General features: G+C 38.8%; 8 protein-coding genes and 1 long non-coding RNA gene across 13 annotated transcripts; 6 read left to right on the forward strand and 3 right to left on the reverse strand.

Annotated features, from left to right (window-relative positions):
* The first annotated feature begins 45,638 nt into the window (after positions 1-45,638).
* pitpnm3 (PITPNM family member 3) lies at positions 45,639-150,153 on the forward strand. 4 transcript variants are annotated; one of them, XM_075473171.1, is made up of 21 exons: positions 45,639-46,011; positions 66,110-66,205; positions 85,194-85,304; positions 100,566-100,636; positions 100,763-100,983; positions 116,182-116,371; positions 117,944-118,066; positions 118,846-119,027; positions 121,551-121,708; positions 122,541-122,711; positions 130,677-130,874; positions 131,025-131,173; positions 134,743-134,859; positions 141,638-141,754; positions 141,837-141,985; positions 142,165-142,314; positions 144,254-144,437; positions 144,643-144,771; positions 144,933-145,319; positions 146,222-146,348; positions 147,016-150,153. In XM_075473171.1, exons 1-19 carry the CDS (start codon positions 45,987-45,989, stop codon positions 145,248-145,250), a joined length of 2,859 nt encoding a protein of 952 aa, XP_075329286.1. In that variant the 5' UTR covers positions 45,639-45,986; the 3' UTR covers positions 145,251-145,319; positions 146,222-146,348; positions 147,016-150,153. The 4 variants fall into 4 exon arrangements, with proteins under 4 accessions (XP_075329286.1, XP_075329289.1, XP_075329288.1 ...); XM_075473174.1 differs by having other exon boundaries at positions 130,680-130,874; XM_075473173.1 differs by having other exon boundaries at positions 85,197-85,304.
* A 2,281-nt stretch (positions 150,154-152,434) lies between these two features.
* On the reverse strand, positions 152,435-155,343 carry LOC142388795 (uncharacterized). The gene is made up of 3 exons (XR_012770329.1): positions 155,218-155,343; positions 154,440-154,485; positions 152,435-154,305 (listed from the first exon to the last, which is right to left on the reverse strand). It is a non-coding gene; the product is annotated as an uncharacterized LOC142388795 (long non-coding RNA).
* A 563-nt stretch (positions 155,344-155,906) lies between these two features.
* On the forward strand, positions 155,907-161,844 carry LOC142389042 (multidrug and toxin extrusion protein 1-like). Its single transcript, XM_075474594.1, has 18 exons — positions 155,907-155,940; positions 157,158-157,267; positions 157,534-157,635; positions 157,891-157,959; positions 158,084-158,232; positions 158,481-158,523; positions 158,637-158,681; positions 158,801-158,898; positions 158,987-159,084; positions 159,195-159,308; positions 159,433-159,500; positions 159,671-159,779; positions 160,478-160,553; positions 160,640-160,709; positions 160,867-160,999; positions 161,136-161,230; positions 161,282-161,425; positions 161,544-161,844. The coding sequence occupies exons 1-18, from the start codon at positions 155,907-155,909 to the stop codon at positions 161,826-161,828; spliced, it is 1,842 nt and encodes a 613-aa protein (XP_075330709.1). The 3' UTR covers positions 161,829-161,844.
* Positions 161,845-162,760: 916 nt separating this feature from the next.
* LOC142388189 (multidrug and toxin extrusion protein 1-like) lies at positions 162,761-169,230 on the forward strand. The gene is made up of 17 exons (XM_075473175.1): positions 162,761-163,011; positions 163,357-163,458; positions 163,688-163,756; positions 163,859-164,007; positions 165,225-165,267; positions 165,376-165,420; positions 165,575-165,672; positions 165,764-165,861; positions 165,968-166,081; positions 166,175-166,242; positions 166,360-166,468; positions 166,549-166,624; positions 166,711-166,780; positions 166,931-167,063; positions 167,160-167,254; positions 168,005-168,106; positions 168,220-169,230. The coding sequence occupies exons 1-17, from the start codon at positions 162,904-162,906 to the stop codon at positions 168,523-168,525; spliced, it is 1,785 nt and encodes a 594-aa protein (XP_075329290.1). The 5' UTR covers positions 162,761-162,903; the 3' UTR covers positions 168,526-169,230.
* On the reverse strand, positions 168,575-178,601 carry slc47a3 (solute carrier family 47 member 3). The gene is given in 18 exon segments (XM_075473177.1): positions 168,575-169,042; positions 170,249-170,291; positions 170,385-170,479; positions 170,623-170,755; positions 170,874-170,943; positions 171,809-171,884; positions 172,532-172,640; positions 172,752-172,819; positions 172,895-173,008; positions 174,306-174,403; positions 174,497-174,594; positions 175,050-175,094; positions 177,496-177,538; positions 177,629-177,777; positions 177,873-177,941; positions 178,030-178,092; positions 178,095-178,136; positions 178,399-178,601. Coding segments are annotated over 18 exon segments (1,659 nt in total). The 5' UTR covers positions 178,531-178,601; the 3' UTR covers positions 168,575-168,830.
* Positions 178,602-184,481: 5,880 nt separating this feature from the next.
* On the reverse strand, positions 184,482-193,647 carry slc13a5b (solute carrier family 13 member 5b). 2 transcript variants are annotated; one of them, XM_075474354.1, is made up of 12 exons: positions 193,493-193,647; positions 192,549-192,677; positions 192,328-192,464; positions 191,903-192,123; positions 191,581-191,761; positions 191,370-191,492; positions 191,018-191,230; positions 190,819-190,925; positions 190,606-190,727; positions 190,222-190,383; positions 189,012-189,149; positions 184,482-185,710 (listed from the first exon to the last, which is right to left on the reverse strand). In XM_075474354.1, the coding sequence occupies exons 1-12, from the start codon at positions 193,589-193,591 to the stop codon at positions 185,585-185,587; spliced, it is 1,758 nt and encodes a 585-aa protein (XP_075330469.1). In that variant the 5' UTR covers positions 193,592-193,647; the 3' UTR covers positions 184,482-185,584. The 2 variants fall into 2 exon arrangements, with proteins under 2 accessions (XP_075330469.1, XP_075330468.1); XM_075474353.1 differs by having other exon boundaries at positions 191,581-192,123.
* An 8,183-nt stretch (positions 193,648-201,830) lies between these two features.
* Positions 201,831-214,335, forward strand: wdr81 (WD repeat domain 81). The gene is made up of 12 exons (XM_075473178.1): positions 201,831-202,080; positions 202,768-203,252; positions 203,712-207,259; positions 207,342-207,449; positions 207,567-207,766; positions 207,931-208,112; positions 208,394-208,559; positions 208,934-209,099; positions 209,235-210,044; positions 210,159-210,304; positions 210,466-210,648; positions 212,736-214,335. Exons 2-12 carry the CDS (start codon positions 202,891-202,893, stop codon positions 213,060-213,062), a joined length of 6,198 nt encoding a protein of 2,065 aa, XP_075329293.1. The 5' UTR covers positions 201,831-202,080; positions 202,768-202,890; the 3' UTR covers positions 213,063-214,335.
* Positions 214,336-214,889: 554 nt separating this feature from the next.
* On the forward strand, positions 214,890-218,860 carry serpinf2b (serpin peptidase inhibitor, clade F (alpha-2 antiplasmin, pigment epithelium derived factor), member 2b). The gene is made up of 8 exons (XM_075473179.1): positions 214,890-215,693; positions 215,806-215,871; positions 215,949-216,204; positions 216,374-216,517; positions 216,606-216,794; positions 216,980-217,122; positions 217,757-217,961; positions 218,104-218,860. Exons 1-8 carry the CDS (start codon positions 215,640-215,642, stop codon positions 218,454-218,456), a joined length of 1,410 nt encoding a protein of 469 aa, XP_075329294.1. The 5' UTR covers positions 214,890-215,639; the 3' UTR covers positions 218,457-218,860.
* A 1,929-nt stretch (positions 218,861-220,789) lies between these two features.
* On the forward strand, positions 220,790-243,429 carry rpa1 (replication protein A1). Its single transcript, XM_075474355.1, has 17 exons — positions 220,790-220,918; positions 221,297-221,344; positions 221,690-221,768; positions 223,286-223,394; positions 223,531-223,619; positions 223,724-223,798; positions 224,950-225,064; positions 225,780-225,882; positions 226,021-226,089; positions 226,407-226,599; positions 228,024-228,160; positions 229,047-229,195; positions 234,876-235,005; positions 239,390-239,566; positions 240,192-240,299; positions 240,583-240,669; positions 242,700-243,429. The coding sequence occupies exons 1-17, from the start codon at positions 220,889-220,891 to the stop codon at positions 242,802-242,804; spliced, it is 1,803 nt and encodes a 600-aa protein (XP_075330470.1). The 5' UTR covers positions 220,790-220,888; the 3' UTR covers positions 242,805-243,429.
* Positions 243,430-270,609: the final 27,180 nt, after the last annotated feature.

A 270,609-nucleotide genomic window follows, 5' to 3' on the forward strand; every position in this document is an offset into this window, starting at 1 on the left:
CGGTGTTCAAATTATTTTCCTCGCTCTTATACTTTTCTCAAACAAAGTCATAGTATAGAGTATTGCGCTTCAGCCTTTTGCTGCAGTTCGCTGTTTGTGTGTGTCAGCTCGTTAACGCAGCTCTGTACACTCAGGACATATCTTCATATACATAGTATTCACTTGTGCTTTCACAAGACTGAGTAGACTAGTGGAAACACTGCTTCCTTTCATGCGGGAGACCCGGGTTCGTATACCCTGTATGACTGATGCATAAACTTGTTTTTCAACTACTTCAGCAGACTTTCAGCCATTTCAACAATTTTGGTATAAAAAATTGGGTACATTTGAGCTTTTAGCATGGTTCATCAAATAGCTTAAAATCATTCGACTCTTTACGACTTTACGACTCTTTACGACTTTAAATGTCATTTCAACTTCAAACTCCTTCAACCAAGCCTTCAGCAACTGTTTGTTCTCGGCTTTTTTTTAAAGCTTTTTTTTTACCTTCTTCAGGTTTTTTACCCTTTTTTTTTTAGCTTTTTCAGCTTTTTTTTAGCTGCTGCCATTTAAATATGTATCACTCCACTTATGTAAAAACTACATTGCCGCGTTCCTCTAAGCCTTCTGCTTCTGAAGGTGTTCAAATTATTTTCCTCGCTCTTATACTTTTCTCAAACAAAGTCATAGTATAGAGTATTGCGCTTCAGCCTTTTGCTGCAGTTCGCTGTTTGTGTGTGTCAGCTTGTTAACGCAGCTGTGTACACTCAGGACATATCTTTATATACATAGTATTCACTTGTGCTTTCACAAGACTGAGTAGTCTAGTGGTAACACTGCTGCCTTTCATGCGGGTGACCTGGGTTCGTATACCCTGCATGACTGATGCATAAATGTCTTTTTTCAACTACTTCAGCAGACTTTCAGCCATTTCAACAATTTTGGTATAAAAATTGGGTACATTTGAGCTTTTAGCATGGTTCATCAAATAGCTTAAAATCACGACTCTTTTCGACTTTACGACTCTTTACGACTTTAAATGTCATTTCAACTTCAAACTCCTTCAACCAAGCCTTCAGCAACTATTTGTTCTCGGCTTTTTTTTAAAGCTTTTTTTTACCTTCTTCAGCTTTTTTACCCTTTTTTTTAGCTTTTTCAGTTTTTTTCAGCTTTTTTTTAGCTGCTGCCATTTAAATATGTTTCACTCCACTTATATAAAAAACTACATTGCCTCGTTCTTCTAAGCCTTCTGCTTCTGACGGTGTTCAAATTATTTTCCTCGCTCTTATACTTTTCTCAAACAAAGTCATAGTATAGAGTATTGCGCTTCAGCTTTTTGCTGCAGTTTGCAGCTGCAGTTCGCTGTTTGTGTGTGTCAGCTCGTTAACACAGCTGTGTACACTCAGGACATATCTTTATATACATAGTATTCACTTGTGCTTTCACAAGACTGAATAGTCAAGTGGTAACAGGGCCGCCTTTCATGCTGGTGACCCAGGTTCTAATCCCCTGCAGAGCATTTCGCTACAGAGATGAACAGTTGTCATTAAAAAGATGAAAGGTTAATTGGATGACCACAGAACTGATTTAAAATGGGAAACAGAGAAGAAATTGAAAGCAGTTTGAGTATGACAGTTGAAAAAATATGAACATTTTGCTCCTTCTGGGACTTTTATGAATGAGACATTCAGCAGTGCGTGCTGATAAGTTTCAACTTCATTATATAAAATCTATATTGCCGTGTTCCTCTAAGCCTTCTGCTTCTGACGGTGTTCAAATTATTTTCCTCGCTCTTATACTTTTCTCAAACAAAGTCATAGTATAGAGTATTGCGCTTCAGCCTTTTGCTGCAGTTCGCTGTTTGTGTGTGTCAGCTCGTTAACGCAGCTGTGTACACTCAGGACATATCTTTATATACATAGTATTCACTTGTGCTTTCACAAGACTGAGTAGACTAGTGGAAACACTGCTTCCTTTCATGCGGGTGACCCGGGTTCGTATACCCTGTATGACTGATGCATAAACTTGTTTTTCAACTACTTCAGCAGACTTTCAGCCATTTCAACAATTTTGGTATAAAAAATTGGGTACATTTGAGCTTTTAGCATGGTTCATCAAATAGCTTAAAATCATTCGACTCTTTACGACTTTACGACTCTTTACGATTTTAAATGTCATTTCAACTTCAAACTCCTTCAACCAAGCCTTCAGCAACTGTTTGTTCTCGGCTTTTTTTTAAAGCTTTTTTTTTACCTTCTTCAGCTTTTTTACCCTTTTTTTTTTAGCTTTTTCAGCTTTTTTTTAGCTGCTGCCATTTAAATATGTTTCACTCCACTTATGTAAAAACTACATTGCCGCGTTCCTCTAAGCCTTCTGCTTCTGACGGTGTTCAAATTATTTTCCTCGCTCTTATACTTTTCTCAAACAAAGTCATAGTATAGAGTATTGCGCTTCAGCTTTTTGCTGCAGTTCGCAGCTGCAGTTCGCTGTTTGTGTGTGTCAGCTCGTTAACACAGCTGTGTACACTCAGGACATATCTTTATATACATAGTATTCACTTGTGCTTTCACAAGACTGAATAGGCAAGTGGTAACAGGGCCGCCTTTCATGCTGGTGACCCAGGTTCTAATCCCCTGCAGAGCATTTCACTACAGAGATGAACAGTTGTCATTAAAAAGATCAAAGGTTAAATGGATGACCACAGAACTGATTTAAAATGGGAAACAGAGAAGAAAGAAAGAAATTGAAAGCAGTTTGAGTATGACAGTTTAAAAAATATGAACATTTTGCTCCTTCTGGGACTTTTATGAATGAGACATTCAGCAGTGCGTGCTGATAAGTTTCAACTTCATTATATAAAATCTATATTGCCGCGTTCCTCTAAGCCTTCTGCTTCTGAGGTGTTCAAATTATTTTCCTCGCTCTTATACTTTTCTCAAACAAAGTCATAGTATAGAGTATTGCGCTTCAGCTTTTTGCTGCAGTTCGCAGCTGCAGTTCGCTGTTTGTGTGTGTCAGCTCGTTAACACAGCTGTGTACACTCAGGACATATCTTTATATACATAGTATTCACTTGTGCTTTCACAAGACTGAATAGTCAAGTGGTAACAGGGCCGCCTTTCATGCTGGTGACCCAGGTTCTAATCCCCTGCAGAGCATTTCGCTACAGAGATGAACAGTTGTCATTAAAAAGATGAAAGGTTAATTGGATGACCACAGAACTGATTTAAAATGGGAAACAGAGAAGAAATTGAAAGCAGTTTGAGTATGACAGTTGAAAAAATATGAACATTTTGCTCCTTCTGGGACTTTTATGAATGAGACATTCAGCAGTGCGTGCTGATAAGTTTCAACTTCATTATATAAAATCTATATTGCCGTGTTCCTCTAAGCCTTCTGCTTCTGACGGTGTTCAAATTATTTTCCTCGCTCTTATACTTTTCTCAAACAAAGTCATAGTATAGAGTATTGCGCTTCAGCCTTTTGCTGCAGTTCGCTGTTTGTGTGTGTCAGCTCGTTAACGCAGCTGTGTACACTCAGGACATATCTTTATATACATAGTATTCACTTGTGCTTTCACAAGACTGAGTAGACTAGTGGAAACACTGCTTCCTTTCATGCGGGTGACCCGGGTTCGTATACCCTGCATGACTGATGCATAAACTTGTTTTTCAACTACTTCAGCAGACTTTCAGCCATTTCAACAATTTTGGTATAAAAAATTGGGTACATTTGAGCTTTTAGCATGGTTCATCAAATAGCTTAAAATCATTCGACTCTTTACGACTTTACGACTCTTTACGACTTTAAATGTCATTTCAACTTCAAACTCCTTCAACCAAGCCTTCAGCAACTGTTTGTTCTCGGCTTTTTTTTAAAGCTTTTTTTTTACCTTCTTCAGCTTTTTTACCCTTTTTTTTTAGCTTTTTCAGCTTTTTTTTAGCTGCTGCCATTTAAATATGTTTCACTCCACTTATGTAAAACACTACATTGCCTCGTTCCTCTAAGCCTTCTGCTTCTGACGGTGTTCAAATTATTTTCCTCGCTCTTATACTTTTCTCAAACAAAGTCATAGTATAGAGTATTGCGCTTCAGCCTTTTGCTGCAGTTCGCTGTTTGTGTGTGTCAGCTTGTTAACGCAGCTGTGTACACTCAGGACATATCTTTATATACATAGTATTCACTTGTGCTTTCACAAGACCGAGTAGTCTAGTGGTAACACTGCTGCCTTTCATGCGGGTGACCTGGGTTCGTATACCCTGCATGACTGATGCATAAACTTGTTTTTTAACTACTTCAGCAGACTTTTAGCCATTTCAACAATTTTGGTATAAAAAATTGGGTACATTTGAGCTTTTAGCATGGTTCATCAAATAGCTTAAAATCATTCGACTCTTTACGACTTTACGACTCTTTACGAATTTGAAATGTCATTTCAACTTCAAGCTCCTTCAACCAAGCCTTCAGCAACTGTTTGTTCTCGGCTTTTTTTTTAAAGCTTTTTTTTTACCTTCTTCAGGTTTTTTACCCTTTTTTTTTAGCTTTTTCAGTTTTTTTCAGCTTTTTTTTAGCTGCTGCCATTTAAATATGTTTCACTCCACTTATATAAAAAACTACATTAGCTCGTTACTCTAAGCCTTCTGCTTCTGACGGTGTTCAAATTATTTTCCTCGCTCTTATACTTTTCTCAAACAAAGTCATAGTATAGAGTATTGCGCTTCAGCTTTTTGCTGCAGTTCGCAGCTGCAGTTCGCTGTTTGTGTGTGTCAGCTCGTTAACACAGCTGTGTACACTCAGGACATATCTTTATATACATAGTATTCACTTGTGCTTTCACAAGACTGAATAGGCAAGTGGTAACAGGGCCGCCTTTCATGCTGGTGACCCAGGTTCTAATCCCCTGCAGAGCATTTCACTACAGAGATGAACAGTTGTCATTAAAAAGATCAAAGGTTAAATGGATGACCACAGAACTGATTTAAAATGGGAAACAGAGAAGAAAGAAAGAAATTGAAAGCAGTTTGAGTATGACAGTTTAAAAAATATGAACATTTTGCTCCTTCTGGGACTTTTATGAATGAGACATTCAGCAGTGCGTGCTGATAAGTTTCAACTTCATTATATAAAATCTATATTGCCGCGTTCCTCTAAGCCTTCTGCTTCTGAGGTGTTCAAATTATTTTCCTCGCTCTTATACTTTTCTCAAACAAAGTCATAGTATAGAGTATTGCGCTTCAGCTTTTTGCTGCAGTTCGCAGCTGCAGTTCGCTGTTTGTGTGTGTCAGCTCGTTAACACAGCTGTGTACACTCAGGACATATCTTTATATACATAGTATTCACTTGTGCTTTCACAAGACTGAATAGTCAAGTGGTAACAGGGCCGCCTTTCATGCTGGTGACCCAGGTTCTAATCCCCTGCAGAGCATTTCGCTACAGAGATGAACAGTTGTCATTAAAAAGATGAAAGGTTAATTGGATGACCACAGAACTGATTTAAAATGGGAAACAGAGAAGAAATTGAAAGCAGTTTGAGTATGACAGTTGAAAAAATATGAACATTTTGCTCCTTCTGGAACTTTTATGAATGAGACATTCAGCAGTGCGTGCTGATAAGTTTCAACTTCATTATATAAAATCTATATTGCCGTGTTCCTCTAAGCCTTCTGCTTCTGACGGTGTTCAAATTATTTTCCTCGCTCTTATACTTTTCTCAAACAAAGTCATAGTATAGAGTATTGCGCTTCAGCCTTTTGCTGCAGTTCGCTGTTTGTGTGTGTCAGCTCGTTAACGCAGCTCTGTACACTCAGGACATATCTTTATATACATAGTATTCACTTGTGCTTTCACAAGACTGAGTAGACTAGTGGAAACACTGCTTCCTTTCATGCGGGAGACCCGGGTTCGTATACCCTGTATGACTGATGCATAAACTTGTTTTTCAACTACTTCAGCAGACTTTTAGCCATTTCAACAATTTTGGTATAAAAAATTGGGTACATTTGAGCTTTTAGCATGGTTCATCAAATAGCTTAAAATCATTCGACTCTTTACGACTTTACGACTCTTTACGACTTTAAATGTCATTTCAACTTCAAACTCCTTCAACCAAGCCTTCAGCAACTGTTTGTTCTCGGCTTTTTTTTTAAAGCTTTTTTTTTACCTTCTTCAGCTTTTTTACCCTTTTTTTTTAGCTTTTTCAGCTTTTTTTTAGCTGCTGCCATTTAAATATGTTTCACTCCACTTATGTAAAACACTACATTGCCTCGTTCCTCTAAGCCTTCTGCTTCTGACGGTGTTCAAATTATTTTCCTCGCTCTTATACTTTTCTCAAACAAAGTCATAGTATAGAGTATTGCGCTTCAGCCTTTTGCTGCAGTTCGCTGTTTGTGTGTGTCAGCTTGTTAACGCAGCTGTGTACACTCAGGACATATCTTTATATACATAGTATTCACTTGTGCTTTCACAAGACCGAGTAGTCTAGTGGTAACACTGCTGCCTTTCATGCGGGTGACCTGGGTTCGTATACCCTGCATGACTGATGCATAAACTTGTTTTTTAACTACTTCAGCAGACTTTTAGCCATTTCAACAATTTTGGTATAAAAAATTGGGTACATTTGAGCTTTTAGCATGGTTCATCAAATAGCTTAAAATCATTCGACTCTTTACGACTTTACGACTCTTTACGAATTTGAAATGTCATTTCAACTTCAAGCTCCTTCAACCAAGCCTTCAGCAACTGTTTGTTCTCGGCTTTTTTTTTAAAGCTTTTTTTTTACCTTCTTCAGGTTTTTTACCCTTTTTTTTTAGCTTTTTCAGTTTTTTTCAGCTTTTTTTTAGCTGCTGCCATTTAAATATGTTTCACTCCACTTATATAAAAAACTACATTAGCTCGTTACTCTAAGCCTTCTGCTTCTGACGGTGTTCAAATTATTTTCCTCGCTCTTATACTTTTCTCAAACAAAGTCATAGTATAGAGTATTGCGCTTCAGCTTTTTGCTGCAGTTCGCAGCTGCAGTTCGCTGTTTGTGTGTGTCAGCTCGTTAACACAGCTGTGTACACTCAGGACATATCTTTATATACATAGTATTCACTTGTGCTTTCACAAGACTGAATAGGCAAGTGGTAACAGGGCCGCCTTTCATGCTGGTGACCCAGGTTCTAATCCCCTGCAGAGCATTTCACTACAGAGATGAACAGTTGTCATTAAAAAGATCAAAGGTTAAATGGATGACCACAGAACTGATTTAAAATGGGAAACAGAGAAGAAAGAAAGAAATTGAAAGCAGTTTGAGTATGACAGTTTAAAAAATATGAACATTTTGCTCCTTCTGGGACTTTTATGAATGAGACATTCAGCAGTGCGTGCTGATAAGTTTCAACTTCATTATATAAAATCTATATTGCCGCGTTCCTCTAAGCCTTCTGCTTCTGAGGTGTTCAAATTATTTTCCTCGCTCTTATACTTTTCTCAAACAAAGTCATAGTATAGAGTATTGCGCTTCAGCTTTTTGCTGCAGTTCGCAGCTGCAGTTCGCTGTTTGTGTGTGTCAGCTCGTTAACACAGCTGTGTACACTCAGGACATATCTTTATATACATAGTATTCACTTGTGCTTTCACAAGACTGAATAGTCAAGTGGTAACAGGGCCGCCTTTCATGCTGGTGACCCAGGTTCTAATCCCCTGCAGAGCATTTCGCTACAGAGATGAACAGTTGTCATTAAAAAGATGAAAGGTTAATTGGATGACCACAGAACTGATTTAAAACGGGAAACAGAGAAGAAATTGAAAGCAGTTTGAGTATGACAGTTGAAAAAATATGAACATTTTGCTCCTTCTGGAACTTTTATGAATGAGACATTCAGCAGTGCGTGCTGATAAGTTTCAACTTCATTATATAAAATCTATATTGCCGTGTTCCTCTAAGCCTTCTGCTTCTGACGGTGTTCAAATTATTTTCCTCGCTCTTATACTTTTCTCAAACAAAGTCATAGTATAGAGTATTGCGCTTCAGCCTTTTGCTGCAGTTCGCTGTTTGTGTGTGTCAGCTCGTTAACGCAGCTCTGTACACTCAGGACATATCTTTATATACATAGTATTCACTTGTGCTTTCACAAGACTGAGTAGACTAGTGGAAACACTGCTTCCTTTCATGCGGGAGACCCGGGTTCGTATACCCTGTATGACTGATGCATAAACTTGTTTTTCAACTACTTCAGCAGACTTTTAGCCATTTCAACAATTTTGGTATAAAAAATTGGGTACATTTGAGCTTTTAGCATGGTTCATCAAATAGCTTAAAATCATTCGACTCTTTACGACTTTACGACTCTTTACGACTTTAAATGTCATTTCAACTTCAAACTCCTTCAACCAAGCCTTCAGCAACTGTTTGTTCTCGGCTTTTTTTTTAAAGCTTTTTTTTTACCTTCTTCAGGTTTTTTACCCTTTTTTTTTAGCTTTTTCAGTTTTTTTCAGCTTTTTTTTAGCTGCTGCCATTTAAATATGTTTCACTCCACTTATATAAAAAACTACATTAGCTCGTTCCTCTAAGCCTTCTGCTTCTGACGGTGTTCAAATTATTTTCCTCGCTCTTATACTTTTCTCAAACAAAGTCATAGTATAGAGTATTGCGCTTCAGCTTTTTGCTGCAGTTCGCAGCTGCAGTTCGCTGTTTGTGTGTGTCAGCTCGTTAACACAGCTGTGTACACTCAGGACATATCTTTATATACATAGTATTCACTTGTGCTTTCACAAGACTGAATAGGCAAGTGGTAACAGGGCCGCCTTTCATGCTGGTGACCCAGGTTCTAATCCCCTGCAGAGCATTTCACTACAGAGATGAACAGTTGTCATTAAAAAGATCAAAGGTTAAATGGATGACCACAGAACTGATTTAAAATGGGAAACAGAGAAGAAAGAAAGAAATTGAAAGCAGTTTGAGTATGACAGTTTAAAAAATATGAACATTTTGCTCCTTCTGGGACTTTTATGAATGAGACATTCAGCAGTGCGTGCTGATAAGTTTCAACTTCATTATATAAAATCTATATTGCCGCGTTCCTCTAAGCCTTCTGCTTCTGAGGTGTTCAAATTATTTTCCTCGCTCTTATACTTTTCTCAAACAAAGTCATAGTATAGAGTATTGCGCTTCAGCTTTTTGCTGCAGTTCGCAGCTGCAGTTCGCTGTTTGTGTGTGTCAGCTCGTTAACACAGCTGTGTACACTCAGGACATATCTTTATATACATAGTATTCACTTGTGCTTTCACAAGACTGAATAGTCAAGTGGTAACAGGGCCGCCTTTCATGCTGGTGACCCAGGTTCTAATCCCCTGCAGAGCATTTCGCTACAGAGATGAACAGTTGTCATTAAAAAGATGAAAGGTTAATTGGATGACCACAGAACTGATTTAAAACGGGAAACAGAGAAGAAATTGAAAGCAGTTTGAGTATGACAGTTGAAAAAATATGAACATTTTGCTCCTTCTGGAACTTTTATGAATGAGACATTCAGCAGTGCGTGCTGATAAGTTTCAACTTCATTATATAAAATCTATATTGCCGTGTTCCTCTAAGCCTTCTGCTTCTGACGGTGTTCAAATTATTTTCCTCGCTCTTATACTTTTCTCAAACAAAGTCATAGTATAGAGTATTGCGCTTCAGCCTTTTGCTGCAGTTCGCTGTTTGTGTGTGTCAGCTCGTTAACGCAGCTCTGTACACTCAGGACATATCTTTATATACATAGTATTCACTTGTGCTTTCACAAGACTGAGTAGACTAGTGGAAACACTGCTTCCTTTCATGCGGGAGACCCGGGTTCGTATACCCTGTATGACTGATGCATAAACTTGTTTTTCAACTACTTCAGCAGACTTTTAGCCATTTCAACAATTTTGGTATAAAAAATTGGGTACATTTGAGCTTTTAGCATGGTTCATCAAATAGCTTAAAATCATTCGACTCTTTACGACTTTACGACTCTTTACGACTTTAAATGTCATTTCAACTTCAAACTCCTTCAACCAAGCCTTCAGCAACTGTTTGTTCTCGGCTTTTTTTTTAAAGCTTTTTTTTTACCTTCTTCAGGTTTTTTACCCTTTTTTTTTAGCTTTTTCAGTTTTTTTCAGCTTTTTTTTAGCTGCTGCCATTTAAATATGTTTCACTCCACTTATATAAAAAACTACATTAGCTCGTTCCTCTAAGCCTTCTGCTTCTGACGGTGTTCAAATTATTTTCCTCGCTCTTATACTTTTCTCAAACAAAGTCATAGTATAGAGTATTGCGCTTCAGCTTTTTGCTGCAGTTTGCAGCTGCAGTTCGCTGTTTGTGTGTGTCAGCTCGTTAACACAGCTGTGTACACTCAGGACATATCTTTATATACATAGTATTCACTTGTGCTTTCACAAGACTGAATAGGCAAGTGGTAACAGGGCCGCCTTTCATGCTGGTGACCCAGGTTCTAATCCCCTGCAGAGCATTTCACTACAGAGATGAACAGTTGTCATTAAAAAGATCAAAGGTTAAATGGATGACCACAGAACTGATTTAAAATGGGAAACAGAGAAGAAAAAAAGAAATTGAAAGCAGTTTGAGTATGACAGTTTAAAAAATATGAACATTTTGCTCCTTCTGGGACTTTTATGAATGAGACATTCAGCAGTGCGTGCTGATAAGTTTCAACTTCATTATATAAAATCTATATTGCCGCGTTCCTCTAAGCCTTCTGCTTCTGAGGTGTTCAAATTATTTTCCTCGCTCTTATACTTTTCTCAAACAAAGTCATAGTATAGAGTATTGCGCTTCAGCCTTTTGCTGCAGTTCGCAGCTGCAGTTCGCTGTTTGTGTGTGTCAGCTCGTTAACACAGCTGTGTACACTCAGGACATATCTTTATATACATAGTATTCACTTGTGCTTTCACAAGACTGAATAGTCAAGTGGTAACAGGGCCGCCTTTCATGCTGGTGACCCAGGTTCTAATCCCCTGCAGAGCATTTCGCTACAGAGATGAACAGTTGTCATTAAAAAGATGAAAGGTTAATTGGATGACCACAGAACTGATTTAAAATGGGAAACAGAGAAGAAATTGAAAGCAGTTTGAGTATGACAGTTGAAAAAATATGAACATTTTGCTCCTTCTGGGACTTTTATGAATGAGACATTCAGCAGTGCGTGCTGATAAGTTTCAACTTCATTATATAAAATCTATAGTGCCGTGTTCCTCTAAGCCTTCTGCTTCTGACGGTGTTCAAATTATTTTCCTCGCTCTTATACTTTTCTCAAACAAAGTCATAGTATAGAGTATTGCGCTTCAGCCTTTTGCTGCAGTTCGCTGTTTGTGTGTGTCAGCTCGTTAACGCAGCTCTGTACACTCAGGACATATCTTTATATACATAGTATTCACTTGTGCTTTCACAAGACTGAGTAGACTAGTGGAAACACTGCTTCCTTTCATGCGGGAGACCCGGGTTCGTATACCCTGTATGACTGATGCATAAACTTGTTTTTCAACTACTTCAGCAGACTTTCAGCCATTTCAACAATTTTGGTATAAAAAATTGGGTACATTTGAGCTTTTAGCATGGTTCATCAAATAGCTTAAAATCATTCAACTCTTTACGACTTTACGACTCTTTACGACTTTAAATGTCATTTCAACTTCAAACTCCTTCAACCAAGCCTTCAGCAACTGTTTGTTCTCGGCTTTTTTTTAAAGCTTTTTTTTTACCTTCTTCAGGTTTTTTACCCTTTTTTTTTAGCTTTTTCAGCTTTTTTTTTAGCTGCTGCCATTTAAATATGTTTCACTCCACTTATGTAAAAACTACATTGCCGCGTTCCTCTAAGCCTTCTGCTTCTGAAGGTGTTCAAATTATTTTCCTCGCTCTTATACTTTTCTCAAACAAAGTCATAGTATAGAGTATTGCGCTTCAGCCTTTTGCTGCAGTTCGCTGTTTGTGTGTGTCAGCTCGTTAACGCAGCTGTGTACACTCAGGACATATCTTTATATACATAGTATTCACTTGCGCTTTCACAAGACTGAGTAGACTAGTGGAAACACTGCTTCCTTTCATGCGGGTGACCCGGGTTCGTATACCCTGTATGACTGATGGATAAACTTGTTTTTCAACTACTTCAGCAGACTTTCAGCCATTTCAACAATTTTGGTATAAAAAATTGGGTACATTTGAGCTTTTAGCATGGTTCATCAAATAGCTTAAAATCATTCGACTCTTTACGACTTTACGACTCTTTACGACTTTAAATGTCATTTCAACTTCAAACTCCTTCAACCAAGCCTTCAGCAACTGTTTGTTCTCGGCTTTTTTTTAAAGCTTTTTTTTTACCTTCTTCAGCTTTTTTACCCTTTTTTTTTAGCTTTTTCAGCTTTTTTTTAGCTGCTGCCATTTAAATATGTTTCACTCCACTTATATAAAAAACTACATTAGCTCGTTCCTCTAAGCCTTCTGCTTCTGAGGTGTTCAAATTATTTTCCTCGCTCTTATACTTTTCTCAAACAAAGTCATAGTATAGAGTATTGCGCTTCAGCTTTTTGCTGCAGTTCGCAGCTGCAGTTCGCTGTTTGTGTGTGTCAGCTCGTTAACACAGCTGTGTACACTCAGGACATATCTTTATATACATAGTATTCACTTGTGCTTTCACAAGACTGAATAGTCAAGTGGTAACAGGGCCGCCTTTCATGCTGGTGACCCAGGTTCTAATCCCCTGCAGAGCATTTCGCTACAGAGATGAACAGTTGTCATTAAAAAGATGAAAGGTTAATTGGATGACCACAGAACTGATTTAAAATGGGAAACAGAGAAGAAATTGAAAGCAGTTTGAGTATGACAGTTGAAAAAATATGAACATTTTGCTCCTTCTGGGACTTTTATGAATGAGACATTCAGCAGTGCGTGCTGATAAGTTTCAACTTCATTATATAAAATCTATATTGCCGTGTTCCTCTAAGCCTTCTGCTTCTGACGGTGTTCAAATTATTTTCCTCGCTCTTATACTTTTCTCAAACAAAGTCATAGTATAGAGTATTGCGCTTCAGCCTTTTGCTGCAGTTCGCTGTTTGTGTGTGTCAGCTCGTTAACGCAGCTGTGTACACTCAGGACATATCTTTATATACATAGTATTCACTTGTGCTTTCACAAGACTGAGTAGACTAGTGGAAACACTGCTTCCTTTCATGCGGGATACCCGGGTTCGTATACCCTGTATGACTGATGCATAAACTTGTTTTTCAACTACTTCAGCAGACTTTCAGCCATTTCAACAATTTTGGTATAAAAAATTGGGTACATTTGAGCTTTTAGCATGGTTCATCAAATAGCTTAAAATCATTCGACTCTTTACGACTTTACGACTCTTTACGACTTTAAATGTCATTTCAACTTCAAACTCCTTCAACCAAGCCTTCAGCAACTGTTTGTTCTCGGCTTTTTTTTAAAGCTTTTTTTTTACCTTCTTCAGCTTTTTTACCCTTTTTTTTTTAGCTTTTTCAGCTTTTTTTTAGCTGCTGCCATTTAAATATGTTTCACTCCACTTATGTAAAACACTACATTGCCTCGTTCCTCTAAGCCTTCTGCTTCTGACGGTGTTCAAATTATTTTCCTCGCTCTTATACTTTTCTCAAACAAAGTCATAGTATAGAGTATTGCGCTTCAGCCTTTTGCTGCAGTTCGCTGTTTGTGTGTGTCAGCTTGTTAACGCAGCTGTGTACACTCAGGACATATCTTTATATACATAGTATTCACTTGTGCTTTCACAAGACCGAGTAGTCTAGTGGTAACACTGCTGCCTTGCATGCGGGTGACCTGGGTTCGTATACCCTGCATGACTGATGCATAAACTTGTTTTTTAACTACTTCAGCAGACTTTTAGCCATTTCAACAATTTTGGTATAAAAAATTGGGTACATTTGAGCTTTTAGCATGGTTCATCAAATAGCTTAAAATCATTCGACTCTTTACGACTTTACGACTCTTTACGAATTTGAAATGTCATTTCAACTTCAAGCTCCTTCAACCAAGCCTTCAGCAACTGTTTGTTCTCGGCTTTTTTTTTAAAGCTTTTTTTTTACCTTCTTCAGGTTTTTTACCCTTTTTTTTTAGCTTTTTCAGTTTTTTTCAGCTTTTTTTTAGCTGCTGCCATTTAAATATGTTTCACTCCACTTATATAAAAAACTACATTAGCTCGTTACTCTAAGCCTTCTGCTTCTGACGGTGTTCAAATTATTTTCCTCGCTCTTATACTTTTCTCAAACAAAGTCATAGTATAGAGTATTGCGCTTCAGCTTTTTGCTGCAGTTCGCAGCTGCAGTTCGCTGTTTGTGTGTGTCAGCTCGTTAACACAGCTGTGTACACTCAGGACATATCTTTATATACATAGTATTCACTTGTGCTTTCACAAGACTGAATAGGCAAGTGGTAACAGGGCCGCCTTTCATGCTGGTGACCCAGGTTCTAATCCCCTGCAGAGCATTTCACTACAGAGATGAACAGTTGTCATTAAAAAGATCAAAGGTTAAATGGATGACCACAGAACTGATTTAAAATGGGAAACAGAGAAGAAAGAAAGAAATTGAAAGCAGTTTGAGTATGACAGTTTAAAAAATATGAACATTTTGCTCCTTCTGGGACTTTTATGAATGAGACATTCAGCAGTGCGTGCTGATAAGTTTCAACTTCATTATATAAAATCTATATTGCCGCGTTCCTCTAAGCCTTCTGCTTCTGAGGTGTTCAAATTATTTTCCTCGCTCTTATACTTTTCTCAAACAAAGTCATAGTATAGAGTATTGCGCTTCAGCTTTTTGCTGCAGTTCGCAGCTGCAGTTCGCTGTTTGTGTGTGTCAGCTCGTTAACACAGCTGTGTACACTCAGGACATATCTTTATATACATAGTATTCACTTGTGCTTTCACAAGACTGAATAGTCAAGTGGTAACAGGGCCGCCTTTCATGCTGGTGACCCAGGTTCTAATCCCCTGCAGAGCATTTCGCTACAGAGATGAACAGTTGTCATTAAAAAGATGAAAGGTTAATTGGATGACCACAGAACTGATTTAAAATGGGAAACAGAGAAGAAATTGAAAGCAGTTTGAGTATGACAGTTGAAAAAATATGAACATTTTGCTCCTTCTGGAACTTTTATGAATGAGACATTCAGCAGTGCGTGCTGATAAGTTTCAACTTCATTATATAAAATCTATATTGCCGTGTTCCTCTAAGCCTTCTGCTTCTGACGGTGTTCAAATTATTTTCCTCGCTCTTATACTTTTCTCAAACAAAGTCATAGTATAGAGTATTGCGCTTCAGCCTTTTGCTGCAGTTCGCTGTTTGTGTGTGTCAGCTCGTTAACGCAGCTCTGTACACTCAGGACATATCTTTATATACATAGTATTCACTTGTGCTTTCACAAGACTGAGTAGACTAGTGGAAACACTGCTTCCTTTCATGCGGGAGACCAGGGTTCGTATACCCTGTATGACTGATGCATAAACTTGTTTTTCAACTACTTCAGCAGACTTTTAGCCATTTCAACAATTTTGGTATAAAAAATTGGGTACATTTGAGCTTTTAGCATGGTTCATCAAATAGCTTAAAATCATTCGACTCTTTACGACTTTACGACTCTTTACGACTTTAAATGTCATTTCAACTTCAAACTCCTTCAACCAAGCCTTCAGCAACTGTTTGTTCTCGGCTTTTTTTTTAAAGCTTTTTTTTTACCTTCTTCAGCTTTTTTACCCTTTTTTTTTAGCTTTTTCAGCTTTTTTTTAGCTGCTGCCATTTAAATATGTTTCACTCCACTTATGTAAAACACTACATTGCCTCGTTCCTCTAAGCCTTCTGCTTCTGACGGTGTTCAAATTATTTTCCTCGCTCTTATACTTTTCTCAAACAAAGTCATAGTATAGAGTATTGCGCTTCAGCCTTTTGCTGCAGTTCGCTGTTTGTGTGTGTCAGCTTGTTAACGCAGCTGTGTACACTCAGGACATATCTTTATATACATAGTATTCACTTGTGCTTTCACAAGACCGAGTAGTCTAGTGGTAACACTGCTGCCTTTCATGCGGGTGACCTGGGTTCGTATACCCTGCATGACTGATGCATAAACTTGTTTTTTAACTACTTCAGCAGACTTTTAGCCATTTCAACAATTTTGGTATAAAAAATTGGGTACATTTGAGCTTTTAGCATGGTTCATCAAATAGCTTAAAATCATTCGACTCTTTACGACTTTACGACTCTTTACGAATTTGAAATGTCATTTCAACTTCAAGCTCCTTCAACCAAGCCTTCAGCAACTGTTTGTTCTCGGCTTTTTTTTTAAAGCTTTTTTTTTACCTTCTTCAGGTTTTTTACCCTTTTTTTTTAGCTTTTTCAGTTTTTTTCAGCTTTTTTTTAGCTGCTGCCATTTAAATATGTTTCACTCCACTTATATAAAAAACTACATTAGCTCGTTACTCTAAGCCTTCTGCTTCTGACGGTGTTCAAATTATTTTCCTCGCTCTTATACTTTTCTCAAACAAAGTCATAGTATAGAGTATTGCGCTTCAGCTTTTTGCTGCAGTTCGCAGCTGCAGTTCGCTGTTTGTGTGTGTCAGCTCGTTAACACAGCTGTGTACACTCAGGACATATCTTTATATACATAGTATTCACTTGTGCTTTCACAAGACTGAATAGGCAAGTGGTAACAGGGCCGCCTTTCATGCTGGTGACCCAGGTTCTAATCCCCTGCAGAGCATTTCACTACAGAGATGAACAGTTGTCATTAAAAAGATCAAAGGTTAAATGGATGACCACAGAACTGATTTAAAATGGGAAACAGAGAAGAAAGAAAGAAATTGAAAGCAGTTTGAGTATGACAGTTTAAAAAATATGAACATTTTGCTCCTTCTGGGACTTTTATGAATGAGACATTCAGCAGTGCGTGCTGATAAGTTTCAACTTCATTATATAAAATCTATATTGCCGCGTTCCTCTAAGCCTTCTGCTTCTGAGGTGTTCAAATTATTTTCCTCGCTCTTATACTTTTCTCAAACAAAGTCATAGTATAGAGTATTGCGCTTCAGCTTTTTGCTGCAGTTCGCAGCTGCAGTTCGCTGTTTGTGTGTGTCAGCTCGTTAACACAGCTGTGTACACTCAGGACATATCTTTATATACATAGTATTCACTTGTGCTTTCACAAGACTGAATAGTCAAGTGGTAACAGGGCCGCCTTTCATGCTGGTGACCCAGGTTCTAATCCCCTGCAGAGCATTTCGCTACAGAGATGAACAGTTGTCATTAAAAAGATGAAAGGTTAATTGGATGACCACAGAACTGATTTAAAACGGGAAACAGAGAAGAAATTGAAAGCAGTTTGAGTATGACAGTTGAAAAAATATGAACATTTTGCTCCTTCTGGAACTTTTATGAATGAGACATTCAGCAGTGCGTGCTGATAAGTTTCAACTTCATTATATAAAATCTATATTGCCGTGTTCCTCTAAGCCTTCTGCTTCTGACGGTGTTCAAATTATTTTCCTCGCTCTTATACTTTTCTCAAACAAAGTCATAGTATAGAGTATTGCGCTTCAGCCTTTTGCTGCAGTTCGCTGTTTGTGTGTGTCAGCTCGTTAACGCAGCTCTGTACACTCAGGACATATCTTTATATACATAGTATTCACTTGTGCTTTCACAAGACTGAGTAGACTAGTGGAAACACTGCTTCCTTTCATGCGGGAGACCAGGGTTCGTATACCCTGTATGACTGATGCATAAACTTGTTTTTCAACTACTTCAGCAGACTTTTAGCCATTTCAACAATTTTGGTATAAAAAATTGGGTACATTTGAGCTTTTAGCATGGTTCATCAAATAGCTTAAAATCATTCGACTCTTTACGACTTTACGACTCTTTACGACTTTAAATGTCATTTCAACTTCAAACTCCTTCAACCAAGCCTTCAGCAACTGTTTGTTCTCGGCTTTTTTTTTAAAGCTTTTTTTTTACCTTCTTCAGCTTTTTTACCCTTTTTTTTTAGCTTTTTCAGTTTTTTTCAGCTTTTTTTTAGCTGCTGCCATTTAAATATGTTTCACTCCACTTATATAAAAAACTACATTAGCTCGTTCCTCTAAGCCTTCTGCTTCTGACGGTGTTCAAATTATTTTCCTCGCTCTTATACTTTTCTCAAACAAAGTCATAGTATAGAGTATTGCGCTTCAGCTTTTTGCTGCAGTTCGCAGCTGCAGTTCGCTGTTTGTGTGTGTCAGCTCGTTAACACAGCTGTGTACACTCAGGACATATCTTTATATACATAGTATTCACTTGTGCTTTCACAAGACTGAATAGGCAAGTGGTAACAGGGCCGCCTTTCATGCTGGTGACCCAGGTTCTAATCCCCTGCAGAGCATTTCACTACAGAGATGAACAGTTGTCATTAAAAAGATCAAAGGTTAAATGGATGACCACAGAACTGATTTAAAATGGGAAACAGAGAAGAAAGAAAGAAATTGAAAGCAGTTTGAGTATGACAGTTTAAAAAATATGAACATTTTGCTCCTTCTGGGACTTTTATGAATGAGACATTCAGCAGTGCGTGCTGATAAGTTTCAACTTCATTATATAAAATCTATATTGCCGCGTTCCTCTAAGCCTTCTGCTTCTGAGGTGTTCAAATTATTTTCCTCGCTCTTATACTTTTCTCAAACAAAGTCATAGTATAGAGTATTGCGCTTCAGCCTTTTGCTGCAGTTCGCAGCTGCAGTTCGCTGTTTGTGTGTGTCAGCTCGTTAACACAGCTGTGTACACTCAGGACATATCTTTATATACATAGTATTCACTTGTGCTTTCACAAGACTGAATAGTCAAGTGGTAACAGGGCCGCCTTTCATGCTGGTGACCCAGGTTCTAATCCCCTGCAGAGCATTTCGCTACAGAGATGAACAGTTGTCATTAAAAAGATGAAAGGTTAATTGGATGACCACAGAACTGATTTAAAATGGGAAACAGAGAAGAAATTGAAAGCAGTTTGAGTATGACAGTTGAAAAAATATGAACATTTTGCTCCTTCTGGGACTTTTATGAATGAGACATTCAGCAGTGCGTGCTGATAAGTTTCAACTTCATTATATAAAATCTATATTGCCGTGTTCCTCTAAGCCTTCTGCTTCTGACGGTGTTCAAATTATTTTCCTCGCTCTTATACTTTTCTCAAACAAAGTCATAGTATAGAGTATTGCGCTTCAGCCTTTTGCTGCAGTTCGCTGTTTGTGTGTGTCAGCTCGTTAACGCAGCTCTGTACACTCAGGACATATCTTTATATACATAGTATTCACTTGTGCTTTCACAAGACTGAGTAGACTAGTGGAAACACTGCTTCCTTTCATGCGGGAGACCCGGGTTCGTATACCCTGTATGACTGATGCATAAACTTGTTTTTCAACTACTTCAGCAGACTTTCAGCCATTTCAACAATTTTGGTATAAAAAATTGGGTACATTTGAGCTTTTAGCATGGTTCATCAAATAGCTTAAAATCATTCAACTCTTTACGACTTTACGACTCTTTACGACTTTAAATGTCATTTCAACTTCAAACTCCTTCAACCAAGCCTTCAGCAACTGTTTGTTCTCGGCTTTTTTTTAAAGCTTTTTTTTTACCTTCTTCAGGTTTTTTACCCTTTTTTTTTAGCTTTTTCAGCTTTTTTTTTAGCTGCTGCCATTTAAATATGTTTCACTCCACTTATGTAAAAACTACATTGCCGCGTTCCTCTAAGCCTTCTGCTTCTGAAGGTGTTCAAATTATTTTCCTCGCTCTTATACTTTTCTCAAACAAAGTCATAGTATAGAGTATTGCGCTTCAGCCTTTTGCTGCAGTTCGCTGTTTGTGTGTGTCAGCTCGTTAACGCAGCTGTGTACACTCAGGACATATCTTTATATACATAGTATTCACTTGCGCTTTCACAAGACTGAGTAGACTAGTGGAAACACTGCTTCCTTTCATGCGGGTGACCCGGGTTCGTATACCCTGTATGACTGATGGATAAACTTGTTTTTCAACTACTTCAGCAGACTTTCAGCCATTTCAACAATTTTGGTATAAAAAATTGGGTACATTTGAGCTTTTAGCATGGTTCATCAAATAGCTTAAAATCATTCGACTCTTTACGACTTTACGACTCTTTACGACTTTAAATGTCATTTCAACTTCAAACTCCTTCAACCAAGCCTTCAGCAACTGTTTGTTCTCGGCTTTTTTTTAAAGCTTTTTTTTTACCTTCTTCAGCTTTTTTACCCTTTTTTTTTAGCTTTTTCAGCTTTTTTTTAGCTGCTGCCATTTAAATATGTTTCACTCCACTTATATAAAAAACTACATTAGCTCGTTCCTCTAAGCCTTCTGCTTCTGAGGTGTTCAAATTATTTTCCTCGCTCTTATACTTTTCTCAAACAAAGTCATAGTATAGAGTATTGCGCTTCAGCTTTTTGCTGCAGTTCGCAGCTGCAGTTCGCTGTTTGTGTGTGTCAGCTCGTTAACACAGCTGTGTACACTCAGGACATATCTTTATATACATAGTATTCACTTGTGCTTTCACAAGACTGAATAGTCAAGTGGTAACAGGGCCGCCTTTCATGCTGGTGACCCAGGTTCTAATCCCCTGCAGAGCATTTTGCTACAGAGATGAACAGTTGTCATTAAAAAGATGAAAGGTTAATTGGATGACCACAGAACTGATTTAAAATGGGAAACAGAGAAGAAATTGAAAGCAGTTTGAGTATGACAGTTGAAAAAATATGAACATTTTGCTCCTTCTGGGACTTTTATGAATGAGACATTCAGCAGTGCGTGCTGATAAGTTTCAACTTCATTATATAAAATCTATATTGCCGTGTTCCTCTAAGCCTTCTGCTTCTGACGGTGTTCAAATTATTTTCCTCGCTCTTATACTTTTCTCAAACAAAGTCATAGTATAGAGTATTGCGCTTCAGCCTTTTGCTGCAGTTCGCTGTTTGTGTGTGTCAGCTCGTTAACGCAGCTGTGTACACTCAGGACATATCTTTATATACATAGTATTCACTTGTGCTTTCACAAGACTGAGTAGACTAGTGGAAACACTGCTTCCTTTCATGCGGGATACCTGGGTTCGTATACCCTGTATGACTGATGCATAAACTTGTTTTTCAACTACTTCAGCAGACTTTCAGCCATTTCAACAATTTTGGTATAAAAAATTGGGTACATTTGAGCTTTTAGCATGGTTCATCAAATAGCTTAAAATCATTCGACTCTTTACGACTTTACGACTCTTTACGACTTTAAATGTCATTTCAACTTCAAACTCCTTCAACCAAGCCTTCAGCAACTGTTTGTTCTCGGCTTTTTTTTAAAGCTTTTTTTTTACCTTCTTCAGCTTTTTTACCCTTTTTTTTTTAGCTTTTTCAGCTTTTTTTTAGCTGCTGCCATTTAAATATGTTTCACTCCACTTATGTAAAAACTACATTGCCTCGTTCCTCTAAGCCTTCTGCTTCTGACGGTGTTCAAATTATTTTCCTCGCTCTTATACTTTTCTCAAACAAAGTCATAGTATAGAGTATTGCGCTTCAGCCATTTGCTGCAGTTCGCTGTTTGTGTGTGTCAGCTTGTTAACGCAGCTGTGTACACTCAGGACATATCTTTATATACATAGTATTCACTTGTGCTTTCACAAGACTGAGTAGTCTAGTGGTAACACTGCTGCCTTTCATGCGGGTGACCTGGGTTCGTATACCCTGCATGACTGATGCATAAACTTGTTTTTTAACTACTTCAGCAGACTTTTAGCCATTTCAACAATTTTGGTATAAAAAATTGGGTACATTTGAGCTTTTAGCATGGTTCATCAAATAGCTTAAAATCATTCGACTCTTTACGACTTTACGACTCTTTACGAATTTTAAATGTCATTTCAACTTCAAGCTCCTTCAACCAAGCCTTCAGCAACTGTTTGTTCTCGGCTTTTTTTTAAAGCTTTTTTTTTACCTTCTTCAGGTTTTTTACCCTTTTTCTTTTAGCTTTTTCAGTTTTTTTCAGCTTTTTTTTAGCTGCTGCCATTTAAATATGTTTCACTCCACTTATATAAAAAACTACATTAGCTCGTTCCTCTAAGCCTTCTGCTTCTGACGGTGTTCAAATTATTTTCCTCGCTCTTATACTTTTCTCAAACAAAGTCATAGTATAGAGTATTGCGCTTCAGCTTTTTGCTGCAGTTCGCAGCTGCAGTTCGCTGTTTGTGTGTGTCAGCTCGTTAACACAGCTGTGTACACTCAGGACATATCTTTATATACATAGTATTCACTTGTGCTTTCACAAGACTGAATAGGCAAGTGGTAACAGGGCCGCCTTTCATGCTGGTGACCCAGGTTCTAATCCCCTGCAGAGCATTTCACTACAGAGATGAACAGTTGTCATTAAAAAGATCAAAGGTTAAATGGATGACCACAGAACTGATTTAAAATGGGAAACAGAGAAGAAAGAAAGAAATTGAAAGCAGTTTGAGTATGACAGTTTAAAAAATATGAACATTTTCCTCCTTCTGGGACTTTTATGAATGAGACATTCAGCAGTGCGTGCTGATAAGTTTCAACTTCATTATATAAAATCTATATTGCCGCGTTCCTCTAAGCCTTCTGCTTCTGAGGTGTTCAAATTATTTTCCTCGCTCTTATACTTTTCTCAAACAAAGTCATAGTATAGAGTATTGCGCTTCAGCTTTTTGCTGCAGTTCGCAGCTGCAGTTCGCTGTTTGTGTGTGTCAGCTCGTTAACACAGCTGTGTACACTCAGGACATATCTTTATATACATAGTATTCACTTGTGCTTTCACAAGACTGAATAGTCAAGTGGTAACAGGGCCGCCTTTCATGCTGGTGACCCAGGTTCTAATCCCCTGCAGAGCATTTCGCTACAGAGATGAACAGTTGTCATTAAAAAGATGAAAGGTTAATTGGATGACCACAGAACTGATTAAAATGGGAAACAGAGAAGAAATTGAAAGCAGTTTGAGTATGACAGTTGAAAAAATATGAACATTTTGCTCCTTCTGGGACTTTTATGAATGAGACATTCAGCAGTGCGTGCTGATAAGTTTCAACTTCATTATATAAAATCTATATTGCCGTGTTCCTCTAAGCCTTCTGCTTCTGACGGTGTTCAAATTATTTTCCTCGCTCTTATACTTTTCTCAAACAAAGTCATAGTATAGAGTATTGCGCTTCAGCCTTTTGCTGCAGTTCGCTGTTTGTGTGTGTCAGCTCGTTAACGCAGCTCTGTACACTCAGGACATATCTTTATATACATAGTATTCACTTGTGCTTTCACAAGACTGAGTAGACTAGTGGAAACACTGCTTCCTTTCATGCGGGAGACCCGGGTTCGTATACCCTGTATGACTGATGCATAAACTTGTTTTTCAACTACTTCAGCAGACTTTCAGCCATTTCAACAATTTTGGTATAAAAAATTGGGTACATTTGAGCTTTTAGCATGGTTCATCAAATAGCTTAAAATCATTCAACTCTTTACGACTTTACGACTCTTTACGACTTTAAATGTCATTTCAACTTCAAACTCCTTCAACCAAGCCTTCAGCAACTGTTTGTTCTCGGCTTTTTTTTAAAGCTTTTTTTTTACCTTCTTCAGGTTTTTTACCCTTTTTTTTTAGCTTTTTCAGCTTTTTTTTTAGCTGCTGCCATTTAAATATGTTTCACTCCACTTATGTAAAAACTACATTGCCGCGTTCCTCTAAGCCTTCTGCTTCTGAAGGTGTTCAAATTATTTTCCTCGCTCTTATACTTTTCTCAAACAAAGTCATAGTATAGAGTATTGCGCTTCAGCCTTTTGCTGCAGTTCGCTGTTTGTGTGTGTCAGCTCGTTAACGCAGCTGTGTACACTCAGGACATATCTTTATATACATAGTATTCACTTGCGCTTTCACAAGACTGAGTAGACTAGTGGAAACACTGCTTCCTTTCATGCGGGTGACCCGGGTTCGTATACCCTGTATGACTGATGGATAAACTTGTTTTTCAACTACTTCAGCAGACTTTCAGCCATTTCAACAATTTTGGTATAAAAAATTGGGTACATTTGAGCTTTTAGCATGGTTCATCAAATAGCTTAAAATCATTCGACTCTTTACGACTTTACGACTCTTTACGACTTTAAATGTCATTTCAACTTCAAACTCCTTCAACCAAGCCTTCAGCAACTGTTTGTTCTCGGCTTTTTTTTAAAGCTTTTTTTTTACCTTCTTCAGCTTTTTTACCCTTTTTTTTTAGCTTTTTCAGCTTTTTTTTAGCTGCTGCCATTTAAATATGTTTCACTCCACTTATATAAAAAACTACATTAGCTCGTTCCTCTAAGCCTTCTGCTTCTGAGGTGTTCAAATTATTTTCCTCGCTCTTATACTTTTCTCAAACAAAGTCATAGTATAGAGTATTGCGCTTCAGCTTTTTGCTGCAGTTCGCAGCTGCAGTTCGCTGTTTGTGTGTGTCAGCTCGTTAACACAGCTGTGTACACTCAGGACATATCTTTATATACATAGTATTCACTTGTGCTTTCACAAGACTGAATAGTCAAGTGGTAACAGGGCCGCCTTTCATGCTGGTGACCCAGGTTCTAATCCCCTGCAGAGCATTTCGCTACAGAGATGAACAGTTGTCATTAAAAAGATGAAAGGTTAATTGGATGACCACAGAACTGATTTAAAATGGGAAACAGAGAAGAAATTGAAAGCAGTTTGAGTATGACAGTTGAAAAAATATGAACATTTTGCTCCTTCTGGGACTTTTATGAATGAGACATTCAGCAGTGCGTGCTGATAAGTTTCAACTTCATTATATAAAATCTATATTGCCGTGTTCCTCTAAGCCTTCTGCTTCTGACGGTGTTCAAATTATTTTCCTCGCTCTTATACTTTTCTCAAACAAAGTCATAGTATAGAGTATTGCGCTTCAGCCTTTTGCTGCAGTTCGCTGTTTGTGTGTGTCAGCTCGTTAACGCAGCTGTGTACACTCAGGACATATCTTTATATACATAGTATTCACTTGTGCTTTCACAAGACTGAGTAGACTAGTGGAAACACTGCTTCCTTTCATGCGGGATACCCGGGTTCGTATACCCTGTATGACTGATGCATAAACTTGTTTTTCAACTACTTCAGCAGACTTTCAGCCATTTCAACAATTTTGGTATAAAAAATTGGGTACATTTGAGCTTTTAGCATGGTTCATCAAATAGCTTAAAATCATTCGACTCTTTACGACTTTACGACTCTTTACGACTTTAAATGTCATTTCAACTTCAAACTCCTTCAACCAAGCCTTCAGCAACTGTTTGTTCTCGGCTTTTTTTTAAAGCTTTTTTTTTACCTTCTTCAGCTTTTTTACCCTTTTTTTTTTTAGCTTTTTCAGCTTTTTTTTAGCTGCTGCCATTTAAATATGTTTCACTCCACTTATGTAAAAACTACATTGCCTCGTTCCTCTAAGCCTTCTGCTTCTGACGGTGTTCAAATTATTTTCCTCGCTCTTATACTTTTCTCAAACAAAGTCATAGTATAGAGTATTGCGCTTCAGCCTTTTGCTGCAGTTCGCTGTTTGTGTGTGTCAGCTTGTTAACGCAGCTGTGTACACTCAGGACATATCTTTATATACATAGTATTCACTTGTGCTTTCACAAGACTGAGTAGTCTAGTGGTAACACTGCTGCCTTTCATGCGGGTGACCTGGGTTCGTATACCCTTTATGACTGATGCATAAACTTGTTTTTTAACTACTTCAGCAGACTTTTAGCCATTTCAACAATTTTGGTATAAAAAATTGGGTACATTTGAGCTTTTAGCATGGTTCATCAAATAGCTTAAAATCATTCGACTCTTTACGACTTTACGACTCTTTACGAATTTTAAATGTCATTTCAACTTCAAGCTCCTTCAACCAAGCCTTCAGCAACTATTTGTTCTCGGCTTTTTTTTTAAAGCTTTTTTGTTACCTTCTTCAGGTTTTTTACCCTTTTTTTTTTAGCTTTTTCAGTTTTTTTCAGCTTTTTTTTAGCTGCTGCCATTTAAATATGTTTCACTCCACTTATATAAAAAACTACATTAGCTCGTTCCTCTAAGCCTTCTGCTTCTGACGGTGTTCAAATTATTTTCCTCGCTCTTATACTTTTCTCAAACAAAGTCATAGTATAGAGTATTGCGCTTCAGCTTTTTGCTGCAGTTCGCAGCTGCAGTTCGCTGTTTGTGTGTGTCAGCTCGTTAACACAGCTGTGTACACTCAGGACATATCTTTATATACATAGTATTCACTTGTGCTTTCATAAGACTGAATAGGCAAGTGGTAACAGGGCCGCCTTTCATGCTGGTGACCCAGGTTCTAATCCCCTGCAGAGCATTTCACTACAGAGATGAACAGTTGTCATTAAAAAGATCAACGGTTAAATGGATGACCACAGAACTGATTTAAAATGGGAAACAGAGAAGAAAGAAAGAAATTGAAAGCAGTTTGAGTATGACAGTTTAAAAAATATGAACATTTTGCTCCTTCTGGGACTTTTATGAATGAGACATTCAGTAGTGCGTGCTGATAAGTTTCAAATTCATTATATAAAATCTATATTGCCGCGTTCCTCTAAGCCTTCTGCTTCTGAGGTGTTCAAATTATTTTCCTCGCTCTTATACTTTTCTCAAACAAAGTCATAGTATAGAGTATTGCGCTTCAGCTTTTTGCTGCAGTTCGCAGCTGCAGTTCGCTGTTTGTGTGTGTCAGCTCGTTAACACAGCTGTGTACACTCAGGACATATCTTTATATACATAGTATTCACTTGTGCTTTCACAAGACTGAATAGTCAAGTGGTAACAGGGCCGCCTTTCATGCTGGTGACCCAGGTTCTAATCCCCTGCAGAGCATTTTGCTACAGAGATGAACAGTTGTCATTAAAAAGATGAAAGGTTAATTGGATGACCACAGAACTGATTTAAAATGGGAAACAGAGAAGAAATTGAAAGCAGTTTGAGTATGACAGTTGAAAAAATATGAACATTTTGCTCCTTCTGGGACTTTTATGAATGAGACATTCAGCAGTGCGTGCTGATAAGTTTCAACTTCATTATATAAAATCTATATTGCCGTGTTCCTCTAAGCCTTCTGCTTCTGACGGTGTTCAAATTATTTTCCTCGCTCTTATACTTTTCTCAAACAAAGTCATAGTATAGAGTATTGCGCTTCAGCCTTTTGCTGCAGTTCGCTGTTTGTGTGTGTCAGCTCGTTAACGCAGCTGTGTACACTCAGGACATATCTTTATATACATAGTATTCACTTGTGCTTTCACAAGACTGAGTAGACTAGTGGAAACACTGCTTCCTTTCATGCGGGATACCTGGGTTCGTATACCCTGTATGACTGATGCATAAACTTGTTTTTCAACTACTTCAGCAGACTTTCAGCCATTTCAACAATTTTGGTATAAAAAATTGGGTACATTTGAGCTTTTAGCATGGTTCATCAAATAGCTTAAAATCATTCGACTCTTTACGACTTTACGACTCTTTACGACTTTAAATGTCATTTCAACTTCAAACTCCTTCAACCAAGCCTTCAGCAACTGTTTGTTCTCGGCTTTTTTTTAAAGCTTTTTTTTTACCTTCTTCAGCTTTTTTACCCTTTTTTTTTTAGCTTTTTCAGCTTTTTTTTAGCTGCTGCCATTTAAATATGTTTCACTCCACTTATGTAAAAACTACATTGCCTCGTTCCTCTAAGCCTTCTGCTTCTGACGGTGTTCAAATTATTTTCCTCGCTCTTATACTTTTCTCAAACAAAGTCATAGTATAGAGTATTGCGCTTCAGCCATTTGCTGCAGTTCGCTGTTTGTGTGTGTCAGCTTGTTAACGCAGCTGTGTACACTCAGGACATATCTTTATATACATAGTATTCACTTGTGCTTTCACAAGACTGAGTAGTCTAGTGGTAACACTGCTGCCTTTCATGCGGGTGACCTGGGTTCGTATACCCTGCATGACTGATGCATAAACTTGTTTTTTAACTACTTCAGCAGACTTTTAGCCATTTCAACAATTTTGGTATAAAAAATTGGGTACATTTGAGCTTTTAGCATGGTTCATCAAATAGCTTAAAATCATTCGACTCTTTACGACTTTACGACTCTTTACGAATTTTAAATGTCATTTCAACTTCAAGCTCCTTCAACCAAGCCTTCAGCAACTGTTTGTTCTCGGCTTTTTTTTAAAGCTTTTTTTTTACCTTCTTCAGGTTTTTTACCCTTTTTCTTTTAGCTTTTTCAGTTTTTTTCAGCTTTTTTTTAGCTGCTGCCATTTAAATATGTTTCACTCCACTTATATAAAAAACTACATTAGCTCGTTCCTCTAAGCCTTCTGCTTCTGACGGTGTTCAAATTATTTTCCTCGCTCTTATACTTTTCTCAAACAAAGTCATAGTATAGAGTATTGCGCTTCAGCTTTTTGCTGCAGTTCGCAGCTGCAGTTCGCTGTTTGTGTGTGTCAGCTCGTTAACACAGCTGTGTACACTCAGGACATATCTTTATATACATAGTATTCACTTGTGCTTTCACAAGACTGAATAGGCAAGTGGTAACAGGGCCGCCTTTCATGCTGGTGACCCAGGTTCTAATCCCCTGCAGAGCATTTCACTACAGAGATGAACAGTTGTCATTAAAAAGATCAAAGGTTAAATGGATGACCACAGAACTGATTTAAAATGGGAAACAGAGAAGAAAGAAAGAAATTGAAAGCAGTTTGAGTATGACAGTTTAAAAAATATGAACATTTTCCTCCTTCTGGGACTTTTATGAATGAGACATTCAGCAGTGCGTGCTGATAAGTTTCAACTTCATTATATAAAATCTATATTGCCGCGTTCCTCTAAGCCTTCTGCTTCTGAGGTGTTCAAATTATTTTCCTCGCTCTTATACTTTTCTCAAACAAAGTCATAGTATAGAGTATTGCGCTTCAGCTTTTTGCTGCAGTTCGCAGCTGCAGTTCGCTGTTTGTGTGTGTCAGCTCGTTAACACAGCTGTGTACACTCAGGACATATCTTTATATACATAGTATTCACTTGTGCTTTCACAAGACTGAATAGTCAAGTGGTAACAGGGCCGCCTTTCATGCTGGTGACCCAGGTTCTAATCCCCTGCAGAGCATTTCGCTACAGAGATGAACAGTTGTCATTAAAAAGATGAAAGGTTAATTGGATGACCACAGAACTGATTAAAATGGGAAACAGAGAAGAAATTGAAAGCAGTTTGAGTATGACAGTTGAAAAAATATGAACATTTTGCTCCTTCTGGGACTTTTATGAATGAGACATTCAGCAGTGCGTGCTGATAAGTTTCAACTTCATTATATAAAATCTATATTGCCGTGTTCCTCTAAGCCTTCTGCTTCTGACGGTGTTCAAATTATTTTCCTCGCTCTTATACTTTTCTCAAACAAAGTCATAGTATAGAGTATTGCGCTTCAGCCTTTTGCTGCAGTTCGCTGTTTGTGTGTGTCAGCTCGTTAACGCAGCTCTGTACACTCAGGACATATCTTTATATACATAGTATTCACTTGTGCTTTCACAAGACTGAGTAGACTAGTGGAAACACTGCTTCCTTTCATGCGGGAGACCCGGGTTCGTATACCCTGTATGACTGATGCATAAACTTGTTTTTCAACTACTTCAGCAGACTTTCAGCCATTTCAACAATTTTGGTATAAAAAATTGGGTACATTTGAGCTTTTAGCATGGTTCATCAAATAGCTTAAAATCATTCAACTCTTTACGACTTTACGACTCTTTACGACTTTAAATGTCATTTCAACTTCAAACTCCTTCAACCAAGCCTTCAGCAACTGTTTGTTCTCGGCTTTTTTTTAAAGCTTTTTTTTTACCTTCTTCAGGTTTTTTACCCTTTTTTTTTAGCTTTTTCAGCTTTTTTTTTAGCTGCTGCCATTTAAATATGTTTCACTCCACTTATGTAAAAACTACATTGCCGCGTTCCTCTAAGCCTTCTGCTTCTGAAGGTGTTCAAATTATTTTCCTCGCTCTTATACTTTTCTCAAACAAAGTCATAGTATAGAGTATTGCGCTTCAGCCTTTTGCTGCAGTTCGCTGTTTGTGTGTGTCAGCTCGTTAACGCAGCTGTGTACACTCAGGACATATCTTTATATACATAGTATTCACTTGCGCTTTCACAAGACTGAGTAGACTAGTGGAAACACTGCTTCCTTTCATGCGGGTGACCCGGGTTCGTATACCCTGTATGACTGATGGATAAACTTGTTTTTCAACTACTTCAGCAGACTTTCAGCCATTTCAACAATTTTGGTATAAAAAATTGGGTACATTTGAGCTTTTAGCATGGTTCATCAAATAGCTTAAAATCATTCGACTCTTTACGACTTTACGACTCTTTACGACTTTAAATGTCATTTCAACTTCAAACTCCTTCAACCAAGCCTTCAGCAACTGTTTGTTCTCGGCTTTTTTTTAAAGCTTTTTTTTTACCTTCTTCAGCTTTTTTACCCTTTTTTTTTAGCTTTTTCAGCTTTTTTTTAGCTGCTGCCATTTAAATATGTTTCACTCCACTTATATAAAAAACTACATTAGCTCGTTCCTCTAAGCCTTCTGCTTCTGAGGTGTTCAAATTATTTTCCTCGCTCTTATACTTTTCTCAAACAAAGTCATAGTATAGAGTATTGCGCTTCAGCTTTTTGCTGCAGTTCGCAGCTGCAGTTCGCTGTTTGTGTGTGTCAGCTCGTTAACACAGCTGTGTACACTCAGGACATATCTTTATATACATAGTATTCACTTGTGCTTTCACAAGACTGAATAGTCAAGTGGTAACAGGGCCGCCTTTCATGCTGGTGACCCAGGTTCTAATCCCCTGCAGAGCATTTTGCTACAGAGATGAACAGTTGTCATTAAAAAGATGAAAGGTTAATTGGATGACCACAGAACTGATTTAAAATGGGAAACAGAGAAGAAATTGAAAGCAGTTTGAGTATGACAGTTGAAAAAATATGAACATTTTGCTCCTTCTGGGACTTTTATGAATGAGACATTCAGCAGTGCGTGCTGATAAGTTTCAACTTCATTATATAAAATCTATATTGCCGCGTTCCTCTAAGCCTTCTGCTTCTGAGGTGTTCAAATTATTTTCCTCGCTCTTATACTTTTCTCAAACAAAGTCATAGTATAGAGTATTGCGCTTCAGCTTTTTGCTGCAGTTCGCAGCTGCAGTTCGCTGTTTGTGTGTGTCAGCTCGTTAACACAGCTGTGTACACTCAGGACATATCTTTATATACATAGTATTCACTTGTGCTTTCACAAGACTGAATAGTCAAGTGGTAACAGGGCCGCCTTTCATGCTGGTGACCCAGGTTCTAATCCCCTGCAGAGCATTTCGCTACAGAGATGAACAGTTGTCATTAAAAAGATGAAAGGTTAATTGGATGACCACAGAACTGATTAAAATGGGAAACAGAGAAGAAATTGAAAGCAGTTTGAGTATGACAGTTGAAAAAATATGAACATTTTGCTCCTTCTGGGACTTTTATGAATGAGACATTCAGCAGTGCGTGCTGATAAGTTTCAACTTCATTATATAAAATCTATATTGCCGTGTTCCTCTAAGCCTTCTGCTTCTGACGGTGTTCAAATTATTTTCCTCGCTCTTATACTTTTCTCAAACAAAGTCATAGTATAGAGTATTGCGCTTCAGCCTTTTGCTGCAGTTCGCTGTTTGTGTGTGTCAGCTCGTTAACGCAGCTCTGTACACTCAGGACATATCTTTATATACATAGTATTCACTTGTGCTTTCACAAGACTGAGTAGACTAGTGGAAACACTGCTTCCTTTCATGCGGGAGACCCGGGTTCGTATACCCTGTATGACTGATGCATAAACTTGTTTTTCAACTACTTCAGCAGACTTTCAGCCATTTCAACAATTTTGGTATAAAAAATTGGGTACATTTGAGCTTTTAGCATGGTTCATCAAATAGCTTAAAATCATTCAACTCTTTACGACTTTACGACTCTTTACGACTTTAAATGTCATTTCAACTTCAAACTCCTTCAACCAAGCCTTCAGCAACTGTTTGTTCTCGGCTTTTTTTTAAAGCTTTTTTTTTACCTTCTTCAGGTTTTTTACCCTTTTTTTTTAGCTTTTTCAGCTTTTTTTTTAGCTGCTGCCATTTAAATATGTTTCACTCCACTTATGTAAAAACTACATTGCCGCGTTCCTCTAAGCCTTCTGCTTCTGAAGGTGTTCAAATTATTTTCCTCGCTCTTATACTTTTCTCAAACAAAGTCATAGTATAGAGTATTGCGCTTCAGCCTTTTGCTGCAGTTCGCTGTTTGTGTGTGTCAGCTCGTTAACGCAGCTGTGTACACTCAGGACATATCTTTATATACATAGTATTCACTTGCGCTTTCACAAGACTGAGTAGACTAGTGGAAACACTGCTTCCTTTCATGCGGGTGACCCGGGTTCGTATACCCTGTATGACTGATGGATAAACTTGTTTTTCAACTACTTCAGCAGACTTTCAGCCATTTCAACAATTTTGGTATAAAAAATTGGGTACATTTGAGCTTTTAGCATGGTTCATCAAATAGCTTAAAATCATTCGACTCTTTACGACTTTACGACTCTTTACGACTTTAAATGTCATTTCAACTTCAAACTCCTTCAACCAAGCCTTCAGCAACTGTTTGTTCTCGGCTTTTTTTTAAAGCTTTTTTTTACCTTCTTCAGCTTTTTTACCCTTTTTTTTTAGCTTTTTCAGCTTTTTTTTAGCTGCTGCCATTTAAATATGTTTCACTCCACTTATATAAAAAACTACATTAGCTCGTTCCTCTAAGCCTTCTGCTTCTGAGGTGTTCAAATTATTTTCCTCGCTCTTATACTTTTCTCAAACAAAGTCATAGTATAGAGTATTGCGCTTCAGCTTTTTGCTGCAGTTCGCAGCTGCAGTTCGCTGTTTGTGTGTGTCAGCTCGTTAACACAGCTGTGTACACTCAGGACATATCTTTATATACATAGTATTCACTTGTGCTTTCACAAGACTGAATAGTCAAGTGGTAACAGGGCCGCCTTTCATGCTGGTGACCCAGGTTCTAATCCCCTGCAGAGCATTTTGCTACAGAGATGAACAGTTGTCATTAAAAAGATGAAAGGTTAATTGGATGACCACAGAACTGATTTAAAATGGGAAACAGAGAAGAAATTGAAAGCAGTTTGAGTATGACAGTTGAAAAAATATGAACATTTTGCTCCTTCTGGGACTTTTATGAATGAGACATTCAGCAGTGCGTGCTGATAAGTTTCAACTTCATTATATAAAATCTATATTGCCGTGTTCCTCTAAGCCTTCTGCTTCTGACGGTGTTCAAATTATTTTCCTCGCTCTTATACTTTTCTCAAACAAAGTCATAGTATAGAGTATTGCGCTTCAGCCTTTTGCTGCAGTTCGCTGTTTGTGTGTGTCAGCTCGTTAACGCAGCTGTGTACACTCAGGACATATCTTTATATACATAGTATTCACTTGTGCTTTCACAAGACTGAGTAGACTAGTGGAAACACTGCTTCCTTTCATGCGGGATACCCGGGTTCGTATACCCTGTATGACTGATGCATAAACTTGTTTTTCAACTACTTCAGCAGACTTTCAGCCATTTCAACAATTTTGGTATAAAAAATTGGGTACATTTGAGCTTTTAGCATGGTTCATCAAATAGCTTAAAATCATTCGACTCTTTACGACTTTACGACTCTTTACGACTTTAAATGTCATTTCAACTTCAAACTCCTTCAACCAAGCCTTCAGCAACTGTTTGTTCTCGGCTTTTTTTTAAAGCTTTTTTTTTACCTTCTTCAGCTTTTTTACCCTTTTTTTTTTAGCTTTTTCAGCTTTTTTTTAGCTGCTGCCATTTAAATATGTTTCACTCTACTTATGTAAAAACTACATTGCCTCGTTCCTCTAAGCCTTCTGCTTCTGACGGTGTTCAAATTATTTTCCTCGCTCTTATACTTTTCTCAAACAAAGTCATAGTATAGAGTATTGCGCTTCAGCCTTTTGCTGCAGTTCGCTGTTTGTGTGTGTCAGCTTGTTAACGCAGCTGTGTACACTCAGGACATATCTTTATATACATAGTATTCACTTGTGCTTTCACAAGACTGAGTAGTCTAGTGGTAACACTGCTGCCTTTCATGCGGGTGACCTGGGTTCGTATACCCTTTATGACTGATGCATAAACTTGTTTTTTAACTACTTCAGCAGACTTTTAGCCATTTCAACAATTTTGGTATAAAAAATTGGGTACATTTGAGCTTTTAGCATGGTTCATCAAATAGCTTAAAATCATTCGACTCTTTACGACTTTACGACTCTTTACGAATTTTAAATGTCATTTCAACTTCAAGCTCCTTCAACCAAGCCTTCAGCAACTATTTGTTCTCGGCTTTTTTTTTTAAAGCTTTTTTTTTACCTTCTTCAGGTTATTTACCCTTTTTTTTTTAGCTTTTTCAGTTTTTTTCAGCTTTTTTTTAGCTGCTGCCATTTAAATATGTTTCACTCCACTTATATAAAAAACTACATTAGCTCGTTCCTCTAAGCCTTCTGCTTCTGACGGTGTTCAAATTATTTTCCTCGCTCTTATACTTTTCTCAAACAAAGTCATAGTATAGAGTATTGCGCTTCAGCTTTTTGCTGCAGTTCGCAGCTGCAGTTCGCTGTTTGTGTGTGTCAGCTCGTTAACACAGCTGTGTACACTCAGGACATATCTTTATATACATAGTATTCACTTGTGCTTTCATAAGACTGAATAGGCAAGTGGTAACAGGGCCGCCTTTCATGCTGGTGACCCAGGTTCTAATCCCCTGCAGAGCATTTCACTACAGAGATGAACAGTTGTCATTAAAAAGATCAACGGTTAAATGGATGACCACAGAACTGATTTAAAATGGGAAACAGAGAAGAAAGAAAGAAATTGAAAGCAGTTTGAGTATGACAGTTGAAAAAATATGAACATTTTGCTCCTTCTGGGACTTTTATGAATGAGACATTCAGCAGTGCGTGCTGATAAGTTTCAACTTCATTATATAAAATCTATATTGCCGTGTTCCTCTAAGCCTTCTGCTTCTGACGGTGTTCAAATTATTTTCCTCGCTCTTATACTTTTCTCAAACAAAGTCATAGTATAGAGTATTGCGCTTCAGCCTTTTGCTGCAGTTCGCTGTTTGTGTGTGTCAGCTCGTTAACGCAGCTGTGTACACTCAGGACATATCTTTATATACATAGTATTCACTTGTGCTTTCACAAGACTGAGTAGACTAGTGGAAACACTGCTTCCTTTCATGCGGGATACCCGGGTTCGTATACCCTGTATGACTGATGCATAAACTTGTTTTTCAACTACTTCAGCAGACTTTCAGCCATTTCAACAATTTTGGTATAAAAAATTGGGTACATTTGAGCTTTTAGCATGGTTCATCAAATAGCTTAAAATCATTCGACTCTTTACGACTTTACGACTCTTTACGACTTTAAATGTCATTTCAACTTCAAACTCCTTCAACCAAGCCTTCAGCAACTGTTTGTTCTCGGCTTTTTTTTAAAGCTTTTTTTTTACCTTCTTCAGCTTTTTTACCCTTTTTTTTTTAGCTTTTTCAGCTTTTTTTTAGCTGCTGCCATTTAAATATGTTTCACTCCACTTATGTAAAAACTACATTGCCTCGTTCCTCTAAGCCTTCTGCTTCTGACGGTGTTCAAATTATTTTCCTCGCTCTTATACTTTTCTCAAACAAAGTCATAGTATAGAGTATTGCGCTTCAGCCTTTTGCTGCAGTTCGCTGTTTGTGTGTGTCAGCTTGTTAACGCAGCTGTGTACACTCAGGACATATCTTTATATACATAGTATTCACTTGTGCTTTCACAAGACTGAGTAGTCTAGTGGTAACACTGCTGCCTTTCATGCGGGTGACCAGGGTTCGTATACCCTGCATGACTGATGCATAAACTTGTTTTTTAACTACTTCAGCAGACTTTTAGCCATTTCAACAATTTTGGTATAAAAAATTGGGTACATTTGAGCTTTTAGCATGGTTCATCAAATAGCTTAAAATCATTCGACTCTTTACGACTTTACGACTCTTTACGAATTTTAAATGTCATTTCAACTTCAAGCTCCTTCAACCAAGCCTTCAGCAACTGTTTGTTCTCGGCTTTTTTTTAAAGCTTTTTTTTTACCTTCTTCAGGTTTTTTACCCTTTTTCTTTTAGCTTTTTCAGTTTTTTTCAGCTTTTTTTTAGCTGCTGCCATTTAAATATGTTTCACTCCACTTATATAAAAAACTACATTAGCTCGTTCCTCTAAGCCTTCTGCTTCTGACGGTGTTCAAATTATTTTCCTCGCTCTTATACTTTTCTCAAACAAAGTCATAGTATAGAGTATTGCGCTTCAGCTTTTTGCTGCAGTTCGCAGCTGCAGTTCGCTGTTTGTGTGTGTCAGCTCGTTAACACAGCTGTGTACACTCAGGACATATCTTTATATACATAGTATTCACTTGTGCTTTCACAAGACTGAATAGTCAAGTGGTAACAGGGCCGCCTTTCATGCTGGTGACCCAGGTTCTAATCCCCTGCAGAGCATTTCGCTACAGAGATGAACAGTTGTCATTAAAAAGATGAAAGGTTAATTGGATGACCACAGAACTGATTTAAAATGGGAAACAGAGAAGAAATTGAAAGCAGTTTGAGTATGACAGTTGAAAAAATATGAACATTTTGCTCCTTCTGGGACTTTTATGAATGAGACATTCAGCAGTGCGTGCTGATAAGTTTCAACTTCATTATATAAAATCTATATTGCCGCGTTCCTCTAAGCCTTCTGCTTCTGACGGTGTTCAAATTATTTTCCTCGCTCTTATACTTTTCTCAAACAAAGTCATAGTATAGAGTATTGCGCTTCAGCCTTTTGCTGCAGTTCGCTGTTTGTGTGTGTCAGCTCGTTAACGCAGCTGTGTACACTCAGGACATATCTTTATATACATAGTATTCACTTGTGCTTTCACAAGACTGAGTAGACTAGTGGAAACACTGCTTCCTTTCATGCGGGTGACCTGGGTTCGTATACCCTGCATGACTGATGCATAAACTTGTTTTTCAACTACTTCAGCAGACTTTCACCCATTTCAACAATTTTGGTATAAAAATTGGGTACATTTGAGCTTTTAGCATGGTTCATCAAATAGCTTAAAATCATTCGACTCTTTACGACTTTACGACTCTTTACGACTTTAAATGTCATTTCAACTTCAAACTCCTTCAACCAAGCCTTCAGCAACTGTTTGTTCTCGGCTTTTTTTCAAAGCTTTTTTTTTACCTTCTTCAGCTTTTTTACCCTTTTTTTTTAGCTTTTTCAGCTTTTTTTTAGCTGCTGCCATTTAAATATGTTTCACTCCACTTATGTAAAAACTACAATGCCTCGTTCCTCTAAGCCTTCTGCTTCTGACGGTGTTCAAATTATTTTCCTCGCTCTTATACTTTTCTCAAACAAAGTCATAGTATAGAGTATTGCGCTTCAGCCTTTTGCTGCAGTTCGCTGTTTGTGTGTGTCAGCTTGTTAACGCAGCTGTGTACACTCAGGACATATCTTTATATACATAGTATTCACTTGTGCTTTCACAAGACTGAGTAGTCTAGTGGTAACACTGCTGCCTTTCATGCGGGTGACCTGGGTTCGTATACCCTGCATGACTGATGCATAAACTTGTTTTTTAACTACTTCAGCAGACTTTTAGCCATTTCAACAATTTTGGTATAAAAAATTGGGCACATTTGAGCTTTTAGCATGGTTCATCAAATAGCTTAAAATCATTCGACTCTTTACGACTTTACGACTCTTTACGAATTTTAAATGTCATTTCAACTTCAAGCTCCTTCAACCAAGCCTTCAGCAACTGTTTGTTCTCGGCTTTTTTTTTTAAAGCTTTTTTTTTACCTTCTTCAGGTTTTTTACCCTTTTTTCTTTAGCTTTTTCAGCTTTTTTCAGCTTTTTTTTAGCTGCTGCCATTTAAATATGTTTCACTCCACTTATATAAAAAACTACATTAGCTCGTTCCTCTAAGCCTTCTGCTTCTGACGGTGTTCAAATTATTTTCCTCGCTCTTATACTTTTCTCAAACAAAGTCATAGTATAGAGTATTGCGCTTCAGCTTTTTGCTGCAGTTCGCAGCTGCAGTTCGCTGTTTGTGTGTGTCAGCTCGTTAACACAGCTGTGTACACTCAGGACATATCTTTATATACATAGTATTCACTTGTGCTTTCACAAGACTGAATAGGCAAGTGGTAACAGGGCCGCCTTTCATGCTGGTGACCCAGGTTCTAATCCCCTGCAGAGCATTTCACTACAGAGATGAACAGTTGTCATTAAAAAAATCAAAGGTTAAATGGATGACCACAGAACTGATTTAAAATGGGAAACAGAGAAGAAAGAAAGAAATTGAAAGCAGTTTGAGTATGACAGTTTAAAAAATATGAACATTTTGCTCCTTCTGGGACTTTTATGAATGAGACATTCAGCAGTGCCTGCTGATAAGTTTCAACTTCATTATATAAAATCTATATTGCCGCGTTCCTCTAAGCCTTCTGCTTCTGAGGTGTTCAAATTATTTTCCTCGCTCTTATACTTTTCTCAAACAAAGTCATAGTATAGAGTATTGCGCTTCAGCTTTTTGCTGCAGTTCGCAGCTGCAGTTCGCTGTTTGTGTGTGTCAGCTCGTTAACACAGCTGTGTACACTCAGGACATATCTTTATATACATAGTATTCACTTGTGCTTTCACAAGACTGAATAGGCAAGTGGTAACAGGGCAGCCTTTCATGCTGGTGACCCAGGTTCTAATCCCCTGCAGAGCATTTCACTACAGAGATGAACACTTGTCATTAAAAAGATCAAAGGTTAAATGGATGACCACGGAACTGATTTAAAATGGGAAACAGAGAAGAAAGAAAGAAATTGAAAGCAGTTTGAGTATGACAGTTGAAAAAATATGAACATTTTGCTCCTTCTGGGACTTTTATGAATGAGACATTCAGCAGTGCGTGCTGATAAGTTTCAACTTCATTATATAAAATCTATATTGCCGCGTTCCTCTAAGCCTTCTGCTTCTGACGGTGTTCAAATTATTTTCCTCGCTCTTATACTTTTCTCAAACAAAGTCATAGTATAGAGTATTGCGCTTCAGCCTTTTGCTGCAGTTCGCTGTTTGTGTGTGTCAGCTTGTTAACGCAGCTGTGTACACTCAGGACATATCTTTATATATATAGTATTCACTTTGTGCTTTCACAAGACTGAGTAGACTAGTGGAAACACTGCTTCCTTTCATGCGGGTGACCAGGGTTCGTATACCCTGCATGACTGATGCATAAACTTGTTTTTTCAACTACTTCAGCAGACTTTCAGCTATTTCAACAATTTTGGTATAAAAAATTGGGTACATTTGAGCTTTTAGCATGGTTCATCAAATAGCTTAAAATCATTCGACTCTTTACGACTTTACGACTCTTTACGACTTTAAATGTCATTTCAACTTCAAACTCCTTCAACCAAGCCTTCAGCAACTCTTTGTTCTCGGCTTTTTTTTAAAGCTTTTTTTTTACCTTCTTCAGCTTTTTTACCCTTTTTTCTTTAGCTTTTTCAGCTTTTTTTTAGCTGCTGCCATTTAAATATGTTTCACTCCACTTATATAAAAACTACATTGCCTCGTTCCTCTAAGCCTTCTGCTTCTGACGGTGTTCAAATTATTTTCCTCGCTCCTATACTTTTCTCAAACAAAGTCATAGTATAGAGTATTGCGCTTCAGCTTTTTGCTGCAGTTTGCAGCTGCAGTTCGCTGTTTGTGTGTGTCAGCTCGTTAACACAGCTGTGTACACTCAGGACATATCTTTATATACATAGTATTCACTTGTGCTTTCACAAGACTGAATAGTCAAGTGATAACACGGCCGCCTTTCATGCTGGTGACCCGGCTTCTAATCCCCTGCAGAGCATTTCACTCCAGAGATGAACAGTTGTCGTTAAAAAGATAAAGGTTAAATGGATGACCACGGAACTGATTTAAAATGGGAAACCGAGAAGAAAGAAAGAAATTGAGAGCAGTTTGAGTATGACAGTTGAAAAAATATGAACATTTTGCTCCTTCTGGGACTTTTATGAATGAGACATTCAGCAGTGCGTGCTGATAAGTTTCAACTTCATTATATAAAATCTATATTGTCGCGTTCCTCTAAGCCTTCTGCTTCTGACGGTGTTCAAATTATTTTCCTCGCTCTTATACTTTTCTCAAACAAAGTCATAGTATAGAGTATTGCGCTTCAGCCTTTTGCTGCAGTTCGCTGTTTGTGTGTGTCAGCTTGTTAACGCAGCTGTGCACACTCAGGACATATCTTTATATATATAGTATTCACTTTGTGCTTTCACAAGACTGAGTAGTCTAGTGGTAACACTGCTGCCTTTCATGCGGGTGACCTGGGTTAGTATACCCTGCATGACTGATGCATAAATGTCTTTTTTCAACTACTTCAGCAGACTTTCAGCCATTTCAACAATTTTGGTATAAAAATTGGGTACATTTGAGCTTTTAGCATGGTTCATCAAATAGCTTAAAATCATTCGACTCTTTTCGACTTTACGACTCTTTACGACTTTAAATGTCATTTCAACTTCAAACTCCTTCAACCAAGCCTTCAGCAACTATTTGTTCTCGGCTTTTTTTTTAAGCTTTTTTTTACCTTCTTCAGCTTTTTTACCCTTTTTTTTTTAGCTTTTTCAGTTTTTTTCAGCTTTTTTTTAGCTGCTGCCATTTAAATATGTTTCACTCCACTTATATAAAAAACTACATTGCCTCGTTCCTCTAAGCCTTCTGCTTCTGACGGTGTTCAAATTATTTTCCTCGCTCCTATACTTTTCTCAAACAAAGTCAAAGTATAGAGTATTGCGCTTCAGCTTTTTGCTGCAGTTTGCAGCTGCAGTTCGCTGTTTGTGTGTGTCAGCTCGTTAACACAGCTGTGTACACTCAGGACATATCTTTATATACATAGTATTCACTTGTGCTTTCACAAGACTGAATAGTCAAGTGGTAACACGGCCGCCTTTCATGCTGGTGACCCAGGTTCTAATCCCCTGCAGAGCATTTCACTACAGAGATGAACAGTTGTCATTAAAAAGATCAAAGGTTAAATGGATGACCACAAACTGATTTAAAATGGGAAACAGCAAAGAAAGAAAGAAATTGAAATTAGTTTGAGTATGACAGTTGAAAAAATATGAACATTTTGCTCCTTCTGGGACTTTTATGAATGAGACATTCAGCAGTGCGTGCTGATAAGTTTCAACTTAATTATATAAAATCTATATTGCCGCATTCCTCCAAGCCTTTTGCTTCTGACGGTGTTCAAATCATTTTCCTCGCTCTTATCCTTTTCTCAAACAAAGTGAAAGTATAGAGTATTGCGCTTCAGCCTTTTGCTGCAGTTCGCTGTTTGTGTGTGTCAGCTCAATAACGCAGCTGTGTACACTCAGGACATATCTTTATATACGTAGTATTCACTGAATGGTCTAGTGGTAACACTGGCACCTTTCATGCGGGTGACTGGGTGTCAAATCCCCTGCATGACAGATGCATAACTTTTTTTTCAACTACTTCAGCAGACTTTCAGCCATTTCAACAATGTTGGTATCAAAAATTTGGTATATTTGAGCTTTTGTTTAGCTTCTTCAGCTTTTTTTTTTAGCTTCTTCAGCATTTTTAGCATGGTTCTTCAAATAGCTTGAAATCATTCCACTCTTGTCTTTTAACATTCAAATTCCTTCAACCCTTCATACATATATATTTATATAACATATACAAATATACATCTTATTTTTAACTCTTCAGCTTCTTCAACTAAGACTTCTGCAGTTTTATCCAGAACTGCAGTAGATGGAGCAGGAGCAGCTACAGTTCGCTGTGTGTGTCAGCTCGTTAACCGTAGCTGTGTACTAACTGCTCTCACTCAGGACATCTCTTTTATATATGTATTATTTACTTGAACTTTCACATGACTGGACAGTCTAGTGGTAAGGTTGTCACCTTTCATGTAGGTGACCTATATGTAGGTCTTCATGTAGCTGCTGAGCATTTCACCACAGAGTTGAACAGTTGTCATGAAAAAGATCAAAGGTTAAATGGATGACCACAACACTGATCTAAAATGGGAAACAGAGAAACACAGAGAAGAAACAAAGTAAGGTTTAATTGTAAGCAGCTAATGTGAGACTGTATGCCCCAGTGTTTGATAGCTTAAGTGGTAGGAAAAAGTTTAAAGCAGTGTCCATCAGTGTGAAAAGGTAAAATCAAATTTATGTACGTTAAGTAAAATGGAGATGTGACATAAAAATGCAGAATATTGTGTTACATCTCCATTTTACTTGTACATAAATGTGATTCTACCTTTTCATACCGATGGACACTGCTTTAAACTGTTTCCGTCCACTTGAGCTATCAAACACTGAGGGATACAGTGTCACATTCATGACAACTGTTCATCTGTGGTGAAATGCTCTTCAGCTGTCACTTCTGCACTTTTAAAATTCAATTTAAGCTTCCAATTAAGCTGCTATATCCATTCCATTTCACCCTTTTAGAATGATTTAGAAAAATATCAAGACTTTTCACTTAATTTCCATCTCCTTCTGTAGTTTTTAAGCCTTCACCTTCACCTGCTGAGACTTCTGCATTTCTTTTAACTTTTATTCAATTCCTAAGCTCTTCAAATAGCTTGAAATCATTCCACTCTTTCCTTTTAAATGTCATTTCAACTTCAAACTCCTTCAACCAAGACTTCAGCAAATCTTTGTTTAGCTAAATTTTCACTATTTTCAGCTTTTTGAGCATGGTGAGTTATCCCCATTCAGCTCTTTTTAATCAATTCCCAAGTTCTTCGAATAGCTTGAAATCACTCCACTCTTGTCTTTTAACATTCAAATTCCTTCAACCCTTCATAGATATAATAACATACAAATATTAATCTTATTTTGAACTCTTCAGCTTCTTCAACTAAGACTTCTGCAGTTTTTTTTCCAGTAGGTTCAAATCATTCCACGATTGTCATCTCAATTTCTAAACTCCTTCAACCAAGACTTCAGCAACTGTTTGTTCTGCTAAATATTCACTATTTTCAGCTTTTTTAGCATGGTCAGCTATCCCCATTCAGCTCATATGCATTCTCACAGCTGTTTAGCAGGAACAGCAAATTTCTAGTTCCATCAGCTTTTTCTCCTCGTTTTTTTTTTTTCATTTGAATCCTGTCAGTACAGCCATTTGCTGTAATCAGTCCTATCAGTCTTTCTGACTTCCTGGCCATAAGGCCATTTTCAATTAGTTTTCCTCAGTGGGATCTCTCTCACTGTTCTGCACAAGTGTGTTATTACTGGCTTCCATGACAAAAACAAACTGGCTGTGTGTATTCCTATTGGAGTTTGGTAATGTAGTGTGCCTCGGATTCCAGGGCGATGGCTTGGCCTGAGGCGTTTTCCTCAATCAATTTTCAATTGTGTGGTCATGCGTCCTCATGGGGCCGTGTGAGCACATGTGAGGAAGTGAGGTATTAAAACAGCAGGTGTTACCATGACCACTTCACACGTTCTGGTGTCCTGCGTGAAAAAGCCAGTTTTACAGCAATTCATGTCAAGTTTTGCAATGATGCAGGCCCAGATATGCCTGAGAACGAAATGGAGGGCGTCATTAGTTAAAACATCTGCCGGATAAAACCCACATGTCAGAAGTGGTTTTAAAGGTTTTAAGTTGAGGGAACATGATTCATACGCTTAATCTCATCACTGGAAACCAAAGGCTTCATTCTGATGGGGTTTGGTTGTATTTTTGAGGCACTTGTTTTTTAAAGATTCAAAGAAATCTCTTTTCTGTCTGGGTGACTGCCCCTGCATGAACGAGACGGCACCTGCTGCTTCGGTGATGGATAGTTGACAGGGGTGACGGCTCCCACACCTCCATTCTGATTTAGATTACCTTTGCTCTTCCTCTTCATACCTGACATTCTCAATATCCATCATTTCAAAGAAGACATATTACTACACCTTATGTAGCCAACAATATAGAATAGAGGATGTTGTGTGACACATGAGAAGTATTTTTACTTTATATTGATATCTTTCATAATTCCTTAAATATTCAATACATGCAGTTCTGTAAAACTCCCCTCATTTCTTCATATATTTCCAGGAAAACAGGGAATATGTGCAGCAATGTATTAAAACCTGTGCAAACATAAATGGTAATATAGTATTTAAGTCAAAAACAGAGTCAATTGTGCAATTCTAATGAGCTTGAAAGTCAATATTTGGTATGACCACCTTTATTCTTCAACACTGTCTGAGCCCTCATAGACAAGGTTTCTTGTTATTTCTTTAAGTAGTCTTCAGAAATAGTTCTCCAGGCTTCTTGAAGGACATCCAAAAGCTCTTATTTGGGTAGTGGCTGCCTTTTGTTACGATATCTGTCAAGATGATCCCACATTGCTTCAATAATGTTGAAGTTCAGGCCCTGGCGAGGATTCATCACCCCATTACCTGTTGCTACTGATTTTGAGTGCAGTCGTGTAATTTGGCATACTTCAGCCTTTTCTGTACTCCTTCCTTAAGAATGGCTTCTTGACAGCCACCTTTCCATGGCACACTATTTCTGAGGAGGCCTGAGTGAAAGGTAGATGGATCAACTGAAGGTCCAGATCCATCTCTCAGGTCCTGTGTCAGATTTTTGGTGGATTATTTTCCTATTTCTTAAGTACATCACTTTTAGAAACTGATCATCTTATCTAGGTAGTATTTCTTCAGGTCTGCTACTTCTTCTTTGCTCCTCCACTTGTCCAGTCCTCTGAAAGCCTGTTATAAGAAATGGGAACACAATGTGTTTTTTTGACAGGCTGCTAGTAAAAAAAAAAGTGCATAAAGATACAATTTACACACAACAGCAACAAAAATACAATCATCTTTAAACAGCCAGTTACAATGAATGGGTTGAAAATTTGTGAAACAGCAGCCATTGTCTAAAGAAAAACTTTGAAAGTCATTTAGAGAGCTATTACTGGAAGATTGCAAAAAAGGTCTGGCTGCTTCGAAGGAAAATAGCTTATAAATAAAGCATTTTGCACTGGACTGTATATGATTCTCCTCTTCATTCTTGTAGGCTACTGGATTATCTTCTTATAGTGGATATGGGTTAACCTCACCCACACAACTATCTTTTCATTTAAATTATCACGTAAAAACTTCAAATTGTGCTTCACAGTTACGATTCAGTGCGTCAAAGGCAATAGTTGACTTTATGATGGCCTTTTCTTCTATTTTTAGTTTATGACCAAGAAAATGGAGCATGTCCTTCCTTTCTCTTAATTTAAGATACTTCATGGGTGTTTCGTAAAGTAAGAAAACGTTAGCAGGATAAGCACGGACGCCCTTTGGCAGCTGCAGCCGTGTGCGCACCGCTGGAGGCAGTCGAGCTGCAGACCGGAGCTGGTTTCGAAGCAACTCTGGCTCATGTGAGCGGCGGAGAGGGGAGAAGCACTGGGGAGCTGGGCGGGCATGACATGTGAGCAAAGTCTGCACAGATACAACACATACTCAAAGTATGTCTGCGGCACGGGCGGCTCGAAGCTCCGCTCGACTTTGCACAGATGAGTAAGAGCCTAGCTGCTGATTCAATTGCTTTTGTTTTAACGCTCCGTGCTGAGAGAAGAGCCACACGGCAGCAGCGGTCCCCCCGTGCCCGCTTCACCCTGATTCAGTCTGGCAGGTGCGGCAGTCAGGAGAGGGGCGGAAGAAGAGCCGCTGTTTAATTAACTATCCGACGAAACGTTGCCGCGCAGAACACCGTGAGAGACAAAAACGCACGGGAGAGGACACTATGTCAAAGGAGACAAGAGGAAGAGGTAAGCAACACTGTATGGTCTCGTGCTAACAGGTAGACTCGTGTGTAATGCTGGATGCTGGCGCGCACAGCTGCTGCATGGATGGATGCGGTCCGTATAGGAATGCGCATCAGTCTAAACGGACCTCTGCAGGTCACACAGTCCGGTCCGGTGGACTGTCCTTCATCTGTCAGAGAGCCTATCTGTCCTGGTTGTATCTGTGCGTCCGTGCAGGTGGAACAAGTCTGTCAGATGTGAGAAAAGACAGAAAAACCAAAGAGAGGTAGTGAAGTGTTAGTGACCTCCAGACAGACTCAAAGGCTCGTGGTCAGCTGGCTTTATTGTCACAGCTACTGCTTCTCGACTGTATGTGAGATCCTGTCTGAAAACGAGCCTAAATGGGGAGGAGGGGGCACCCTTTTTAGACATTCACTGTGTGACCATATACTTTCTAAAAAAAATTAAACGTTAACCAATCTGTACTTTCCAAACCTAGATCCAGATCAGAAATCAGAATATGAACTACCAGGACATAGTAAGACCAGGAGATATGGGAAGGAACAACACAGAGGGGTTCAGTGGATGTGTGCTATTTATAGCCAGCAGTTTCTCATGCAGCCAATTTGATTGTTGAATTGGATATGCGGAAATGAGACTTGACAGGACACATCAGCAGAGGCCTTTGGAGTCATGACATTTCTGTAGCATAAAAGGTCTTTTGTTGTCAATTGAAAAGATTATTTTTGCTACTTAGATGGGCCACCTGTTTGCATTGTGGTCTTAGTCCGAGTTTCAATAAATCAGTAATGCACTGTACATTAAAAAGGATTCTTTGGTACGTCTTTGCATCAGTAGCATTTCATTTGCATTCTTTTGTGTTTTCTTCATGATTGTGCCTCAAACTTGAATGTTTTTCCTGTTTAACTAACACGAAAAGTTCTTGTGTCTCAGAATATCACTCGGTGTACAGCTTGGATTCTTGCTAGCAACTGCAGAGTTTGGGTGTTGTGAGCACTGATACTTTTTTTTTTATCTTTCATGCATCTCCACTATGGAAGATCCCTTGAGCAAATCGCTGAATCTCCTACAGTTCCAAGCTTAGTTTTCTGCCTGTGCCCTCTGTGCTCTGACCTTTTCCTCAGGCCAGGGGTGGATGGAAAATTTTCCTGCAGGGTTTTAATGACATATTAGATTATTGTTTCATAAAGTGGTGACAAAAAATGTCACAATAGAGAGGGGATCTCCTTCAGTGTGGTTTGGGCTTAGAATATTGCTGCTTTTGATTTAAGGTAATATCCTATATATACTTATGAGAGTGCAGAGACATACATAGGTGATCATATTTAAAATAACACGAATAAAGAACTTACAAATGCTGAACAAGGAAATAAGCTTTTTTTATTTCCACATAATTTCATACATATTTCCAAAGTCCTACAAGCAGTATATCTTTGGATAGGTTTAGGGGAAGATAAACTTTAAGATTCAAAGGGAAAACTTTAGATTCTTGAAATCTATTTATCAATTTTAACTTGGAAAAAAGAATCGCTACCAACCAATGGTAAACATTGAAAATGTTACTAGAATTTGAAATAAGAATCTAAAGGGTTTGAACAAAGACTGACAGCACAGCAGATTCATTATCAAGAGCACAAGTATAAGAAGGAACTAATGAAAGGATCAGTTTTATTATGAGGGAATGATATTTAGGTCACAGTTTATATAGTTTATTTTAGCATCTAATAACTGTACCAGTTTGCTTAAATCAAAATGATGAAATGGTAAAGTGCAGCATTTATGGTTACAAAGCCCTATTCCGGTGCAGGGTGCCGCTGTTTAAGTGGTCTCACATATTTCTACTGAGGATAAGACAACCTCTTAAAAGCTGGCACTTGGACAGCTTCTGAAAACTGAAAAAGTCCAAAAGTTGGAATCACTGATTTCAGTGGCCACCCATCACAAATGCTGAGACAGTGACATTGTACTCCTGTTAAAAATGGAACCTGTAACTTGGTTAAAGCGGATGGTAATGTGATTTACTTGTCCAGTTGTGGTCCAGTCAAAACCTATTACAATCCAGAGATATAGTACTGTGCAAAAGTCTTGAGCCACCCTATATTTCTTCATATAATGAGAGGAAAACATGGTTCTATGCTAAGTTGCCTATTATTTTTATAATCAAAACTGGTTTATCCCTTGAGTTTGGGGCCTTTTTATGCTTGAATGAATAAAAAAAAAATGGTCAGGTACAAAGACTGGACAGAAAATTAGTTAAAAAAAACCCCAGCTAACGTCCAGAATGAAATTTTCAAAGATTTTCAGAAAGCCTGGATAATATCCCTCAAGACCACATTAGAAAATTACAAGAAGGACTTTTTATGTTTTTATTTTACTCTGTGTTACGTGGGGATGTCTTTTGATTGCATAAGGCTTTGGTGGGTGGGCAGTTAGTTAGTTATAAAGCAGGGTTGGCAATGTAGAATATCCAAGTTCAAAATCGGCTTGGTTGGCATATCTGAAGATACGATATCCTCTCATCGCTTTGCTCCCTCCCTATTTGTAAAAACTGAGTATAAGTAGCCATAGAGAGGCCTCACAGTGAAAACCCAACTGTAAAACCCAAAATGCCTCATTCACAAACTTGTAGAAATGCAGACTTGTTCTGAAAACACAGAGCACTGGCTCTGGCACCTGTATTGCCCTGGTTGCCTGAATGGAAAACATGGAATTGAGGAGTTTGTGTAGACCACAAATCAAGCATGTTGTCCTATTTTTAGTAGACAATCTCAGGAGACAAATTAACTTCTCCGGATCCATGGAAAACTATTTTTTTTTTTATCTGAGCAGCTGCAGCTGGATGCTTTCTCCAGTTAATCTTAATTGCATTTCTTTGAGTCTCACCGTAAAATTCACTTGCTAATGGAAACTTAACTGCAAGGACGTGAATTATTTCAGCCAAGCTTTTTAAAATCAATTGAACCCTGCATTTCCTCAGCAGGCTGCTGGCAGGTTGATGGAAATGTTCTGTGTCTATGAGGTTATTTTTTGTGTAGTTATATATCAAGTGCCCTATCTGTTTTTATTAAATTCTTCACTCTGCCTCTGTTCACACTCTAGAAGTAGGGCAGCTCTTCCAGCCACATTACTCCTCACTTTCCCACCAACTTTGCCAGTACAAACTTTTTTAATTTCACAAGTTTCACTTGCGTACACAGATCTTATCTTTGTCATTTTCAATCATAACAGTGCCGCAGGCAATCCTACACATCATAATAGTGATTTAAAATTCCTATCTTGACTCACTTGACTGCAAAATATGCATAATTATCTGAGACAATTTCTGAAATGCATGCTATGCATGAGTATGCTCCATATTTCATCATTTAAGGATACAAGCCAGCTTTTATAATCTTAAGCTTTTCAGGTTGCATGCTTTTTCACCTTCTGAGGCCCATTGCTCAGACTCCTGCTCAGCCTACCTATCAAAGCAAAAGAAAGTCCCAGTTTTATTCATCCAAATCCTGAACATTGTTTTGAGTCTAGGATTACTTTGAGCACAACATTCAGAGAAGTCTTAAAAAATAAAGCAGGTGTTTCTTAGAATTTAAAGTATATTAATGGATTTCTTAAAACCATTTCAAAGTATTTTATTTTGCTCTGCCTATTCATATTCAGACATATTTACATGTTCAGACCAGCAAACATCAGTCACTTCACCATCTACTGAGGGGCTTCATAACTGCTGAAGGTTTATTATCTTTTAATGAGTCTCATTCATTTAATTTGCTGGTCTCAAGGTCACTTCCAGTCCACTTTTTTGAGCTTCAGATTAGGTAGAGGGACACTGTGGTGCCAAATGTCACTTAAGACATTTTGCTTTTCAAATCACTGCCCGTCATTTTTGTCACCCCTCCCAGAGTCTAAATCATTCCCCACTGTTCGTCCTGTCCTAGGCTCAGTGTTTGTCCTACTCCAAGGCTCAGTGTGAGGTACAATGCCACTAAACACTTTGTATTCCTCATAGCTGATGAAATGGAATCTGTTTCAAGGGCTTTTTTCAATTGCTGTCCAAATCGAATAAATGGGTAGCCTACCTGCTATTTTGCTGAGATTCTCATGCTAAAAATAGATCAGCGGGTTGCTGATGAGCAGTCTCTCCCCTTTTTATCCGCCTCTTTTTCTTTTCTTGTAGAAATGAATACCAATAAATTTACTGTTGACGGCACATAGGCAAATTTGCAAATAGAATTTAGTTTGATGATGTGATTTCTCAAAGCAGATTTATTGTAGACATGCTAGATAGATAGATACATGATAGCTTAATGCAACAGATTTCTGTGTGTTTTGTGTTTATACTCTCTCCAGACAGCCTGTTTAGCAAACAGCACCACGGTGTTCTCTGAACTCTACAGAGGCGTGTGCTAATACATGCATCAAGTGACCTCTGATATTTTAGTTGATCGTACAAAACAGTGTTAATTTCAATTTAATAGCTATTTGTCATGGGAAAGCACAGTGGCCTTGTGTCAGGGAGCAGCTTTTCACAAAGCACACAGCAGCTGGGCCTCGGCTGTTTGAGGTTAGAGACCGGAAGGTGGCAGGGGACCGGCTCCCCTGGAACCAGACTATACTTGTGTTCTTCTAGTCTGTCAGCCAAAAGCCTTGATGTCACACCGATGTGAAAGGCAGGCAGCATTTTCTTTTTTTGGCTTCTGTGAAGCACTACAGATTTCTTAAGCTTCTCTCCTCTTAAACTGACTTTCTAAAGGCACAACTGTTAAGCTTTCTAATCAACAAGCAAATGCATTATGCTTTCAATCTGCAGTTTGCCCTGACAGTAAGTTGTGCTGCTTTTACAGCTAAAGCTAATATTAAATGGTCTGCACTTTAGATTCTGCAAAGTGCTTTTCATTATGTTTTCAATTCACATGTTCACATACTAGTGGCGACAGAGGTCCCAAGGAGGATGCCCACTGGCCCTCAGCTCAGGCACCATTGTTCAGGGACACTTGAAGGAGCTGGGGATCAAACTGTACAACTTCTATTAAGTGGAGGACACACTCTTCCACCTGAGCCCCGAGTGAATGTCACAGCCATTAAATTGTTAGAACAACCCATAGTTGTGATGAAAAAGCTTTGCTAATTAATCAATACATTGAGGAACAGATAATTATTCATCAGCAATCTTAACAGTCAGTGGATTGTGTAAATCCATTCAAAGCCTCAAAGCCACAAAGCCAAGAGATTTCAAACGGTTCAAACTTTTCAAAACTGAAAATGAAATTATAAAATTACAGACATTTATGTCTGGCTTTACACTAAATATTTTGGGGATTTTCATAGCTTGTCCTATAAAACAAGTTTAGGAGACTTTTTATATTTTATAGACTTAAAATTTTAGATGCTAATTGATAGGAAAGTTGTCAAATTAGTCAATAATGAAAACTAGCATCCTTTGACCTTTAAAGAGGGTGATCTGGATACATGACAAAATAGAATGAGGTCTTCCTGTGCCCATTCCCCACCTCCCCACCAAATTTCATTACAATCAATCATTTTTTACAGAATCTTGTTGAAAGACAAACAAATACATTGACTAACCCATTTCACAGGCATTCATTGGTGTTACACCTGCAATTCACCAGCTGCAGCAATATTTGGTACCAGGAACAAAATCTTACCTTGCAAGTCAGCTTGATCCCTGTGAGAACACAGCCACAAGAGGATCCATTGAGCCAGGCCTCCATTAGCCCAGGTGTGATGAATGTAAATCATTAAGGTTCCTTCTCTCTGAACTGGCCCCGCTTGGGGCTTTTTGTTGATCTGATTGATTGAAATTCACTTGTGATGATGACATGTGGATGCCTGCCCTTTTTCAAATGATTTTTATGCAGGACTAAGATGGCCCTTTGTGATAAATCATCTTGCATATCAGGAGCAAACACTGCCTGATGAAAAGATGACAAGATCCAAATTCTGTCTTCCACGTGAGATGGTTATTTTTCATTTAGGTTTCTCAGCTCTGCTCTCTCTCACTGTTTGATCAGATTCAAACAACAAAAGTACTTGGGTATGGATAGTAAAAATCAAGCTTGGTTTAAAATGCACACTTCTACCACTTTAACCCTGTACGTTGAAAAAGAGTGCTATAAGGTACAGAGTAAGTTACAGGAGATGCCCAGAGGTCCTGACACATCAAGGGTGTTTGATGCACTGAGAATGACAATGGCTTCATAAGACAGACAAACATAGTAAACACACACCTCCACCTAAATACTACTGATACTTACTCCACACAGCAGTGCAGGACAAAAGATTAATCATAGAAAGTAGTCGAGGATCTTCAACAGGCAAGCGGATTTCTAAAGCCATTTTTGATTTAGAAGGCTTGAAAAAGAAATGGTGAATGTAAATGTGTCACATTTACATTTAATTTTTTGTGGCTTTTCAAAAGAATTGAAATTTAGCAAATGAGCAGCTTTGGCTATCAGAAGACTGTATAGACCAAAGACATGTAAAATTTGTAAATATTAGTGGAATAATAGGTTTATCTTTCTCCGTACTGTATATGTCACCAAGCAGGTCTTCGCTCGCCAGCTGTATCAACTTTGAAATAGATAATGTGTTTGTATCGGTGTCAGTGTGGTATCTTCAGCTTGTTTACAGGCCATTTTAGGTTTATTTAAATCCAGTCCAGTTCACTTTTAAGGCTTTCCTTCTTGTAAACTGTATGTTATTAGCTGGGTTTTCATTGTTGATTTTGGTTTGTCATTAAAATGATGGGATTCACCAGCTGTTTCCGTTCTGAGCAGGCAAACAGTAAACCTATGTGACCAACCAGCATCTTCCCAGACATAATATCCCACATATAGCTGGGGATTAAAGTCATTTCTAAAGAAGAGCTCTTTTCATTTTCTTTCTAGTGGATTACCACAGCAGTATTTGTTGTATTTTCGTCCAGGAGATTTTTTTTTCTTCCAGTTAGAGCAACTTCTTCTTTTACTGTGGTGGTGGCTCATAGCCTATACTTCTACCACCTGGTGACTTTAGTATGATTATTATTAGTAGTGGTAGTAGTGCATGCTTCAAACTAGTCATAAAAACATGTCTGATTTACTTGTCTTTTCTCCAGCTTTTTAAAAGATTGCTTCAGAATGGCTTAGATTGCTATTGGAAACCTGGCTATAGTTGTGCATGGAGAGAACAGTCAGTTAACTAAAAAATGACTGATTAGCACACACAACATTTACAACATTTGGTCATTGAAGCACTGACAAACAAGGACACAAACCTCACTTCACAATGATGATTATCACCTAGTTGTAGCCATTAACAGGCAGTGTCAGACTTGACCTGCTTCGCTGAAGTGTTTATAAACTGCATTGGGAAAGGTGACCGATTAAAATTTTTTTTTTAGGAGAGATCCATCTCTTATGTGTTATTCACTGTAGGGATGGATTTAAACTGTGCTGATACGAAGTTCAGATATGAATATATGAAGAACAGGCTATTTATAGCTATTTCCAGATAATAGAGGACCAGGCAGACTATATTTTATTTGTTGTGGGACGTCTAAACAGACTCAAGAGACACAGAATCCTCAGTTCTGTTCTTTTCTATTTCGGGGCAGATTTCTGCACGGTATCAGATTTTGTCAGCTCTATGTGATTTCCATTTTCACTCGAGCATGTTGCACGTTGAAATGAGTGGCAGTGGCACGATTCATTTCCTCTCCTTTCTCCATGCACAGAAGAAAAACGTTATTGGATTTCCTCTTGACACTGTAGGTAGGGATCACACTGCGATGCTTTGGCTTGTCCAACATTCACTCAGCTGTATCAGGGAGCTCTACCGCCCTTCCTCTCTGCATTGCCATTTCACCCAGTTGCTCTTTTGGGTGCTGTTAGTTGCTTAGACTTGCTTAGATTATTTTGATTATAAGATGTAGACACTGGTAGCACTGCGGCTTACAGACCATTTGGATTCGAGAGGAGGGCAAGCGATGAGAGATAAAGTGAAAAGAAATTCCTTTCGGATGTTAGCATCTGCTCATAAGTAGATTATGTTACTGATGGGGAATATTTTTTGTATAGGACCATCTTTAACGCTGAGCTGGTGATCATGGGCCTCATGTTGCAGCAGTCAAATTTTTATAATTTAATTTCACAGATATAATATTTGTCCAGTGTATTAATTTCATGGCAGGAGACTTAGTTGGAAAACAGAAGTCTGTTTTGCTTACAGATTTTACATGTTCATTTATGAATCCATTGGTGTGTAATTAGGCAGCTTATACGTTGGTTTTAAACCAAAACAGCTGTGCTTAACTTGTGTGTTTGTAGTGTTTTTTGTCTGTAGAGTAGTAAGAAAATGCTTTAGCTTACTGTTTTAATGTGGTGAAAAAGGAATATATATAGAAAATGTATTCCATGACAGAGTAGCATCTGTTTTTTTGTGATTTATTTGTGACATCTGATTTCAAATAGAATTTTGGCTTTCAGCAACGATGACGGCATATATGAGATAAACACTTTGTGCGGCATTTCATTTCGCGATGAATCGCTTATTTTGTTTTGTGTTATAATTGAAGCACACTTTCCTTTACAGCTGTGTGCCTTCGCCCATCTCTTAAAGTCCAGACTCACTCCATGTCAGGCTGTGGGGTGTTTCGTTCCGCTCAAACCAAGAAGACTGACAGAGAGCCTTTCGGACAGCAACAAATCAGATTAAACTGATTCAGGATAAGAACAACAAATACAAATATATTTTTTTATAGTTAATTACACGCTAGATGCTGAATATTAATCCTAAAGCAGACCTGAACATGACATTACATAATGAAAAAGTCTTACAAATGACATAAATTACACCTTGTGAATGTGTCCTCCAGTGGACCTCCTATTACAAAGGTTTATACTCTTGGTTATTTTATAGATTATACATGTGTAGTCTCTTCTCCCATAATCCCCCTAAAGGTCTTGTTTGGGTTAATGTATACAACAACAAGGTCCTTTTGGCATGTAATGAAGCAACAAATGGTGTCTTTTTCTCTTTCTATCTGATGAGGACTGTCTCCTCTAATGGGTTTTCACCAAATGATAAAATTGTCGAGACCTGCACAGGATAGCAAGCTAATGCACATTGGGCTATTTTTGTCAAAAATTTGGCAAATTTTCGTCCAAGCATGGCAATCATTCATTCCGGCATTTAGCTCCACATGAGGCTGTCTGTTGCTATTAATCAAGAAGAGGTCAAGGTGGAGTTTCGACTAATACACATACTGTATCTAATGTCTTCTATGTGAGAAGTGTAAGCTCTTTATTACCACCATACAGACCACCATACTGTAGATGATGGATAATGCTCTCAGCGCAGTTAAGTGCCCGCTCAGTCACTAGAATGAGAACTTTGTTTTGATTTTAGCATGTGGGTCAGGGCAGGATACAAGATGAAGAGTACTTGCTACTCCAAGCAACATCTTTGTTTTAAGAAACCTGAACTATTACTCAATAGCTGAAGGGCAGCTTTTAGGTGTGAGAATAGCCCATTTAAAATCAGAAAAAATAAGGTGACAATGTCTGAAGAAGAGATTGGGATTTTAAAAAGGTCTTTCGAGGTGTTTAACGATATAGTAAAGATTTATTTATTTATTTATTTGTCGCACCGCTGTTCATTAGAAGAAATTTTAGTTTTTTTTTAGTTTTATGTTCCCACTCCAGGGGACTTAAAATCCACTGTATTTCAGGAAATGTTGCACTTCTTTTCTCCTTTTATGCTAGGTTGAAATACAGGTTGGGTTTTTAGGAAAAATTGTGTGCCTACATCCTGTGAGATTAATGAAAATGAGGCTTCTCTGCCAAAGCCACCTGTTCAGCAATTAAACTGCAATTAAAGCCTGGTGCACGTGGAACCCCCAGATGATATTATTGAACCAGTATTCTCTTAAGAGACTTTAGGAGTTAATGAGGCACAGATTAAATACATTGCATCTTAACTTTAGATCTATACTGTAAGTTTGCAAAAATAAATGTCTTGACAATGTTACTAAATATCAGAAATAATTCAGAAACTCATTCAGAAATAAATAGTTTTGTATTTGTGTACAGGGACCTTGCCCTTCACTTAGATATTCCTAGTTTCTTTTGGTCTTTTATGCAATTCTATAAAGTGCAACTTCAGGTTAGTAACTTTCTAGCCTGCAAAACAAAATACATTGAGGTAGGAAAGGCCCTTTTGGCTCAGAAAACTGTGAGCAGCCTGCACTCACACAATAGCCTCTTTCACACATGGGTTGGGCCTTATTGGCACAAAAAAGATGTGTCTGTTAACTCACCGCTGTTGCTCCTCGTAATTCACACATGGAAAACAGAGGCATATCAGTTCTGTATCGCTGTTTCCTTAGACACATCAAGCCGGCGTAGCAGAATCAGTTGAGTGACGACAGCTCTGTTGATTTGAGTAGTGTGCTTCATGAGGCTAGCTTGATGTATATGCACACCTGAGGTGGGCTGATTTTGCTTCCGTTACCACCTCTCTTGGCAGGTGTATCGTCTTCCTTCCTGTTCCACCTCTGTACATTCACACGTGAAGCGATGCTGAACAAAGGCACATTAGTCCCGGCTTGAAAAGGCACATTTGAGAGCGGTCTATAACCTATGATGATGGAAATCTCACAAAAAAAAAAAAGACTCAGAATGTCTACTTCTTCTGCTGGATTTGTACAGTTATGTCCCATGTAATACATAAAATGCACAAATTAATTTACAACTTTCACACACACATTTACAAAAGAAAAATGTTATGCGTATATTTTGTGTATAAGAAGTTGCACCATAATGACTTCTCGGGGCTGGTTCCAAAATCAAGTCAGTCCTCACATAAATCTAAGTTAAAAAAAACCCAACTTAATGGAAGAAACAAACATGACTGGTAAAAAATCTCTCTTTTGCAGGTCCCCTTATGTTTCCAAAATTGCCAAGATGGATACAGCCAATCAATAAGGCTTTAGACTTCAAAACAATAATCCACAAATCATTGGATGACCTCATCATGGGTGCATTAGCCTTTCATGTAAGTCTTTGAGGTCAGCTGGAGTAGTTGGACACTTGCGTTACATATCTCACTCATCCAGTATGCAGCTGTGCAGTCGGAGGTGACATGTCATCCTTCCAGAAGGATTTCTGACACAGTTGTTAATGCATATGTGATAGGAAGAGAGAGAGAAAGATGAATGAATTCAATTATGCATTTTTCAGGAGCTGCACCTGAACCATTTTTGACTTCTCTACTAGAGTTACTAATCTATAATTTCACAACGTCTCCAACAGCTGCTCTCCAACAGAAAAAGATAAGCTCTGTACAGCAGTCCTTCAAGGTAGTGTGTCTCTTCTGAATTTAGCTTAATGCACCCTATGTGAATAGAAAAATACCCTGTTGATGGATAAATTATAGGCTTTGTTTAAGGTGAATAGTCTGAGTCTGCGATTTTCTGTAATTATTGCATAACATATGAGTCATGCTGAGTCATGTTTTTTTTTTATTTCTCTTATAGCGCCACAGTAGTACTTTGAACAGTATTTAGGTTTCTTAACAAAATACAGACTGGACACATTACTTATACAGAAGCAGAGCTGAATATGGATTAGATTTGATCTGTTTTTGTTTGTTTCAGCCTTGCTTAACTTCTTAGTCATTCTTGGCATAGTTTTCCTAAATACTCGTAGTCTGAGTTTATGATATATTATTTAGAATTTTTTTCCAGCAGTTTACTGGTTAATTTACCAAGTCAATAACTTCTGCTTCTCTCTTACACAACTAACCTAAAGTAGCTGAACATCATTTGCAGTGCCAGATAAAACCGCTTAAAGCAAAGCAGATAGCCTCTGTTGGCAGAGAGTCAACGGGAACATGAAAGATGCTGCTCAGTAGGTTTAATTTTGCAACAGGCTTAGGTGAACTTCTTTATTGAGCTGCTTAGAGCGTAAACACTAGGCCGAGAAGCTACTTAAATTTCTGCCAAGCACACTCATGTTGCCGGGGGACGAGGGAGTTTGCTTTTCTTCAACTAGTTTCATATTTAGTCTAATATTTAAGGCTTATGATTTTTTTTTTATCTTTTGCTAAAAGGGAACTACAAAACAAACAATAATCAGAACAACGTGTTGTTAGCTTGCAGTATATTAGATTACACAAATCACTCACTCACTGGATAAGTCCTCACACAATAACACAAATAACAGCAAAAGTCATTAGCTATATTAATAATCAGAATCAGAATCGTTTTTTATTGCCAGGTATGTGGACACACACGAGGAATTTGACTCCGGTTACACCTCGCTCTCTTTAGTGCAACAAGTACAAAAGTACAAGTACTTTTATGATCTAACTTGTTGCTTTTAAGCAACTGAAACCTCCACACCGCCATATCTCATTTTAGGTGTTTACAACATACAAAAACAGGAGCACCACACTGCAGTATTTGGAGGTATTTGCTTGTGAAGTATTCAACTTTCAAAGTCAAAGCAAGGTTACCCTAGTTATTTTTCTCATAACCTGATGAATGGAAACGTGGAATTAATTCATCTTTCAGCCCTATAACGGCCCTGTGGCTCATTAGTTGCTAAATGCTGCTCAGCTAATCGCTAAATGTGTCTGTCTGCTGTTTCGTACTTACTAAATTACATACCGTAGGGTTTATTAGGGTTTCATGACATTAGGTATCTCATGCAGCCGAAAAATATTGATTAGAGCAGCCTTAAAGGTCTTTGAAGTGGATTGCAAAAAACACCCAAAAATATCTTGATATAAGCTGTTCGACTAAGCCTGTGATTCTCCTGTTTACATGTTCAGCCAGTTGCCATGCATTTAACAAAGCTAGAGTCATACCTGTGTGTATGGAACATATGTAGGCTTGTGTGACTGCAATGGAGCTATCTCAGAAATAAATGCTGAGCGCCTCGTTTCAACTGGGCCTCTATGTAAACGCTGCTGCTTGTGGATAATGGAAAGAAAGAGATGAAAGAGGGATGAGATGAATCACAAGCAGCCTTGTGCTGCTGTGTTCCTGCTCTGAAGTAAAGCTTTTTAGATACTTGGACACAGGTTTCCTTTCAGCACAGTTCACAGAAGAGCCGGGCTTCTCCCCCTCTCATGTTAGTTACCATAAGTTCCTCACTCAGTTTCAAAAGACAAGCTGTTTTGGTTTTGCATCCTTTGATTTTGGTGACAAAAGCAATTCTTATCCGAGAAATAGACGAACTGCGGTTTTTGGTCTGCGATTTTGTTTGAACACAGAAACAGAATTGTAGATGTCTAATTAAGGCCTGGACGACCGTGATATGTAGTTTGTGAGCAGAAGATCGGTGTCCCACCTCATTATATTTTGTTAATCCTCTGTTAACATTTCCATGACACCTTTTTGTACCTAAGCATTGAACATTGTTTTAAAGCAATACATTCATTAGCAGTGGAGTTGGCAGGTAGTGATTGAGGCAGATGAACAAAGTCCTACTCTATTCTTACATCAATAATCCAGGTTTGCAGCCAGAATTACATTTGTTGTTTTAAGTTTTAGGAAACAAAAGTCTTTTTCATTACAGGGAAGGATAGATGATTGTTTCAATAAGATGAATCAATAAGATGAATCAATATGATGCGTTTCCCGATACAACCAAGTGCGGTCAATACAGAAAAAAGGGATCTCGTCCCACATGTTTGGGAATTTTGGTTGGAAAAAAATTTTTATGTTACACAAATGTTACATAAAGTAAAAGGACAACTTAGTCACTTTGATGTTACTTAATTATTTGTTTCAAGCTTGAAGTTTTGCATTTTGCTGTCACCATCTCAGGTTTTTTGGACCAAGAAGTGCCCATATTTGGGCAAGAGGGAGGAGAGGGAAGTTATCAGCTAACAATATTGTTACCTTGCAAGATGCCTTCGTAATTTACTGGGATATTGATAGGGATAAATTATTGTCTCCCTTTCTCATCAAAACACTTGGGGTGCATTATGTATGTTCTACACAAAAATAAAATAAAGCCCATGAAACTTGAAAACAATTGATACGCTTACTTATCAATTATCAGAATCTTTTGAGGGTGCTGTAATGAACTAATTAACAAGCTACAAATGAAACTACAAATCAAATCAAAAATGGATTAATCTAACACTGCATGCCTAACACTGTGTGAAACTGTGCTACCTGCTGCATCAACAAATAACAATAGAAAAACAGGCTTTTAAGAAATGATGAATCCAGCTAATGACACCATAATTACTTGTGGGGAAATTTGTTGACCCACTATCTGATGTGAGAGGCTTATACTGATGTTTTGGAGGCTCTCCCTGATGGCTGTCATTGCCCTCTCAGACTATTTAGTGTATGCTTTAAAAACAGCTGAAAGTCCTACAACTGTAACAGTCATATAGGTTTTTTTGTTCATACTCCTCAATACAACTCATAACAGCATCCTGTGTATCAACCCCTACAAGCAGCACACGGGGAAATACAACTCACATGAGCGTTTCCACATAAGAGCAGAAGTTATTCTTAAGTCTTTTGTTCAAGAAGCCTCAAAGTCCTCATAAGGAGGAACGAGGTGGGTGGATGGAGGAGCAGTTAAGGGCTGTGCTTTCATCGATGGCCCTTTCGTGTTGTGAGACCAACATACGTGCTGTCAACAACATTTTACTAATTCACTTTTGTTATGTGCTGATTGGATTAAGGCAAAAATAATTACTTAGAAAATGATCATGGTCTGGGCTAAAATACATACTTTTTAACAACACTTCATGGATGCCATTTTGCTGGTTGTATATGGTTAAATGTAAATGCAACAAGTTGGAATGAAATGTTTTCACTTTCTGGTTGGCTTTAGAAATGAAAATCACTTGGATAGCATCAGAAACACAATGCACCCATACTGTCAGGGATGGCATTTTCATCCTTTTTAGGCTGTTGTTGTCACGATCACTAGAGGTTGCATTATTCTTTGAATGTTATTCAAGTGAACAAGGCCCACAGAGGCACAATTTAGGGAGGAGATTTGTGGTATTTTGACCAAAAAATGTCATAAACATTTCTTTTAGACCTCAGAAAAGTGTGCCAACTTGTGGAAAAAAGGGAAATATATGTGTATGTATACTGTATATATATATGATATGTATTTAAAATACATTTGCTGTTGCAATATAGATGTGTTGGAATATAATATTTAGATGACATTGTTAGTCTTGACATATAATTATGTATAATTACATGTAAGTTAAAACAAATATGTACTGGTATGCCTCAAGTCTGCAAGTCTAAATAGATTAGATTTAGATTTTTAAACACTGTGGGTAAAATACAGATTTCCAGTCATCTACTTATTCTCATAAATAGTTAATTGCTGCTTATACTTAAAAGATAACTCTCTTTCATGCTGTTCTCAGCAACATGAATCAAAATGCAAACATCCGGTTACAGGCTAGTGTTGTGAAGATGGGGGATATCTTGTCATAAAGATAACTGACCACTACCTGACAATCTTCTTGGCTCCCAGGCACTAGCATGACGGTCAGATTTTTACTGCTGCGCTTTGCATCATAATCTGTAGATCTTTCAAACACTCAACTCAGTATCTGTTGGGACACAGTGTGCAGTAAATGCCCTGCAGGGAGCTACAGAAATAATGTCCATAACCCAGTGGGGAACACATCACTTGGTGATAGGCACACCAGCGTGAAGATTTACCCACCCAAACAATTGGTTAGATTAGCTAAACCTTACAAGGCCTTCAGAGTGCACGCAAAGCTACTGAGTGCAGTAACACCTCATGCACAGACAATGCATTGGATCGGTATCTGTGCCAGCAGTAAGAACAGTACTTTAAGAACTCTTGGGGGTGACTGACAATGTATCAACTGCATTCAACAAATCAAATCCCACAAATGGAGCACCGCGTTAGTTCTGGCAGGCCACGTAGTCAACGCGCCCTTTGTCTATTGGCGGACGCCGACCCAACCCTTATGGCTGTCCACGAACCAACTGCGCTTATGGGTAATCAGCTGCTGCTCGCAATTGGATGCTGGCATTTGGGGCGCTTCATTTAAACTTGGTTGCTGTCACTGCTCTTTTTGCTTTCTGCTTGCAAGACGTAGCTCCGATCAGCATACGCGCCGATGCTAGTATTATTATTGCTGCTGCTGCTTACCCTGTCGTCCGGCATGGATCCCCGCTGCCGGCGGAGTCGGAGAGTCTGCCGGAGGACTCGGAAGATTCGGCTGAGATGGACGCCGTGGAGGACACCGAACCTTCCCAAGTCCAGCGAGCCAAGACGCGACACCGGGCGGGCTGTCCACAGCGCGCCGCGGGCAGAGTCGAGGTAGGCCGCAGCGGGCTCCTGTATGTGGCAGGGCTGCCGCGGTTAGACACACGGCTATTTTACACCGATTTTACATGATTTTGCGTGACCGTAGCTGTGTGGCGCGGGTCTTATGCCGGCGCATTTGGATTACAAGCCATCCTCCTAATTGGTCTGTTTGGGTCCTCGCGGTGATGCTTCTAAGGTGGAGCGCGCGCCTCACCTCCCCAACAGTTGCAACACGCTGCTGATTGGTATGTCTGCATTACAGCCTGATGGGTGCGGCGCCACCTGTCGTGCCGGGGTGTGGAGTGCTTGTGCCCGTGGTTCGGTTCATTCGCCGCCGTGTGTCCGGGGAAGGTTATTGCCCTTGCTCAAATAGGGAGCATAACCCAACTATAGCTATAATCGAATTAATCTCATCATGTAGATCCACTGCGATTATTATTGCTCAGGTATGTTCTGCTTGTATTAATTCGGCTCATCGTTTTGATAGGCCCTGAATGAAGAGCTGATCTGCGTAGATAAACACTGCTGCTTTGCTTGGATCTCGTTCTGCTGTTCTAGGGTCTGTTCTGTTGGATCCTGCTCTGCTTAGATCTTGTGCTGCTTTACTTGGATCCTGTTCCGCTTTGCTTGGATCTTGCTCTGCTTTGCTTGGATCCTGTTCTGCTTTGCTTGGATGTTGCTCTGCTTTGCTTGGATGTTGCTCTGCTTTGCTTGGAAGTTGCTCTGCTTTGCTTGGATGTTGCTCTGCTTTGCTTGGATGTTGCTCTGCTTGAATGTTTCTCTGCTCTGCTTGGATGTTGCTCGGCTTGGATGTTGCTTTGCTTGGATGTTTGCTCTGCTTCGCTTGGATGTTGCTCTGCTTTGCTTGGATCTTGCTCTGCTTGCTTGGATCCTGTTCTGCTTTGCTTGGATCTTGCTCTGCTTTGCTTGGATCGTTTTGCTGTTCTTGGATTGGATCTTGCTCTGCTTTGCTTGAATCTTGCTCTGCTTTGCTCGGATCTTGCTCTGCTTTGCCCTGCCGCAAAGAGCTGTGGAGAACGACTATATATTTTATGGTGTACCTAAGTGGTTGAGTCAATGCTTGCCCCAATTAAATACTCGCATCACATTTCAGTCTGTGGTAATGTAGGCCTACGGCAGTTCCACCTTTTAACGTCAAGCTTAGTCGCGGTTTAATAATTATTTTTGTAATACTACTACTACTAATCATTATGGTGACACACGTTTGGTAGCTAATATTTCGTGGGGGGGTAGGACACCCTGGTTCCAACTAATCCAATTGGCTGGTCTGCGTTCCGGTATGGTCTGTTTGGGGGGTTGTTGCCTTTACAACAAATGGAAGGCACTCCACCTGAGGATGCTGCTGTTCCCTGTCTTGGCTTCCATGGAGCTCATGGAAAAGTCGGGAACTTCCTCCGAACAGAGCCATACCGCCAAACACAATTGTATGCATTCAGAATAAGCTTCTGAAATTTATCTCTGTTTCTCGTCTCGTTTTGACGAGAGTGGTTCTGACAGAACTGATATAGCCGCTTGGCTGTTTTTTAGGGCAGCAGCTGTGTTTTTTCTTGTCATAGTTCCTTTCTGTTTGTTGGTTGTAGGACACCCCGTCAGCCCCTATTCTCTGCAGCATGTGCTGTTTGTGCCCATGGGAGCTCTTAACATTGCCATGCACATGGATGTCTGTCTCCATTCATATATCTCCTCAGGATGGAACTCTCAAATGCTCAAATGGTCAAGGAGAAAAAACAGTGTTGGTGTATCAGATGTGCTCGGCCCGCCAGGTGTGCCCAGGGCCCTGTGTCTACAAATGACGCACTTTAGATCATAACCAGCAGCAAAGCCTGCCGAAATAGGCAAGCACTTGTGTTGCACAACCTGAGTTATATCCATCCTGCCATAAATCAATCAGCTATACTGGCTTTAACCTACAGATTTATCTCTGAGGGCTGAAGGGAAACCCAGCTGACAAGAGTCAGAGGCAGAGTACATGTTGCATAGTTTGCCAGTCCATCTCAGGGCTAACACAGAGAGACAGGCAACTGTGCACACTGCAAATAATTTAGAGTCTAATTTTATTCTCATATGCATGTCTTTGCATGTCAATATCTCAGCTCAGAGTAAATCATATTTTATTGACATATGCCTTTAATTGAGGAGAAAGATTCTCAGTAATATATATATAAGAAATCATACCTGCTTGGACTTTCTTGTTTAAGGCAATATACGTAAAATGTTTTTACTTAGACATCACCCTTTTTGTGCGTATTACTAAAATAAAATAGCTCTTATTTTCCATGACTAATCTACAAGTGCAAATTATCTCTATAGCATGATTCGTCCAGATTTGGTGACCTGTCTTTAACACACAAATAGCGTTTCATCATATTAACTAAACAGTTGTTGTTAGGGAAGGAAATGCAGGCTCTGAGTGCACGCAGCAAAAAGCATGTACAATGGGGGAAAAAAAGAGAAAGAATTGGTCTGACTTAGACACAGTGTTAGTTGTATGTAGATATTTCAGCAAAATAAAATGTGATGCTAACCAAACACAAGGTAAGTTAACTGCAGATCATCTATTTTGATCATTTCAATCCGTCCCATTTAGTCCTGTATAATGAATGAAGCAAATAGCATATAGCAAAGAAATCTAACATTACATGACAGATAATGGGCTTTTGTGGGGATTTAACATTTTTTTTTATACATTCATTGTACCAAAGTACCTAATTTCCTTCTTGAAAAATCACTTTAGAAGAGTAGCCACAGCACTTACCTGCTTTATTATTGAGTGTGTTTTTAAAAGATTAATTACTTCTTTTTTAATTTAATTTCCTACGCATTTTTCTGAAATTTCATGTTACAGTACATATTACAATGAAATCAATTACATTTCCAATGACAATATTTTCCAATGTGTAGCACTACCTGTGAGCAGGAAAATAATTTATGTTTTTTTTTTACAATACAAAGCGATTAACCAAATATTCCAACCATGAAATTCTCATTCTTTTTACATGTGACAAGGTTCCCCTGTCTCATATAGTCTTGCTTGTTATGTTGGAGAGGATGTAATAGACATGTGCGTGATGGGAAAATGAAGACTGACGATTTGACTTTGGGTCACAAGGGAAACGTGATTGTTTTCAGCTTTGCTGGGATGAAGAGGAAGACAAAATATAGAATCTTTGCACTGTTTTGCTGTTACCTAAAACAAGAGCCTGCAAGTTGTGATTCATTTTTTGTGACTACAATATAATCACCTTGTTGTGTTATTTATATCAACTGGATTACAACTATTTCTGTGTTTAAACCAACTGTGTTTCAGCCAATTATTGAGAAATTCTTTGAAGTTTTGGGGTATTTGCAGTCATTTTCAAACTGGGTGCTTGACAGTGAATATTGTCAACAATGAAAAGCACTCAGAATCCTTTTTGATTCCTGCTCTTTTATCAGAAGATCATAAAAACCCCTTGTTTAGATACTAGAGTGTTATGACACGACTCAAAGGAAAGTCCATTTGGATCTTTTCACCTGCTGTGACACTTGAAAAACCATCCATCTCCACCTGGGGCTCTCACACTTACTTCTTACTCTGAACCTTTTGAGCTGTCAACAGCCGCCAAAGATAAAAAGAAAGGAAAAAAAAATCTATTTATATAAAAATGCACGATCTGTCTATCCTGTACGATTAACGGCATGACTTTACTTGTCATTCTTAGTCTTAAAGCAGATTTTTTTGTCTTTTTTCTCTCAATCCACAGGTTCAGGACGAAAACCCAGCGCCTCACATTGGTGTCTGCAGAATATCGCACAAGAATCCGTTGACAGCTCTGATGAGGAGTTCTTTGATGCCAGAGGTCAGACTCTGATTTTGTTTCTCCATCTTAATTTGCCTTGTTTTACTGTACTTTAGAGATGTACAATTATTCTAATTGTACAACTTATGTACAATTATTTTGAACATTTTCATTTCCATTGACTCTACAAATGGAGCTGACCATACTGTAAGAGCCATACCAAATGTGTACCATCATTATCATAAGCTGATTGTTTATTAGGTGAGTAAAAATGATCCTGGCACCTTCAAGAAAAAAGCAAACTACAACAAAAACAGCAGCTAAAAATTATTGTAACAATGCATCTGTATTCTGTACGACAACCAGTAATATATTCTTACTGGACAAATGAACAATTCCAGCTTATTTGTATTTGGGTAAGAGAGGCCAGAATGAGCTGGAATTGGCAGCTATTTTTCTGCATCTGATAGACTTTTGGATGCCTCACACAGCTTTCTAGTAAACTGTAAAACTTAAAGTGATTAGTTAACACTACTTTATTGAATGTTCAACATTTTTTCCCTTCAAGATGTGACTCTGTGCCTCATTCAAAATCTGTCTCTCTATAAATATTGAAATAAGAAGGAGCTTTTTTCTTCACCGCTCCCTGGGTGCAGCAGATGATCCTCTGCGCTGCTCTAACATTCTGGACACTTCAGTTTGACAATGTTATCCCTTGTGTCGGGAAGGTCACTTTTGAATAAGAGCTTAAAGATTGTGAAACTGAGACAGAAACTCTGACACAAAAAGAAGCAGCAGCTTAAGGTGCATATGTGACTATATATTAGTCAAACAATGTACTCAGTGTAGCTTATGCTAATTAGCCATTTGATAATTGAAAAAGGACAGTCTAGTGAATGCTGTATGTTTAAAGATCCCTCACGTGTAGAGGGAAGTGGAAATCAAAATAAGGGTTTTCATTTTTTATTCAAGGTCAAAAATCAAAGCCTGAAAAGAGCTGTGGCTTTAGAAAATTGTCACGCTCCTACATTTGAAATGTTATAGGTTACAGATGACTATTTACTAATTGTAACTCAAGCAATCTCTTCAAATTTTTCAAAATAAAGTAACTAATTTGTTCTTATTACTTTTTCAAGCAAATGAAACTGGTTAAAGGGATAGTTTGCCTCTTTTAACATGAAGCTGTATGACATCCCATATTAGCAATATCATTTATGAACATTGACTTACCCCCTGCTGCGTCCTGTGAGCCGAGTTCCAGCCTCGTTTTGGCGTTGACGAAGGTAGTCCGGCTAGTTGGCTGGGGTCACAAAAATAAAGCGTCTTGCTTCTCAAAACAATATTCGTTCAAAAGAGTAATACATTTGCATCACAAAATCGTTCTCCAGAAAAAGTCAGACCTCACAATCGCTTGGCGCTATTTTTGCCTCCCTTCATATCAATGCGTTAAGCCACCTGCCAATAGCTGCACCTGTTACGGTGTTTACTGCTCGGAAGCAGGGGACTGCTCGGTCTGCACTTCGGTCTGCATAGTTTACAAAGCCCGTAGTGATACAACAAAATAAATCTGGAAATGTTTCCTCATGTTAAACATTTTGAGGCTAACAACATTTCCATCACTGGAACACAATTTTTACGATGTACAGTAATATTAGTGCCATTTTCTGATTTTGGTTGGAAGATATTTTTTGAAGATGCTCTCGTCTGACAATACAGCCACCATCCTCTACAAGGCCAGCTTATACAGGCATGTCAAACCAGGGTCGCTTAAAGCAGTGAACAGAGAAAGCAGTGAATTTGATTGTACATTGGGAAACAAGTGAGCCAATCAAAAAACAAAGCTCAAAATTATAGCACATACAATTTCACAATCCTGTCAAAATGTAGAGGCAGTTATATCTAAATGATCCCATCCCTGTTGTCTGGAAATATTCCAAATAAAGCTACTTCTGCAGGCCTTGCAGCCTTTATAGAATATTATCAAAAAGGTCAACACTTTGATTAGTGACTCTAATTAGGTAAAAAAAAATTCACATTAAGCATAATTGATTAGAATTACATTTATTCTCTAATTTGAATATGTAACTCCAATATGTATAACTAGTCATTCAATGACTACATGACTACAATGATAATGTCAGATACAGTTTTCTCAAATGAAGGTTTAAATGAATGTTTAAACTTTTTTCAAACTTTTTTGGGATTTTGGAAGGAGAATGCACTGTTTGTCAAGCGGCTGGATATATAAAGTAGGGAACAGGCGAAAAAAACACTTGAGAGAAACTGATCATCACATTTTGGAACACATTCATTGTTGTATTAATCCAAAACGTATACTAAAATATGCGGCTGCACTGCGGTGTGGTGGTTAGTAGCCAAGAGCGGTCCTGGTTCGAATCCCTGCTGGACCATCCAAAACAATGCATCTTAGGTAATTGTCTGAATTAAGAGTGCATGGTTGTTTGTCTCTGTGTGTCCCTCTGATGGACTGGCAACCTGTCAAGGGTGTACATTGTCTCTTGCCCAATGGCTCCAGCGACCTTGAATTGTATTAGTTGGGTATAGAAAATAGTACAGAAATATTGGAAAGCTGTGTAATGCACAAAACTGTGTAAGTCAGACCAACCTGCTTGCCTCTCCTGCTGTATCATTTGTCTTGTTTAATTGTCATAATTATATATGCATATTCCAGGAAAGTTGAATTGATTAGTCTTTTTTGATTGATACAGTAAAGATTTCATCCATCAGAAAAGATGACCAAACCCACACATATGAAAATTAGGTGTTGTTACTACAAGTTACTACAATAAGCTGCTACTATACACTTAACATTTCCTGTATAATATTAAAATTCCTTCTAAATGTAATTGGACAGAAGCCCCTTCTCTTTTTAGCAAGGCATTCATTGTGGAAGATGTGCATGCATGTAATATCTATCAGCAGATTTGACTTACCCGAAGTGGTTGAGAATGATTAAATCAAACATCCCCATTAAAGGTCTAATCCAGTAGAATGAAATGTTAAAAAACAGCATGGCCATTTCTACGTATAAACTGACTTGATAAAGTGGTGGAAATGTTGTAAATGTTGTATAATGCACGTAGCATTATAAGAGTTTGGGTGCTTATTTTTATACAATATTTGAGGAATTGTAGTTAAGCTTGTTTCTGATCATTATCTCTGACAAGTCTGGACCTACAAGTTGGCAGTGCTGGTTCCTTATGTTTGTGTGAAACTCTTGCTGTCTGAATCCTTGTTTATGACACCCTTGTTGGTGCAGATCCAAGTTGGAAAACTTGGCCATGGCATTGATTTCTTGTTTCATTCATGTCTCCCAGCATATAGAAACACCACATGGGCATGTTAACAAGGAGAGGATCTTAAAGTGTTCTCTTATGGAGAGCCCAATATATTGGGTTGTTAAGTTTCTGTGCTGAAAGGGATTGTAAGTCTCTTTCATTGAAAAGCTAGAGGGAAACATAATCCAACAAATCAGAAAATAACGTTTTTTTTTTATATCTTTCCAGTGTGTTCGATGGTTGGTTTTAGTATTTAATGTGCAATGATGATGAGTGATTGTTGACATGATTAAACTGAGTGAATTATCTCTCTAAAAGAGTCCAAGGCTCACATCTGAACATCTCATTCTTGTTTGCTGTACATTTTCCCACTGAAGATGTTAATAAATGTATTCAGATGTCTGTCTGACCAGAAATAGACACACTTGAGAATATGTGTGATTTCCTTTTTATGGTTGCAGAATAAGAAATTATTATTAAAGAATAAGGAGAATACTTACCCAACCAATTATCCACTCTAAGTGCTTATCCCCAAGAGTCTAATAACAGGATTCTTATCATTTCGGTTTTGGCATTACAGCACGTTATTTTACATTAAGCCAGTCAATATCTAGTGGTGTGTTTAGTGTCTGGTGTTCAGCTGTCTCCCATATAATATAAAAACACAATGACGCTGTGACTTAGTGTATAACAAACTCTGGGTAATATAAAATGTGCTCTGCTATATTTCTTTTTTCACTAGCAGGTCCTATAAAGTCACATGTGTCACATACAGCAATCTGATTCATGTGTTTTTCATTCAGCTTTGTCATTCACTTTTACCTCTGTTTATAGAATAAATTTTCCCTTCACTCTTCCTGCCTCAATCTGTCATTCACTTATTTCCCTGAACTTTGATTTCCCCGCTCTGTCTGACTTTTTTCTTTTGGCAAAAAGAAAAAAAAATGGCACATTCACAGCACACAGTCCTAGAAAATATGAAATATTTATCCTTATCGCTGCTATCTGAAAGCTGAGCCGGCCGGGCATCGCTCCAAATGCATTTAGTCAGACTGGTGTCAAGGCACCTATCAGCAGCAAGGAATCACTGGGGGATGAGATAACATGTACAAGTGCTGTATGTGAACTGATGTACCCCATCACCTTCACCTTCTCTGCAGAATGAGATTCCACAGCTAGCCGTGAAATATATTTACTGGGTGTGAAGGTAAGGAGAAACAGAGATGTTTTTGTGTACTTTGATTAAATAGCATGGGTCAATAAGTAGAGAATCTACAATTATCCCCATGCTTGTTATTTATGTTTCTCACATTAATTTGCTCAAGAGATTAGTCTGACATAGTGGGAAATATGCTTATTTGTTTTGCTGTAACTTGACACATATGGTATGGACTATAGACTGTAAAAAAAAAAGATGGATGGCATATGAATCCAACGTGTGAAAATGCTTTTGAATGCAAAACCACTGACAACTCTAAAAATAGAGTCTCATTCAAAAGTGACAAATTCTCCAATGAAAAGCAAAGCAGGTACATTTGTTTCTCCAGCAATTATGATGTCACAAGTTCAATTTGCTCCTTCTTGTTAGTATGCTTTTGGTCCTTCTGAAAAGAATTTCACAATTAAGTAGAAATTAAGTCTCAAAAGATAAGATTTATGTCCAATAAACAAAATAAAGTGTTATTCTCTTTGTGCCCCCCCCCCCCCCCCCCCCCCACCACCACCACCACCACCACCAGCACCACAACCACCAAAATATGATCACTTGTCTTTTACCAAACTTGAATCTTTAAAAAGGCATTTCTCAAACCATGGAATTTAAAATTTATTTTAAGGGCATCCTTAAAAAAAGCATCATTTTTTTAGTACTGTTTTGTGTTTTTTGGTTTGTGCTTTTTATTTAAATGTTGTATGCAGTGTATTGATGAATATGTTTGTTTGGAACCAATTTGTTAAACTGTATGTTTGAAAAAGGTCACCGTTGAGAACGAGTAGTCGTGTTTCAATGAGATTACCTGTATAGGTAAAGGTTAAAGGATTTTTTTTTTTTAAATGGTAATGTCACAATGACTGTGTGCATTCATACAGTTTAAGGTACGGACACAAGAAACATCAAACTATGAGTTGCAATGAGAATAACTGTCTCTCTCAAAATGCCAAACTATTCCTTTAAGGTCCCTATGAATTCAAATTTGATGTTTAAATGTTTTTAAATGGTAGATCTTGGGCTATTTGTAATCAGTTAACCAATGTTTATTACTTATTCCGAACATGGTATACTACTTTTAGGTCCAATCAAATGCTGTTAGAATTATAAATTGAGCTGATGGAGAATGTTGAAAGGGGCCTGGTCAGACCACTGGAAGTGACCACCCAGAGCAGACTGTGAGAGGGTGCCAGTTTCCTGGCTTTGGTTCTTACTGACTATTTACAGCAGAAATATATAAATATAACTTTTTTACATTATATAAATGTAAAGTCTATGCAAAAGGGATTCTATATTTTTTCTGCCTAAAAATATATTAAATGACATCTGACAAATGCTGAACTCAAAGCGTCAATCTCAAGAGTGATGTCACAGCAGCTCTTCCATAATTTCTTACAGTCTATGTTTTTTAACATGTAAATAACTGTATGATATTTGAATGAGAAACATTTAATTTAAGGATAGAACAAATAAAATTAGATCCTTTAAGCTGCTAATTAAGTCGTTTTTATGCAAAGCTAACTAGCTATTTTTTGTGGTTCCAAATCCAACAGATTTATCATGGAAAGATCATTGCTTTTGAACCCCAAATAAAACACTGTACGTCACACGGGATGGTCTGCTGCAGCCACTGTCAGTGTGATATTATTGTGTTTCTGTCATGAATCATACAGTGTTGAGTAGAGTCCATAATTTGAAATTTTCCACATCCATCTGCCTTTAGGTGCAATCGTTGAGGAGACCAGTGATATCACATCACATTTTGCCATCTCTTAGTGATGGACAACAATGGAAAGACCTTTTGGCATGCCAAGATTTTTGAGATATTATGTTATGAAAACCCCAGATTATTCTTTCAAGTCGCATTAAAGCTTATCCATTTTATTCTACAGAGAAGCGTCTTGAAAAGGAGCAGCAGTGACAGAAGAAATGCAACAAAGCAAGTTTAACATTGAAAGGAAGAAAAAAGATAAAACCAGAACGTAGTGGAGGAGATACTTAAAAACTGTTTTTTTCAAGTGGAGAATGGAGCTATGTCCTGTTACAAAGGCAGCACAGGAAGCTTTTCCAAATATAAACATAAACTAAGCATGAAGGATACATCCCTTAAAAGGGAAACCAGAATGGGGTCAGAAAAAGTTGTTGAAATTTTGGCTGACTGCAGACGTCTGATAACCACAACACTGTGGCTCTCAGTGCTGCATATAAATGATATTGTGTTGTTTTTATTTCTACAGTAAAGTTGTGTATATTTTTTAATTTTTCTAAATATGATTCAAAGCTTATGCAGAAAAGCTCAGAGGGAAACAGAACAAACTGAAATGAGGAGTGAAAGCATGATTGAGCAGTGGGTTTGTCATAGGCTCCCTGCTCAAACCATCACAATAAGCCTGGGGGAAGTTTTATTTATGCAGCAATGATGAATGCCTCCAACCACACTGTGTAACCGGAATGGACCAGGAAAAGCATGAAAATATATTAAGACTGTCAGGGTTTTGCTCTCTTCCATTTTAAAAAGCTCAGGCCAGACTGTTAGTGTTATAACTTTGTAGTTTTAAACAGTTTTGAAAACTGTCTCTTAGATAATTAAAAAAAACAACAACAGCATGTTGTCACAAAGATTAAACGCATAGATTGTACAATACTTTGATAAGGGCATGTAAATGTGATCCTACCAGCTTAGAGAATCAGGATTAAGACTGTTGTCTTAGACTGTTGCTTTACCATACATATGTTTGTAAGATCATCCATTCCAGTCCCCGAGTTTAAGCAGTTCAGCTCACATGCATGGGGTGCTGCCATTTGGCAGGCTATCAGAAGCTGACCATACAGAGGAGCACAGGCTTTTACAAAGGGAAGCTAGGCTTTAAAGAGATGGGAGCTAATACAGGCCTACATAAGATGAATAAGTTAGTTTTCTTTAAAAAAAAAGTTTGTCTAGCTGAGAAGGAGAATAAAAATATTGAGCAAGAAACTACATGATAGATCCTCTTTAATCCCAATCACATTGTTCCTTTGACTAGTCCGAGTGTCTTTATTACCCTCTGTATTGTCTCTCAGTTTTTGTGAAAAGCAGCAGAATAAGAATATTGCATCGTAAACCAAAGCAACTACAAAGTCTGTTTGTTGCTACGGTTCCCTCTGCTGAGGGGTTTTAAACCTTGTTAACATTAAATGTATTTTATGTTACAAGACATATGAGCAAAATCAGCTATCGATGCTATGGCTGCTGGATGTTAGGAACTAATCAAATTAGAAGCTAGTGAAAGTTAGAGAAGAGGTTTTCTCAAACCAGGTGGAGAAGGCAGTAAAAGTATGGCGACGTGAGGAGCTACAGGTCGCTCTGCTGCAGCTGGGAGAGCTGGGCTGGGTAGAAACTCGCTTTCTGGTACCTTTCCAATATTGAAGAAAGCCAAAGGAGGTAAATATATTACCACTCTGACACTCCCTGCTGCATACGACCTTGTATAATTTTGCTCCCTCATCTTGAGAATCGATGTCTGGTTCAAACATTTACGGCTGAATTACCCCAGTGTTAGAGGTGCTAACCACAGCAGACTATGTCATCTATTGACAGGAGCAGATACAGATACTTTACTTATTCAAAGATCTGCATTTAGGTATAGTCATACTTCAAGCCATTATATATATGAAATACATTAAGAATCCTGTGTGTTGTTTCTCATGAGAACTAACATGGAGTTTCAGTTTCAGTCAGCTGTTTGTCTACCAGTTTTTGTGTGGAGACAGCTCAGCTGCTCCTGGCAAAACTCTACACAGCTCAAGCTATAGCATACAAACACGTTTGTTTTTATTTTCCTGTGGGGATTCCTAACTGACACAATGCATTCCCTAGCCCTTCACCCTTACCCTAACCATCACAGTTGAATGCTTAACCTTAACCATAAATCTAACCACAACCTAATTCTAACCCTAAAACGAAGTCTTAACCTTCAAAAAAATCACTTTTTAACCCTGGGGAACCTCACTTTGGTCCCCATGCTAACAGGAAATCCACATAAGTTGGTGTGCTGTCAGATTTTGTGTCCCCACCATGATAAATAAACACACACACACACAGTTTGTCATCACAGGCTTTCAAAGCTAGCCTGCAGTGATGACAGAAGAGTACTGCCAGGGAGTCTCAAGCTGACATGCAGACTACAAAAAGATCTAAGTAAAGATACCGAGTGGTTCCATGACCCGTACACCTCATGAGTCACCTCTACTGTCATACATAAAACGTTCATTTTCCATCACTGGCAGGTAAATCTCCAGTTTATCTACTTTTCTGACCAAGAAGCTCTCGAATGAAAGCGAGAAGATAAGCGATTCAAACCTCACACTAATAGAAGAAAAGCACAAACGAAAGCACTCCTCTTTGGAGTGGTTAAAAGTTCTTGGTACATCATGGTAAATGGAGCATCAGACGTTTTACACCAAACAAGCCAACAGTGTGAAGGCTTCTGTACTTTTCACATTTTCTGATTATCATCAACATCCCACAGAAAATGTTTTGTGGGGCTCAAAATTTGAATCTGGTACACTTGTTGAGATGATGGGCTTAGGGGAGAGAGGGTCAGTTTTGTAGGCAATATTGATATTGATGTTCTTCCTTCTCTATAAAACTGTAATAGAGAATCTGAATGATGTGGCATTTTCTGATCATCAGTCACTTGTTAATTGATAGTTAGGTGATACATTTTTTTCTTTGTCATCTCACGCAAACATCAGAGCAACTGTAATTGATTTTTCATTGAAGATTTTTTTCATGGCTGTTCCTGCGACTGGTATGGAGCACTTGCAGAGACTAATAACAGGATTACTTTCAATCAGATTCATTCCAGTGTGTTTCCAAAAGCCTCCCCTTCTTCCTCTCAACATGTTTTTCTTTTTACTTTTAAAGCCAAACATCAATCATAAGACACACACACACAAAGAAACAAACCTAAAATAATCACTCCATTGATAAAATATTAAGTTACAATAAGCCATTATGGCTTGTTTAATGGATATCAAGTAAAAAATGCTCCTGTTTATGGTGATTGTATTCACTTTACTTTGAGACATTCCAGACCAATTAGGTGTTGCATCTCCTTTGATGGCACCCTGTTGCCTGTGCATACAAGATTGTGCACACAATCTTTGTTAACCTCTTGTGCTTTTTAGCCACTTGAGTTTATGCCCAGAGGAGAAAAGTCCAATATTTCATCAGGTCTGAATGTGCCCTCCAGCAGCTAAGTGAATGTCAACTCAACTGCCACATTATTAATGTGAGCTGTTGACAAATTTGCTGGGTGTTAATTCACATTTGTTCATTGATGACATGAATTTAAATAATGAGGGAAACTGACATATTAATCTTTAAAAGGATATTTATGATGATGGCTGCTCGCACACTTTAATGCCACAATAAATTGTCGCCGGAGATAAAATATGCTTGTAAGCAAGTAGGATGTCTGTTTATTATACGGCTGCTATCTTATGATGTAGCACTTGAATCACTTTGCACTATTTTGGATTAAATCCAATGGGAGTGTGTGATAAATTATTCAAAATCATGTAGCTTTTGCCTATTTTCATATATCTGTTCATGAAAGGTTTTGAATAATTACACAACAAGTTCTCTTTTACCTCACTTTTACATTTGGTGGAACACTGCTCAAATGTGTATTCACTGAAAATTGAGCTACAGCCACTGGATGGCTCAACTTAGCATATGGAGTAGAAAGGGGGAGACGGTCACTCTGTTTGCTTGCAAAGAGTACACAAATTTAAGAATGACAGTTGCAGTTTTATTGTTGTATATAGGAATCTTTGTGTTTCAATTGCACAGTGAATACAGACTTACACAAATGTGATACGGAGTGCTTATTGGTGACTGTTGCATTTGGTGCTATGTCACCTTGACAAAACAAGGCAAGGCTTTTCTTGTGTTTAAAAGTATGGGAAGATCACTTTTTGTGCTTGAGAGTATATATTTGGGTGTCTGTAGTCACTACCAACTGATAAATAAGAAATAAATAGATAAATAACTTCATTCATTGATCCATTTATGTTAACCATTTAGGGTAATCCCGTCCATTTTCTAGTTAACTCCGTCCAACTTCAACTTCAGAGGATGCTGCATTTACTGGAAAAGGGAAGTTTAAACTATTTTGCTCTTTCTTTTTGCTTTGCTATTAACATCAAATCTCCTCATTTGTAATATGGTTCACTGTACTGAAGAAATAAATAAACTGCAGATGAGGGACATGTATGAAATGCAAGTATTTTAGAACAAAACTGCCAGTCAGTTGTGTTTCTTTCAGTTTGGTGTTTAGTCTGACTCGAAAACTGGACTTTTACTCAAAAACTGGGGTTCAAGTCTTGTATCGAACCAAAAGCTATGTTTTAGTTTAACACTGGAAAAAGAAAGGTATTCATTTGATTTAGGTGATTTTCTTTGAAGTCTCATCTTGCATTTTTTGCTTGGTTTGTTTGGCTAGTCTACTTGTTCAGTTATATTCCAACATATTCCATGGGCATTTCTTTTTTGTAGTTTTGTCATTTTTTTGTTCCTTTTGAGGGGCAGTAACCATGAACTCTTTTGGAATCAGTTTTAGGCTTCATATTCGTACATATTTATCAGCTACCACTGATCTGGTGTCAGACAGAGAAGAGGGTAATTCATAGACTATCAAAAAATTGCCGATGGGCTGCTGAAATTGCAACAAGCAGTAAAATCACTTTGCTGACTGTGAAATATAATTCTTTGAAATACACAATATAATAATGCCTCTATGGACGCAGCTACAAATCAACAAAGATGTTGATGTCAGCTCTGAGGTTCTTTTCTTTGGTCGGGCCTCATTTTTGTAGTGGAATCTGTCAAAAATATGTCAAAGAATGGGTGTTTAAATGCATGTCAGCTGATCACACAGTCCACCAGAGCTCACATTACATATCAATTTTCCAAAGTGACTTATTCCCCCAACCCCACTGCACTGCTGCACTTTATTTAAGGATTTCTCCCACCTGCCAAATCCCACTTTGACCTCTGACTGACAAAAAAACAGCCACAGAATATATTTAGCTTGATTCTGGGAATGTAATTGATGAGCAGGGGGTGTACCTGGGAATTTAGGATAAAAACGAACATTTTTCAGCAAAGGAAAGTAAAAACAATCCCACATAATGATAGATAGATTATGCATATGAAAGGTGGACCATATTATAAGAATACTCTTGTATTTAAATAGCTCAGTTGTAGCAAGATAAATGTATTCATATAAATCTATAGGATAAAGTAAGACATACAGAAAGACAGTCAGATTAAAGACATGTGCATGCACCAAGTCATGAGAACTAGTCTTTTAGAAAAAAATATTATTTGTGGGAGTCTATTGTCATGTTAGTGTTTTTTTTTAGTTTTATACAACATGGGTATCTTAGCTTTAAGCTTAATGCAGAAGCTAAGTGTAGAATAGCAACACAATAGCCATGAAAGGTATTTGTTTTGGTTTATTGACACAAAAAAAACTTCCCCATTAACTGCCTGCTGTTCTTCTTTGATAATTCAGACTTACCAAATGAAGTATGGTATGTCGTTTTGGATAAAAGCGTCTGATAAATGCATAAACATAAACATAAGTAGGAGCAGCTTAGAGGAATATTAGTGGAGCAACAAAGGCACATCAGTTTTGTTGTGTGAAAAAGGGATATCGATAATGGTCAATGTCAGCGTCCTTCTATGTAATGATATTTAGCAGGCATACTACATCGTCTTGTGTGTTAGTTTGCAAACACTTGCTAATCAGAACCAAACCTCAAGTAAAACTTGATATATGAGATATGAGATATTCTTTACTGTTGCAGGTTGGTATTAGGACATACATCGATCAGCCATAATATTAAAACGACTTACAGGTAAAGTGACCGACACTTCTCATCTTGATCCAATGGAATGTTCTGCTGGGAAAACCTGCATGTAAAAGCACATTTAGACTGTACAATATTTAGTATGAATGTTACTATGAACACTGCTTATAAAATGAATCATGAGTGTCTGTATAAGTTTATTTTTCTCTACAATTATATTTTTTCTGCTTGAGAGCTACAGAGTGACTCATCCAGTTAATGTCATTTTACAACATAATCCCCAAAACAATCTCATATTAGTAGAGCGTCATCAGAACTTGACTTAGCTTAGAATAAAGCCATAAGTAATTTTGTGGAAATTCCAGTGCTGCAACAAATGCATGATATGATGAGATAAGGAAACTTAATATTGCTAGTATATTGGAGGGGTCAGTGGAGACTGTTTCCTCATTGTTTAGCAATTACAGCATCATCTTGCTTCCACACAGACACTAACTGACAGGTTGAGGGATGTGTCTAAATCTTTTTCCCCTCTTGGGGCTGTCAGCTGCAGGAAGGTCTCACACATCTGTTTTCGCTCTGTTGCTAAGATTCGATTTTATTGTTTTCCCATGAATTCCTCAAGCAAGAGATATGCGGGACTGAGTTGGTTTTGGTTTTGCTCTCTTGCCAATTTGCACATTTCATGAAACACCTCCTGTCCAATGTTAGTATAGTTTTTTGGAGTTTCTACTTCTCAGAGGAGCTTTTGTCTTTTGCTGCGAGCAATACCCAGCTCCTCCTTCAGTAGTTGATTCAGTAACCCGTATTTTTTATTCAATGTTGAGGCCTTTGTATTCTCCTCATGTCCAAACACGATCTCTGATATATCCTGCAGTGCTCTGTTTGGATCAAATATATGCCTCTGTCTCACTCCTTGTTGTGCTTGTCTGCGTTTGTTTGAATCTGTACTATGAGCATGTACTATGTCCCTCCATCATTGTATTCAGCTCAGTACTGTGATGATCGGAGGGACATGTGGAGGCACCAGAGGGGGAGTGTGTCAGAGCAGATAGCGAGAGACAAACTGTGACCAATGAGGCGGCCGCAGTGTGATCCATATGGACATGGTGTGCAGACCCTTGACAGAGTCTCTCAGAGAAGCCAGGCAGGAATGTGTGAAAGAGGAGAGAAGTCTGGCAGGTAGAGGGGTGTCCTCCTGCATGACTCATTCAATCTTAAACTGTCCTTGATTTCATGCTGTGAGAAGTAGACAACTGTTTTGGATATGAACCACAACACCACACCTTGCTTGTGTTTTTGACTGACTCAGATATTCTGCAATACAGAGCTTATGATTTGCTATGGCAGTGAGGTGGCAACAATCCTAAAATGATTGGCAAGTGATATGCAAAAGTTTGGGCACCACTATTCTGATTTGTTCAGCAAACAACCTGATTTTCAGCATCCTAAGGCTAAAGATCACACATCAAGTTTACTCATCTAACACTGAAGATGACCTGCAAGAAGCTACCAGTTCTGTGAGACTCTTTGGCCATCTCGCATGCACTGCTTTGTAGAGATATTCACAGATTTTCAGTTATGTGCAGGTTGGAAAACAGTAAATGCTATTTGTAATCCTTCAGCTTTTGACTTCTGAGTCCATTGTGTCTGCCCTGTTGCAGAAAACATCTGAAGCTTTTTGCAGAGGGATCACCATTTTTCCAGACCCTCTTTCCTCTGTCAGTAAAATGTTGTCTCAAACACAAGCCCAAAGCTTGATTGATTCATCCCAATCCCAATTCTGATGTTGATGTACAATACAGAGGTGTCATTTTTTTCTTTTGACTCTTCCATGAAGGTCATATTTATGCAGGTATCACAGCACAGTAGAACTGTGCTTGACCACGCCATTCTGCTTCTGGGTCTTTGACAATAAAAAAAAGGGGATTTGATATCCTTAGTAATCCCACAAGCAGTTTTCTCAAAGCTTTCTTGATCTTCAAGACATCGATTTCAACCATTGCTGTAAAATGCAAATTTGAACTGAGAAAACAAATATCTGAAAGAACTTATTTGCAGGGTGCTAGACAGCTGTTTAGAAGAACCCATGGCTGCTGATTATCGACACAAGGTGGTAGGGGTCAGGCTATGTCTAAAGATTTGAAATTGGGATCATGTGATGTTTTCTAATGATGATTGTGGATAAGCCTTGGATCTTGGTAAAAGTTATTTGAGAGTTCAAAGCTTTTATGGTGCCAAAATTATTGTATGTCACTATATGTCTCAAAAATAACTTCAGCAGGGCAGGAGACAGATAATTATATGGGTTTGAACAAACGTTTTTTGCCACATTTTCTATCCCATTATTTTAAGGTAAAAGTGAAAGGTGGTGCACTCAAAAAGTCAGTAATGGTCCATCATTACAGAGAAGCATGATAGGTCAGAAAGGAAGCATGGCGGTAATCAGTGTCGGATCTGGTAGAATTCAGCTTATAACCTAGCCTGGCTGACGCGTCCACAATCTCGATGAGATGGTGGTCTGGGAACTAGGTGTGCATTTTCTCGTATTTGAGGCGTGGTTTACGAATGCCTAGAGCCGTTTATTGGGCGCTACGAATGTCTATCAAATGACGTCAGGTTCTTCCCATGCTGCTTTGCGCGCGATTCATAGCCAATTGTATCACTTATACCAGATGACGACAGAAATTCGACGAGGAAGAAGAAAAAAAAGTAAAATAAAAGTAAACTTGCGCTCTAAGCTACTTAAATTGACAACAAAGTAGGCCTATATGCTATATTCTACATGAATTTTTATGTTGTAGAGTTGTGAATTTATTTTAATGATGGAGAAATTGAGCAGCCTTGCTTTGTTGTCTACAGTAGTAGATCAACCCTCATCTTACTTTGAAGCTCCCAGCTCCCAGAAGTGACGTCAACGAAGCTTTAGCAGCAGAAAAGCTATCAGGCTTGTGTTGATAATAATAAACTCCTGGACTATGTACAAACTTCCAAATGCATCGTTTTGTGAGTACAGACCATATTTGTGCTACTGTAGAAGTTTGGTGTCATGGCATGTGATTTTAGTGTGGTAATTTTGGAGATACTGCCAGGGTCCGTCAGCGCTTGTACTAAGCTATTCGGGATAACTCAGTAACTCCGCTGATGTTCAGCCAATATCGGAAAAACTTCGGGTGGGCTACTTGGCTGGATGTCACGGTTCAAATGACCCTAGGGTGAATCTACTCCGAAACACTTTCTAAGGCTGCATCGAACGGTAACGTTGTGCCCGCTGTCATGTTGGATTAACACTCTACAAGCTTCGGTGTAGCGCATAGACGTCGTCATCGTCTTGCTGCTGCTGCCCCCCCCCCCCCCCCCCGTTCTGTGATTGGTTCCCAAACTCTGGCAAAAATAAGGGCGGTGGTTTCCAGGCTGACTTTGCAGTGAGAATGAAATCGAGCGCATAGCAGCATGGGAATTCCCAGGCTACTTATAACCGTCACTTTCTCCTCCAAATAAAAGTTTGACTAGCCTGGGGTTTCTGTTAATGTAATGGTTCAGGTTTTTTTTTTTTTATGATTGGAATGATCTGTTTTCCATAACTTTAGTTAGCTTAATGTTTACGCCCTCCTTCATCAATAAGTTTTGTAACTAATTATTTCTGTTATTTTCACTTCCTCTGTTTGCTTCACAGCTGTTTTGGGTTTAATTGTTGACGCCGCTGAAAAAATGTAGACCCAAATAACAGGACACAGCTAGTTAAAATCCAAAAAACGATTAGGTTGATAAAACAGAGCAGAGATAACACACGTGTGACATGAATCAAAATACAACTTCTAAAAAGAAAGCAAAAAAAATCCAAGAGCTAACTGGACAGGCAAGGGTTAGGAGAAGGGCACCAAGCTGAGGTCTTATGCTTACTATAAAAGCACAAGGTTAAACAGCTGAAAAGATGGCCATGAAGGAACTAAGAGACTAAAGGAAATCAGACACTGGCTATGTCCTGTTTTTGGTCACGCATGGCATACAGCCATCACAGCTGACATCAGTTTGAATGCTGATGTTTGCTTCCCCAAAGAACCTATTTTTCAGTAATGTCACCATGCTCACAAGTATCAGCAAACCAAGAGACTTATCTAGCTGCTCTTTGGTTTATACCCAATATTATATTGTATGCATTATTACAGTGTTTGTAAAAACTGAAGTGATTGGCACACATTGCACGAGCTTAAATTGGTGTTTTATACCACTGCTGCTTCTGGCATTGTTAAAAATGCCATTAATGGTGCAAAATGACAAGAACAAATGTTATCATATTAGAGATAAAAAGCTTTCTTCATTCAAACATGCACATCTGGCTCCTCTACTATCTGACTTCCTTTTTTCTTCCCACACATTTGAATGAATGAAATCTTTGACAGAATGGTAGTATACTAGATGGCACTAGATAGCTCTCACAATTAGATATTTCACACTCAAGCTTGTATGGCAGTAGAAAAGAACTGGAGCCTATCACCCCTATGCTTTCTGTTAATCTGATACATCATGACTATGAATTTAATAAAACTGTAAGTAGGGCCCTGTCTGTGATTAACAGCCACCTGATTTAGATCTAATCAAGAATAATAGTGCAGTCATGTAAAAAAAAAAAAAAAGCACATAAATCATAAAACCTCCCCACAGATACATACACATCTTTTAAACCCAATAAAGATTAGAAAAAGAAGACAACTAGTATGAAAAGCTATTACTAAAAGCCAATGATTATTGTATATGTCGTTCTACCCAGTATACTGGCAGGAAAGCTTAAGACTTTTAAGACCACATTTATGACGGGGAAACAATACATTTCTACCATGAAATAATACCACAACAAAAACCCAAGATTTCAGGAAAAAGTTCAGAAAAAACTGATGATAGAACATGTCACTGCCAAGAATTCTCTATTTTAGCTTCATCATCATGAAGTGACATACTCACAGTTTATGCCATTTGTTTATTTCCATGCTTGATAAAACTATAGTTTATGTTCTGTTAAGTTCTTTGATAGCAAACTAATAATATATTTGCAGCCGAATCCAGCATTCCTTATTAAACAGTGTTTGATAATACTCAATATACTTCTGTGACAGAGGTGAACTCACTTTCTCTTTACAAAACTAAAGAAATATACATGCTATGATCCCCATTAACAGTAACTGTTATGTAAAAACTGATAAAAACCGTTGTTTATCTGCATACGTGGGATCTAATTTGTCTTTGTGGACAGGGTTTAGTGGAATTATGTTATCATATTTACAAATCTGTTGCTCTTTTAATTCTTTGAACAGGTTCAGCTCATCTGCCATTGAGATGCTCTGCCAAGTTGGTTTGGTTTGCACTCTTTTTCTGTGTAATTTGGAAACATTTCTTCCAGATTTGTTTCATGGTGTTTTGCAGGCTTTCCATAATACACAAGATGATGAAATGATTCCATGTTTCACTATCTGCCACATCCACAGACTGTAGACTGTTGTTAACAGCACTTTCAGCCTTGTGCTGTCAAAGTGAAAGCAGGATAGCTTCAGGGATCAGAAGTTAGACGGCACACCCACTGCTGGGAGAGGAAGACTCAGGCATACACTGCCTCACTGGTTCTTAAGAAAACACTGACAGTAGATTGCATCATTTTCTAATGGAAAGATATTGCAAAATCTCTCTAGAATCCGTACGCTGTGCAGCACTAGCTGTTATGCAACTGCCTCACCACGTGTTTTACAATGAATTCATTTTCATGTCAGCACAGTATAAAAGTTTGTTTGATGAAATACAAGAAACCGACAAATATCTTAACGTTTAACAGTTTATTGGTCTGTGTAAACATCACTGAAGACTATTTGTAATTTTTCAAAGGCAGCACAATATACTGTGTGTATCCTGCCATCACAAGCCATATGAAACATACGGTGTTCTACTGTGTATCACACCTTGTTGTTTGCCCTGTTGTTGCCTGCCAATTTGTGGTTTTGATTACTTGCTGCATGTTGAGCTGTGTATGCACTTGGCATAAACAGGATGTACTGTTTGGAAGGCCAAATTTTAAAACGAAAACACACCTAACTGGTTGAAATCATAACTGCGGTGATTGGATTTTAGGTGCTTGAGTCACACCTGAGAAGAAACCTAATGAATCATTTAGCTTTTATTAGCTTGAGCTTGGGCTGCACGGTGGTGTGGTGGCTAGCACCGTTGCCTCACAGCAAGAAGGTTCCAGGTTCAACTCCCAGCTGGGGCCTTTCTGTGTGGAGTTTGCATGTTCTCCCCATGTATGTGTGGGTTCTCTCTGGGTACTCTAGCTTCCTCCCACTGTCCAAAAATATGCATGTTAAGTTAATTGGTGTCTCTAAAATTGTCCTTTGGAGTGAGTTTGCATGTGTATGGTTGTTTGTCTCATTTGTCTCTGTGTGGCCCTGTGATGGACTGGTCCAGGGTGTACCCTGCTCTTGCTCATTGACTGCTGGGATAGGCTCCACCTCCCCCGCGACCCGACCGACGGATTCAGCGGGTATAGAAAATGAATGGATGGATGGATAGTTTGAGCTTCAAAACAAGACGTTGTGCATGTAACAAATATTATCGACATGCAGAGAGAGGAATGAGATTTTTTTTCTTTGCTGTGCTGTCTAACTCATCTCTGTTTATGTGTGTGTGTTTGTCCCAGCAGATGTTATGGAGGGAAAAAGTGCCATTCTGCTCGGCATGAGTCAGTGGAACTCAAATGACCTGGTGGAGCAGATCGAAACTCTGGGACAGATGGAGCACCAGTCGCACGGTACACTCAGCACACATAACCCTGCAGTCATAATCGGATTCATACGGACACATACACTCAATAAAGTTAGCATTTTTCTTGCTCACACATCCATAGTTAAGTTCCAATTACCTGGAATGATAGTACATACTGTCCACTAAACGATAGTGACAGTGGCCTCTTTTTTAAGCACCATTAAGTCATTTTTGACTATAAGAGGCCAGAGAGAGTAAAAGATGCAATGATTTCATCCTGCAAAACCACAATAAATGCAAGGAAATATTTTCTAAATTTAAGCTGCCTTCAGACCCATAATAGCCTTTGAAAAAACACTATAAAAGGCTAAGTGTGAGTGAGCTATGAAAAACTGTTTTTCACAATTTATCAATAATTCAAGGTTATAAAATAAGATGTATTTGTTAGTTTCTTGCTAAATAAGCAGAGATGAGTGTGTTGTGAAAACCTTGAGCAAGGAAACCTTTTTTTTTTAGAGATAACTATTTTTTTTACTTTTTTTCTGTAGCATTCAACAGCAGGAGAGATTTCAGCAGTCACTTCTTAACTTTGTGTTTCAGCCCTTTAGCATCAGGCACCCGGTGTCATGATCTCGTTCACAGAAAACAGCTTATAGTGTCGTATGGGGGATGAGAACTGTGGGAGGTAGAAATCACCCTGCTTAGTTTAGTTCATAAATCAATTCACTGTGCAGGTCCTTCACCTTTTCCCTTAAGCTAAGGATCATGATTAAATGTTCACAGTGGGTCATGATTTCAGTGTGTTAAGCTTTTTCTCCTTTAGGCTTTCGTGATCAGCCAAGTCGAAAACTAACCTCTTTGTGTACTCTAAATTAAATTGAAGCTTATATTGTTCTTTTTTGTCAAGTCACTAGATCAAAATAGTTTGCTAGACTTTTACTTTTAAATATTATTATTGTTTAAGAAGGAAGTATTGCACTGTAACACATGATAAATAACACTTTGGAAAGGGTACTGGCAGTAAACAGTAAGTTCCTCTGCTAAAAGCCACTGATTTGGCCAATGAAAATGGTAATGCTGCATAGTCACATCACTTTGAGAATTTGTTAACAGATATTTGTTTGTATATGCACTGTGTGCAGTGAGTGCGTGGGCTAAAAAACTAAAACGATGTGGTAAAGAGGCTAAAAGCTGCACCAGCCTGCAGAGGTGGGTGTTTTTTCTCTGGCATTTCTGTGCTATTAGGGAACCTTTCACATTACACTGAGATCTTTGGGACCATGTGAATATCAGACTCAGGCTTCCACATGAAAACAGCTGCCCACATAGTCCTGAGCACGCATTAAAGTGAAAAAGACCAGATTATCCCTCCTTGTATGTGGTAATCACTTTATTATTGATCCCTACAGTAGATGAGCATGAATGAATAAAACATATTATAAGCTGAGAGATAAACATGATATTCACATCACTGAGATATTATCATACAGATATGCAGTGTGTTTAAAGCTTTGAGCTCCTTCTTGCTCGATGATGCCTGAGGATATACACGGAGCTTGAGACATTCTTCTTAGTTTATTTATGCACATCCAAAGCACCAGTTAAAACATAATTCTCGCTTTGGAAGCAAAGTGGTTCTAATCTTTTCTTCCTCCTCTCGTCAAATCTTTAAAAAATCTGGGATTGTATTCTCTGATGACTTTGCTTCTGAGAGGAACCGCCAAGGCTTCTGGTGAGGCCAACAGATATCTGGATGACAGATATGTGGGCCTACTTCCTTATCTGTGTGTTGGTATTTTTTTCCAATGTAGATGACTCTACAAAAGCTAAATTATTAAACAGCTAACTCACTGTCAGATGATGAGTGATTGTGTGGGAATTGTATTATGGCAAATGTGTTCTGCATCATTTGTTGTTTACCTAAATGTAGGGCAAGGCGAGTTTATTTGTAGAGCACAATTCGTACACAAGGCAATTCAAAGTGCTTTACACTGAAACAAATAACTCATAAGATTTACTTAAAAAACCCTTTGTAAGTATTTGCACTCAAATGATTTAAGTAAGATTTAATGCTGCAATATCAAGTAACACTCACTTTCCAGTATCAAGTAAATTTTACTTACCACAAAACACAACAGTTGTGAAGATATTAAGTAACATTTACATAATTACATCTAAGTTTTAAGTCATATTTATTTAAACAAATTAAGTTAAGTCTACTTGTTTTTCATAGGCAGAAACATCATTTTACTCAAAATTTTAAGTAAATTTTATATATCTGTAGTATTTAGTAATTTAGTAGGTTTGAATTATTTTCTTGTTTATTTATTAAATTGAGGAATAAAACATACATGATAGATAAATTAATGCAACATTATTAAATCAGTTAATTCAATTTCACATTAAAGTTTATCTTTCTCACAAAATAAGGTTGATCAATCAATTAGTAAGTACAAGAAAAGAGATGCAAAGGGATTTTGTGCCTGCACAGAGCAGTATGTGAAACGAATAGGACTGTCTGATGGAAGAATATCATATTTCAGCAGGTTTTCATATTGGACTTCAACACAGATGTTAAATCAAGTGATTCTCCTAACAAATTGCCCCTGTGAGAAAGTTATCTCATTACATTGATTTATCAAACTCTCATGTGTTTATCTAACCACTGTAATTGAGTTCCATGTTGCCAAGAGATTTAGGACCACTGTATTTTTCATATACCAGGAAAAGTTCACTTTGTTCACAAATTAATGCTAAAGTTTATGCAGGTCAGTGTTTTGTTTTTATTTAAATATTTTTTCTCTTTAATAGAAACATGCAGGGTATTTTATATTAGATAAATTTGTATGGGGAATTGTACAGAGTGAATAGCTTTTCTTTATTTCTGTTTTAACGTTTGTTTTATTTCATTTTCGGTTTCTCTGTATGAGCTTATCCTTGTCAGTCAAGCATTCATAAAAACCTGTATCATGATCAGGCAAAAATAATAAGAGGCAAATAAAAAAAAAAAAGCTTAAAATTGTATGAAATTTTATTCTCCTCATTGTCTGGACAAAACCCACTGGTGCTTACACCTTTTATTTGCAGCTCCTCAGTCAGTCTTGAGTTGATAGCCTGTCACTTGTTTTGGGTTTTGTTTACTATTAAATTGATGCCTCTTCTTGTAAAGGTCAGCTCTGATATTTGACGAGTTGCTTTTAATCAGTGGTTCAGCAGGAGTACAGTCCAGTCCTGCAGAGATTAAAGAAGCTGCTTCTCCAGTCATGTGACAACATGACAAATACTTTCCACCCCCCAAGCACCCCATCAACAGACCACTCATGAAGCCAAAAGTGACTTGTGAAGTGCTCAGCTGCAGTGGCACTTATTTATCATTACATTACTCCAGGAAAAGGTGAGCAGTATTGGTGGATGGCATAAAAGTTTCAAGTTCTCTTTCATTTATCTGTTTTTTAAACAAAACATATAGATTTATTTTTATATTGAGCAAAGTCAACAATGAAGTGATCTTACTGAATAAATAGCCGAACCCTACTTTATTCCTCTGAGCCAACGCAGCATTCTTCCAGCCGGCATATTTCTTTATGTACTATTTACATTTGAATTGTAGCTTATTTTGCCTTAGTTCCACTAAAGTTGTTGCAAAAAAACCAAAAAAAAAACAAGAATGTTTCTGTCCTCAGGGGAAGTTAATGGTTTTGGTATTTGTGTTGGAGTCTGATGGTACTCATGAGATATGGTCCATGTTTATCCAAGCAAGCACAAACTGACTCAGAACTATGTACAATATAGACTTACTAAGTATGCGTCCTGACACACAGGTGCAGGTGATCAATCTCAGTCCCCAAGTAGGCAATATTGGCTCGGTACCATAAACCACAGAATGTAAATGGATCTTGCTGTGCTCAAAACATCTGTTTTTGTGTAATTGCTGGGTTTGTTTGGAACTCAAAGACACAATTGATTTTGGTCTCTCATATCAGAGATATTCAATATTGCCAGCCTTGCTTTCCACTATAATAGTTGCATGTCATTTTTAAGTTGAAAAAAATGTGATTCACTGCAATAATCTTTCCTCCGAAGTGGTGCTATGTGGTGATATCCTCATCAGTAACTGATTTTTATGGCCACATGGCAGCTGCAGAAACCAGCTCTGAACAGCTTTACACTGACTGACATACGGTCATGTTTTAGGCTGTTTGTGTTTGTGGCTGTTTAATAGTGAATTGTCTACTTTTACATCCCACAGGGACATATTTGGCCCTTTTGCTGCTCTCTAGAAGGTGACTAGAGAGGGTTGTAGATTGGATCGGACAGGAGGATTATGTAGTTGACGGCTTTCAGCCGCCACTCCGTCAGTTATAGTTGATCTGTGAGCTCTCAGCTCATGTATTTGACGTGTTGTCACCAAACAAATCCTTCTTTTCTTACCATCTTGAGAGAATTTGTGGTGCTGGAGCTGAATCGCACATCTGTGGTGCATGAGGTATTAAGTATACTTAGTGTTTACTGTGGGGAAAAAAATGCAATACCACACATATGTTGCCTTTTATTTTGATCTGTTGTGAGTGTACAGAGTCTGTAGTGCACTTAAGCTTGCATCAGTGCACTATGTGAGATGTTGAATGTAGACATCATTACCTTATCATAAACTAAATGCCTGCTGACATCCACGGAGAGCCCTATGTGAAAACATCATGTCCAACCATTTTTATAAAACAAAGAGCTGCATAGACTATGTGTTTCTGGCATCGCTTTGGATCTTGAGGATGAAGTGATTATAGGATGGTTTGATAGTGTTTTTTCTGGAAATAAAACATTTATGCAATATTATTGATATCACTCAGAGACTTTGAATTTTCAATTGTGTGGTATGATTGAAATGAAAGGAACCAACAGCATGAGACACAGCTTTATACTGATTTTATTACACAAAGAGAACGCAGGACTGCTGGTTCAGAGCACTGTGAAGCTCAGAGACTGCTGCTGAGAATTTTACCCGGAATGTGTTAGTATTTGTAATTACAATGCCGCACTCTTCCTCTCTTTTCTGCTACAGACTCAAACTTGCTGAAAATAGAAACGCCGCCCAGCATGGTGCTGCATACAAATGTGCATACAGTATGCCTGCTGAGGATCCTCATTGTTTGTTTTCATCTTGCACTCATAGGAAAATTAAAGACGTGAATTTAGCTCTGCAAAGCTGGCCGTAGCAACAGAAAACGTCTAAAAGCAACAGGGTTACATATTTGAGGAAGTAATAATGATGATACTAATAATACATTTTATTCATAATGCACTCTTCATTGGGGATCTCAGAGTGCTACAAGATAAAAGCAACAAGTTAAAAGCATAAAAGCATAATAAAGAAAAATACACAGATCATAGTCATGTCAGTAAACAATATATCAGCAATATCAGTAAGTTGAATTTTTATTGTGCATTTTCTGCCTTAATGAGATAGTCTTAGGGTTAGATGACAGGAAATGAGGAAGTGAGAGATACCGCAAAGGGTCCATGCAGTTTTGAATCAGATATCGGGGTTCATGGTGAGCATTTTAATGTTTAACATTCTCCCTGAGTCTAACTTGCTACTGGGGAGTACTCCAAAGATCTGCATTTCTTCGGGAGCTTGTCTGTATGCATTTATGTTGCTCATAAGAACGTTAAAGTGATGTGCATTTTGTCCTTTTCTTTGTGACAAACTCTTAAGAACCATCGCTGAACAATATCTATGCAGCTTTCCTGAAATGCCGGTTGCCTGTGCTGCATTTCTGCTTTTCATCTGAAACGCCATCTGGTCCAATCACAGCACCTCTATGTCAGTGATGGTTCCTCTTGTGCTGGAAGAGAAAAAGGAAACAGATTTCTAAAATCTACAGTCATCCTCAGTTCCTGCATTTCAGACATACACACAATAGAAGGGTTATTCAACTTCAAAATGTCTAACCCAATACATACTGTGCTACATGGCTACTTGTCTGAAGATATTTTTGGTCAAGTAATGAAATTCTTTGTCAACATTTGGCATCATCAAAGCTGTATACATGCGATTGATATTTTATCACCTGATGAGGTTGTTATGATAACTACAGACACACCGAGCCAGAGCAATATTAGCATTCGGAACTGTTTCTGTAGATAGCAGGTCTGTTTCCTCTGTTTCTAGCTGTGTTGTTGGTTTCCACCCATTCCTAAGGAAAATGTCTGACTCTGTCCTTGTGTTGTTTGGTGTAAAACAGGTGGTGATCAGCAGGTTCTTAACTGTGGCTGTAAACAATGCTAAGGTGACAGAGCTGAGTTGTGAATCACTGTTACATAAGACAAAGTAGATACTGAAACAACACTAAACACGTATGAGTTGCTGGCTTGCTAAACAGTTTGTTATGTAATCCAAGGTGACAGAAAAACATCTTTAAAATACTTGTTTCTAGCTACTTAAAATGTGTCCAAATCATCTGCAGATTCTTTTTAGAAGATTTATTTAAATTTGATTATGAACTATAGCATCTGATGAGTCAGAAATTACAGCAACTGCAGCTTCTAATTTATTGTGAGCATGGGCTAAACCAGCTGGTGCTCTCTAAATTCAGCCCTTATGCTTTATCTTGATGGGAAACTGCATAACTTCAGTGTTATATGCTGGTTAGGGTTTTTTCTAACTTAAATGAATAGAAAGCCTCAATTTTCCGTATCATCTTGCAAGCAGGTGACTCAAATTTGACTGCTCCATGTTTACATGACACTAAAAAAACAAAAAGCAACCAAACAATCAAAAAAACAACAACCATGCAATTAAAATGCATGTAAGTACGTTAGTCCGACCAAATTATACACAATCAAGCTTCTCAAAACCAGACTAACACACCCAGTTAATGCAGCTGGGGTTTGAATCACTCCTGCATTTGTACATTCAACTAGTCATATGGGCTTTGGTGCTCTGCACATGCTCAAAAGTTCTATCTTTTTTAACTTTATTACAGCTGAATTCCCCCAAAAGTAACTGTCATTGACCTATTTGTCCATTTCTTTTTTTAAGCAACGCAATGCGTAAAAAATTGATTGAAATTCAGACCATTAAGACGACGTGTCTACTCAAGGTCACATAAAGTCTTATGTCTCACCTAAAGACAACATTTGTGCTGTGAATGCAGCTATACTTACATGAACGATGATCTCCCACAGAGAATGTTAAATGCAGCAGAATGTCTTGAACATATTTCATACAAGTCATGGCATTGCATCCATGGACATCCATGTCAAGGTGAGGTATACTTGTCTGACCAATTTCTAGGTCTAACATGAACTAATGACAGTCCCTTGCCTCTTCTACGAAGAACACTTTATCTAATATTATGAAAAAATATGACACTTAATTAAGGTTTTCATATGCTCATTTTCACATAGATAATTTATCAGAAAATTTTCTTTAAATTTTTTAAGGTAGATTTTTAAGCAAAGAGAAGAAACTAACAGACCTTAAACAACTCTTTGATTAGTCAAAGAAGGCTGGGTTCTTTGTGATATAAGCATCAAATAATCATACATCAGTTTAATTTCTATGTAACTATTAAAAACTGTTTTTTAAAAAATCTCTTTACATTGCCCCCCTTTTGTGTCAACAGCACCGTTGTTATAGTTGACACTGAAACAAAGATTTTATTGTCAGGTTTACACATTGCCAGATTTACCTAGAATGATAAATTATTGTGCAGGAGGTGTTACGTTGTTGTATTAGTTTGTCAAACAATGTCAGTCAGATTTTGTAGTCTAAGCACACACACACACACACACACACACACACACACACACACACCCCTGAAACAGCAGAGCCCCACTAATATATAACAAATTCCAATTTAACCTATGATTGTAAGTGGTTTATAATGACAGTTGAAAAGAAAATTGAAGCAGACTGTAATTCTGAAGTTCTCTCAGAAGCTATTTGTAATAAAAATATTTCCACATTTGAACACCTTAAAGAAGCGGCTGGGCTGCCAGTCAGAGCCTGGCTAACAGTTGAGCTGTAACAAGGACAATCCTTTGATCTCTATCTAGCTCTAGCTCCTCTAAAGCATATCAGGGTTTATGACCTCACTCCCTCTGCTCTCATTTAAACCCTCATTCCCTCGTATGCTTCTCCTCAGCTCCCCTGACCATTCATTCCCCATCCTCATCATCGTCTTAAATGCAGCTTCCTCTATTTTCCTACATTCATTACTCCACAAACCATCATTATTCTCTAAACCCTTTCCCTCCCAACAGAGGTGACTTTCAGTGATGAAAACCTCAGCAACACAGAGGCATGTCAATAACATGCTTACCCCTTATTTTCCTCTGCTATTTTCTTCTTCATCTCTGCATAATAACATTCTGTAATGGGGCATCAGCCACTGCTCCAGTGTCTTTTAAGCTTCCCATCTGTTCACTATAAGATTGCTGTTAAATAATCTGCATTATTTATTTAGCTTTGTTATGTTCACCGACACTGTTTTTAACTTCAGTCAGTCAGTCACTTTTGATGAATTACATAATACAACCTAAAATAGACAAATTACATAAGTAATCGTTTTGGAAAATGACAGAGTCTTTGATAAACAAACTCAATTAACTCCAACTTGGCCGAATCTTCAGTATGAGCAGCCAAGCTGGCATAGCATTAGCTGGAATGATTACGTCAGAGAGAGCAGACAGTTTGGTAGAGATGACTAAGTAATAAACCCGCCAAACAACCCAACACAGCCACTTTTTTGCAGAGAAGATGATACATGATGAGAATGAATAACACAGTAAGTGACCCAGAGAGAAATATATTGAATGGGTGAATGATTTTTCATTTTCTGAGTATCACCACAGCTCTCTTTTCTACATGCACCCTGTAGTTTTTTCAGATACGCACGCACACACACACACACACACACACACACACACACACACACACACACACACACACACACACACACAGATGGAAAGCAAATTTTGATGTGATACTCATTTGTATTCTGCCCATGCATCCCCAAAGTCCATGTAGTTTTTAATACACATTGCGTACATTGGGAGTCTTTCGCTTATTTCAGTTTCAGCTGATTTATTGTTTATGTTTTTCTCTTGAGAAATAAAGCTACTAGAGAGGCTTAAAAGCTGCAAGGACAAAAGATATTTCTCTTCAAAATTATAATGAAACATAAACACAGCTTTAATGCCTCATCTTTAATTTCGGTATCCTTTAAGCCTTGATTGTACTTTTGACAGAGGCTCCTTTATATCTGTATTTGTTTTGTTCCACGTTTGTTCTGCCTGTGTTCATGTGCATGAGTACCTTTATTGTGTGCATACATGCACGCTTGTCTGGCAAGATACGAAGCAAGAACTGCAGTGTGATCGCACCCTGAAGACAGATAGTCACACCCATACAGCACTGTTGCTGCCTGGAGATCAATGGGGGTGGGGGGAGGGGTATGTGTGAAAGAACAGGAAGGAATAAACTCTTGCAGAGTGTCATATTCTAGGTTTCATATAGATATCCTCTGCTGATGGTTGATTGTCTCCTTAATTCTCTCCAACAACTCGAGGGTCAGGGGTTCTGATTCCTGGGGCCTGTGCTACGAAGCAGGATTAGTGGGTGATTGTGGTAACTTCACGTTTAGCTCTGGATTTTCAGTATAACAAAGCTGGTTCACTTTTTTACCAGGTTGTATCCCCATGATTACTTACTCTGGAAAATGAACGGCACGGGCTGCACTGATCATAGATTGTGATAGGTCAGCTGATGCACACGCCACCCTTTTAACATGAACATGTGCTACTGAGTTGATAACAATAACAATTAGCCAGATCTCTAATTGTTCAGGTTAGTTATGCCAGATTGCCCAAAGATTCTCTAGATAGTTAGAATCTACAAGCCCCTGGTTACCACAGTGACAGCTTGCTTGGGCAAGATACAGCCCCCAATATTTCCCCTGAATTATTCATGCGTATGTGAGTGTGTGGTGTATGATAAGAAAAAGTGCTGCATGAATATGCCTAGACTAAGAACTGCTGTAGGAACTTGTGTTAATGGTTGCTACCTCTATTGTACAAGTACTGTGCACAGTGGTGTTTGAGTATTTGATCCAGCGCTTTAGGTCAAGCAGAAGTTATTGAAATATCAGATCAGCTTGGAGTTTAGACTGAGTTCGCTGTACAACTCAATACATAATTTGTGTGTGTTTGATGTTTATTGAAGTATACAGGCACATATAGATGGGGAGCAGCAGGGATTGTTCAGGACAGACTGTACGTGCATTTGAATGTGCTCGGAGTCACTTTATATACTGCATAGTGCATAGTCATATTTTGAGTGCGTCTGCATGCAACTGTGTGTGTGGTCAACAGGTTTGTCATGCAGTGGAGCTGGTGGCGACTCCTAGGGTTTTCTCACCGTAGGGCAACGTGACAGACCCTGATGCCAGCAGCAGTGAACAGATGGCTGAATGTGTTAGCATGCCTACACTGTGCCAGGGGTCAGAGAAGGCTGTTAATTCAGTCAGAAGACAGTACTCATCCAAATGGGCACCCTAACCTGCTGTTTCTTAACAATACACACTGTGGAGTTACAATAAAATAAACACATCACCTCTTACCTATTGCATAATTTCCAAGCCAGCATCCCAGTAAAACATAAAACTTTATTTCCTCTTCATTAGAGGAGTCCAGCTTGCCCGGGATTGTAACATATAAATCAATCGTATGTACACCCATACAGTATATTAATGTAGATACTATTATATATTTTGACTGAAACAGTTAACTACAAATAATATGAAGCCATGAACTAATTTTGACATTTTTTAATATCGTGCCCAGATAAAATGCTTTTTTAAAAGAAATCACTGTTAGACTCTGCCTTAACCTTTGTGTTAAGGAGAGGTTTTCAATCTGGAAAGTGAAGAAATATATTATTTCTTGAATAACTTATTAAAAGTAGATGACATAGAATTGCAGAAATATGTCAGATTTAGTTAAAGACACAGTTCATAGGTACATTCATTTCAGAGGAATTTTACTATTTTTCTCAAATTGGCTTTGGCTTAGTGGCTGAGTTTTTATGATGTCAAATTAGATAGTCACATACATCCAATGAGCATTTAGGGATGGAGCTAAATTAAAGGGGGCACCTTATTCTTGGCTTTGTCTTAGGAGAGCCCTTAACTTTGAACACCCCTGGTGTTCAAAGGCACGTGCTCACACATTGACAACACTCTCACAAATAAACAAAAGTAACTCTGATGACTAATAATGAGTGGATCCAAGTTTATTACTACAGCTGGGACTCTTGTTTTTCTTTGGACTTCGGTGTGATTGGATATACTGTATTAAGGTGTTCAGATACTGTTCATCAGTTCAAGAGGTGTCCATTAACCCACTTTGCAGCGGAGTGAAGGTCCGCTGACATGTTTTGCTGCCATTCATGACGAACAGGTGGGGAAAAAAAGAAGATTAGCTCAAACCAACATTTTACAAATGCTGACAAACTTCCCCCACAAGCATTTCCTATCTATAAGTCAGATGCAGTTGTTTCAGCCACAAAAAAATGCACCAGATCTGTGAATGTTCTTTATTTTCCAGAAGGGAGGGTTTTTTTTTCTCTCACCAAAATTAATTTGTGTCAAGACAGCTTTTCCTGCAAAAAAGAAAAAAAAAACTTTGCAAGTGTAAAAATGTTCACTGGTCATATAATAAAGAAATCAGTTCAGCATTCAACAAGACAACTATAGCTTGTCCTTCTGAATGAAAGATTTGGAGAAAAATCTTTTTCCAGAAGAAGACAATGCGGCCGTTTTCTGTGCAAATCCTCCAAGCAGCACAGATGATTCCCCATGATTCTGTAGCTCTCTAATGAGTCTATTCACACTGAAGCAGCCAGGAAACTTGGAGGGCATTTTGCCATTTTGTCGTCCCCAGGAATATATAAATCCAAAGCCTAGAAGCCTAGAAGCCAGTCTTCTTTTTGACAAATGCAGTCTTTTGCCTGTTGCTCTCATCTTGCTGCTCTTGTCTTTCTCTCCATCTGCTCAGTTGAAGGTGATAGATGTGTTAGTGTGGTGGAAGTGGTTGAGACTTCAGAAAAAGAAGATTCACTGTGAGATAAACAGAAAAACAAAACTGCATATGTGAGAGAAAAATAAGTAACCTTTTTATGACACAGGAACATTTTAAATCATGGTTACTCTGACAGAATGATACACAAGGCGATCGATATTTTATCCTTTCACTTTCAGCTCTAGGAGACTTCTCTGGAGAGCCTTTTCATCTTCACAACCCTCTTTCTGGGGTCAATTTTCTCTTCCTCATTCTCATAGAGGAGTCATGGAATATCTAAGACTCCTGTGTGACAACAACAATAGCACCAACATGCTTGCCTGACTGGGCTTTAAGCCACTGGAAATGGCCATAGTGTTTGCTGAACTATGGCAATGCCAGCTTTCCATAGGATGCTTTCTTTATGAGGTTATTGTCCTGGGACAGAATGATTGCAGTGAGAGATCTGTTATATACCACTGAGCTTGAAACACATATTGACCAGCAAGACTTAGACCTAAGAGGAAAGTATCACAAGAAATGAAAACAGAAACACAGACGGATTGCTCGAATCTCCCTACAGCAACAGATTGTGCTGTAGAAGAAAAAACTGTCTTGGCTCTCACCACAGGAAAGCAGTTTATACCACTGAGCTCTTACAATAGAAATAGGATTTTGTCGGTTTGCTTCAATATCAGACAAATGTCTCACTTGACGTTGAATTCAGGAGCAGCCCAGCATGTGTGCTGCTTTCACAAACAAGCGGGTGACTGAAGCTCTGCTATTTCCTCGGACTGTCTTTCCCACAATCTGCTGAAAGCAGCTGCTTACTTCAGATTGGCAGCCACTGTATTTTCTAGTACAGTGCTGCATATTACATGCAAAGCTTTTTGTCTCTGCTTCTCTATTAGACTGCATTTTTTAAGGTAATTTCTTTAGAAATTACCAATTTATGATACGCAGGCATAAAAAAATCTTTTCTATTGTAGGGCTGACAGGATAACTATGCTAACAATTTATCACACAGAATTCCACTGTTAATATTTTGAATAAATATACCTCAATATGCCCCGTTCAGTTTCGATGTGTTTTTGTTAACAGTTAAATGCCACCATCAGTGACATTCAGTAAGCTCTTACATACACTCACAGAGGGACAACAGCGAACCAGCTGATGTGAAGATTACATGTTATTTGGTGTCAATGGGTGTTTTTGCTGCAACCACAGCAAAATTAGAGAGGAGAGCCCTATAACACATTGCACAATGCACACAAATGTCATTAAGCCTTCTGATTTAGTTGTGGTTTTGTTTTGTTTCATATATTGACTTTTTTACAATTTATTTTCCATTTAAGTTTTAAACTCTGAATCCTCCAACGTTTTAAAAGTTTTATATTTGAAAACGTTTACTTCTTAGATCTTCATATTATCATAATATAAATGACATAAAATGTTTTTTTAAATCTCTAAAATACAATAATATTTATTATATTTCAGGGATCAGTATAGTAGACTAAAACTGTACAAAAATGTCATGACAGGCCTAGACTACACATCTACAGTGTTTCCTCTCAGTTAAATAAATGATTTCAGTCAATCAGTCACAGGAATTACAGTCTGCAAGCTTTTAATGAAACCTCTGTCAGTTCTCTGCTTTAAGGCACGGCTCCGTAACTATTCTATTTCCTTGGTGTTCAGTGAAGAGTGGCATTTCTCTCACACTGTTTCAGGGGCTTTTGTTCGTGTGACTATGGTCGGATTGAAATTTCTTGAATGGTCTCAGTATATGATATCTCTTGATTGTATTGGTACAATTCCAACACAGACCTTTGAGTATTATGATATTATTACAAATCAGTTGTTCTCAAACAGTTCCCATTTAAACCTCCTGTTAGATCTGAAAAAAGACTAATGCCGCCTTAATTTATTCTTTCTCAAGAGTTAATTGTATTATTGCATGCAACCTTGAAACACCTTTGAATCTCCCATACTTAATTCTGACATACTTACCTTAAAACTTTAATTGTAGTGATCACCTTCTCCTAAAAGATTAACAAAATTGTGTAAGAGAATTTCTGCAGCAATATTCACAACAACTGGTCCAGGATTGGAGAAGATATAACTTTAAATAAAAAAACATGTCAAATTTTATGTGCAGCTAGCCGGAAAGTTGGTGAATCACCACAGCAGTTAATCCTTGAGTGTCAGCTCAGATCATTGTTCATGCAATGATTTTAGGAACAATCAATGTAGGACTTGAATTATATGATATTTTTAGCCCAAACTGACAACGATTACAACACTGCCATCCCTTGAATGCCTGTCAATTAGTCAACAAATGAGCAACCTGATCACATGTAATTATTAAGTACTACCACCTTGTTAGTAATAACCTATTGAGATTTTCCACATGCTGCCAGATTGTTGTAAAACTTTTTCTGCCTTACCTCCCTACAGTATTTCAGAAAAAAAGAGAACTACCCTGCATTGATTTCCTGTTACTTTGTGACCAAAAATAGTGCAGTGTGCCGATTCCCTTGTGTGAGCTGTTCTGTTCGAGACAAGCAGGCAGTCGGGGGCAAGCTGTGGGCTGGGAAAGGAGTGGAAGGGAGCCGACAGTGAATGAGTCTGTGAGAGCCTCCCATGACAGTCGGTCCCAGACGAGGAGGCCAAATAAACAACGAGCCAGCGAGCAAAGCACAGAGGCATGTCTTAAGCCTGTAGAGAGAAATAGAAAGAGAGACAGGAGAGAGCTCAGGAATAAGATGACACAGCATGCAGGGGCTTCCTGAGAGGCTAATGAGTTTGGCTAGGTTCCCATGAAATGCCGCACCACACAGAGAGGGAGAGACTTCTAAAAAATTCTTTTGTCTATATGAGATATGCCATTTTTTCTGCATCAGAGAAGCCAGAATCTAATCACATGTAAGGCTATAGATGCTGCAGCAGAGAAACAATCATGCTCCTGCTGTTTACTGCCTGCAATGACTGAATCTCGTGGTTATTCCATTTGAGCCAGAGGGTACATAAAGTCACCACACAGTTTGGAGCTGGGAATGAAGAGAGATGAAGAGCCATTAGTAATATTGACTATATTCACTGATCGATATCCATTTATGCTTCTGTTGTTGGAGTGCCTGGTTGAAGTAACTCCTGCAGTGACCCTGTCTTTCCACCTTTCTCTCCCTTTATGTTTTTCTTTTCCCCCTGCCACCTCCTGTGTCTATCCTTTACTCATCTAATACAGAGGGTCTGTACCAGCTGAGAGGTTCACACTGTGCCCCTCAGAGCAGCATTGAAGGGCTGGAGGATGCAGAGGTAGGAGCCTGGTTATTCGTCTTCCTATGCAGCCCCACTGCTGTCACAAAATGCTGCTTCTATTCTTTCCTTCAATTTGAGTCTCTGCTTTAAAGTGTCTATTTTTTAACCCTGCTCCTTTTGTAGCGGAAATGTAAGACCCATGTGCTGCTGCTCGTGGTGCACGGAGGGAACATCTTGGACACAGCAGGCGGAGACCCCAGCACAAAGGCCGGTGATGCGGCCACGTTGGCCTCAGTGCTAGAGAAGGTGACACGGGTACATTTTCAGGCAGCGGCTGAGCATGTGATGATCAAGCTGGTGCCATGTCCGGCCGTGTGTGCTGAAGCCTTCTCCCTGGTGTCTAAGTAAGTGTCATTACCAAAACATACAATTTTACTGACCTTGACATTTCGGGTGTTATATATCAGGCTAAAATCCAGAGGTGGTATATTAAATTATTTTTTATACTCAGGAATACTGGTGAAGGATGAATGAAAAAATATACCTGGACTCGAGCACAAGGCCTCACTGAATTGGTTGATGTTTATCAAAATAAGGTCAATCATGCTGTGTCTTCACCAGAACTCCAAATTAAATGCTCGAGTTAGTCCATTTTGTTTCGGAGTTATTGGTGTGTTACTGGAGTTTCTGGCAGGGAAATATGACATGGGAACACAAGCTCGAACACATTCAATGGGTCAATGTAATCTCTCTTCTGCATTTTGCAGCTTGAATGAGAGACCAAGCATAACACGTGTTCTTAGCCAACTGCGATTAACAAATTCACCCTGGTTATAGCGCTCCAGAGCTATAAATGAAGGGAAAACAATGTGAGGAGGTAGAGCCACCTCACAAGCTTTCAGCGCGGCTGTAGCTCAGGAGGAAGAGCAGTTGGCAGAAGGTCGGTGGATCGACTCCAGCTCCCCCGGGCTACATGTCGAAGCGTCCAAGACACTGAACCCCACGTTGCATCCATCGGTGTATGAATGTGTGTATGAATGGTTAGAGAGCACGTAGTTATGTACAGACTTAGATGTGCTGTATGAGTGTGTGTGAATGGGTGAATGTGGCATGTAGTGTCTGGAGCGCTTTGAGTGGTCAGGTAGACTAGAAAAGCGCTATACAAGTACAGTCCATTTAACATTCAGCCTGGCTTGTGCAAAAATAAGCTCGAAGGCAAGTCAGACAGGAAGTCCTTCCCATTCACCTGTCAGCAGTTAAATGCATCAGCATTGTATTTGAATGAGCTCTATGCTTTTACATGTTCAGGCCTACTTAAGTTTCCTCATCCATTAGCCCATTTCAAATGTGATCTGCATGCAACCATATTATTAGAAATGAAGGTTAGAGTTGGGTCTTAATTTGACCTCTATTACATAAAACCGATTGTGTTATTGAGATTTATACAAACATGAGTTTTCATGCGGAAAGAAAAGTCTGAACATCAGGCCTCAAAGCAAAAAAGCAAATCATAGACTTGATGGAAAACACGTATTATGCTGAAATTGGGACACATACAGAAAGACCTGTTGGTGAAAAATGTGTCATTGCAGCGCTGTATTAAAGAAACTGTCACGTTGGTTGTGGTGTGGCATGGTGAAGGAGGACCCGGATGCAGATATTTCAAAAATGAAAACTTGATTTATTTCAAACAATCCAAACAAAAGCGCGGCTGAGCCGGAACACACACACACCAAAAAAAAAACTAACTATGACTGTGAAAAAACATGAAGAAACCTGACTTGAACAAGGATTGCTGTGACAAAGCATCAGTGATGGTGAGGATCTGGCAATGTGCATGAGAAAACCTGGAAACTAAATACTGAGGAGGGGGATTGGTGATGGAGTGCAGCTGAGGGGAGAAACAAAGGTGACGTGAGTGAAGCTGATGGCAGGGCAAGAGAATATGGAAATATTCCAAAATATGGAAAAAACTAAAGACTAACCAGGAACTTAAAACCTAACAAAACTAGCAGACATGACAGAAACAACCTTGCACATGAAGGCAAACTGGACTTGTCTGACTAAACTGTAATTATTATAACAGGTATGACTATGCTTCATTTTAAGTTTAACACTATAATATTTGAGACACCAATCTCTAGCAAGGGGTGATAGAACTCTGTAAGAATTAAATGCTAAGCTAACTTACTTTATCCCTGCTATTCTGGAAAACCAGTTCAAGTGACCTGTCTGAATAGGAGGAGGAATCGTTGTATAATCGTATTAAGGCTCTCTCATCATTTACAATCCCAACTCCAAAATGTTATGGGACTGTAAAATGTTTAAAAAAAAAGGAGAATTCAATTATACACAAATAACATAAACCATTATTTGATTCATAATATAATTTAAAAACATCAAAATGTTGAAAGCAAGACAGCTTACCATTTCATTAAAAACTATTAGCTCACCGTGAATTTAATTGTAGCAGCATGTCAAAAAGGAATTTTGACACGCCACCATGTTTGCTACTGCGTGGCATCCCCCTTCTTCTTTTAACAACAGTCTGTAGCCATCTGGAAACTGAGAAGACCTGTTGCTGGACCTTTGGCAGTGGAATTTTGTCTCATTTGTGCCTGATATAGGATTCTGGCTGGTGAACAGTTCTGGATCTTCTTTGTCATGTTTTGCATTTCATGATTTGTCAAATATTTTCAATTATAGAAAGTTCTGGACTGCAGGCAAGTCAGTCCAACACCTTGTTGACTACAATGTCATGTTGTTGTAATAGATGCTGGATAAGGTTAAGGATTGTCTTCCTGAACATGCAAGGCCATCCTACGGACTGCAGCATATGTTGCTCTTAAACCATAAAACTTTCATCATTGATAGAAACTTTGCAGATGTGCAAGTTGCCAGTTCCAAAGGCACTAATGTGCCTCCAAACCATCAGAGATGCAGGCTTTTGAACTGAGCGATGATAACATTTTCAAAAAGAATTTCAAATTTTGACTCATCTGACCACAGAGCAATTTCCCCCTTTGCCTCAGTCCATACTGAATGAGCTTGGACCCAGAGAAGACGGCAACATTTGGATCAAGTTCACATGTTACTTCTTCATAGCATGATAGAGCTTTAATCTGCATTTGTGGATGGAAAAGTGAAGTGTTCACAGACGGTAATTTCTGGAAGTGTTTCTGAGCCTATGCAGTGATTTCCATGACAGAATAATGTCTGTTTTTAATGCAGTGCTGACTGAGGGCCCAAAAGTCACAGATATGACTTTTGGCCATGTCACTGTCACACAGATACTCCAAATTCTCTGAATGTTTTGATGATAGTATTTGCTGTAAATGTTAGATTGTACAAAATCGTTGAAATTTTTACTGGTAAACAATATTCAGAAATTCCTCCACAATTTAAAGATGCAAATTTTTGCTGAACCTCTGCCTGTCTTTATTTTTTTTAAAGGATCTGCCTCTCTAAGGTGCTCTTTTAATACGCAATCAGGTTACTGAACTCTTGGCTCCAACCTTATTGGTTGCAACGTGTTCCTCCAGATTTTCTAGACTTCTGTTGTCCCCGTCCCAGCTTTTTGGAAGAACCGTTACTGCCATCAAATTCAAGATGAGCTAATATATTTCATGAAAAAGGAAAATGTCTCATTTTTTTTGATAATTGATATGCCCTCGATATTCTATTGTGAATGAGATTTCCAATTTGTTGCATTTTGTTTTTCCTTAAAAATTTACTTTTTTATTTATTAACTTTTTTGATAGTTTTTTATGTGTTTGATTTATCTGATACCATGTGTCATGCTGTCTCCAAACTATGGAATTATTTTGGTGGTTCTATTTCTGCATGTGAAGACATACTCATGCAAGATTTAAGAGACATTATGACACACTTAGATACTAAGAATGAAAGAAGGATAATCTCATTGTCACTTAAGATGTCGATGGATAAGGGAGTTAAGACTCTAGAAAGGGGTTGAGAGCTTGTGAGATAGATTTTCTTATATTTCAACGTTTGCCTTCTCAGCCAGCTAGATGATCATTCAAAACAAATGGTCATTCAGGCACAAAGATTTGATGGGGAGGCTCTGTTCTTTGAAGGAGTTCTTAAAGATTCACTGCATCAATTAGCACGGTGCAATGGACCAAATCCCTTTTGGCAGACATGCCAATATGAGCTGAAGCCACAGTAACAAAAGATTAACACCAAAGGAGGTGGTTTTAGTGAAGGGAGTTAGGTTATGTTGACCTTGTATGAATATGATTGAGTCAGTCAGCTGAGTCAGAGCTTGTATTGCAGGAGAGTGAGCTGTTTTTTGTCATCAGGTTGTAATCTGTCAACCATACTTGTTGGTTGCATTTCCATTTTGACTCATTTGAGTTGGTCCACTTTAAGATGAATAAAGCAGCTGGGGGAAGATGAAGTGATTTTAATGCACTTTTTAACTACAAAGATTCTTTATGAAAGTCATCCTCGGTTTATATAAAGAACTGGCAACACAGAGTTTACTGTTGAAGGAGGAACTTGAAGATTCAGTCCAATAGAAGCAAATGCCTGCAAGCATGAGAAGGGAGATGCAAAAATGGCACGAGGGTGGCGAACATGATCAAGGTTAATTGAAAAAATGTATCGACCAAAGGGCCCTAAACAACATAAATGTTAATGAATCTGCGGAAGAGATTTCACAGCCCTGGAACTCCTAACCTCTCTAATTGCTGTTGTTTTTAATTGTCAAAATGCTGCTCCTTCGGGGACAAAACGAATAGCTAAATTGTATTATACAGTGTCAACTGATCCTAAGGCCTCTGTAATGTGTGCTGTGATCACTTTAGCAAATTAATTTTGCCATTTCAACTCACAGGTAGCATTCCTTCTAATTATCTCTGTACAGTCATTCTGTCTGTGGCTGGAGGACATTTTTGAGATCCAGGAGATAGAAATATGTCTGCGCTCATCAGTTTTCTTTCTTTTGTTTTTTTACTCATGACTGCCATTGCTGCCTCTGTTGATTATGTGTAGCTAATGATAACATTTCATAATCAATGTCGCATGAGCCAGTGGTCACTGGTTTTGTCTCTTACAGTGTCAATTGGTTTTCACCGCTCTCCGATTATATGCTATGGATGTTTTTGTCTGAAATGTCACTAATCACCTTGGCTAGAAGAGTGTGTTTGGAAGTCAAGTCGAGGCTTCTTCGTGGCGTGCGATTGATGATAGCAGGAGGGAGGTTGTGATTTGAAGCAGGACATGTGTGAACAGGTTTGAGTGGTGTGGCCACTCAGCAGCATGCTATGTGCTTGGTTTCTAGCACATCCAGAGAGGAAATATTCAAAACCGCAAGCTCCAGTTGGACTTCAGCAGGACAGAGTTGCTTGATTTTCTCTTCATTAATGCATGCAGCTGTAAATTTGCTTTTGAGATTTTTTTACATGAAGACACTAAGAACAAGCTGTCTCGTTAGGAAAATATAGAGAAATGCATTACTGCATTAGTTTGTGAGTTTAAATAAACAGTTTAAAATACAGTCACAGGTTTTTGTACGACACACAGCATAGATTACTGGCACTTCATTTTTTTTCGTCTGGCACTACAGTCACTTTCAGGACTAATTTCTGTTTATTTTACACTGCAGTAACTTTATGACTCATTATTCATCATATTTCACCATGTTCTTGCAGTATTGTTCCAACACATTTTTAGTAGGTTTTTAATAGGTTTTATATGATTTATTTATTTTAATTCCATTCACTTTTAGTTTCATTCCACATTATATATCTATATTTTTTATTCTGTCTATATCAAGGATGACAGAAATGCAATTTCAGTCCTCTCTATGTCTGGTACATAGCTGAACTGACAATAAAGTTAACTTTGACATGACTTCCATTGAATCCATACATTTTTGCATTCTTTATTCTTAAGTAGAAGTTTTACATGGCCCAAGTCGTTATATCAGCATTTTCCTTTAGATATCAAATTAAGGGTTGGCTTCATTAAAACTTTCCGGATAAACACTTCTGCAGAATTAAAGCACCAGCTGGAGATTTCAATCTTTTCCATATTCTCAGAGATTTAGTCAATTCTTCTTTTCAGTACGTTTCTATGGACATTGAGTCAAGCTATGATTAGAGTTCAACCTGGACATTTAATTGAACCACTGTCAATTAAAGGTATTTCCGAAGCCGCAATGTGTGAGTGAAATTCATTTTGTTGCTTTAAATTCTGTTTTGTAACTCAAATGTTGATTTTGTCAGAAGACGCTGTGTTATAAAGAGCAATAGTTTGGAAATGCATAAATGACCTCAAGTGGAAACTCAGTCTTAATGAGCTGATTTTCAGTCTCCATCACTTCTGAAATAGATACAGGTTTATGAGCAACATATACATCCGCCATCAGGATAGTCTTTTTCAGGGAAGACCTTGCTTATTTCAGTAAGACAATGCTAAACAACATACTGCATCTATTACAGCATGACTTTGAAATAGAAGAGTCCAGGTGTCTGATTTCCAGAACTTTCACCAACAGAAAACATTTTATGCATCATGAAACACAAAAGAAGAAGACCTATGTCCTTTTAGCAGCTACAACAGACAAGAGTGGGAAAACACTACTTTCCCAAAGGTCCAGCAACTGGTCTCCTCAGTTCCCAGATGTTTACAGACTGTTTTGAAAAGAAGAGGGAGTGTCACACAATGGTAAGCATCAAGTTCGAGTTGGGCTTTTTTTTTTTTTTTTAGATGATGTACATTTAATTTTATTGATTCTTACTTTTGTCATTTTTTGTTTTGAGACTTGCCCAACATGATCTTACATTTACCAAACATGAACAACAATCCAAATACAGATAGTAAATCTTTTTTCGGTAATCTCTGCATGACAAATTGTATCATGATGACGTCGTAAACCTGCAGTTTAATCTGTATATCTGAAAGATCAACCCCCAACTTCCACAAGATGTGCTCTCTTATGTTGTGTTAAAGGGGATAGAGAATCAAAATCGTCTTTTTCACGTTTTTGGTGTTAGTTCTGAGTCTCCCCGCTGTGGGGAGTACACACGAAGTGCCAGCAAGTGTCAGAACCTCTGTTTCAAGTACTCCCCTTTTTTGAATATCCCCCAGAAAAAGTGCCAATCCGTTTTTTTGTGAAAAAGTGATGTTACTTTTTCAGCAATCGCCCCCCCCACACCCAAATCCACAGCCACCCCGTTTCAGACACGCCCCTTCGGCGAGAAACAGGAACAGGCGTGCCTTCCAAGGCTGTGAAAGCGGACTACGATCGTTACATATTCTTCCCCCGGAAAGCAATGTTCGCGATCAATGGCTTTTATTTATTTTTAACAGCATCCCCAGTACATACAACCGCCGACTTTTCCTTTGCGCTGCGCATTTCACGGAGTACAGTTTCACAAACCTTGCACGATTCCGAAGAAGGCTTCAGTCGGAATTTTGCTCAGTAGATGGTCAGTTCCGACAGGGACAGACAGACTGCAGCGAGGTGTGCGCTCCGCTGAGAAGGTGATCGGCTGCACGTTTCCAGGACTATGGGGCGAGCAGGATGGATCACAGCTGACCCTTCTCTATTTGCACCACTCCTCTCGGGCAGGAGGCTTCGGTCCATTCGGACCAGAACCTCCCGTCACAAAAACAGTTTTTTCCCCCTTGCAGTTGGACTTATGAACACTTCAAAATCACCTCATAACCTGCCCCAGTCACTTTACCATCATTAAAATTGCACTAATGAAGCTGCACTGTTGTTGCTCTGTACATTAGATGCTGTGTATTGTTGTTCACACCTTGTACATTTTATATTCATATATTTTTATTCTTTATTACCTCCGCCAAGGAGGTTATGTGATCGCCCGAGTTTGTCTGTTGGTTTGTCTGGATGTTCGTCTGTTTGTGCTGCAATCTTGCGACCTGCCAAAAGGTGGCGCGACCTCCACAAGGTGGCGCGACCTCAAGGTGCCAAAGCCAAACAAAGCCAAAGCCAGACAGAATGCATAGTGCGCGGATTGAATGCATATTGCGCGGATTTGCTGTAATTAGCACAACAAAAGATTGCAACGGCAAGCCAGTGTGCATAACTGCATATAGCGTAATAATAACGGCGAACACTGCTTCCCGACAAAACATTATAATAATAATAATATTAATTAATAATAATTAATAATAACGGCGAACACTGCTGTTCAATAATGAATAGGGAGAAGGGAATGCCTCTTCTGCTGACAGCGCCAAAGAACAAGTAGCCCACATCAGGAACGTATGTCCATACATGGCTCGCTATCCACAGGTACGCCACACCTTCGCAGCCATCTGTGATTGTTTCAGACCATTCACTACAAAATATGGGTGGATAAAAAAAATGCGCTTATAAAACAAAGCTTCCTTGGCGGAGGTCTGCACTCTCTGAGTGCCTTTCTAGTTTTTTATTATTATATCCTATGTTACATGTTTGCACCTTACGCCGCAGCAAATTCCTAGTTAATGAACACTGTTCACTAAATATGGCAATAAAACGAATTCTGATTCTGATGAGCTTTCTTTTCAGTCAGTGTATTACTCTATAGCTCTGTTTTCAGTGAGAGCAAGGGCAGCCAATCAAGCAACGGCAACCGAATAGCGCCAACACCTACCTGCATTTCATAATGAGGTTGCCAGATAAGCTCTGAAACAACGCCAATAAGGGCAAACGACGCATTCTAAACCCAGCATAGTAACATAGCTGTTTCAGAGAGCCTTTTAGGGAGGTTCTGAGCCAGCTAAATAAAGTCACTTAACCATATTACATATTACATCACAGAACAAGGATTAATGCCCCATTCAACCATTCTCTATCACCTTTAAAGGCTACAAAGCTTATTAAAAACCTCCTGACAGCAATGCGAGGTAGATGTGTTTTGACCCCCCAGGTGAAATTAAGCAAAGTTTGTCCCCAGATGGCTCCTGATCCTGAAGATACTCACACAATATGTGCAGTCAGTAGGCATTAATACACACACTCATTCTAGTACTCTTTTGTCAGTAATCAGTGTGCACTCTAATGACAATGTTGGACTTGTGGGTGTGCGGAGACTCATTTATTTCAAAGTCAACATAAACATCTGAGGAATAGGCAGCCAAGAGAGGGATTGTGGCTGTGTGGATAATTTGCTCTCAGTCTGGGTAACAGCTTAGCTAAAATCACACCTTGGATTGGAGGTGGCAAAACCTCTTAGCGCCTCAAAGACAAACTTCCACATAAACAAACCGTCTTGGACTCACTGCTTGATCATTTATTATGTACTGTAGGAGGTCCCAGTAGAGAATGAACATGTTTTTCTCCTTGTGTTGTGTGAAAGACCTACTGTGGCCCAAGGGGCTCTGAGGGCTCATTAGTGCGGTAGTTTTTGTCTGCTAATGATCGTACCTTACAGTGCTGCCTATGAGCTGTGAGTCAGAAAACACGTGTAATCTATGAACACACTTGCATTCTACACAGAAACAGTTTGAGAAGAGCACTGACTGTGTATTATTACACCACAGCAAGGCCAATTAACAGAAACCCAGAAAAGGCCTTAATTGATTTATTCTGCAGCCAAAACACCAGCACTATCACAAGTAAACATTTCATCTATCAAGAGTGTCATCTGCGCAGCAGGAAAGAAAGTAAAAAAAATTCCTGTTTCAGCAGAGTTATTGTCATTTTACAGTTTTCTATCCAGAATGTCCACTTGTCCGTCTCCATGGCGACTGACATCAGCTCAGTGTGGCGGGCCTCATTATTTTGGACAGTAGTTGCTGAGGACATGCCACTACTTTTTCCCAGCCCTCTTTTAAATTAAAGAGACTCTGCAGAGTACCATTACTGTTCACGTTAATTGTGCTGAAGTTGTGCAATGCTAAGCCAGCCATTATGAAACACGGGGTGCAATTAAGCAGGAATCTGACAGGCTTCAGACTTTTTCAGTTTGCCCATATAAAGCTAAGAGGCAGGGGGGTGTCAGGGCAGCATAATAGATTAAATCTCAAGGTTATGCTGCGTGAGATGAGGCTGATTCAAGGTTTATTCGGCTCACTCAGCTTTATCTACTCCTTGCTGTTGTTAATGGATGTCTTCATCATTGAATAACCATAACACTTTGAGGAAGACTTCAGTGCATCTCTCAGTATAGAAACATGTAATAATTAGTCTGCCTTTTGGTGTCAATGAGTGGGTTAATTTACAGCTGATCTTAGATTGACTGATGTTGCTGGCCTTGAGGCTTTTTCTTTGTGTCTTCAAGGACATACACTGTAGTTAAACCTCTCTATACCGTCTGTTTATTCCTAGTTAATGTATAAAAATGTACCCTTGACAACAAATTTGTTATTTCTTGAAGTAATGACGACTCACCATGGTGATGTTATTCACAATTTGCTATAATAGGATTTGTTGATGTGGTTTTAGGAGCAGAACTCTGCACTTCCTGCACTCTCTGTACTACTTGATTTATGTCAGATTTATTTAGTGTTAGATCACGTTTTAGAGAAACATGTTCTCCTGATTATAGAAATATAAATTACAGACAGACTGCACCATCAAATCCAGATCATAAAGCACCATCTGTGCCAGTCCTGCTTTTTCAAAATTGTTTGCCCAGTGTCACATCCACCACTTCATTGATCATAGGCAATGGAGGGAATTCTACTTAAGAGTTGAAATATTAGTCAAAGCAATTAAATACAGATTGGATGTGAATGGTTTGATGGAGCAGGGGTTCCAAAGAACATGTTTGTAAAATGGTAATGATCGGATCAAATTAGTTTTGTTCCAACCTGCTGCCCAATGGACGTTTTGCCTCCTTATTGCCAGAGCAGATATAATCATACAAAAGTCTGGATCATGCGTACATATTTTTATGGACTCTTTTGAATACAAAACAGTTGCTGCTCCGTGATAATGATGAGCAAGTGTTTGCATAATGAAGTAATTGAATAATGCAAATAATGAGTGTCTCACCTGACATTTGTTTAGCATTGCAGCAGGTGTTAAACTTCCGATCCTGTCCGGTGGCCTCTGAGTCTCTTTCAGAGATACAATTGTGTTTGGAATAATGAGTTACTTTTTTCTTTCTTCCCCTTTTGGAGGTCTTGTGAAGCAAGGGTGTGTTCTGGGGGAGCTGTTGACAAGACTAAGAGGATCAAGTCCCAACAGCCACACAGCTTGGATAGGCAAAGGCACTGTGGCACATGGCTGGAACATTGGAATTTGTCAATTCTCAGCTTCAAAATTCAATAAACAAGTGGCAAACAAATTACGAGATGACCTGATGGCTCCTTTAGTAATACACTGACATCCTGAATATTGGACATCATGTATTTTGTGGAAGGAGTAATACTGTTCTTATGCAAATCATTGCGTGATGTGTGGCTCTAGAATATACTGAAAAAGATTTCCTATCTTCTTTCAATAGTAGTGGAAGTAGCTTAAAAAAAACATTAGAGTGTGTTTTCAAAAAAGCTCCCCTTGAAAGCAGAGTTCATACACTACAGAGTGAGGACTTTACAGATACAAACAACCTCTCAAGAGGTGTTCTGTTTTCCTCCTGACAGCAACACATCAGAGAATCCTAAGCAGGGACTCTTGCTCATTAAGGGCAGTTGAAGAAAATCAGGAGTGAAGCTACCCAGTGAACATGATCTCCAGAGATTACAGAGCAGGTGAAATACGCTCGCATCAAAGAAGCTTTAACGCATAAGATACGTTCTCCTCTCCTTCAAGCACTATGATATCTTAACTGAGTTAGAAGTTAGAGCAGAGTACTTTAACTTTATGGTAAAGTGGCAGTTTTTCTTCTTTTTATCCTCACATCTGAAAAGACTTTCCACATTGTTATTTTTGAGTACTCAGATGGGACTTGTGTCTCCAGACGTCACCAGTACATCCGCATGGGTTGCTGCGGTAACAACGTTGGCGTCAATAACTGTGCAGCTACACTGGTTACATCACTTTGATTGGCCATTTTGTTCCCACACAACAGACATCTCTCTAGGTTTTCAACAACATTCAAACGAATTCAAATGAATGTTTTCAGTCAGTGTATTTACCTTCTAAGAGGAATTTGGGCTGCAACAATCTTCAAATTGTGCTATAAGAATTCTCGCTTTGTCCAGCCAGAAACCCAAGGAATCAGGTTCTCACATTCATAAAATCAGAACCTAGATTTATTTCTTTAAGTGTTTCAGCTTTACTCTCAACATGAGATCTTGCAGAGTGGAAATGGCAGGACTGAGCTCTTGATCATGGTACTGGTTGCAGCTGGTGGGACTCTGCTTCGCCTTATCACACCTGTCTCCACTCCTGCAATTAAACTCACACACAGACATATGAGGACGGAGAGGGAAATTGCCACCAAGCTGGTGGGAGCAGCTTAAGGCTGCAATTAATATAGAGGGGTATCAGGAGAAAATGCTGAGTAGTATTATTTATAAAAGTACTTTTTGTACTCACATCAGGTCATTTGAGCCTTTTTCAGATAATAGTTGACTAAAAATGCAGAGGATGCATTTTTGTTTCTCACCTACATCAAGTTCTAACTAGGAAATTGAATGAAAAATACTTTGTTTATCCCAAAGGACATTATAATGTCACAGTAACTTTTGAAATGAATTAATACATTTATTTATTTATCAAGCTGTCATTGCATATGGCTATTGCTGCTGGCAAGAATTTAATTCAATTTAATTCAGTTTTATTTATATAACAGCAACTCACAACAAATGTCATCTCATGGCACTTCAAAAATACAGTCCAATTCAAGCCAATTAGAGTCCAATTTTTTTTTGACCAATTACCTCCTGTACTATTCTGTGTGTCAGTGGAGCTGAAGAAACCTCTGACTGATCACACTAATGTTTCAACACTAGATTATTCAACTTATGCAGCATTCTACTTTGCACAATCAGGTCCAGGGGAGCAATCCCCAGCACAGAACCAGCCTTCTTTATCAGTTTGTCCAGTTTCTTTGAGTCACTGGCTCTGATGATGCTACTGCCCCATCAGATGGCTATAAAGCAGATTGCACTCTCCACCTCAAACTCGTGGAAGGTATGTAAGATCTTGGTAAAGACATTAAAACACTGCTCAGACAGGAAGTCTTTGCCATGTCACAGTAAAAGCTACTACATGTAATTTGGAGGTGGTGGTGGTGGAAGGTTTATTAAAAAAACAGACCTCTAAATGAAAGAAGCACTTAATGTATTGCGAGTGTACTCACTGTAGTACTCGTACCTTTGTCAAATAATCACATTATAATGACTATCTAAACTGCTACTGTAACAAGTCAATGTAAGGGTTGAGTGATCAATAGTCTATCTTATATTATTTGATGTTTTATAGGCATGCAGGAGTTGAGCTAAGTTAGGTTCACGATTTGCTCTCCTTTTTCACTAACATGAACAGGGAGGAGATTTTCTGACTTTCTTTAAATCTGCTCTCTTTGCTACTTGCAATTCTCCACCATTCGTATCAGAGGGGACTCTGTAGACTTTGTTTTTGTGACTCTTTGATGCATTTACTCTGCTCTCACCTCACTCATGCTCTTTGCATTTTTATGTTGCTCTTATAAGCAAAAAAAAATACATTTTACTTGTAAAAGATAGATTGTAAGCTTGGCTTTTCATATTTTTCTCAAACAGAATAGGATGACTAAAACATGCTTGCTCCATCTACACAAGCGTCTGATGGAAACAACTGCCCTCCAACACAGATCTGTCACCATGATGTGGCAGTGGGGATTGTGGAGGTGGTTCTGTCTTCTTTAGATGTCAGATACTGACTGCTGAACGCTGTGATGCTGGAAGCACAACAATCACACAGACCTTTTCTCTTCCTAACAGATTTTTAAGAACTCTGATCATGTTATTTTGTTATTGGTGCAAACATTGGTCATGGCAACTCAGAATTCAGTTTTTTTTTAATCTGTTTATTGAGGAATGTGAATTTTTTGCTTTATTTAGATGAAAAGTACTGATATTCTGTAGATGTGAATAAGTTTACACAGTCATGTTGTCAGTTTATGTTTTTAAGTTAATGGCTCACAGATACTTTCTTATTGGGTTGGGTCCATTGGCAAAGGTTACAGCGATGATCCACCATCAATTACACCATACACACACAATAGCTGAATACCTGACATGGTCGCTGAACAGTTGTAACATGTAACCATGGTAATACAATAGAAGTCTTGTGTGTCTCTCAGTTGACTATATCAAGAGAGAGAGATTGCTCCAAAAAGTACTTAGATATTGTTCAGCAAAATGAAAATAAATAGAGTGCAACCAGCGTAAAAGAATGCAATAATTTCTGTAGAATGTAGTTTTATGCTAAATCAATTAAAGGCAGTGTGCCTCAAGAGATGGCAGCTGTGTACACCAAGCATAAATGGACAGTGCAGGTGGACAGTGCTAATGGTGCTTGAGCTTTGGTAAAAATCATTTATCAGAAAATTAAATTAAACACAATCAGATTATTTATGCACACTCCATGTTTTGTTAGCACCCATTAGTCTCGTAAGAGGAAAGTGTTCAGGGCCATTTATTTCATGAAGCAACAGAAGATGCTGCTGGAAGTCACTGGGCCCAGGTGTCAGTCATTAGCCAATGCCTTGTTTCTGGACTGGTGATATTCTGTAAAAGCTTCCATGAAAACGACACGCAACAACAAAAACTTTACCAGTTTTGCTAAATTTGCTGGTATATTCACAGTTTGGTTAATTTTACATGTGCAATAAGAAGCTTGTCTCTAAAATCTGTTAACAAAAACAGCTACACTGGTTATTTTTATATGCAGAGTATCATAAAATGGGAAAATAACCCCATTTTTCACTTGATTTGTTATCTCAACACCCATTGGTTTCAATTCATCATAAAAAAGGATTGCTGATCTTTTGGTTCTTTGACTGCTAAAATCTCCAGACCTCGGCCTGTTTGTCTCCATCTGTGTTGCCTGTGTCATATATTGTTGTTTCTTCCCGATATCAGAGCATCTGATGGATGGTGGCTGCTCAAGGAGACAGTGCAGGACATTGCCATCTTTTAATGTTCCTCACTCTGTCACTTGAACTGTATGTGCACTCTGACACACACAAGCACAAGCAGCACACTCATCCATTAATGTCTAAACAACAGCAGAAACATTGACTGTTGTTGCTGAATTTGTTCTCGTGTGTTTTATTCCTTGAGATAACCTTGTTTTTCCCTGCACTTTGTGTGTATATGCAAACACTCTCTCATATGCACACAGACACACACACACTGAGGCATTGTGGGAAAGCCTGGCATCAAATTAGATTAAGTGCTTTGTGAACCCTACATTTATAGATGCAGCTTAGTCAAGATCGTAACCAAAGGGGAAAACATCTCATTATGTTTTTGAGGCTGATATGATACATTGCTAATTGTATCTAACCTTAAGTTGTTTTGACTTTATTAGAAACTAATAACTCACACTCTACAAAGCTGGAAGGAGACAAGCAAAAGTTCATTGAATGCATGATGAAATCAGGAGTGTTTCTTCCAGCATCAGTCCATCCTCTCATCTGTGGCTGCATCCTTCTGACTCGCTTCCCTCTTTTCCTTTCCAGTCTGAACCCATACAGCTATGATGAGAGCTGTGTGTCCAGCAGCGTGGACCACCTGCCTTTGGCTGCTCTCCCTCTTCTTGCCATCGTGTCTCCACGCTATCAGGATGCTGTGGCAACTGTCATCGAACGGGCCAACCAGGTTTATCGCAGCTTCCTGCAGTCGAAAGATGGCCAGGGATTCACTGGGCAGGTCTGCAGTGCCTTCTTTTCTTTAGAAAGGAAATGGGGCAAAAAGAGAATTCCTTCATGTTCGTCTCACATAATGAAACAATGTGCTGTGGTCAGTGCTTATAATGAGTGAGCTATGTAATCTATGAAAACTGTGGGAGAATACCTCATCAGAAACCTTCAAGTCTTAAGTGCATCATTTCCCTCCCTTGTACTATGTGATTATAGGCTCTTGGTAATGAGCTGCACAGAAGACCGTTCATACTGGTGGTGAATTTAGACATTAGGCCTCTGCACTCTGCTTATTACAAAATATGTAAACAATTGTAAGTGGAATCACAAAGACAGCGCTGTTGAACACTTATATCTGTACTCTTAGCTGCTGCAGTTCAGTGACTGTAGTGCTTGTTTAAAAATGTGCATTTTGTCAGGTTACGATGGTGATTAAGAGCTGCTGGCCAACACCATCTTGATTAGCCAGTCAATCAACTAGTCACTAAAAAGCCACAGCAGCCCCCTTACAATGATTGCAATTACATCACTTTATCTATTGTTTATTGGCTCTCACTCATGTGTATAGATAGCGCTTGTGTTCTCTGGTAGTTATTACTTTCATGATTATGCCTCCTTCTGCTGTCTATAACTCAACTCAACTGAAAATGATCTACTTTCATCCCTGCCCATCCCTCTCTCGCTGAGGAGTTTTTTTCTACATATTTATTAACTAGTTATTAGCTTTATTTAAGAACTCTGGAGATAAATATTTCAGCACTCTCATATTTTAACAACAAACAAGCTGGTTATAATGACAACTTAAGCAGAAAACTTCAACACCATAGACCAATTCTAATTAGGTTATGTGGATGTACACACAGTATAGCCATGCTGCAAAAATAACTGAATTTAGGGCTATTAAAAAAAAGCACAGTATTAATGATGTGTTTATACTGTGTCAGCAGAATGAAGAGAAGAGCAACACTTGGACCCAAGCATTAGTCAAACATTCTCATATGGATTTAATTTATTATAAATGTACCTGTTAGCAATTTTGACTTAGCAGCTATTTCATCGTTCATGTGCTGAAACCCACTGTGGCACATTTTGTAATTATTTGATATTCCGAATATCCCTCAATCAGAATTATAACTTGGTAGCTGATGTGAGGTTGTTTCCTTCCCAAAGGACTGCTTGTAATTAGTTTAAACAATATGTTAACACTTCATTAAGATGTTTGTTGTTTTCTTCTTGAACAAATTTGTCCAACAATGCAATGCACAAAGGAAATGGAGGAGCTGCTCGCTGCTCTAAAACAAATCGGGTGGATAATGACAGGAACAAACACAAAGACGTCTGTTTCATTTCTCAAATTTAATCAGCAGTCGTAAGATCTGAATACATCAACTTACAAAACACATGGTATTACAGTTAGTTTTAGGTATACTACTACAATAGGTGTTTGTACAGAATTGTGTAGTGAGCTTCATGCTCTCCTGTCCCATTAAAATATGTTCACACGAGGCTTAAACTGCTGAGGTTGTCACTGTCTGAAGTCACCACATGAAGAGGATGTATAAATTGTATGTTTTCGGAGCAGGTTTGCCTGATGGGGGACTGTGTGGGTGGAGTGCTGTGCTTTGACGCTTTGTGCTTCAGCAACCATCCGAGGCCCAGCAGCCCCAACAACAGCAGCAGGAACAACAGCACTGAGAGCCTGAAGGTAGAGCTTGATGTTTTACAGATAACAAAATGATGGCACACAGGGTTGTTTGGGGGTTTAGCAAAGCTGGTGAGTGAAAATTTTACCGATGCTGTATGATTAAGAGATCACTGCAAATGAGCAAGATTGCATGCCTCTGCTATACGTTGTATTCATCAGTGGACTTAACTGCTGCAGGAAAGAACACGCACACAAGTAGCAATGTCCTTAGCACAACTTTATTGTCCCTGGCGACTCTCATGCATAAAATTTGCTTCTGCTGTGTATATTTTTCGGTCCAGTTTTTCAGCACATTAACTCCTTTTAACTTCAATGGCAGTGTCCTTGATATTGCATTTCTATGAAGTCTCATTCACAAATTTGTGGTCATGGTAGAGGTTAATCTTGAATGTGGGCCTCACAGTTTTTTTCCAGGGTTAATTTGCATGCATCGTTGTGAGCACCATTTAAAGTAGCTCCTGTGATTGAAACACATTCATCATGTCGTGTATGCTAAACTGACATCCTAAACCAGCTTGTTTTCTTTCTTCTTTTCTTGTCCTTTCCTCCCTGTTAAGTGTTGCATTATCCCTAGTTTCTCTTTCATCTCTTTGCTATTCAGATCCACTCACAACTAATAGATTCACTCTTGCACTGACAGATTTTCTCACTCCCACACTGAACAGTTCACCTGGGAAAACACGTCATAAATCGCCATCATATTATATGATTTCCTGAAGCAGTCACAGTCGTGACTGGAGGTTTGAAAGCAATTTCAACATTCTCCTTCTTTGTTTCAGGATAACTCTGGTCTCCTGAGGGAATCCAGTCCTGGTTTGAGTTCTAGCAAGAGGCTGAGTAAGAGCAACATTGATATTTCTGCTCCCAATGAAGGGCAGGGCGGGCCGCCGCTCAGCCGCAAGCAGAGTGACTCGTATGATGGAGATACCTCATCTTCTGGCCAGCACAACTTTTTTTCCAGGTGGAGCCTAACACACAAGCCACATTTAAACATTTTAGATCCTTCTTTATCTATATGTCTGGTGTGCTAGGATTAGATTGGGTCAGAGATATAAGTAAACAGGACAGATTTGGGCATTGGTGTTTTTGCATACAGAAGTTTTTCAAAAGCAACTAAATCCAAATCTGTAACTTGTTTAAACCAAAGAGTGAGAGAACCAAAGTAATGCCTTTCAGTGTCCTCATTGAACAACTCTATTGTAATTTGAAAATCTAAACAAATCTATAATTAGATGGCAGCAACACACTCTAAAAGTTGGGAAAGAGGCATGTTTACCACTGTGTTACATCACATAATTACATTTTTTTTTTAAATGTAATTAATTGTAACCAAATTTCTACCATTTATTTCTGTGATTACCATGTCATGGGTTCATGCATTGACCCAGATGTTGTGTGCTGGCCTATCATCCAGGTTCTTCTGTTAAGTGTCACCCTGTCCTGCCCCTGCTTTTATCAATATTTGCAGCTTGACTGCATTGTCTGCCTACCTGTGACAGATGGACTATAAATAGCCCATTGTGCCTGTTCCAGACAGTCTGAGCACAGACTGTGGGTGAATTTAGCTGGGCAGGGATGGGCTGAAAGGGGTACGACTGTCGTGTTTACTCTATCTAAGGAACTTATGCTGCGATTCCAGGTCAGATACTTCGCTAGGCATACACTACTATAGCCACTAAAGATACTATAGGATCCCATCAATCCTCAGTGATGCCACACAGTTCATGGCAGTGCACCTCTTACCTTTCACTCCCTGGTATACTCCTTATTAAGCCAGAGGAATGGCAAGTAGAGAGAAACCTCTGCTCTTGGTTGTGCTCTTTGCTCTTACACATCCCAGTGGATATTCCCAATCATCTGAAGGGCTTATTAAATCTCCTATTGCAGGACATCAAATCTCTCTTGGTTGGCTGTCTACCTTTAGTTTGGGATGTATCCTTGTGCATCTTGCTCTGCTTTGCTCTGATTGGAAAGTGCCCTTGAGCTCATGTTCTCATGATCATAACACTGCTTTTATTAAGGCTCCTGAGGGTGTGCTCCAGAAAATCAAGAGCGATTTAATTTTTAATTTTTCCCATGCTTTCCATCTGTCCTGGCTAGAGATGGTCACTTTCATGAATTTTAGTGATCTTTATACAGACAGTGAGTAAAATCACAGATAACTGCAAGTTGTGAAAAAACATTAAAAAACCCAAATGGACATAATTGTCAACATTAAGAAATTGATTTAGTCTAAATTGAAGAAAAAAATGATCATGTGCAATTAGAAATTCTTTAAAATTCCCATAATGGGCATGTTTGTCTTGTTTGTTGAATATATTTGTCATGATTTGTAGTTTATTTCTCTGGAAAAACAGAAAAAAAGGCCACCCAGCTGGCAAAGACAGCCCTTAAATTTCTGTACTAACTGGAACAGTCTCTGAGGCCCAATAGAGAGCAATCTTGTATGAGTTGGAGTATGAAAAGTACACTTACCCAGAGCATGGATTTTTGTTGAAAAATAATTTAACATGTCAAAATTGGACGAGAGTATTTACAGAGGGAGAGAAGATTAGCTTATCCAGCCTGCTAATCATGCTCATCCCCGTGGTCCTTGTAGTTTTTAAGCAATAATTAATATTCAATGAATCACACACCAACACTAGAAGTACTGTCCTTGAGATGTTTTGCTGCAGTAATACATTTTTGGTTGCAAATAGGTGGACAAGTGGACATGAGAGAGAAGACAAAAACCAAAATAGCAGCAGAAAGCAATCAAAGCACTACTGATTTGACTTTTACAGACGCCTGGAGATCCTCGGCTAATCCTTCCTCCACATGTAGGACTTAATTGGGAAATGTTGGTTCGCTGTTAAGGAGAGGGATCGAGTCAGTCAGCAGCGGAGGATGTGTCAGTGACCGCTCGGCTGTTCAAACAGCTGTCAGTGTGATGCAGCCTGTAAAGGCTGAGTGAAGAGCTGCTCAGTCTGAGTCATAAAGGCTCAATGCCGACAGTGACTTTAAAACAAACCAGCCAACATCTGAATCAGAGCAAAGCAAAATGATCTCTGACTCATCCGTGTCAATACAGCCGCTTTAGTTCCCGGTTTCAATATTAACAATACTAACATCTAATCTTTCAGATAAGCCCTAATACACTTTTAAAAAATGTTTAGCTGAACACAAATACATTAGCCTTTGACCAGTCAGCCTTTGTCATGCTTAGCTTAAACACTTTTATGAACACACACACACCAGCGAACTCTTTACAACATTTAAATTACTAGAAACCTTGTCCACTCTACATCACATGAATTTCAAATGTTCATGTCTCTCCTCCAGACTGTTTAGTCCTGTTTCACATCAACCATCACATCTTGCTAAAGAAAATCTATGTTTTGTTGTTTTGCTAAAGTAGCCCCCAGCAGTGACAGTGAAAAAGGAAAAGGCACAAAGTTTTGATCGTATTTATAAAAACATTATGTTTTTTATGTCTAATCTCCAGTATGATGCAGGAAGGTATGGAGGTGCGTGGCGGCAGTAGCACCAGTCTGGTGTTGAACCCTGGACGTTTTGACTTTGAGGTGTCAGACTGCTTTCTGCTGGGCTGCCCCCTGGGCCTTGTACTGGCCATGAGACGCACTGTGCTACCAGCTGTTCAGGGTAAGAACTCAGACACATGCATAACATACAACAGTCATTTTATTTATGTAGCTATTTTCATTAAACATAAACTTTAGCATAATCTTATCTCAGTTCAGCTCTAAAAAGGTTAGGGCAATAAAGAACTGCATTTATACGTACTTATCCTTGCACACCCACAGATCTATCATTCATTTTTGATATTTTGTCGATTTGTGGATGCTATGATCAGTGGCAGGATCAGTGGAAGGATACGTTGGTTTTTCAGTTGATAGAACTGCAACAAAGTACACTAATGTTTCACAAAGGTAACATTTCAGTTGTTTTAGATGTTGAAAATAAGCCTAATACTGAGGCCTGTGGCTTTATACTGAGAAGTCCTTCGCTTTGTTCCCAATTTGAATTCCTCCAATCTGCAAGCGCTCTAACCACTTTTTTGTGCAAGACAGTGAATACTCATAAACACTTAACACAACCTCATCTCAAAAACAACAAACTATCTCCTAAAATTTTGAGTTTGAAATTTGATTGCATTTGGGACATTTTTTCCCCATTATTCATTTTTTTTCTCATTTTAAAGGAATTAGTTTGTTTAAATAGTTTCCCTCTGATTTTTATTTATTGTGTTTGTTGTTCAAAGAAGAAAAAAAGCAGTACTTATTTGTAGTTTACTTCCGACAAGTTCCTCTACTCTGATAGAAAAGTTGTTTTCAAGTGAATTTTCACTTGGATGAACCCTCTGAACCACATTAAATGCAGTTTTACATCAGACACAGCAACACCTCTGACTAAAGGTCATTAAATGTCCTCCTAATTGTTTGGGTTTTTTTTTCTTGTGTTTTGTGTCCGTCAGTGAGCCAGCTTCATCCAGCCTGTTCTCAGATCTTCAACCTCTTTTACCCATCGGATCCATCTGCCTCCAGACTTGAGCCACTGCTGCAGCCCCTCTTCCATAAGTTGCCACCATTTGCTGTGCCGCGCTACCAGCGCTATCCTCTTGGAGATGGACGCTCACATCTCATAGGTATGGTGGGGATTTGAACCTGAAAATCAATTTTCTAGTGAGGCAGATCTGGTTCACTTGAATATTTCATTGCCTAATCTATTGTCTGGTGTCATTGTATTGACATATTAATAAGCTTTTGGATTTAGCATTTTCAAGGCTGATGCAAAAGCTTTAAAGAGAGCTGCTATTGGGAGTGAAGTGACACTAATCCAAGATCCTATGTCTTCCTAATGTGAACTTTCACAAGCACACATGTTCACAGATATGGATGAAGGACACATGGATCTCTGATCCCATCTGTATGAGTTTATCCTGTCGAGGCAGAGTTAAATCCTTCCCTAAAGCCTGTGGTCTGAAGTAATTAAACTTCATCTTCTGGGCTTGTACTACCTCCAGTGTGACACTGCTCAGTTAGGACCAGGTACAGTAAGTGAGATAAATGTCTACTAGATAAATAGCACATTATTACTATAATCTCCCTGGAAGGCTTAGTTGTAGAGGCAGCATTTTTAATGAGCTGCTGATTTATTTGAAGCATATTTAGCCCACTTTTGGGACATAGAGACTCACTCTAAACAGCAGTTATGACGCATCGCCTGGTTCCCTCATCTCTTTATCCACCTACAGAGAGAGAAAGTAGGACAAGGACCAATCGCTGGTGCCAACAGCCTATGAGCATGAATCTAGATATGATAGAGTTTTTGATCTTGAAATTATTATTTCACCCTAAATGTGCCCATTAGAAATACAGCAAGTTTAACTAAGAGGATCAATCAACAAGAATTAATTTCCTTTTTATTTTAGTTTTTCATCTTGTATTCATGATCAATCTTTAGTAAAGTAAGAAAGAATAGAGAGGATTTTTTTCTATTCATATTTTAACTTTTTCACTTGAGGCTGTTATGAGGATTTTAATGGTTATGCCTCTTACTTTCTGGCAGAGAAATTGCAGTTGATGATAGCTTGTACATCCTCTAAAATAACCTTAGACGTTCCTGAAGGATCTATTTAGGTTCACAAAGAATGAACAGCTCCTTTGCACTCTGCTGTTTCTGATCTATGAGAGCAGACTGGGTTTTTTGGGAATGGGAGTCTTTACTGAGCGGGAGCTAAAACAGTACATTTGAGATAAAAGGTGCATCCAAAACCACTTTTTTTAAAATTGATACTTACTTTTAATGTTTTAATATTGCCAATAACATTTTGAACCTGTATATTTGCATAATATGGGCTTCAACCAAGATTAATCTGAAATGTTAGCCCTAGGTTGTTGAGCTCAGAGTGAGATGGACACAAAATTCAATTCTCTTGGACTTTCCCCAATCCATCGATCAAAAAAACCTTGGTCTGGTCTCTGACCCAGCTCTATGCTTGAAGGCTCATGTGAAGTTTGACTCCAAATCTCCTTTATATTACCTCAAAGTGTAACCATTACTATCTTTGAGTGACACAGAAAAACCGACACATGTTTTTATAATGAGCAGGCACGACCACTGTAATGACCTGATCCTGATGTCCAGATGCTTTTAGTCCGCTTAGGAGTGTTTAGAAAAACCTCAAGGACAGAGTCAAATTCACCTGTTTCAGTTTTAAATTGGTTAGTTGTCAGTTTCTGTATTGGTTTTAAAGAATTTTAGGTTTTGCACCAAAATATATATTCACATAAAGAAAGTTCACCTTGTTTTAATTCAAATTTACTTATCAGGACATAATGGAAATCATCTTTTCATTACCGGGTCCTAAAATGATATAAAAACAACCTCAAATGTGTCTGTACAATTATTTAGGCAAGCACTTTGAATTACCTTGTGTACGAATTGTGCTCTAGAAATAAACTTGCCTTGCCTATTTATTCAACAAACATTAAGCCAAAATGCAGAAGCAGTGTGTTTACTTCTATGGGAATTAAGATGTTAAGTATCAGCCAGGTGCTGCTCATCAAATCCACTTGAGTAACTGATCATCATCAAGTGTGTTAGCAATCATCTATATAAACAGAGGCTTTGGCTGTTTGCTGATCTGGGGCATTCAGATGTGTGTTCACATAATGCCAAGGAGGAAAGACATCAGCAATGATCCTAGAGAAGCAACTGTTGCTGCCCATTAATCTTGGAAGAGTTGTAAGGCTGTTTCCAAACAATTTAGGGTCCATCATTCTCCAGTGAGAAAGACTACACATGTGGAAAACATTCATGACAGTTGACAATCTTCCCAGGAGTGGACGTTCACCACAAGGTTAGACTTGCAAAAAATAAAACCCAGAAGCTACATCTGAGACTCAACAGGCTTCAGGTAGCATGTTAAAGTTCCTGTCAGTGCAGAGAGAGAAAAAGGCCGATGACTCGTTTGAAAGTGTCGCAGGAGAAATCCTCTCCTCTCTAAATAAAGACAAAAAAATCTACAACAAAATGGCTAATAAAAAACAAAAAAGAAAGAGAAGAATCGAGTTTTTGGAATGACCAAGTTCCCACCCATGTTGCAATACAGCGTCCCCTTGGGTCCTCTTGCTGGTGTCTGTGACTTGTTCCAATGTGCACTAAAACCTTTGGCGAGGCAGTTTTAGCTAGTGGTCACTAATTAAGTTTTAATAAAGCACGTCAAAATAATCACATAATGGAAATGATTGTTTGAATGCCTAAAAGTCTTTACTTTTAGATGACGCCTGCATTGTTTGGTAATCAACTTCTAATGAAGGTTTTCTCACTAACCTAATAGCACTGATTGTCAGTCTTTTGATGTCTTAGACATAATCCTCAATCAGCTTCTTTGTTGATTAAACATGGAGCCTGAGACTAATCCTTGCTTCTTGCTCCTGTGGGACCTGTGAGCAAAAAATATGACACATGTCTGTTTTGCCTGCATAATTTGGATGCCAAAGATGTGTTATTTTCAAATATTAATTGAATCCTGTTCACCAGTTAGAAGGCAGAATGTCCTGAGCCAGTGGTGCTTATAAAGGTGATGGAGTGTAAAGGCAGATGCACAGCACAAGCTTGCAGCTACACACGCAGGTTTTAATTATGGGTTTGCAGCACGGTTTCATTGATCAGGCTTGGATGCTGTTAGATTATGTGTTGAATTAAAACCAGTCAGGTGCAGGCTCACAGAAGAAAAACTGGCACTCGTCACCCATTTCCTGCCCTGTAATATAGCAATTACTGGTTATGAAGGCATGGACAGCCAATCAAATCCGGCTCCTATGAGAATGACTTTGACATTAACACCCGTCAACAGTGGAGCTTTTAATATGATGAATGCTGCTAATACGGAGTGAATGAGCCCTCCTCCTATTGATTTCTAGCTATGGTCTAATGGGAAATAAGATCACCCAAGACACGTAATGCACATGGAATTATAGTAATATCCGTCAGATTTGAATGCATTCTTAATGGTTTTTTAATCTAAAGATGGTGAAGTATCTTTAATTACCATGACATCATTGTGGAATGAATACGGAGGCTGAGAGGATGCTGAGTTAAGTCTCTTTCGTTCTCATTTTGGCTGAAATATGTTTCAAGGCCACAGAGCAATCATCTTCCAAGTATGAATTTTCTACTCATTCTTGTTCTGCTTTCATCAGCTGCTTCCCTATCGCCTGCCTTAAGCTTGAATGGCAATCTGTCAGCGTTCATACGAGCCATTCAATGTCCTTGTTTCCTGATTTCCTGATGCCTCATCTTTTCAAAATGCTCAGATTTAGGTGCTCCTCTTCCTCCAGAGCGGAAATATTTTAAATTTTTCAAGTGTATTTCATAAAAATATATCAGCGGCCTCCTCTCTATCGCTGTCTTTGTCTGTCAGATCTTTCTTTCTGCTTCTCTCTGTTCTTTGAACTGTGAAAGAAAGACAAAGATGTGCAAAAGAAAATAAGGCTCCTCAGAGGTTTTGTGCAGGGTTCATTAATGATGACAGATTGCTGAGGGTGTAGCTGTGTGGGACCATCCACATGTGTGAACATGCATTCTATTAGCAGATATAATTGCTTTAATTAGCACAAACAACATGCAATATATACACTTGCTTTGATAGTTGATAGAATAAAACTTAGGATTTCCTTCTGTCATCCTGTTGTTGTCGTAGTAGCTTGAATAGAATATTTCAGTGTGACATTTTTAATCAAATCAGAGGGCCTTTACAGCATCAACATTCAATCTGATTATTTAAAAAAAGGTCTGGCACATCTCATAAAAATGACCTAAACCAGATTAAAAATAAAAGGACCAAGCCACCTAAACAAGTCATTGCACGTCATTACCAGTAGTAAAAATAGCAGTGATAACTAAAAGAGCCCCACCTGTATTCTGGCAGCCACCTTAAGGAATCAAATTCTGCTTTTTTTTTTTTTTTCCATTTTAAGGATTCCTAGGTTTACTTGGAGCACTGGACCATTTTTGTGTCTCAGAAAATAGTAAAACTACAGTGAAATCAAGCATGAAATTCCTGCAGATGCTTTGATATTCTATATCTTGTGTAATTAAGTGACAGCAAAGGGTTTCTTTGCTCCAAAAATATGCAATAAAAGTCATAATTTTGAGCCATAATCACTTTACCTTTGTTCTAACCTCAAACCTCACCATTGTCTCAGAAACTGTTATCAGAAAGGATTTTCCATTTTACCTGCTAAAAGAAAATCTATTGTATCATGTCTTCTCCCTGAGTAATACCACACTTAAATTTCCTTCATAATTAACACCTGATTTTTTGCATCAAATGTATTCTCTGCCCCACTTATTCCCAATTAGACTCAAAAGATTGAAAATCTAACATCTAATCTGAAAGTACCTATATGTACACAGTAAATGTAAGATCCAAATGAACATTGGTCTTTGCGACGACTGAGGGGATTTATTACTCACACCCAAGTCTGTGAGAGCAAGGGTTTATCTGCATTCTGCTGCCGCTGCTCATCTTTCACAAACCAAACGTGCACATGTGACTGCTGGAGACTTATTTATAACCAATTCCAGTTGTCATCGGGTTAACCCCCAGAGTACCTGGCTGATTCATTAATCAAACGTATTCTTCTATGTGATAAATCTGACTTGTGTATACAAACGGATTGCCAGTTGCAGGAACTGGTGGCAAGCAGGCACACACACTTTCTACGTGTAGATAATGTATGGAATACTAATTTTGGTGTTTGAAGAGAGTCGATGTGATGTAATCACAGAAAACTCTGTCAGGGGAAACTGCAGGGAATCTGTTCTCTCCAGAGATGCAGGAGAATCGTCTCCAATAAAAAGGCCAATCCAGACATGACGTACTCTGATTTACATTTGCAGGGAAGCGGGCACACTTGTTCTCATTAAATCGAAGCTCTGCTCAACAATACTGCTCCCTGTTCCACCTCCACATTTGCACCTTAAATCTAGTCCACTACATCCCACATAAATTGACATTAATTACAGCAAAATGGTAGCAGCTAGGCGATATACAGAACTAGGGTCATCTGTCCTTTGAGTCTCCACTTGTTTGTGGCAAAAATTTGATGCATATAGACTATATCCCATTCACTTTTTTTTTAGCTGAAAGTTATAGGAAGTCAATGAGGAAGACATTTTAGCTCCAGGACACTCTGGAGGGCAATGATAAAAAGGTTCAGTCACACATGAATAAAACCATTTCCAGTGTCATAATAAATCCTCTTCAAAATTGTGTTCCATTTTCAGCATTACATAGTAGAACAATAAAGACCTCTCAAAGCTGTGTTGTTCACTCACAGAGCTGTATTTATTCATAGGAAGAAGTGGTATTTTAAAAAGTATGAGATTCCTTTGTTCTAAGGATGAAGATGCTATGAACTCAAGTATACAATCAGTTATTATGAACTTTTGCTATAAAACACATAATTACTTTGAGGTTGCATTAGGTTCAATTCTGGGTCCATTTCCTCCTTGAGAGTCGATCAAATTTTCAAATGGCAGAGGAGGTGTCAAACAAATCACCTGAATGACTGTCAGGTGTATAATATCAAACATTAGGCCCACCCACTGTCGAGTTTTAAAGCATCGCATCCATGTGAATCTTGTCTAATAGAAATTAATAGGAGCAGCTGTTATGACATGCGTCATGGATTCTGGCTTTTGAAACTAATTATCGAGAACATTGACAATTTTCACAGTTTATGAATAAGCAAAAAATTAAATCGGTCACGTGGATGGCAGAATAATGAACCATCGGCAACACCCTAAATAGAAGAAATATAGACAAATGAATAAAACAACCTCTGAAAATCAGAACAGGAATGTGAAACAGGGCTTTCAAATCTCAACTCTATGTTAAGAACTGTTTAAAGCACTCGCTGAGTAAGGGTGCCTCATAATGACACTAAAGAAAAGAAAACAAAAAGCATGATAGGACCTCTTTAAAGTTACACAGTCCGTGCATAGCTGTAAAGCATTGTAGTTGGTCCTGTATGCCCAGTTAACAGTTTATAAAATGGAAATGCATATTTTGGTGTGAAGTATTCTGATGATGCAGATCGGAGGAACTTGTCTCGTACTTTGTTTCTTTTGAAAAATTCCTACTAAAGGATAACGTGTTATCGTTGTTCAACATGTCAGGAAGTTTTTGATGCCCTCACCAAATAGGTATTTGCCATCTCTGAGTATAGCAAGTGCTTGAAAAGATCTCTGATATATTTAGAGGAAATAAATTCAGAGCAAAAAAAAAATCATCTACAAGTGGTGAGGATCTCAAATGTCAGTTTGAGGCAATCCTTCTAAATCTCACGACAGAATTTGCAGGTTATTCTTGAAGCCGTTGGTGTCTAAATGCTGCAATTGGAAAGCGACTGCACAAATTCAACTTTGTGCAGAGAAAATACATTCACCGTCCTTGTTATGCTCTCACTGTTGCTCACCTTTTTCTATCTTACTAACTAAATAGAGGTGTTGTAGAGCCGTGAGTGCATCTTTCAAACAGCATGCAGGAGTTACAGAATCTGAGGTGTGACAGCAGTGTCTGAAAGAGCATTTTCCACGGTGTCAGCTCTCTCGCACACACACACAAGTAGAAGAATATGTCTCCGTGACCAACTCTGCTGTCAACTCTGAGACTCATCAACTTTGAACCCCCGTTGTGCCTCTGTACCTCTCAAGCAGATTGGTAAGCTTCAAAGAAAGCATAGCAGTCCTGCATTGAATGGGCTCGAAATCTTACCCTCTGAGATTCAGCAGCAAATTCTGTATCATTACAAAGATCATCTGAGAACATTGGATCTTGGTGGATCTTTTAAAAAGGTTAATATCCTCCACAGTAGCAAGTCTGTGATGGAGGGTTATAGAATTACTACATCTGAACTCAAATTTGAATCCCATGAAACAGTTGTTGGGGTACTGAAAACAGACAAAGCTTATATGTAAGAAATAAGAAAAAGAAACACTAAATAGCTGAAATGTGAAAGTTTTTTTCAGCAATCTGATGTCAGACTGTTTGGTATTATTTTAGCTTCTGAGGCAAAATTAGTTCTTAATTTTTCTACTGTAGAACAATCACATTTATCGTTTTTTTTTGTACAAGAATTGAAAATAATCATTTTGCTCATTGTGTTGCTGAGATGTTACTCGTACCTATTTTTTCACGCCTGTACTGTAGAATGTAAGATGAACGTGCTATTTAGCTGACCTTTGTTTTACCCAAAAAACAGCTTATTGATGAAATATGTCTCCACTTGTGGAATAACTATTATGTCGAAGATCTTTGTACAGAACATATATCAGACTGAGAAAAATAGTGAGAAGATCTTTTGGTCTTCCAAAGCCAATAAATGAACAGGGTACCATGTTGATTAGAATAATTGTGGGCTGTGATTGTATTTCTACTTAGTGCTTGTCTTTGGTTTTCCAAACACAGAGCAACTCAATACACAGAACTTATTAGGCAAATAACAGCATTGATTTAAAGATTCAGGCAGTCAGTTGTTGTGGGATCAAAGCATTTCTTTTTTTCTTTTGTCCTTGTCTCTTCCCTTACCTTCAATAGCAGATAGTATCCAAGGCCATCCAAGCGTATTTTTGGAAGGTGAGCAATCTGATGGAGGCAAAGCTTCACAGGAGTCCTCTGAGACAAAGACTGAAGGAAGAGGAGGAGATGGGGGAGGCCGTAGAACAAGTGTGACCAGTGTGGAAAGTGAAATGTCGATTTGCTCCTTGAGCCAACTGGGAAACACCATCACCAACAGTGAGTGGGAGGGAAATAAGACAGAGAAAGGCCACACTGTCCTCTTTCATTTATCTCTCAGAGACAATTTCAAGTTGATTAGGTTTCAGAGATTCTAAACTGACTTTGGATTCGGTCCTGTTTCTGACAGAAACTGTGTTTATGTTTCAGTTTCCAGTAGATGGTGGGGCTCCAAGAGGCTGGACTATGCTCTGTACTGCCCTGATGTGCTGACCGCATTCCCAACGGTGGCTCTGCCTCACCTTTTTCACGCCTCCTACTGGGAGTCCACTGACGTAGCTGCTTTTGTTCTCCGGCAGGTAAGAGAGGCTTGCTGATAGAGTTATTATTTTCTCCTCAGAAAGCTTCACAGACCTGGAGAAGCATCTTCTATAATTAGAACACCAACACAAAACACTGATTAAATTAGCATGCCATGAATTAATCTCTGTGCCTACACTACAGAATAACAAGGTTTTCAGGGAGAACTATGAGTCAAGTTGCTGTGGCTCAGTAAACATATTACTCCATGAAACAAACTTTTTCATTACATATTCGAAAAGCAAATTTAGAAATGTGCAATGGCGAAATACTGGAAATACTTTCACTCCAACAGTGCCATTTACATGAGTACTTTACTTGAGTATTCCCAGCTCTTGATAGTTAGTATTTCTACACCACTTTATATTAAACAAAATGTTATGGTTAGTTACTTTAACGTAAAGGTATAGGACAACATCTGACACTCTACACAATACTGTGTAACACTTTGTTGGAGATAGATTGTACGGAGGAGTTGAAATTTTTAGTTGATAGATGGAAAATTAGTATATATATATATATATATATATATATATATATATATTTATATATATATATATATATATATATATATATATATATATATATATATATATATATATATATTTATATATATATATATATATATATATATATATATATATATATATATATAAATATATATATATATATATATATATATATATATATATTTATATATATATATATATATATATATATTTATATATATATATATATATATTTATATATATATATATATATAGATATATTTGATAATCATATACAGTATGCTATTTTACTAAGATAAAAACAGAGTTAATACCAAACAAAGTCCATTTAACAACATTTAACAGCTTCAACTTTTTCTAATAATAATGTTGATGATTTACGGGTTTGAGCAGTTGGTCAACACAGTCATGGTAATAGGGACCCTTAGATCACAAACCAGTAATCAATTGACTGATTAAAGGTAATTACAAGCAGATTATTTCAGCCTTTTGTGTAACAGTAGAGCTCTACCTCCCTAGTAACTCACTGTTTTTTAAATCATTGCATTCCTCTCATAGGTAAGAGTTACGAGGGCTTTTTTCTGCAGTGACTATACTTAGTACTTAAAGATAAAGCTACAGTTTCTTGTTTTTACATACATACTAATCTTTTTTTTTTTACCTAACACTTTCATAGCACCTCTTTTAGTTTCGAGTAACTGTCTTTTGCAGTCTCATGTTTTCCTAAGCCTCTAAATCCACCACAACAAATGAGACTTAAAATTACAAGACTACAGTTATCTTACTCAGTGAAGGGAAAAGGAAGTGAAAGGAATATCAATTTCTGCAGACAGACTCCACACATAGTAAACTCCACATATTTAGTTACATATCAGGGCACAAAGAGTCCTTAATGGATGCAGTTTTAATGTCCACTGAAACCAAGTGCATTGTTTTAATCTGAAGTTTGTGCTTTCCATCTCCCTTGTTTGAAAAACATAGCATAACTGTATCACCGAGGCACCCACAGAAAGTTATGATGGTGATCGAATATTGTAATTTGTCAGGCCAACAATCTGTCATCTTCACGTGAGCACACATAGTTGCATACAATTGATTCAAAATGGTGAAGCAGTGCTTTAGTAGCTGAGACAAAAGGTCAGCTGATCAGTCACAAAAAACAGATGACGCTAGTTGAAATTGATCAAACCCCAAAGCATGTAAATAAAAAAAAAAGTTCATTCTCTGTAAAACATTGTGACCTGAAAAAATATACCAACAAGAACGTGGGGTAGAAAGTGGGAACAATGACCGGAATTGTTGAGTCTCCAGACATATCTTTCTTTCATTCCGCCCAGATGAAATTTAATGCCGCATGAAATATATTGGCTACACAACGAGCCCCTCGTCAGCCCTCATCATCAGTAAATTTCTGAATGGGTGCGATCAGTCTTGCTTGACTTGCGTCCATCCGTCTGTATTTAAAAAAAAAAAAAAAAAAAAAAAAGATAGTGTGCGATTAAAATGCGTTATTTTTTTAACGCGCTAATATGTGTGTAGTTAATTAATCGAAATTAACGTGCTAAAGTCCCAGCCCTATTTATTTTGTTTTGCCAGTTTGTTGAACGAAATTACTTTGCTTGTGGAACAGATGTTCCTATTTAATGATGTCTTCTTGTCTCTCAAACAACACAACACTGAAATAGGAGACTGCTTATTTGTTCAAGTGTTCCTCTCGCACGTGTGACACCTGAAACATGTTATGAGCAGCAGGTCTGGCAACAAACAAGAAGTGACACAAAAACTGCTAATTAAGTTAGTGTAAGTGTAAAATCTTTGCAAGGCAGCATCGAGTATGTCTTCCCCAAATCTAGTTCAGAGTCGTGTGATGAAGAACACGGTACATCATATAAAAGACAATTGATTTAGCCGTGATGAGTGATTGTCAAAAGCATCCAGAGTGTGCAGTGGTCTGTAAAACAGGGTGCAGTCACCATAAATGACACACAGTAATCTCATGTGCGACTGTTTAGGATTCATGCCACGCATCACAGCTGAGCGCCAGACAAAGGGAAGCCAATTTATCAGGCTTGGAACAGATTTCTATGACTTAAATATGAAAAAATTATTTGCTGATTATGCAGTTTTGGTTGGTTTATGAATAAATGCAAAAGGTCATGACTTCAACATTCAAAAGTCAGATTTGAATATGCAATGCCAACTCTTTTTAAAGGGGATTAGGGTTTTAAAATGGTCTGCAGCATGTTTTAGGTTTGGGTTGGATCTCTAGTCATATGAATATAACCCTTGATCAGTGGAGTTTTATGGTACTGCCACTCCCTACAGTATATATCTCGCGTTAAAGATGGTGTAAAACCAAAAGCTTTAAACATCTACCGACTGAGCCACTTTCTCACATCCAAAGTCATGGGGAAGATGAGGAGGAGGATGTTCACTAAATCCTCAAACACCATCACATTCATAATAAATGCCTCTGAAAACACACACTCTTTGATCATTAAAACCTCCAAAGGAGTAAAATAAAGAACTATGTTTTCAGCTTGTCACAGTCTACTAAGCCTTTCTTAGAAAACATGAGGGCAATGATAGAGGCAAACCAGTCGTAACAGTTGCTTGGTGTCGTGTCATGTTAAAGGTTTGTCAGTGAATGTTAGAACAGATTTCTCAGAATCAAGCTGATTCATGTACTTAGTTCAGCCTAAGTTTGATGTGTCTAAGAAAATTTGCTGGAACTGCGAGCGTATTAAGTTCCAATTGAGTCAGAAATTATATGCAGAGCCCCATTCAAGTAGAGACCAGTAATTTTACAGAAGTACTGCAAATCACCTCTTAGCCAGTGTCTCTTACTCTTACTCTCTTTATGATCTTTAAACATTACTGCAAATTTAGTTTCATGGCCTCAGATGGTAAACCTTCCATGTATCATTGTCTCCTGTACTTTTCAGTGCATCAGCTGAGATTATATTGATTACTTGTTGACAAACCTGTGCTTTCTGCTTAACTGAAGGATGCGCTTTTAAAGGTTTGTGTGTAGAAATGCCGTGTGTCTTTATCAACAGCTCATGCGATGTGACTGTGTGAAGACCCAGGAATCCGACAACTTGGACTCCGCTCCGTTCTCTCCCTCCAGCCCACGTGAAAAGTGGCTCAGAAGAAGGACACACGTCAAACTGCGGGTACTTTTATTTTACTACAAATGCAGTATTATGCCAGTTTGCTCAAATGACAACAGAGTTACGAATTTGTGGTTGCCAGTAATTGGACTAACTCATGAATGTTTTACCACAGGACTTCACACAAGCTGGGATATTTATGATAAAGTTGCTAATAAATAAATAGATTGCTAATAGATAAAGTTCTAATTCTCAGAGATATTCCCACTCAGGGATGATGGAGTGAAAAGAAGAGGGTTCTTCTCTAGACTGAGAGAAAATTTGCAGTCATTTGAAAAAGAAAGTACACCCTCCTTCAGTTCCAAGCGTTTTCATATGAAAGCATTACAGAAATCATCTGGTCTTAAAATGCGTTAAATTTTTTTAAAAGGAAGAAGTGAAAATGTTCTCCTCTGTCCAAAGGACGTTGTTAAAAATGTCTTGTGGTTTGTTCAGAAGCTACTTCAACCCGAGCTGTGCTGCCATGTTCTTTTACACATAAAATGTCATATCTCAGGCTGTCACAATGCTGTCCATTCATTCAAGCCAGAAATGTAGTTATCAGAAATAATGACATTGATTTTGGCTTTACACTGTGGCCTGAAATTCTTATAATACTCCCACACTTTTACCTTGTAGCTCTGAAGCAGGCAGACACACACAATTACCTTTCTAAGTCAAATCAAGGTCATGTTTTTTTTTTTTTTCTAAAGACCCAAAGTTAGTAACTGCTTTCTTTTCATGAGGCTATAAATAGAACTGTATACCCAGAACACCATGGAAACATGGTTATATTCGAGTTTTTCAATGTCAACTTGATCATGCCTCACCTTGGCTGAGAAAAGTTTTTCTGACGTCGGTGTTTGAAGCTGTTGCTCCTGAACACAGTCGGATTTAAAGCAGTGCTAAGCTGATTCAGTCGGTGCACATCCAGCACGTTTGCTGCGGTTTGACTGTTAAGAGGCACTTGGGGTCTATGATATTTCTTACTTGGATAAGAGGTTGTTGTCACAGCTGGAGAGAAGAAACTGGAGGGGCTGTTGTTACTTTTGGTGCCTGCTGCACTTTCACAGATGGCTCTTGGTAACTGATGTCCTTCACACTTTTTTCCTGTGAGTGGATGGTGACATTTTGCTGCTTTCACATATGACCACACAGAGCACTGAGCTGTGTCACGTAAATCTAACCTGATATTGATCACTAGACGGCCTCCTCTATGGAGGACTAATACTGCCTAAATCATAAACAGTTAGAAAAGTATGTAAATACTTCTCTGTATTCAATTTGATATTTAATTTATATTATTTTTTCATACAGTTTTTTTACACTTCTTTTTCAATTTTTATTTATTTCTGTGTTGTATTCCCCTTACATTTTGTCTGTCCTTTCATGCGCACCAAATGATTTATTTCGTATTTTATTTAAATTTTACACAAATTTGTATTTTTATTATTGTCTTTTGTAATTGCTTATTGTTGTTATAAATAGAAAGGAGTACAAACTTAAATGAAGTTGAAATTTTACATGTTATGTGACATTTTATACATAGATTAATGCATGACGTTATTTTTTATTTTTTATTATTCACATTTGTTGGCATATTGATTAATTCATTGAGTCATTTATATACTTTTGCATTTGTTTCTGATTCTGGTCATTTTAGTCATCCATTCTCCTCATAGCATGAAGCTGCAGGCAGATGTTTTTTGTACTTGTTTATGCGCACACACACGTGTATATGTGTGCTCATTCTGAGGGCTTGCTGTCAGTGTCTCAGTGAGACCTCGTGCTGGCAAACAATTAACTGTTGACAAAGCTAATGCAGGAGAGCAGCTGGAAATGTTTAATTTCATTGTTAAGTTTCACATCCTTTAGATCAATTATCATTAGCATGTGTTGTGAAACAGTGAAATACAACAACACGGTTGATCGCAGAAGCAAGCTTTTTGCTCATTATTTTATTTAAAAGTATAGACGATGAACAGCAGAGCTTTTTTCTAGTAGCAAATTGTCATCCTGGTTGTTAATTTTGATCAAACTGCATTACTTCTGATCTTTTTGTTGTATTTATTGTAAAAAAAAAAACATGACCTTGATTTGACTTGTATGTCCCAGAAAAATGTATAAAATCAGACTACTGCGAGACTGGTGGAGGCCACAGTATGTCTTCAGCCATGTCAGCTGATATGGCCAACGAAAAGATTGTGCTGGTATCCGATGGGGCCAACATGGGAGGCACCTGAGGTTAGGAAGTAGATACAACTGCAAATAGAAGCCAATTAGAAAATACCTTGTACCAGTTATCCATAGAAAAAATAAGCGTGTGGACACTTCTTTTCATTTCCTGACCGCACTCATAAACAGGTCCTGGAAGATTGCTTTGTAGGTTCGATGATCCTCTGCTCGTTAGACAGTCATTTAGCAAATAAAGGGTACTTTCTCAGGGCCTGTGTAAGTTGAACCAGCCCTTTGTGATTATATTGTGCTTTAATATAAGAAGTTACAAATATATTGCCTGAGTTATGTGAGGATGCTTCCTATTAATACAAAATCTAACATTTTTGATTTGAGGGGTAAAATTGAAACTAGGAGTTGATTAGTAGATCATAATAGTTGATTTCTGAATTGATGATATTCAAACTATTCCCAACCCTAGTGGCACCTCATGTAAATAACCCAGAAATCATCTGGCTCAGTTACAGCTTTGCTTTAGCTCAGTGAGGCTGCTAAATAGCTTATGAAGGTAAATAACTGACAGGATGGGACTGAAAAGTCAATATTTGCTAGCTCAATTAAACTATCCATCCATCCATCCATCATCTTCCGCTGGTCCGGGGATCGGGTCGCGGGGGCACCAGCTTGAGCAAAGAGACCCAGACGTCCCTGTCCCCGGCCACTTCCTCCAGCTCTTCTGGGGGGACCCCGAGGCGTTCCCAGGCCAGCCGAGAAACATAGTCTCTCCAACGTGTCCAAATTCTGTCCATAAAAATTATGAACAGAATCGGAAAAGGGCAGCCCTGACGGAGTCCAACCCTCACAGGAAACATGTCCGACTTACTGCCGGCAATGCGGACCAAACTCTGACACCGGTCATACAGAGACCGAACAGCCCATATCAAGGAGTCCGGCACTCCATACTCCCGGAGCACCCCCCACAAGAATCCCCGAGGGACACGGTCGAACGCCTTCTCCAAGTCCACAAAACACATGTAGACCGGTTTGGCGAACTCCCATGCTCCCTCCAGGATCCTGCGGAGGGTATAGAGCTGGTCCACTGTTCCACGGCCAGGACGAAAACCACACTGCACCTCCTGAATCCGAGATTCGACTATCCATCGGATCCTCCTCTCCAGTACCCCCGAATAGACCTTACCAGGGAGGCTGAGGAGTGTGATCCCCCTATAGTTGGAACACACCCTCCGGTCCCCCTTTTTAAAGAGGGGGACCACCACCCCGATCTGCAAGTCCAGAGGCACTGCCCCCGATGTCCACGCGATGCTGCAGAGGCGTGTCAACCAAGACAGCCCCACAACATCCAGAGCCTTGAGGAACTCAGGACGGACCTCATCCACCCCCGGGGCCTTGCCACCGAGGAGTTTTTTGACCACCTCGGCGACCTCAGCCCCAGAGATGGGAGGTCCCACGTCCGAGCTCCCCAACTCTGCTTCCTCATCGGAAGGCGTGTCAGTAGGATCAATGTCCCCCACCTCCCCCGAGACATGGTTGAAGATCTGCCGGAGGTGGGAGTTGAAACTCCTCCTTACAGGGGATTCCGCCAGCCGTTCCCAACAGACCCTCACAATACGTTTGGGCCTGCCAGGTCTGACCGGCTTCCTCCCCCACCAGCGGAGCCAACTCACCACCAGGTGGTGATCAGTTGACAGCTCCGCCCCTCTCTTCACCCGAGTGTCCAGGACATACGGCCGCAAGTCCGACGATACAACCACAAAGTCGATCATCGAGCTGCGGCCTAGGGTGTCCACTCTCCAGTGCCTCCTCCAGGGACTCCAAAAAGGGTGGGTACTCTGAACTGCCGTTTGGTGCATAGGCACAAACAACAGTCAGGACCCGTCCCCCCACCCTAAGGTGGGGGAGGCTACCCTCTCATCTACCGGGGTGAACCCCAATGTACAGGTGCACAGCCGGGGGCCAATAAGTATGCACACACCTGCTCTACGCCTCTCACCGCGGGCAACTCCAGAGTGGAAGAGAGTCCAACCCCTCTCGAGGAGGCTGGTTCCGGAGCCCAAGCCATGCGTCGAGGTGAGTCCGACTATATCTAGCCGGAACCGCTCAGCCTCGCGCACCAGCTCAGGCTCCTTCCCCAGCAGAGAGGTGACGTTCCACGTCCCAAGAGCCAGCTTCAGTAGCCGAGGATCAGACCGCCAAGGTCCCCGCCTTCGGCTGCAGCCCAGCTCACACTGCACCTGACCCCTATGGCCCCTCCCACGGGTGGTGAGCCTGTCGGAAGGGGGATCCGTGTCATTTCTTCGGGCTGTGCCCGACCGAGCCCCACGGGCACAGACCCGGCCACCAGGCGCTCGCCGGCGGGCCCCACCCCTGGGCCTGGCTCCAGGGGGAGGCCCCGGTGACCCGCGTCCGGGCAAGGGAACACGGTGTCCAAACATAGTGTTCATCATAGGGGTTTTGTGTTTCAGTTAAACTAGCCACTCACAAATTTAGACTGTATACATGTATTGCCATTCCTGCTAATTTGGTAATGGAAAAAAAAGAAGCTTTTTTTAGGGTGAGCAACTTTATTTGTCATTTCCCTTACCAGCGTGTTTACCATGAAGGTTGTGATATGAGCAATCTCCATATTAAGGGGTGCCTGGTTTGTCTGTAGAGATGTGAACATTGGCTGGATTTTCATTCATATCCAGTGTGTCGTTCATAGTGTTAGTGACCAGCTGGTCCAGTGGGTTGCTAGAATTGGTCCAAATTACCACCTACAATACACCTACAATTGGAATGAATAGTTTCCTTCTCATTTCCCACAGCTGTCAGTCAAGCTCGTTGTTCAGATCAGTAGCTGACTTTGGCAAGAATAAAGCCTCTGCTGGCATACTACTTTTTTTCTTTTAGCATGGCCTTATAATCATAAATTCAAATCTATAGAATGACAACTGAAAATTCAGTAAGTCTTAAAGCTGCGTGCTTAAAAAAAAGCATGTGTGTTGAGTAAAATAGTTCATGTTAAAGTGAAGGCTCATATTATGCTATTTTGAAATATTGCTGAATGCAGCCATTTTAAAGGAGATTTTAGGATTAGGGTTTTTGGCTGGTGGCTCATTTTCAGACATAAACCGGACAAGGAAGCTTCAAATGGGGTTAACATGCTTTTCTGTAATGTTCCTCAGTGCACACTTTTGAGGTACATGGTTGTTCTTTAAATTCTGAGAAATAAAAGATGGGAAAACTTTAGATGATTACCCTCTCACTGACTGTTTGTCACAGGCTTGTAATGACAAGTCATTCAAGGACAAGTGCTTTTAATGGAGTCTTGTGAGAGCTCAAGCAGACACAAGGGTGTCACTTCAGGTACCCTGAAAAACTGTGTACAAGTGCACTGGAGATAACTGGTTCTGTGTTGAAGGTTTGCTCTGACTACTCCAGTTTGTGTACATTTAATTGATTTGCAAAAACTATCATCATTCTGTGTTTTGTGCAACTCAGTTGTAATGATTCTCTATTTACTCATGATGATAAAAATATTCTAGCATATCTGACAGATTTCTTTTGTACATTTTAGGATGTGAGGAATATATAAGGGCTTGCCAATGTTAAATTGCAGTAATTTAAATAAGTATAGACTAAACACACTGTAACGAGGCAAGACAGATTTGTTTAATGTGAAATTCTTCCATTTTAATGAGGTGAATGTGATGTGTGTTCACCAATTATAACCTATAAGAATAAGCACAATTTTCCCTCTATTAGTTGCCTGCTAATTGCAAATGGGAAAACTCAGTTCAACAACCTTTGTCTGACAGAAAGTTCAGGTTCTTTGATATCAAAAGGAAGTTTGTAAAAAGCCAGTTGTCCAAAAAAACCTTTCAGGTGCCCTGCATGGTATTGTAGCTGTCCAATTAATTGTCATTGTAAGTGATCCTGTAAATATTTCAGCATGCTGTCCTAAACTGTGCTATATTGTGGTCATTCACTGATTGTTAGCTTTGAAATATTGATCATATCTTCTCTTTATCATCTTTAATTACATGGCATGTGGAAAATTTCAGTCTACGGTTTGAGTACAAGAGAGGGAATTTAATTCTTGATGTTAAAATAACGTGTAAAAAAACAATCTAAACTATTGATCTCTATCTGTGATAGCTAAGATTTACTTCAGAGCATCGCAAATCACCACTCTTGGTTTGGGAACCGTGGCCCAGCTGGTAGAGTGGTTGTGTTCCAATGTAAATGTTGGCAATTTGATCCCCATTGCATCCACCTGTCAAAGTGTTCTTGGGCATGACACTGAACCCCACTTTGCTCCACATACAATCAGAGAATGATTGTAGAAAAACAGTGCTGCATACTGTATATAGACTGCTTATATATGGTATGAAGCGCTGTATGAGTGAATGATAAGCACATGTAAAGTATTTAAAAGGTGCTATATACTGTAAGTGTGGACCATTTACAACAAAACACAGAAAAAGAACGTTTGATAGCCGAGCAACATTTATCAAGACAAGTGATAAGTGATCATAAGTGCTGGTGGGTTTTGCATCTCAGGGCTTCTGGACCATGATAGTGTCCTGAATAACCATTGCTGTGCTCCTTCTTGTCATGAATGTAGAATGTCACGGCCAACCACCGAGTGAATGATGTCATTGCCACTGAGGATGGACCCCAGACTCTGGTCGGTCGCTTCATGTATGGCCCCTTGGACATGGTCACGTTAACTGGAGAAAAGGTGAAAAGCAGCAACATTATTCCATCACCACTACAGACTAAAGCTTATGTTAATCTCTACTTGTTACCCACCCTTCTCTCAGGTCGACATCCTGCTGATGACACAGCCTCAGTCCGGTCGCTGGGTGCACTTTGACACAGAGGTGACCAACAGCAGTGGTAGAGTCACGTACACCGTACCCAAGAGCAAGAAGCTTGGCCTGGGAGTCTATCCAATTAAGATGATGGTCAAGTAAGCCACTATTTAGCAGACTGTTGCATTCACAAATGAGATGTAGCAATGCAGAGAAAAAGAGTGGCAAAATGTTCTGTAAGAATGTGTGAGCTTCTAGCTAAAGAGTACAGAGTAACAACCATGTGCAGTTGGTACATTTTCTTGTTGTCACATAATTTCTCTCCTTTTAACGCAAGGGGGGATCAATCCAGTGCGGAGGCCTACTTGACTGTGTTGCCACGGGGCATGGAGTGTGTGGTCTTCAGTATCGATGGATCTTTTGCTGCTAGCGTTTCCATCATGGGCAGTGACCCCAAGGTCCGCCCTGGAGCTGTTGATGTTGTCAGGTAACTGTTTGCAGGCTCTGAATGTGCTTGTGTGTGGCAATGAGATTAATAAAATGTGCAAATGTTTTTAGACTAGTGTGATCAGCACAACTAAGAAGATCATATTCCATTCAGAAATGGTCATTAAATGTACTAAAAGTATGTATCAAAGATTTTTAGAACAACTATTGTTTTTAGTAAAATACAATGTTTTTTTCTCATTCACAGTCAAAAAGGGAGTACAGTTTTAGCAAATTATTTAATTCTCATTTTCTACTTCAGAGCTGACTAGTTTTTTTGTATTCAGTCATTGGGGTTACATGGCACTGAAAGGATCGGATTATTGGCTAAATTACAATAAGACTGAGCTGCTCCTTATTTGAGCAAGGCTAATTATCCTTGGATATATGGCGGTGAATGAATCGAATCATAGGCACAAAGCATGTCATACTCCGATACGATAGGTGGCGCTGTACCCATTTCAACTATTGCTAATAGAGCTACTTCCGGTTGACCACTTCACCACCACCAACAGCAACAACAAACTCAGGTTTTCGAGAAAATGGCGAACGAAGAGCAAGAAGAAGCTACGTGATGCACAACGACACATTCTCCATCGCGTTGTTTGTTTCTTTCCGACGGCGGCGACAACAACAGTAATATCGTCTCTTCCGACTTTCGGTTCATGATCCTGGGAAAAAATCTCAAGCATGCGCAGAACGCTAAGTCTAATTCACCACGTGCTTCACCGTCTACAAGCACGTTTAATTTGACTTTCAACCAAGTTATCTCGGGGTCTTAATCCAATCGCGAGTAATCCGATCCAATCCAATTTATTGTCCCATTAAGGTTTATACATGAACTTAATAACTCAGTTTTATTGTAATCTAGCCAATATTCTGATCCTTTCAGTGCCATGTAACCCCACTGAGTGACAAAGAGTGGCAGAACATTTTTAAATAGTATGGTGTTATAAATGGACATAGTTCAAACCTCTAAAAGGCCACAGCAAGATAACTTTTTTCCTTCTTTTGTTACCATTCAGAACTTTCACATTTCCTCTGACCCATGAATGAGGAATGAGCATTGTTCCGAGTACATTAGCATGCGCAGTGGTGACAGTAATCAGTGTTGGTGCACCCTCAACTGTGTCTATCAGGCACAAAGCTGTGCAAATGCATTTTGAAAGAAAGCTACAGGAGTGAGTTCAGCAGTTCTCTCACTGAATGCTGCTGAGAAGTAGTGTATCTGATCTTGGGTTGACTCAGCTGCCACAGTGGGACTTTGGCTGCGTTGTTAAGATTGTGGCTCTGAAACATTGCCTTTTAATGGTTGTAACACTGTCTGCATATAGTAGATGTAAATGTGAACTCCTGTGGGGTGTTTTTCACATATCTGAACAGAAATACGGCAGGTTCAAATACAGCTGGACTTATCTATAGAAGCATTGATTAAACCACCGACGTTGTCAGAGCCATGTAGAGCAGCAGCACCAGCAGCTTGGTTGTGTTGTAAGTCTGCCTTTTAAAATAAGGGATGTATCAAATTAATCTCTTCTTTCCGAACAGCGACTTTTTTTCACTGACACTTAATTATGACTGGACTGGATTAACACACCATGGTCATTTGTGAGGAAGCGTGATTGTATTTGCAGGTTATACAAAAGCTGCCCTCCAAAAAATCTTCACCATAACCTTTGGAGGGCTACTTATTTTTGTGAGTTATCCTCTTGATTTATGTTTTGACTGAGAAATTGTAATTTGTGCATTATAATTCAAATATCCACTTATTTTTTGTGCTCATTGCCTCATTGATGACAGGAAAATTGAGTGAACAGAAGACACACAAACTATGAAAAGTGGATTTTTAAACCTTTACCAAGGCCCCCTCCATAAAAATTGCCGAAACTGGTCAAAGTGAATCACTTTGTGTGTGTTTGATGTTATGTATTCACCTGCAGGCATTGGCAGGATCTTGGGTATCTTATCATCTACATCACAGGCCGCCCTGATATGCAGAAGCAGCGTGTGGTATCATGGCTCTCGCAGCACAATTTCCCCCACGGAATGATCTTCTTTTCTGAAGGCCTGGTTCATGATCCCCTGCGACAGAAGACCATCTTCCTCCGACACCTCATTCAGGAGGTACACCTCTGAGATAAACTATCGCTCTGACATTCCCTGGGCACTTAATCTTTCCTCTGCAGCACGTGATACATTTTGTTCCGTGCCCTAAAGTGAGCCCTGTGTATCTCTCATTAGTCTTGCGTGGAGCGTTGCAGCCTTGGGTTATGTTGCATTGAAATGCTGAATATAATATCTCTGACTGATTATTTTTTTCTCTCAACAGTGCCATATTAAAATCAACTCTGCTTATGGCTCCATGAAGGACATATCTGTTTACAACATGCTAGGCCTCAGCTCTTCACAGATTTATATTGTTGGCAGACCTTCAAAGAAGTACCAAAATCAGTGCCAGGTAATTCAGCTTTCATTTGTTTCTTTAAGTGTTTCCTCAGTAGCATTTCTTGTTTTTATCACCCAATTTAACTTCAAGGTTTGAGGTTTTCCTCATTGACTTTCATCGTCTTACGTCTCTCTGTCTGACTTGCCTACCCTTTCTCTTTGCTGTTTGTATAGTTTCTGAGCGAAGGTTACGCAGCACACCTATCCACACTTCAGTTTGGGCACAGAGCCAGACCTAAGAAATCCTCTTCGGTTCGTATGGTCTTAAGAAAAGGTTCATTTGGTCTCTCAGCAAAGCCTGACTTCCTGTGCAAACGCACCCACCTGCGTAGGACCATGTCGGTCCAACAGCCCGACCCACCGTGCACGCCGAACCCCAAGCCTGAGCGAGCCCAGAGTCAGCCAGAGTCTGATAAGGACCATGGTGGAGGAGGAGGTGGACAAGGGGCTTGGGGGCGGGCCTCCATGCATCGTGGAGACACAACTCCCTGACATCAAGAAAAAGATAGACAAGTTGCAGGAGGACAGAGGAGTTGGAGAATAAGTGGGTTTGGGTCTAAGGTAATGTGTTATTCTTTGATTGTGGGACATTTCACAAATGGTTTCAGATTATAACAATTTCTGACTTACTCCTACTCTAGGCCAATGTTCGTATTACTAAAAACCACATATTACCAATCTTTTCAACTTATGCACAAAGTTCTTCACCAACTTAGTTAAAGATTCCTCTAAATACATACAGCTTTAAATAACAGGACATGCACTATTTCAAATTCCAAAAATGGAGTAGTAAATAAGGCACAATATTTAGTCTTAACTACTGTTTGGTTTTGTAAACTTGGGGAAATCATATAAAGTTATGAATTTCAATTTTAATGATTGCAAGATAGGTTGCTCTGACTTCTAATTCCAGTTTTTGTGGGCTCCCACAGTACACAACAAATAGAGCTATTGTACCACAACCCCTGAATTTTTTGAATATGTAACAATGAACCAGAAGTTATATATAGAATTTACAGACCAAGCTATTACACTGTATAAAGCTAACATCTTTATCCTGTTGTTTTAAGTGTGTACTTCTTCAACCAGCTTATGACCAGACATCAGTTTAAAAACATGTTTGTTGTTTCACTTTGAAATTTCACTTTGAAAATTCACAGACACTAATCAGCCACAACATTAAAACCACACACAGTAAAAGGAATGTAGACAGTAAAAACTGCTCATCTTGTTACAATGCAGTGCTCTGCTTGGAAAACCTGCATTCTGGCATTCACACAGATGTTGCTTTGACACTTGCCACCTACCTAAACATTCTTGCAGACCAGTCACATCATCCACATGGCAACAGCACTCCTCTATAGTTACAGCCCCAATGCACAGGACAGCAGTGGGCCCCCACTAAAACTGCTTCAAAGGACATGACAAAGAGTCTTACTTGTATATCCTGCATTCATCTGCAGGAAGTAAGCCGCATCAGAGAGACCCCACAACCCACAGGGGCCAAAGGATCAGACACTTCAAGATACCTTCACATGTTCTTTGTCCACACTGGTCAGAGCACAAGGAGGACCTACTTAGTATTATTAGGCAGGTGGTTTTGACATTATGGCTGATAGATGTACTGTTAGAATAACAACATTAAACATGTATGTAAAATTAATACATCATGAGTGGATAATGAGTCTTTTCACCCATTACTTCACAGCATTATCTGCTTAGCCTTTGAGAACTGGAAGCTTTAAAAAGCTCTGATGTAAACACAGATTGATTTGGCTCACTACAGCTGAGTTCCAGCAAAGTCTGATATCTGATACATTGCAGTGACAGAGGCATTATTATTTTTATAGACAGATAACTAAGAGCACATAAGAAAAAAAAAGGCTGAAAGAACAGACATGGATAATTACTGAAGCAAAGATGAAAAGTAGCAAATAAGATTATTTTTTTCTCAATATTTAATATTCCTGTGGCAAGAAAAACTGATGCTATTATTAGCACATGTTCCCTAGCAGAACTGAATGCAAATTTGCCTATCATAATAAATATGCAACTGCAATGTTCTCCAGTGCCTAAAACCCACTCTTTTACAGATCTGGAAATATTTTCTGGACAAATATGAATTATGAAAATTGGAGCCGTGGCATCTTGAGATTTTGCTGAAACAAATACACAAATATGGACTTTGAAACACTATCATTGTGTTAACTTTTCCTTAAATCTGAGACTTAACTGTTTTTTTTCTCTCGTTTCACAGAGGCATGTTTACCGTAGATTGTGCATTGGACTCAGCTTTACCTTCTGCTTGGCCCTCCACACTTTGTGGACCTTTTCCCGATCTGCTCTGTGGAGGAAATTTGAAACAGCTGTAAAGGATAGCAGCATTTGTTTGCAAATGCCTGTGTCAAGCTCAAAATTATTCTAAATGTAAAACCAGAAGAATGTACTTAGGATCACAAACTTGTACACATGCTGTATTTATGTGCACTCACGTGCTCCAGAGTTTGGAGAACAAGCTGATGGCGCTGACTTTGAAGCTTTGGACACTTTGCTTCAGCCTAGGCAGCAGATTACCAGATGCTGCACAACACTTTGGTCCCCTTCACACTGCTGTGCTGACAGGCGGTCAACTCTCTACTGATGTAAATACTCAGCGCACACCACACCTCCGTGGGCCTCTGGACACAGAAGCACTGTGACATTTTGGTTCAGTCTCCCCATGAACCCTGCAGCCCGGAACCCTGAAGCATCCAACCTCTGCGTTAATTTCACTCCCACTGTTTGATGTTTCCCCTGAGCTCTGGTTGGCTTACTATTCTCCCTCCGACCCCCACTTCCCTCCTCTCAAGAAGTCAGGCAGAACATGACTTTTGACAGCCCACCTCAGTGCTGGTCTGCAGTTGTTGAAGGGCTGTGGCATGCACAGCTCAGCTTCCTGCGGTCATATTTGCACTACACAGCTGCAGCTCCGAAAACAGACTTGCATTTATTGCATTTGTAATTTTAGTTTTTCTGGCCAGTTGTGCATAGCAGGGGCGATTTTAGGATCTGGTCTTTAGGGGTGCCCAGCCCCCAGTGCTCACAGAGGCGCATTATTTCTCACTAATTGAGGCGAACTAGTACATTTATACATTTTGGAGCCGTATTAGTTTTGCTTTGAGTAGTGTTTTCCCCTACAACATTCAATTTTGACCTCTTCATTTCAAAAGACTGTGGCTTGACAGGGATAACAGAGAGCCTGAGACAAATATTGAAGATAACTCAACATTTATTTTGGGAGTAAAGAGTTAAAACAAAAATAAATGCTAGAAAATAAATAAAATGGTCACTAAAATAATGCATCCTTGAGCAAAAAAAATGTGTTTTTGCATAATATAATATTTTAAAAATGTGCTGAGCCAGGGGGTGCCGAGCTATCTCACGGTGGTGACTTGGCACCACTAAAAATACCCTAGCCTCGCCCCTGGTGCATAGCCACTGCTTGTTGGTCACTGCAACGTCTGAATAAAACACAATTCTTGGGAAGGAAAAAAACAAAATGTTGACAGATTGATAATCATATGAAAACCAACCATTGTTTTCCCACATGATTACGACAGTGTTACTAGCCTCACTGGCAGCATTAGTTTAGTGGCTTAGTAGTTAAGTAGCTTTGTACAATAGACTCTGTGCCAGTTGCACTGAAACTAATAGATTTGTGCTGAAATCTGAAACTGTCGTGCACTTGAAGTTGAATCAAGTCTTACATAGTCATGTTTGAAAATTTGTGCAAGTCGGGCATATTTTTCTATCAAGAAATACTGTAAATAGAAATATTTTCAATGTATGTTTTTGGACCTTTTGTTTATTTTGTTCAGGAATTGATTTTTGCCTTAAATTGTATTTGATGTTGTGCAGAGAATCAAAATGATTTGTTTGACCAAAGCATTGAGTGTTACCATCAGTTATGACAAAGTGCATTCCATGTTGTTGATATTTGACCTGTTCTAGACTCTCCTTAAGTGCGTGCTAGTGTGTGTGTGTGTACAGTTGTTTTTACAGAGAACATGGGGATAGCTATGATGAGTAAATGCATCTGCAGAGGAATTAAAGGACACTAGGAGGCCAGTGTTGACATATCAGCATGTTCTCACTGCAGCTCACTACTGCCGGTTTTTCAGAACAGAGCATGTATTTTTATAGCGCTGGATTGAAGCAGTTTGTCAGAGGATTACTCGCTCAAGGTTTTTATACCTGCCATGAAAGAAAAGGGGTTTATGAGTTCTTAGGATGTCTTGCTTTAAGTGAAAAGCTGCATAGAGAGTGGAACGTGCAATCCAGGAGGGAGCTATATTTAACAAATTTCTTTTACCTCCTGAACCCTCTATGTGGTCCAGTAACTAGCTATTTAATTACTCATAAGTACGTATGATTCCCTGATGTGCCACCCCTGTAATTTCAGTGCAGCAGTTAGCTTTCCTTGATATAGTATAACATTGTAAAACAATACTTAACTCAATTTTGTTTTGCGTTTAGACAGTTAAAACTGAAACATTGTTATCAAAGCAACCAAATGATCATTCAGTGTCCCCACATTAATTAAAGAGACCATACTAGTCTGTACAATACATGCTACATAATTTTATGCCAATATGACACACTGAAGGAGTTTAATATTTATTATTGGGAGTATTTTCTTATAAAAAAGTTAGTAAATGGCAAATAACATCTAATGGTTAATTGTCGTGTGCATGCTAATTAGTTGATATTGTTCTGTATTGGCTATCAATTGTCATGTGTGTGATACTCTTAACAAGTATTTATGTATACATAATAATTCACGGAGATACTGTCAGCTGTTGGAGTATGTGGAGATTTTTTTTTTTTTTTTTTTAGTTTTTAAAAGTTTAAATATTCCCTAAATTAACATGAGACAGGACATATTTGTGATGTAACCATGCCTTAACCTCAAATGTTCACTTATGTAGTGGAGAAGTTACAAATGGTTTAAATTATTTTATTTTACTATTACAGATAAAAAATATAAATAATATCGTCTGACTAGATGGGAAAAAATACAAAAAACATCCATATACATCATATAATGTTGTACTGGTGTTAATCTTTCTAATCTCTTATCAAGTACCAACTGATATAGTCAAATTAGTTGTATTCAAACATCATGAATTAACTATTGGGAAACTGAGCTAATTTGCCATTTATTAACAACATATGAGTTGAGGTCTTACTTTGGTCTAAAGTTCGACTATGGCCTCTTGACTAATATGAAAAGTAGTGGGCTAAAAAGCAGCTGCATTATTGTTTTGTACAGATCTGTGAAAATGAACATGGCGTTGTGTTTATTGGACTCAGTCCACATTTCATTTAGCATAAATAAAAATATTTCACAGTTGAAGGACAGTTTTATTTATTAATTCTATCTGCTCCTTATTTCTGAAGACGGAAACTGAATCAGCTTTTTTTTTGTTTAAAGTAAAACTTATAGGCCTCACTTTAACCTTCTCTTGTCTCCATTCGCTTGTTAAACTACATTCTCTGATCATCAGCCAGTTTGTGTCAGCGCTGACAAATTACTGACATTAGGGAGACGGCCAGTTGTGTTAGCAGCCACAGTTGTGGTCCTCACTCTGTCTCACACAGTAATCACAGTAATACTTCCATTAATCAGAGAATTGCCACAAGCTGGCTGTGATTGCTGGATATCAAAGCAGTCATCCATTCACCACAGTGCGACACCCCATACTGCACAAATCTAGACCACATTGACTTTGATTGCCTGTTGAAATCTTTTTCTTTTTTTAATCTTTAGTTTTGTATGGTCGCAGATTATGTTGACTGCTTCCGAGGTCAAGAATAATCTTTCAATTCAACATTTCTGTAAGAGCTCAGAAACAAGAACCCTGTTGAAAGCTCCTTGAGGCTGCATGCCACACTTTATTTCTTTACTTTCTTTTAAAATCCAATCAATATTTGTTTAGAATTTGCAGTGAATCAGGTGGTGGTGGAAAACTGACTGGGACTAGCTTGGCAAAAAACATAGGTAACATTTCTACATGTCTGAACTGACTTAACTCGTCACATACTGTATAGTGTTAGAGGCATTTTCATTCTTCACCCAATTGAGGTTGTAGCTGTTCAAGCGATGCAGCATGTGATCAATTAAACAGCTCAGTGAATAGATTCTGAAAACATGGTTCATTTTATCAAAATTATGCACCACCTTGGTTATAGTACTGGAGACGAGGACAGCGGCCTGCCCCAGACATTTGGCATCTATAATGACTCGGAGCTGGGATTCACCAAGACATATTTAACAGCATTAGAAACAAATGTATCGCTAAAACAGGCCAGTAATTCCTCGCTTGTGGTTTCTTATACAGAGGGCCATGGTTCAACTAAAATAAACCACAATGGAAGTCCGCTACAGTGAAAGCCATGGCTTATGTCCCTTCAGAGAAACAATATCTTGAATCAAAGTAATATTTCTTTGAGGCACTCACTGCACAACAATCAAACAAGTGCTCAAGTAACAAGAAAACACAAAATCACTGCTTACATGTCTAACAACTCAGTTTGTGGACTACAGAATAAAGGTAGAACTGACAGGGTTTTTGAAGAATGGGATTATGCTTGAATAGAAATTAAAGTTAAAATTGGGGAGGACCAGTTGGAAGAGAGTAAAAACTCCTTGGAAGTACCACAAGACCTTTCATCCTTACCTTCACAGGAGCAGGCAGATCATGAGGACCAAGATTCTTGCAAATGTTTGTTCAAAACAAATTGAGAAACAGAAAAGAACATTTCAACACAGTCTTATAGATTAGATTAAGGGTTTTAAATATGCTTGAGTTTGAGTTTCTCTCTCTCCTTCTATGTTTTGTAGCTTGTCTCGTGCATGTAAAAGGCACGCAAAGGTTCAAACAGCGCTTGCCTGTGAGACTAACAGAATCCACACTCTCACACATCGAGCAATTTTCTTGCACAATACAAACAAATTCCAGGTTGTGCAGATGCTCGGTGTACAGAGGCTAAAGCGCCTCAACCCAACTGGCCCAAGTTCATGGGTGGACTTGTTTTTTTTGTTGCATGTCATTCCTCTCTCTTCCTGCTCCCACTTCATGTCAAGCATTTTTCCAAAAAAGGGCCACTAGTACCAAAGAGTCCGTAGAAAAAAAAAATCAACTTATGAAGTAGTGGTGTAAACAGCATACACAGACAGAACAGAGCAGCACTGTTTAGTAACAGCGAGGTTTTCAGACCATTCAGAAGGGAAATGAGAAATATCCACCATAAATATTTGTACATCTACTCTCTGGCAGCAGAGTTATCAGAACCTGAGGGGAAATGTGACCAATTCTTGTAGTAAGATATTGCTTGGGATATGTATCTTTTTATTACTACAGTATAGAATATTTGAATCATTTTCAGGTCACATTTTCTGAATCTTATTGAACTAATGAACCAGGGTAGAATGGGATTTTTGCTATGAACAAACATGAGGCTTTCTCAGTGTGTAGCAGGCACTGGGTGCAATCATATTTAATGTAATAATGATGCATAATCCACCCCTCCTTTCATTGAGTGTATCTTAAATAAAATGCATCAACACATTCAAAACAATGTTCAAACATTACAACTTTCTGATTCTGATAGAAATATTTATATATACACCTGAGTCAATGCAGTTTATCAACCTTATTGTAGTTAAAAAGCAACAGAACTGGATTTAATTTCACCAGTGATCTGGCAGAAGATTCAGGATGCCAGAACAGCAACAAAGAAGGCATTAAAATCAGAACATGGCGACCTCTGAACAATCTGCTGTAGCTGTTTGGAGAGTATGAAATGAGGACACACATGCATAATCCAGTTACATCAACCAGCAAACCAGACTCTGAATTCAGTTTTGGTTGACAAGAAATTCTAAAGATTTTGGAAGCCTGCTGCAGAAAAAAAACTTCTTGTCAGGGAAAAACTTCTGCTTGTAAATTAAATTTCAGAAAGCAATTATCTAAAATGCCCCCAGGAAGAGAAGGTTGGGCAAAAGAGCCACATATCACAGCTCAAAGTGGCATCAGATGTGACAGGCCGTGTCCCCTCATAGCAGAGCTCACATCTTTCACTGCTATCATTAACCAAAGTCATCAATATTTAACTGAACTTAATGGTCTGCTGGAGCTGCACAAAGACAGTAGCGGGTTAATCCTTTTTATGTTTTGAAACATTCAGTCATTTCTAGTGGGAAACCAGCTTAACAGACAGCATCCACTGCCTTTACCGAAGCAAGATGTAATTTTAAAACAGATGGTTCTAGAAAATGTAGTTAATTTAAAATCAAGATGGTGAACGTGGGCATGTTTTATTCAAGATATGTATAGTGCTGTCAGCCCAGTAGTTCATGAACACCGCATGTTTTAATTTGAGCATTGTGGAACACATGAAAGTGAATATTTAACTGAGAACCAAATGCATAAGCAGGGTTTCCTCAGGGGTATTACTTATTCAATTTCAACCAACAACCACAACAGCTCAAAGTAATTTTTAGCACATTCTTCCTTATACAACAGTATAAATTCTGGGATGCTGGAGGGCTTTCGCAAATGTACAAAGGGTACACATCCTTCCACATCTCCTTTGGATTTCGGTCAGAACATTGACTTGGCCTCTCCAAACTTTAACTTTAACCAATCTTTTTTAATGATTTAACAAGTTGTGCGCAAAGGTCTGCTGTCTTGCTGCATGAACCAGTTTCTCTTAAGCTTCAGTTGACAAACAGATGAATTGACATCTTTCGTTAGAATTCAGTGTTATAATTCAGATTTCATCCTTCTATTAATGGTGGCATACCATCCTGGTCTGCTAAATCGTGACGTTTTCACCACCATATTTCACATGGCAAGAAATTTCTTATGCTGGAAAACAATGTTTCTTTTTCTATAAAGGCGATATTTTTCATTTAAAGTTAGACTTTCACCTTTTTTTTCCAACAGCTTTTGAACTTTTTCACATGATCTTCAGCAGACTGCTGGAGCTTTTTTGGAGAGCTGTTGCCTTTGTCTGGCATTTCTGCCATGCAAATATTTGGTGATCAGTATTCTCATCATGTTAGACTCATGAAAATAAACTAAAGCTAATCTGAAATAGGTCTTAGCTGTTTAAAAGTTACGATGGTTTCCTCTGTTACATCCCAGATTATAAGTATCAATGGTTTTAAAAGACCAACAATTCTACACTGTCTGGCTCTGGAGTAGTGGAGCTGAAACTCTAAAGCGATCAAGTTCTCCCACATGCCGATAACCAAAAACTCTTGGTCAGTTTTCAGCAGCAGTTTTCTTCCAGTCGGATGATCAGTGGTTTGATCCCCAGTCCCTCTACCTGTCAAGATGTCCTTTTGGGAAGACACTGAAGCCCCACGTTGCCTCAGAAATGCTGTGTGTGAATGCTGAGAAAAAGTGCTTCACATGTATACTGGAAATAAATAAAAGGAAGCTCTCCATTGTAAATGGGTGAATGAAAAATAATATGAGCTGGGGCTTCCCATCTGCATCTGAAACAGAGGGGAAAAAAATATCATTGTGTTGTGCAAATCTAACTTTTAACATATTGAACAACTGTCTGCTTTACAGAGTCAGTTAAATCGATAGCTTTTTTTAAATTGGCAAATGCAAATATGTGATGTACCTGTAAATATTTCCATATACTGTCTGCAAAGGGACCTCAACAAAACCTTGATAAATCAAACAGATGTTTTGATGAAATCACATTTTGTCATTTATTGTTTTAGTAATCAACAGCTGTGATGACATTGTTAGAATCTTATTTTAGTTAACTTTGTTACTATGAACTGCTCTTAAAAAAGTCAGATGTAGTATGGGTGCAAGCCCCCAGGCAAATTCCCACTTTGTAGAGCAACAATCTAGTTCACCAAATTCACTTTAATAAAGAGAGATCAAATGAAAGACTGACACAAATTTATTGTGTCAATGGAGACGGTGGAGTCGCACAGTGGAAATGAGATTTAAAAAGACAGTAAAAGAGACTGATTGTCTGAGTGGAAAAGGAAGCAGGAAGACCACTGGACCAAAGCAATGATGTCGTAATTAAAGTAGAGGGTTTGATAGCGAGGGAAAGAAAGGAGTGACAGGGACCGAGTGAAAAAAAAGACCAAGTGACAAGAGTGAGGGAATTAAATGGATCAGATCTCTCTTATTGAACTTTTGCCAAAACTTCATAACATTAGGCAGAAAAAACAGCTGGGATGCACTTTTTTGAAAGCTGTCTCGACATTTTGTGTTATTTTACACGTTGTGAGCATTCTTGTGTTAAATGTGCTTCGTTCTTTATAAAGCTTTTGCAGATTGTAAAATCCGACTTAAAATAGAAACTGATTAAACACAAAATACTAACAAGTTCTACGTTTTTTCACTATTGTTGGTATGGATAATAACCATACACTCACCCTCCTTGGTGCATCATCAGATATGAGAGCCAGCAGTAGTCGATGATCTCAGCTGTCATGTTTTAAATATCGTCGCCAACAATAAGGAATGCTCAGGTCTCTTGAGAAAACGAAATGTTTGTCAGACATTTAATTAAATGAAAGCATGTACAATCAATAAGATGGAAATCATGAAAATGTAAAAGTGTACAAAGTATAAAGTCCTCTGTGCTTCCAAAAACAAAAGCAACAAGATGAACTCTGAGGTTGTGCTTCATTGTAAAATTGTCTTTAGTGTCGAAAACTGCTGTGAAAACTGTCCAGCAGCGGACTGGGCTCAGTACCAATCACACATCATCAATCTGTATGCGTCTTTTCACTGTATTCGTCCCATTAACCAGAAAAACACTAGCCTCTTCTTACTTTTGTATCAACAAACGTTTAGCTCACATTCACAGTACTTTCATTTCATTGTTTTAATGACTCGCGTTGCACAGTCAAATACTAACACATGTCCTAAAAACTCTTCATCATCCTGCATATTTGCAAATGTGGTCTTGCTCATTTTTCACTTATAGGTTTACGCGTTGTCTCATGAATACCAGACAGCATTGGTAAACAATTTGTTGTGTCGGGATAAAATTGTCTCGTGGAGACAACCGAGAGAGCAGAGAGGACAAGACTGTAGAGGAGATGAAAAAGGCAACTCCATGTGCCATAGTGCCAACTTCCTCCCTATGGCAAGTGAGCCCCTACAGGGCAACTCTACCACATTTATGCGGTGAGGTGATGAGAAACATTGTAAAGAGCTTTGAGTGCTACCAAGGTGTTATTTAATGTAAGTGCAGACCATTTTACTTTATTAAGTTGATGGCTCTATGCCTCATGGTGGTTTTCAAGGAGAGAACCAATCAGCACTATCAACTTGAGCCTTTAAAAACAATGTTTGCATTTGTCTATACATCTCCTGCTCCCTCTTATGAAATCATTCCACGTCCTTCAAAACCATAAATCTTCTGAAAGCTGACAAAAAAACAAAGTAACTTATGTACTTTCTGAGGTACTACTCTCCTTCATTCACAGGAAACCTTTTGATGAATTCTAATGTGAGAGTGCTCACAGATTTTTCTTCGTCTTTCAAGGTGGTACAGCTCTTATGTGAAAATATGTCTTATATCCATGTTACAGGAGGCATATGTGCATTGATATATGCTATCATTCACTCACAGATGGCTGGTTGAATGTTTTTCTGCCTGATAGCAGCAGAGGGGCTGCATCTCATTCTGGATGTTGCCAAAGCACAGACTGTTTAACCTTACTTCTCAGTAGTGGGACTCTAAAGCATATGACATGTTAATGTTTTATATTATTTAATGCTTTAATGAACATATGTGCCTGAAGTGCTGGATACTTATTAGACGGATCCACCTTCTTCAGAGGAAACTGGTGTAGTCATTTAAATGCAGAAGATTTTCATGAATAGTTATGACTTCACATCTTCTGCCTGTTCACATATTACATGTTACAACACAGACATAGAAAGAGGGCAGGTTGTGGTTATTTAGTATGCTTTCCACAGTGGCAGCTTTGTTTGCCATGTAACAACTCTCATGGTGACTACAATGAAATGCAAAATTAAGTCAACGGTCTATATGAGTTCAAATTAAACTGTGTTCACCAAAAATATCTAGCATTAAACTGTACTCTGTACCGTGTTATAACTACATAATAAGTTGCTTTACATAACAAGATTTTTGTTTGTGTGCTTTTGCACACAGTGTCAAAATTGAAATGCAAGGTGTGAAACTAACCCTGTGTTAATTAATAAGTAACTTTTCAAGATGTTGAAATACTTCAAACAACAAAGGTGACAACTGTCCCTGGAGAGCATCAAGCATACGTACATGGCAGAGAGGACAGTTGCTCACAAGAAAAATCTTCATTAAGATCTGGTGTTGCAGACATGGAGCAATCCAGTGACAAGCTTTTCTGCTGCAAATGGGTGCGAAACAAGGTTCCCATGGCCCACAGAGAAGAGCTGTACCACATCCTGCGGATGACAGGACCTCTGGTAAGAACTGGTGCTGTTTACACATAATTCTCTGTCTGTAAAGGGTTCTCTGGGACAAAGTTTCCGTTTGTAATAAGTTACAGGAGTAGAAGGATGTGTTTTGGATAGGTTCTGTCAACATAAGGCCATCTTTGGCAGATTTCAAACAATGGCATTGCTGAAGCTCATGTGCAAGGACACTCCAGCTTTATTGACTCTAATGCATGACTGTACTATATTACATGTAACTTGGTATCAGCTGCACCACTGTGTGTTTGTCTGTCTAGCTGCTCTCCCGTATCCTCCATTACTTGCTTCCATTCGTGGTGACAATGTTCTGCGGGCGCCTGGGAAATGAGGTGATGGCTGGCTATGGATTAGCCTCTGCAGTAAGTGCTCGTTGTCGGCATGCTTCAGACTTGTGGAGGCTCAAGTGAGAAAACGACAAGTGAAGACATAATTTTAGAACAGCTGGAAGAAGGATATTGAATATTACAACCATAAACTTACCAATACAGCCTTTTAATTTCAGAAACCTGATGAATTAATCAATATATACTCTCATGAGTCATATAGATACTAGTTACATCAGAGTTATCAAGTGTACAGCACATTCATTCAATGATGTTTTGAATTCATTTCAGACCATTAATATTACCACAGCAGCGACAGGAACTGGTCTTGGACTGGCATGTGATACTTTGGTGTCTCAGGTTTGGAAGGATCTTTATCCCATTGTTAATATTTCCTGACCCTGTGTTAAACTCACTCCACATCCCAACTATTCATTACTTTCTGTCACAAAATGATTAACACTATCCGTGTGGAGCTGTACAGACATTTGGTGGCAAGAACCTGCGGCGGGTGGGAGTGATCCTTCAGCGGAGCATCATCATCCTGCTGTTGTTCTGTCTGCCCTGCTGGGGGCTCCTCATTAATGCTCAGGCTATCCTGTTGTGTCTGGGCCAGGACCCTGAGGTGGCCAGGTAACTAAGAGTAGTTTCACTTATGCGGTGTCTCCATAATGAGTTCAGCAGCAGCAAACACCGTCCCTGCATTAAAATTAGTTCTGTCCCCTGTAGAGCTTAACATGATAAGTTAACGTTTTGTGTCACTGGTGAATTTATGAGTGCCAGTAGATATAAATTGTGACAGGTGTTATTGAACAGTATGCATTACCTTAAACAGTCATTTCCTTCTTTATTTGGATCTAAATACAGCTTCTTGCTTTCAGAATAGCCCAGCTGTATATTATAGCCTTCCTCCCTGCAGTGCCCGTAAGTTATAATCTTTATTTCCTCTTTACATGAAGTAAATAGGTTTTGAAGTCTGAAGACTACTTGCCTGCAAGGTTTCGTGTTAACAGTTTCTATGAATATCTTTCTTTTAGGCAATGTTTCTACATAGTCTTCAGGTGTCTTATCTGCAGAACCAGGTGCACTAATATCTTGTAAAAATATTCTTTTCTCATTACATTTGTTTCCTCGATTGATTTTATTAAAGTTCATAAGAGTCTACAGAACTCCTCATGTCAGGGGGGGTTTGTGTTCTCAGGGAATAATACTGCCACAAATGTACGTTGCTGCTTTGGCAAACATAGCAAACGTGGTGACGAACTACATCTTTCTTTACTGGCTGGATCTAGGTGTTGCGTAGGTGTACTCAATCATATCTCTACAACATTTTAATTCGGAATAAAATGATTACATGACCTGATGCCATGATGCGTGTGTCTTGCAGTGGATCTGCAGCAGCCAACACTCTGTCTCAGATTTACATCTGTGGTTTTCTGTTTGCTTACATTTGGTGGAAGAAGCTCCACATTAAAACATGGGGAGGTGAGGAATTGAATGTTAATTTGTCTCGCTGTATTCACATACTGTACAGAATTCTCTTAGTTCTCCGTATTATTCTTCCTGCATAAATGAGTGTCTCCCTCCCCCTGCAGGCTGGTCCGTTGAATCACTGCAGGAGTGGGGCTCTTACATGAAGCTGGCTGTCCCCAGCACATTAATGACTTGTTTTGAGTGGTGGGTTTATGAGTTTGGGGGATTCTTTGCAGGTAATTTGTAATCATGTTTTCCCCATTGACATAAAACATGTAATACAAAGTGCCACTGCTATCAAAACAGCCTTTCACGAAAGCAGCCATGCCTCTGATTTCTTCTTTTGTCTGTAATAATCAGGAATGCTGAGTGAAGATGAGCTGGCAGCCCAACATGCTGTGATAATGGTGGCTTTCATAGCCTACATGGTACTGTGTATTGACTGCTTTGCATTTTCACAACTTTCAACAAGAATCTCATAAAAAATAACTTGTAAAATGTAAATTGTAGCTATTTTTCAACTTCGACACTCTAAGCTATTTCACATCTTCCCACTTCATGTGTTTGTTTTATTTTCTTCATAACTATGAACCCTTAGTTCCCGCTTGGTATTCAAGCTGCAGCATGTGCGCGGGTTGGCAATGCTCTCGGTGCAGGAGACACTGCCAGGGCTATTCTCACCAGCAAAATTTCTCTAACTCTGGCAGGTCAGTGATGAACATGTGTTATTGTATGATCATTTAAAGTGATTTTTGTTGTTTTTTCTTTTTTTAAAGGTTGTGTGTGAAGCACTTATAAGTAGTTAATGTCTAACCTGCAGTAGACAGCTGTCAGAGCACTCTCATTTGGAGAATCAGGTAGGATTCCTATTGGGTGAGCCATGCTAATGCTGCTTGAAGTCCAATTTCTTCCACATATATATGTTCAATTGGACTAAAGCTAGCCCTGGCGCTCTGTGCATACCCCACGGTTCCTGTCGTGGTCTTTGACCCAGAGAAGAAGAAGGATTCAGTGCACGGAATTATACGAAGAAGTCGGTAACAATAGGGAACAGATGTGCAAGGGATAGGGTGCACTTCATTTGTAAAAACATAAAACATAAAGCCCAAAATACTCACAAAATGTAAAGGGGTGTAGACCTGTCTAATTTTCAATCTCCTGCTAGACATGATCGATCAGCTGGAAAATGACTGACACTAACAAGCTGAAGGGGGCATATCATGGTCTGACATGCTTCGATCAATATTTCGATCCCCCTCCTGTGGTTGTTTACTGAGAGTGGTCTAATTAAATAGCCCAGCTGAGCTGTAACTCAACATAACTGTAATATACATTTGGTAAGATAATCATTCACTTCCTCTATATTTTCTACTGTTTGACGGATATCCCAGCTCCTTTTTTTCAGGTAGCTTTGCAGTTGTTGAAGGTCTTGTACTTGGCTCGACTAAAACAGTGATTGGCTTCATCTTCACCTCTGATGAGTGAGTCTACAAATGTGCTCACATGTCTATGATGGTAATACTGTTGCCACCTACCATGATTCGTCATTATAAAACCTCATTTTCAGGAAGATCATAGGTCTGATCTCACACTTGATGAACGCTTACTGTTTCCTTCAGTTCTTTGATGGCCTTGTGGTGAGTTTTACAGTTTCTATATTCAATTTGCTATGAAATATATTTAAGAATCAGTCAAATATTTAAATGATAAAATTTCACATATTCAGAAATCACAAAAGGCCTGCCAGTGCATGGAAGTGCATACTAATAAGAGATCTGTCACTTTAAATCACAGTGTGTGTGCACCGGCATCTTTTTGGGCACAGGCAAACAGAAGATTCCAGCTGTGGCTAATTTCATTGGATACTACTGCATAGGGCTTTCACTGAGTGTGACTTTAATGTTTGTTGCAAAACTACGAGTTTTAGGTAATTATATGAAGTGTATATATTTTTTATATCCATACGCCCTTGAGAAAAATAAGCTTTGGCATAGAAATAGCAGGTTATTACAAATGAAGCGTGCTGTGCTCTTAACTGATTCATTTGTCTTTTTCTTTTGCAGGTTTTTGGCTGGGACTGCTGATTTGTGTTGTCCTGCAATCCACCTTCTACATCATTGTAATCTTCAGGCTGAACTGGGAGAGAATGACCGAGGAGGTATTCTACTGGCCAGTCTAACAGTCAGGGTCATGCAGGGCCATGCTTATTCATGTAACTTACGCATCTCATACTTCTTGCTTTCAGGCTGTAAAACGGGTTAGGAAAAAGACTCAAATGACACTATTAGGAACAGAAATCCTGTTTGACAGTGTTTGTAGCAACACTACTGGCCAGGCATCAAGCAATGGGAACGTAAGTAGCCTGTTCTTCACAATTGTTCTTTTGTTTTGTTTTTTAAATGTTATCTTACTTACGCCATCTTTAATTACTTTAAGTTGCTCTCCATATATTTTAATTTTATTCCCTCAAGTCTGCAGATGGCTACATGTCTGTTTGCGCCGAGCTTCCTGATGGAAACACAGAGACGCAGGGTGGACTTGGGGTCCAGCAGCTGAAGGTTAGACATCTCTCCACAACCCAGCTGATCCTCAGGCGAGGCGTCACTATGTTCACAGCGGTTGCTCTTCTGGCTGTGGGAACAACCGTGCACTTCCTTGTCCCATTACCTCAGACCCAGTCTGTAAACAGCAATTTTACCATGGACTGGATCAATACAACATATGCTCCTGATCAATTTTTTCCCACTGTGCAATAGTAGAGACGACATAACCATGGCAGGGTTAAATCCTTATTAGCAGTCAAGCTTGTAAAATTATATAATTTCCATATGTAATTACTTATTACCATATGTATGACTCATTGACTGCTGCAAATTTGCTGTAAAATTAGACCAATTAATTATGTAACATTAATACATCATTAATTTTTTTAATTACCACAAAACATAGCAGATGAGCTATTTGATTGAAGACTATTTCTCTGTCAGTTTTTTTCTTTTCTTCTGCATTAGTATCTTATCAACCTGTAATAAAACTTTGTTCGGACCTGTTGAAAGCTCATCTAGTCGTGTGGCAAAAAAAAAGAAAGAAAAGTTTTCTGTAGGTCTTCTGTTTTAATCAATAAATCTATGTTGTTTTGTAGTTTGAACTTCTGGATTTTTTGTACTCATCACATGTTTACCTTGTCATAAACAGAGACTTGAGGAATAATTCCCTCCATGTAATACGTTTCCTGTACAACGATTATTTAGTCTTATGTTAGAGGTGATTCAAATTTCTTTTTTACTCAATTTAACTGTCATGAGTACTGTTTTGGCAATGGCATCGGGCATATTGGCCAATTATGTTGAATTACAGTGTTAACCTCTGTTACTACAGCCAACATGTTGGATTGTTGAGTAACTGTATAAGTATATGAGAGGTTTCAAAGGGTTAAATTCTCATTGTCTCCAACAGTGTCTGTAGTTTGGTTAGCCGTTCTGTAAATGCTTTATCTTTCAAATGATAGAAATCTTGTTATTCTCTTGGACAAGTCTCTCCCCCAGCGAAAACCAGAGGTGGTTCATTGTCTTTTACATGTTTCATCCCTCAGATCTAAACATTCTCCCTTTCAAGTCCTCCTTCTTAGTCTTGGTTGTGATAGCAGTGTGTTTTCTTGTCTTTGTTTTACAATCTCTGTTGTTTCAGCTGGTTCTGGCTTGTTTCCAGGGCAGCTCGAACCACAGCAAGTTTTCCATCCCTTGCAACATCCCGAGATCAACAAAGAATGTATGTGAGCGCAAAGAAAGACAGTTTGGTGAAGGACTTACATTAGTATCTTGTGCTGTAGACATGGAGGGGTCCGGTGACAAGCTTTTTTGCTGCAGGTGGGCTCGCCATAGGATTCCCGAAGCACACAGAGAGGAACTGTACCACATCCTGAGGATGACAGGGCCTCTGGTAAGCACTGGCACTGGTCACGCATCCTGTTCTCTCAGTAAGAACAGTAAGAAACTGTGATGATTGTGGTGCACAAGCTGATGACTACAAGAGAAGATTGATGACAGTTTGTGATTGCCAGAAAAAAATTTAAAGAGGTCTGGGACTTAAAAGCTAAAATCAATATAACAGACTTTGGCAGGTTTTAGTTGTTAAGCAATGTCTACAACCTTCAAAAGTAATGGCAGTGTCATAAATCACTTTGTCCAGACAGAATCTGATGACAAACACTACTGATTGCTAGCTGAAATATCACCTGTCAGCTGGTAGATGTTTCACCTGCACCGTTCATGTTTGTCTTTCTAGCTGCTCTCCCGAATCCTCAATTACCTGCTTCCGTTTGTGGTGACAATGTTTTGTGGGCGTCTGGGAAATGAAGTGATGGCTGGCTATGGATTAGCCTCTGCAGTAAGTGGCCAGCTGCACGCTCTGCAGAATCATGGAGGTTAATTTGACAAAATAAGATATAAAAATGGCATTTCCAGGCAGCTGGTGAAGGGAATTTTTTTTATTATTTTGCAACTCAACAAGATAATTCACTGAAAATCCCTTGAGAATTACTCAATAAGATTGTATCAATGTACTGTGTGCTCTTGAGTAAAGATATATATTGCTTACCACTGTATATTTATTTCAGACCATAAATGTTACCACTGCCGCAACAGGATATGGTCTGGGACTAGCATGTGATACTTTGGTGTCTCAGGTATGCAACACCCATTTCACACAATAATTTCATCCACCTGACATTTACATTAGCCTGTCATGTTTACTCCTGTTCTGCTTTCTGAAATGATTATGTTGCCAGACGTTTGGTGGTAAGAACCTGCTGCGGGTGGGAGTGATCCTTCAGCGGAGCATCATCATCCTGCTGTTGTTCTGTCTGCCCTGCTGGGGGCTCCTCATCAATGCCCAGGCAATCCTATTATGTCTGGGGCAGAACCCTGAAGTGGCCAGGTACCTTATAGTAATAAATATGCTGTAATACTATTTCTACCATTTCTTTTAATGTGTATTAGTTGGGATGGTGATCAATTAGAACATAATAATAAATCTACTTAATGGCAACCAAGGTGTCTACAATGACATCACTTCAAGCCTCTACAGATTCTCAGAATAGATTAATAAATAAATTGATACTCTAAGTGTAGATCCTGTGTTCAAAGGAGTGACAAACAGCCATTACCACTTGTGGAAATTTAATGTGAAAGCTTAATTTCAGTAATTCTGCTCATGTATTATTTGATGTAGCTTCATTAGGAGTGCTTCAGCATGTATTCTCTGCATTTTAAGATACACCAAATATGTCTTTTAAGAAGCATGACTGTAAACACAAGAATGCAACAAACTTCCAGAAAAGTTAACAGATACTCAGATCTTTGGGCCATACAGAATTGGTTAGTCTTGGATTCCAGGATTCAAGTGTAGTAGACACAGAGTAACACTGGTATGACTTGGTTGCATGTTAATGATCACAGTATAGCTGTTATTATTGTATGATTAACTCCATAAGTCATTAGTTTGCTGGATTTCTTTACTTTAGTGGCTACCACTTATGTAGAGCCTTATCAGAGGACATGAGAAGTCAGTTTCCACTGATGATACTGCGGCGGATTACCAGAACCACGCAACTATCACTGTGACTAATTCACATTATTTACAGTCACTTAGTTTCAGGAAAGATGGCACAAGTAAAACCTGATTCGGGGCACTTTTAATCTCACAACATGTTTTTATTTTTTTTATTTAAGTCAGTCAAATATATTTCTGTTTATTTTATTCCAATATGCTAATAAAATACAACAAGAATTGTGAAACTTGCTTTCTCCAAAATGATTACATATTGGCATATTCTTAGCTGTAAAGTGATCATATGCACTGAACCCTAAAAATCTTCTAAAACATAATTAAAAAAGTAAAAGATTGATTGATTTTAATATAAAACATTTGCATGCACTTATAATGAGTCTATAGAGTATTTATTCCTACTATTTTAACTGAACTTTTTTTTCAGTCAATAACATTCACTATACTCCAACAATCTAATTTGCTGTTGGGATCAATAAAGTTTAATTCAATTAAATTCAGTTCATTGTCTTTGATTTTAGAGTTTGATAGTGCTTAGTTCCTAAAATTGACCACTGCTAGATGTAAATGCAGTCTGTTGTTCGCAGAATAGCCCAGGTGTACATCACAGCCTTCCTTCCTGCGGTGCCTGTGAGTCATTTTCTCTTATTGAATTAAACACAATGTAAATGGATGTTTATTTGTTTTGTGTGATAAATTGTCAAAGAAATTATGAAAATGACAAAGTTCTTTTTGTAGGCAATGTTTCTACATCATCTTCAGGTGTCTTACCTGCAGAATCAGGTATATCCACATCCAATTCTCGATGTTAATTGTTTGACTTCTAATCTTAGTGTAGACAAATAATGTAAATCTTCCTAAATCTACCTTTTTTAAACCATAAAAAAATTAGGATCGGTGATGGTAATCACATGTTTTCTTATGGTTGTGTTCTCAGGGAATAATATTGCCACAGGTGTACACTGCTGCTTTGGCAAACATTGCAAACGTGGTGACAAACTACATCTTCCTTTATTGGCTTGATTTGGGTGTTCGGTAGGCATGCTCATATATCTCAGTACAATATTTCAAATCTGAATTAATCTGTTCACACATTGATATAAACTAAAATGTGTGTGCCTTGCAGTGGATCTGCAGCAGCCAACAGTCTGTCTCAGATTTACATCTGCTCTTTTCTGTTTGCCTACGTTTGGTGGAAGAAGCTCCACGTTACAACATGGGGAGGTGATGGAGAGTTGTTAAGAGTGGTGACGTAATGATCTTAAAAAGCCAGTTGTTGTCATTCCATGTTTTTCTCTGTCCATAAATTAGTTTCTTCCTCCCCCTGCAGGCTGGTCTGTGGAATCACTGCAGGAATGGGGCTCTTACATGAAACTTGCCATCCCCAGCACTTTAATGAAGTGCTTTGAGTGGTGGGTTTACGAGTTTGGGGGATTCTTTGCAGGTAATCCTATAGATATTATAGAGTTTTCTTTCCCTAAAACATAAAATAATTTTGAGTCATGACTCTTCATTCTTCTTTATCTGAAATGATCAGGAATGCTGAGTGAAGAAGAGCTGGCAGCCCAACATGCTGTGATTATGGTGGCTTTTATCACCTACATGGTACTGTGTATTGGCTACATGTCAGAGCCCAGCTGTCTCACGTTTAAACTTTTCAAATAAAATCCCTTTCAGAACTTCTTTTGCCACATTTTTTTCCACACAATCCTTAATCCATAGTTCCCACTTGGTATTCAAGCTGCCGCATGTGTCCGAGTGGGGAATGCGCTCGGTGCAGGAGACAGAGCCAGGGCAGTCCTAACCAGCAAGGTGTCCCTAACTCTTGCAGGTCAGTTAGATTTCGATCATAGCCTATATCATCCGAGGCTTCACCACTATTTGATCGACATCCCAGCTCCTTTTTTTCAGGTAGCTTTGCGGTTGTTGAAGGTCTTGTACTTGGCTCGACTAAAACAGTGATTGGCTTCATCTTCACCTCTGATGAGTGAGTCTACACATGTGCTCACATGTCTATGATGGTAATACTGTTGCCACCTACCATGATTCGTCATTATAAAACCTCATTTTCAGGAAGATCATAGGTCTGATCTCACACTTGATGAACGCTTACTGTTTCCTTCAGTTCTTTGATGGTCTTGTGGTGAGTTTTAAAATTTCTGTATTCAATTTGCTACTAAATGTATTCAAATGTAATCAAATATATAAATTATAAAATGTTTCAGAAATTTCAAAAGGGCTGCCAGTACATGGAAGCGCAAACTAATAAGAGATCTGTCACTTTAAATCACAGTGTGTGTGCACCGGCATCTTCTTGGGCACAGGCAAACAGAAGATTCCAGCTGTGGCTAATTTCATTGGATACTACTGCATAGGGCTTTCACTGAGTGTGACTTTAATGTTTGTTGCAAAACTACGAGTTTTAGGTAATTAAAAGGGACTCTTTTTGTTTAACTTCTTGAAGCTTCTTTGTTCAACTGAAACGGGTTTCACACTTAACTGACTTCTCCTTTTCTTAACAGGTTTTTGGCTGGGACTGCTAGTTTGCGTCATTTTACAATCTATCTTCTACATCATTGTCATATTCAGACTGAACTGGGAAAAAATTACACAGGAGGTATTTTACTAGCTGATTTAGCATTAAAGGGATAGTTCGCCTCTTTTGACATGAATTTGACCCCCCCCCACTGCGTCCTGTGAGCCGAGTTCCAGCCTCGTTTTGGCGTTGACGAAGGTAGTCCGGGTAGTTGGCTGGGGCTTTAAAAATAAAGCGTCTTGCTTCTCAAAACAATATGCATTCAAAAGGGTAATACATTTGCATCACAAAATCATCCATACAGAAAAAATCAGACCTCACAATCGCTTGGGGCTATTTCTCTCTACCTTTGTATCACTGCGGGCTGTGTAAACTGTGCAGACCGAGCAGTCCCCTGCTTCCGAGCAGTAAACACTATAACAGGTGCGGCTGTCGCTAGGTGGCTGAACACATTGCTATCAAGGGAGGCAAAAATAGCGCCAAGCGATGTGAAGTCTGACTTTTTCTGTATGGACGATTTTGTGATGCAAATGTATTACTCTTTTGAACGCATATTGTTTTGAGAAGCAAGACGCTTTATATTTTAAGCCCCAGCCAACTAGCCGGACTACTTACGTCAACGCCAAAACTCCGCTGGAACTCGGCTCACAGGACGCAGCGGGGGGTAAGTCAATGTTCATAAATGATATTGCTAATATGGGATGTCATACAGCTTCATGTCAAAAGAGGCGAACTATCCCTTTAAGGTTCATGCCGTGGCCTGTTTGACTTAGCCATTCGTTTTACATATGAGTACAAAACTAATTGAGTTTTCTATCTGCTTGGTTGCAGGCTGTGAAACTGGCCCAGAAAACAACTCACATGACATTATTGATCACAGCTGGCCTATCAGAAGCTGAGGGCACTGTTGACCACACAGCATGTGAAAGGAAAGTAAGTACTCTACAATGCTTAATTTCCTTTCATGGCTTCATCTTTTTTATACAAGTTTATGGTCTATAATCTAACAAAATGAACTGATGGTAAAATGTGTTGCTTTGACCCAGTCAGTAGATGACTACATATCTTTGAGCACTGAGTGCAATGATGGAAAAACCGAGGCGCAGGGTGGGCATTTGGTCCAGCAGCTGAAGGGAAACCGTCTCTCCACCACTCAGCTGATCTTCAGGCGAGGCCTCACAATATTTGCAGCAGCTGCTCTTCTGGCTGTGGGAGCAATTGCGCACTTCCTCGTGCCCCTGCCAGAGACACGCTCTCCAGCCAACAACCATACAGTGGACTGGATCAATGCAACATACACTCCTGATCAAATTTTCTCCTCAGTGCTGGTCCCAAATGAAGAGCCAGAGTAGGTCAAAGATAAGCACAATCATTTTTCTTTATTGTTTAAATCCCATGACTGATAAATCCCTTTCAGTTTGACTCAGCCCTCTTTGCAGAAAAAATCTTGCTGTATCAGAGAAATATCTAGCTTTCTGAGATTAATTCATTAATCAACTCACTCTGCATTCTCTATCCCCCTGTATTCTCTCTGCTTCCTGCTCATCTGCTCTTGTGACTCTTCGCTGTCCTTTGTCCTGCGGTGCAAACACCTACATAATGTTGAGTTCTGGTTGCTAAAAGAGTTACTCCACCGAGTACAACAGATTTCGCTTAGTCATGTAACCAAATTAGAGATCAGCAGGTTTATAATGATTCCAGCACCCAAGATAAATAGCATGACAGCCAGAGCCAGGCCTCTACGCAGAACCAGAGTCCTGTAGGAGAGCTCGTCTTCCACTGTTTTTATTGCAGGTACCTCCTCAATGTCACCCAGGTCAACGGTGTCTGTTTGGCCTTGTGAGTTCCCTGCATCCTCTTGTTGGGGACCTGGATATAAAAATGAGACATGTTTGGACCCTTTGATGAATGGCTGCTGCTGATGATTGTTCCGATTTTTTTTTATTACTATTATTATTAGATATTTTGTTGTATTCTGTGTAGATGTTTATGAACTTACTGTATAATTGATCGTGTAATTATGAAAAGAATAAAGGGGTCAATATAAAAAGTCTGACTAGATCTCAAATTGGTGAGCCATTCAGTGTTCAGAGGGACCCATCGGGTGCCTTTCTTTTCAGTTGTGACAGTTTTGTAATTAAACTGTTAAGTCTTTTAAAAAATGTGACAACAGCGTGCTTAATCTAACACCTAAGTTGTTAATGTTTGTTAGCTAGAATAATAATTGTTAGTAACTCAAGGGTACTTCTTAGAGAAGACACTCTGAGGGGACCTTGGTGTCCGATTAAGCAAGCTGTTGTCAGTTCAACTTCAATGTACCAAGGTCTTGATGAAATCCTTTTTTTCACACAATACTTTACAAACAGAAACTATTTAGAATACTACGTTCAGAAAAAAATACAATGAAACAGCCTAATAATTACATATCTGTCAGTTTAGTTTGTAACTTTTTTGTTTGTGAAGTTTAGTGAATATTCAATGAAATTCATGAAATTAAGATAAAAGAAAATATGGGAGAAGCAGAAACACTGAAAAGAGGAACAGAAAATAGGATACTAAATCAAAGTCTGAAGCAGTGGACTGAAATGCTGAAATTAAACATCAAAGTATAGTGAATATCATAACAGCAGGTTAAGGAAACTGTTCCCCACTTTATCAATGTTTAGGTTCTATAAAGAGCTCTACAATCTGTTTTCCATTTACCCATCCATGAACTGTTTATACAGTCCTTCCTATTTAAAATGATACAGTCCAATCACACACACACACATTCACACACCGATGAGCACACGCTGCTGTTAAATATCGAAAAAGTCACTGAGAACATAGCTGCACAGTTAATACTAGGTCAATCACAGCAGACAAGTCTGTAAAATCACAAATATTTGATGTGAATTTCAACAACTTCAGTTTAACACAATATTTTCTGGCTTTTTCCACTGTTTTTTAAAGTTTCTAGTAACTATTGATTCCCTTGCACTTGTTTTTCTTTTGCACAGTTGCAGTTATTGAGCGAAAATTAATAATTTTTCATTTTAGAAAATAAAAAAATCATTGTTGAAGAGTCTTTCTTACTTGTGTCAGTGGGGATCTCTTGTACCCCCGCTCTGACCTGAGCCTGGAAGAGAAACAATGTGAATATGTACATTTCCAATCATAGAGAGCCAGCCTTGGCCATTTAGAATGGGAACGTTTACCTTTGAATACTCACCTCGATTGTAACTGTCTTCCAGTTCATTCTGACCAGATAGGAAATCAGGAATGTGCATTGTAGTGATACACAGGTAACCAAGCCTATCCAAAGACCTGGGGAGTAAAAACAGTTACACATTTTGATCACAATGGTTGTAGTCTGAGTTAAAAAGAACTGTAAAATCAAAATGTTATGCCTCAGTTAGGCAACAATGTGGTACTAATAATTGAATGTTAATAACAGCTGTAAATCTTACCCGTGATTCCTAATTTGGCTGCAAACATCAGTGGCACTCCAAGAGGGAAGCCTATGCCATAATATCCCAAAATGCTGCAAATAGCCCCAACTCTCTGTTTACCTGTACCTCTTATAATGCCTCCAGAGGCGGCCTAGTGGTGCACGGAGAATAAAGATGATAAGAAAGTTCTTGTTTTATATAATCATCTTATATATGGATATGTTTATGGACATTAGATGTTGTTTGGACATGATGGCAAAGATACTCACAGATATCCCATCTAGAAGAACGAATGGAGCGTAAAAAGATATGACATCAGAAACTCTTTCTCTAATTTGTCTGAAAGAAGAAAGACACAGAATGTCGCAATATATTACATGTGGGGAAACTACTAAATCATTATGCATTTTTGTTCATTACATTTAAGCTTTCTACATGCTTTGACAAAGGGGACATATATTGCTATTGTGTGCATTAACCAAGTGGAACAGAAACAACATATAGATTATAGTTTACACTTTACATAGGGTTAATATGTAAAGATTATTGTAACAAGGTGGTGAGGAGATAAGGAGCCAAATGCAGACTAGGCTCTGTGGGCATGCAGAAAAAGTCTTTAATCAAATTGATAAAAACAAATAGAAGGCCCTGTACTAGCAGGTAGTCCAAAAACAGGAGCACCAAACAGAGGGAAGCAGCAACTAAATGAACTGGGCACAGAGGCTGAGACACACAATGACAAGCAAAGACAAGGGTCTGGCAAAGCACAAAGGAACTGGAGCAGCACATCAACAGAGGAAGAAGATAATGAGTGACACAGAACAGTTCGGGGATAATCAACAAAAGGTCTGAAATGCGACAAAGGACAGAGTACAACTACATAGTGAACAGAGCAACAGGCTCTATAAAATGGAACACAAACTGAAGTTAACTGGACTACAAAACAGGCCAAAAACTAACTGAGCACAGCAGAAATAAATCAACAACCGAGAGCAATACATATAATAAAACCCACTTAATCTAACGGAGTGATATACACAGAACATGGAATGAATCCAAGAAACCAAAGGACAAAATGCAAACCAAATATACATCCAAAGTTCAGATTTCTATGTAGGCAATGACTTATGTGAAGATGAAAGGTCTAATATCCACTTTTTTTACACAGTAACTAGAGTTGGGTTAATAGCAAACATGTACTTACTCATCATATGTAAAGATATAAGAGACATGATCCTTCAAGCTCCCAATGACAACTGCCAAGCAGACAGACACTGATGCTGTGGTAAAGAGCAACACATTTAAATATCCACTTTTTTAACCAACAGCACAGCTGATAATATTACACACAGAGCAACCACTGTCTCCTATAAACTCCACTATAAAGGGCACCGCATAAGTAATCATAAGGCCTTGAAAATGGCAACTGAAAATGTTAGGATTACCATGACCTCGATGACTGAGAATTTACACCAACATATCATCTCGTAAGTAAATAACAAGTGGAAAAGAGAGGATTCATTTTCTGTTGTGTTGCTCTGAAACTCTTCAACTGTGTTACTATTATTTTGCTTTGAATTAAGTAACTTGTAAAAATGTCACATATTTATAAGATATTTGCATTTACAATGCAGTGTGCAAGTCTTGAGCCACTCTTCTTTCTTTATATTTTTCCATCCAAGGAGCCAGACTTTCCGGTAATGTTATTTTTTCTTAAAACATCTCAGCTTGTTTTGCAATGTGTCCTAAAAAAATGAGGAAACTGGAGGACCAAAGAAGGGACAGGCCTAAATGCCTTTATACAGCAGATAAAGAGTATCTGGAAAGTATCTGTTTTCCTGGCAATATAAAAAAGAAATGAAGAATGGCTCAAGACTTTTACAGTCCTGTGGCTAACGTGTAACAATTAAGTACCGTTCATACTGACCTGCACAGAACATTGTGAGTTTGGCAGACACCTTGGCTTGCTCGGTTTCTCCGGCTCCCAAAGCATTTCCAACTCTCACAGTGCCTGCCACGCTGAAACCCATGGGGAACTAGTAAAAGAAAGAAAAAAACACTATGTGATTCATCTGACATTATGAGAATGTCTTATATCTTCAGTATTTGTTGAAGGAGGTGTTTTTTTACACAAAAAAAGTGCTCACCATGTAGGCAACATTTGCCAGTTCATACACAACTGATTGAGTTCCAAGTTCCACCTCACTTATTAGACCTTTCAAAGATAGACAGCTGTTACAGTTAGTAAACACAGATGCTTCACAACTAATAACGTGGTCTGTGGTACTACCTGCCAGAAAACCTCCAATCTCATATGTCCACCACTCGACACACAACATGACCATGCCAGGGATAGCCAAACGGATGTATGAGCCCCAGTCCTGGAGGCATTCTTTAGACCAGCCTGTGGATGGGACAGAAGGCAAAAATAATAAAAACGTTGTGCTTTTTACATTTAAGTTCACACATGGGATAGAAAACAAATAAAATCTCCAAATAATGCGTAGTCACTTCATGAATGTTCTGAATTGTTCCCAACAGTCCACCAAATCTTAGATTCTAAAGAGTACAGAGAGCTTTGTTTTACTGCTTCTTTCAGGCCATGCCACCTGGGTCTGATGTAATCTGCTGCCTTTGTTCTGCCCTGGCCACAAGATTTGCTCTTTGGACTGTTGCTTGATTGTACATAGGCCTTTTCATAAGTCATTAAAACCCATTTCACTCATTCATTTCAGTCATTTAAAATGTGTAATAATTCCCTTTATTAATTCATTAGTAGTTTATTTGTTGATCATCTGTAAACCAATGACATGCCACTAGGGCTATAAAATACATTCATCATTTGTAACTATAAATGTAATACTATAAGAGATTTCAGGGATTTCTTCTCGAGATATGGGTCTGAATTCACTTCCAACTAAAAAAAACTAAGAAAATACACAACACTGGTAGTTTTGTCTGTGGTTTCCTGGGTCTGAAAATATCTCCTTCAGTTAGCGGTGCAGATTTGCATATTTCTGTCACACTCAGCTCAGAGAGGAAACATTCAGCCCAATCATCTTTATGTGCATCTAAATTGAACTAATTCATGCTGCATTTTCTGCACCTCATGACTGGGAAGTTGAAATTCAATTTATTCAATTTCACATCAGTTAATTAAAGTTTGGCAATATAAGCAACTGTTCTTAGCATTAGCCTCTAAAATTTAAACAGAACACAGAGCATTTGACCGATTTGGGCCAGTTCAATGCATGACTCGTGATGAGATTGTGTTTGAAAGAGTGATCAGTGCCAACTGTCTTTGGCAGAACTGTGGATTAGGGGAATGTAAATATTTGACAATGAAATTGCCAGTCAGTAATTAGTTTGGTGTTTGCTGGTGCGAGCTGTCGGGCTGTTTACTGTATGCTTTCTCATAATAAACTGATTCAAGGGATATTCAGCATAGCTAATCTAAAAAGAGCCAGAGATAAAGAGAGGTGTGTTGAGGGGTTTGAGTGGGTCACTCCACAATATAAAACAGGCCACGCTATAGGGAGGCATACATTTATGGATAAAAAGGGTGAAGTGGTGGAGTCTCTCTATGCGACTTTGATCAAAATACGTCAAAGAAATTTCATAAGGAATTGTGTCAACTTGTGACAAAAAGGAGATAATGTGTCTCCTTTGAGGATCGCTACCATCTAATATAAATGACTCACCTCCCCAGGTGGCCTTGTGAAGACCTTTCCACATGATATAAGCATAGAGAATACCAGCCATGGAGAACTGGGAGATTGTATTGGCAACAGCAGAACCTCTGTAAGGAGCATTCAATTAATATTTGTTATATGATACAAGCGTTACATACAATACTGACCAGGTCATGTGCAATACACTAAAACATACTCACGCCACTCCCATTTTTAATGCAAAGAGAAAAATGTAGTTGATGAGAGCGTTAAGAAGATTGACCACAAAGCCAGTGATTACCTGTGGCCAAATGATTCCCTAAAAGAAAAGTGCCACAACTGCTCTTATTAACTATAAATGAAGGGAGAACCCTGGAAATATGACATTTTTGTGGTTTCACATCAACAGAGAAAAGATATATTATTGACCAGAATGTAAGAAAACAGCAATCTGTGGTGCTATGAGTTATTGGGAGGCAGGCATAACTAATCAGTCTTTGGGCTCAGTATATTTGGGCAAAATGTATGTTTCTGGTTTCTAATTTATCCTGTCCATGATATGGAATATTCCAGGGACCTTTGACATCCTCATCACTTCAAATCAGTTAGTATGAATCTGACACTGATAAAGCTGAAGTGAAATAAATGTATTACATATTTCTGCTCTGTCATTTTGTGTATAAAAGGGAGGACATAACCGGCCATTTTTCATCTAATTTCTATTATCAAACTGTACTGTTTCAGCTCATCAGGGGAAAAAAGTCATGAACCTACCTGGTTTTGCAGATATCTTGATTCTAATGAATACATGAACGCAGCCTGTAACACAATAACAAATTAAATGCGTTCATTTTTTAAGTTGTAAGTCAAGCTGTATATTTTTGGACACGCTTTCAATGTTTACTCAGCATCAAGAACAGAGGCTGACATCACTTCTTGCCCACATGTGTCTGCCTGGAGCATTTATTGAGATTATATTTAGATTATTCAGATACATCAGATTGAACTCTGATTCTCTCTAAACTTTCTGGTTTTATTTTTATCAATATACTCGTTTTTTTTAACAAGTGGGTTTAGTTCACACATTATGAATGGCCTGGTTTGTATAATGTTTTATTTCTCAAGACATGATAAAAATGGATCTTTTGTATTAGAAAATACTGACTCGTGGAGAAATAAAAATGCATCTCCAAAATCCCCTAAATAAAACACACTAATATGTTGGCAAAATTAAAAAATATTTTTTTAATCAGACTATAATAATCAGACTTTATCTAATGTTGAAATCATAGTGAAATGTATATAAAATACATAAAACTATGAATGATAAAAGCTATTTTTCAAACTGAAAGGTACATTTTAGAAAACATTTACTACAAAAAGTAACTGTATTGACTAGGGAAGTTTCTTGCTGATAAGTAAACCACTTAGTTGTAGTTCCAACTAGGGATGTCCGAGTCATTTGGTTTTGAGTATCTGCCGATACCGAGTCCCGATCCGATACTTCTACAGTACATTAAAAAAATGAAGAACGGCGAAGAAACAGATACAGGATGTCCCTGATTTGTTAGTCCGTGTAGATACATTCTACACGGGCCTGTAGATACATTGTGTCGCTGCATCGAACAGATCAGTGTGTGGATGCAAAACAATTTCCTCCAGCTAAACTCAGACAAAACTGAAATCATTGTCTGTGGCCCACAGAAACAAAGAGAAAGTGTTATCAGTCACCTTGAGACTCTCTCTCTAAAACCTAACTATCAAGTTAGAAATCTCGAGGTAATATTGGACTCAGACCTGAACTTTAACAGCCACATTAAATCTGTAACATCAGCAGCTTTCTACCATCTAAAAACATTGCCAGAATCAAAGGAATAGTGTCTAAACCAGACTTAGAAAGACTGATCCATGCGTTTGTCTCCAGCAGGTTAGACTACTGTAACGGCCTGCTCACTGGGCTCTCTAAACGAGCTGTAAGACAGCTGCAGTACATCCAGAACGCTGCTGCTCGAGTCCTGACTAGAACCAGGAAATACGACCATATTAGTCCAGTGCTCAGGTCTCTGCACTGGCTTCCTGTCGCTCAGAGAATAGACTTTAAAACAGCTCTGCTTGTGTACAAGTCTCTTCACGGTCAAGCGCCAAAGTACATCTCTGACATGTTAGAGCCATATGAACCAACTCGGGCTCTGAGAACCTCAGGGAAGGGTCTCCTGCTGGTGCCCAGAGTCAGGACTAAACAAGGTGAGGCTGCGTTTCAGTTTTATGCTCCTAAAATCTGGAACAGTCTTCCAGAAGAAGTGAGACAGACCTCAACTCTGAAAATGTTTAAATCCAGGCTGAAAACAGTTCTATTTAGCTGTGCATATGACACCTGAAAGTATTTTATCTGCGCTCTTCACTTTTTAATTAATTAATGATTGTTTTAATTTTTTTAATTTAATTTTTTTATTTCTTTTTAATGATTTTATTGCCTTCTTGTGATTTTATGTAGCTGTGAAGCACTTTGAATTGCCCTGTGTATGAATTGTGCTCTATAAATAAAATTGCCTTGCCTTATTTTATTCACCTTATTTTATCATTTAACACTTATAAACAGAGCACTTCTGTGAGGTAGCTTGAACAAAAAAAGTAATCAAGTAATAAACAAATTGGAGTTTAGTGCAACAATGTCTAATAAAAAAACGAGCAGCAGCTCAACTTGAAATACCTGGCAGGCATGTAAAGAAATAAGCAAATAAAAGTGCCACAGTGTTATAAAGTAAAGCCAGTAATGTGCTTTAACTGCACTCCTAATTCTTACTCTCCTCCTGTGGCAGCTCCAATAGGCAGCGTGAGTCTATGAGGCGTCTACGTATATTATGTCTGGTTTAGACGGTCTGACTCTGTACCACCACATAACAGTAAATACTAAGCTGTTATTTTTTCCCATTTGTTTTGAAATATTATAGTTCTGATAAAAAAAACCAATGAGAATAAATATACATATATAGATAGGCTACATATCCGATCCCTGATCGGGATGTAACGTCCGATTTCGATCAAGTCTGAAACCATGTGATCGGCCCCGATTTCCGATCACGTGATCGGATCGGGACATCCCTAGTTCCAACTCATGTTGTGTCTCTTCTTCTGTGTCCAGCATTGATGAAGGTTGTGATGATGATGTCAACCACAGAAAAGCAGCTACAGAGTTACAGTTAAAGGCAGACATACTCACAGGAAGTGCTGGCATGAGGATCTTCACATACATCTGAGACAACCTAGAGACAGATTTTCCATCGGAATGAACAAGATTTATATTCTGAAATATTCAAAAGCAAAAGATGATGGTGGATTACAAGACAGCTGACCTGGCTACTTCTGGATCTTGTCTGACAGCCAACAGAATGGGCTCTGTGTTGATGAGTATCGCCCAGCAGGGGAAACATGCCAGTAACAAAATGAGGATCGCCCGCTGCATAATGACTCCAACTTTCAGAAGGTTACGGCTCCCATAGGTCTATGAATATATAGAATTACATTCCCTTGTACTGAAGTCTTAGAGTCCTGATAATGTTTTACCAAAATACCTACCTGATGGGTTAATACTCATACCTGAGACACAAGAGTATCACATGCTGAGGCCAATCCACAGCCAATAGATATGCCTGTGACATTGATGACCTGAGGATTTGACAGAAAACACTGGTGGGTTAAATTGTTCAATTGTTTGAACTGGACAACGTTACTGTAAGAGCATCACTGTGCTTACTGCTATAGCCAAAGATACTCCTGCCAGCTCTGTCCGCCCCAAATGACCACAGAAAACAGTAGCCTACTGACAAAACTCACAGCAAAACTCATGAGCTGGGCAATAATCTGAAAAGGAAAATCAGTTTCAATTAAAAAAAAGTAGCTGAGAAAACAAAAAACAGATTTTTGGATTATAAGTAACTGGTAACAAATTGCGCTTTCAGTCAATTTACTCCCGCTCTATTCAGTCCTGTACAGCCTTAGCTGTAATCCATATTCATTATAATATCAGGGAAAGTTATCTTAGTTTGATCATTTAATAAGTAGGAGCAACACTCATCGAGATGGGACACAGTCCTAGAGAGCGCATTTAAATAAGGACACTTACCACTGGTCCAGACAGTTTTAACAACTCTATTATTTCGCCCTTGAAACCAACAGGAACCAACATGCGGATCCGCCTTGCCACGAAACATGCACTCCATGAAGAAGGAGATGAGCCCTGTGCGCCGTTATCCATGTGTCCGTCCACAGCTGGTCCCAGAGTGCGTCTCAGTGGTGAAAAATTGTGTGAGCCGGTCACACTTTCCCTCTCTATGTGTGGACACAAGGAGCCGACGCACTTCCGCGTGGGCAGAGGTCGTCGAGTGTGTGGTCTCTCCATGAGGTCCAATAGCGAGAATGTGATACCAGGACACACATGACTTAACTCTGATATGATGATAGACTCCCGAGACTCGTTACCAGTTTTAAAACTTTGATCCACATCGTTATGATACAAAAGCCCTTTAGGACAGATAAAGATTTGATTGACAGGGGATAATAAAAAATGTTGTACAACCACTGTCCTGTGAATCAGGTGACGTCAGTGTCTGTCAGATAATAAATTGTTTTACGACCATCTGAAGTGTGATACCATTCAAAGGTAAAATGAAATAAAGAAAATGTTCGCAGCCTAATTTGAATAGATGATCATTTAAATCTTTACAGAATAAAACTTTAATGAAACAGCAGCCGAAACATTAAGCTGTTTTTCTAAAGAAAAAAAAAAGCAAAGCTAATGTGGTTTTTATTAAGCTATTCGTGTTAAATCAAAAGTTTTCTTTCTTTTTTTTCTTTCTTTATGAATGCCTGATTTCTGTATTTTTACTTTAAATTTCCTTCTTTCTGAAATAATTTCTTTCTGAATTCCTTAATTAGTGTATTCCTGACTTCAAGTCCAATTCACTTCCATTCAGCCTATTTCTATGGAGCCAGTTCACAATTTAACACAAGTCTTCTCAGGAAACTATACATGGAAATAGATTTTACAGTAACACTTAAACTGAAAATGTGCCTTTACAAATCTGTGATAGGCTGATGTGACATCTGTAATAAATGTTCCTGGACCTGCAGTGTTGCCCGTTGACCAGCAGAGGTAACCATTTCCCTGTCAACTGACCTCATTCCACCATGACGCGCTTGTGTTGCAGTATCACGGCTTTCAAACATTGCATTGAAAAATATCTAGATATAATTTACAATTTTATGATAAAATTATCAGATTAAATCTATTTAATGTTCTAAATTTTGCCATGAGAAAAAGGACAAAATTATTAAGCAGCATGATCAAACATTTTGGTTAACTTCTTTACAATTGTTAACAGATAGACTCTGGACCATACACACTGCATTTCAATTTGTCAAGCACATTTCTTTTTTTTTTTCAGTTAGGCATAATCAGTACTTTTACTCAGTATAAACACCCTTTATCTGAGAAATTAGAAACATCACCATTATGGATCCTTAAAAGAAAGTTAGTGCTATTTTTGTGGTAATTGTAATAGTTGTTCCAATGTGGAAAATCTCCTCCACGTGTAATATTATTCAAGCAAGATAATAATAAAAGTTGATGTTGTCCATATTTTGCAATTATCACTGGCTTGCATAAAGTGGATACACTTGTGGACACACAGTGGATACACTTGTTCCCAATATCAGGTCAAGTCCTACTCTGTAAAGAATTTCCCTGTAAAATAACAGTAAAATATTGGCAGCAGGGACGCCAGTATTTTACTGTTATTTTACAGTGCAACTACTGTTATTTATTGTAACACTATATTACCGTTTTTTTGGATTACAGTATAGGACCGTAGAATAATGGTAGGTGTTGTAGTTATTTTATAGTGCAATACTGTTATTTATCAAACAGTATAATACTGTTTTTTGGATTACAGTACACGACAGTAGGATAACTGTGTTTTAGTAATTTTACTATGCATCTACCATAATTTATTACTTTAAAATAACGTATTTTGGATTTAGACATCAATTCATTACAAATACTGTTTTATGCTGTTAATTTACAGTTATCTACTGGTATTTTTAAATGACTGATATAACTGTTAATTTACATGTGAGGGATAAATATTCAACCGTATTTTACAATTATTGTAAAATACAGTCGGATACTGTTGTAAATCCACCCTAAATATACAGAAATTGGTTACAGTGTACATAGATTCACTTTCACTTTGATCAACCAGTCATGCAAAAAAATGACAAAGGCCTCTTTTGCTTTGGCCTCAAAGAGAAAAACAGCTCAACATATCTATGATTTTAGCACCACATGCCATTTGTAGATCTGAGGGAGAGGCATCATCAGTTTGAAGGCCTTGGGGAAGGAGTTGAATTCTCAATGTCTGCAATTTGTTTTGACATGCAAGAGGAAAGGGGGCAAGCAACATTGAATCAGTGAAGTGTAAATGTAAATCGGAGGCTTGCTTGACCTTGAAGTTTCAATAAAACAGTCCACAGAGAGCTTCAGAGAGAGGGACACAATAGCAGGGTTGCAGTGCCTCAACCTCTTATTACACCTAAAAATGCCCTTTTTTCGAGTGAAGCCACACAAAGAACACAAACTGCGGTCATAAACTTAAATGAGTTACCATTCTCTCTGTTTTTGAAACTCGTGAGGTACACGCAGCGCAGATGTCTAAAAGGGGAATGTTTCCTAAAGTGTCTGAGTGCATTTTCCTCCAGGAGGTAAATCCACTCCATCCCTCAGTGGGTACAGTGCTTAACAGTAAATATGAAATAAATAAAAAGGGCACTCTGAAAATATATTTTATATATATAATATATATATATATTATATATATATATTTGATAGGAGATCAGTCTTTGTAGGTGACAGTGCTCCCACATGACATCCCACTACTGGGAGAGCCATTTAAATAGAATTTGATTTTCATGCCCATAATCACCTGCCATAAAGTCTGGGCTACAGTAAACGTCAAGGTTTGTGTTAGACCAACAAATCCCTGTATTTGAGCACTTTTTGCAGCATTTTTTTAACACACAAACATTTCTGTGTGGTAGTTTGATTTAACACTTATTAATCCAGGGTTATCAACAAAATTGAAATAATGAAGACCTAAGAAAGAGGCGATGAAACAATACCTACTTGAATTATGTGTTCATATTCCCAAATATTCTTGAAAGGTATTACACTTGGAAGCCTGGATTATTTGCCACAAGTGAACACTTCACCCATTTGCAAATACTGCATTGCTGATGCAACACAACTAAATTGTTCACTCAATTCTTGACAGATCTCTTCAGCAGTCATTTTGTGGAGGAACTGCATTTTTCTCTGCCATTATACGATCCGCTGAAGTGGAAACATTATTGTAACAATGGCAAACTGGAACTTCAGTGGGCGTGAAATTTGTTTTTATAACTGATAATGTTGTTTAGTAAAAACTATTAAAAAACAAAACTGTATACCCTGTGGTATAATGGCTTATGTCAAGAGTGTGACTTAGAATGTTTTAGTTTTTTGTGTTTTCTGAGGGTGGCGTAATATCAAACCGTAAAGAACAAAACACAGACAAAAAATTTTTTTTTCAAGTTTATAAAAAATGAAAGTACTCAGCACAGAAATAGGCCTTCTCTGACTGTATTATCACTGATTACTGTTGCAGATGCATTAAAGTAAAAGCAGGATTTTCTTAGTTATTAGCAAATGGAGCTAATTTTGAACAACTGTGTGTAACTAATGACAAATTTGATATTTGTTTGTCATTCTAAATCCTCATTAATCTTAAGCGTGATTGATTGACTTGTGAGAAAATGGTAATAAATGCTGTTTAGAGTGCCATTAAGATGTGGAGGAGTACCATAAATCAAACACTCTTAGTAACTCTCAGATTTATACTTAGATACGCTACATGCATAGATGGTTACATTCCACCACTGTTAACGCATTTCAATAGTACTAAGCGCAGCTGGGGTCATTGAGAACTTCATTAGTTGACCTGATGGGTTTTACTGAAAGGTTAAAGGATCATTAAAACTGTTCCAATTTACTTAATTCGACTCCAAAAAGATTTAGGTGAAAAAAGAAATGGCATGCTTATGGTGCGTTATATAGTATTTTGTCTTTTGGATATATATAGACCCCCCCGGACCTCCAATTTGTGTAATTGTTCAATGTTTTGTATTTGTTTTGTTTTGCTTTTTTTTAAATTTATCTTTCATTTCTGTGCTAGAATATTAAAATGATCTATAAATAAAGAGCTAAAAACAAATGTCACAATTAATCTGGAAAGAGAGTAAATGTTTGGACCATTTGGGATTCGACACATTTCAATGTTGCTAAAAAGTTATATAAAAGTAGAGCTATTCCTGCCATGTTACTGATCTCTGTGATACTAAGTCAACAAAAACAACTCTCTTCTATTATTTGAACATATAGTTATTCTTATAACATATTATTCAAGAGGTACAACTGCAAAAAGTTTGATGCACATGGTACATTTTATGTTTTTGTTTCTAGAAAAAAGATATCTTTAGCTGTCTGTGTAGTTTTGTCTATAATTCTGTATTAAATGTGATTCCCAGAGGGTCAAAGAGTGCAAAGAAAGGCCCTCTGTCCTCTTTTGGATATTTTAGTTTCATATCCACAGCTTAATTGGATAACCCAATTGCTACCTGGAACCATGTATCCACACAGGTCTTTTTTCGCCACTAAAGGTTGATCAGACAACCAGTATATTGTGCTCATGTGTAACCGATACAGAAGAGGTTGAAGGCCAATGTGGGTTTGAAAAAGCCTTTCCATTTGCAAAATGCTTTCAAATACAACAGGTGGATGAAACAAGAAAAGGTGCTTTTTGACCTATTGGACATCCAGAAGATATTCTTGGCTCCCCAATCCATTTTACATAAGCGTGGAAGTCATTTATTAATCTTGCAACTTGCTTACTCTGCAGCCAGAGGACCTTGTTTATAATGAGTTAACAGATATGTGTTTTTGGGTTCACCAGAGGCCACGTGCATGAAGTCCGTTGCATGAAAATCCCAGCAATGTGAACAGCCAGAAAGTCTCATGTCTGAAGACTTACATGTATATATAGCCAGTAATGTAGGCTATGATACATAAGGACGTGTTTCAATTGGATAATGAGTGGGTGGCACAAAGGCAGCAAAGGGAGAGAAAGGCACTGTAATTACACAAGTGTTCTTCCCCACTGGGATCCAAGATCATAGTCATCTGAAACGCTCTCTGCACCCAACTGCTAGTTAACCAACAACCATCTTCCGTTTTAATTGTCTTACAGAAATGTGGTGAGAACTTTGATGTGATCCTTTCATTTCTTTCTTTTACGCTACCTTTGCTTGCACGTCCATCACAGTCACACAATACCACCTACATGGTTTGGTGTCGGTCACTGCCATATACATGAAGTCTTGCTGTTGATGATCTGTCTTCAAAACATATGACCAATCATGGTGTTAGATAATGATTTGGATACCGGTAGGCTGTAATGAAAGTATCTGGGGTCTTTAAATGCAGACGTGCATAGTGTCATCTTTGAGCTCATAATGTTTATGATGCAAGACAATGTTCGACTGTATCACTGCCTTGACCTTTGGCTCATACAGCGTCTCGTAAGAGGACAATGACACAGAACTCCTGCATCAGGCGTGTCCTTCGGCCCAGGATTGCGGTTGCATTCCACACTGCATTTACAGGATTATATCAGATTTGTGCACAAGACAAGTGGTCAGTTAGCAATGGTAATGTCACAAAAACACTTTTAAAGCACATCCACGAGTCATTTGAAGATGAGAAAGAGCAGATAAAATGTGATGAAAGTGAGATAATTCTGTGTTTGATGACTACGAAGGATGAAGGACAACACTATATTCACAGACAAAGCTGAGTTTTCATTACAACGGCTTTTTTCAAGACTCCTCATTGTTTAAACCCTGTCCACAGTTACTGTTGGAAACTGTCAACATCTGATTGTAAAGTCAGAGGTTATATATTTGAATAGAGTTTAAGAGCACTGAGTACATAGAGCAACTGACCCTATTGTGTCTCGATCATGCAGAATCTACAAATTCAGTACCTGTTTTTTGCTTCACTGTTTTTAAACTACTGTAAGTGGATGGGTTCAACAAGACACAAAATACAGAAACTGATTGTATTAAAACTCGTTTTTATTTTTTTCATTTCATATGTACATCACTTACACAATGATTATTAAATACATCTTAAGTGCAGTTAATACAGAATTCATTGTTCTAACCGGTCACTATATGAGAATAGTCTATAAACAGATCAGTTTGAGAATGTATTTATATATACAATAAGGCACTATGACTGGACCATACATATGCTTTCTTTTGTTGAAATGGTAGTTGTAGGCTTGTAATCAGATCTTATATACATACACAGCAGGCTTTCATTTCTAAATACAAAAATGTCAAACTTTGTAACCTTAACCCTATGTAAACATAAGTGCTTGTAACATTCAGCTGTGGAAAAGGTATTCAAATTTTGTTTGTATGTTGTGATGCTTGTACAGAATTTGGGAGCAAATTACATCAGTAGTGATCAAAAGTGATCATTAGGCAGCTGCCATTGTCACAGTGCTATTGTATTATTATCACTAATGTATTTACACATTAGTGGAATTTTAATGTTGTATCTGTTTACATTGGATCAAATTTGTACTACTATATATGCAGTATGATGTACTTTCAGTGTAAAATCTTAAAAAGTAATACAGCGCCAAGACAAATGTAGCAAATGAATAAAAGTCCCTAAGTACAAGTACCCCAATATTTCAGTTCCAAGAAGGCTTATTGCTCTTAATATATGCTACATGTATGCTAAATTAAACTAAACAAAACTTAAACCATATCAACACCAGTCCCTCTGAATTATTTTGATAAAAGAGATGCTTGAGTGATGTCACTAGAATAAACTGCCAAGGACTCTGAAAGATTCTCTGTATTTATGTATATAAACACAGACAGTCTTTGGCTTCTGTCATATCTTTTTGGGCATTAGGAATTTTCTTCAGATTAACTTCAATATGCGTAGGAAATAAATGTCATCTCCACCCATCTTCAAATTTATCTACACTTTCTCTCACTAGCAAAACTCGAGATGGTAATTAGACACATGAAGTTCGCTGTTTGGTCCAGTGCTGTCAATCTGACCATAGGTTTTGATCTTGCACTTGTGGTTGGTGAAGGCCAGGTGTGTACAAGTGTTCTCATATACTGTGGAAACAGACTCACACCCCTGTGACGTTGGCCCATGAAGGGAAGGTGTCCAGGTGAAATATGGCCCTGCCCCAGCTGTTAATGGACAGTGTAACACACAGGATGCCGATGATGTTCATGACTATTCCTGTCTTAGCCTGGTGAGGGAGAAGACAATTCAGTGATTTTAAGGCAGCAATTCACATCATTTAAGTCATTAACAAAGATTTCCGTACATCAAAGCCTTGCTCTGTTGAATTTACTGAGAGCTATCAGTGTAGTCAAAGTCAAAGTCAAATTTATTTGTATAGCACATTTCATGTACAAAACAATTCAAAGTGCTTATTCAGTGCAATACAAATTCAGTGTAGTGATTAGATATTTGCCAGAATTGTCCACTGTTTGCTTTTTGATTCTGTGGTCTTGAGATACCACTGTCATATATGTAGAACTGCAGATACAAGGCCACAGCCACAAATGAGTTATCATAAGCTTATCATAAGCGTTCTAAACAGAGAGACAACAGGCCTGGCTATATTCAGAGGTAGCAAAATCTGCCTCTCAGACACTCATATAATCAGTCATAAAAGGCAGTTTTTGTTTTCTTTTGGTTTTCACAGCTCTGGTCTGCTTTTTATAGGTAGGCCTACTGGTCAGAAGTGTTTGTTAAATAGTATTTAAATTTCATATTTACTGCAACAACATACTGTTAATGTGTGTTTAGATGGAAAGCTAAATTAAATTTGGATCTCAGTAAAGGAAATAGCAAACATTTTTAAAGGGGGCCCCAGTTCTCTGCCTTCCTGAGAAGGTCTTTATCTGAGAAGAGAGTCTTCCCATAACGTGAACCTCAGATTCAAGAGGAACAATGCAGTTTTTGTCCTGGTTGTGAAACACTAAACCAGCTTTTTAGTTTCTCTGGGATTTTGGGGTATGTGTGTCAGTTTGTTATTATTTTACTTCTTTACTTCTTTAGAGTTTTGTCTTGTTCTGTAAAGCACTTGTGTTGCACTTGCTACGAAAATAAAAAATAGTATAGTTGAGTTGTTCAGGTACGTTACATGTGCTTTGTTAATTTAGCTGATTAGTGCCAGATCAACATTCTCAAAAGAGGCTGTTGATTTCTGAGTAGATCAATATTGTTCCCTTGTTTAAAATCTGAGCTGTAGACTGCAATTGGTTATGTTGGTGCTGTTGTTGGTGCTTAAGCTTAGCTCTGCTTTAGAAATGACAGAAGTTCTAGTAGACAAATATTGGTTTTGATGCAGAATTTCATCAACAGGTAACATCATCTCATACGTCAATGTGCTGTTAGCTTTTTGGATGATAGCATGTTTGTCCGTCTGCATTCAACAATTACCCATCTGCAGTGGCTGACAGCAACACAGACGGATACCTCCATCCTAGTATAAATGGGCCCTTACTGCCACATATACTGACATGCCAGATGTTTTGTCACAGGGAACCATTTGCGTCCTTCTTATAAACTGTTTGAAGAAGTGCAATAATTCACCATCAGAAAAGAAAAAATTCAACCAAGTAACTGCCTTTGCTGACTGTTGTCAAACCTTAATCCTGACTTTAGCTTCCAGTATAGGGAACTGATTGGTCTAAAATTTTTTCTTGTGGACATTACATAGCTTGTAGTATGGTAAGATGGATTCTCTCATGAATGTAACCTCTGTAATCTTGTGACAATCCAGCTGCATTGCAAGCTAAAAGCCGCAAGTTGTGAGCAGTGGCTAAAAGAATAAGAGGTGGATTACTTCCTACAGACAGGAACAGACTCATAGTGGGTGCACCTGTTTTAAAAAGTTTGTTGCTAAAGTTTTTGAGAGTCACGAGGCTGCTTGGACTGATTTAATAAGGGTCGATGGTAAATGGTCAACCGTCAATGGTTTTGCAAAGTGGAACCATTCATTTGGAGGGTTTGGAGATTGAACTGTTACTGCCTGAACCACAACTAACCCTTCAGTCCAAGTGCAACAGTGAAGTGGTCAAATTTAGAATTGCAAAGCAAAGGTCTGCTTCATTTTTCTAAAAAATTCCAGCTTCACAGAAATGTTGACAGAAACTAAATACGTTATTAAAAACTATGTTTACAATTTAGAAAGAGTATTTACGTTGTTAAACAGCAGATGATGTTTCTACAGTAATCCAGAACAGACAAACCAAACACTGGCTCAGGTTTTCTGTGTTTTTTACAATTCAATTCAATTCAATTCATTTTTATTTTTATAGCGCCAAATACAACAAATGTCATCTCAAGGCACTTAGATAGTAAGTCCAATTCAAGCCAATTGGAATTCAATTAATTAATAATAATCATAATTCATAAAATAATCAAAATAAACAGTCACTGCAATTTCTTTTTTTATGCTAGGGAAGGGAATAGCGAGGAAGGGGGCATACAACTTGTTCCGTAAAGTATTTTGACCACTAGCTACCATTAAATCCTACCCAGTGGACCTTTAAGAATGCAATTTATCTTCTCATCTAATTAGCAGCACCGTATCCATGCACTGTATTTTGCATTTTCCAAAATGTTGAATAATTGCACAGCCGGGATAGGCTTCGGCCCCCTGGGTTACACAGCTCAATATTGACATATAATTTTGACAAAAAGAAAAGAAAAAAGAAAAGAATCACTCAGGTATAGGAAATGGATGGACAACCCTAAATGTATAACAGTGCCAGATGAAGTTATGTAGGATTTGCTCTCAATTTGGCCCAGGATTTGACATGAATGACAGTGCAATGAAAAGTAATACTATGATTGTGAGGAGTAAGGAGAGTCATAAACTATCATTTCCTGACTTATCTTGATCTGATATTGTTGTTAGAGTGAGTGTGTGATGAGGTTTAATACCTTGGGCATTATATAACTAATGACCTGACTGGTGATAGGGACATTTACAGACAATGTTGTATAAAGTATGCACAAGCTAATATGCTGATATATAAGGTTAGTATGTGCTCTGTCCAAGTAAAGTTTGCACTTTTAAAAGCATATTGTATCCCCCATGTATACTGCTCATTTGTGTGCTACAGAAAGAGTAGAATGCAGAAACTCAATGCTGAATGATAATCAAATGAGGCTGCTGCCTCAGGTGCTACAATTGAACAGCACAAGCAAAATATGTGTTAGTGTTGGCATACCTACTTGTTATGCTTTATTGCACAATCTCATGTGCTGATATGTGTAGGTTATTGGACTCTGCAAGCAGCATAATTTCAACATTGACGAAGCCTGCGTTAAGCTCAGTCAGGTTCTATTCAGGTATGTGGAACCACTGGCATCTCAACCTTTATGTGCATTTGTGACATTGTGGATTTTCTTTTCTTTGTTCCTCTTCTGTTATTATTGTTTGCTATGCACCTGTGTGTGTGTCTTTATTAAAGTGATAATGTAAGAATAAAAAAGTAACGCAATAAACAACAAACCACTGCCATACTTACCATGTCCGCAACCTTGAGGTATCCATAGGAGAAGACTATGGCATTTGGCGGGGTGGCAACAGGCAGCATGAAGGCAAAAGAGGCACTCAGAGTACAAGGCACCATGACGTACAGCGGATTCATTCCAATGGATTGAGACTGCAATAATCACACATTAGGTTTCAACAGTCTAAACCAGAGATGAACACAGTCCTGATCACAAAATCCTCAACTCCTCCATCTGGTTACTTTTCTGCAACTGTAATCACTGACTCATAACTCAGAGTGAAATGTGTGCAAGTCTGCCAGAGTGAAAACTCTCATTAGGTAGGTGTAATTAAGATGTAATTTCTGCTGGTCCAGTGCTGAGTCATGCTATCCAAAAAGGAAAAGCACACACATGTAGCGATAATAGCAGACTACTACGTTTCAGAGAACATTATAGTGTGGAATTTGCTTCTGAATTACATATCCTGCGGCAGAGTAGCTTAAACAAGTGCAGAGTAATTTATGGTTCTCAAAATAAACAGTGAAAAAATAAAACTAAACTTTATAGTAAGGCTACTTTAAACTGTAGGTAGTAGGCTATATCATGTCACCATGATGCTAGTGTTTTGGGTTTTTGTTTAAATCAAAGATTCAGTTGACAAGATGACACACAAAGCCACATGCCACAAGCTAATATTGCTCCAAAATGTAATCTCCACACTTCTGATATCTGATCAAATATTTACTTGTTCCTCTCTTAACTTTCTGACTTTATTTGCAAATGCTCTTGTGGACTTCCATTGCCTTCCCTATAGAAAATATCAGACTGGAGGTTCCTACTTGCCACTGTCTTTTGTAACCCATCTTTGGCATTCTGTCTAGTGCTCAGCTTGTGGGCACAGTAATGCCATTCTTCAGCAGCAGCAGGGCAGGCAGTGGCACAGGGCAGTGAGCTGAATTGGTGTGTTTGGCAGGTTATTAATGGGAGGAGGGGCCCATAGTAGGGGACCGAACATATTCAGTCTGAATGAACAACTAAATGGGCAGCCAAGCATGGGAAAATCGGTCAGCTCTCACTGAGAGTAGTATCAGTGCTTCCCCCAATTGGGGAAATCAGTTGACATTACTCCAGGGAGCACTTCACCTGAGTGAACCACTGCTGCCATGCAAGATTGTCTGTCTCCCACAGTCTAAGATCCTGTTTCTGCCCTCCCCCCCTCCTAAAACAAGTGAGAGTTCTTACCATTGAAGCTAAGACAGGTAGGAAGAGAGTCGCAGTGGCCACATTACTTGTGCACTCTGTGAAGGTAGCAATGAGTAGACATAAGATGATAGCAATTGCCCAGGGAGGGATAGTTTGCAGGGGAGTCATCTGATCTCCCATCCATTTTGAAAGTCCTGATTCCTGAAGATAACAGAACAGAACAGAAATTAACATAACAGAACAGAACAGAACATAACATAACATAACATAACATAACATAACATAACATAACATAACATAACATAACATAAGATAACATAACATAACATAACATAACATAACATAACATAACATAACATAACAGAACAGAACAGAACAGAACAGAACAGAACAGAACAAAACAGAACTGTTTTTATCACTTACTTCACTTCCTTTTGCCAGAGCAAAACCTCCTCCGAGAAGTAGCACAATGCCCCATGGTAACTTCTTTTGGGCAACTTTCCAGGTGAGGAGAGATGTCGTTGGTCCAGAAGACTGATGAGGGGCTTCAGATCCAATAAATAAAATACATGAAGATTTAAATCGCAACACTGTACAAAGACATATGACCTATAATCTTCCAGAATGATGACTCACCTGTGTCAAAACTACGATTCATCCGTGAACAAAAACGTGGAGGTTCAGAGGGCAGAACGAAGAGAAGGACAGCCACAAAAATCGCCACTGTGGCATCTGTCACATACCTAAGAGGTGGGAGGATGAAAGAAACCCTGTAAAAAACTGATTTATATATAAGTTAAAATTTGTTCAGAATTAGAAAAGTTTGAGTACGAACTCTGCTTTGGAGTTGAAGATATTTGTTGCCCAGCCGTCGACAAAACCTGGATCCCTTGTGAACCACATGAGCACCAACAAAGTAAAGAGACTCAGGACACTTATTTCTCCAAAAGACATGGACCCCAAGCCACGATGCTCCTCAACAATCACATTATAGGCCGCAATCTCCTTCTCTGTCTTCACAGCCCCGCAGCCCCAGGTCTTCTTAAAGCTGGAGAGGGATCACACGGCAATCAAAATCTTTGTGTCACCTCTACATTCAATCGCACTGTTGATGCGGCAAAGAAGTTTTTTGATGCTGATTCAAGTCTCTGCCAGAAGAATTAGGCTTTAGCCATCATCAGACTCACTTGAATCCAATGAAGACAAACTGCAGCCAAAGCCAGGCCAATATGAGCATGATGATCATGTTTGGGAAGGCGAAGCCAAACCAGGAAGCAAAATTAATCACGTCCCCATTATCAGGAAACAGTCTAATAAAAATGACAATAGAGTAAAATGTATTAAAAACAAGATTGTAAATAAAGACATGCAACTTGTAATTGATAAGGAGACACTCACTGGTTCATCTGGCCATTTAGGACCAGATTGGGGCCAGTTCCTGTCAGTGTGGCTGTGCCACCAATGCTGGCAGCATAACAAACACACAGGGTCATCCCTTTACACATTCTCTGTCTTTCTGCTGCCTCCTTGTGCTTGGCAACCTCTGTTGAGGCATCTAAGAAAGTCACCACCACTGGGCCTTTAAACAAAGAGGGAGGAATGAAGAATGAAAGAGTTACTTGCACCACAGTTCTCCAAATAGAAAAAGTCACGATCTTGCACATTTTCCTTTTTTCTTTCTTTGCATACAACATTTTACTGAATGTTGACAAGGGCTCACCCTGTCCCTCATTCTGTTTCTCTGTCTGTGTCGGACATTTGCTGTCAGTGTCTGATGTCTGGACCTGCTCGTCTGAGCTGAGGATTTGAGGTACTTCTGTCTCACTGGTGTTGAGCTGCTGTAGCACTGCTTGGACAATAGGCACCATCATGGCGGTTGTAGCCGTGTTACTGATCCACATGGATAAGAACGCAGTAACACCCATGAAACCCAGCATCAGACTGTCAGGGATATTTAAAAAAATAAAAACATGTTATGTGTGTTTATAACCAACAGTGACAAAGACAGTAAAATATGCTTTTATGATGCAATGAAAACCTTGAACATAGCGCCTTTATCTGTAGTACATTGATGTTTTTAACTTCATAGCTGATTAGATATGCAGAGCAAATAGATGATAACAGGTATGTAACCGAGCCACTCACAGTGCTGGACGCACACCGACCAAAAGTAGCACTCTCAAAGCAATGCGCTTGTGCAGATTCCAGTGCTCCACGGCCACAGCGACCATCAGCCCTCCCACAAACAACAAGTTTGTGTCCTTCAGGTACTGCATACACACCTGGAAAAGCAGGGTCACACAGAGTAAGAGGCATGGCAGTAGACTTTTTCACAAAGATCATAAACTGTGGTGATTATCACTTACATCTTTGGACTGCATTATGCCAAACAAAGGGAAAAGGAGAGCTGGGAGAAGTGCTGTCACAGCCAGAGGAAGTACTTCTGTGCACCAGTACACTGCCATCAGGATGATCACATAGGCACATTCTGCCTCCTGTTAAAAAATAAATAAAATAATACAGATCCACTCTACTTACTTTATCTCAAAATCCCTGCTATAAGGGTTCATACAGTAAAATCCACAAATACTTGAAATCAAAAAGTGTAATATATATTTTTTAATTGATGTTTAGTTGGTTCAAAGGGTGATGGCAGGTTAGGTCCATTGTTTCTTGCACTTTTGTTTACAGAACAGTTCTGAGCTCACCTTCATTTATAATATTGTACTGACGTTTTCAGTACAATTATTATCATTAATATTATCATCTTTCTCTTTCTCTTAAAAGAGACGTGCTCTTTCGCTTTGTTGACAAGTACTTCAGTTCATGTTAGGCCGACCTGTAATCTGGGATCATGTCTAAGGCTTTTTTGCATGGCAGCCAATGCCTATCATAACATGCTTACAGCCTGTATGTCTCTGTGCCACATGTCGAAGGTAACAATGTGGACAGAGCCCTTTGACTATGTGTTCCCACGCTGGTCATGACAATTCATGTTAACAGCAAAGAGTTAAAATAACAGGACTTAAGAGTGCACCGGCCCCCGGCAACACTGGACATCTCACGAGCCGGTGGGAACAGGTGCAACAAAGGAACAAGTGCAAAGAAAAAATGTCTATGACCAGTTAAAAGTGTGCTAAATTTAGTTAATGCATGCGTCAAATCTCCATGTAGGCTACAAGAAAGTAATTAAGTAATATGCCAAATAGTAGCCTTAAAGACTGCCGATCTAACGAGCTAGACATTTTATTCTATAAATTTTTGGCAAAGTTTTATCCGGTAATTTCACTCAGATTCTGTTGCAACATACCGATGTCCCGATCACTAGAGGCAGTGGAAGAAGAATACATGGGGCCGTGAAGAGGATGAGCCCATTTTTAACAGAGGAAATATATCTGAAGAATCCCATCCTGGAGGAAAACGGAGTAAAGAAGCATGAACACCATGCATCGCGATTTTGAGGCTCAGGGGAGATGAGGAGGAGGCGGGAGGAGGAGGAGGGAAGTCCTGCAGCGAATAAGGACGATTCACAAAAAGGAGTGAGAGTGGGAGTATGAGATGTGTGCACAGAACAGAAGAACCCATAAAGGTGGGGTTAAAGTTAGCGCACTTAGTCAGAACACTATTGATTCTTACGGAAGAGTATTAGGGTCAGGCATAAGAAAAAATATTTATATTTTGCCTGTCGAGATTAATGTCAACATGTCGAGAATAAAGTCGACAATTTCGACATTAATCTCGACAGGCAAAATATAAATATTTTTTCTTATGCCTGGCCCTAATACTCTTCCGTAGATTCTTCATAGGCTATCAACATTTTCCTGTCCTTGAATCAGTGTATTTTATGTTCTCATCATGAAAACTGGTTACTGATGCAGAAGTGCTGCAAACTCAATAAAGAATTTTGGAATAAATTTGGAAGGATAAGATGGACAGGTATACTATTTACATGAGGATTCCATCAGTTTATTCAGTATACTATAACATACCAGTACCAGTTTTGAGGTGACTGTCGTCTGTTTCTCTTTCCGTTAAATTCTACTTAACCACTGTCCAGAACATTTTTCCCCTTAAACTTTAGTCACCATACTTTAACGATTAGAAAACGTATCTGTAACCTCTAAATGATTGTCACGTGATGTGGTCGCACAGAGTGAGAGGTGTGGCAGTAGACTGTTATTTTACAAAGATCATAAACTGTGATTATCACTTACATCTTTGGACTTCATTATGCAAAACAAAGAGAAAGGTGAGCTGGGAGAAGCGCTTTCAAGTAATAGGAAATCATTACTTAAGTGTAGCAGTTTATACAGATACAGCTTATAGGATATTGTCAATGAACAGAACTTTGACAGCTATTTTGATGGTCATTTAGTGTGACAGCATTTTCAAATTAGGATTTTTTTTACAAACCAAACAATCAACAGAGAAAATAATCTACAGATAGATATATATTGAAAATAATCAACCAGAATTGTATATATATAGTTATAATATTATGTTCCTCCATGACAAACTACAACAGCAAAATTGCTTTTACAAAAATGCATGAGTAACAATAATCTAATTATATATAACTTAAAGCATAACATGAAGTGAGTACTTCTGAAGGAACCTTCTAAATGCAAGGCTTGTTGTTTGTAACAGATAACCAATGTGGTATCACTTAGCTTTTCTAAATTATGGGAAAACTTCCACCTTGTACAGGTGTGTTAACAGAGAGAGTATTTTCTCTACATTAAGAAATAAAGATCACTGTCAGGAACCTTTTACTATCTGTTTTGTAGCCCTGTACATTCAGTGCACAGTCAAAGAAAACATTTCCCTCCAACAGGGTTTTCTACTGTCATTAATGTTATATTCCAATAAAGATTATTGTATTTCACAGGTGGGGCGATTTGAATAATAGCTACACAGCCTCATATTGGTCAGTCACTCAGAGAATTTTTTTCTTTGTCTTTTTTTAAAAAACAGAATGATTTATAAAGGGAGGAGTCATAGTCATAGTCATTTTGATCAATTAATCATATGTGTTTTTAAAACTATTTTTTAAATGTTGTATTAGTTATATTAAATTTTTTTGCTGATGAAATCAATATTGTCAAAACAATAAATCCCTTTGAATTTGAATGATGAGGAGCTGAGCTGTCAACTGATCACCACCTGGTGGTGAGTTGGATCACGTGGCGGGGGAGGAAGCTGGACCCTGGCACCATATGAGGTTTTGTTGGAAACCTTTGAAGAAGCCCCAGTTTAGCTCCCATCTCTGGCTGAGCTTCTCCGACATTCAGAGGGAGGGTGTGTGTTTCGGGACTTCATTGCTAATACTGCTCCAAACTGCTGTAAGGTGGTTGGTCTTTATTGAGGACGCTTGGTGGTGTACGGAGCTTGAGGTGAGGGGAGCCGCCAGGTTGAAATATGAGTCCTACAGAGTTATGTTAGCTTATGGGATCCCAGAGGCACCTGAAAGGCATCAACGGGCCAAGCAGAACATGACTGGACAGTTTCAGAAGCAAAAGCTTAGCTGTGGAAGGAGTTTGGCTATGGCACATCGCTAACAGTAAGGCTTGAAGAGATTCTGGAAAACTGTCAGATGCATCAAGGGGGGAAAGTGGTGCATTGCCAACAATATTTACAGTAGGGCTGGAGTGCTGTCCAGTCAACCGGGGTTTTAATTCAAGGAATACCCATGAAGATCCTCTCAGCTTGACCAAAATACCTTGTGACATTTGGAATAATGGAAATCATAGGCCTGTGAGTTTGGGGTGATAGTCGCTGCAGTTAAAAACAAATTTGTGATGGAGGGGCCCCAAGATAATAGCCTGGGTGCCAGCCGAACTTAGCCCCGCCCATAAAAGTTTTGGTCGGGAAGTTCGGTCTGGCTCTGCTCAGTTGGGAAATCTCTATGCTCGACATCAAAACAGTCGACCCCAATCAGATTGTCAGGGCAGGCTTTATACGATGATGGACAAATGATCAACAGGGACATTATCGACTACGTCACTAAAGAGCGCTTGGTTTGACTTCGTTTGGAACAAACATGGCTGCCGCTGGAGAGCTAGGGTGTGTAGATTCTGCCATCGAGTCTGTTCTACAGGATCTCCACATTGCATTCATTTTGAAAGACGAACAGAGGAACGCGATAAAGGCTTTTATCGATAGAAAAGATGTTTTTGCCGTCCTTCCTACAACAAGTGTGTGTCGCTTAATCTACGTCACATGCTACGTTGCTCTGATTGGTTATAGGTCTATCCAATTGAGCGAAGAGGCATTTTTTCTCCTGGTTTGGTTGAAACACACCCCATACTCAAAACACTATCGAGCGGTATCAGACTCACATTCTGACTAGAATCGTGAGTATGACGTAGTCAGGCTGCCAAGATAAGCCCTAAACGTCATGAATGTTGTTGGGCTGTCTTGGTTGACATGCGTGTGTGACATTATGAAGAAGTTGGAAATAGTGCATCTGGACTGGTACTGTGTAGACTGTTCTTCTTTTTAAAAGGGGGACCAGAGGATGGGTTCCAGCTACAGGGGGATCACACTTCTTGTTACATGGTATTTTTTTCGGTGTCTCTGTGTTTCACGAAGTTTGTGAGCCAAGACAATTCAGTTAATAGAGGTGAAGGTCTGAAGCCCCCGGCATCACCACTTTGAGTCTCTGCCCTCTTCTTTGCCTTCACGTATCTGTCCCGTAGCTTCTTCCACACACTCTTACAGAACTCTCCCTCTTTCCCCAAACTTCTGCCAATCTCTGTCCACGAGTTTTGGGAGTTTACATGCTCCCTGTGCTCTTTCACAGCAGTGTCGTATAGGTGCTTGTAAAAAACGCACCTCCTCACTGAGCCTGGTCTCAAATTGCTCCATCCGGTTTGTCGTTCTTGGCGCAGCCAAGTTACAAAATTCGACTGGTGCATGACAACGTGCTGCGCCGCCTTTTCATGGCGCCCGCCAGTCCTGAAACGTCATTTTGACGTCACGGGCCGGCTACGCCATGAGCGACGCATCAACTATAAATCCAGCTTTATTCTCCCTGGTTAAGTCTAGGGTGCAAGAAGAGTCTGGCAGATAGTCAAACTTCAGATTCTGGAGGAGTAATGATGTCTTCGTCCAAGTTGTGGGACAGCTCTTTACCTTCGCAAGAATACTGGAGGGTGTGGGAGAGTTTGCCCAACCAGTCCTCTTGTGTTCTGTGAGGTGCTCCAGGAGTATGGGGCATCAAGCCCTTTGTTATGTGTCATTTGGTCCCTGTAAAACTAGAGTCACATTGTTGTCTGTAAATTGGACTCCTTAAAGGTGGATGTTGAACTCCAACATGGCTGTTCTTCATAACTGGTTCAGTCAAAACCTTTATGGACAGAATTTTTTGGCGCAGTTAAGGGTTAGAGGGTTTCAAGTTTGGTCTGCTTATAAATGCATCCGTGTTTTTCTAAAACAATGTGGTCCTATTGGCATTATCAACCAGAGAAGTCCAGCATGCACTAGTGCAATTTGTAACCGAATCTGAAGCAGCCAGAATGAGGATTAGCATGCCAAAGTTAGAGGTCATGACCTTTAGTTGGAATGGGTGGATTTGGAAGGAGCTGTTGCCTCAAGGGGAGAAGTTTCTGTATCTCGGGATCTTATTCACAAGTGAGGGTAGAGTGGGGCGGAAAATTGAAAGAGGGATTGGGGCAACAACAAGTGATACGAATGCTTTACTAGCCTCTTGTGGTGAAGAGAGAGCTGAGTCCTAAAGGCAAAGCTATCAATTTTCCCGTCAGTCTATGTTCCATCTCTTAAGAATGGTCACAAGTTTGGAGAGTGACCGAAAATATGTGATTCTGAATGTCAGCACTAAAAATGAACTTTCTCTGAAGGGTGACTGGCCTGACCCTTAGTGATAGGGCGAGGTGGTCTGGCAGCTAGAATGAGTTAAGAAAGAGTTGCTGCTTCTCTGAATCGAAAGGATCCAGTTGAGGTGATTTGGGTATTGGGTCAGGATGCCTTCAGTTGTCTCACAGGGGAGATATTTAAGGATCCCTCAAGGAGAGGTGACCTTGGGGCAGCTCCAGGATTCAGAGGATGAGTTTAATCTCTCAACTAGCTTAGGAAGGGTTAGGCAGGAAGTGGCTGGAGAGAGGTAGCTGTTTAGACTGTTACACCTGTGATCTGGATAAGTATCAGAAGATGGATGGATGGCAAGATGAAAATGTGTCAACATGGTGCAATGGTACCAACTCTCCATCAAAGAAGAGTCCACAATGTGGTGTGGGGGGGGACATACCCATCACATTCAAGGTGTATTCTGTTGTTTCTGCCACAAAGGATGGCAGCAGATAGGCAACGCTGTTGCCCGAGCAACAGTGCCAACCTAAAAAAGTTGTTGCAACCATGTTGTCGTTATAAAGTCTGGCTTACTCAAACGTATTCCAGTAAATTTTTTATCAAGTATGTTTCGTTACCACCAATTCTACCAGGACAGTTATGTGGATTTCCCTTCACCTTATATTATGTTATATGACTTATTATATCACTTGCAGCTTTGTTGTGTCTTTTTCATCTGACTTTTTGGAATCTATAAGATATATTATTCTAACCACTTACTTAGATGAAAGTTATACATGTTGCCCTTTGATCTAGATCAAAGTACTGCATTCATCAGTCAGAGAATGATATAAAAAAACGTGTGAGGAAAATCAATACAATAGAGAGCTGTGTGAGTGTGTGTTCACGTGAAATTAATTCATTTTTAAAGAATTCCATGGGTCATATCAGGCAGAGAACCACAAAGTGCACAAGTACAGAGCAAAAATTGGAGAACTAATCAAATTAAATAATTTCATATTTATCGTCAAGCTTCCTATGCATTACTTAGTGTCCAGGTTGCATGAAATAACTCATTTTAATCTCAATACAAATTTTAACTGTAACTCCAATTCAAGATTATTCATGAACTGCTAGTAGCGGTTTTTGGTTTGGCTGGTATCGAGGAACTACATGCTTATACTCAGTAAATGTGGTCTTAAACTTGACAAGACATTTTTGCAACGCACTAACAGCAAAATAAAAAGAGGAACATGATATGCTGAGCCAAGGAATGTCATGTTCCTTGGCTGTATCTTTTCTGTAAGTTTGCTGACAGTAATTATGCTGCACTTGTGGTGTGCTTGGATGAGGAAAGCTTTTAATTTGTGTCCCTGTAATTATAAGATTCCAAACCAATGTGGTTATATACGAGTTTCAAGAATTTCAAAGACAAAGAAGCAGCATTTGTCATCATTTGGACTGTCAATTGTCTGAAATTTGAGAATACTCGCCTTTATTCTGTCATTTGCTGTGTCAGGTTTGTTTTAGTTTTTAATTTATTCATTTATTTTTATGCCTGTCGGTATGCCTCAGTCACATGCAGCCTATATAAGTAAAGATATATGTGCATCCGAATGCAGCTTAAAATGTATTTTGTGCACAGGATTCACAAGAATGACAACACAGCAACAAAGACAGAGTTCACTCAACTCAAGAAGCACTTATCATAATTCTACTTAATTATTCTTAATTGTTTATCAAATCACACCGATATGTCGTAAAGTATGCAACTCATCTTGAAAGCAGGCTCTATCTAAATATACCGAGGTAGATCTTTTACACATACATACATACATACATACATACATATATTGACATAATATAAAAATAGATACACCATTGTTGCATCTTCCATCTATATAAACTATAATATAAGATAAGATAATAAATATTAATACATAATATATAGTTGTCACTCCATGTTTATCTTCATATCACTGCAAAAAGCCAGATTTGGGGTGTAAAAAAGATAAATTAGTGAAAGATTCAAATTAGAGGGCAGTCAGTGTGATTCTTTAATATTCATAACTCAGTCTTTCACATTCAAGTAATTCAAATAATTACCATATGAGAAAACCATAATGAGTCAAATTCAAATGGTGGGAGGTAAAGGTTTTGATACAATCATATCTTTTGGGTCCGTGTAATGCTTTGCAGTGCTTTGATCCATTTTTAGAATTCACATGAAAAAGATGAAAATTGGGTTCAATCATCTGCGTCTTTGTAGGCAATCATCTTCGTGCAGTGAATGTACTAAAACAAAACTTAGGATATTGTCCTAGGCCAGTGTGTTTATGCAGAGGGCGGGGTTTACACACTTAGTATTAATCTAATTAAATAGGCCACTGACCGTTTAACAAAATGTAGGCTATTCGTGCCCAAATATAGCCTAAGTGGCATAGGCAACACTCAGCATCACCGTTTCTTTACTGATAGTGCAGTATTGATAGTGCGAAGGGCGTAAAACATATGACAATATTAAATCATGCCACAACTTAATAGGGTACTGTAGTCTATTGGAAAGTTTGCAGGTTGGCCTACAGCTGAGCCAGTCGTTCTGTCAGATCTGTACGTCTCAAGCTGACTTGCCATCCATTTCATTTGTAGGCCTATCTCTAGAAAACACATCTGGCGCTACTCGAGCCAAGACATCCCCCCGGCCCCCGCGTGCATGGTTCAGTCCAACCACGACGCAGAAATTGAAAATTGGAATATTAACTAATTTTACTTTCCACCGACAAATTACAATGAAATGAACAAACAACATCAATTATCTGTTTTCGGAGTTGTCTGGAAAATTGAAAATTGAAGTTTTGAACCCAATTTTCATCTTCATGTGAATTCTAAAAATGGATCAAAGCACTGCAAAGCGTTACACGGACCCTTTTGGGATGCGATAACAGACTTTATCAGAATTGGAGACAATTAGTCAAAGTGGAAAAAAGATAGTTACTGCAAATAATGCTCCAAGGCTGCACAAGGCTGCCCAGGGTTTGCCTGTGAATTTTACAATTATAGTGCCACCTTGTGGATATAGCTCATACTACAGCCCCAGTATGATAAACCCAGAATTTCTGTGCAAAACATATAAGTTTGTGAGAACCTGAAAAACGTTTAAATCGTAAATTATCTTTTGTTGGCATCTCCAAAAACACAGTATTTCCTTGGACTTGAAAGTCCAGAACACCTGGAGTTGTGGCTGGATTTCATTCATGATATAGAGAAATTTTGCAACATTGTTTCCGACAAGTTGGGAAAATGTTTCCATAAAATGTTAGTAAAAAAACAGAGTGGAATCATTTGCAAATCACAGAAACCCTTAACAAAAGGAAAATGCCAAGAAAAATAAAAGACAACAAATTTTTACTGTTGGAATAGATGTTGAAGGTGATTAGTTTGTTTTCTTTTTGATGTTACCAACACGCTTTTACATGATTGTAAAAGCGGTTATGGATTTCACCGTGTGGCGTCTTCTTTAAACAACACTTTCTAAGAGTGGAACTGATAAGACAAATCGCCGTACTTTTGAAAAAAAAAAAAGTTTGCCCATTGTTAGTCGATATAATTTCATCTCCCCAAAAAAATCTTCAAATAATCTAAATGTGTTGTGTAACTAAAGAAAACGTCATGCCTTTTTTTTCCATTTGCCGTCACTAGATGTCCTGTAAATGCTTCTCTACAAACAGCACAGACTCTCTTGGATTACTTTGGAGGTCGCTTGTTGGATACTATAAGCATTTCACTGAGGAAGTGGTGGATACGGCTGAAGCTGCAGGGCGGCAGCAGTAATCACATGAGATGCGGCTGGTGCTGTCACGTGAGGCATAGCTTCTAACATGGCTCCAGCCAGCTCAGAACAAAACACAATCGGCTGACTGACTGCCGCCTGTCTGCTGACACGCATCTGTAAACAACCGAAAATGGAGCAAATACATTTCACTCCGCAGTACATCTCACTTTCATGATGCGATACAAGCTCATGAAGCGTGAAACGGGTATGCACCGTTAGCTTGACGCGACCTAGCTATCGACTGCTACAAGTGTTGAGAGGTGAGTTATACATCCAGGATCACTCTAAGTTGGGGGTGGTTGTTGTTCTGTTATAACAGCGGAGTTACATTTAGGAAGGTGGGTCTCTAATGTGAGTACCTAACTTAATATTGGTTTTCAGTTTGCTAAAGTTTTGTATTTTAACATTAGCCTCTGCGTTAAGCTAACTGTTAGCTAGCTTCACTTCCTTCAAGGTCTTCTTGAAGCTTACTTTTGTCGTTTCGTCATTTATTTTGTTAAAGACGTATTTGTATTTGACGTATCTTTTTGAAGTTTGTCATACTTATAGATATGATTCAAAGTTAAAATTTTTGTTCAGTGTGGAACAACTAAATTCATAAAAAATGTGAAGGACTTCTGAGGTATAGCCTACACATTGGTTCAGAAAAAGTGAATGTTTGTTTCATCAATTTAAATTGCAGTTTCAGTCACTGAAGTCAAACTTGAAGTCTGGTCAGTCAGGGTTCTACCAGGTTAAAGTAGATATGTCAACTGGTCAGAGACTTCTAAAAAAATTCAAGGCAAGCTCAAAGTTTTGAGTCTTGGTGTTGTAGCCATGCCTTTTCACTAGCATCACATCACTCCCTCAGTTGCACATTACACATTTGCACTGTAATATTAAAGTTTGGAAATATTAATAGTTGCTTATCTGATGAACTTTTTATCTTTTTTCAATTATTTCCTCAGTCTGATTGGCTCTGCCTTTGGATGACTCTAATATCTTTCTCCATGGATGTCTGACCATTGTTCCCTGTGAGGTGAAAGTAGCTGAGAAGTGTGCAAGTCTGAACAAGCATTTGGAGACTCACAATGGATTGGCTGATGCACGCAGTTGAGAGAGACTTGGGCGTTGACAGAAGGCAGCAAGGCCCAGGAACCCGTCCTCGGGAGCTTGTAGCTCTCGTTCCTGTGCGCTGGGTGATGGGCCTTAGAGAGAGGAGGGTGATGCGCTGTACCCGCTTTGAAAGCATCAGCACAGCAGAAATTTGCACATACCTTCAGTCTTCCCAGGCAAAGTTGCCACCTGGCTGGACGCGAGTCTGCATTCAGGGTCTGAGAAAAAGCAAGCTGAGCTACAGACTGGCCAGAGATCCGTGCCATCAGCAAATGGAACTACTGACACAGGATTCATATGTCAAAACCATGCAGTGTGTGTCGCAGCATAATGTCAGGTACTGTGCAAGCTTAAAACATGACACTGGTTGTCACCTTTTCTCAATATTAGAGCTCAGCCAAAGTAAATCTCTTCTTTAAAGATGATCTCGCATTCCCAAGACAATAAACTCATCAAACGTCCTGACTCTCAAGAATTTGTTTAGCATTTAGTTATGAGAAAAGTCCTACATCAGCTTTCTTGAATTCTACAGGTAGCTGTTGAGTAAATGTTTTTTTTAATGAGTCAGTTTTTAGTATACATATGTATGTGTGTATATATATATATATATATATATATATATATATGTATGTGTATGTATATATTAATATATACATACATATATGTATATATTTATATATGCATACATATATATGCAAGTCTTAAGTGAATTGAGAAAATCAATGCATTAACAAAGTAAAATATGTCAAATAGTATTTTATTGACTATCTTATCTTTTTTTTTTCTCTCCTCTCAGGAACCTTTGGCGGGAAGCTCATCACAGACTTGTGCAGACATATACAGGAGCAAGTGAGCAGATGCACATTGCAGCTATAGATGCTGTGCGTCATGCGCTAGAGAAGCTCTTCAATTCTACATTTATGTCACCTGACAGAGTTTCACCATCTCTCTCTCCGGCCCGAGAGAAAGAGAAAGAAAATTACTTGCCTTCTGGCTCATCTTTCTTTTCCAAGTCCCACTCAGACAATCTGTGTCCAAATGTTCTGCCTGCAGAATGTCTACTGGAGACAGTAGAAATGTTGTACGTGATTCTACCTTACACTCAGTATTCACTTCACGATATTGTATCCTTTAGCCCAGCCAAGCTTGCCAACAGCCATGCTAAAGTGTTGTTCATCATCTACCAGGTACTATTAGCTCTGCAGGCATGTCATGCTGCAGGTTTGTCTTGTGGAGAGCTGTCTCTCCAGGACATAGCAGTAGATGAGCAACTCTGCAGCCGTATCAAACTCAACCTTGCTCATTATGAAGACCTGGGCTCAAAAGGGGAGACAGAAAGTGATGTTAGTGTCAAACAAGAGCCAAAATGTGTTCTGCCAAGAGAAATTGTGTGTGTGAGCCAAGAGAACAAGAGACTTTGCAAGGACTGCTTTGATGAGCTGAATACACTGGTTCTGGACTGGGTCCATGGACGAGTGAGCAACTTCCATTACCTGATGGAGTTGAACAGGTTAGCAGGCCGACGAGAAGGAGACCCTAATTATCACCCAGTCCTGCCCTGGGTTGTGGATTTCACTGTGCCATTTGGAAAATTCCGGGACCTCAAGAGGTCAAAGTTCAGGCTAAATAAGGGGGACAAACAGCTTGACTTTACATATGAGATGACCAAAGAGGCTTTGGTAGCAGCACTGGGTAATGGGATGAGTATGGGTGGTGTAGGTGGAGACTTTAGTGGCTCTGGAGGTGCTGGACAGTCTGAACACCTTCATTTTCCTCATCACATATCTGATGTGCTGTCAGACATCACTTACTATGTGTACAAAGCCCGGCAGACTCCCAAGTCAGTGCTGTGCAGTCATGTTAGATCACAGTGGGAGCCCAATGAATACCCTGCCAGTATGGAGCGCATGCAGAGCTGGACGCCTGATGAGTGCATTCCAGAGTTCTACACAGACCCTTCCATTTTCCGCTCAATCCACGCAGACATGCCAGACCTGGATGTGCCTTCGTGGTGCAAGTCCTGTGAAGAGTTTATTGAGATCCATCGGCGCCTTCTGGAGAGTAGAGAAGTGTCCCAGCATTTGCATCACTGGATAGACCTCACATTTGGCTACAAGCTGTTGGGTAAAGAAGCTGTTAAGGCCAAGAATGTGTGCCTGCACTTAGTGGACAACCACACAAATCTGACTACCTATGGTGTAGTTCAGCTGTTTGACCAACCCCATCCACCGCGCTTATCTCCTTCCCAGTACGCCCCAGCAGAACCTCCTTTTCTTGGCCTTGCTGCTCTTAATGTGCCTTCTCTACACATCCCTCCAATGGACACAGTTGCTGATACTGTAGACGGTATGGTGCCGGAGTCCACAGGCTGCGAGTCCAGTGGCTGGACCATGGTAGATAGGGATGAAGACCTTGAACAAGGTACAGAGGCACTAGACTCATTAGCATCCACTGGCTCATCCAGTTCTGTATCTTGCTCTATCCCACTGCCAGCCATCAGTGCAGGTGGAGGAAAGATAGGTGGAGAGCACACAGCACTTGCGGTATCTCAGTCTCCTAGTTCATTCCCTGGTGATTTCACAAGTGGCATAGGTCCTGGTTTGCGAAGTGCAGTGTTACAAAGAGGTGGGCCAACAAACAAAAAACATGGAGAAATGTTGACTGGCGCCAGTGCTGATGAAATTAAGATCACTCTACCTGAAGGCTTCAACCCATTGCAACCTTTAGAAGAACTGGAGAAGTTGAATAACTTCTTGGCAAAAAGTCTTCATGCTGAGGTATGGCACCCTGCAGCATTCAGTGGCTTAGTGAGTGAGGGCCTGATAACTGAACCTCGAACCTCTCTTACACAACTTTACCAAAGAGACATGCAAGCACTTGGTGTGGTCATCGCTGAGATATTCTACTCTGCTAAACTGAGAGGACTGAAACCAGAAACGCCCCTCAGGCAGCGCTTCCAAGCTGTCTTGAAGCTATGCTCTGCCAACCTCCGTGATGTGCCACTGTCTTTGCACCACGCCCTTGAGACATTGTTGCTACTAGAGAAGCACTCTGGAGTCGCACGCAGGGAAATACCCGATTGCCCTTATCCTCTCCTTTTCAAATATGACCCTATTTGCCATGGTCTCCCACCTCCAAGTCCTCACCAGCTATTGAACTCCATTATCACTCCCTTTCCTTTCCCTTCCTATTTTGCTGCACTTCATCATTTTATCTTTTCATACCAAGCTAAGATGGGTACCGTGTGTAGCCTTCAAGGAAGAGACGTTGTCTTTCACCTGTGGCAGCAGCTTGGAGCACTGGTGCGGAATAACATCACTGCAGAGGGTCTTGAGATTCTCCTGCCCTTCATTCTCGCCCTCATGCTTGAGGAGTCCACTGCTGTGTATGCAGCTTGGTACCTTTTTGAGCCTATCTCCAGCGTCCTTGGTCCCAGAAATGCAAACAAGTACTTACTAAAGCCACTGATCAGTATTTATGAAAACCCTCACTGCCTCAGAGGACGTTTCTATCTCTACACTGACTGTTTCATTCTGCAGCTGATTGTAAGGCTTGGCCTGCAGGCCTTTCTTTGCAGCCTACTCCCTCATGTGCTGCAGGTCATTACTGGCTTTGAAAGCTGTATGTCCGGCACTGGTGGGGAAGCTTGTAAAGGGTTGAGGTCTGGCATGTGTAATCTAGAAGAGGAAGAAGACTTTCAGTGTGGTGAGGTGAGGCCATCTTCTGGGTCTGTTGGTGGCAATATGGGGGGTAGTGGTGGGACCAGTGGAGGAGTTGGGGTGGTGGGAGACACCGGGCGGGTTGACTACTCCTCTGGCATTAGTTTCAGTGACCAAGTGTTTCTCTCAGAGGCAGAGGACTTTCAGAATGGATTTTATGTCAACAGTGGAGCAGGGCTGGCTGCTGGGAGGCAGCAGAGCCAGAACTGTGCGGCCAAGGATCAAGACCAGGAGTCTTTAAGTGTGGGGAAATTAAGTGACAAAAGCAGTACAAGTGAACTCTCTCTGGGTGATGACTCAATGCGGGATCGAGCCAGTCTGAAATCAGGTGACAGCAGCCAGGACCTGAAACATGCCAGTGAGGGAGAAGAAGGAGGAGAGTTGGAAGAAGAAGAGGCGACTAATGAGGATAAAGAAGAGACAGATTACCCAGCTGTCCTAAACCTTGAGCTCACTGTTTCAGGACATACAGAATCATCAGGAGCCACAGTTGGAACTCTCGAGGGTGAGTTTGTGAATGGAATGGCACTGGAAGAGACTGAGAAAGGAATTGTGGGAGGACAGGAGGAGGAGGAGGAGGATGACCGGGATCCTTCAGAGGAGAAAGAGCAAAAGATTCTTTTAGGTGAGTTAATGATGGAGGCTTATGTAAGACCTATGTATTTAAATGACTGTTTCTAATATTTTAAACATGTTTTTATACACAGATACGGTCTGCAAAACAGTTCGCTGGCTTTCAGCAAAACTTGGACCCACTGTGACGTCTCGATACGTTGCCAGAAATTTGCTGCGATTGCTTACAAACTGTTACATTGGTGTGTAAATTCATAAAATGAAAACCTCAATTTTCTCATTTTATTATTGACACAAGTAAGTATTACTGTAAGTATTACTGTTTTCTCCACACTTTTTGTTATGATGTTTCCCTGTAGGACTTGAAAACCACCAGTTTGTGGCCCCTCCATCTGAGGAGAGCCGCCTTGAGAGTGTGGGCATGGGCAGTGTCTATGAGAAGAAACCTGTGGTTGGTGATCACACAGCAGGACCTGTTTTAGACTGTCTCATCTACATTGCTCAACTTTATGGAGAACCTGTGCTCACCTATCAGTACCTGCCTTATATAGGATATCTGGTAAGATGGGGAACACGCACATAAATCTTCCTCTTTTTTTGTATTATGGAGCTATTTTATTTATTAGGTAAATAGTTTGGCTAAAATAATTTTCTACGGTTATTGTTTGTTCAGAAATATTACCAATGTAGGCTTGTAATTTAACATATGTACATGTTTTCTAGGTGTCTCCACCGTCTTCACAGCGTCTGAACACGCGTAAGGAAGCGAGTCTACTTGGAGCTGTTGCACTTACACAGAAGATCATTGTCTTTCTGTCAGATACCACTCTAATGGACATGCTTATGAAGATCAATCAGGATGTGCTTCTGCCACTTTTAGATCTCCTTACTACTCCCCGAATGGGGTAAGTAACATAAACCTACAAACATGTAGACACCACACATGCCAACCCTTAAGGATTCCATAAAGAAATTACGGCTTATTAAACAGCAAAATCTTTGCAAATGATGGTGATAGTTTTGCAGTTTATCTGTTTGACTGTAAAATTTTGAACTATTATAGCTCAGTGTTCAGTTTTTCTTTTTATATGCGTGTTAAAATGGAGTGTGATTATAAAAAAAAAAAATGCCACACTAGATCTGTCAGTCACCATCTGTTTGGTTTTATCCGGTCTGTTCTTTGTAGATTCCCCAGCGGGGTGCAAACCCGCACTGCTGTTTGTCTCAAGACACTCAGCCTAATGGCTCTCATCTGCCTGCGCATCGGGAGGGAGATGGTGCAGCAGCACATGGCTGACACTCTGTGTCGGTTCTTTGCTGTTTTCTCTCTGCTGCATTCTTTGCAACCCCAGGTATGCACGCATACAGACGCATTCATAATTACATGCAATTTTTACTTTAGCGTCATAGAATATTAACCTTCAGACAGTTGTTTGAAGGCCTCAGTATAAGCCAAAGAATTATTTGCCTCCCAAGGTAGAAGATCTATCTATCTATATATATATATATATATATATATATATATATATATATATATATATATATATATATATAAAAACGCATGTACAAAGCATGTACAAATGGATGTACAAATAGTACTTAGGCTGCCAATTGTTACCACAAATTTTCGTTTCAAAGTTTAGCCATGGAGTTGCACCTATTATTGAAACTGAAATCAGCGAATTAAGCTGAAAACACAAATATTTTTGTCGTTCTTCTACTGTAGCTGGATCATGCCCCTCGCAGAGTTGTTGGAGAAGTAACAGTGGTGGATGTTTGTACACCTGAAGGGTCGAATGTAACATATGAGTTTGGGGTATTGGAGGAGTTGCAGACTGTATTTAATGCTGAGATGGCCCATGCCTCCTACATCCCTTTCTACTGCCTCATAGGTAAGAAATGCATCATTATTTGTCAATCAAAATACTTTCTCCAGTTGAAAGCAATAGGAAGTATGCTCTTTGCTAAAATTAGATGGATATTGCTCTCCACTAGTGTAAATCAGTGTTTTATTGTGATGTTCACAGGTGACGCAGCAATTCGGAAAGTGGTTCCCAATCACGAACTGGTCTGGCAATTAGCCCAGTCCTACCATCAGAGAGTGAGCCGGGGGAGTACAGAGGCGGACCTCTCGTCAACATCCAGGTTGGAGCCCCCTCCATCCTCTGTTTTTGGCAGAAATGTGGTTTGTAGCCCATTTCCTGCTCCCACAAGTAGCTCCACCCCACACGGAGACTCCCTCCCTGAGTCAGGCACATTTGGAAGCCACCTGGTTGGAAACCGTATTCAAGTTTCCCGCGATACTGACTATGGTGGCAGCGCTAACCATGGCTTAGCCGGCTCCTGGGGACACTCCAGCCACGCCACTCCCATCATCACTGCTGCCTCCACCTTCACCACTCCATCCACAGGTGCAACTTCTTTCTCCTGGGTGACAGGCCCCTCCCCAGAGGACAGTGCCCTAAAGCAAGAACTCCCTCGTAGTAGCCGCTCTTTACAGGGCAACTGGCTGGCCTACTGGCAGTATGAGATCGGTCTTAACCAACAAGACTCACATTTCCACTTTCACCAGATCAGACTGCAGAGTTTCCTGGGTCATTCAGGCACCACAAAGTGTCTGGCACCACTGGTAGGGGAGGATTACTTTCTCTCTGGCAGTAAAGACAAGACTGTGAAGCTTTGGCCCCTGTATAACCATGGCGATGGGACACGGGAGGTGGAGCCCAGGCTGACGTATAGTGAACATCGAAAGTCAGTCTTCTATGTCGGACAACTTGAGACTTCACATGAAGTAGTCAGCTGTGATGGTACAGTGCACCTGTGGGACCAGTATACAGGTGCGGCAGATCAAGGACAATACATTCTGCTCACGATTTGAACTGTGCATCAGGAGCTTTCAGTTTTTGCTCGCGTACTTTGGCATGTAATTACATTTTATCTTTTGTCTTTAGGCAAGCATATCCGCTTGTATGAAGCCGTGGATGGAAAGAATCCCATTACAGCCGTCACCACCATGCCTGCTCCACACTGCAGTGTTGTGTTTGGCAGTGCAGATTCTGTTCTCCGCTTCATTGATCCTCGCAAACCTGGATTGCAGGTAGCAATTTCACTTTGCAAGCTCATTCACTTGAGACCTAAGCCATTTACCACCCACTGCTATTAATCATTACTGTCTTCAGAAGGGTAGCACTTTTTACACTTCTCCAAGACTGAATTATTACAAACTTGAAAGTGACAAATCCTCCCCTGTGTCCCCAGCATGAATTTCGTCTGGCATACAACAATGTGAGCACTGGGCTCATCCGCTACCTGGCAGTGAGCCCCTCAGGACGCACAGTAGCTGCAGGTTTCTCATCTGGATTCATTGTTCTGCTAGACGCACGGACAGGACTTATACTGAAGGGCTGGCCAGCTCATGAAGGAGATATCCTCCAAATGAAGGTAGAGAGTGTGTGTGTGGCTTTCTTTAAATCTATACAGCTAAAAAGTACTGCCTTCAGGAAACACAGTCTGTCACTCATCAGTGGAGTTCGATGAGCACAACATACAGTCTATTGGATAAAAGTAACACATTAGAGTACTTGGATGGCTTTCTTTGAGGTAACTAGTAACGTTGAGCATTAGTTTGGCAATTAAAGTAATCTTTTGCTAATTGCTTTCTCAATAAAGCAAACCATTACTGTTGACATTTTGTACGTATCATCTGTGTGTGGCTTATCAGGGGAAAAAATGTCCTCTTTAACCCGCTGGTGTTTCCTCTTTGGTATACAACTTGGGAAGCTTTACGCACTTGATTTTATCCATATTTGTAAATGCAAGCATCACACACACATATGATGCAGTTGTTTACAGTATTATATATATATATATATATATATATATGCATGCTATGAAAGATTATAATTTTCTTTCATATTTTTTAATCCTATATTGAAATTGTGGACAGCAGAGAAAAGCTAAGAAAAGGGAACAGAGAAGCAGATCGCTGCTATCATATGGACTGTCGTGTCCTAACAGTTCACACTTCATCTAGAAAATGGATGCATTGTATGGTGGACGAGTACAGTTTTTTCGGGCGTACATGTGGCATGATTTCCATACCACACACCTATTAGGTTGCTCCACTTACATTCCTGTTTAAAATAGTTTCTGTAATTTGAGATCTTTACAGCCCATTCTGAGTTGATTTATTGAAAACATAGATAAATGATTTCAGGGTAAAAGTAAATCTATGTGATTCTTTTGTAAATAAAATCAGAATTATGAGTAAAATAAGTATTTTGCAAAAAATGTTTGACAGCCAATACTTGTGTTTTTGAGTATCTCTAAATGGACCAAAGAGAGTTTAGAAACGGTCTTTTCTCTCTGCAGCATTATAACAACATGATAATGTAAGAGTTTTACATTTGACATTGAAGAGTCTGTGGATCAGTAGCAAAAGAAAAAAAACACAAGACACTTGGGTTGGATGAAATATTGAAAACACAGCTAGGTGAATATGTAATTGGCTTTTAGAAAAGGTAAATCTGTGCTTTTCTGATAGTTAGAAGGATGCTTTTTGGATTTAGAAAACTGTACCTACATGTACAAACCTGAGCCCTTGTTACCAAATAGTTTAGTTCAAGTGTATTTCACAACACAGGGGTGACGTGTAGGACTCGTTACCTGTCAGGTTGTTTACAAAGGCGTGGGCTGGGGCACACACAGCAGCTTCTGTGTGTCATATATTGGCAGGTCCAATTAATGTTGTGATCATAAATGTGAAAAATGTGTTTATCAAATGCAGGGAGTTTTCTATTATCAAAGAAAGGGTTACGGCTGCTTATTGTGCATTCATCCTGTAATTAAGTGTGTATCCACTTTGTTAATATATTAGTACCATGTGTATAAGGACTTTGGCTGTTGTGACACAATTGCTGTCCCAGAAAAGCAAAATAGATGTAAGAACATGGAACTGTATTCCTTGGGTTTCTCACAAACCTTAGCCAGAAGGTGTGACTGTCCTTTTTACGTGTCATGTGATAAATATGTGAGAAGATAATCAAGCAGGTGGCTTTTATTTTGATCATTCCCACTGTGATGGTGCAGGATGGTGAAAGTTGTACCCAGCAAATCTGCTGTCAACAGAGCACAAACTTTATTTAACCCCAAATTAGGTCAAGGATTGTATCTCTAGTTTTAAAGGCACGAGTTCAGGCAAATATGGACACAGGTTACTCATTAGAAAGACCACTTCGATTCTCACAGGCTCCCTGCTTTCGCTCAGATGTTATTTTTAACGAGTAATTAAAAATCACAAAATGATTAAAGATTACTGGAATGTAGCTGTGGGCTGGTTCTTCTATCTGACTTTGAGTTTTGTCTTTCTGTTTGAATGTAGAGATAGAGCATTGAACCTTTTTGTTTTATTTACTAATAACTTCAAATGTCTTGTATTTTGTCACTCACTCATTTTTTTTTTTATCTTGAGAGCTGCATTCAGCTGAAATGACACAGTCGCTGACTTTACTTTTTACTGTATTTTTCAGGCTGCTGAAGGAAACTTGGTGATCAGCTCCTCCACTGACTACACACTGACTGTGTGGAAAGATCTTGAACACAAGCCTCTTCGCCAGTACAAGTCACAATCTGATCATATCCACGCTTTTGACCTTTATGGTTCGCAGATTGTAACCGGAACAGTGGCCAACAAGATCGGGGTGTACTCCATGGCTGATATCTCCCTGAGCCCTGTTAGCAGCACAAAGCTGAGCTCGGAGAACTTCCGCGGCACTCTGACCAGCCTTGCTGTCCTTCCCACTAAGAGGCTTCTGCTGCTGGGCTCTGAAAATGGCGCCATTAGGTTATTAGCTTAAATCAATAGGTCCCAGCTATAAGATACACTTAACCCTCTTTCCTCTGACCTTCATCGCGTCCTATCCTCGGAGCTCTCTCTGTCCCTTCTGTACTCGTGATCAAATGTAGTGGTAGGACAGATTGTCATTTAATTCAAATTGTTTTTTGAATGAGGCAGCACACGTTGAGGCATTGTATAATTTATCATGTACGCTGAAAATAAATTCCTATGCCTATAGATGTATAGTATATAATAGGAAATTCTCGACTTGACTAGGTCCTTTTTTTTGTCTTCACCCAGTCAATTATTCTGTTCAAAAGAATAAATTGGAAGATATGCTCAGGAAGGTCTTATGTAGTGTTTACACTTTTCCAAATAGATGCATAACAAAACCAAAAATACATTGACCTCACCTTCATTTCACTTAATGAGAGCACGCAAATCCAAATGCACTAATTAAACTATGCAGTATTTGTAGATCAAATCCTTTTTGTTGTTGTTACTCCATGTTTCCCGAGAGTTGTTTCCCAGTAGTTTATGTATACATCATGAAAAATAAATGGACACTCGCTGCCGTGGAAACGGTGTCAGTGTGCCTACTTGTGGAGGAGACGCTTCATCCCAAACAAAAGCTCATTACAAATGCACAGCCTTTAATCTACTGCACAAAGATGGTCTGAATTGTAACATTTAGATTCTGACTCAGATTTTAAATTTTGAATGTTTTTATTCCACTTATAGATAACTTGAAGCTATTTTGTAAATCATACATTGTTCCTTTAACCCTGTAGTAACATTATACTGGATGCTGCTTTTGCTGGGCATGCCAGGTAATAAACTCACCACTTTCTCATTTCTATCTCCAAAAGCTGACGTAGAAACGGTCAACGCCAAGATAAACAACTTTTGTATTTTAACTCTTTTGTGTAATTGCGTAACAAATATGCTGAGAAAATGTCTACGACGGATAGAAATCGATCAATATTTGGTTTAACTTTTTTTTTTGTGTAATGTCAATGAATAAGTATAATGAATATTAAACTCCAGTTTTCACGGCGCCGTAGCATCAAACTTCTCAAAGCTCTGCTTTTTGTACGACTTCAGAGCTGTCATGTTGTGAAACACAATTTGCCTACTTTTCTAATTATTTGCCTAAAGTTCAAAATGCTCTGATAAAGTGTGCTACAGTTGATCAAGTTTTGTGCTGTTCGTTAACCTGAAGTGGAAACTCAGGCAGAAGTCATTGGAAACATTAACTTATTAACTTGTTTAATAAAAATTGCTTTCATGTTTATTGTGTGTTCCGGTTGTTTTATGTGATTCACCTGGATTCATCATGACTCCTATCCTTGCTTTCCGATCTAGGCTGAATCACTTGGGCTCAGATTGGACAAAGTCCCTTTTATGTTTGCAGATGGCAGTCAGGTGGTGTGCAGGAAACAAGTTTTGCGTAGTGGTGAAGTATGAATCAACTAAATTATAGTCTTTATGATTCTGATCACAAACTTAACTTGTGAGTTATTTTATTTTATGTTTTTGGAGAGAATAGTCAGATATTGCAGCTTCTTTTGTTAAGCTGATATGTCAAACAGGTTTTCTGTGGGCGTATGCTGACCTCTGACATGAAATATCATGGTCTGAGGTCAGCAAGTTGTATTTGTTTACCCACACACAGTTGGATTAACCACATTTTTGCAATTAAGTTGTCATGTTTCCTGACACAGATTGAGTTTTGTCATCTTACCAGCCCACTAACATGCAAAATAGCTGCACGTGTCAAGCTCCAACATTTTACCCTGGAAGAGTCTCACTAACTACATTTACAAACAAATAGTGGCTTAAACGAGGCACCAATCAATGTAAGTTGATATTTAACTGTTTGCTGAGCAATTGCCAATCTCTTACTCTCGGGAATTCAGCCATTCACAGTGGAGTAGTTTCTCCTTTTTTGGACAAGCAACTAAGTTTTTTGTAATTCAAATATAAGGTAAGGTCAAATATATTTCAGGTAATTCATTGGAATCCTATTAGTGTTTGAATAGTTTTAAGAATGAAAAGAATATGCTAAATGTTGCTAAGTTGTTCATTGATTTTTCATGTTTGTGTAAGGTCTGCTAAAGAGGCAATAGTGCCGCAACAGTTAAAGTGAGAGAGTACTTTTTAAAAACACATTTGGACATGTTGATTTGAATAGAAAATGTCCATAAACAACATAATATGCTGTGATTCTGATTTTTGGTGGAATGGCTTGTGTAAGAGCTGTATTACCTTTTATGTGACTCACGTTTTAGGCACATTTCTATGGGATCTGGGTTCTTTTAAAAGAGAGTGTGGTTTAGTAAAGACAGTGTTCGAGACCTGCGAACAAAACAGCAAAACATATATATACGAAGGTGAGGATCTTTTCTGTTTCTTTAGTTAAATATTTTACTTTGTGTAACCACTTGCCAGAGAAGTGAACATGTGAACTTTTAAGGATATTGATTTATGACGCAATGTTCTACAATACTCTAATCAAGAAAGTTCTGTTCCAAAGTGATCAGAATACAAAATTTACCATTCTATATTTTCTATCTTACAGTTACAGTATAAGGACATGGATTTCTGCCTGACACTCCTGTTGATCTGTCTCTGCAGCCAAGGAGCTATTGTAAGCATCCAAATGATCTATGAATAACTTTCAGTTATGCAGGACAGCTATCATCAGTTAATTGAACAATACTTTTATAGTCCACTATTCTCTCCTGTCTTGTGCTTCACAGTATGCCGATGAGGCAGAAGATCAATCAGTCCCTCTGGTGCCTCTGATGCCCAGTCATCCCAGAGAAGTAAGAGGCTAAACAGAAGAATTTAATTGGCCTCTTGTCTTCTGCTCACAAATATTTTCTTCTCTTCTTGCTCATAGAATGATACAGCAGAACCGTTAACTCCCACAGAAGCAAGCAACCAACCAACAGCCCCTGCTGGGAGCTCATCAGATGAAGAAGATATAGGTGGTTGTCAGTCTATCAGTCGAAGCCCAGAGTCCCTACAGGCCATCACTGCTGCCATTCAGAAACTGGGTGTGCAGCTGCTGCAAAACCTGGAGACAACGCCAGAGCAACCAAATCTTATCATATCTCCTTTAAGCATTTCCCTGGCCCTCTCCCAGCTGGCTTTAGGTATGCATGCCCATTGAAGCTTTAGCTTTACAGAATGTTTTTGATAGCATTCATGAAATGACTTAAATTGATTGATTTAGTCAGTTATATAGCCCTACTACTATGTAATTGTCTACAGACTGCCACTGCTCTCATCCAATCATTGCCTCTTGCTTTCTTTGCTTTTCAGGTGCAGAAAATGAGACAGAGGATCTGCTGATGCACCATCTCCATGAAAACACTGTCCCCTGCTACCACCAGTCTCTGCGTAATATCTTAGTGCAGCTTAAAAACAACGGCCTGCAAATTGCCACACGCATCTTCCTGCGCCAAGGTTCCTTCCCAGAAAATATTGTTGTCTAAATTTACGTGCAGTGCTGAACCCAAAGGCGCTGAACAGATGGTGTGTTTATGTGTTCTAGGGTTCGAGGCAAAGCAAGAGTTTCTCAGTGAATCTCAGTGGTTGTATGACTCAGAACCTGCAATCTTGGAAAGTCTCCAGCAGATAAATGACTGGGTAGAGAACGCAACGCAAGGAAAGATGACAGACTTCCTGTCTGCTTTACCTCCCAATCTGCTGCTCATGCTCATTAATGCTGTCCATTTTAAAGGTGACTGAAAAATGAATCATTATATTCATAGGAATCTCTTTAGGAATATATGAATATACTGTCCAACATATTTTAGCTTTAAAGGTGCAGAGATTATAACATTTTCTATTTTTGTGAGCTGCTGCTGGCTTGAATTATGCTGCTGACAAAAATTGAGACTTTTTGTTTTTTCACTTGTCCCACAGGAGAATGGAAAGCTCGATTTGACCCACGCTTTACCTCCAGAGGTGTGTTCTACCTTGATGACATGCACATGGTGGATGTCGAAGTGATGGAAGATGCCAAACATCCCCTTAGTTTATTAATTGACAATGAAATGGAGGCTCAGGTAAAGTACAATTGGACTACTTGTTGTCAATTCAAAATGTTTTCTATTTCCACTCCTAAAAATGTTTTATTTTGCTTGTTTTTTATTATCCTATCAATTGAAACGATTGTTTTTTACATTTTGAGTTGAAACTATTTAAGTTATAGTTGAGCTTGGAGCATAATTACCATGATTTTTCTTGCATTCAATTGATATTTTAGTCCTTTCTTACGTGCAGATTTTAAAAATATTTAGAATGTGTTTTATTTCCCTTTGGGTGCCTGAATGACAAAAATCTCTCAAACTACCAGAAGCTTGTAGATGCAGTAGTAGAAGTTATATGTAGGTGTAAATATCTATCCTTTAAAAAAAAAAAAAAAAAAAAAGATGAATTCAGAACAGCCTTTTTGAACTCTGAGCCTTTTGAACTGAACATTTGTTCCGTTAAATTTGTTTGGATGTTGTAAATCTAGCCCACCACTCAACTGGATACAGCTTGACAAATAATTGGGCTCTCATATAATTACTATTTCCAAACTATGAAGATTTGCCAGGTATTGGTTAAGACTGGAAACAAACAGCTCAACATTTAGAAGGAAACTTCTCTGAAATAGCAAAACTTTTATTTTAGCAAAATATATTTTTCCCTGTTCAGGTAGCAAGATTTCCATTCATGAAGATGATGAGTTTGTTGGTAGTCATGCCCCTGTCTGGCCAAGTGAATGTGTCTTCACTTTCTGCAAAGCTGAATATCTCTGAATTGTGTGAACGTCTGCCTAAAGAGAGGGCCGTTCAAGTTAAAGTTCCCAAATTCAAACTGGAGTATTCTCAAGAGTTACAGGACGTTCTTACCAAACTGGGTAAGACCCCATTTATTTCTATGATCTTTGCTATTTCTTTCTATTACAGTCAAATTCATATGCCTTGGTCAAAATTTAAACATATTACAGGTCAAATCCTTACATCCCGCAGACTGATTCTCTCGTCTCTGCTTTGGGTTAGGTCTTGGAGAGATGTTCTTGAATCCCAACTTGGCTGGGATTGCAGAGGGCCCCTTGCAGGTGTCCAGTGTGATGCACAAGTCCAGTATGGAGATACATGAGGAGGGTGCAGAGGCTGCTGCAGCCACCACTGTGGTCATCTCAAGAGCATCTAATCCTATTTTCCATTTAAGTCAGCCCTTTTTCTTTGTACTCATGGATGATATAACTCAAGTACCGATCTTCATGGGTGTCATCAACAACCCCAATCCTGGAGCCCCTATCCTGCAGAGAGGAGAATTTGGAAGCAAAGATAAAGTGGGATTCCCAATTGACAAGAATTACATGGGCTCATTTGGACGTCCTCCTAAGTAAGGACAAAAACCTGTACAGCTCTTCCAGGAAAATGCAGACTACTACATTTACAATTGTACAGACTAAGTATTACTTAGCAGGATTAAAATGTCAGTGAAAACAGTAACTTCATCTGTTTTTTTTTTTTTTCATAAAAAGTAACCAAGTGACAAGTCCCATATCCCCCTAAAAAACATGAACATTCCATTGAAAACGTTTTGCACCATTAGATGACACGTGGCGGTCAAGAAAGTAGTAGTAAAAATGCTAAAAGATGTTGATGCTTACATTTATAATACATGCATTTTCCAAAGTGATGATATGTAAAGCCAGAATGAATCTTTTGCAATGTCCAAGTATAACTGCACAAGCGTGGCTGTTCTCAAATGTTATAATGTGTTATCTAATCCAGGCAAATAAATATAATTCACCCCACTGATTTTATTGTTATGAGTTTTACTGAGGTTGTGGTTGCATAGATGCGTTCAAGTAGGACAAAGGGTTGGCAATTCAACAATCTTAAATATGCCCTCATGTAGAGGGGGAAACCCTGGGGATATGAAAAGGATGAGATTTCTGCTTTCAGGAATGGTTTGCTCATGGCACTTCACCGACCAGAGAGAACGATTGGTACATGGTAAGAATGTCTACTGTCAGCTTGGACAACCGTTTCATCCCTTCTGCACATATACCTAATTGTAATATGGTAACGTGATAGGTCTTGTGTTTCTGTCCCCTTTCTACTTTTGCTGAACACACTTACTTTCAAGGTGATCAAGTCTGACTGTTAAACATGACTTACCAGATATAAGCTGTGTGTTGACTAATCATGAAAGAACGGAGGAGCCCATATTTTTCAGGTTTGAAAAATAAAATCAAAGATTATCTGAAGTTTCCATTTCTTACAATATTTTTCAATTTTTTTTATAAATATTCATTCAGAGTAACACACAGTGGCAGTCGTCTCAATGCTACTCACAAACAGTTGAAAAAGAAAGAAAGAGGGAAATAACTGCTCAAGAGGAGTTTTTTTTTTTTTATAATTTAACTACTCAAATTTGAATTCCTGCATTTCCCACATCAGATTGAATCTTAAACATACTTTATGATTTTCCTTATTCTTTAAAAAAGTGCTCCTTCCAACTAATCTTAGATCCAAGGACTCAGGCCAGCTGGTCCAGTCCAGAGTGATATAGTCCGTTCATCTCCTGTATTACTTTTTACAGTATCTAAGAGCTGATGTTCACTTGGTTTTGGATAATACAAATAAAATAAAGCACAGCACAGAGACTTTCTGCCTTTGTTTGATAGTTTGAAGGATCTTAAGGATGCTTAATGCAGAAAAGTTTATGTGGACATTCTGGATTTTTAAAAGTAATAAAAAAAATCTAATGGATCTCAGGTGTATTCCCAATGCCAATCTCCATCAATCCAAAATCTTTGCACTGGCTTCCAGTCAGTCACAGAATAGATTTTAAAAGTCTGCTGATGGTTTACAAATCCCAGAACGGTTTAGGCCCAAAATACATCTGTGATATGTTCAGAGAATATAAACCCAGCAGAGCTCTTAGATTCAAGGACTCAGGCCAGCTGGTCCAGTCCAGAGTCCAGACTAAACATGGAGAAGCAGCATTTAGCTGTTATGCTGCAAACAAGTGGAACAAACTGCCAGTGGAGATTAAACTTTCACCAAATGTAGACATTTTTAAATCCAGGTTAAAGACATTTATTTTCTCATGTGTCTATGCATGAAATCTGCATGATATCTTTGAACTTATCTAGACTGTTGCTTGTTTTTAAATTCATTTAAATGATTTTATTTGTTTCTCTTTATATTCTTTTATGTTTTTTAATGCTTCTTCCACTCCCTGCTGCAATGCTTTTATTTTATGTAAAGCACTTTGAATTGTTTGTACATGAAATGTGCTATACAAATAAATTTGATTTGATTTGATTTGATAAATCACGTAACACTTGGTCAAATTAATGTCATGAACCTGTTGCCCTCAAATTAGAATTCTGTCATTCTTTCGGAAGTAGTAACATTAAAAATAAAATTAAAAAATAGAGTTAGCTAATGTTTCGTTCACGTCTCAAGTCTCAAGGCATAAATATCGTGTAGTCCATTTTCCCCCAGTTTTAAGTGACTTTGAACGCATCGTGGATGCGCTTGACGTCACTTGTGATTTGGCGCTTAGAAACAAGCGACTGATCTCCGGTCAGTTTCATTGTGCGCACGACGTTGGTGCCATACGGTGCCACAGATTGTAAACTGACGTCAGATCTGTGAACGGAAACGGAAATTCGCAGCACATTCAACACTTGGCGCGAGCGTTGTTACAACCTTTGGCGCCACACAACTCACACTGTCTTCGGTAGTCGTATGTGCTTGTTTGTCTTGCAGATATTTCAGCAAATTGTGATTTTTGTAGCTTAACTGCTTTTTCGGAGCCATGACGAAACTCTCAGAGGGCGCGATAGAGGTAAGGTTTATTTTTGTACCAAAAACTACGAAGCTGAAACGTGATTTTTTAAACTAAAACATGCTGACATTTGATATTACTGTGGGCATTACCCGTCTTTTATTTTAGCCGGGCCAGCCAGCAAGAAGACATTTGTTCTAGTGTTTTTATTTTTTCATCCACAAACACCCAAAACACAACCGTTAGTCAACCCTAGCTTAACGCAATTTTAGCCATTTTTAAGATTTCTGTTGCTGACAATATCATTGTCCAGGATCGATGTTGGTGTCTACACAGACTACATAGGAGCAAGTTAGCTTTGGGAAAATCGTTTCCATTTTAAAAATAAATGTGTGAACTATTTCTTCCTTAAATTAACTCAAATGTTTGTATTTACAGGCACTTGCAAATGGCACCGGTGTCAACGACGCAGCGCTTCAGTTAGTGGTGAGTAACGTTGACAGAAAAGTGATACACCTTTCTTTGTTTAACTTAACTAAATTTTTACTCTCTAATGTGTAAAAGTCCCCTAAACGGCATTTTACTAAACATGTTAAGTCATTACTGGTAGAAAAACATTTAGTTTTATAGCTAATAGTTTGTTCAGTTCAGCTTAAATGTAGATATAGTAAATAACCTCAAAAGCTCACTAATTAATGACTTGGGTCAAGCCACTGACTTTGGGAAATGTCTGGATTTAACTGATGCTTTCACAGGATGCAGTTGTACAAACAATAAGACCTCTTCATTTCTGAATATATTGAACACTGTCAATTGTACGTCACATTATAGAACATTCGCAAGATTGATGGAGGAAATGGGCCATCTCGGTTTCGGGTGATGATGAGTGATGGACGGCACACTTTGTCCTGTAAGTTTTTCTCCTTTCTCCTTGTGTTTTACATATTTACCATGAGTGTGCTGCTAAAATGTTCAATGTACATGTTCATTAATAAACCTGATATTTTAACATGGTTTCCTATACAAAGGTCTTGCATAAATGTTGTGCAAGAGTGTGTGTGTGTATATATTTTTAATTTATTAAACAATATTGACTCGATTGCCAAAACGTCAGGTGGACGGCAGTATGACGGAGATGAAGTGAAGTGGGTTGTCCACTTATCAGACTATTTCCTCTGATTTCATCAGTGTGAATGGGTTAATATGGCTCATCATGTAAAGAACACTAAGGAGTCAAAGACTAAAATCATTAAACATAGTGTTTATTTACTTTTTTTGTAAAGATCAATGTGATCGACATTTAAACTGAATGATAAATGTGAGGAAATTGCAGGTTTTTATTGTCTTTAGTGTTTTTATTTGTCATTTAATCTTGGATAGGTTAAGGGTTTAAAACAGTATATTTTAAGGGAAACCATCGCCTGACAGAACCTTCTCTCCCCTTATCTGAATTTGAATTATTTCCAGTCTCATTTATAAGGAGCCATTTCACAACAGTCACCTCGAGATACTTTAGAGATACAGTTCAATGATCCAACTTATCAAAAAGCTGGACTGCAGAAAATTTTTTTTTTTTCTCCATAAGAACGTGTTGTACAAAAGGTCAATTGGATGTATGTCTGTAATTAGCCAACAGTCCTGTATCAAGAGTAGATTTTCTTAAAGCAAAAGTTTGATTACAGCAACGTTAAAAGCTTATTTTACATAGCTTGTCGACAAAGATAAAATGCTGATATCCAATATGGAATTGTTAATTGGGAAAAGCCCTTTGAAGAGTCTGGCTGGGATAGGGTCTAAAATACAAGTTATTAGATAAGTTGAGGCTATGGATGTCAGCTCGGAGAGCTTGGCGGCTCAAAAGGAGTCTAAACATTAATGAGGTTCTATTGATGCTTTTAAAGCTGCTGTTCTTGATGATATATCAGCAACAGTAGTGGCAAGGATCTAATGAAATTATTTAACTGTTTCTAGACTAATTAGAATGATTTTCTTTCCAGCCTTCTTGAAGGCAGCTTTGAATCAAACCAAGAAACCTGCCTCTTATGACTGATTTCTTTCTTTGTCAGAGGGGTAACATTGCTCAGTGGTTGTGCATATTGAAGCTGTATCAACAGGATCATCAGCCTGTGTAGGAGTAAAGTTTAGGTATGTGCCTTCTGTTGTATTAGAATACGGTACCGAAGAAAACGATCAAGAAATTGATTCTTTAAATAGTTTTTTCTTTTAACTTTAAATTTAGCCACCAATCCTCCTCATTGGCCTGTGGTCCTGTTGCAGCAAGTTGTCTGTTGGACAAGATAAATCAGTATGCTGATCATTAATCAAGTCACTGACTGGCAGAAACTTGGAAAAGAGAGACCTAATATTCAGCAAACTGTTTTTTGTTTTTATTCTTGATTTCTCACATTTTTCTGTGCACATTTGCAGCGTTCATGCTCTCTACCCAGCTGAACTGCATGGCTGAAGAAAACAAACTGGTCCCAAACTGCGTCTGCATTCTCAAGAGGCATGTGACCAATATACTGAAGGATGGGAGGTATGGAGTGTTTCAGACATTTCTTTACTTTGAAGACCTTTTTTGGAGATGCATGTTTACATATTTGGAGCCATCTTTGGAAAGCTACATGTGAATGAACACAAAAGTTATTGGGCTGTGTTCCGTTTCATTGCAGGCGAGTGGTAATCATTTTGGAAATTGATGTCATCAAACCTGCTGAAGAAGTTGCTGGTAGAATAGGAGACCCTACACCTTATACTGAGGGTAAGATTTCAAAAGGCTCATCATTGATAGTTCAGCAGTTGTCGAAATTAAATGTAGTCGCACACTATGAGTCACAACGGGCTAATATGAAGTGCTCCTCGCAGGGCAGAGCAAAGGCCCACAGCCAGCTCCGGTCCCTGAAAACAGACCTCCTCTGCAGCAACAAAATAAAAATGAAGGTAAGTGTAAGCTTTGTTCCCATATTGTGAGAAATAATTCTATGTAGTTGATAAATGACCTCCAGATGGCAGCATTTTTCTGTTGCTGGTCGTAATTTAGGTGACCCACAGCTTCACAGGACACAAATAATTTTGATTGCCCCCTTTAAAGAAATAGGAATTTAAAAAAGGAATACATTTTTAGCTTCCTCAAGCCTTTGTCAAGAGTTTTTGTTTGTTTTGACTCTTGAAATTCTCCCAAACCAGAAATTTGGGCAGTATTCGGTGCTTGGTGTCATGAACAGCTATGCACCAGGTTTGCTGCAGAGCCTTCTCTGCCTATGTAAGACACCTGTTTGTCAGGAGAGTGTGGTGTAGCTCATTGAATAAATCGTTTCATTTTTTAAACTGTCAGGTATTCATGTCAGAGATGAGTGGAGGATCACAGTGTTGCAGATAACTTGCACCGGGAAAGATTTGCAATCCAGCTGTCAGAGAGGTTTTGCTGTCTGCTTGTGTGTGTCATAGCAGGTATTCATCCCCCTAATCTGCAACGTGGGAATTGAGGTTATGGCAACCATCCTCCTCATCATAACAGTCATTGTTCATTTCTCTGTGTGTGCCGCTTGATCTGGGGGCTTAATTACCAGAAGTGCAGTGGTTGGCAAAGTGGCAAGACTTAAGTGGACACTTTGAACTCTAATCCTCCGCGTGAGATGCACACAAATCAAATGTGCAGTCCTTGTTCAAACGGAAAATTTCAAAGTCAGGCAGCGCCACTCTCTAGGGGAAGAGCAGCTCCAGTTTGTTATAGAATTTCACACTCTGCCCTCATTCTGTGAGACGTGAATCATTTTTCTCACCAAAATGCTGGATCACACATCTCCAGTGCGTTTGACTGACAACAGTTTTGTCTCCTGTTCAAGTTTCTCCAGTCTCTCAAGTCAGCAGTGGTACATTTACTCAGTTGATAGTTGTTTTTTTAAAAAAAAAAATTTTTTTGAAGAAACTTCTGTTGCGAAGTGAGATAATTACTGTGATCAAGCAGTTGCAATCCAAAGAAATTGGATTTTGGTAATTTGCTTCTGATGAATAATATATGTGCCTCTCTTATGACTTTTCTCCATCATTGCTCTTGGATCATTTATTTTTTCGTTTCGTTCCTCTAACAGGGAACAGAGGTTTCAACAAAGACTTTGGGAGGAAGGCACCATCTGCTACGCCCATTACTCCAGGGGGCACCTCCAAAGTTGTGCCCATTGCCAGCCTCAACCCCTACCAATCCAAGTGAGTGCATTTCTCGAGCACTGGGAAATGTCAAGAGTCTCTTATTATCAATAGATTACTGTGCACAAAAAAGTGAAAATAAATGGATTACCACAAGTATAAGATGTAGTCTTGAAACAAAAAGGATTTCTATAAATTACATAAGCAAGTACTTCAAGTTTCAGTTATATTATATTTAATATAATAATACTTTTTCCAACCCCAAGAGTGTAGTATTAGTAAGGCTCTGCTGGTAAATGACTGCAGTTGAAGTAGAATTGACATTTGTTTCCAACAATGATGAGACTTTATATCATCTTGCAGATTTTAACAGCAGAGGACTTTCTATTTAAATAAATTGTGAAATTCACCCTGGGGATGAATAAATTATCAATCCATCTATCCATCCATCTAATCTAAAAGTAAATTGCCAAAAACACAGGTGTTACTGATAACATCACTAATGATGACATATGCCTGTGCAGGGTTAATGTTTTTAGCTAAACCTGTGCTTTTCAATCCTAATTGTTTATCAAAATGTTTCTTATGCAAAGGCCTTATACAGAAGAATCAAGTAAACAATGCAGGTTTAGGTTTGTCTCTAAACATTCTGAATGACCACCAGGGGGCAGACTATTAAAGGCACGAGTTAGTTAATGAATGGCTTATTAACATGCATTTATGGACTTGGCGTTCTTCTATAAACATCGAGCACTGACCTGTCACCATCCAACAGGTGGACGATCCGTGCCCGTATAACCAACAAGAGTGGCATTCGCACTTGGAGCAACAGTCGGGGGGATGGCAAACTCTTCTCAATGGAGATTATAGATGAGAGTGTAAGTGCAGTCCAACTATTTATCTATTCTTTTTTGTTTTGTTTTCACAAATCAAACCCAAACATCTCTTGTATTTGAAATCTTGTATTTTCTCTGGCCAGCCTTTTAGTAGTAACCTAATTTTGCTTTTAATTATAGGGAGAGATCCGAGTGACTGGTTTCAACCAAGAGGTAGACAAGTTCTACACTCTGATTGAGGCTGGCAAGGTGAGATTTTTCTCCAGATACTAATTCAGTTTGTTCTAATTACCTGCCAAAACTGTGTTTCAACGTGTTGTTTAAGACCGATTTGGCGGCACACTCTTCCATCAACAGCTGCCAGTACTTTGTGAGTTAAAACCACAGAGACTTTAAATGAGTCATCTGGCTGCAACATACCCGTACAATAAGCAGCTTATGATCATCTGCCAACCTTTGTTGATTTATTTATTGTCTGAAGTCCTATATAGTTTGCACTATTCAGTCATGTAAAATGCCCCGTGGATCTCTGATTAACCTGTGCTTCATCCATCTGTTTGAGCCAGGTCTACTACATCTCTAGGGGCTCTCTGAAGATCGCCAACAAGCAGTACACCTCAGTAAAGAATGATTATGAGATGACACTCAATGGAGAGTCCAGCATCATCCCCTGTGAGGACAGCTGCGATGTTCCTGTGGTGCAGTGCGATTTTGTCTCTATCGGCGATTTGGAGAACAGAGAGAAAGATGCCATTATTGGTAAGGAACTGATCTGCTCCAGGCATTTCTGAACCTTCATCAGAAGTTTCTTGTGTACTGGTGTTTTACCATTGCTTGGCACAGTTTTACTTGACACTGCTGAGGCTGCGGTGATACAGAGACCGGACACACAATTTCCCCTTTTGTGTGTGTGGAGTGGTTTTTGCTGCGAATGAGTTTACAGCAGGCTCTCAGAGCAGAAGGGATCTTTAGGGAGTAATCGTAACACCTGTGAGATCCAGCGTTGTCGGTTGGAGAATTAAGAAAAGCAAATTCTAAATCCATACTTCATAATTCTTCCACATAGTATACATTCCTTGAGCACAGCTTTTGTAATTCATGAACTGGTAGTTGTGTGTGTGGATCATGCTGCCGTCATGCTCACACATGCGGCATCTCACTCAGCAAGCAGGGGTCTGTGCTGTTGCAAAACACAGGCCAGTGTATTGATGACTTATTTGCCCTTCATAATGTTCTGTGCTCCAAAGCACAGGAATCCTTTCATTCTGTCTTCCATAATTCCTAATGTGGAAGTGCACGTGGTATTTGTTTGATGCTGTGAAGCCCAAACATGGTTTAATTACCTTACACACTGTGTTGCAAAAAGCACAAACCACCTAACCAATGCTCAGCTCAGCTTCCCAAGTATCAAATACTAAGCTATTAAAAACTATGTGCATGGTTTGTTGCAAAGGCTTGAGTTGGATATGCTGGGAGGTTGAGATAATTGCAGTGCACAAGCAGAGAGAAAAGTTGTATTATTATACTAATGACTGTAATGGCCTGCATTGCAGATAGACTTTACACCCTATGGCAGAGCTAATGAGAAAACAAGAATCTGCTGTCACTTGTTAAATTAGATGATAGTAAGGTGTGATCTTGTAATTCTTTAAATGAAGACAGCTGCTGTTTGAGTAATTCCTCTCCTGTTTACCAGTCAACATAATTTCTTTCTTTGTTTAATGTTAAATGCAATCAAGTCTCCATTGAGTGGGGATTGACCTGAAAAAATTAGGGATTTGATGATGCTGCTCTTGCACATCTTGTGTTTGCATTAGCCAACATGAGCAGTCTGAGACTGCATATGCTGCACAAAGTCCATTTACAGCTTCCAATCCCTAAGGGTTTAAGAGCCTGGTACACTAGCCAGTAACCGAGAATCACGTGTTTTCAAAAAGGATAAAACTGTGTTTGTGAATGTGTGCAATTGAAATTAAAAGCATAAATTTGATCATTTATTTTTTTCTGGGAGAGCTTTACATGATGAGGAAACCAAACAATTATTTTTCTTTTTTAAAAACAGGATATGACACCATCCAGATACCTGCAGCAAGTCTGTAAATGGAGGATCAGTGTGGTTCTGGACAGGTTAATAAATCCGGTGTCGACTGCTGTGCGTAACAAGGATTTGTTTATCATTACAGATGTTATTGGAGTGTGCAAGACTGTAGACGAAGTGACCCGCTTCACTACCAAGGCCAACCGTGAAGTAACTAAGAGAACGCTAAATCTGATGGACATGTCTGGGAAGCTGGTGACTGTCACGCTGTGGGGAGAGGAAGTGAGTAAAGACTGAAGTGTCTAATGGAGCAGCGGGATTGTGTCTGGAGCTTTTTATGGATATTTAGTTAATACCGTGAAGCTTAAACTCACTAGACTTGCCCTTTTATTTGATTTATTATCTTTTACCTGGGTCATTTCCATTTAACGACTGATGCCAGATTAAGGGTAGAGCACACATTCAAGGTGAGCACTATGATGTGAGTTTGCTTTGATACAGTAGAGTGCAGCAAATGATGCATTTAGTCTTCCTATCTTCAGTTTTCTTGTGAGAATTATATCAGCCGGATTAAAAAGGTTGTTGTCGTCTGCATTTGGTTGTCACACTTCAACAACTGGAGAGCTAAATGCAAAGTGCGCAATATCCTGTCACTATGTGATGAAGTAACTGAAATCCCTCAGTAGATTTCATTATTTTTTTTTATTTTATTACTTCTGGCTCTGGGGGACTGTGATGGGTTCACCATCATTTTCCTTCCTTCTAAAAGGAGCGCCGTGTTCCCTTTTTGTTGGTTTGACAGTACCCCATTTCCAATGGGACTTGATAAAATATCACAAGATGTATAGTTTCTGAAGAACAATGGCAATACCAAATGGCAAAGTGTTGAGATATCGTCCCTTATGTATGAAGGCTTCACACTTCACCCTCCCTTCTCCATCCTAGTTTCTTCTCACCTGCTTATGAAAGTAAAAAGTATCAAAAGTTTCTTAGATTACTTTTTGGAGAAAAAAATAACCATCTTCTTTTTGTTTTTTTCCCCTCCATAGATAAATGGCAAATGTGATCAAGTGCTTTGCTGTAGATGGTTGATCTTAATCTGCGAAAGAAGAGATGAAATAAACAAGTGTAGTTTTAATGCCATTTTTGTTTCTTTGTGTTTTTGCAGGCAGAAAAGTTTGATGGCTCTGGACAGCCCATTGTAGCCATTAAGGGTGCAAAGCTCTCCGACTTTGGAGGCCGGTCGCTTTCTGCGTCCTTCGGCAGCACCCTGATGATCAACCCGGATATCCCCGAGGCATATAAGCTCCGAGGGTGGTAAGTGAGCATTGACAATACAGTCTGGAAAATTGCTCATATATTGTAGCCTTCTTGTACAAAGTGCTTAATATAGTGGTGTTTAACATGGCATAAAAGAGGCTTTTCTTATTTTCTAATTTTATTTTATTTTTTCACCCACTTGAGTTTAGCTTATTCTATGCAGGTAGTGCTGTTGAAATCGTGAGAGCTCATAGGGTTTGTACGGCAGGCTTCCACTGCCTAAATTGGGAGTGCATGCTCTGATTCTCATGATGAAGATTAGCCTTCCCCATTAGCTACAATGTAGGGGGTGCTTTAGAGAAGCCTTACATATAAATGGAAATCATATTTAATCTGTGGAAATGCGTGTTTTTTTTACTCCTAATCGTCTTTCCAACTGAAATTAAATCCAGAGTCATTCCAGTGTGATTATGTTGATTGTAGCATTTCTTTTCCCCCAGTGTGGGTCGTGCTGTTTTGTCTTCACTTGAACACATAGGATTATGTAGAAACTGGCGAAGATGCAAGAGTCTTGAAAAAGAGACTAGTTGTTCGTGTACATGCATTATTTATGCATTTCAGGCTAGTTGCATGAAGAGTAATACAGCCAAAGAGTTATGGGATGATTCCTTAAGGTTTTTCTTTTGTATGTTCTTGCTGTGTAAGAATGAAGCTCTTATGTTCTTTTTGGCCTCATGTGTTGGTTGCTCCTCGATAGATAATAGTGATCGATAAATAGATAGATGAAGTGCTCCTCTCATGGGTCGGGTGAGGGGGCTGTCACTTAACCTTATTACAGCACTGCGACACATGGTCCATCGGCCCTCTTTATAGATTTACCTCCAGCAAGCTGTGTCCGACCACTCCCCTCTGACATGAAGGCAAATGTCTCTTTGTGAGAAGGCATCCTATTCATTCTTTCTTTTTTCCTTCTTATCAATTCTTTTTAATTCTCTTAGAGATAGGAAAATGCTAAATTAAGACCCAGAGTCTCATGCTTTCATCTACCTGCACACCATTAAGTCCCTGTTGCACAGACTTTATTCACTCATTGTGTTCTCTGTGGTTAATGACAGACAGTTGTTTTCTACTTGGAGTCACTTCTCACTTGGACAGCCAGAGATAATGAACCTTAAATCTTTATGTTGGTTTACTCCACTGCAGAAGAGGGGTTGTGCCATGTGGGTCCTCTATGGGCAGTGGGTTCCTGCCGGGTTGCAGGCATCCACTAATGAACAGTTTAAAAGCCATAGATCGGAGGCTAGACCTGACTCATTACTCTCAATTCAAGTCGGTCTGTGTGCGAGTCGAGGCCAAAACAAGATGTAGCGTGTCTGAGGGCTGTAGCACAGTGGTGGACAGGATAGAGAATGCCCTTTTTTGTTGTCTGTGTGTGTGTGTGTGTGTGTGTGTGTGTATATGTATGTGTGTATATATATACACACACACACATGTGTATATAATATGAATATTAGATAGAAAAGTTGGATAGAAAAGGAACCCAACTGCACAGCCGTGGCTGCTGAAACATCACTGCTTTACTCCTGCAGAGGCCTTTTAATTTGATTGTGTTTTGGTGCAGACCTTTGGGACTCCCTGAAATGAATAGTCTATCCTTGGTGGGCTGTCGTCTCACACTAGAGCTAAGTATTTGTGGTGCTGCTCAGCTCTTGCGAGCATGCTCCTATGAAAAGCTGAGTAGTAGCCTTTTAATGCCTCAGCAATTAATCTTGCAGGAAAGAAAATCTAATATCTAATAAGTCTCTAATATTCTTTAATAACAATGTAGTGCTGTGTATAAATAATCTTGGCCTTTGGTTCATTTGGGGTACACAAATGTATGTCTTTCACATCTTTCTGAGATGAATTTCACAAAAGCTGTTAACTGCATGAAGTCTATGGGTTAATCGAACTGCAGATGCAGTTGTCCATTAGGTGGCAACAGCACATTTGTGGATGGTTGTGCTGCCTTTTTCCATACTGTCAGACAGGACAATCCCTTCTTTTTAGTCTTTGTCAGGTTTGTTCTCAATCCTTGATGCTGTCCAGACACTCAATATTATCTTATTCAGTCACAAGTACCAGCTGACATTTTCTCTTGCTTTTTATGACTCGAGGGATTCCACTTCAGACACAGCACATAGTTAGGGCAGTAATTATGTCAGTCCAAAAGCAAACAAACCTATTACATGACTGTTTTACCCAAATATTACACAGTGGCGTATTGATTTCAACAAAGGAGCAAAGAGAATAATTACCAGCTAAATTACGGAGTTATTAGGTGACTTTCATCAGTAAAAGTCCCACTGAATGATTTGAAACGCTATTTGACTACGGTGAAGAATTCTTCCATTGATGAGTACTCAAAGGAAGCTTTCCGTCACCGCTATCAAAGTATATCTTTAGCTGTGACTGAGAGAAAAGCTTTAATTTAATCGGTATTCTGCTGAATCCAGCTCACTTAATTGACAAAACATTAAACCTCTTAGTTTTTTTTAATTTGTACTTTTTGATACAAGATACTTTCACTGCTATTTACTATTATTTAAGTTAATGTGTGGATCTGATTTCTGTGTGTGACGGTAAACCACATATTTGTGCTTTAGTCTCTTGGTTGGAGAAAAATAATAATTTTGAATGCTGTAGGTTCTGTTCTGGACAATTTGTAAAGGACATTTCGCTATTTTCAGATGATTTTGTGTCCAGTCATTAACTGATTAAATCATTCGCAAATTGATGATAAAAATTATAGTAAGCCGATTAATTTAATGGGACTTTCAAAGCCAGTGCCAGTAAAATGGCTCTTACCCATTGGGTCATAATCATCGGACCTCCAGAGGTGTCCCGTGGTGTCTGGCATTGGGACGTTGGCAGTCGAGCCTGTGGATGCTGTAGATTGTGGTGTGGAGCCTTCATTGGTTGGGCAAATCCTGCAGATATGCAGTCTGATTGGGACCTGGGGCATTCGAAGGCCACTTCATCACATTTGGGTTCCTTGAGCAGTTTCTGAGTAGTTTTTTGTGAAGCAGGACACACTCCCCCCCACCCCCCCCCCCCCACCCTTGTCGCAGTTAGTTTGAAAAATTCAGTTGCTGTTTCATTCAGTATGACTGTGGGGAATTATCAGACAGAAATGCATAAACGGGAAAGAAAAAGCGTTACTAATTCTCTCACAGCAGTTGCGTTTCTAAAGCATAAACATTTGTAAACCTCTGGATTTTCTGTGAATGTCCACTCTTTGATTTTGTGTGTTTTACCTCATCCTGGTTTTATTACTGACCTTGTATGGAACAGTTGCACTTATGAGGACCGAAGCTGGGTCCCAATGAGGCAGAATGTCATTTTGGTGGTCCGGATTAGGGTTCAAGGTGTAATTTAATGTTCTGGTTAGGCATAATTTGGTGGTGACTGGATTCAGATGCACGTGCTTCAGGCGTCAACATTCTCGCTTTTCATTCACAAGTGGAGTGACGTCTCACATTGCTGGGTAGAATTCTGGGTCACCTGCTTCGCTTTGCCAGCATAGCTTGCAGTGGAGAATCAGTAATATGATTTGGGCCATAATCAAGTAGTCTTTGACCTGCTGCTAAAATCTAGGTGCATGACACCTCTCTAAGAGCTGTTTTGGTTACAGGAGAGGGACCTACACATTGATATGTTGTGGTTGCCCTTTTTTGTCTTTTTGAATTATCATTATTGCAAATTGCAGCAAGTCTTGCTTCTGACATCACGTCATTCACTACAGATGAAGCGGCTAACAACATGTCACGCACAACATGGACTAATCGTGTTTGTGGTGTGTTTGTCACTCTCAGCTCAGGCATTCGAGTTGTAGCCTGGAGCTGAGAACACTGCTTACTGAGAGTTTTCCCTTCATCCCTTCATGCCTCATCCTCAGAAATGTCTTCTCTCTTGTACTGTCCTTGCTCAGTGACACACTGACATTTGACATGCCTGTGTCATACACATGCAGACCTCCAATCTTCAGGTAGTATTTCTCACTAACACCACTCCACTCTAAGCTGGAATCTGTCCTCTTTCAGTTGACTCTTGCACATTTTCTACCAAAAAATGAACGCTAACTCCTCTCTTCTCCGCTTTCACAATTTTTCATCTAATTTCCATCTTGCTTGCCCTTGAGTGTCTGTATGTTTCCATATTCAGTCTCGTTGAGCATTTTAGATGCTTTTTGGATATGTCGTATTGCATGTGAATAGCAGCCATGTACGTAACACCTTAAATAATTATACATTTTGGATCACCGATCATCATATATTTTTCTGTCTTCTGAGATGTTAAATCATGGTAGAAAAAGGCATCCACGTTATGAAATACCTTTGTACCCAGGTGCAATTAGAGCATATGGATGCAGGTATACTGGTGAGGAAATTGGTGCCACTGAAAAGAATTGCTCACATTTGTCAGCAGAAGTGGGAAATCAGCAAGCCTTTGTGTTGCTCAGGCCACAGTCTGAATTGTTAATGTGGGGATATTTTCAATTAGTCATGCCTCCAAGCAAGGCATGCTGTTCCCATATTTACAATGCGACCTCCCCATTGTGTGGCACTCTGCCTTGTGGCAGATTAGTAAGCCCTGATTTATTTATTTTTCCTCAACATTTACATTAAACCTGCACCCATTTTTCTCTCCTGCCTTGGTTTTCCTCTTCTTCACTTTGTCTTTCCCAAGTTACTGAGAACATTGGTCGAAAATGGGTTTTTGATATCACTGCAACAGCCCCGGCCAGCTCATCTGTCCTTCTGCTGTTGATACATTTCACAAGACTCTTGGGCTTCAATTCTCTCAGATGAGCTATCTCTGAAAAACAAACATATTTTCTGCTGGGGACAAGACGTTTTTTTTTTTTTTTAATTTATTTTTCTCCCTCCTAAGTGGACAGTGTGTGGTTTGATAAAAGCCATTATGTACAATAGACTTTTGTGCCGAATGCATTTGTTCTGGTTGTTGAAACGGAGCATGCTCCAGTCGCTAAGTTAGTCTATTGTGTGAAGTGGAGATATTGGATAATCTTGATGAAAGTCAGATCAGTGTTTTCATTGGTGTATCATCGTGAAAACGAATGTTGACTTTTTATGGCTTTAACAAGGTTCAGTTGTGAGCAATTCTCAGTTTACGTCATTACTACCTCTCGTCAGGGCATTTTTCCATAACTGTATGTGGCAAAAATGCATGTATCTATGCTCTCTATAGCTCCAGAAGAACATAAAAAAAATCTTAAAATACACATCAAGCAATGCCATTTGGGGAGATTTCTTTATGGACTGAAAACTGTTGAGTATATTGTCAATATTTAATCAAATGTTTCACAAATGCATTGGCAAATGGCTGTGGTTTGCCTTTTACATTAAGAAGCTGAAGGGGTAGGTCGATGGATTAGTCATGTTACACTTGAGCTATTTAGATAATGAAATGACGGTCTGTCATTTCAAGTCCTTTCCAAAGACAAAAGGCGAAAAAAAGTTCCCTACTCCTAAAATACGAGGATTTTTTTTTATTGTTCTGGTCCTTTACGGCATTATACCCAATGCTTTGGCTTAGTTGGGCAAATTTAAGCAATATGATGCTCATTTCTAAGTTACTGAACATTTATGTGCTAAATAAATGAACGAAAAGAACAACCAACGTTTTTGTAACTGGTCAAATTGGCAGTCTCTGATATTGACTTTATTTTATGCAGGTATGACCAAGAAGGCCACGCTATGGATGGACAGTCCCTGTCGGAGATGAAAGGTGGCAGTGGGGGAGGAAACACCAACTGGAAGACTCTGTCTGACGTTAAAACCGAGCATCTGGGACACGGAGACAAGGTACACACATGCACAGCTTTGTCTTGACACACTCAAACACTACCAATATGGTAACCCCACATATATTGTTATTCAAGAATGATATTGAAGATATTCAAGGACATGTTTAAAGACCGCTGCTGAATCCCAAATAACAAATATGAAAGGGCTCACAGCCGAGCGGTTTTTATTTATTTATTTATTTTAATCCAAACCACACACTGCAGGTCAGTGTAGTATTCTACTCTCTAGTTTTGTCACCAGCTCTGCTATGAAAAGGTTATTTTTTTTTACCTTACTTTCAGTATGATTAATCTTTATAATCAATAAATCATAAAATAACTGCACCATTAGTTGTGTGTGTGTGCGCTTAAAATGTGCACCCACCAACATTCTTTTATCTCCCACAGCTCATTAATCCCTCTGCATTGTGGGTGTCCCCACAGAGTCCAGGTATATGTTCTTGGTGAAAGTCACATTTATCTCTGGTATTGATTATGAAGATTGCCTGGGCTCTATTCTTTGCTCCCTATAATGAAATGATGGCCCTCTGATAAGTAAAGTAATATGTTTTCTTTAATTCCCTCCTTTTTTCATTTATGCTGTTAAAGGAAATGGTGCTCACAGAAGTGTAAAAATTATCTGGAGCAGATGATGTGACCTGTGCAGAGATCTTAACTTGTGTAATTTAACATAATTTAACACCCACTGCACATTAGGAATCATCACAGTATAAAGACATTCCATCAAGACATGGACAGTTAATGATGCAAGCAATTATGATGGGGCACAAGAACACTTTTGCACTTGCTGTAAAAGACCAGTTAAAGCCAGTGAAGGTGGGAATCTTGAAAATACTTCAAAGTCTCCTATTTCTAGTAAAAGGAAAAGGCTGGAACGAGAGTACCTCGATTAAACTATTGGAAGAATTCTCTTTAAACTTTAGTTAAGTTGTGAATGTGTTTGTTGAACGAGTATTTTGACGTTGGTGTTGTATCATATGGCCCGAGATCCTTTTCTTCTTTTCTTTTTTGTTTCAGTGCACTTAAAGTCACCCTCTGATTAAAAAAGAAATGGCTGATAGGTCCATACATGCGATCAGCCATAACATTATGACACCTACCTGATGTAGAGCGTGCTCTCCTCATCCTGCCAAAAGAGCTCTGACCAGTTTAGGCGTCGTCAAAGAACATCTGGAGGTGTCCTGCAGTGTCTTGTACCATGACCTCAGCAAAAGATCCTTTGGCCCCTGTCAGTTGTGGGGAGGATCTTTGTGTATTGGGCTTGCTTCCCATGGATGCTATCAGATTGATAACTGGATTATTTAGAGGTCAGGGGAACACCTTGTGCTTTTTTAGCCCCCCCTAAGCTGTTCTTTCAAAGCTCAGTGCTGTCCCTCTTTGGAAAGCTGCTCTTTAGGGGAGTAGTGTTGCTATACTGTGTAACTGCGGGGTGTCAAAGGGAAATCCATGTGGGTCCCACTAAAAAGGCATTGACTAGCTTGGGGATGTGGGTGGGTTGTGTTATTATTATTTTGTATCTTCATTCACTGGATGAAGAAAAGGTTTAGAGTCATACTGGAGCCATTTGAATCTACAAGAGCTTTTTCTTTGGCAAAACCTTTTGAAATTTGAAATTTTGAGGAGCGCGCCAGTTTTTAGGGGATTAATAACTTGTGTGACTTTAAGCTGTTATGTTGTTTGGAGGCCTGCATCACTGCTTAAGTAGTTTGTAAATCACACTTTTACAAATCCTGAAATTCTTAGTTTTATCCATGTGATTTGAAGGCACTTGCTCCTCCTCAGCATGGGATGGGACTAGGCTGGATACTGACACGGGAGCTTAGATGAAGCTGTCTTCAAACTTTCCAAACACAGGGGCATGGGGTCAGGCTTCAAAAGAACCCACCAACCAAAGTTTGTTGCAATTAATTGTTTGTGTCATAAAGACTTTGTCACAACTTCAAGTCTCCACATTGCTCCTCTGCCCTTTCTGACAATATGTGGTCACCTTCCTCTTGTTGGCTTGACACTGCTTTTGTAAGAGCCTTTGACAGAGACAAGAAACAAGCCCTCTTCTCCTCCTCCCATTGGTCAATTACACTCTAATTAGAGGCATTTACTTGATTAGACCTCATGAAAAGACTGGAGGTTGACATCTGGATTGTTTTTTTTCGTAAATCAAAATGATCATTAAGTAGTTTAGCCAGCAGGTGTGTTGAAGAAGGATTGTTGCTTATTCTTTTGCCGTCATTTACCACTTGAGAGCTTTTTATTCATCCAAAAATTACACTGAGTTGTCCTATTTGGACAAATCGAATACATGTCATGTATCAGTGCCGCGGTCGGCACCGGGACTGGATAGTGTAGTGATAAGATTGCCACCTTTCGTGTAGGTGACCTGGGTTCAAATTATATTTTAAACAGAGTTACACCTCCACAAACATTCAAAAGAATGTATTTCTCGAATACAACATTAACCCAAAACATATCCACACGTTGTGTGCGTTCTCATCAGTAATAGTCAACAGTAGTTCACAGCAGGTCTAAACATTCACACGTGACGTGCTCTCAAATAAATCAATAACAAAGTAATACTAAAAGCACACTTTGTTTTTAAAAAAAAAAACACAGCAAAAACACAACACAGACATTGTGTGCCCAATGAGATGAACATAGTGAAATATAACACTCATGCGTGTACTCATGCAGTCTCACAGAGCCATAACGTATCCACATTACGCATGATCAACAAAGCTATTTAACCATCTGAACACAGCTATTGGTCTTAGCAGCAGAGTAAAGGACACAACGATATTGCTGCTTACTTGTGTGCACTGCGCAGCTCTCAATTTAAAGGGCAAGACGGCGTGGCTTGGCCTTGAACGCATTTATTATTTCATCAGAAATAACGCTACGCCAGGTTGCCAGGTGCAGGTGTCGCAATGCATCGTCTGACGGCAATTTTTTGGGTGTGCCAGCTGCCTCTTTGGGTGTGCCAGCTCACCCGTGGCTACGACATTGATTCTGAAATCTACATCACTTTCTACATCAAAACTTGCTACATTTCATGGTGCTTTCATCTCGACCTTGTAAACTTAAAAAGCTGTTCACAAATAGCCACAAAGGGTAAAATGTAATTCATTACAGTTTTTTTTTATTTTTTTATTTTTTTTTTTTTATTTACACCTGAAATTACAATATTGGTACTACAGACAGTGATGGACACCCCCCTCCCCTAACATATGTCTTGAGTGTAAATAGTTTTCATGTCAAATTGATTCTGCATTAGTCACAGGTTTTTATTGGCTTGCTATGACACTGATGTGAATGGACACTAATGTACACACACTGATTTTCATCAAGGGCGCTGAGTCGGGGCTGTATGAGTGTGTACAACTTACTTACTGGCCAGAACATCTGGCTTTGACCACATGTTGTGTACGAGAAGAGACCAGATTGATTTTTAGTCTCTGCAAGACTGCTGGCAGCTCAGTCCTGCTGTGTGGAGCTGATGTCTATAGCTCTGTCAAAAATAATAAACTACCTCAATTACATTGCTTGTTTCTTAAAATGATTATTCTGAAAGAAGCAATTAACACTTCAAACACCTTTTTTACCCAAAAATGAACTGAGGGGAATCTTTTCTAACTGAGATTGCACTCAAGGTGTCAACGGAAACGTGGATGTCCTGCACGCCAATCCTTTACAAGCTTGCGTCTGTAAAACGAGACATTGTTTTCCGTGACATTGCTGTGGCTGTCTGTTTGACATCTTTCCAAACTGTGCTTCAGTTTGGGCGTGAAGAGTGTGTTTCCACTGCATACTGCTTGATGCAGGACCCTGTATCAGCTTGTTGGTGTTATTGCAGAGGGTAAATGTTTCTGCAAGGTATGCTTTTTCAAAATGCATCAGTCAGCTGTTCACATGTCTGTGAATTGAGGCATTTCAAGAGTGTTCTTGCTTCGACATTTTCATAAAATGCACAAGCACTTGTCCATGCAACAACGAGGCTTCTGTGTGTAACGGCAGTGTTTGATTGATTTTGGTGTAAAAACATCATTGGTCTTTGTGTCTCTAAAATAGATTAATTCTACTAGTTTCTGTAATGCATCCTGGTGGCTGCTAACATACATCAGGCTTTTAAAGTTTGCTTCACCTTCACACGCTTGCATTTATCTCTGTTAATTCCTTTAGGTAGTTTAATCTGTGTGTCTGCTGTTTGAATGTTTCTTCCTGATTATGCTCAAATGCTGCGAGATTCTCCTGAAATGTTATCTTTAATGTAAATTTTAAGCAGACAACCAAAGGTCTTAAGAGCAGGAAGACTGCATCTGATAAAAATAAAAAAATTTTTGACACTGACCTTTTCTTATATGGATTTTGGGCTACTTCTCCTTTTTTAGGCAGACTACTACACCTGCATAGCTACCATAGTATATCTGCGCAAGGAGAATTGCCTTTATCAAGCGTGCCCAAGCCAGGACTGCAACAAAAAAGTGGTTGACCAGCAGAATGGCATGTACCGCTGTGAGAAGTGTGATAAAGAGTTCCCCAACTTCAAGTACCGCCTCATCCTCTCAGTAAGTGACTCAGCACTGGTCTAAAGCCTCTACCTTTATTTATTTATTTTTTCTTTCTGAATGTGCACTTATATTCACATTACACACCAGCATCTATGCCAATGCACACATTTTAAATGCCTGTTTTTGTGCTTCCACCTGAGTTGATTTATCTCCTCAGGCATCACTTTTTGTTGGGTTAAGTCTTGCAGCTCTCCATACATTACCATCATTTCAAAGAAAGCGCAAGGATGGACAAAAATCCAAACCATTTTTCTTCAGCTTGTATGCGACCATTTTTATTTATTTATATATATTTTTTAATGACAAAAGACGTAGTCAGCAACTGAGCCACAGGAACAAAATAAGCAGCCTTTGTTTTTTGTTTTTTACCGCTCACCAGGTGACATGTGTAGCATAATCTGTGAGTTTGCTTCTAATCTGTGTATGTTTACATGTGATGTGTGCAGCGACGGCGTGTTTTGCCAGGCTCACCGGCAGGATATAAACGGACCACTAACTGTTATAATATATAATATTAAATGATTAGTGCTTTGTTAAAGCTGTATCATACAGTTTATTCATCAACACTTCACAACTCTTTGGCTTGCTATTTACTTTTCCCCTTACCCCCTGTGTTTATCAGGCCAACATTGCAGATTACGGGGACAACCAGTGGGTAACTTGCTTCCAGGAGAGTGCAGAGGCCATCCTGGGCCAGAATGCAGCTTACCTGGGGCAGCTCAAGGACTCGGTGAGACTCTCCTTCAAGAATATAGTAGTTGTCTCAGGAAGAGTGACCAAGGCAGGAGCTAAACCTCCAGCTATGTTGTTGCCAAATATGCACACACATGTACTCGAATAAACAAATGCAAATGAATTAGAAGAATTGTTTTTACTATCCAGTGGCCAGACATGTTATTTTGCACGAGTGTAGAAGAACAAGTTTGATTTATTTATTTATTTATTTTTTATTTTTTTTATTTTTTTTTAATTTTTAAAAAAATAAAAAATGTTATTCTTACATTTGAATTCAGAATGAATCTGCCTTCGATGAAATCTTCCAACAAGCGAACTTCAACACGTTTGTCTTCCGCAGCAGAGTGAAGCTGGAAACGTACAACGTAAGTAAAATAGTCGGGGATTAGCCTGATGAAATGCAAATATACATACGTTTGTCACTGCCTGATGCTCATCTGATGGATCATAGTAATATCATTTAAAAAATAATAAAAATCGGGCTGCTTCAAATCCCTTGAACATCTTTTTTTTCTGTAAGGAAAAAAATATATACATGTTCCATCTGTGTTTCCCCCCTTTGACAATTTTCCCATTCATTAGGAAAACGACCAGTCTTTAATTTCCTCGTCAGATCCACTTCTCACAAAGCTCTGCTCATTTTTTCAGTTGCTTTGTGAGTGATGTGTACGCAGCTTAGCTTCGGTCACTTTTTCCTGTAGGCCTCACAGATAGAGGTTTGTTTTGAGGGAAGCACATAAAAGAATTGATTGGGCTGGGACTTTGAGCAGGAAGTCTGGAGCCAAGCCAAAGGCAGCATCCGCCTCCAACACACAGAAGAGGCCACTGTGTCTATCACAGTCAGCTCGGCATCCTAACTGCCAATGGCACTGCTACAAGCATGTTCTGGCCTCTGTCCCCACTCCCCATATTCCTTCTACAGAGACACCTGCAGCCCCTCTTTCAGCTTTTTTTTTTTCCTTTCAACTCTACAGGCCAGCTTTTGTGCAATACACTCACATGTTGCCATGTGTACAGTGTTAGAAAGACTTGATGTGGGTCAAAGAAAGTCCTGAACAGTTGAGGACCAGCATCCATCGTCTATCACATCGCCACTTAAATTATGACGTGTCCCTTCTGATGAGCTTTATCAGAACGTGTACTCATCTTTTTGATAGAATGATGTTCATGAAGTGAGGAGTACGATTGTACACTCAGGCCATGTGCTCATTTGAGAAGGTTGAGTTTGTTAAATTGAGCTGATTTCTGTATCAAAAACACAATGTAGATGGAAAAGTTATTAAACTTTTAATCATATTATCTCCCCAGTTCTGCAGTTCCAGTCTTAAACACAGATTTTTGGATATGATTTTAAAGCCAACCGTTACATGGCTCACATAATATTTTTGTGTTTGATACTTCCTGCTTGATGTGACCATCGTGAATCATGAGTTTGTTTTTTTTTTTAAATCTGCAGTTTAATCCGTGAGGGTGAAAGTATTAAGTAGTGAAGTGGGCCCGATACCTGTTGTTCTTAGCACTGATGCCTTTCTTACCAAGTGCTCAGCTTATGCATATCTATTTAAAGTTGTTGATGATTAGATATGGATAGATATTATTTTTTTACCAATATTTGGTTTGATTTAGAATGGCTGCCAATATCTCCATCTATTGGATATAAAGGCCTGTACAACACTGGTCCAAAGGTTGAGTGGATGTGTTTTTAGTTGAGCGCTGTGCACCTCTTTATTTTCCAGTTTGAATCAGTTTAGTATCCATAAACTCAGAAGTGTATATATGTTCCATTTGAATATCATCATATCTGATGGATTTCACTCTTTCAGTGATGAAATATGACTGAACACTTGTCTCTGTGGTGGTTGGTCGTGCTTGGATTATATCTCCAAGTTGCATTTTTTTTGTGCCAGTCCAAAGGAAGATGGGTTGCGTCACACCCACTTCAGCAGCAGAGAGTTAATGGAGATAAATTGAGTGTAACCTGTTTAAATGCAGGCTTGAATGGGCCTGAGAGAAATGACCTCCCTGTGTCTAGACAGCTGTGGAGGTGGCGCTAGCTTTTAGAGGCTAAATGGCAACACTGTTCAGATACTTGAATTGTCTCATATGGGAGAATGAAAGATTGATAACAAACTGCATATGAATATTTCATAATACTCAGTAATAAAAAGCTCAAGCATTTTATTTCTTTGGTTTGTATATTGTAGAATACAGTTTCAGCATTGGGGTAATATCACAACCTCACTGGCTCTTTATTGACTCGTGCGTTCACCTTATCCATTCACACCAGTATTGAACAGGGGGAAGTGTGTCTTGTCCGGTGACTCTTGAATGTGGAAGTGAATAAAGGTAAACGGATGATACAAAAATGATTTTTTTTTATTTTTTTCTCTTGCAGGATGAATCCAGGATTAAGGCCACAGTGATGGAAGTGAAGCCTGTCGACCATAAAGACTACAGCAAGAGGCTGATCATGAACATAAGGAAACTGGCTGTCCAGTAAGAACTTGTAAGGGTTGTGCTTCTGTTAGTCATCTTTATTTCTTGTGCAGCCAACAAAAAGATCTAAATGTATTAGTTTTTTCCTATGAAGCATGTGTTCTTTAGTTCCTTATTTCACTTTGGCTGATTGAGTGCTGAAATGACTGCTTTCTTTATGAAATAATGTCTGATGGGCTGATAGTTGAGTTTTCTTTATTGAACGCAAAACCGTGTTCCTCTTTTCTTTTTGTTACTTGAGAAAGCAGAGTAGAGAGTGGGGTCAGTAAGCCATAATAGAAATCCTCACCGTGTGTCTTAAGTCGGCCAGTATTTTGTGCATATGCTCTGGTCTTGTGGGGGAGGTGGCTGCCTTTTAAGCAGAAGACCAGCATAGTTGCGAGCACTCTTCACCCTCTAACGCACTCTAAAAATGTCTGTGCTGGACCTGCACGTCCCTGATAAGAACGTTTACTCTCCCACTCTTTATTTTTTTTTTTTTTTGGCTTCATCTCTCACATACTTGCAAATTTACGCACATGCACAGTGCAAACCAAATGGGAAATGCGTTGTATTATATATAAGTAGACTAAGTGTCTTTGCCTTTCCTCTTTTGTGAATCTTGTAGTCTTTTCTTTTGTGTGTGATGATCCACTGTAAAAATAAAAACGTTTGTTATCAAGCTATTGTCTGTTTTATGATGAATACTTTGCACGTTTTCAAAACTGCATTTATATGAATGATTTCTTAGTTTATGTGCAAACTTCCCAATATCTTAGACTGCTTATAAAAGCAAACATCTGCTTGTGTTAGGAGGTGCAAAATGCCCGGAACATTTATTCAAGGGCAGGCGAAAAATGCCCTCCATCTCCTCAGGGTTAGCTAGATGTGCAACAGATTCCCTGCCAAGTTGACTTTCGTGTTGTATTAAAGCAGAACATCAGTGAGGCAGCACCTTCCCATTTTTCTTCTGATAACATCTTGTTTCTGCTGAGCGCTGCATCTGTTGCCTGCAGTGTGCTTAGATAGATTAGACCTGTCCTGAAATGCTAAGTTTTACTTTTGCCAGCCACACTTGGCGATATCGTTTTGAGTTTACCTGCACCATCGCTGTCCTACATCTCTGTGGACTGTTTATCTTCTTTTAAGCAATGTCTCTATACATATTGTGAAGCAAAAGTCGGATGGTTTCAAAGCTAGCCAGTAATGTTTCAGTTCAGTCTTGCTTCAGACTTCTAGTCATTTAGCAGTAGAGGAGGCCTGATGGGACATGGTGGCTCTTTTAGCCAGCTGAACTGAGATGTCTTCTTCAGTGATGCGTGAACCACAGATAGGATAAAAGGTTTGTACTTGTGCAAGGGTCACTTTAACAGGTTCTCCTGAGAAACGGGTCCAGTTATGTATATTCATATATATTTTTTTTTCTGTCAGATTTCTTTATGAATCACAGAAACAATTGTTCAAGCAACAACTAATGTCTAGTGGCTTGACAATTACCAGATCTGTTCCTAATTTTCCATTAATCTAATTACACGGTTCTGCTAAAATGTTCATTGTAACGTGTTTAAAATGGATTTTGTGCTTGTTATCTTGAGACTGGCTGACTGGTCTGAATTAATTTGTTCCTCAAGAGTCTGGAAAATCATGACCACTGAAATTGTGAAACAACATGGTCGAAAAAAAACAAAACAAAAGGGATTATAATTGAGGTGGAGCTCTGCTGGGGCCATGAGTTGGCTCGCATCCCATCTCAGTGCACAGCATGTTTGACACGTAGCTGTTTGGGCCACACATTCCTTTATGGTCACACATTACCCAACGCATATCTCATGTTTTAAAATACTATTTTAAACCTGATCAAGAAAATGTGACACAATAGGGTGTTTTTACTGCTCATCAAAAAATGACTTGCTCTCCCTACTGATCAGAAATTGAAGCACAATTTCCAAATCCTCTCATAGTTGTTTCTTGAACTATTTATATTAATGGAGAGGCGCGTGACCTTGAAGTGGAAGATGCTATGGATTTATCTTGTGCAAATTGTAACAGTACTCTGCAAACTACAAAGCTGTGCTGTACTTTTAATTTCTCTTTTTTTTTTAATTGAATATTGAATAAAAAAATATTGTGTAGAAGCTTTTTCAGAGCTGAGGATGTGTTGAAAAATGGGCCCCTCCCACTAAAGCTCAGGGGCATCTTGTGTTGATGGATTTTCAAAACTTTTAATCAACTAAAAAGTTCTTTGCACAGGAGAGGAAAATCCAGTCGACATGGTCATGTGGTCCGACTGCCTGATATACCTGAAACCTGATTGGATTGTAGCACCACTGTTGTTTTTTACAACAGGAGGCTAATCCTACCAACAAGATTTTCTGTGCTGTTCCCCTGTGTTGGACCTTAAGAATGTTCTGTTATTAGAATAATTTTACTGAAATGATGCACACTTCTACACTTATACACTGGTATATAAGGTACCATAAAGCAGGAGAATATCTTAACACCACTACTTTTGCTAAGCCAGAGCACTCAAAAGACTTGCATAGCAGGCGGCACTGTGAATCTGTGTAGAGAGCGTGCTCGTTCCCCCTTAATTATGCCTGTCACTGCATGTGAACTGCACATTGATTCCTGCATTGGTATGCTCATTTGTTTTAGATGACATGTTTATTGGTTTGACATTTTCTCTCTCAGCACAGGGAAATATAAGTTTGCATGTCTGTCATAAAGAAGGACATACATTTATTTCTGCCAATAAGATGGAGCGCCTAAGGCAAGTTGTATTTCTCTGCAGAAGAGTTGATCTTCACCGTCTTTTTGAGATCAGATGCCGCGTGGTGAAACGTTATGCTTTACATAATGACACTGTTTTCTATTTCAAATGTTTAAAATTAAACTTCCTTTCTGTTGGAGACAGAAACTGAAACCGTGAATGAATCTCAGCTGATAGAAATTCAAGGCCTTAAAACCCAGTGCGTTGAACATTAACACATGGTGTGTGCAACACTTTTTAACTGTTAGGACATGGTGGTTTTTGAGGAAAGCTCTGCCAGCTGTTTCCAGTGTTTTCTACGCAAGTGTGCGTGTATAGAAGCACTTATTTAACAGCATTAGGGGATTATGTTACTGAGACAGAAATGCCAACAAAACAGTAAATTTCATGCTGCGCAGGGGTGTGAGTCTGGTATTGCCGCTGCCTTACAGTCTAACAAGTCCAGGAAAAATGGTCACCAGTCTAGCTTGAATTATTTTGATACTGGTACTATATTTACAGCCTGCAGGATCCTCTTTAAGGAGCATATCCGCAAATCATTAAGAACTGTTCGTGTCAGTGACAGGAAGCAGTGCCTTATCTTTGGCTTGTCTGCTGCCTCTTAAGTTTTATTGCCAGAGCTTCTTGTTTGGACCTGAGGCTGTGCTGAGTGTAGAGACGCCGTGGCCCTGACACCAAGGTGACGAATAGGCAGGGGGAGCACCCCAGAGGTACTGCTGAAATGAATGGAAAGAAGCTGTGTATGTTTTCTCATGGGTTTTGTTCCCTTTCTTGTTCCCTCACTCTGGCAAAGGTTATTTGCTTCTGTGCATGCAAGACTCGATCCTCCTCCTTATGGCCCTACCTTTGGGTTGAAAGTTCTCTTGAGTAGGAGTCCCTCAGAATGGAACTATAAGGCAGACTACCACAACTTTTGGAGAGCCATTTGGAAGATTACAGGACCACAAGCCCTTTATCAAAAAGAAAGGAATCTGGACACTTACATGGCAGAGTGCAAAACAAAGTGCCATGTGGTAGGAAGGGGAGCATTTGGTCTTTATATGTGTATTCAAACATACTGCAAAATCTAGTCCAGGGACCTGTTTACCAAACAGTGGTCAGCATTTTTGTTTTTTTAATTCTATCCTTATAACTGTTGACAGAGAGAATGAGTGTTGTCTTCATTTGGGGTGTGGGGAATTGCACTTGACAATCAAAATGTGGCAGGTGAAAGGCTGATTGTTACAATAACTATTGCAATTAAAATTTTAATCTATTTTTGCTTGTGAGAAGAAATGTTGATTGAATTTGTGGCTCCTAAATATTTCGGTCTTCCATCCTGTCTCCACTTTAATAGCTTTTGCGTATGAATAAAGTTTTCTTTGTTCTCTCAAGCATTAGATCATTAGGCCATGTAGTGAGTTATTTTGTAGTGTTATTTTCTCAGTAACTACTGTTGCCAGAAAAGTTTCACTGAATTGCATATGGGCTCCTCGTCATCTCTCTAATTTTAGTCTTTAAAGTCCAATACTAAGAAATTCTGTTGGCAAACAGTAGATGAACAAGCGAATGAGAAAGAGAAGAATCTGGATGGAAGAAAAAAAGCTGTCAGTGCTTGTGACTGACTTTCTTGGCTATGGTTGAAAAATCAGCTACAGAGGCAGTTTTTGTGGAGTTTAATGATTAGAGTACATCTTAATGTACATGGACAACAATAAGATGTTACTGTTTGATGTCTTTTTTTGTTGCTTATTTTCCATGTGTCAAGTCATGTTTCTTTTTCTTTTTTAAGGAAAAAAAATCACCAAGAGGGTGCTCTTAATGGTTGGGGCAGAATATTTTTCCCATACTCATTACATTGAAAGAGGAAAAAAAAAATATATAAAAGGGAAAACATCAAAGGTTTAGCGCGTCACTGAAATTACTATTCCAGCATGGCTTTTCAGTATCAAAATAACTTTGAAGTTTCATGTTGCTCTTTTGTAAACCTCACAAAGGAACTGACACCTCCCTCTTTAGGATCTGCATATCCTCATTTGGTATGTACAGGTGTGGGTGACCTTGTCTCGCTGCTCTTTAATTGGATGACCCGTTGCTTTGAATGAAGGCTGCTCATCAGTGAAAACCAGGGAGTGGCATAATATCTGAGTTCATAGAAGTGTTAAGATAGTGAATTATTAGAGAGTTCAAAGAGAGAAGCTAAATAAATGCCATAACCATGTGTGTGTGTTTTTTCTTTTCTCTGGAGACACAGCGTCTCCCTTAATAAAGTCAGAACATCATGAAGTGTAATTTGTAGGTAAGGCAGCACTGTATACAGTCCGGTACAGATTCTTGTGTATCATCACTATCTACCACTATCTACTCCCTCTATGTCCACTTGTACACCACTTTTCTGCCCCCTCCAGCCTCAACACAGTCATTTTTAATTGTCCCTGTGGGATAGGCTTTTTGGTTATGTATCTGGGCCCCTATCATGCTGCTTCTGTGCTTCTCTTTCCTTTTTCTATTTTTGCCCTCTCTCCTCTTCACTTTTTCATGTGTGGGACTTTATGCTTTAATTGTTAAGAAACGCTGGTGGAGCTCCCAAAGGCTCGAGTGTGTGACCTCTGCTGCGTCTGTTTGCGTAAGTTTGCATGTGCCTCATGGGCATCGCGGCTGCAGAAAGTTTCTACATTAGCTCAGACAAGCTCACTCCCCTCTTCTCTGCATCTTTATTCATCTCTTTACACCCATCTGTCTCTATATTTATAGAATTCCTCAGTGTGGAGATGCTCTTTTCGCATTTCCCTTTTTTCCTTTTACATTGTTATTCTGTGATTCTTCAAAACGTCTACTCTGTGAGTGCTGCAGATTAGTGCCTCATGTGCAGTGGGAGTACAAGTGGAGCCTATCCATTCAAACTTGTTTCTTTGAATTTATGCCAAAGTCTATTTTGGAAAAAAACAAAAAAACAAGCCGGAAAAAAAAAAAAAAGCTTAGCAAGACACAGAGGGTGGGCTGAGCTGAGCCCTTGAGGGGAGGCCATAGCTGCAGGTGTTGCTACAATACAGCAGGTCTCTGTAGTCCGGCCCTCTAGATGCGATTGTGACAGAGTAATTTGTTTCTTGTATCTGCACAACACTCCATTTCCACAAGTTCCCTTCTTCAAGTTACCTCTTGTCCACTAAAGTGAAAAGCAATTGGCTTCTTTACTTATATGACAGGAGAGCTCTCTCTTATTTCTGGAATAAGTTGAAAAAACCAAAAGGCAGAGAGAGAGTGACTGTGCTGTCTCTGGTGCTGACAGAGTGCTGCACAGGCAGCTTTACATGCTTCCTGCCGGAGATTATATTATGACATCTTTTTTACAGATCCCTTGAACATGAGGCCGAAGCTGGTGAGGCAGTTCAGTCAGTCATGTGAATGCAATGAGAAAGTGAAAAAAAAACAAAGCTGCTGAGGAAAGAAGGCTGCTGTTGAATTTTGAAATCGACGTCCATGTCTCCTTTGTTCAAATGTGTTCTGTTTTTCATCAATATCTCATTTAAGGCATCTCCACAGAGATGTTCTGAGTTTATTTTTGAGAGGATATATGTGTTTGCATCACTGAAATGAAACTCCACACACCACATACTGGAAATTGTAGCAATTACATCCCTCCTTTGAGACACTTGGAAAGCAGAGTGGTGGAAAATCTATTTACGCTCACTATCAGTCAAACATCCACGCTGAAGGACACGATAAAAGAACACTGCAGTGTCACATACTGTGCACTCACCCCTTTGGTCAGATGCGTGCTGTGTCAGATTCAGAGAGCAGGGCAGTCTTCAAAAACACATCAAGGGGAGCTGGAAGTGAGGAAGCCGGCACCAGTGACTCTTGGCAGTGTCTTTTCCTGGTGTGTGACTTTTAAAACAGATTTATTCTTCCTCCAACCAACTCTCACGTCATCATCTTGGACAAACTGAAGATACTGTGCTACAGATACACTGTACAGCTGTCAAGGTGTTTTAGCTTTGCCAACTCCATGGCTTTAACTTACCTGATAACCCAGAGCCACCATTTCACGTCATTATGTACGGGCCATTGTGCCTCATGTTTAGATAATAACATCAACACACTGAAAATATAACGGAGAGGCCAAGGGATGCTTTATGATGATCATTGATGAGGGAAAATTAGGGTAATGCAGCATTACTCTGAGGAGCTATAATTAAACAAGAGCGTCATCTGCCAAATGTGTGTTCTCCTAGAGGCTGCAGGCGATGCATGCATGTCTGTAGTCGAGGAGATAACGCTGCTGTGTTTCGGGAATGTCACCTCAGGCCACCAGTAGCCTCAACAAACGCCCACTGTTTTTTGCCTAACTGAAGTCCCAGTTTTGCCATGCAGTGACCTGTGTGTTTCCTAAGCAGCGTTTGAAGTTTTTGTATTGAGGTATAGCCACTGGGGAGAATTTAATGGTCTGAGTATTTTGGGTAGTGTTTGGGCTGCTTATCCCATCAGCAGCTACACCACTGAACCAAGCAGGAAGCGTAATGAGAGCAGATAAGTAAAGGGAAAATTTCACATTTGAACCTGCGGACACGTCTGCTGGTGGCTTTGCAGCAGAGAGCAAGGTGGTGGGACTGTGTGATACCAGGCCTTACATGCAGGCATCAAAGCCAGGAGGAGAGTTGTGCTGGTCAACATCTAAATCCCCTCTGTCATGCCTGTCAGCTCTGGAATATACAACAACCCCTTAAGACTGGGGTTTATGCTGCATTTAAAGACAGAGGACCTGTGAAGGTCCCATGCCATGTTGTATACCCTGAGTTGTCCTGATAAAAGTAGAAAAAAGGAAAAAGAAAAAGAAGCCCAGGATCTGGTGTCCCCGGCAGCAGTACTTCTATCACTGGGAAATCTGAAGGATATCTTTCTATTATGAACACAACAGTGTTGTACAAACATTAAAGCCATGGAGAAAGATGGCACACAAGGACACTGAAGAGAGAAAAATTTGCAAATCACTGCATGTAATGTAATTCAGATGCCAAACTTGAAAGAAGCGACCGCTGTTGCCATAAGTAGCGATTATACACAATTAAAATGATGCTCCAGGAGATTTTTTTCCTCACTAAGTACTTTCTTCTTTTCTATAAGTGAGAAAATCCTTGTTTTCTAACACACAAAAAAAAAGAAAAGAAATCTTCCAGAGTAATTCGGGTTATGTTACGCCACCAGTTGTTGTATCCTAACTTTGTGTCTGACAAGTCATATTTTGTACCCTGGCATGGTCGAGGCCTCTAAATATTAATTACATAGGCCTTAGAATCAGTTGCCAGGGAAAATAAGCCAGCCAAATATGGAAATCAGAGCAGTGGGGAATAATTAAAAAAAATAATACATTTTTGGTTATTAGATTTGAGAATGTGCCATGAATGTTTAATGTATAAAAGTTCGACTCTGACCTCAAGAGTAAGTGATGATTATTTTCTCTTTTTTCTACAGTATAACGTGTATATTCTGCTTGTTAGTATTTTATATGGTAGAATTTTAGATCTTATTGAAATTTTGTTGTTATGTAAACAAACATCTACCTTTTAAATCCAAGAATCAGCTATTTTCTTATCCCTTTTCTTTCTTTTTAAACAGATAATCCAACCACGCAGAATTTTCTATGTGAATTTTACTCTTTCAGTAACATTTACACACTTTACAACTCTAATTTTGTGTCTTTGTCCATGACTTTGTTGCCAATATCAGACAGAATTGTCAACCCACCTCTGAGGGATCACGGCCTTGAGCCAGCAAATTTCAACAGCTAGATAAACACCAAGTTAAAGCAAAGGTGGCAAGTGAAAATAAATTCGAACACAAAACAGCAATATCAACCCTGTAACAGCAGTAGAGAGCAAAGCTGTTCGAGAATTTGCTGCACAATATTTTCTAAGGTTATCTTGTAGAGTTTGCTATTGCTATAATTGTGTGCCATGAGCTACATATTGGCTAGAGTATTGAACAGAGTGACAGAGGTTTATTTGGAATAGAGGAATGTCCATTTTTTCTTAAAAATACTAACTTCAAGGTTAATTTTAAGATACAGCAAACAGTTTATCGATTATATTGATTGTGAGTCTCGACTTTACTGAATCGTGTTTTTAGATTGAAATATTTCTTAATGAAACAGTTCGTGGTAAGGTTTTGAGACGACCCAAACAGTATTTTTGGCAGACACACTGCTCCTGAGTTTGGATGTCATTATTAGTTTTATGAGCACCATCTTATGACCTGGGAGATGTAAAGAATGCGGTCTCTATGGCTGGACACCTCAACATAGTAATTAAGAAATATTTTGTCTGTGGTTTTGGTATGATTTAATGAACTGGACCTTGATATAATATCAGAATACACAGTTGAATACAGAATAATCTCAAAATTGTCTTTCAATGTTTATTTCCCTTTTTTTTAATGCAAGTGAAAAATAATAATACCACACTCATGCATGTAACATGTAACACTTTTTTATTTGATAAGGCCCTTGATCACATGTAGACAGTTATCTTTTGAGACTGAGCTTTTTTTTTTGCATTTTAAACCACATATTAACACAGGTTTGGTTTATACAATCGTAATTCCATCCTTGGTGTGAATGAATGGTCATGTGAAAATCTTTGAAATAGTGCTGATATGCTTGTCTGATTTATTCCTAAAAACAATGTTCTGAAGGAAAAATATCAAGATATTACCACTTTCAAAGCTTGAGAGTGCAGTCGAAATAATTGGAAACAGATTAGGCAGCATTGGCAACATTACAGTACATGTCACACCGATGTCTAAAAGTCCTAAAGAATCCCTTTCAGGACACCTACTACTTGCAATATAAATACTCAGAATCAGATATAGCAAACACGTTGCTGCATCTTTCAGCGGTAAGGAGCTATCACAGAACTGAGTAGCCTTCCTATGGCTGTTTTCGCTTTTTTCAGGCTAAATGGGAGCCCACACATGCCACTGAAATTGGCTTTACAAATATTGACATGCCTGTCAGGCTGTCTAATCCATGAAGATGGCTTTTCTGAGCCTTCAGGGACAACCCTTTTTCTCATATTGACATAGCAGGTTCTTCAAGAAAAATAAAGCTAGAGAGAACTGGAGTTAGCATTTGATAGCATCGTGTTCCTGATTTTAATTACCAATGATCCAGCCATGCTGAAGCTTTGCGATAAACAAGTCTGATGTTATATTATTTCATAGGATAACTGCAGACTAAGTCATTTTACTTCCATGTAATGTTTCTATAGCTTTCCATTTTAACACATAAAATTAACACTTGCATTAAATGGCTACTGTACACTGTAGACTTTAACAGACGTTTAGACGTTTAACAAAAGCTGTTATGCTTAGTAATGAAGAATTGCCTCTGTCTTTGCTGTTACCGCAAAACTGACAGACACCGTACATACTGTATTGCACATAAGAAATGTTTGATTAAATCTTCTTATTCCAGATGCTATCGGCATTTGCAGTACAAATAAATCAACCGCCGCTTTTCTTCCACATCACATCAGCCAAAACCAAAAGTATATGTTACAGAAACACGGCTGAGGTAAAAACAATACAATTCCTGCAAATATTAGAATAGCTCAGAATGATTTAAGCAATCTTCAGCTGTTTTACTGCCCGCCACTTTGATTGTCAGTAATAATTGAAGATGGTTAATGTGACAAAAAAACAAACATATTTTGCATTTGCCAGGATTATGGGTTCTTGGAGAAAAATATCTACATGTTTGGATAAGATTAAATAAGTTAAAATAACATCTTTATACCTTCTCAATCTTTGTTTTAAAAAAGAGAATGTTATACCTATGGAGCTGAGAGGTGAGAGTTATTGAAAAGCAACCACCATTCAATGTGGAATGTAATTAACCTCAACATGTTTTTACTTAGAAAGACCAATATGACAGAGTGCTCTGCTAACATAATTGTACATGTTGTGCTTGTGCGGTGTGCACTTATTGACTAGATATCATTAAACAGCAGACAATGGAGACAGAGCAAACTGTCTGAATGACAATTCGGCAAGATATAATCCCCATTCTACCCTTTACAAGATATCGATTGGCAAGAATTGATTATGACTTGAAATGGCTTTTCAGTAGACTGTCAGATGAGTAGAAATGGAGTGATATGCATATACGACTAGTCATCAGGTTTTAACTGAGAGATGTCGCTGCCAAGAGCAGAGGCCTGTCCTATAAGCAAAGTCTGAGTGATGAAGACAAGATGAATCCAAACAGTGGTCACTACGTACAAAAACAGTGCATTGCAGATGGGTGAAGAGTGTTTTTTTTTAAACAAAGCAGAAGCCACCTCACACATGCATTATTGTTGATGTCCTCACATGATCAGAACTGCTCATTTAACTCGACACTCCCTTGATGCTTTGTAATCATTCTGCTCTGGCAAGGCGGCTACTGTAACACTCCCACGCTCTGCTCTATCTTTGATTTCAAAAAGTCGATAAAAAAAGTTGCCTCTAGTTATGGGCTGCCTTCACACACAACAGCACTGACCAGTACTGGTGTGAAAACAAGTGCCAGGCAGTGTTTACTGGCTGCCACTGGGCACATTTGTTGGGTTGACTGAGTCTTTATTGTTACTGTTAATGTTCCCCTATTAACAAAAGCTGTTCAATCGCTGAGGACGGAAAATGCTGCCAAAACTAACACTTAATTATTGCAACCGTTCATGACTTTGTGCCATTCTTCAGTGGCCTTGGGACTTGTGTGCAATTGTGTGCCCATTTTTCAAAGATGGGTCCACATTATCCGTGTAATTTAGATATTTTGCAGCCAAACCAACATAAGAGGCCAATTAACTAAGTCTAATCGTACTTTAAATAGGTTTGGATAAAAAATAGAAAGAATTGTGTTAAGAATAGACACTTGGTAAGAAAATGTTCTTGGGATGTTTTAGATCATGTGAGTGTTGTCAGGTAAAATGACATGCTGCTTGTTAATGCGGATCTCTGTATCAGAGAGATAACGGATTTGCTAGTTTCAACAGTTACATATGTCCAGAAAAGCCTGCAAAACTAGAAAGCTGGTGGATAGAGGAGAACAGGTAATGTGCATGAACTGGAAATGATTTGCAATGTATAAAAAAATGCCATATGACTGTTCAGCAAGTCAAGCAGGCTTTATAGGATAGAGGCATTTACCAAAAGAGCAACCCACCAGTAAAGCTAAAAAAGGTAGAGTTGTGGCTCACAAACTCATCCAAAAATAATCAGCTGACGAAAATCCACCAATAACAGAAAAAAAAAGAATAAAAAAACAAACATACACAAACCTCATGCAGAAAAGATCAACCTCTATCAAAATGATGCAAGGAAGAAACTGTAGAAATAAAAAAGGAACAGCCCAAAGCATAAAACCCATTCTGGCAACACTGTAGTGCTTCTGTTATGGCTTGAGGATATATGGCTGCCAATGGAGCTGGCACAATGGCATTTATTGATGATTTTACTTTAAAGCATAAAAGCATGACTGCAGAGATATACTGGGGTACATTTGATCATTCAACTGAATGATTGAACAGAATGATTCAACATGGCATCACAAATCAGCGCAGAGGGAGGCCTTTACTGTCAGTTTGCAATGCAGTAGGTAAATGGAGTGAAACAGCATAGGTCAATGTCTGTGTGTTTATTCAGTGCTCCATTTTAGCACTGTAAACCGGTGTACTTTGAATGAACTAACAATCTTTAAATTGGCTTTGATTCCTCAACCCTAACCAGGAAACAGTGAAACTAAACATAGATGCATTGATGTTTAAAACTAACCTTAAAGCGTACGTTACTGAGATAAATGTATTATTTCAAATTAGTTTAGTCCAACCATTTTATAACAATAACTTTCTTGTGTTTTTTGTTTTTTTGATGCTCACCTCAGCTTTCATTCTGGGGTAAACTGTGTTGAATAGACATTATGGATTAGAATAAATTCTATAATTTTCTGTCTCTATCGTTCTTACTGAGCCCAGGAAGGGCCATTGTTTGCATAAGATAAACAAGATAAAATATGTATGTCAGTGTATTGTCAGCGATACACTGACGTTTAAGATGCTGATGACTTTGTTGGCATTATTTTTTTTTATCTTTTTCACACAGACATATATTTTTCTTGTTGACATAGACATAAATATTTTTTTATATCAATGTATTTTTCTTGTGCGCACAAGAAAATTAAGTAATGTAAACGAGATAAAATATCACCAAAGGCACCTAAGAGGGTCCATACTGTATGTATGTAACATGTACATAATCGTATTTTCAACAGAATGTGCTAAAGCAAAGAACTTAATAAAAAATTAATATGTAAAATATGTCATTTGTTGCCGTATCTTTCAGAGCATTTTAGACCAGCTTTGTTCCCAACCTAATATTTCAACTTTATTTGTCGACAAACTAAAGTAATGGCATTTAGATTTAAATTCTGAGTTTACCACCAACTGAATTACCTAAAAAAAATGAAGACTTTTACCAGTGAGCTTATAGTTGCGTTGCTTTCATATTCAAAACACACAAACATGGACTAAGCCTTGCTGAGTCTTAAAACATGGACAAATAAATCAGCTGAACTGGTGAGGCTTACAAAGAAGGTCCCATAGAAAATACGAGACACTTTGTTTCTTGTCACAGAAAACTGAGCAGAGAATATCTTTTTGTTTATTTTTAATTTCAGTTCCCCACTGCTGAGGGAGACTAAGTTAATCCCCGTCTTTCTGGTGTCAAGGGTCCATAAAATAGGTAGAGGAGGGGTAGCTGCTCTGAGGTCGGTGAAAAGAGTCATCACATGAAAAGAACTGAAGACTCTCCCTTTAGTTGTGGAAATAAAGAGAGCCCTTCACTCACTGCAAACATGTTGTTGCTCCTTCTGAGACAGGAATAATTGCTAAAATGCTGCAGTTACAGAAGTTACAGCCAACATTTGTACTTTGGACTGAACTTTATCGTCTGTTTTTGTGCGTACTTCTGTCCCGTTACTTCAAGGGGTGAATATCTCATTTTAATGAGCATTGTGGTTAGCGCATATCTTGCCCTAGTGATCCCGCCCATCATAAAGAGCGAACATTTGGAATATTGAGTGGCAGAGAGAAAACCTCTCACCTCTGGGTTAGACGCCTCTGTCATGTTCAACGTATGTATTTGTGACACATGCTGACAAAATACTTAGTGCTCTGTGAGGAGGCAAAAAGACATTTGACCTGGTCTCTGTCAGTTGAACTGTTAGCTGTTGGGATTCTGCAGGTATGGGGGAGATGCTTGATTGTGGTATTTTACGGAGAACATTGTTTCATTTTATCCAAATGAAGAAGTGACCATTATTGTAAAAACAAGTTGTGGTAAGAAACTTATTCCTTCAGTTAACCTTGATAAACAAGACACATTCTGCTTCTTCAGCGTACGGTCCTGGTTTGATTTTGACTTGGCCCAAAAATCTGAAATATTTGTGCAACAGTTTGAAGCACAGATGTTTTTAGAATATATAAATAATTTAATAATTCTTAATATCCTTTGAAAACCCAGGATGTGTTTTGAAGGTTTTATATCACTCCTTTATGAAAAAAATATGTACTGTAACACAAAATCCTGACCTATTTAATTCAACCCATGAAAACACTAACAGTCGAGAATATGTGTGAATACTTATTCAAATTATATACGTTTTTGGACATAAATGGAAGGGACACTTTGTAACTATGGACTTTATCAAGCAACTATTTAGAACCATTAAACAATAAACAATTGAATAAGTGCTTGTCAAAATGCCTCACAACTGCCATCTAAATTTAATGAGTTATTCAACATGAACTAACTTTTAACTACAGACAAAGCTAGAATAACTACTAGATTGGTTTCCATAAAAAACAGAAAAAAAAGTTATTATATAGTTATTAAAGTCTTTTATAGATAACAAAGTAGACAATTCAGATTTACACTTTTTACAAATATGTTCTCTTTAAAGCGTTCTGGTAACGACCCTGAGTGCATCTGTAGGTCAAGGGACTTCTTTGTTGCTATCTGTTGTTGGCTGAACCTGATTTCATTCCACTTAGCTGTATTTACTTTTTAATGATAAACAAAGCTGTCGAACTCCTCTGCGCAGACATCCCCCTCCAAAATTTTTAATTTTTTCACCTATTTATTACAGCAAATTGAAAATGCGTATAAAAATATCTAAAGAAATTAGCCTTTTGTTTTCTTGAGATGAGATAATGAACCTGTTATTGAGTGAAAACAAATTAATATGGAGAAAACTATGAGTTTATTTTAATCCTCCCTGATTTTAGCTGTCACAGTCACTGTCATGGCTTTTCCAAACGATGTATAATTGAAGACATATTTAAGGAAGAAATGTGCAGTTTTGCTTGCTGCAGTGACGTAATAACAACGCATTGTCTTATAGAAAGTAAAGATGAAAGGTGAACCATTTCCCACTTCTCTCCTTTGGTAAGCAGCTGTTCAAATAAATCCCAATGACAGGTCCTAAGTGCTTGAACAGAAGATTATTGGACTTCTTTTCTTCGCGCCTGAAAATGCTTCACTTCTTAAAGAAGTCCAGCATGTAGGATTACCAATGAACCAGATAAGTGACAATCCACACTGACTTACGGTCTTCACTGTTTCCAGTCTGACATTTTCATCTTAAATCAGCCATCATGTGATCTACCCACGATGACGATTCTGATGTTTGCGAGAGGAAACCTTTTTCCTTTTCTCGTGCTTACTACATAGAAAACTCATTATCATGACAAAAGAAGGTTTATTAGGCCGAGATGACAGGAATTGATCTGTGATAATGAAAAAGTTTCATGTCAAAATCATGAGAAAGTTAATGATTGATATTGAGATAATGTCTTGAATAGATCAGTTCTGTTTTTGGCTTCCATGCTATAATCAGCCCGCAGCAGCGTAAATGTGTAAAAATTGCACTTCTCAAAAGTACAAGATTTTAGCATATTTCTGTCTTTGCACATTTTTGATCTAGAAATCGTCATTGAACTGCATGGTAAAGAATGAAATTTAGGATGTTTTTACCTCTTACCTCCTTTGATGTTTTATTTGCTAATCTCCAATAGCTCCAAATCCAGGGCAAGAAACACAAAGAACAGCTCCATTTCTTTGATTATAAATCAAAGAATGGGATCTAACAAAACCACAGTAGATTTCATGAGGGCAGAGAACGAGTTCTGTTGCTTTTATTAAACCAATGATGTGTCCAATGATGTGATGTTTCAGACTTGAAACATCAGATAACTAGACTTGTCGATGACAAATGAATCGACACGAATGAAAATAAAAAATCTAAAAGATTTTTTATTTCATCACTGTTTTCATCTACATTTATCTGAGATAGAGGAATTCCTCTCAGTCGATTGCACTCGACTGTTTCCTGTCCAACACTGACATTTCCTAAATGCACAAAGCTCAGCAGAGTGGGCTGATCTGCACTCAGGTTAAATCATGTTTCACACACACACAATAGTACTAACAGAGAATACAAAATAGCCTCTGTTGAACTGGGGGAAGCAGAACAAGTGTAAGTCGCTCTTGCATGGCTGATGTTAGCAATTTTGGTTTCAGCATTTTGCTTTTGGATTGATTCACATGTTGACAGGAGAGGCTGCGGATCAAACCACCAACTCAAGGAAAAACTATGATTCGTGGTGACAGAAAAACTTTGAGATGTTATGGATACCTTGAAAAGAAAAAAGATTACACAAACACAGTGGTAGGTCAGCAGTGAAGAACTCTCACAGGAAAATTGTTGTTGAAAGCTTCACGATGTTGTTTGTTGTACAGATATGTGCATGACAAAAATTTTGCATGGGTTCCACAACAAATGCTGAGTCATGTCCATGACGTATTGAAGTAGATCAAAGACTCACCTGGAGCTCTTTGCTCGTGTCTGTGTACGTCACTGCATGTTTGTGGTGAATAGATACCCGTCTCTAGATGTAAGTTTCCTTCTCACAAGGAATTAAAGACCTGTCCTTTTGATGCTCCTGTGGGGTGCACATATTTGTGTATGATGGAGAGATTGAAAGATGAAGTAATCCGTTTGATGTGAGAAGTTTGAATTTAGCTGACTGTGATGGGGCTACAAAGGACACATAAGAAGAAGGTCAGACAAAAAGCACATGTGGTTTTAATTTTTTCTGAGGTCTCTCCGGGTATTGACAGATTGCAACATCTGGGATGGATGGAAACTTTTTGAATAACATTTAACTTCAACCACAGAGTCCCCAGTGTGGACCTGAACATAATCTGTTACACTGGAAAAAAAATCCAAGTTTTACCAAGTACATTTGTCTCATTTCTTGTCAAAATATCTCATTACACTTAATATAAGACACAACTGCCTAACAAGTACTATTTCAGCCAGATATGGGGACTTGTTTGAAGACAAAACATCTGGAATATCTTGTAAAATGAAAAAGTCTTGAAAACAAATTGTTTTGAGTCAGATTTCATATGAAACAAGCTTTTTTTTTTAACATTTGAAGAGGTTTTTAAGCTAATTTCAAGATCACTTTTATCTCAAAAGTCCCAAATATCGAATCTTATTTCAAGAAATCTTGACAAGCCGATTTTCACTAGTTCCATTGGCAGATTCTTTTGCTTATTTTAAGCAAAAACGTCTTGTATTTGTTGTTTTTCTTACTATTTTTGGAGGGGCATCTTTTCCAGTGTAACCACCAAATGAGGGCAGAAACTTGTACAAACTACCACCTGTCCAAAGAAGGAATCCTTGCATTCATTTTGGTTTGGATCAACAAATTCATGGTATCTCAGCAATCCTAAAATATTTTGAGTTCTTTGATCATAAACTTGAAAGTAGGCTTCTGCTGCACACTTTGCTGACTAATGTGAAGTGCTTGAAAAATAATGATTTGTCTGTGGAAAAGGTTTTTTTATATTCTGAAACTTGGCTCCCCGGTGTTTGTGGAATGGAGAAGAGTTGAGCAAAGCTGATGATGAGAGATGAAATTTCTTACAGTCTTTTTCGTTGGAACAACTTTAAATACCAAGCGAGATGGGAGGCAGTTTTTTTTCTGAAGGGTTTAACATCTTATTTTTAGCTATGAGGAGAGAGCGGCATGCTGACATGAGCAGCGCACAGGTCCCATGTGACGAAGTGGCACTCACTGAGCCGCCTCGTCTTTGCTGTCAGCGCTGTAGAGCTGTGACGTGGGAGCTTGATTTTCCAGCTCCCACCCCCAGGGAAAAGGCAAAGGACTCCACTGGGTGCATTTTTTAGAGTTTTACAAGCACATCCCACTGATATTACAAAACGTAGCAGACATCTACTTGCTGCCTTTACAGTAAAATGAAAAATTAAATCTTCACTGTTTTTCATTTTATTTGTGACTTTTTTATTTTTCTATCTGTGTTTCCATTCACTACAGTGCCAGTTCCATCGTGGTTTCTTCTTTACATTTTTGCCTACGCCACCCATACGCTTTTCTTTCCCACAGCTTTTTTTTTTGTCAGAAACCCTTAATTCATCACATTATGAGAAAATAATGGGACAATAGGGCTGTAAAGGAAGGAATAAGAAAAAGCTTTTGTTCAAGATTAAAAGCATGTCAGATAAATTTACAGCAGTGGAAAAACAATGGATGACATAGGATACAGAGTAAAGACAAAATGTGTCTTTAAAAACAATAACAATGTCAATGTGTTATCTGATGCAAGTAACATGGTGTAAAAATTCCCACTGTAGCATTTACGCCAAGTGCTTGAAAGGTTGTCAGAAAGTGAAAATGTGCTTTTCTTGTGGCCCCAGTTTTGAGTATTTGTTAGTTTAGCTTCCAAAAGAATTCCTTTGTGCTTCTCCAAATGTTTTGACTGCTGACTCTTTTATTACTTCTCACAACCCCACTTACAAAAAAAAAAGAAAAAAAAAAAGAAAAAATCTGCCTCGCGGGAAAAAGGCAGAATGTGGCAACAAAAGAAAGAAAAGAGAGAAAATAAATTTTACACTCCCTGACAAGTCAAAAATTGTAAAGACCTGTAGAACCTTTTTACGAGTTCAAAGAACTCATCAGTAACATCCATCTTTTGGATTCAGTAGAGAAGTGTTTGTTATGCATTCAGTCCTGCATCAAATAACTCTGCAGTGGTTGGAACACAACACCTGGGAGCATAAATGTGTCATAGTTCTGGACTCAGGGCTGCAAGAGTGGGCTGTGCTCAATTTTTCCTTTATAAAAGCCTACTGTTTAACGGGTGTTACGTTTTACATGGAAGCTCTGAAACTGACGGCAACATCACACAGACAAAAAGAGACAAAATTGATTGATTTCACCTGTCTGCAAGACAGCTGGCAACTCGCTCCGAGTCCTCTGTGTGGGCTGACTTCCACAGTCCACTCAAAAATGCTAAACTACCTTAGTCATCTCACAAAGTCGTGCGTATCAAAAACTGTGCTCCAACATAACCGGCAGGATACAGTGTAATGCTATTCCCTCTTGTTTTTGTAGCTTACAGGCTTGTCCCATCTTATGGTAGTTACTGGATATAACTCCAAATGTGCTCTCAGTGCACTGAAGGTAAACACTCTATCTCTGGCTATGGGAAAATGATTTAAACAGGTTGTTTTAAACACACACATTTGGTGTAATTACACTATCAGCTAGAAGTGGCACACTGGCTAAAGTTTTGGAGATGTGACTATATGAAACACATTCTTTTAAAAACGTCCAACACTGTTGTAAAAAAAATGTGTATATCAACTGCAAAACACTTTGCAGTGTAGGTTAAGAGCGTTAACCTACCAGGAATCCATCAGCTTTTATCAACTCTACGTTTAGGAACTGTAATCCACCTGGAGTATCCAAAGGTACAAGGTTTCAAATACTCAATGGAGAAAGGTAAAGAATGCTGAAACACAACCACTACTTAGAATGATTTACAAGTTGAAGCATCAAGATCGTTCCAAGAAGTAAGCTGACACATACTTTAAAAGGTTTTATGAAAAGAGGAAAAAAGAGTGGAGCAGAAAGAACTGTAGGTGGTTGGATCACCAACTGACACAGTGCATCATTTAAAGTCAGGCCCTTAGTTAGGTGGAGGATACGTACTGCATTAAAGTGCTTGTTGGATTATCTCCTAACCAGGTTTTTAGCAGATTCTAACCATAATCAACATTAAAAACGTGAACACAGATGCATGGAAAACATGTTGCCATTTTATGTTTCTGGGAACCACTGGTGCATGAAACGTCTGCATTTCATATGCAGCTATTTTGCTTTTCTTTTCTTTTTAAACACGTGCAGAACGTCTACCTTCCTTATGTGAATATTTTTCTTTGTTTTTTTTTGGACACATTCATGACCAATGTTTTACTCACACGTGACCCTCAACTTTATCATCCAACAAACGAGCATTTAAAGCGGAAGGTTGGGTAGCAGATGGCCCCGTATCAGCTGTCACCTGGAAGAACCAAGTACACAGGAAAACATTCTTCTCCTCTTGTTTAACCTTAAATATCACCATATCATCCAGTGGGAAGTCCTGTCACTGTATTTTTTACCCTCTTTTTCAACTTATCTTTTGTGTCATATACTCACCAAAGCCACTTGCTTTATTTTAGAACATCGAAAACATTATTAGCATGAGGGAAAACAACATGGCTTTATGTTAATTTAAATGTTTACCTAAAAAGGGCCAGCAGTGTTTGGACAATGTCACAAATCTTTTGCTCGTTAACATCAGGGAGAAAACATCAATACTAAATTAGTGCCCCAAATCTCAAGTGTAAACTTAACCCACTTATTGATTTAAGACAGCTAGTCGTAACAAGTGAAATGCAGAGACAGTCTTTGCCTTTGTAGCTAAACAAAGATTCACTTTTAACACAATACCAAAGTGATGTACATGATAAGAAGTGGTGATACTTTATCATGAGTGACAAAATAAGCAGGTACATTCGGTGTAATCTGCACTGCATTGCTAAAAATAGACATTGTATTTTACTGTGGTATCCAGAAACATAAAGTGGCAACAATATTTATTGGCAACTGGACAAAAACATTCTGTGTTAAAGATGATTAAAAGCTTCCAAAAACCTGCAGCCAGTTTCTGGAGGATACTTTCTTTAAGAGCAGGTCTGCATGCGGAACATGAAAAAGTCTGTAGCAAGGTCATGATCTTTATGCAGGACAATGCTCTATCCTATTTATGACGAATGTGTGGTCAACAGTGTTCCTGATAAGGTTAATAACCACTAACATAGATGTCTTACTGTTAGTCTACTAACACTTACAAGGACATTTTTGTGATTTCATCTACTCACCAAAACATGCCTCACAGGATGATATCATTGATACGGTATTGTCCTGCCAGAGACAAAACTGTGATAAATCCTTCTCTTCCGTTTATTTTTGGCATCAAGTCATTATACAGTACAGAGGTACAAGCTCTGGGAGCTGTAAAACTCAGCAGAAATTAACACGCTTTTCCAATCCCAGCAGCTCACCTTGAGCTGCCATGGCCTCGTGCAATTAGCTTCAATGACTACAAACACACATACCCAATTAAAGCACAGCCTGATGCTCTTGCCACAAAATCAATTCAGATCTGTCCTTTAATGCAGGAGCCAGCAGTGCCTAAAACAGTGCAAGCAAAGTGACGTCTTTCTTGCGTTTCTTACCATCATTTTCTTTCCCTTGCAGCAAGTAGTGTAGTGAAGTAGTGTCAGGGAGATGCTGATTAATTGTTGTCGCAATTCGGAGCATCACAAGCCGATATTTTGCTTTCTTCATTTTTCTTTGTTTTTCTTGGAATGAACATTTTTAGTTGAAAAAAATATGTACATGATTAGTTTTGTCTTCTCTTTTTTCATAGGAAAATTCACAATTTTGTCTAATTTCTTAATTGCATACTTAATTTTATCTGCCCTCTAAGCTTATTCGTTTCTGTCTATTTTCTTTCTTTTCCTTAAACATAATGACGCTCTTTATTAAAACATTGCAGAAAGTAACAATGAGTCACATTTTTTATGATACAGTATATTGGGCACACATTTGAGGTCCTTGTGCTTAATTTGAATATATATATCATTTTTGTGTTAGTGTAGACTTTTACTCCACTGCATATCAGATGCAAGTCTTGCGCAATTTATTACCACTACATTTATCTGACAGCTTTAGTTACAAGTTACTTTCAGATTACAGTTACTCATGACCTTCCTATTCAACTAAAAGGGAACTACAAATAAATAAGGATCTAATAGAATTTGAAATACTTCTGAGGCTTAAATTCTCTGATTTCTATGTACGGTAACAGTTCAAAGCTTGGACCTATTCATTTTAAATAGACAGGTGTGTCCAAACCTTTCAATGATACTGTATGAAAACCACTTAACTTTGCAAGGATACATGTTACAGCTCCGGCATGGTACTACACCTAGCTTTGCAAATGCACAGCTTCCTGTAGCTATTTATTAGCTATAGCTTGTTATTCTCAGCCATATGGGGACAGTGTCTCACGACTTGAAATGTAGGTTGATCTTGTTTGCAGTTTAGCTGCTGTTGTTTCTTGAAAGATCGCCTGGTGATCTGGTGTAACTACCAACATCTGTCCCTGGATGTGAAAGTTATCACTCCCAGCGGTCAAACAATGCAGATTATGACAGAAATTAATACAATATAGACTTTTTCTCAATAGATATTAATTTAAAATTGTCATGTTACAAAAAAATCCAAACTTACTTACTTACAGTACCTTAATTCTTGCATAACAACACCTGCATGCTCTAAATGGATACATATTGTGCACAAATAGCACACAGATGACTGACATTTGGCCATCAGCAGGTTTTTTTTTTCTTTCTGTAAACATAGCTGGAGTTTGTCTCTTGTGTGGGAGGCAAAATCCACTTGGAAGCCATGTGGGCGCACTGATATCCCCATGTACACTGGTGTTTGTGTGAATGTGTCTCATGCAGAAAAAGACTGATCTGTCACATGTAAAAAAAAAAGTGTTCTTTTGAGTGCGTGTTTATGTTATGGTGATGTGCTGCTGTGGATGTGCGTCTATTCATGTGATGGCAGTGCTGGCGGGTAGGAGCACGGAGTGAGGGAGCGAGACGAGCTTGAACTCAACCACTGTTGCTCCCCACAGCCTACCACTGAGGGAGAGTGTTTGAATGTGATGGCACACACATGCAGAGTCTTCTTTTGTTTGAGTGGCAACACATGGTGACATGTGATCTAGAAACAGCTACAGAGAAACCTCAGAGGAAGAAGTGCATTTTTCTTGAATGTCCTCTACAGTAATATTTTGAAAATGATGCTTAGTTGATACCAGGGGGTTGTTTGATGTTTTCCTTGAATCAATGTGGATTGCCCTGCTATTTAGACAAAAACTTTCTTTGATTTTTATTGTTATGAATAACCAGAACACAACTTCAAAGTATTGAATTTGGGAGTATTGCCAGAATTTGTGAAAAATATGATAATTAGACACAACAGCTGGTTCATCATCTGCACCTTGAAGCACAGGGGAGCCTCCTTACTGCTCTGGTGACTTCCATCTATTTCTCTGTACTAAGAGAGACACAGAGCTTTAAGTGGGATCTGCCATTGGTTTGCCTCAAGGTGAGTGACAAAATCTCTACAACATCAGCATATTTCATTCTCTTTGTACCCAGCGGTAAGAGAGCCAGTAAGCCACTTTGTAAGAAGATCAGAACAGAGTTTAATTCAAATTAGAAAGTTGGAGATAGCTGGGCACTGACTCATAGAATATACGGAGGGAAAAATGTATAATTTTTCTTCCTTTGCTCCTTTGTTCAAGGAGAGCAGCTGTAACTTATAGCCCGCATAAAACCAGAGGTTTGCAAGATGGATTTATATAATGACGTCCACAAAATGATAACTCTCAAGATCTGTGGTGTCACCAAAATGAAAGCCAGCAGAATGAATTATTAGTCATTGCTTTTTTTTTCATGTTCACTTCAATACAATTACAACAAAGCCATTGATTTACGTAAATTAAATACTAGTCAAATAAATGAAAGCTATCATCATTATCAATATTGAGCGTCCATTGACTATTGTCAGTTCTGACACTTAGGTTCTCTGAGTAGGTGTGTGTTCCCTGAACATCTACAGAGTTTTGCTGGCGTGTTGTCAGATCTGCAGTTGTGTTGCATTTCAGCTTAACTGTTCATAAATTGAATTCACTTTTTCTTTTTATCACTATTCCTCTGCAATTTAAGTACACAGCCCAAGTTCTGCAAATTGTGGAATCCAGAGAAGATGCATTTCTGTGATAAAGTAAGAACATTTTGCTTCCTAAATCTTAGGTTAATGTATCATGGTAGGAATATTTATAACATTCCAGTGTTGGGTTAGAGTTGATTTTATACTTAATCTCATTACAAGATGGAATTGTGATTTTGGACCTGCTGCTGCTGCTGCAAAAAAACCTGAGAAGAGAACTGATGAAAAACCGTCTAACACTCCAACTAACAGTTCGGTTAAACACAGTTTTCAGCCTCTTAAGTGTTTTAAGCATCTGTTGTCTAACACTTATAACATACTTTCATCCTAACCTCAGACTGCTTTACTTAGACTTTAGAATACAAAATGTTGCCATTTATCTGCCATCTACACCACATTTGTATATGAAAACTTTAACTCTTTTACTAAGAGTTCCTGTTTCTGACCTCTGAATTTTAATGAACAGATCTTTGTAGGTTCTTGGCCTGCATAAACGTTACACAAAGCTGTTTTTAATATTACTTCTTCATCTTATCAAGATACAGGCTGAAGATGTTGTGTCAGTTTGTTGAATTAGTTATGCCACAATCACAATAGTTGAATATAGGCATACACAGAGTGCAGAAAACACAAAAGCAGGGGGGTTTAATAACCTTTTGACAGGAGAGAAGGGAGGCCCCTCCAGGAGTGACAAGCTTCATGGCTGCTTCAATGATGTCTTTATTCTCAGGCCTCCTCAACTGATTGTGTTAATTGTAAATGCAGTTTCACCACTGAAAGCGGAATCACTACATTAAACAGCAGAAAGACTTAACAGTTTCACACTAAAGGCTCAAAACTATTCAAAAAATGACTTCCAGGCTTCAGTGTCGCTATACCTTCCCCTGTTTGCCTTTCAAATAGTTTAATTTGCATGAGAGGAAACTGTCAAAATTCATGTTTGCTGCTTTTGACATCCACAAAACCAGGTAAACAAGTTAGAGAGGATGGCATTATTTTCACTACAATAATAAAAAATAAAAAAAGTAATTTTACTGAGATCTGGGATCTTAAAATAAGACAAACTTATATATTTTTAGGTTAGTAAGCTGACACACAGAACACTGGCAAGTAATTGTTTTAAAGAGAGGCTGATCCTCTCCTGTGCTGATGCAACGGAGGCTAGGTGCGTCCACACTTACCTCTGTAGGAGCTTCCAATGTTGACTGTAAACAACTAAAATCCTTCAGCAGGTAACACACTAGGATATAAACATAAGTCTGGAATCTTTTAAGATGGATTGTTCTCACGATCAATGAAACCTCACAAGTATCCAGCTGCCTTGCCAGGTACCTTGCAGCTGCCTCGCAAGACTTTCATCTGATAGTTTGGCCTTAGCTGTGCTCATCCACGACTCTTTTACTTATCTTCACAAACTGCATCATTTTGTGCCAGACAAGCCCGCATCACTGCTATCTTTAAGAACCTGAAACTGTGCTTTCATACTGCCTTTTGTATTTTGTCACATCTGGAGTATGTGAAGCAGAAAAATGAATGCAAAAATATTATGCTCAATCTGTAAAAGAAAGTAATTTTGCAAAATCAAATCTGAATCACGTGGGTATTGTGGCTGTTGAAGAGGGCTCCACATATGAAAGTGGACACTCTAACTATGATGGAGATGTGGTGGGGATGGTGCAGCTGGAAGGCAACGGCAGGTCAGTTCAGCTTTACAATCAGTCCACAATTGGCCCTGGCTTGGATGTTTTTTCTTTTTTTCAGATTTTATCATTTGACCATTTGATTTCATGAGAGCAAGCCTTGATGCCATAAAGCAGCCATGAGTGGAGACCCGCAGGGTGCAAGCTGTCTTTGTTTTTTTCTGTCACTGTTTGATTTCATGCCTTGTTGGTCTTTTGTTCTATATTAGTTTGTTTCCACATTTCTTTGATCAGCATGGAGTTAACATGAATAACAGAAATGATGACAACAAAGTTTGATGTACCCTAAGCCATAAACTTTTTTTTACAACAGCCAAATCAGCAACAGGGAAATATTATTCATGAAAAGTTATTCTAACTTCTCCAACGATCAACAAAAAAAAGCCATTTAACCTAAATGTATCATTACATGGAAACATGCCACACTAACTTTTGGTAATTTCTCTGCATATTCCATATGACTTGAGGTCAAGCAAGAGAGGATTAGCAAGCCTTTAATCCATGCAGGTGGTGGTGTGGCCTTGAGCTGTTCAGGTCCTCACACTTTAGTATGCAGGCCGGCTCCTTTGGTGAATTAGAGCACACAACTGCTCTAGGGGGATTTTAAGCCAAATAAATAGACAAAATAAAAGAGCTGCAATAAGAAAGGCTTTTATAGAGAAAGAAGTGATATTAGCTTTGTGATTGAGCGGGGAGAGTGGGATTCATGGAAGGAGAGGGAAGGGAAAGCCATCCTGGGTGCAAGTGTTGTGGCATTTTGTGTGTGCTTCGGCTTTTAATTATCATATCCCCCAGTGTGCTCTCTCTTTCCAGCTCACCCACTTTTTTCATCTCTTTTTCAGTTTTCTAATTGCATGGTTTTAATTAAAGCCACATAGCACTGACAGCGAGTCAATTAAAAAGCCAAGAAATCGGCACAGATAGTCAAAGGCTGTGATTTTTGGGGAGGGGAGCTTGGTGGTACTTCCAATTCATTTCTGTCAGAATTTGGTATTCACAATAATATCAAACCTTCAGATGAATCAGAAAGCTGCGTCTCGTCTGCATAATTAAGTGATGTTTTGTCTCTTATACTGATGCTACACTGGGGCTGATATTGTGTTGTGGTGATGTGTTTTGAGGGATTTATGTTCGTTGTATGATACCTATATAGGAAGAACACTCCTGTGAAATTACTCAGATGTGTTGTATCCACTTTTACTTTGTTAGTGCCTGATTATCAATTTGTTTCTTTTCTGTTTTATAACTGTGATTTCACATCTGGCTGTGTTTCATTGCTGTTTCATTTCCTCCCTCATGAATTCCAATTCCCTCTCCCTCTAACTGCTCAATTACAGATTTACTGTGGCCTCACAGTCTCCGTCCCTCCGCTTCCCTCATTTTCTTAATGAAAGCACATTCTCCTCATCCCATCTCTTAATTAAGCATCAGCATTTCTGTTCCGGCTGTGTCCTACCTGTTTTTATAAAGAGGACTTTCCAAGCGAATTTGGCTGGACTGTTTGTAGATTAGTCTTAGATTTCTTTTAAAATGAGAAAATTACAATTAAGCCTCCACCTTTGAAGTGCTTTCCAGATAAATGGGTCAACTTAGATGAGGGTAGAATATCTGAGAGAAACACACATTTATCACACAATTTTGTACATCACTCTTCCTTGACAAAAAGTGCTTCATATAAAACAAGTTTTTTCTGTTATTGCTTTAAGAATTAGGTTATACTGTAAACCAATATATCAGTGAAATTTCTGTTCTGCTTCTCATAAATCTACAGGATTAGACAATTTAGGTGTTGACTCTTTACAATGAATGAATTACTGATTTGAATTAAATTACATCCTATAAATTATAATTGTTGAAACACCAGGTGGATTCTCTTGCTCTTGTGTTTTTTTTTCTTGCTTGGAGTCTCTTGTATTTAGAATCAAGTAATGGTATACTCTAAAGGCTAGATTTCTGTAGATTTTAAATACCAGAAATGTATGACAAGGTAACATTATGTCATGCTAGTTTCTCAGACCTGTTGATATGTTAGCTGACTTTAATCAAGTTAGGATTGGCTCCACACCACAACCAGCAAGACAACTTTCTGGATAAAAACTTGTTGTTTGATGTAGGTGG

Source organism: Odontesthes bonariensis, chromosome 9, assembly GCF_027942865.1.
Source record: "Odontesthes bonariensis isolate fOdoBon6 chromosome 9, fOdoBon6.hap1, whole genome shotgun sequence".
In the NCBI taxonomy this organism is placed as follows: domain Eukaryota; kingdom Metazoa; phylum Chordata; class Actinopteri; order Atheriniformes; family Atherinopsidae; genus Odontesthes; species Odontesthes bonariensis.

Bases quoted from the DNA above. Each gene is read 5' to 3' on its own strand.
- rpa1 (XM_075474355.1), top strand. From the start codon at position 220,889: ATGACGAAACTCTCAGAGGGCGCGATAGAG. The intron at 225,883-226,020 runs GTAAGTGCAGTC...TTTTAATTATAG, and splicing joins TGGAGATTATAGATGAGAGT to GGAGAGATCCGAGTGACTGG. The intron at 226,600-228,023 runs GTAAGGAACTGA...TTATCATTACAG, and splicing joins AGAGAAAGATGCCATTATTG to ATGTTATTGGAGTGTGCAAG.
- wdr81 (XM_075473178.1), top strand. From the start codon at position 202,891: ATGGATTGGCTGATGCACGCAGTTGAGAGAGACTTGGGCGTTGACAGA. The intron at 207,450-207,566 runs GTGTGTAAATTC...GTTTCCCTGTAG, and splicing joins GCTTACAAACTGTTACATTG to GACTTGAAAACCACCAGTTT. The intron at 210,045-210,158 runs GTGCGGCAGATC...TTTTGTCTTTAG, and splicing joins CCTGTGGGACCAGTATACAG to GCAAGCATATCCGCTTGTAT.
- LOC142388189 (XM_075473175.1), top strand. From the start codon at position 162,904: ATGGAGGGGTCCGGTGACAAGCTTTTTTGCTGCAGGTGGGCTCGCCAT. The intron at 163,757-163,858 runs GTATGCAACACC...TTATGTTGCCAG, and splicing joins GTGATACTTTGGTGTCTCAG to ACGTTTGGTGGTAAGAACCT. The intron at 166,781-166,930 runs GTGAGTTTTAAA...TTTAAATCACAG, and splicing joins AGTTCTTTGATGGTCTTGTG to TGTGTGTGCACCGGCATCTT.
- pitpnm3 (XM_075473171.1), top strand. From the start codon at position 45,987: ATGTCAAAGGAGACAAGAGGAAGAG. The intron at 116,372-117,943 runs GTCTGCAGTGCC...TTTTCGGAGCAG, and splicing joins GCCAGGGATTCACTGGGCAG to GTTTGCCTGATGGGGGACTG. The intron at 134,860-141,637 runs GTACTTTTATTT...TCATGAATGTAG, and splicing joins GGACACACGTCAAACTGCGG to AATGTCACGGCCAACCACCG.
- serpinf2b (XM_075473179.1), top strand. From the start codon at position 215,640: ATGGATTTCTGCCTGACACTCCTGTTGATCTGTCTCTGCAGCCAAGGA. The intron at 215,872-215,948 runs GTAAGAGGCTAA...TCTTGCTCATAG, and splicing joins TGCCCAGTCATCCCAGAGAA to AATGATACAGCAGAACCGTT. The intron at 216,518-216,605 runs GTTCCTTCCCAG...TATGTGTTCTAG, and splicing joins ACGCATCTTCCTGCGCCAAG to GGTTCGAGGCAAAGCAAGAG.
- LOC142389042 (XM_075474594.1), top strand. From the start codon at position 155,907: ATGTGCCATAGTGCCAACTTCCTCCCTATGGCAA. The intron at 159,309-159,432 runs GTAATTTGTAAT...TGTAATAATCAG, and splicing joins GTTTGGGGGATTCTTTGCAG to GAATGCTGAGTGAAGATGAG. The intron at 161,000-161,135 runs GTAATTATATGA...TTTCTTTTGCAG, and splicing joins TGCAAAACTACGAGTTTTAG to GTTTTTGGCTGGGACTGCTG.
- slc13a5b (XM_075474353.1), bottom strand. From the start codon at position 193,591: ATGGGATTCTTCAGATATATTTCCTCTGTTAAAAATGGGCTCATCCTC. The intron at 192,678-193,492 runs GTATGTTGCAAC...ATTTTTTAACAG, and splicing joins CTCTAGTGATCGGGACATCG to GAGGCAGAATGTGCCTATGT. The intron at 192,124-192,327 runs GTGAGTGGCTCG...TATCCCTGACAG, and splicing joins GTCGGTGTGCGTCCAGCACT to TCTGATGCTGGGTTTCATGG.